The following is a 288,358-nucleotide window of genomic DNA, read 5'->3' as shown; positions in this document are numbered from 1 at the left end:
GTGGTCGGCGCCGCTGAGGGCATGTCTCCGAAGATACCATCATTTTTATTACAAAACCGACATTTGTGAATATTACAATTAAGGTCTTCGTGCAAACACCTGGTACGTAATATGCATGCATGCAAATGCCGCTGTATAAAACCCATAATGTGCAATAATCTACACTGCGCGTGATGCTGCGTTAGCTAAGCGTGCTAACGCTTCGCATTTTAAGCAATCCTAATTTGCAAACTTGTTTTATAAGCACGGTAAATGGCAAACAAATATAATAATATAAAATGTTACGCACACAAGCTTCCTATACCAGCAAAAACTACGTACAATTTCTTCGCGGCAAACATGAATCCCCGTCCACATGGCGCCCGTTACCACGTCACCCATGAGCGTGAGCGTGGAACATGGAGGCGGCGCGCAAATTGAATGCGCAGCCATTAATTACCTCCGCGTCCAATGAATGTGTTTGGTTGCTTTTACCATCAGTTCAGTCGGGCATTGCGCTGTCTGCCAGTTATGCTTCGACCATTCAGCAATGATCAAAGAGACGCCACGTTTTTTTTTTTTTTTTTTTTTTTAATTTTAAATAGAAAGGAAGAGGATTTGTGAAGTCTAGAGTTTTTACTCTATTATCCGCGGTTCACGTCGGCGCCCTGAGTATTTCGACAAGCACAACGGAATATTTTTCGGAGGTATCGTTGCGGAGGTTGCGTGTCCGGCAGGTTGCACATGCGCACACTGTAACCGCTTTCTGGCCGCAACAGTTCCGAGATCCGTGCGGTTCTTCCTATCTAATCTGCGACGCCAGTATTGAAATAGCGGATTTAACGCCAATATAACGTTGCTGCTGAGGAATTGTCCCGGAGTTCACAGAACCCATCTTCCGATTACCTGCAACAGGCCTTGGCCAAGGACGCCCTCCCGACATCGAACGCTAGGTACATGGTCCTTACTGCCATTTCTTATTGGAATACCCGCATGGAAGAAATCTGTGTATCCTACCACGCATCTACTATGCCTAAATGCAAGCCCCTGCAATTAACAGAACAGTGTCCGTTCGATAAGAAAAAAACAAAATAAAGTTCACTGAAACAGATATTTCCTCTGTGCAACAATAGCTTCATTGCTTTTCCGTATTGTTATGTATAGTTAGGGATCTGCACAGTCATAAACGAATCCATTACGACCACAGGTGTCGGCACGTCTCAAGAAAATTACACCTTAGGCCTTTGGACAATATGGAGTACGAGTCTAGGCCGCTAAAACTGCAACTCGCGGGTAGGGAAAGTGATGACGCGCACGACAGAAATAAAGAGATAAAAGAACACAGCGACGATGATATACTGTTTATACTATACACGCTATCACCTCGCAAAATTGCATGTTGTCGTGGCCGTCGTACAAGAGTGTGGCGAGCTGACGTGAACGCTTCGCGAAATTCGCAGAGGTACGAGGCCGGGCATGCATCAGCAAACACAGTCTATCTCGCGAGAGAGCGTGTGCAGCAGTTTTTCGATTCCAAGGCTACGTAATAGTTCTGAAACTGCGATGAATTTGTGTTTGTGGTTATTCAAGAGCGCTGGTCTTGATTATTCCCAGCCTTGACCAATACTTAGGTGCAATAGAGTCGTCAGTGGATATCGTTCAGCATCCAACGTTTTCCTGGCCATGCAACGACAGAAAAGCTGGCTCACAGATTTCAATGCACACTACAAATTTGCAATTGCTAAATGACCAGACCGCTGAAAGTGAGCACTACCAACACCGTTGCGCATTGCAGGTATTTGATGATTCAGGGGGTCAAGTATCAAAGCAGTTTTTCCGTGACGAGAGCCTTTGTCACTGCGATAGAATGATGACGGGATCGATGCGCAGACGAAAATATGGCGTGAAACATTCCACTATCTGCAAGTAGTTCTGACTGTCTTCTTCCAAAGCGTCAGCGCTAGGCAGTGCAAAAGATGTCGGGATAAACACAACACGGCAATACCCGAGAGCGAGCAAGCAAATCTTAGTATTGCACAGAAAAAGAACATCTTAGAGCAACGATCAGCAATTATATAGAGCGAAAAAATAAATAAATAAATAAGAATGCAATAGTCAATTGTAAATATCACAAGTTCAACAGATCCACAGACAGTAATGAAAAGTATTCTACACGTGGTAAGGCAGCGCATTAGAAGCTGGCCATGCTGCATGTATTGTAGATTTCAAGCACAAGTTTAGAAACAAGAGAGCGAGGCCTTCTCAATGGTACCCGTAGCTGCCCAAGCCGAAGCCAGCGATATCTCGCAGAGTATCTTCACATGATGCTGCACATCGACTGCGGGTTCATCTTCGTGCCCGGAGCGCAAGCAAACGCTCGCGCAAACTCCTCCAGGTTCTGCAGGTGGGCATTGCACTGCGCGCCATCTTCGTGTCCTCTGGCGCTCCCTGGACACAATGCATAGCAGGACGCCATGAAGAACAGCTGCGCGCCAGAGTACTCCTCCAGGTTCTGCACGGCGATGTCCCAGGAAGCCGACTCGGACTCGTAGGCCTGGAGGGCAACGCTGGCAGCGAGCGCGCGTGCCATTACCAGTTGGCTGTTGTCTCTGGCCACAGCGTTGGCAGACGCGTTCTTCAGGCAGCGTAGACTGGTCTCCAGGGACGCGTTTCCTCTTGTCGACGCACCGTACGCCGCCAAGAAGAGCTTGGCCAGCGCGAACGCCGCGATTCCGCCCGCACCAGCGTAGTTGAAACCTGCCGTGGAGCTTCTGTCAATAGTACGGGAACGCGAAGGCGTACGGCATCATGAGAAAGTCCTTGTCCTGAAACACCAGCAGCTGCGCAGCCGCGATGACCGAGTAGATGCTCGATCGCAAAGAAACTTTCGCCGGGGAGGGTACCGGTGTGTTCTGCCAGTTGTGAACCAGTGAGTCACGCATGTCAGGAACCAGGTCACTTACTTCCACCATGGAGCCCGCGTGGACGACGTGCACCGGCACCTCTGACGTGTCTCGCTCTAGCGTGTCACCGTGACGTCAGCGTCGTAGTGCTTCCACTGGTGCAGGCGGTGCAGGAATGCTCTGCGCAAAGCGCGGACCAGTTTGTGAGCCCTGAGCCGTGCCCTGCCGGCGAAAAAAAAGTTGTAGCCGGAGAAGACGTCGGTTCCGGCGATGAGGAAGGCCTTGGCTAGGCACGAGGCGTCTTGCTCGAAATGAGCCGCTTCTGTGCTCCCGTAAAAGTTGACTTCGAGCTGTTCGTTTGCGAAGAGAGCGGCTATCTGCACCTTGCACCAGGACACAAAGATGCGCATGTCCTCTCAGCCTTTGACAACCCAGAGCTCCCAGACCTTTCGGATAAAATTATCCGTGTGGGTCGCGAAGACGATGCATTCGGTCTCGTTTAAGGACACCAATGGGCTGAGCTCTTGGCGCCAATATTCCTGCGTCACGTTGTCGATGCCAGCGAAGACGTGTTTCTCGTCTAGGCTCACCGCGTAATGGGAGGCTTGGACGCTCTTCGGAAGCGTGGCGTAGGCGGCTTTGTCCAAGTCGTTCACCTCGTCCAAGTCCAGCAGGTTGCTGTCGTTCGTCCTGAAATTAGACCGGAGCGTTTCGAAATAAGCCTTTCTCTCTGGCGACCCGGGAGACGTTGCCACGAATTGGTCTCGGAGCAAGGTGAACATTTCAAATGCCTCCAGCTGGACCACCAGGTGGTTGCCCTCAGATCTCAGGGTGACGTCGAACGGGACACCCCATCGAAGTACGAGGGACGACCGAAGTGCCACGTGCAGGAAGTCAGGGTCCGGTGACCGGTGAGGCCAGACGATGCCTTCACTGCGCAGCGCCTCGCGTACGTTTTCCAGCTCGTCCCGGTCTCCGCGCCTCACGGAGTCGCAGCTGCGGTACAGGAGTGCCGCCTTCTGCTTCGCGCTCTGCTGTTCTTGATAGCCCGACACAGGCACGGTGAGCAGCGCAAGGCCGACGCTCTCGAGCACCTTCACGAACGCCTGCTCGTGAACCGTCAGTCGGTACCTGGTTCTCCAGCCGTCACAGGCGAAGCGAGCGAAGTTCTCGCACGGCTGCACGGAGGTGTTCATCCACTCGCGCAGACCCCTGGCGAACTCGATGCAACCGGGCGTCGTGCACGACTTGTACGCGTGACCCTTTCAGCCAGCGTAAAAGGCGAGCAGCAGGAGCAGCGCCCCGCCAACCCAGGCAAACGCAGCTACGGCGACGCAGGACTTTGTCAGCGTTGACCACCAAGTCACGGGTTTCTGCCGAATGAAACAAAGAACAATAAAAATAGAATTCATAAACGTTGCAATGAAATCATAGGACGAGGCTCCTCTCACGGGGAAGATTATCTGCTTAGGAAGTAAAGGTCAAAACCATTCTATTTCGAGGTGGGAACAAGATTTCTGCGAAATTACGTTCTCAAGGTGGCCTTCACTTCATATTGCAGGGTGCAGCTGCAAAGTTCAGCGTTTTAAATATGTTACAACGGGCAGTTTATGCAGTGCACATTTCTAGAGTTCCTTTTAGAACGGGCAGTTTATGCAATGCACATTTCTAGAGTTCATTTTAGAACGGGCAGTTTATGCAATGCACATTTCTAGAGTTCATTTTATTGCGACAGTAAATATACCAGGCCGACACCGTCGTCTGCTGCCGTGCTGACGGCGCATGCGCGGCGAGCGCTCATAGCGTTCAATGGTCTCCAGAAACGCGAAGTGCGTTTGACTACAACAAAAAATATTGAGGAACCATTCGACTCTGTGAAGGTGGATGACCAGCGAATGCACATGGAGGAAGGAAAGAAATATAGGAGGGAGCATTACGCCATGCCGCCAGCCTTGGCAAGCGAACGCTCCGCGCCACAGTGGCCACAGTGGGTGCCCAACACGTGACCTTTTGCGTCGAGATCACAGAGCAAGACTCGAAATTTGCTGAGACGTTTGGTTCCCAGTAGCTATGCCAGTAATTGTTTATTCGGCGCGCGCTTGTTCAGCTAGCCTGCCGGGGTTCTGCCTGCAGAGCGGGGAACACTAAAATCATCCCCACGCATTGACGTGCGATCACGTGTTGGGCCATCAGGTTTGGCTTCAATCGCATTACGGTATGCTCCCTCCTATCTTTTTCCTTCCTCCATGCTGTAGCACATCACGCAGGTTTAGAGAACAGCACATGTGTTTACTTTCGTAATTTGGCAATGGTACCTTGAGACTAGCTTTGTAACTATTGTGATATACACTGATTGGTTCCGTGACAACCTCAGATCGATTCTTGGCCACAGTTATATCTATAAACGGCCGATGTTTAGCACTTGGGCGACTTGGATTGGTGTGGCACACTTCAAACCAAACTCTTCTAGCTGCAGCGCACGCGGATACCGACGGCGAATGGCGAATTGGCTTGGCCGTGCTCGCATCGATGCTGGAGGAGTCCCAAACATGAACATTTTTTTCTTCTTATTTGTGTGAAATTGTTGCGAAGAGAAGGTAAAACGGTAACAACGGTAAGATTTCGGCTATAATGAGCGTGGGCGGTTCGTTCTGAGCCGCCGTCAGCAACAGATTCGAAGAACAGAAACTCAAGTTGGCCCACCCCCAAATTTCAAATTGACCTACCTCCTTAATTCAGTTGACCCACCCCTACCATGAGCTCTCTCGTGCAATGTATAAGGAGCCCTATGTATCTCTACGGGTATCCTGTTTTTATTTACTTAGCTTAAATTGTTCTTTGTCCCCTCTATAAAGCTGCCAATCATCTACATTTGCACTATTATAACGATTAAATGTTTTTACTTCGAAAATAACTTTGCAAATCTCTTCAGTTCCTCTATTTGCGCCTTGAATAAGCAGAAATTGCCCAAGTGATCGCTTATTTGAATTAGACGGCGTTTATCTTTTTCACTCGTGAATATATTTCGCTGGAACTCTGAACGGCCGTTGTCGGCTATCGTTTTCTGAACGTATCAAACAATTTACCGTGTGCAATACTCGCCCTTCACGAGCAATTTGCATGGAAGAACTCTTGCAGTGAGTCGATGCTTTTGGAACCATATGCAGGCACTGAAATACGCTTGCAGGTCGCTGGTCGTTGCCATGGTGGTTTCTGCACAGGACACTTCTAGAGGTTCTCTTCAGAAGAAAATGTTTCCTCGGTGATATCGTAGCCTCGTCACCGTTTTCAACATTCACACTGACAGAAATCGAAAAGCGACACACAAAACTCGCTAGGGTTACAGTTTAGTAAAAGATAAAAAAAAACTTGCTCCCTGCGGCCATGCGTTTGCATGGGATACTAAAAGTCATGGCGCTGAGGGCCGCTTTTCAGGAGTGCTCCGCGTAAAGCGCTAGTTTACCTTGGGGACCAGTGCTTCGCGGTGATGTTACGAATTTAATTATATATGTGTGTACTCATACGCTATACTTAATAAATGAAATTCTCCAACGGCAGCATTCAAACAGAGCACCCCTAGCACACCAGCCCAATATTCTAACGACTAGACCAGGGGCGCATGCGCATACAGGCGAAATTTAACACCGATAAGTATTTCCCGCGTGCAAGCAATACACGTGGCACGTTTTATTGCAATGTGAATTGTATGAACTCGCCATGCGATCTTTCGTCGTGGTGGGTAATTAAACATAAAAACACTGCTTTCATAAGCTTTATTGCGGTTCCTGAAGAACGTTACTCACATTAAATCTACAATTTCGATCTGCCCCAGGATTTGAACGCCAGGTGGCGAAATGTTTCAAGGCGCGTTCGTGTTCCAATCCTCATGCAGAAGGTGCACACAAGCAACTGAAATTCGCTCGCGTGACATGGGTATTAAGACGTCAGGTTACGTAGCTTTGCTTCCTGGAAGGAACTGTAACACAGCTATGCGGACCCTCCCTCAAGATTCTAGCATCGTTTTCCCACACAAAGCAGTGTGGCGTGGTAACCGCCGGTGCGGGTTTTTTCTTGCAGTAATGCACCGCGTCCTTCTCGCCGCGCAAGCATGCCCCCGTTTTCAGAGCGCCACGCCGAGAAGCCGCTGCTGTGAAGCTACAATCGCCCTGGAGCAAAAGGAATACGCGCCAAGACCACTCCGTGGTCCAGGCCGTGGTCCAGATGTAGGAACTGTGTATACTGCTGCGTGGGCTGTGCGCGGTCTGTAGCTCAACGACGGGACGGCAAGACGCGGCACTGCGGAAACTGGAGACCGAGACTAAGCGACAACGCCTTCAAAAAACACTGCACTCCAAAAGCGCGAAGCTGACGCACACACATCGTGGCAGCCATTAGCACGTCGCATTACAGGAACGCGACAACGCCGACGAGCACCCTGAATGCTCTATGCTGCTCGCGGTCACAGAGTTCTTTGTGTCCGTGTGTCTGCGCACGTCCCGCCACGCGTGTTTAAGTCTAGCCAGCTTGACGTTTGTCTTCCATCGAATTCAACTGGAGGTTGAATCGCCCTCCAAATTTTATTAATAAGTTTACCTCTTCTCTTGAGATTTCGAATCTCAAGAAATACGCGCAGAATTGCCGCACGACTGGCCGCTCGAGGCACTTTGCATGCAATCGCGGGCTTCTTCCACGCTCGGAAAAAAAAAAACACTGGTATGTAGCACGTATAGAGCAACAGAAAGCTGTATCGGGGGTTTTTCATGTCACTCCACCATTTTGTCATTGACACTTTTCATCTGATTATAACATTTGAGAAGTTGAATAAATATTCGAGGCTAATTATCTAATTAGGCGGTATGAACAAAGTAATTTGAGTATCGCCAAGCGACGGCAAACGATATTACCTTGGTTCTGTCCGGCTACGTGGTATTTGCATATTTTTAATGTTTGGGACAGGTTACGTGCGACAGACCGAATATTTCATTGCAACCCTACTCGATACACGAGTCACGGCCCCATCAACAACGGCGACATTGTGATAGCTGGTTCTCGCGCTTTGTTAACGTCATCATATTTACAGATTGCGTGTTCCATAAGGTATTCTTGGAGAAAACTGTGCGCGCGTAAACGTACATTTTCAAACCGTTGTTTTCTCATGCACTCGTGGACGCCAGTGTCGACACGCTTGGCAACTTCATGAGGCGGTTGTTTACGTTGCTTCACCGAAGGAAGTACGTATCATGCGTCACTTGTTGTAACCTTGACATAAGACGTAAAGAATGCGTCTCGGGAATTAGGAGACGTGCCAACATGACGATGCACACATGGCTGCCAATCTAAGCCGTCAAATTTCATTCATGGAGGCCTTGGAGAGCGCGATTGGCAGCCTTCCATGACGTACCGATCTACGGCCCCGCGCTGTGTTGCCTCTTCCAGCTTAGTGTGCGTGGATAGTACGAAGAGAACATTGTGAGATTTCAAATTGCTCAGGCGAGTACGACTGAACTATAAAAGCAGTTCCCTTCCTGCTAACTGCTTACTTTTTAGTCAAGGTCCACGAAGGTAGTGCTAATATACGCCTAATCTTCGCCGAAGAGATGAAAATTGACTTAAAGATCATGTGGGTAGCCTAAAAGAACCAAAGTTTGAGCATTTCAACTTCTAAAGCATGTTCCGGCTGATCTTGAGTGTAATTAATTACATATACATGTACAAGTGAAGAACCGCCTGAACGGTTAGCTCAGTGGCTAATCGGACGGCTACTGGCCGAATGACGATAGGCACACTTTTTTTTTTAGAGCGCAGCTCTTTGGGGGGGGGGGGGGGGAGGCGCCTGTTCCTTCGTTTCGCGTCGCTGTCGAGACTCGCCGCTGTCCCTCGCCGTAACCAGCTCCGTAGCCGGAGCCAGCACGCAGCTCTAGCTGCGCGCGCTCTTGGCGCCATCTCCCGCGCACGGCGCGAGCTTTGCTCTCTTCGCTCCTCCTCCATCGATACCCCTGTGTGGCGGCAATCAGAGTGTCGGATCGGTGGAGGCTGGTCTCGATGACGTGCTGCTGCCCGAGCCGAAAAAGCATAGCCGCCGCTGTTCGCCACTGCGTGTAACCCCCCCCCCCCCCCCCCCCCCACCTCCGGGGCGGTGACCGCGCAAGAGCGCGCTGTGTTCTGCGGTTGCCGAAGCGCCGGCTCGGTATCAGCGGATCACGGTGCGCGCTTCCCAAGCCGAAATGCAGAGCCACGTTCAGTCGACTCGCTAGCAGCGTCAGCGGCGTCAGTCAGTCGCTGCCATCTCGTCGCCCCGGAACATTCCTGTGGGCCTACGCACTGCCTCCCGCGACCTCCCGATAAGCGAGGCAGTTGCGCCAAGCTACGCTCCGTTTGCGGCAGCTGGTGCGAAATGTTCCGCATGAGACGCATTGTCCGAGGCTCAAAGACGGTTTTTATTATAATATAATCCGTCTGCCTATATAAATAGTTTATTCTCAACAAGTTCATTCTGAGCGATGAGCGAGGCAACCGGTGGACGTCCTTCGTCTGCCGGTGTTGCTAAACGAGCTGCCCGAGCTGAGGCCCAGCGCCGTCGCCGCCAGAATCCAGAGGTGCGCTACGACGAACCAGGCATTGGTGCAGCAGGTCGAGCATGTATCCATCTATTTCTCCGACCACAAAGCTTCCTTCACGACAATCAAGAACTGGGAGTGGAGTGTTTCTTGAAGAAGGAATATGTGTGAAAAACAAAACGTTGTCTGTTACTGCACATACATGTCTTGCTTGAAGTCTTTGCCTCAATTTGCCTCTTCAGCCGAAACAGCTGAGGAGATCCGCCTAAATTTGGCATCAGGAAGTAACGTAATCGTCACCACTTTCAGTTTTTTTTTTTTGGCCGGCCTTGTCGGCACAAAAGCCGGTCACACTGAGACAACTCGCAGAAGTAGGATGCATACTTGTCGGCCTAGTGTGCTAAAGCAAGTCTCTCAGAACCACGTCCGCTACTAGTCGGCCAATCGTTGGCATCGGCGTCTGGTCGGTATACCGCACATCAGCGTATAGCGGTGCCGTGCCTTAAACGACTATATGTATACGTGAAGTGGGACATGCGCTGCCACTGACAGGAAATGAAAGCTGACGCTCCAGTAAGACTGCCTCAGCAACATTATGTTCATTTTAGTCACGCCCCAAAAAACACAGGCGTTTTTCTATCCATTTGCCTTCCATCAACGAAAATTGGCCGCTATATGTACATAGGTGGTTAACGCCGTAGTCCGGAAGAAGCGCGCGCCGCTTCCCGTTTTAAACGTCTAGATGAGGCTGTATACACTGCGAACGTTGCTGGCATCGCACTGGCGTGGAGCTATGGAGTCAAGTTGCAAGCAGTATCCGACAAGATCGTTTGCAGCAGTACGCGCCAGTGCCACTAGGACAGAGCGCATGCGCCGTAGCGCCGTGAGTGCATTTCTGAAGTGCTGCCTGTCTCATAACATTTGTAGGTGTCACAGACGACGACGCCATTTTCGTGAACAGTCCGACATCATCACTCGGGCTTTGACTTCTCAATAACGGCTCGCAATAACGCTCACTAAAGGCCTGCCGGCATTCGGTTTTAAGCGTCGCTTACTATATCGTTGCAAATTCGCTTTGTAATCGTAATTCTTAACTGAGTGATCAATTAAGTTTATTGCTATTGCGTTCGTTAGTAACGATCATTGTCAATATCGCAGTGTGTGCCGCCAATAACGCCATGACGAATAATCATAATGTACAGGATGGAAACGAGGTAACGCTATAATGCCGGGTAGTTCATATATCGCCGTGGTGAGTGCAGCAACACATGCCTGCGTCCCCTGACTGCTTCGCAATTAAAGTTGCTAATCTTCAACGGTTACTGTCGGTGCAAACAGGTGGGAAACTGTCCAATATGCCTGCGCTACTGCTTGTCGCTCGTTACCAGACCACCGTGTGGGACGACTGAAGGCGAACCGTTGACGAGCTCCCGTTAGTGGTTTCAGCGTATCTCGACTTGCAAATTTTATTTCTGCTCTTGTAAGAGAAGGTTCACTGCTTGTCTTCTGCCAGTGGAGTCGCACACCATGTTCACTCACTTGTGGCTTGTTTGTGTTGATGTCAGTAAGGCATTTTCGGTCTCCTGTAAAATCATCATTATCATCAGTCTGGTTACGCCCACTCCAGGGCAAAGGCCTCTCCCATACCTCTCCAACTACCCCGGTCATGTACTAATTGTGGCCATGTTGTCCCTGCAAACTTCTTAATCTCATCCGCCCACCTAACTTTCTGCCGCCCCTTGCTACGCTTCCCTTCCCTTGGAATCCAGTCCGTAACCCTTATTGACCATCGGTTATCTTCCATCCTCATTACATGTACTGTACATGGCCATTTCTTTTCCTTGATTTAAACTAAGATATCAATAACTCGCGTTTGTTCCCTCACCCAATCAGCTCTTTTCTTATCCCTTAACGTTACACCCATCATTCTTCTTTCCCTAGCTCGTTGCGTCGTCCTCAATTTAAGTAGAACCCTTTTCGTAAGCCTCCAGGTTTCTGCTCCGTACGTGAGTACTGGTAAGACACAGCTGTTCTACACTTTTCTCTTGAGGGATAATGGCAACCTGCTGTTCATGATCTGATAATACCTGCCAAACGCACCCCAGCCCATTCTTATTCTTCTGATTATTTCAGTCTCATGATACAGATCCGCGGTCACTACCTGTCTTAAGTAGATGTATTCCCTTACCACTCTCAGTGCCTCGCTACCTATCGCAAACTGCTCTTCTCTTCCGAGACTGTTAAGCATTACTTTAGTGTTCTGCAGATCAATTTTTAGACCCACCCTTGTGCTTTGCCTCTCCAGGTCCCTGAGCATGCATTGCAATCGATCCCCTGAGTTACTAAGCAAGGCAATATCATCAGCGAATTGCAAGTGACTAAGGTATTCTCGATTAACTCTTATCCCCAATTCTTCCCAATCCAGGTCTCTGAATACCTCCTGTAAACACGCTGTGAATAGCATTGGAGATATGGTATCTCCCTGCCTGACGCCTTTCTTTATTGGGATTTTGTTGCTTTCTTTATGGAGGACTATGGTGGCTGTGGAGCCGCTATAGATATATTTTAGTATTTTTACATACGGCTCGTCTACACCCTGATTCCGTAATGCCACCATGACTGCTGAGGTTTCGACTGAATCAAACTCTTTCCCGTAATCAAAGAAAGCTATATATAACGGTTGGTTATATTCCGCAAATTTCTCTATCACCTGATTGATAGTGTGAATGTGGTCTATTGTTGAGTAGCCTTTACGGAATCCTGCCTGGTCCTTTGGTTGACAGAAGTCTCCTGGCAAATGTAACACACTAGCTACGCGGCAACCAAGGTACTGAGGCATGCCGCAAAGCCAGCAGGGCGAGTTGGGCGCGAACCAGGGTACGCTACAGGCAAAAACGGCCATATTGGATTTGGCTCCTTTTAATCAGTGTCCTTCAGGTCTGTTAAGAAGGATGACCAGCGACCTTAATGGCGAATTGCACGTCCACCGTAGTTCGGCCCGGTATTTCACTATATTCGGGATGGGCCCATGTATGGAGTTTTGTGTATACACACGGACACGATTATGGGGGGGGGGGGGGGCAATTAACCCTTAACAGCTTCGCTGTAAAATTGGTTACGTCTTTTTTTTTCTTAATTAATTAATCAATTATTGACGACCACGAACGCGGAAGCACTGGCACGAGTGCGTTCGCGCGAATTGGCGCCAACGAGCCAGCTGTGGAATAAGACGACGACGCTAGAGCCAATCCTGATGATGATAGTTTTGTGTTAACGCACGGTCACGATCCTAGGGAAACCCTCCCTTAAAGGACCCCTGACCACGCCTTATAGCAAATTTTAGTTATACTCTGGATAAAGCCCCTTAAAGTTCGTAAACCAGTGCCACGCTTTCAAGAATGCCGCCTCCTCCTCGCGCGCTCTGGCCGAGGCCGGCGCAGCGTCGCTATTGGCCTAATAACATCACGTGGGCCCTAGCGCCGGGCATCAGCGCCATTTTTGCTCGAGAAGCGTTTATGGAGTGGCGAGGAGCGCATGTTGGCGCCGTTGCTACGGTCGAGCAGTGTAGGCGGCGCCACAGTCGAGGAGGGTGCGTGAAAGAGAGGAGAAACGAGGAGGAGTGAAGGCGGAGGAGGAGAGTGTCGCTACTTTACGACGTTTAAGGGGTTTTAACGCTGGAAGTTGTTACGCGCCCTCTAGGGAGCGTTCTGCCGCAATTTTTTTTTCAGATCGGCTCATTAATAGCCGAGACAGAAATATTTTAGTGTCGCTAACCCGTGATTTCAGGAGGCGAGCTTCACGGCAAACATAGACGCTCTCTCCACTTGCCCCGTCTAGCCTCCAGAAGCGAAATTCCTTCCCTGCGTTCTCCCACACCGGACCTCGAGGATCGCGTGACGCATACGTCATGGACCCCACCTTCATTTTTTTTTCTCATCGCGCGGAGCATCTCCGTTGACGGCGTCGCGCGCGAGCTGTCCCGATTGTCTCGTTTCACGCAGCACACGATTTTGCGTGCTATCCACGAGGACTCCTGACGAGCGGTATATGTCTGTGCTACACGAATATTAAGGCAGACACAAGCGGATCACGGAGCATGATCCCGCGCTGGAACACGGTGTCTGCGCGCGCCACTGCACGACGTGGGAACAAGCAGACGAAACGGTAGTACATCTTGCTGCGGTGCGAAGTAAAACAAGAACATGCGGACATTCGGTTTGTGCTTTATTATTTCTCTAAGCTTTATTTCGTCCATTGTGGCAACATGTTACACAAATAACAGATGTTGGCTTGAATAATTCTCGAAGTCACGTTTCACGACGAGGGACGTCACAGCGCGAACACTTGTTCGCAGGCGAACTAGCACGTGTACGCCATCCTCCGGCTTGGAGTGCGGCGGCCGCGAAGAGAAGGGAAAACAGCGTTCGGCTTGAAATTTCATATCTTTCCGCGGCGCGTAGCGATGTAATACTTCGCAGACACGATCGTTACCGCGCATTCTATGCTCAGCGCTTGTCAGCTCATAATGACGAGACCTGGTGAGGCATCCCTTTAACAGCTTCGCTGTAAATAACATTTCCGCTTCCTGTTTGAGCAGTGCCATCAGTCGGGTCTCCAGGCAAGTTCCATGCACTTCCGCTGCTTATTATCGTACCACTGCATAAGGTACAGTTTCCCTTCTCTAAAGTTGGTTCTTTATTCTATGAAGGCAGGCCGAGGAACGCCGATGCTCAACGCAGGAACGGGCTGCGCTCTAAGACAGGCCATCCTCGCCAAGTTTAGTTTCGTAAAACGTAAGAACAGGGTGCTCCCTGTGGCCCCGCGTTCGTTCGGGAGACTAAACGTTGCAGCGACTCCTCGCTTGCGGCGCTGAGGGCAGTTTTTCGCGAGAGCCCCCTGAGCAGCGCTGGTTTCCCATGGCGGAGATACAACTCGTCAAAAAATACTCTGTTCTGCACAACGAGCGCCAGACAAAGCATTACTATTACGTTGATAACGACGAACTTACGCGAAAAATCAAACGGTTGCCAACTAAAGGCGTCTGGAAGCAACACTTAATATGTGAGGAGGGTAAACTCAAGCAAGAGCGTGTAAGATAGTGGATGCATGGCAGATCGCGCTATCCGTCAAATACCGCGCGTTCTCTTTTTCACGGTATTTAAAGAGATTGCAGCGGCTAAAGCGAAGCAAAGCGAGAGCAACGGGAAATTCGTTGCATTTCGGTGGCAAGAGATTCCGCGAAACTTATAGATGCCGTACATCTATGTTTTAACTCGCTGTAATATATACTCCACTCTGGATTAAACAGCCCGACACGTTAGTAAAGGTATGGCTCTTATACGCTTGGGGAATGTTGCTGCGGGTCAATTATTGTATCGCTCAGCTCACCACAACGTGTAGGGGCTGTTATCTTATCAGCATACCTGTAAAACGATTGATTTCCGCCTGTCCATCGCCGCACGCTCTGCGATGGCTTCGTTCACCTTCTGCAGCTGCAGTGACCATCGGTAAGCGCCGGGTATTGACATCCTCGACCTCTGCGCAGATGCGCTGGCGGTGCTGGCCTCCGTCGCACCGGAAAGCCTGCTCGCGGCCAGAAATGCTCCGGACTTTGAGGCTACTTCTGAGCCCAGAACCGACAACCCGACGGACTCCGGCGCAGAGGCGAGATCGCCTCCGATAACCAGAGGCAGCGGGGCTCTGCCCGCGCTGTCCAAAGCGGGGCCCACTTCCGCAGGCGAACCGACGTTGGTAGCCACGCTCTTGCAGAGCCTCACGTTGCCACTGACGGGAGGGGGCTGGCCTGTTCGTCCGTGAGGTGGCACCACCTGCGCAGTCCAGTGTTCCTCGGGGCCGATCGCGAGTGCCATGCCTCCTGACGGGGCCGAGCCTGCCAGATTCGTGGCAGCTGACTGGGATCGCAGGACTTCACCGGAACCAGCACGGCTGCCTCGCGTGTCGTGCTGGGCACCACCGACGCCATTCCGGTCGCTTTGTCGAGCGCGCGCCGAGTATTGGTCTTCGTCACCCGGGTGGACGCTTTCGTCGCGCCTTTGCGCTTCTTTCGAGAGGGCGGGCTGCTCCGTCGCGGAAATTTCGGTGGTTAATTGCGGCGCTCCGTCGATAGCTGATTTGCTTCTTGCGGAAGGAACACGTTCGGAGATCTTGTGCGTGGCCGACTTCTTTCTCTTCCGAGACTTTGTCCCGGTCCAGAGCTCTTCACCGTCGTGTCCTTTGCGAGGTTGTTTCGTCACCGACTTGGACCTCCTCCCGGAGTGCTTCGAGTGCTTGGACGAATCGAGGACCTTCTCCACCGATTCCATCGCTGAGAGGTTTGTCGGCGCAAACGATTGAGTAGCGACGTTCCTACGGGATGAGAAGCTTCCAACTGCGAGCTTCCTGCGAAGCTCCCGAACTCTGGTTCTGGTCAAGTAGCTGGCGGTTTCTTTTAATCTGTGTGTTTTACGTAATTGGTTTGAGCTTTTGTTTAATATCTGATAAGCTTCCAGAGTAATTTCCTATTTTTTGGCAATGTCACTCTCATCGCCAGGCCAGGAGGTTTCCTCCTGGTCGGCTTCTGTTCCTAACTCGGATTTGCCGGTGGAGCTTTTCTTACGCAGTGGGACGAGCAGCGTACCTGTGGCTTTGGTTCCGAGTGATGGCGGGGTGATTCGCATGAAGAATCCCAAAGCAATTCAAACCGAACTCTGGATGGCCTCGGCCAATTTTCAACAAATCACCGAGGTTCGACAGTTTGGCCGAGGGGGCATTCTTTGTTGCTCGTCAGACCAGGCTTGTGTTCAAGATTTGCTGAAGTGCGATGTTTTTGCGACACATCCGGTGAGCAGTTTCATTCCTCATCACCTTGCATGTACCAAAGGCCTAGTCCGCGGTGTCGACATAAGTCTATGTCCGGCAGAAATCTTGGAAATGTTTTCAGCGGCAGGCGTGATTTCTGTGTATCGTTGCAGCCGTGTCGTTGATAATAAGCGCATGCCCACTGAAACAGTCATAGATACTTTCGCTGGAATGAACCGCCCATCGGAAATCAAGGCATGGCCACTTAAATACCGAGTTGAGCCTCTATCACCTCGCGTCCTTCAGTGCCTAAAGTGCCGGCGGTTTGGGCACTCGATAAACGCCTGCAGGTCAAACGCACGATGCCGAATTTGTGGAGAAGGCCATCATTCAAATGACTGTTCTTCCCGAAATGAGTCCTGCTGCCTTTGCAGTGGTCCCCACCCTGCAAATGAACCTAATTGCCCTGCAAGGGCAAAAGAAATGCAAATCCTCGAAATAATTGACAGACGTCGATGCTCTCGTCGTGAGGCCATTGGAGAAATTCAGAGCAGATCTCAAGGGTATGCTGGTATAACGGCCCGACAAACATTGTCTATGGAGAACTCAATCTCTGAGGCTGTGGCAGCTTCCGTAGAAAAGGCATTGGAGAAAGCAATGGAGCGCATGATGGCAAATCTCACCGACTCCCTCGTTCAGGTGCTGTCCTCACAACTAACTCCGTGGCTTCAACTAACTAATAAACCCAATATTGTGGATCCGGTGTCGGGTCTACCGCGGAGTCCACCTATTGAAATATCGACCGCGCAGCCATTCACAAATAACGATTCACCAAAGCCATCAACTCCTGAGAAAGTCGACCAAATCTGTCTCTCCGACACAGATGGGGTGGAAAATCAAGATGTAGATATGGACCCCCGATCTCTTAAACGAACAAGGTCACCGACAGAGAAAAAATCTAGCTCTCCCATCAACTCCAAAGCAAAAAAGTACGTTAGAGAGACTCCGACTAAGAAGGACTTCTTAAAAGAGAACGTTTTAGACCAAGCAGTCTCTGCTGCTCGGATTTATTCACCATAGGAACTTTAACAGTAATTCAGTGGAACTGTCGTTCCATACTTTCGGCCGCAACAGATTTCTTATATCTTATTTCTACATACTCTCCAGATATTATTATTTTACAGGAAACTTGGCTTGCTGCTGGTCAATCTTTTCATCTAAAGAATTTCCGATGTTTTCGATTGGGTCGCCCATCCCGAGGCGGTGGTTTAGTGTTGTTTGTGTCATCGAAAATCTGCCATAGAGCTACTATAGCATACCAGATAATGTCCCCAGACTGTGAAATCCTAGCACTGGATATAATACTACCTGGTTGCACATCTTTTTCTATAATTAACACGTACTTCCCCATTGGAGTGCAAGATACCCGTTATCTAGATACCTCTATTGCTCGCAGTCAGAAGAACATCATACTAGTGGGAGATTTTAATTCTCATCATGTATCGTGGGGTTTCCGAACGGACACTTGTGGCAAACGCCTGTGGGATTGGGTCTTAATGAATCATTTCTCCTGCTTAAATTCGAGAGCACATACCTTCGTGCGTGGTCAGTCGCGATCTGCCCTAGATCTTACGTTTGCTACCCCGAGCATGACAGTCACCTCCTGGAAGACTCTAGATTCCGGAACTAACAGTGATCACCTTCCTATAATTTTTGAACTGCTTACTCCGTTAACTAGTTTAAATAATAATATGCGTACTTTTGTTAACTACGAAAAATTTAAAAATGCTTTAAAATCAGCTTTACAAGCCCAGGAGGGCATGGAGATGGATATAAAAGCAATGAGCCTATGTTCAATACTAAAACAGTCATAAAAAAAATCTAAATTTGCTGTGAAATCTTATAAGGGTGGATCATATTGTCCCTGGTGGAATTCTGAGTGCGAACGAGATTTTAGACGTAGAAAAGCTGCATGGAAAAAGCTTTTATACAACCAGTGTCCTGTTAATTGGGCTGATTATACATATATAGCTACCACATTTAAACGAACAGTCTCAAAAGCTAAGGAGGATTACGATTCCAGGCACTACACATACCTTTCGAAGTCTAGCAATAAAAAAGCCCTGTTTAAATTTCTTCGATCTCGCAAAGCTATACCGGCCCCCGTGAGCGTCGAATCTGTTATTCTATCAACAAAAGAATTATCAGAATCATTTGAGAAAATTGCTCAAGGACTTGCGCGACGTTTCACACATCAATTGCCGATAGGACTAAAGAAACCTCCCTTGGTAGACGACTTTATAGCAGTAACAGCGACAGAGCTTGAAGGCATTATTAATTCTTTGCCGGCGTCAGCCCCCGGTCCAGATGAAATTACAACAGGAATGCTAAAAGTTTTATTTGATTATGCGCCTCAGGACCTACTAAACATAATAAATTTCTCTCTCAAGAATTCATGGGTTCCAAGAGAGTGGAGAGTAGCTAAAATTATCCCACTATTGAAGAAAAAATCATCAGGGCTTGACTTAGAAAACATAGGACCGATTTCTCTTACCTCAAATGGGGTAAAATTAATAGAAAGGGTTCTTCACGGCCGTATAAAAAATTTTATGAAGGATGATAACCTTCTCAGTCCTTGTCAGATTGGATTTCGTCCGGGCCACTCCATATGGTGCGCTCATGTAGATTTAGAGAGCCGCAGTAAACTTGCTCACCGCAAACGAGAGTACGCAGCTTTGGTGACGCTAGATTTAGCAAAAGCATACGACTCTGTAGAACTTTGCATTCTATTCGATAAGCTTCACTCTACGAATTTCCCAAAATACATAACCGCTTGGATCTGCGAATTTATAAGGTATAGAGAATTTTATTGTTACCAACACGGTATTTCGACGTCTAAACATAAGTAGACAAAAGGTGTACCACAGGGTTCCGTTCTTTCCCCTGTATTATTTAATATATTGCTAAGCACCATTCCTTTGTCTCCGGAAGTACATGTTTATGTTTATGCGGACGATATCGCATTTTTTGCCTCCGCAAGCAATATACATTCCCTACAACAGTTGTTGCAAAATTACTTAGGAATGCTGGAGACATGGCTAGAGAGATTAAGTATGTCATTAAATATTAGCAAAAGTTCGCTCTTAGTCTTCCCATTAACTGCACAAGTGCATATATCTTTGCAATATCGACAGGAAATCATTCCTCAAGTTGACGAAGTCAACTACCTTGGTGTTATTTACGATGGCAGACTCACCTGGCGCAGTCACATTGAACATATTAAAACAAAGGCAGAACGAGCCGTAGCTATGCTTCGCCGGCTCAGCCACCGCCGCTCTGGACTACGCAGGGATACCTTACTGATTATTTATAAAATGTATGTTCGGCCCATATTAGAATTTGGCTGCGTAATATTTTCCGGTGGCCCCACCTACAAAATTAAACCTCTCATACTTTTAGAAAGAGAAGCTCTACGGTCATGCCTCGGGCTTCCTAGATTTGTTGCCAACGCTGTTTTATATCAGGAAGCCCATATACCCACCCTAGATTGCAGATTCCGCATGCTTACGGTTCAGACATATTTAAAAATTTATGAGTTTTCAAAAATGCGTACGCAATATGCTTTTGTCACTGAACCATCTGAGTTTTTTCAGGTTTCGTGGTCAAGATTCCACAGCCCTCAGATATTATTTGTGCAAGCACAGTTACAACAATTGGACGTGTCCATGCGCCAAGTTTGTCATTCAAATAATGACTTAACAGACCTCAAAATTGAGTTCGAGGACATATTTCCGAATCATGCTAAACTGTTACCAAGGCGAGATTTAATGAACATCTTACACGACCCCCTACACCAACTAACCACTGAAAATGTAATAGCCACTGACGCTTCTGTGTGCAATGAGAAGGCGGGAGTGGGGATCTTCTCTGAATCTCTACAATGGTCTTACTCGCTTCGCCTTCCCGATTTCACACCTATATTTCAAGCAGAATTATTAGCAATTATATTAGCGTTACGAAAACTTCCCCAAAACGACCCATTAGCTGTTATTGTGACCGACTCGCTATCTGTATGTGCAGCACTGACTGCATCTTTAGATACAAGAATTCAAAGAACCTTTCGTTCGATGGTACCTCCGTACTTACGGAAAGTATGTTTGCTTTGGGTACCGGGACATCATGGGTTACACTTGAATGAAATGGCCGATTCACTCGCACGAGCATCCCTCAACGGCCCTATCATATCTGTTTTGCCGACATCAGCTTATGTCACCGCGGCTAGGTATAGAAATTTCGCTATATCCCAAAACTCTACAACATCCATACTAACACCGTCTTCTGATTTCCACCATCTTGGCTTCCCATGGAATAATAATTGGTGTCCTTCAAGACAATTGGAAGTTTCTTTTACAAAATTGAGATGCCGTATACCTCCTCTAAATTTTTACTTACACAGGTCTGCTCTCGCTATGTCCCCTCTATGTTCTTTTTGCAGTGCACCTGAAACGATCGAACATTATTTTCTTTCCTGCCGCCGCTTTATAAGACAAAGAAAATTATTAGTACACTCATTCACCAAACTTGGGCTATCGCTAACCTCACCAATCATTCTTTCTTTTGGTGCGACCTCACTGGGATCAAGGCACAGGGATGCTTTTCTTGCAATTTACAATTTTATTAGAGATACAAAAAGAGTACCTTGCTGACTTTCTAAAATTATCAATATTTTCTATTATTTCATTTATTTACGTTAACTTATTTTATCAAAATTCACAATATTTTCATCATACGTCTAAATTACAGTTCTAGTCTCATGCTCCACAATTTAAATCTAGTTTGGCTTTACTACTAAGCATACGAAAAACCGCCTGCTTCTTGGCCAATCCCCCATAGTGGGTATGCGCCATTGTCTGGGACACAAGACAAGACAAGACAAGCTTCTTCTCTTCTTCTACCTTGATGGCTTGGACGTTCCTCACTTGTTTGTTTGGTTGGTTGGTTGCAGCCGAAAAGCGCGCAGCCCACTACAGAGGAAACGCCAAGAATCCCTTGAGACGCGGATTGGGTACACACTTCTGTACGCGACTTGTTCTTGTCTGTTCTGTTCACTCGTGGCAAGAAATTAAAAACGAGAAATACTATTTTGATAAATAAACGCTATGTCTACTGAACGTTCCTTCATTTTATTTCAGTGTGACGGGCATGCCTGCATTCGACAACTTTTCTCAAGGTGCTGTAGTATATAACTATAGGCTGGACGTTCCGCGTTGTCATCTGGAGCTCCGAGACGACAGTTTTCCCGTTCTCGTAACGCCTGTTTTTGAATCAATGTTTGTGCAGGTGCTTCGAGCGGGTGATTGGACAGTTTTTATAGAAAAATAAAACGTGTATGATTGCACAATGAGCCGCCATTGAATTATTTAGTAAATATCAACGCTCATTCTCCAAATGCCTAAATCATAATTCTCTATTTTTTGTCATGACCTGCAGCCCCTTAAAAGAAATGTATGTAATTTTGACACATTTCTGACCCATTTCCGGCACAATCAGAAACCTCGCAAGAACAGCAAATTGGCTCGCCATCCCAGCCCGGAACGCTGCTAGCGCGCGACGGCGTAAGAGTTATGGTGTATCGGCTCCGTCGATCTTCGCCTGGAGTCACGGCTCAATCCTCTGCACCCCAACAAGACCGACGTCAATCGACGCAGCAAACTGCCTGGACCACGTGGGTACTAATGTTCACCAAGTGGGACCACTTTTGAAGATTTTACGACCAAATTACACCAGCCTACGTGGGCGACGCCGTTAGGCCACACGGCGACGCCGACGCCCGGCGGCGTGGAACCGGCCTGCCGAGGTAAAATGGCAGCTCCCGCGTCATTCCTGAGGGGTTACGATCCCGACGCCATGGCCTGGACGACGGCTTCAACATCAGAAGATCAAAACTCCGCTCTTATTCCGAAATTTCGGCACCAATGTCTCAATGAAGCGGTCGCGCGTAGCTCGCTCGTTCAAGCCAAGACGGCGGCGTCCATCGCCGCCCCACCCTCCGGCACACCGGCCGTCAAGACGCAGCCTCCTGCCTCGCGCGCTGCGGGAAGCACAGGCAAGGCCCTTACCAACTGGAAGCCTCACCCATTTCCAAAACCGGGCCCTGACGACTTCGTGGTCGTGCTCAAGCCACGCGAACTTGTGTCGCTGCAGCAAGCCTTTTCGGAGAACCGCTATGGAGCCGCCATTACGGCCTACCTCGGGCCTGAGGTGGCAAGGTCTATTACGGTTCTGCCTTCCCGTGAACAAAACCTGATATTGACCAACACCCCGAACCCAGCGGCGGCAGATCGGCTCCTCAGGGACTTCTCGATCAACACCGAGCATGGGGCGATTCCACTCCACGGATACCTTAGACAAGACGGAGGCGATGTCTGCCACGGCATCATTGTCGTCAGCAACTCTGACACCACTGAATCGCTTCGGCAGCAGGTTCAATGGAGAGCAGGCGCCATCGTCGAGGTGAGGAAATTCGGCTCCTCTAACAAAGCTCGGGTAACCTTCGCCGGGAGGGAAAAACCGCGTTTTGTGCACCATGAGAACATGCGTATCCCAGTGCAAACCTACTACCGGAAAATGCCGGCCTGCGGCCTGTGTGGGGCTGTCGGACACCGAGCGGATGCTTGTCCCAACACGCAGCAGAACACGTGCGGCCCCTACGGGCAACAAGCCCCGCTTGTGGAGGGGGTGCGGGCCCCTCACGAGTGTGTTCCGTGGTGCTCTATTTGTGGCGGTGAACACGCCACAAACTCACGGGAGTGTGCGGCAAAATTCCGCACACACAAGATGGCCGCCCCGAAGGGCGGGACAAAGAGGAAAATGGCGGCCAAGAAGAAGAGACGCCATCTTGGCCTCCTCGGTGAGTCACCGAGCCGGGACGACAGCAACACCAGCAACACCGGGTCTTTAGCAACACCGAGAAGCCGGCGCCATCTACCGGAGGAGCCGGCCAGCGACCGCCGACGCAGCCGCCACCACACGGCGGCACTGGAAAGCTGTCAACGTCGCCACCACGCGGCGAGGCCAGGGCCTGGGCCAACGCCGTTAAACACGGAACGCAGGTGAGCGGTACGGGCAGGGCTGCCTCCTCCTCCCCTACTTGCTCCCACCCTGTGGCACGCAGTGCCGAGCAAGCCAAGATAGCAGCTCTCGAGGGCCAAATTGAGATGCTGTTCAAGAAAATTGTGCTCCTGGAATCGCAGTCAAAAAAGCCTACCACTCCCCCCTCTACCCCCGCAACCGAGGCTATGGAGAGTGAGCCCGCGGCACCGAAGGCAGCACTGAGCGTGGGAGCTGCCCTTGAGGCCCGTCTAGAGGCCCGCATGGACGCCCATTTCAATACCCTAGGAAGTCAAATTTTCGCGGCAATCACCTCCGCCATCGCCAAAATAACTGAAAACATACAGACAATCTTCGCACAGCACATCGCCCAATTCTCGCGTGGCGTCCGACGAACCGGCGGTCTTATCAAAGACGTGTCTAGCCCCGCTGTCCTAAAACGTCGCGCCACACCATTGAAACTCAAGTAGAAGAGAATGACAGCTGCTCGCTCTCCGTAATGGAGGATGCTCCCCTCCCCGCGAGTGCTGGCTCCGGAGCAGCGTCCCTGCAATCGGTCTTTCCCTTCAATGACCATGGTGGAGAGCCCTCCAATTAGGTGCTCTCCCCGTACCGATTCGGCCACCCCTATCAAAATTACCCTATGGAACTGCCGGGGATTCCGCTCCCGCGCCAAACGGGTGAACCTCCGACTTTTCCTGTCAACATTCGCTTCACTCCCCACGATGGTTGCCCTCCAAAAGCTGGGAGCGGCGCCACCCTTACAAATTATACCACGTTCCAGCAGGACCCCTCTTCCTGTATCTGCGTGCACAAAACTTATACAGCCAACCAGGTTGACTTGGAATTCAATACTGATTATTCCTATGTGATGGTCACCCTTCTTCCGCTTAACAAACAAAACGCACCATTACGTATACTGAACATCTATTGTTCTCCCAAGCTCAGAAATGTAACTTTGGCAGCCCTCTTCAGTCGCGCCCTGAAGGCTGCGGGCAGGGACCCCCTAGTGATCGTGGGCGATTTCAACGCTCACAGCACACTCTGGAGGCACGTGCGCGAAGAGAAGTGCGGGCGCAAGCTAGCGGAACTTGCGTCCACGCTGGGCCTGACTCTTTACACCGACCCTGCACATCCAACGCGGGTGGGTAACTCCGTGACTCGAGACACGTGCCCGGACCTTACCTTCACCAGAAACATTAGACACGCAGAATGAGCCAACACCCAGGAAACTCTCGGCAGTGACCACTGCATACTCAACACAATCGCCAGAAGCAAACCATTGCCAAGATCCCACGCCCAAGCCCGCCTACCTGACTGGACCACGTTCCGGCAAAACTACACTAATTCGGCCTCTATGCACCAACAAGGTTACCACGCGTGGTCAGAAGAATTTGTTACACACCTTCGTTCGACGGAAACTCAAGTTCAACTATCGGAGGCCACGCCGGAGGTGGACAACCACCTCCTGCACCTATGGGAGGCATGGCACAGCCTCGTCCGTAGGTGACGCCACCAAAAACACAATCGGAAGCTCAAAATTCGCATCGCCGAGCTCACCCAACGAGCGGCAGAATACGCGGCCCAGCTAGCCGACTCGAATTGGGTAGACCGCTGCAACACGGCCGCTAGACAAATGTCTAGCCTGAGCAACTGGTGTCTCTTTCGCGCCTTGATCGATCCGACTCAAACCAGAGCCGAGACACAAAAACATCTCTAACGGGCTATCCATATCTTCGACGGAGACATCTGAAAATTATCATGCAAACTACGCGATCAATACCTCTGTATACAACAGGACCACCGAAGGCGAGCGTACTCGTATGGCAGGTTCCGAGAACGCGGAGCTGGACCAACTGTTCCGGCTCCACGACCTGAAGGCGACCCTCACTAAAATGAAGCGAGAAACGGCGCCGGGAAGAGACAAATTAGCAGTGAAATTACTTGCCAACCTTCCCGACCCGACCTACCAGGCGCTCCTCGCATACATAAACTCAATCGGGCTCCGTGAGGCACCCCTCCCAATCGAATGGATGACCTCCCAGGTCACTTTTATTCCGAAAGCCGGCAAAGCCATAACCACGGACAACCTCCGCCCCATCTCCCTCACGTCTTGTGCGGGAAAGCTGATGGAGACTATGGTTTCTGGAAAACCAAAATGTTTTTGCAGACACCATGTTCGGGTTGCGCCCGCACCGGTCCACGCAAGATGTCATGCTTCAACTAGACCGCGAAATTCTAAATCCCGTCGAATACCCCCTAAATGACAAGGCAGTACTCGCCCTCGATTTGAAGGGGACTTTCGACAATGTCACACATGACATAATTCTGACGCACCTCTCCCAATCCAACTGTGGACAGAACACGTATCAATACATTAAGCAATTTCTCTCCGACCGGCAATCGTACATCCCTATACAAGATGAAGAACACGGCCCCTACCAATTAGGCACCAGAGGTACCCCGCAGGGCGCGGTCCTCTCACCCCTACTATTCAATTTGGCAATGCTGAAACTCCCGGCTCAGCTGGAGAATGTAGAAGGCATACAGCACGCGCTGTATGCCGACGACGTCACCATCTGGGCTAAACACGGATCGGTAGGAGACATTGAAGTCAACCTGCAGCAAACGGTGGAGATAGTGGATGCCTACGCCCACCGCTGCGGCCTTCAATGCTCTCCGGCCAAATCGCAATTTGTGCAGATTCGCCCCTCGTCGAAGTACACTACCACAATCGCACTGTCCCTACCAAATGGACCCATCACAGAACACGATGAGGCCAGCGTATTGGGGCTCTTTATTCATAAACACCGCCGCGTCGACACAACACTGGCCAAACTGCGCAATGGGGGGGGGGGGGGGGGGGGACCAGGTGGGCCGCATGGTTCACCGGGTTTCCAATAAAAGCGGGGGGTTACGGTGCAAAGACGCCTTGCGGCTGGCTCGCGCATTCGTAACCAGTCGAGTGTTGTACTCGACTCCTTACCTCCACCTTCGCAAGATTCACGAGAACGCCCTCCAGGTCATTCTCCGTGAAATTTACAAGCGTGCTCTCGACCTCCCGGTCAACACATCCAACCAGCGCCTCCTCGGCCTGGGAATGGTCAACACCTTCGCGGAACTCCGAGAAGCACACTTTACAAACCACTACACAACACTCTCAAAGACGCCGTCGGGTCGCCTCCTTCTTGCCCGACTACACATCCACCATCCAACACTGACGGAAGAGTGCGTGCGCATCCCGGAAATCTGGAGATACGCCCTGCACGTGCGTTCTCTTCCGGCCAACATAACACGAGACGACCATAGTGGCCGGCGCCTCGAGCGGGCGGAAGCATTGGCACGTCACTATGGGAACAAGCACGGAGTATTCTACGTGAACGCCTCCGGCCCACACCATGGGGGTTGCTATACGGCCGCAGTCGTCCACCAAAACACCGCGGTGAACGGCCTTACGTTCAAAGCACAAGACATAACACATGCGGAAGAGGTGGCCATCGCGCTCGCCGGCGTAGATCATCAGGACTCCTCGCGGGTCATTATTAGCCACTCGCGAGGGGCCTGCAGAAACAACGAAAGGGGCTTCATTCCCTATTTTGCGTACCGCTTACTTCAAAGCAGCAATTATCTCGGCGTCCCCGGGTCCCGCACGATAATATGGATTCCCGCGCACGAGGGCAACGAAGCGGCCGACGCCGCTGCCCGCGCGCTCACTCTCCGGCCATTGCCCTCGCCTCCCCTCGCTGCGGACTCCGACCCCAATCCGATTGGGTGATTTCCTTTAAGGAAAGCACCCAACATTACCAATACGCCCATACAAACTTTCCTAAGCCCTGTAAGGGCGTCACGTAGGCGGAGGAGCGTTTACTCCTTCGCCTCTATACTAAAGCACTGTTGTGCCCGGCAGTCATAAAACATTTCTACCCTGCGTGCATAGGGAAAAGTCAGCACTGTGAGGAAAAATCTTCGTACATTTTCTACATGGTGTGGCCATGCCAATCATCCCCGCACCTTCCCCCTATACCCAACCCTACACGGGTGGACTGGGAGGCGGCCCTGCTCGGCTGCTGCGACCTGGCGAGCCAGAAGGCCCTGGTCGGCCGTGCCCGAGCCGCGGCTACAGCCAATGAGCTCCTGTAATGAGGAGCCCACCTAGCCTTTTAAGGAACGGCCCCTTAAGGACTGCTCCACCCGCTCCCTGTAAATACTTCGAGCAATAAAGTTTTTCAGTCAGTCAGTCATCCCAGCCCTGCGAAAGTGGATGTCCAGCGATCCTGCTGAACCACCATTACACCGGCTGAGGGGGTATGCAATGTTTTATTGCTATAAATTAATGGTAGTAATTGCAATTTAGAGTAATTGAAGTAATGTTGATATTCGCAGCACGCCGCCGTCCATAGCGGTGATGCAACAACATTGAAATCAGTTGATAGGTTGTCTATGGATATAGGCTAGGGATGGGCCACTCCCCACGTCACAAGCTGCTGCCGCTGCGGCAGCAGTAATCTACCGGGAAACGTATGCAGAGACCTCTATGTCTTTCGCATTATAATCAGGAGCGCCTTATAATCAATTATGTGCTCCAAATTATTGTTTTGGACTTGATCTTTATTGAAACGTATAATGTTCAGTACGTTGTATGCTTTATTCCAAAAATTCAATGCACTGTTCGCTTCACTTTGCCGAGTGTAGCCTCTGCCTTATAGGGGTCTGAGCGATTGCATTCTTTGCATGCTTGTGGGGGTATAAGGCATTGCAGATGATGATAATTTGTGCTAAATGATGGACACGAAATATGCACGCACAACCCAGAACCTAACAGTTTCGCTGTAAAATAAATCTGTTTTCTAAGTGAAATTAATTGAACTTTTTTTACGTGCCAGAACCACGATTTCATTATGAGAAACGCGTTTCATTTTGACCACCAGGAGATCTTCAACATGCCCCCAATGCTTCATTATGTGCGAGGATGGTGTGTTGTCCGACAGGTTTGTTATTAGTGTGTTCCTTTTGTGGTCTTGTTTTCGGGAAGTTTCCCTTTGTTTTTGGTGTCTTTTAATTCATCTATTGTGTGTACTCCAGCACACTGTCTATTTTCTCGCAAAAGTGATAATAAACCTTGTTTCAATTAAGGATTTCCTGTACCCAGTTTCTTTGTCGGCACTTGTCTTGCTTCACAATGTTTCTGAAGTCAGTTTGAAAGCTCGTGGTGTACTTATATGGTCGGTCCTCAAATTAATGACACTGAGTATAGAAAAGACATTATTTTACAAAATATTCAAATACGCCTAGTATTCATCAAAATAAAAACCTTGGGCATCGACACACCGAGCACGAGTTTCTTAGTTCTGGCAGGCATCTTGCAAGTCTTTATTTATAAAACCTCGCTAAGCATCTTCGTACGGCCATTTAGGCGCATTCCATGATGTTGGCTTGGTGTCCTCTCAACAAGCGTTTTTTTTTCCCTCGGAAATAGTAAAAAGTCCCAGTCACAGTTTCATATTGCGTTTACTGAATCCCCTACGCTTCTGCAATAATGCGGACATTTAAACGTTGATGTGTTCACTAAAGGACTCACTAAAGCACTCACACAACCTACATGAGCATCCGTAACCCTGGTCGACGGGCACCCGAGCCGTTTCTCGTCGTGGACGTCTTCTCGGCTGTCTGTAAAAGCTTTGCGCCATCTGAGTACTCGCTGACCTCCAGCGGAGCTGTAATCCCCCCGTCGTCCTGGCCTCTTCCACGAAAAACACGGCCGGCTGACACACGGTACTTCCTTATATTCCGCTACCAACGTAGAATAGTACACATTTCTTTTCAATTCACCCTCGCCGCTAACACGCTTTCGTTCGTGTCCTCACCAAGCCGCCTTACCCCCTCTCCCCTTTAGAGGAACCCTACCTATATATGCTGTGTGGAGCAAAGCATATGTCACCTTAAAGAAAGACAAGTGCACCTGTCGAAACGCTGGCTCCCGCTTTTACCTTGTTCTCGTTTTGGTCATACGCATGTTAGTCACTCGGAGGGTAGATTTCCAACCGCATTAGTTAGCCCTAGTTACGAGCGTTTAAACGCCCACAGAGAGGTCCCCGACCCATGCCACGCGGAGGCTATTGTTATTATCGAAGCAGTCACCTGGCCCCGTATTTCCAATTGCTAGTAGGTACAGCGGGGCGTGGCACTTGCGCGGACGACGGACGTTTGCGCGCATGCGCAAGTAAGAGCGGGTCCGAGAGAGGAAATGTGGAGACTTTTGCTCCTTCAATATACGACTCTGCCTAGGCACTACGGAGGAGTTTCTTAGCGCGTGTTGTATGCGCTTGTCCCTAGGCGCGCCGGCAGAAGTCGCGGCGCGTGGTAGTGCTGAACTTCGCATCACAAGTTGGCGGCTCGACGCAATTATATTTATTCAATCGTGTTTGTTACTAATTAAAACAACGTGTCATTACGTTGCATTATCGGCGGTGCCTCCAGGACACCAAAGCGGCAACGGGGACATCAAATGTCGAACCCGGGCTGGTCCATGGGTTGGGGCTCGCAGAGGCCTGCACCCTGGCACGCTTCGGCCTCCGTGGCCCCAACCCAAGGGCCGCCCTGCTTCCAGCTTTGATCCCCCCGCTACCGCTTGGGTGTCCCTAAGATCCTGCGCCGCCTGCTTTAATATAACGTCAGGTGCACTCCTGAGGCCTCCGTTTGCCGGTTACATGTGCTCTCCTGAAGCAGTGCTTGCAAAAAATACAACCTTTCGTCGCGACTAGAAAGGCGACCTGCGGCTTAAACAACACGAGTCAGAACCTTGCCCCTTCAGACAGCGATCACCAAATGGGGCCTCTGTGCCCACTGCCTCACCGCGCGGGCAGCCAGCGGCGGAGCGTAAACAAACTGGACGGCACTCTGCAATGCCGGCATACCTAGGGGACAAACGCATATAACACGCGTTAAGAAACCTCTTTCGTTGTGCCAAGGCAGACTCACATATTCAAGGAGAAAAGGGCTCCAGATTTTCCCTGTCGAACGCGCTCTTACTCGCACCTGCGCAGAAACATCGAGCCCCGTGAAAAGCGCTACGGCCCGCTGTACCTACAAGCAATTGTAAAAACGCCTACCCTGTCAACCTACCCCAACGCATCTTTACTCACACCGATATTCAAGATACATGCAGCATGTTTCGCGACAACCAGCTATCTACGCATATACATTCTACTTCAATGTCCCTTGCATGCACACACTTCGCTCTGTGTTACTTTGCATTAGCGACTTGGGGCTGTTTTCTGAAACGATCCACTGCAGCACTCCACTCCACCACTCAATGCAACTAATATTCTCCTGCCGGTGCTTATCTAGCACGTTACAGATGTGTTCGGTGAGCACTGGTAGCCGACCGACCAGAAGTGAGCGCCGAACTTGGGCGTGAAATGTTTTTGTCTCCCTCTGGGAGTGAGCATGCCAATGGCGCACGCTGCAGTAGACGCCGCGGTTGTCTTTACCCTGTACGGCGTGGCGGGCGAGGAAGACATCGCGGCACCTTATACTCGCGGACAACTTTCTTTGGCTTTGAAGGGAAAGCTACGGAGGCAAAGCACGCACAAATGAGAGCGCTCCCGTAGCTTTCCCTTCATTGCCACAGAAAGTTGTCCGCGTCCCGTCGGGCTCCGCCACCGCATCGTTTCAGTCTATGCGTATGACACGTGCTGTGCTTGCTTTCCTATGCTACAAAAGTGCAGGTGCTGGGCTGTGGAGGTCGCGTCCGGGGCTGTTACAGTGTAAACGTTACAATTGCCCATAGCCTGAACACAGCGCTTGGAGCTGGCATCTCTGCCGATAGCCGTGGTGGTGAAGCACGCTGCCCTGCCGCGTCCGTGTGTCAAACGTCCGAACACTCATTTTCCAGCAGCCTAAGGCGCAACAGAAGTCCCCTTGCTGACTAGCCGTTGTGGAGGAAATGTTCTGTACACCTCTGCCACGATGCGATGTGCCCTGTGGGGCAACGATAATGCTGAACCCTATCAGAGATTGTGAACAATGACTCACTACAACGCCTAAAGCAAACACGTCTCCCTGTGAGTTCTGCGGACTACGCAGACAAGCAGCAGTGGTGCACGCAAGGTAACGTTCAGCATCAACTCACCTCACCATTCTCGTGTTGCACTAAACGCTGAAGGAATTACACATTCGTCGCCAACATCACCACTAATTGTCGCAAGTCAAAGCAAACAGCATACGTAGCTTCGCTTACATAGATTCCCACAGTGCGTTGAATCCGCAAATATTGACACGTATACTTATTTGTCTTAATCGGGTGACATATTTCACCACCTAACAAATGTTATCGTACAGCGCGGGACGCGCCTGCATGTATCCGAAGTTTCTGGAAAGTTATCGATGCTTCTATTTGCTGTCTGTTGTCGCCGAACCTTATGTTATCTGATTTCATCGCCTGACGCGAATGGTGTAGAACTTTGTTGAAGGCACTCGGGGCCCAACGATTAGTCTGGAACATTCGACGACTGCTGTGTAAAAGCCGACGCGCTTGACCCGCTGATCAGATTTTCGACGATCGCCGACCGTGTTCCCCGCTATCGTTGTGCTATAAGTGTAGCCTGTTTTGTGGGTACAGGTTCGCCCAATAAAAGTTAGTTTTGTCGTTCACAGTATTGCTACTGTGTTCTTCAACGTCACCACCACGTGACAATATTGTAACGCCCCGTGTCGCAGAAAATCCGGCGTCGGCGTCCTGCGAGCGAACATTGCGGCACATATTTTGCCACGCCTTGCTATATGACATGCTGTATATGCGGGTTATATTGCCACATCATCCTATCACTAAATTTACTCATGCTTAGTCTGACATTTTTGACAGTTATTCTTCGGGATTTTGAGAATGGCTGCCCACAAACAAGTGTCATGAAACAAGACGCTCACAGCTCATGTCTTTTATGTTAAATGTTGTCAGACTTAAATATTATAGAGCGATACAGTAATAGAGACCTGGAAATGCTGTAATTTTTTGACGCTACTGTGCCCTATCTCGGGCATCGGCCCACGCAAGAGGTTGCGTTTCTGCCAGAAAGCTCGCCTTCGTGCATAACATTCGCCGCAAGCGTTTTCCGGGACACATTACGGGTATACATAAGCTGCAGTTGCCGAGAAGCGTGAAGAGCAGTCGGGGATCTTTGAATGTTATTGCCTTGCGCACTTTAAGGCAAAGCTCAAGCGTCCTCCAAATTTTTTTACATGACATTTCACTGCATGCACTTTGCTTTGCGCACTATACTCATCACAGTTCTAAACCAATCATCGGACCAACTTAGGTCCCTAAGTATATGGCGATGTGTACATACGAGCCGCTCTTCAACCAACCCCTCTTACGCTATATGGGTCCCTATGATGCGGGACTGGGCAGGTAACGCTGTTCAGAAGAAACTCTTTCGCCCCGACTGGGAGTACTGCGTATGTGTCACTCGGCCTGCGCTGGTCTCCAATGAACCTCTTTGATGCCAACATGGGTCACTGGGTATTTGCCAGTAGGTGTGCGCCGCTACTAAATGAACGTCTTTGACGCCAGCCTGGGTAACTAGTTGCGCGCTAGTTGGAATATGCCGCTCTACAGTGAGTAAAAATATCCCAAAATTTCCTGCGAAGCTGAGCAGAACCAAGCCCACTTCACAAGGGCTCTTCAAGGGCAGCAACCCCACGCATTAGCAGGCGGCGACCCAAATGCACTGGATATGTACCGCTCTTCAATGAACCTGTCGCTGACTTGCGTCACTGAGAATGTGACACTTAAGGTGGGGCAAGCGAGAGAACAATTCTTGGCGTTCGCAAGCACCGGCGCGCCGCGCTTGTCGTCTCGGAGGCCACGCACGGACTTCTCGGCGATGCCATTACACGGCGCTGCGCGTACAGAAAGAAGCGAGGGAGAGAAGCCCGGCTGCGGCATGACCCGCTTCTCGGCCTTCGTACTCACCGGTGTGGCATGCATTTCGGAGGCGACGCGCAGGTTTCACGGCAGTGATAATAGATGGCGCCGAGTGTTCTTAGAGAAGCGCTAAAGAGCTGTGGTGCACGCCTCATGCGTTTCGACGGTGACAATACGTTGCGTTTGATTCAAGTCTAGGCATTACCGTCGGTGGACAACGTGAGATGGGTCCTGCTGCAACTTTTTTTATTCAACCAGTCAAGTCAATCGACGGACAAGTGCTAGTGACCAGCCTAATTTAGTTTCTTTTCACTGACGTTATGCTTTATCGCATACCTTTATGTGTATTGTTCAGAACTCCAAGATTCAAGTTAAAATGATTGCCATTATTCAAAGTGCAGTAGAGAGATAGTGTTTATCGATAGGAGAGACTCAGAGGTCGACCTCAGCTAGTGCAGTAATTCATATCTAATCATATACAGATAAGCACTTTCGATTGTTATAATGTCAAAATAATGTTATGGTAAACGGGCTTCCATATCTTTAACCCATGCGCTGTGAATACACCACCTTTCTGGCCGCCCTTTCCTTCCCCCTTCTGATGTGCGCAGTTACTCGGTGGCCTTCACTCCCGAGCGCACGTTGGGCATCCGCTACCCGAACGGCTCCTGGAATGGACTCATCGGCTCCCTGCAGAGAGACGTCGGTATCTGCACGTTAACCGCGTCTATTTCCATGATGCATGCACTGCGCACCCATCATTCCACGAGCACACAAAAAGGCGAAGCCGAAAGTGTATATTTGTTCTGGAAGACTGCTTCCTGAGCGCGTAAGAATAATTGGGGAGAGATTACTATCCATGATCTGGCGGTGGCGAAAACCTAATAAATAAAAGTACTTGTCCTTGGCAAATTAAGCGGTGCTAAGCTGCATTATGAGTGACCTGAGCCGCTCTGAATCAGACAGACACTGCATCGAAGGTCATCTGCGAGAAACTTGTGTCTGCGGCTCATGCATAGAACGAGTAAGGGTCCTGCAGCGTAACCCAGTTGCGTTAGGGCTGAATATTAATTTTTTGAAGTGCAAGGCGCACATTCAGCCGGAAACATATAGGACGGGGATTAGAATAGATTATGGGGTTTTACGTGCCAAAACCTTCCGATTATGAGGGACGCCGTAGTGGGGGACTCCGGAAATTTGGGCCGCCTGGGGTTCTTTAACGTGCTCCTAAATCTAAGTACACGGGTGTTTCCGCATTTCGCCCCCATCGAACTACGGCCGCCGTGGCCGGCATTCGATCCCCCGACCTCGTGCTTAGCAGCCCAACACCATTGCCACTAAGCAACCACGGCGGGTAATATAGGACGTGCAGCCACAAAACTGTTACACCATTTATTATCTAAAAGGTGCACGGAAGATTGGCGTACCTTAATACTCAATAAATATGTCGTGGCAGCTGCCTGGTTTACTGTCGCGGCAGTCGTTCTTCTGCGTCATTCAACCTATTATTCAAAGGGATACTTTGCATAGTCTTGTGTTTGTTTTTGGCTGTCTGATGAGTTATGCGTGAGATAGCTGGAATAAGAATTGCATATTACATGTGTGCTTTTGAATAAACGTTAGTTTGAAGTCATTGCATGTTAGGCGTAATTTAATTTGTCCTCGTCTTTTTTGGATGCTGTTTTATCATTGCCAAGCAACTTTACCAACCCGCCTAACTTCTCGCACTCAGTTATTTTCTTCGCTCCTGAACATTCTCAATGAAACATTTTAATTTCTTTTTATTCTTCGTTTCGCTTAGACATTTGACGCTTCCGCAACAATAAATGAAAACGAAAATAAGTAATGGGGGAAACCTACGGGCTTGCGCGCTTTCACAGGTATACTTTCGATCAGCGTTGCCATCTGGTGAAATTGGCCCCCAGATTTCGGAAATCTGGTGAAAATGTAGAGCTCCTGGTGGCCAGGCCAACAAACTACTACACCACACAAAATCTGGGGATATCTGGGGAAAACCACTCTACCGAAATTACCGTCTACCCGCGCTGCTCATCCAAACATTTAACACTAGGTAGCGTCTGCAGCCGCCACGATTCTAAGGCCTATATTTGTATTTGTTTATTCCTCATGAAATCCCTGTGTTGCTGTGCTACTGCTAGGGTACAGTGAACTATATAAAGCTTGCTGTAGCTAAGGTTTGTGCTAGCGTGTGATGGGGCTAGCGCTAGGTTTCAACGCACGTATAGTTATAAGTCGTTTCAATAGACGGCACCGGCTGTTCTAGTGGAGGAATGAATTTACCGTGGGAATCACGGGAAGAGCAACGCCGGGCCACCGGCAATGCGTCAAGTGGCCAGCCGACACACGTGCTGACGCTCCGCTCGTTTCGCTGTCACAAAAACCTGTTGCGCAGGCCGTCTTCGACGGGAAACTTCCTGAGGATTCTGCAACATTCTGGGCTAGAATTTTCAAGTTTAAAAATGCCATGGGGAAAAAACCCTACCAGGATTTTGCATTGTATGCACTGGCATGTCTTTCTTGCCCAGTGTCGAATGCAGTGGTGGAGCGAGTCTTCAGTCAGGTCACGTGTGTTAAGACGAAGTACAGGAACAAGATGTCGCTGAAAACTTTGGATTCCATTGCACGAATTCGCACAACGTTGGCCTCCAGAGAGGGGTGTTGCGTGAAGTTCACTATCACAGACAATATGCTACGCAGGTTTCGTTCAGGCGTCTACGATGCTCCAAGGGATAATTAAAGGCTTCTCATCGTGATTTTATATAAATAATAAGATGAGTGCTTGACGAATGTTAATTTTTGGTCATTTTTGTGCATTTAAAAGCAATTTTATTTTCTGGTAAAATCTGGGGAAATTTTAGCGAGTTTCTGGTGTCGTGCCGACTTTCCAATCTGGCAACGCTGCTTTCGATATTTATCGCAAATTTACCGCGGGCGTGCTAATGCACACACCATGAAATTAAAGCCAAACATGCGAAGAACGTAAAATGACAACGAAAGCAAACACATGACAGCAAGCGCAGAGAATGTAGTACGACTGGCTCATCCTCAAATACTCCGCGAGCACTAATTTTTCAGTATTACCAACCATGCGGCAATCCGCGATCAGGAGGGCGACTTCGCTCTGGGCCTGATGATCCCCACCAACGCCCGCAACAGCATCGCCAACCCGACGACCGAGGTGTACATCGACGAGATCTCCATCCTGGCTGGGAGAACCCGCACCGAGAGCACCAACGTCTTCTCCTACGTGCTCACTTTCGATTGGCAGGTCAGTTGCTGGGCGCGTTCTGTGCCTAATTCTTGGGTTCGCAGGTGACGCCCCGTTGTAAAAGTAGCAAAACTACGTCTTCATTGTCATGTCAGTTCAAAGTGCTGGTAAAACATTAGACACTCCCTTTCGGACCTCCCAGCCAAGGTTAGCCAAGCTTCTCAAAGAAAAAACAAGGTATTTAGAAAACACGGTGCAAGAAACGATTTTAAAGCTTCTGGCACTCGGTCGCCAGACTTTTGAAGACCAAACATCGTAGGTCTTCAAATATTATATCGCACCATCATCTTTAATCTTTATTTTTCCTCGGACAGCTTGCCTGGCGTTAGCTGGGAAACGCGGTATATTTAGAAACCTCCATTCTCTTACCTTCCTCAACAGCTCTTGTAGACCCAGAATCAGTGACAGTTTGTGAAATGTGAAACTTTGCATTTTTTGCTTGGTGTAACTCGCTTTGCTTTGGCATAACACATGTGTTTTCTCCTTCTTAGGAATACTGAATAGTAATTTATTTTTCAGAATATTTTCACATGTATACAGCAGGCATTTCGACTCCTGGTCGCTTCGATATCTGCTCACACACTCAGTTGCCCCCTTTCGGAGCGATTTTCTCTGTTTCCTGCAATATATCAACTCATTCTCGGCAATTGCACAGTCATATTTCCTTCCTACTATCCAAAGAATACGTCTCCGTGTCAAGCTCAAACCCTTTTAATTCTTTGAAAAGCCTAATTTTTTTTCTTCCCACTTAGTCTTCCGTAATTTCAGGGAACTCTGCCCACTTTCATTTCTACATCCTGCAAGCTTTAATATGTCATCTACTGACGCTGACGCTTCTAGCTCGGAAACAATCCACGGACTTCCATAAGGTTCGCAATAAATACGCGTTACTGATCAGCGGCTACTTTTAAAAGAGCGAAAAAAAGACCTGGTGAGCACCCTTGAACCACTATTATGCATTATGACGTAATGTCCACTTCAACACAGCACTAGGCAAGAAACTACAAAGAGAATCGAGTCTGAACAACTTGGCTTCGACTGTTTCCTGGGAAGCCAGAAGTTGGCAGTCTCAACATCCTAACATCCTGCGTGGAGCATCGCCCGGTTCACTTTAGACCGTGTCACACACACGTTTTACTCGTCCTTTTCTTTAGCATATAATTTTTTTCTAGCTGTATTGGCTGCTGCGGTTAGCGCTATTCTCAGGTTTGTTAGACAGATTTCTTGAATCGCTAAAGTTCAGGCGAGCTGACGGTAGTGTTTTACGCCGTACCTTAGCTCCAGGCACGGCACGAAATACTGGAAAGGAAGAAACAGTAAGCAGGGTCCCAGCGTAAGTTTAGTGTTTTCACAGAATAAAATAACGTCCTTCAGGGCTTGACTGAGCAATTCCTTAGCGTTTCAACAAGCTGCTGGAGAATGTAAACTTAGGAACACCTGTCTTGTGGAGCCCTTTATGCGCACAAACGCGAGCGTTGAAAGCGGGGGTGCATGTAAAAACCCGAGAACGCCTAAGGCGTCATCTTTAATTCTGTAGGTACGATCTGGTAATTCAGAGGTGTGATTCAGTGCATCCAGATATTCAGAAGGCAACTCTCGTGACACCATTTGTCCGTATTTGAGATCGGTGCTGCGTACTTACTGTCTGGCTCTCACACTTTCTTGTGTACGCAATATTATTACTGTTACTATTCTTTTCGGCACTGCGCAAGTAGCCTCCTATAACATTCCCCCACTTATATTTTTTATTTATTATTATTATTATTATTATTATTATTATTACTTTTTCTTTTTTGCGTGCAAGGCCCTATTCTACGTTTTTGCTTCACCTGTAAAGCGTGCTTCGTGCATAGCTCGCGAGCTATAGAAAAGGCCAACTAAAACGTTAACGCGGGTGCTAAACAAAGGGAGTTTGAGGTCTTTGCCCCAACTGGGAAAGAACGTACTGCAAATAACCCAGTGTAGCTTTAAGGGAACAATGGATCGCAATATGCCTGTGTGCGTAGGGAGATGTTGGGAGGCTTTACGTTTGTGCGCTCAGTCTTGGCGGCTTCTGCTTGAACGCAGCACAGGTTACAGGTTCTTCTAGTCCATGCTCACGCCGACCGTTGAAAGGACATCGAGCCTGCGCCGTTCACCGCTGTTATATACTTTCTCGAGACGGGGACCGTTACTGAAGCCGCAAGCAACAAACCGAATGGTCACTTGGCACGCTCCGGAAAGCCAACATAACACACTCGCTTCGTTATGACGAAGTTCCACGGACACAATCAGCCTTGCGATGTCCGGAACACTTGCCGTCACCACTAAAACAATATAGAAACACTCGAAAGTTTTGTACTCTACCATTTTTTGTCATTCGCGCTGCTTTCGCATTGTGCATTAAAGCAACGGCTTCATTTACGATGTGGAGAAGTATGTTTCCGTTCAGTTCCTCAAAATAAATATCGCGCCGTGACCTAGCAATACCCGGTGTTTTTTTTATATTACTATGCATGGCGGCAGCTCCAACGTAAATAAACCGAGTGCTCTAGTATACAAACACTACCTGAGGATGCCGCAACAAAACAGCAGAATGAGGTGCAACTGTGCAGAGGACGGCGCGAAAGATCGGAAATAAACGTCGCTCATCCCGTCCACTGCACTCTTGCTACAACAGAATGTTCACCAACCGACGACCAACTACGTTACGTAAAAACAGATGGAGGCGCGGTCAGGCACCTGACAAAGCAGTTCAGTTGTTCAACTCACGAACCAAGCATGAAGCGCGAAGGTGTGGTCGATGTCATTCCCGCCTTGATGTTTTATTCGAAAGCTCACTCCGACGTTTGGGCGCCGAGCCGAACAATCTCACCAACAGCAGCGTCACCATCGTACCCCCTCCCGTTTGCTACGCAGGTGTGGGTGTGCGTGCTGCTCACCATGATGACGCTGTCGCTGTTCTCCACGGGACTGGACCGCTTCTACGCGCAACAGCAACAGTGGGCTACAGGCAGCGGCACGCAAGGAAGAAAACGATTCCACTGCGGTTACTACGTCGAGCGCTTTCTCAACCACGCGTGGGAGTACTTCGAAAACCTTCTCGGAAAAGGCAAGTCATCTCGCCGTCACGCCGACAGCTTCATATGACAGCGCTGAATTTAAGCGGGTACAGCTGGGAAAGCTGCAACATTCAGGAGGGCGAACGTAACACATGATTCTACTACTTTGCTTTCTTTAGCGCTCGTCAGATTTGGTTGGCTGGATCTCCTCCGACTTTGTTACTCCTTTCAGAAAAAGTGAACCATCCCTCCCACCTCGCCCATCCCTACTCCGTAGTCGCAATAAAAGTACTCTTAATTTTACTTTATGAACACGCACTACTACGTTCAGACCCCTACCCGGCCGTAAAATGTGTTAGTGCGCTTCAATTGCTTGGCTGAATAGTTCTCGTACAGATATAGACGCATAGATATAGAAGTTCTGATGCCTGTCAGCTTTCGAGTACGAGAGGCTTTAAATATCTCGAAAGATCCGTCATGAACAACTTTGTTGACGGTAACTACCAATGATTTTCTAACCTACCAACAGTTGGCTGCTATACTAGCACCATAATTTGTTCAAGTACTTGCGTGTGCTTACATATCGCGCGCAGCAAGAATAAAACAGCTCAGAGGTAGAGATGCGTTGGCCATATGATATCTTTATTTCAAAGAATTTGCCACAAGGCATGCATAAAGAAGTAAGTTCTCCATCTCGCTTATACTTCAATAAAAGACTTTGTGCCACCCTCTGCAGTGGCTCCCGAGGCGAGCAGTCACAGCAGCAGGACCTTTATATCACGTCGTTGAAGCCTTGTAGTTTCATTCGTGGGACTCGAAGCCCAGCACCACGGCGGATGGTCATCTCGTGTTGTGATTGGTTGGAATATGTCGGTAATATAGATATAACAGTCAATGGCCACTACTGGAGCAAAGAAGTGCTATTTAGGCAGCATTACTTATTCTCGTAGAATTATTAGCTCTGAGCTATTGTTGAGCTAATGCTCCTACATAATTGTATTTGCTGCGAGAAGAGTCAGCGCCGTGGAATATCTGTTTACCACGCAATGCCTGATACATTCCTAGACAGCAAATCTTGGGATATCGGTGGAATTCCGCTTAATGACAACAGGCGGTTAGGGGGGGGGGGGGGGGGGCGACTACGTGCAGCAAACTGTGAGCCACTTTATTGGACATTTTGTTCCAGCTAGGCAACGCAATGAGTGCGAAGTTGTTGCCAAAGCTTTGCCGTTTTGGCAAAGTCACTAGGTGTCCGTGCAAAACCGGTGGATCAGAAGACTAAGCGCCGCTGATTCTTCAGTCTCCGTTGTAATCGTTGGATTAATCTTGAGTGGTGAACAAACTTGGAGCCTAGACTGCTCCCCGACTTTTTTTTTTCGTATACGCAGGAATTTTAGGTCGAGACTTCGATGCCGGCGGACTGCAATTACGCAATTACGACATCAAGGACTTTCCGTGGGCATCACAATAGCACATCCCGGACACTATGGTTTCGTCAATGTTCGCATTTATCAGCTGTAATCCGGTGTTTGGGGTGTCCGGAACTCTGAAAGTCACAGGCAATAAACAGATGTTACAAGCAAAAGTACAAGTCAGCGATGCAACTTATCTGCAATCTATGCACTCGACTGTCTACACTGTGGGCGCTCCCGCAGCTGCTATGTGAACCACAGAAACGAAAGCCGATGGAGGTTGAGGCCTCGAGGTGGCATCGATGTGACTCACCCGCTTCAGCGAGGATGGTGCGCTCGATGTTGCAGCTGGAAATTACCCACTTCCCAATGCTCCTAACCGCAACGCTTTTTTAATGCGACAGCATCAAATGGTCCATTGAGCGAAAAAGCCGGCGTCGTCTGTAGCAGCGATACTTCCCATTGGCTGCGACGCCACGTCCCGAGCGCACCTCGCGTGGTCGTCACGCTGGGTGGCGCTTGCTGGCTCGGGCCTCGACGGAGCTGTGCGTTGGGCATGCCTTAGGTGAACGCATTCACATTCAATTTTCTTAATAACACCGTGTAAATTGGGTACTTCGCCGCGTCTTCGGCCGCACCCCTAAAATCCATATTGAGAACGAAAGATGAATGATGTAGAATTTTGGTTGACGTACAGTGCAACGTACGGATAGGGAGCAATGGTCATGCACCCGACCGTAGCACAAAGCTACAAAGGAAACCCATAGGGGCTTCTCAAAAAGCAAGCTTCGCATATGAAGAAAAATTCATCCTGGTTCGGGACACGAAACCGAGGCGATCGCTCTACCATCTGAGCTCGACAACTCGAAGCATTGGGGCATTGAATATGGCCCATTACTTATGCGGAAGCCCGGAATGTGGAGGATAGTTCGTGCAAGAAAAAAATGGTCAAGCGCCTAACCGTAGCAGGAAGCTACAAACGAAACTCATGACTTATTTACAAAGTTACAAGAGAAATTGTGACGTGTTTTTCTTCCTGCACGATAGCTTACTCATTTTTTATTGTACATTTCTCGCGCAAACAAAAAAGGTAGGCACCCTCCAGCTTTTTCGCGTAGCATTTTAACCTCTATACTGCCAATACCTCAAATGTGCGCAATATTTAAACGGGCTCTCAGCTGTTTTACAGAAAGTGGACGGGTGGATGACACCCGAGTTACCTTGATTGGTACAAGCAACACACGCATAATTCGAAGCATGTGGATTCTACTCCTACTAGCGGCAAGTTACCTTTTTGTATATATTCATTTAGCTTTAGCTTATTACCTCCACATTTCAAGTAAACGTAAATGTTACTTTCGCTTTTGCTTTGCCTGGCCTTATTGTGTTTCTTCGTACCGCTGAAACCCAATGCGGTGCGATCACGCGGTGGCGATTTGGTCTGCAAAATATTACACCGTCACGGCGAAAACACTTAAGACTTCTTGGCGCAGCATGGCCTGAGTAGCCTTTGCGCCATTAAACCCCCAATAAACAGCCAACTAACCAACACCTAAGACTTCTAACGAACTAGCGCGCGCTCTCCTTCTCCGAGCAGCCAGTCTTTCTGCCAGCGAAGACCGCACCAGGTAACTCTACGAGACGTTCATTCGAGGGATCGCCAGCTGTTTGTGCGCAGGCGCGAGTTAAAGCGGGCGTGACAGAGAAACCCTGGGGGCTTTTGCTCCTTGAATATATGAATCTGTCTAGGCACTACGGAGCAGGTTTCTTAGCACGTATTGTATGCGTTTGTCCCGTAAACATGCCGCATTGCGGAGTGCGGTCGAGTATGTTTACGCTCCGCCGCTGGCTGCCCGCGCGGTGAGGCAGTGGGCACGGCCGCATTTGGTGATCCCTGTGTGTTAAGGGGCAAGGTTCTGACTGGTGCTGTATAAGTCGCGGGTCGCTTTTTTCGTCGCGACAACAGACTGTAACAGGAAGGCACATGTAAGCGGCAAACGGAGGCCTCAGGAGAGCACTTGAGGTTATAATAAAGCAGGCGGCGCAGGATCTCCAGGGCTCCCAAAGGGTAGCGGAGGGATCAAAGCTGGAAGCAGTGCGGCCCGTGGATGGTTGGGGCCGCGGAGGCCGAAGCGTGCCAAGGGGTGTTCGCATAAAAACTGGCTGTCCACGATAGCGGACAGCCGATCTTATACACCCCTGGCACGCGCAGGCCTCCGCGAGCCCCAACCCACGGATCAGTCCGGGTTCTAGCTTTGGTGTCTTGGAGGCGCCGCCAATAATGTGAAATAATGGCACGTTCTTACAATTAGTAAAAAAGACGATTGAATCAGTATAATTACGTCCAGCCACCAACTTGTGACACTAAGCTCAGCAGTCGCCAGCAATCGCCAGCCGTTTTCTGAGCGCTGAGTGCAAATAGGGAACATAACTGTAAATTCACTTGGGTTTCTGATGGGAAGATGCTCATGCGCAAAACAGGAAATTCGCGTGTACTGCATGTGGCATGCGCAGAGGGCCTTGCTCAGGTGCAGTAAGCGTGAAAAAAAGACAGACAAATGAGGACTTCAGTTGGTATTGAAGAAACATGCAAGGTCATGATTTCTTGGCGTTAGTCCACTGCAACATCCGTAGTATTACCAGAAATCTAGACTTATTTTAAACCTACATATCCCAACTCTCGTTTTTTTGCGAGATTATCGTGATAACAGAAATATGTCTCAGAAGGGATGAAAAAAAATAACAATACCGGGATACACGATGCTACCGCAATCTAGAGAAATTAGAACCATTGGTAGTGGTGTCACGCTTTTTATACGGCACAGGCTCGGGTTTCAATGCCTAGTTAAGAGTTCGTACAGCAACCAAAGTGCCGAAACCCTTTTTGTGAAACTTGAACGTGGCGTTGTTATAGGCGTAGTTTACGGTCCTCCTAGCTCATGTATTAATGATTTCATCTCTGTGATGGAAACTGTTATTGACCCTCTTATACCGGTCCGCAATCCAATTATCATTTGTGGTGACATGAACATGGACTTGCCTAGAGGTGACTGCTATGAGTATGCATTTTTCTACAATCCTTTCATCTTAAAAATGTCATTTCATCCCCTACCCGTGTTTGCAACATGTCTTCAACTCTCATCGATCATATTTTGTGCAATTTTGATATCGATGTACAGGCAGGTGCTTATGGCACCACAATTGCTGATCATTGTCCAACATTTTTTTTCTGCCTCGGAATTGTTTGCGTTCGTTTCGCCAAACGCACCACACATATTCGACAAGGCTTAACTATGCACGTGTACACGACAAATTTCGATAAGCTTTACAACGACAACGTTCACACGGTATGTCAAAACATTATTGACTGCATTACAATCGCCATAGAAGAATCGCGGTACTCTTCACAACACAGCTATGACTGCGCCATATGTCCGTCGATAAATGAGTCCATACTTGCCCTACTAAAAAGGAAAGACTGTTATTATAATAAATTGAGACATGACAAAACTAACAGCTACTACAAAAGCCAGTCTCATTTTTCGAAACAGATCAGTTACGCTAATTCACAAATTAAAGAAGGCTTATACGAACTTTATTAAACGACTAAATGGCAATGGAAGGCAAATATGGAAAATAGTCAGAGATGTAGTAGGATTACAGGATAAACAATATGTTACTCCGGAAAATTTGTCCCCTCAGACTGCTAATGACTTCAATGATCATTTCTCAAAATTGGTGACAATATCTATAAACAGTCCGTTCTTGCAATTCCCACAACCAGGATCTAGACGCCGTCAGTGATATTTTGTTTTGTGAAACAACTCTTGAGGAAATAAGATGTATCGTAGGCAAATTATCAGCTAATAAGGCATCCGGACTCGACAGTATTAAGATTAAGATATTGAAAAACAATATTTATGTCTTATGCGTGCCCCTTTGTCACGTGTTTAACCATGCGATAAGTAGTAATGTTTACCCAAATATGCTGAAAGTGGCAAAGGTTATCCCTGTGCACAAAACTGGTGATCCGAACCATCCGAGCAGTTATAGGCCACGTTCAATTATTAGTGTAGTCAACACACTATTTCAAAAGCTAATTGCACTACACTTAAATGCATTCCTTGTAAGCAATAGCGTTATCTGCCCGCAGCAGCATGGCTTTGTTGCAGGTAGATCAACATAAACCGCAGTTTTAACACTTTCGCAATCCCTTAACTCTGATCTTAACAAAAAGAACATTGCCGTGTAAATTTTTCTTGATATAAGAAAGGCGTTCGATACAATCTGTGTCTCAATACTGTTTGAAAAACTGAAATCTTATGGTATCGTTGGAAACGCGCTTCAATTCATCCACACCTACATTAAGGCACGAAGGCGACAAGTGGTAATTAACAAACATTCTGCTTTCCCCGATATCATATGCGGTGTACCACAAGGCTCGGTTTTAGGCCCTATTCTGTTTTCGTTATACATAAATGATTTACCGGACGCACTTAACCTGTCAAAAGTCTTGATGTATGCTGACGACACCGTCTTAGTTTACTCAGACGATTCGCTCTCGTCATTGGAAGACACTATATTTGGTGAACTGCTAAAAGTAGGTAAATGGTTTTCATAAAATATACTAGCCCTAAATACTGATAAAACTAAGTCGATCATATTTCACTCCAACAGGAAAATGCTAGTCTAGAGTGCGTTCACTTTGACCCGAGTGAACCGAACTCTGGATCGCGTTGATGCATCTGAATATTTAGAGGTTACTTTAGACAGACACTTGCACTGGAGAGAACAATTAGCGTTGTCTGTAGAAAACTCGCTTTCAGCTGTTACACACTGGCCCGTGCCCGGCAATATTTTCCCCGTGCTTTGCTTCGTTGCACATACTTTTCTTTGTTTCACACCCACATGGGCTATTGTTGTGAAATATGGGGCCTAACATATAAAATTTAACACCTATACTGCAGTTCCAAAACGCGCCCTAAGAATAATAACATTTTCCTCAGTTCCTCACCCTAGTAGTGTTCTGTTTGCTGACCTTCGTATTCTTTCTTTCACAGCTTTAAGGAATTACAAGATCATTTGTTTGGTTCACAAGATACTCAGCACCAACTTCCCCTTACCCAACACCATATTTAACTTCCTGCGTGCGAACACCAGGCAAGCAACTAACTTTAACTTAAACCTTCCTTATTGCAGCAATGTCTACGGTGAACGATTATTACAGTTCTTAGGCGCTTTGACTTGGAACACTGTGCCTCTGGAAATAAAAGTAACCAGAAAATTTGATCTTGTATGTAAACGCTTTTTCTTGTCTAGCCAGACTCTTCCTTAAAAGAAAGCACTTGTTCATGTAAATAATGTTCTTACTCATTGAGCAGGTATGTGCTTGGTTGACCTGCACATGTATTTTTGTGTATTGGACAACCTACTAGCCACATAGGCTATTGGTCCAGCTATTTTTGTACGCATTTGTTGAATTGTTTAAATAAAGCTCACTTTTTGATTGACTGACTGACTGACTGATTGATTGATTGATTGATTGATTGATTGATTGATTGATTGATTGATTGATTGATTGATTGATTGATTGATTGATTGATTGATTGATTGATTGATTGATTGATTGATTGATACCGCGCCCCGCGACTTCTGCAACACCAGTCGGAACTTTGCCGCTGAAGGTACGTCGGACAGACTTTCTCGCGCCTGCCGCGCTGGTGCTGAGTCAGTCATCGCCACCGGCGGCTTTTCAGCCATTTCCGTTCAACAGCGGTTGCTAAAGCGCTCTGCCTTCTAAATTTTCAATATATGCAGCCCGTGCTCCACTACGGTCGCTACTGCTCCGACAGAAACATCTGTGGTGTTATTTACAAGATATATCGCCGTATATATAAGGCGCCAGAAAGCTATGATCCCCCATGACTGACTTAGCACAAGCGCCGCAGGTGCGAGACAGTCTGTCCGACACAGCGGTCGCCAAACCGGGCGTCAGTGCCCGCTTCTTAACCTATTTTACCGCGCCGGCAGCCAGCGTTCAAGCGTAAACAAACTTGACCCCACTCCGCATTTATGCCGGCACGCCTAGGGACAAACGCCTACAACACGCGCTAAGAAACCTCCTCCGTAGTGCCTAGGCAGAGTCATTCAAGTATTCAAGTAGGCAGAGTATTCAAGGAGCAAAAGCCTCCCGGTTTTCTCTCTCGCACTGCTCTTACTCGCACTTGCGCACAAATGGCTAGCGATCCCTCAAATGAACGTCTCGTGTAACTCTCGCCTACCGTGCCGGGCACAAGAACAACGCCTCATAGATAGCACAAGGCTAGTGCACTTCGATCCATGACGTCATGCTATATATACCTTGTCCGACAGCCATGGAATCTAATGGGCGCGTTGCCGTGTGAACCGCGGTTAGTTTGACATTACTGCTTTAGTCCCGCCAGGCTTGGCAATGGAAATTTCGGCCCAAGTAGCGCGCAGGCCTGCTATCTAGGAGGCGTTGACACGACCCGCTTGCAATGCATATTATGTAGCAAGGATCCACGCGAACAACACGGGAATTCCCGAGAGTTGCAGAGCACTCGAAACCACCACAGAAAATACACCGCTCGACAAGAAGAGAACCAGCGAGAAAGTAAGGTAGGTTAAGAGATGTGGTATTCGATGTGGCTACTCGCTTGTGGTCACTGGGCGAGTCAATGGGAGTGAGTCTTCACAGCGGAGAGGGTAGCTCGCCTTCTCGCATATGGTTTGCTTCCATCGCCGCTAAATTACCAGACTTTTTTTGACATCCTCGCAATAGAAAGCTACACAGACTGCGGTTAAACGATTTCCAGTGTGCGGGGGGGAAAATCCCCAGGGTCTGTCTACAGTAGTGGTCTTCGGCGGGCGTTCACGCAGGCTCCTCTTCGCCCCCTAGCCGCCAAGCTTCGCGCGTGGTGACCGCCTTCTGGTGGTTGGCGGTCACCGTGCTGGTGTTCGCGTTCGCGGGCCAGATGCGCGCCTGCCTGATGGTCAAGTCCCAGGAGTCCGTGATCCGCAACATCCAGGACCTGGCGCGACGCTCTTCCGTGAGGCCCTACACGCTGGCCGGCAGCATCCTCACCGCCATGCTCAGGGTACGCTCGCTCTTCACAAGCACGCACTCTCCTCGAGCATGCAGTAAAGTAGGGGGCATTATACGAGTAGCTTACCAGAGGCTGCATTAGCAGATCTCATTAAATATTGTAGCGCAACTATCATCATCACCACCATGAGCACCAGCTACGTCCTCTTGCCCCTGTCTTGCGTCAGCTTACTTAATCTTACGCCTGCAAATTTACTAATTTCATCACACAACCTATTTCCCTGCCACCTTCGACTGCGCTTCCCTTCTTATCCTTCTCATTCCTTCCTTTTAATCTCCACCATTGAACATCGGATAATCCCGCTTGCTCTCGCAGCTGTGTTGCTGTTTCTTAAGGTTACGTTCAACACTTTTCGTTCCATCGTTCGTTGCGTAGGCCTTAACGTTTTCCCCAGCTTATTCGTTAACCTCCATATTAACTTCCGGTCACGCACAAGCCTTTTACATTATTATATCATTGAAGGGGCAGCTACGGAAGATGCGATGTCAGGCGAGGTTGTGCTAGCATATCTTGTAGTTTCCAGTGCTACTAGGGGCAAAGACGAATACAAAATGCAGACGAAGACAAGTAGTTTGCGTATTCTTATGCTCTTCGATAGTGTTGAAACAATCAACGTTGTACATATCCAGCTAGCCGAATCCTTCACATGTTCTACCACGTAACGCTTCTGGAACAGCACTTAGATCACAGAGAAAAAGTCGCGGTATGTGAAAAATAAAATAACCATGCGTCTGACCGGCTAGCGGCGAGGACGCCTCTTTCCTTAATGAGCTGCCTGCGACGTCATCAATATTGACGCGGCTGGTTCCTTTTCGTGCACAGGAGAAATGTTTGCCTGAGAAACACGCTACAGCAAATCGAAGGACTAATCCGCCGGAGGAACTTGGAATTCCTATTCATAGGGGATAAAGGATGCCATCGTTGCCGACGATTTCGTAGGCATTGCCTTTAAGGTCGATTTCATTCTTTATCAGCTCGTGTATTACGGCCCAGCAACCACTGGCATACGCGTGGTATGTTCGACTAATCGCTTCAGAGTGCTCTAGCTGTGTTACTATCAGGCCGTTCAGGGCTGTAGTAAAGCTGCACTGTTAAAATAATGTACAAAATGGCGTTAATTTGGCTTTGTTATCGCCAAATGAGCCAAGGTATACTCGCAGTAAAGCTTGGTTGCTGTCCACACTACCTATACTGGAATGCTCTGAAACGACCTATCGAATATAGGGTTCACACCGACGGGAAAAGCCCACAAGCATAGCACCGCAGGCACAATTTTCATCCTCTAGGCAGCATAGAGACTTCCCAACTCTCACCGTTCCTAGCGTTTCAGATGCAATGCAACGTAATGCGCGAACACTTATTCGTATCGTAGCACTGGTGTTGCCTCCTCACCCGCCACGGTTGATTAGTGGCTATGGTGTTGGGCTGCTGAGCACGAAGTCGCGGGATTGAATCCCGGCGACGGCGGCCGCATTTCGGTGGGGGCGAAATGCGAATACGTCCGTGTACTTCGATTGAGGTGCACGTTAAAGAAACCTAGGTTGTCCAAATTTCCGGAGTCCTCTACTACGGCGTGCCTCATAATGAGAAAGTGGTTTTGGCAAGTTAAATCCCATAATTTAGTTTTAATTTTTGCCGCATGTGTCGTTCCGAGGAACTATACGAACCACGCCATGGCCTCCAAGACTGCGTACGCTGGCAGGTTTTGCTCTGGCCGTCCCATTTGCACGAACAGAGCGTAAGTTCAGCAATGCGCGTAGCCGGCTCGCAACCGAAGACTTTTCAAGCGTCGGGGAGCGTTCCGGAACAGTCTCTGCTTCTTGGAGGGGGCGAGAAAGAAGTTGCTTTTTCGCTGCTGTGATCGCTTACTGGTTTGGTAATGACGGCTGGCGATCTGCGAGGGGTAAAGCGCATGCTGGCACCTGTTTGTTCTCAAAAGCGTTTACTTTTTTGTTCTGCACACACGTTCCTACTACATCCTCGTGTGTATGTATGCAGAAGTGTAATATGTGTTACAAACTTCGTCATGTGCCGGAAACGCATTGTACTTCAAGTTTCGAGTTTACATTTATGTTCATCATTTTGGGCGCTGGTTTCAAAGTTTTGTATGAGTCGCCTGCGGGTGTCGGCGCTTGCTTTCGTCTGTGCATTTCGCCGTCGTGATAAGGCGTGAATTAAGCAAGACGTAGCATGATGCGCCCACAGAAATTCGCCGCAGTTGCTAGTGCACTTAGATTAATGCGGCCGTTAGAGAACGTCAGGTGGTTAAAATTAACACGGAGTACACCCCTACGACGTACCTCGCAATCATATTGACATCGCGTTTCTGGCGTGCAATCACGACATGTAAAGCTTCGTCGTGCTAAATCGCAAAATTATTGCGGGTCACCTCGCATATTATTCTGAAATTTTGAACCCTGTTACTGACAGGAACCAGTGATAAAAATAATTAAGTTCTTGTGTTTTACGTGCCCAAACCACGACCTGATTATGAGATACGCCGCAGTGGGGGACTCCGGATTAACCTGGCGTTGCTTAACGTGTGCCCTACGTACATGGGCGTCTTTAAATTTCGCCCCCATCGAAATGCGGCCTCCGTGGTCGGAATTTGATCCCGCGACCTCATACTTAGCATAGCAACGCCAATCCACTAAGCAACCATGGTGGGTAGAAACCAGTGTGGCGCGTATTGACAAGCATTCGCTAACACGTGATAACACTCAAAATTATTTCACGATCGAGAGTACAGAAAGAAAAAAATTTGTGCTTGTATATGTATGTAGTGTTGGCTTTGTTAGCAAATGGACAAGCTTAACACGCAAGCAGTCCAAAGGCAAATAGTCAAGGTGAAGCGTCAATAAAATGTGAAAAGCACATAGAACGTTTCAGCTAAGGCGCAGCAAGCTTTAAAGGGTCCCGCACAAGGCCCCATAGCAAATTTTGGTTATACGCTAGAAGTTGTTACGTGTCCTGTAGGGAGGGTTCTGCTGAAAAAAATTTTCCAATCGGCTCAATAATAGCTGAGATAGAAATATTTCAGTGCCGCGAACCCATGATTTCAGGAGGCGAGTTCCACTGCTAAGCGAGGCACTCTCTCCACCCGCCCCGTCTAGCCTCCGCAAGCAAAATTCCTTCCCCGCATTCTCCCATACCGGACCTCGAGGATCACGCGACGCATACGTCACGGGCTTTCATTTTTTTTTTCTCGCTTTTTTGTCGCGTGGCGCACTCCCGCTGACGGCGTCGCGCGCGAGCTGTTGCGATTGTCTCGTTTCGCGCAGCGCACGATTTTGCGCGCTGTGCACGAGGACACCTGACTAGAGGTATAATTCAGTGTTACACGAATTCTGAGGCAGGCACAAGCGGATCACAGAGCATGATCCCGCGCTGGAACACGGTAGAAAATGACATAGTTTCGATGTCTGCGCGTGTGACTGCACGACGTGGGAGCACGACGTGGCAACAAACAGACGAAACGGAAATACATTTGCGGTGCGAAGTAAAACAAAGACCATTCAGACATTCAGTTTGTGTGTTTTATTATTTTTCTAAGCTCTATTTCGTCTATTCAAGTAACAGATGTTCGCTTGAATGATTATCGTGGTCACGTGTCACCACGAGCGACGTCACACTGCGGACACGACTACGTAGGCGCAGGGGCACGACTACGCCACCGTCCGGCTTAGAGCGCGGCAGCCGCGAGGCGAAGGAAAAACGGCGTTCGGTTTGAAATTTCAGTTATCAGTTACAAACTACCAGTTACAAGGACGCGTATATCCATTCCCTCACGCCAGGTTAGACAGGACACAAGCAGTACACTTCAGACAATTACAAACGAATTCTTACAGAAACCCCAGACTCATGCACGCCATGTATCCAGACATACACTACAAACAGATGCACATCATGTGGCGAGGTTCCCACACTTAATCACATGCTATGGGAGTGTCGGGACTTAACAAACAAGTCGGGCAGCGCCGACCCCTCCGTCTCTTCCCCCGCCAGCCTCCGCTCGCGCTGGAAGACCGCATTGCTCAGCTCGAACTTGACAGCACAACTCTGGGCCGTCCAGCGAGCCGAGGAAGCCGCTTCGAGACAAGGTCTCGAAACCGCGTCCGCGGCGGGTGCCCAGACCCACTAAAATGAAGCCGGACTCGAATCTTGTTGATTTGAAAATTAGTTTTTCTCTCTCTATCTCTTTCCGCGGCGCGTAGCGATATAATACTTTGCAGACACGATCGTTATCGCGGAACGTAGCCTCAGCGCTTGTCAGCTCAGAATGGTCAGACCTGGTGAGGGACCCTTTAAGAAAGGTTTCTTTCTGGAAGAAAGGTAATCCGTGTATTCTGCTGCGCGAGTTCGCACGTCATTGCGTGCTGCTTCAAGAACAGCGTTCATCGCAAACACCAATGAAGGCTTTGCTTAAACCAATTCCTACAGCGTGAGGGGATCCGCCCTGTTTTTATTCATCGTTTTGTTACTTTTTGGCAGTTCTTCTTAAGAGCAGGCCATATACTTTGCCAGGCATGGGCTTACTGTGTTCAAAATTTGAAAGTTGGCACATATGCGATTCATGGGCGTACAATGCAGGACTCCCGCAACCCGGCGTACCAGCGGGTGTTCGAGCGCATCATGCGCTACGGCGGCCAGACTGAGCTGCACCGCATCTACGGGCAGCCCATACTCGAGCAAGTGGTCCGCGGAAAGGCGGTCGTCATCGCCGACCGAGGATCCTTCACGTACAAGGTCTGTCTGTGTTCGCGCCCAAGCTTTCGTGCGCAAACTACACAACTGAACATTCTCTATCGCGCCCAGGGCGCATTCACAATATTCAAAATGTCAAGTGTCATCCATCGACTTTTTGCCAAACGCCATTCGCCATCTTCGTGAAGGCATGGCAAAGCGAAAAATGCTCGCTCCACAGCACAGCCACACGCACAGCTGCTGATTTAACCCTTGTTCCGTGGACCCATGGCAACGCTGGTCACGCTGTAGGGCTGATAATGCTATCAGCGTTCTTTAGGGGGCCCTTAACCACTGACCGAAGTCGAGAAATGCATTTGTAGTTAAAATAGGCTATTTCCGAAATACTATGCCGCAGAAATCGCTTCAATGCGTTCAGCAGGAGCGGAGTTATAATTAGCAATCAAAGGTGGCGTATGAGCCCCCTTCGCCGTGCTTCCGTTCATTCTTCAATGCCTTGTTGCACTGCGAAGGTTACGGCGGCACGGGGCGTGCCCACAACTTTCACGAGACGTTCATTTGAGGGATCGCCAGCCGTTTGTGCGCAGGCCCGAGTAAGAGCGGGCGCGAGAGAGAAAAGCTAGGGGCTTTTGCTCATTGAATATGTGCCTCTGCCTAGGCACTACGGAGGTTTCCTAGCGGGTGTTGTAGGCGTTTGTACCTAGGGGTGCCGGCATTGGGTAAGTGGGGTCGAGTTTGTTTACGCTCGGACGCTGGCTGCCGGCGCTGTAAAATAGGTGAAGCAGCAGGCACTGACACCCGATTTGGCGACAGCTGTGTTGAACAGACTGTCCCGCACCTGCGGTGCTCGTGCTAAGTCAGTTGTGGTGGATCATAGCTTTCTTGCGCCTTACGGCGATGTACCTTGCAGATAACATTCCAGATGTTTCTGGGGGAGCAGCACCGACCGCAGTAGAGCCCGGGCCACATATATTGAAGAAAGTCGCGGGGCGTGGTAGTGCAGAACTTAGCGTCACAAGTTGGCGGTTTGACGTAATTATATTTATTCAATTGTTTTTTACTAATTGTAACAACGTGTCATTATTTAGCACTATTGGCGGCGCCTCCAGGACACCAAAGCTGGAACCCGAACTGGTCCGTACGTGGGTTGGAGCTCGCCGAGGTCTGCGCGTGCCAGGGGTGCATAAATCGGCTGTCCGCTATCACACACAGCCAATATTTTTAGGCGAACACCCACTGGCACCCTTCGGCCTCCGCGGCCCCAACCCACGGGCCGCCCTCCTTCCAGCTTTGATCCCCTTGCTACCCCTTGGGTGTCCTGGAGATTCTGCGCCGCCTGCTTTATTATATAACCTCAGGTGTACTCCCGAGGCGTCCGTTTGCCGGTTACATGTGCTCTCCTGGAGCAGTGCTTGTAAAAAATGCAATCTATCGTCGCGACTAAATAAGCGACCCGCGACTTATACAACACCAGTCAGAACATTGCCCCTTCAGACACAGCGATCACCAAGGAGCATCCGCGCCCACTGCCTCAGTGCGCGTGCAGCCAGCGGCTGCGCGTAAACAAACTCGACCGCACTGCGCAATGCCGGCATGTCTGGGGACAAACGAATACAACGCTAGCTAAGAAACCTCCTCCGTAGTGCCTAGTCAGAGTCATATATTCAAGGAGCCTAAGCCCCCGGATTTTCTCTCTCGCGCCCGCTCTAACACGCGCCTGCGCACAAACAGCTGGCGATCTCTCAGATGAACATCTGTCACAACTTTTACTAGGAAGGTTCTCCGCCGTCAACTACCTCTCCTCTCCCTCCTTTACCTTTCTCTTTCTATTATATTATATTATACATACATATATATATATATATATATATATATATATATATATATATATATATATATATATATATATATATATATATATATATATATAGCTCATGCAGGACGATGACGATTCGGAAGCTCGAGGCTTGCGCTGTCCTCCGCCATTGTCAGTTCGCTTACTGCGACTTTGTTTTATATATAAACAGTGCTGATCCCAAACGCCTCATCATATTTGGTGGAGGTTGCTGGTTCCCTACAACCCTGGAACTCCGCAGCCATACGTAGCCTCCAGTTGCACTCATGGCCATGGACTAAGAGCAGCAGGTTGCTTCCCAGCCCCCGACTCTGGTCTGTTCCGGCACCGTTCGGCAACGCGACCTTGCTTTCTTCAGCAGAGACGACGAGCAGGACGTAGAGGACTGTCTTGAAACATACGACTGGGTGCGCAAGCACAACAAATGGGACGAGACGCATAAGCTCAACAAAGTCATAGTTTACTTGACTGACGTCGACAACCAGTGGTTCCATCCGCAACCACGAGACTGACTTTACCACCTGGTTGGCCTTCAGAATGAAACTCGTGGAGCTATTCGGTCGCCTCAACAACAAGTACAACAAGTTCGAGCTCAACAACGTGGCGAGACCTACACAAGCTACACTGAAGAGGTGGTCGGCCTGTGCAAGCGCGTCATTCCATCCATGACAGAGGCCGACAAGATAAAACACATCTTGAAAGGTGTCGTTAACGATGTATTTAAGATGCTTGTCGCCAAGAACCTGCAAACGGTGGCCGACGTCACTAAACTGCGTCAGAGCTGTGACCAAGGTATCTACCTAGTTGACATTTCCAAATTCCCTGAGTTTGCCATGTTTTCTCCGAGCGCTTTTGCAAGATTCCCTTATTGACCCAGAACTTTGTTTTATGTCAAGACGGGCTGACACCATGTCGCCCGATGATGTCGCTCTCTAGTAAGCATGTTAAAAAAACCTACTTAATCCAGTTTGGATAATAAGGAGTACTGTTTATTTTATTCAAAAAGAAAACAGAAGGGAGGGGTTATTAAAATGCGCAGCGAATAAAATATGTTCCAAGAAATGGTAAAGCTTACTTCAAATCGGGTCAAACATTTTCAGATATGGAAAGAGATGCACACAGAAGCAAATCTTTTGGAATATAAGCTACTCCTATCAACTGATAGCAAGCTCATTGGTATGACACCCGAACTTTGTCACAAGTGAGATTCTCTCTCAGCAGCTGGAAAGTCGACCTCAACTGTCCTGGCATACTCTCAGCCCGCACACAATGACTAAGTGTTGCGTTTCACTGCATAAAGATTTTATATTGGTTTGGATGAGGGACACCTGCATCTCGGCGCCAGCGAACGCTGTTTTTTGAGCTCAAGAGAGAGAGACAAAAGGGAAGGAAAGACAGGGAGGTTAGCCAGTGTAAGTACCGGCTGGCTACCGTGTGCTGGGGAAAGAGGTAAAGGGAATAAAAGAAGAGAGAAAAAAACGAGAAAAGTTCACACAGTAATGCGATGCTACGCGCTACAGCATTCAAACGCAGTCGCACAAGTCACAAGCCCTTAAAAACTTCAGCAAAGCCCTTAAGACCTTGAGTGTCAAAACCCGTCTGGATCAGTGTCCTAGAATTTTTTCTTCGGTGAAGGGGCGATTGTCCAGTTTTTCGAGTGCAGTCATGAGTACTTGTCTTGGCACATTGCAACGGGGACAGTCACACAGGAGGTGCTCGATCGTCTCCTCGCAGCCGCACTTGTCGCAATAGGGCTGTCGGCCATTGCAATGCGGAAGAAATAGAAGTTCGTGAATGCCACGCCGAGCCATAGGTGGTACAGAAGTGTTGCTTCCGCTCGTGGAAGACGGAATTGCAGACGTGGATCCAATCTGTGAAGATTTGCGTTCGTGAATTCACTGGTGTTTCACAGAGACTGCGTAAGCTCGCGTGTGAGGGAGCGAAGACTTGTGGTTGCATCTGTTCTTGACAGTGGTATTGGTACAATATGGGCACCATCGTGGGCCGATCGGGCAGCGTCATCCGCACTGTGATTTCCCGAAATTCCGCAGTGACCCGGTATCCACTGGTAGATGGTGTTGTGCCCCTTGTCGATTGCGTAATGGTGTAGTCGGATGTCTGCCACTAATTGCACATTAGGTCCGTGGTAAAAAGAGGACAGCAGACAATGGAGAGCTGCCTTCGAGTCACAAAAAATGGACCATAAGTGTGATGACTTATAACCAATAAACTCCAGAGCAGCACGGATAGCTGCAAGTTCTGCAGCCGTCGATTATGTAACGTGAGACGTCTGGAATTTGATGGTGACAGATTTTGCGAGAATTGCCACTGCTCCAGCTGAACTTTTGGAGGCGACAGAACTGTCCGTGTAAACGTAGGTGCATTCTTTGTGCTTATCATGTAGGAATGAAAGCACGGTTTGTTTGAGGGCGAAAGATTACATCTCCGTTTTCTTTTTGATGCTGAGAATGACAAAGGCATGGAGTGGATGCAAGCGCCACAGCGGTAGAGATGGTCGTACTGCAGCCGTGTAGTTTGACGGTAAAGTTTCATGGTTGACGGCAATAATTCTGCTAAACGCTGAACGAGGTCGAGCGGCAGGAAGGGAGGCGATATGATGCGATGGAAGTAGGGCGAAGTGCCTGATGTGCATCCTTAAAGAGTAGACATGAATATACGTATTGATGAGGTGGTCATGCGCGATGGCTATTGTTGCTCCCGTGGATGCACACCTGGGAAGACCAAGACAAATTCACAGAGCTTGAGCTTGCACAGACTGGAGGACACGTAGGTTGGTCTTACCGGTGCCACCCAGTACAGGTGAGCTATAGCGTAGGAGACCCAGGAACAGTGCGTTATAGAGTTGGAGCACACACTCACAGACGCACCCCATGACTTTCCTGCAAAAAATCTGAGCAGGTGGTGGCTTTGATAAATGCCATTTCGGACCTGCGGTCACAGCAAGAAGTCCAGAAAATCGGACGGCTAAGAGTCCTTGCGTTCGACTTTTCCGAAGTTCTTATACACTGACCCTATGGGGTACCTAATGGTGCCTTGCAGTCGTACGAATTATTGGGCATGTCCCAAAAATCGGGCATCCGTAAAATCGGTCGTTGACTGTACACCGGCAACTCCTCCAGCCGACGACACGGCGTCAAAGAACATTCGTTACGATTCCTCTCTATTACTCGAGTCAGTATTAGCACAACTTTCGTTCCCTTTCAATAAAAATTACAGCAAATTTTCCCTGATAGAAACACCAATTCCCCAAGTTTTCCCAGAGTGTTTCCAGACTATTCAATATCCCTGAGATTTCCTGTCTTCCCGGACGGTAGACACTCCGTATGACGAGCTGCGGAAGCAACGGGACTCCACTCGCAGCTCCTCCTTGCCTGGATAAATCATTTCGGCCTTAACTGTGGCCTTGCGCGGGAGACCACTCTGTGTTACTTAACGAAATTAAGCAGTTCGTACGGAAGGAGGTTGCGTGCCAGCTGTCCCGTGAACCTTAATTTGTACCCTTGGTGCTGCCCCATCTACGCTGCCGCCCTCGATACAGCGCGTGGTTCATGAGCAAGTTTCTGGGGTGCTGTCCGCAGCTCCTGCGATACCGGTGACTGCTCCGCTTACCTACACGGCATCCGTGGTCACGCCTTGGCCTCCATTCACCTAGGCCGAAGCTGTGGTCACACCTCAGTCACTACCCATGCATCGCCGCATCTCACGCCGACCCACAGTGCGCACATGCCGAAGCATAACCTAGGCTTATGACCGGAGTATTGAAAACTTACACCCGCCTTCGCCTCTGCTACTATTGGCGCGGAAAGTACCGCCTCGTCCGCCGCTACACCCCTTCTTGTCTCGCTTGCCAGCGCCGTGAGAAGCCTCGTGCCGTTCAACTGCTCCGCTACAGCCGTTGACTTGTCCTGCGTGTCCATTTGACCGTGTCGGCATCGACTTGTACGAACCTGTTCCCATCACTCCTGCTGGCAGCCGCTGGATAATCGTTGCCATCGATCATCTCACGCGATGCGCAGAGACTTCACCGTTGCCATCTGCACGGGCAAGTGACGTCGAGTCATTCATTTTAGAACACATCATTTTACTGCATGGTGCACCACGTGCACTGCTTAGCGACCGAGGATGTGTCTTTCTGTCGGACCTTGTCGAAGCGATTTTAAAGCAATGCCGCGTTGTTCGCCGATCCGCCACTGCCTACCATTCTCGAACGAGCGGTTTGACAGAAAAATTTAATCGAACGTTGGACGACATGCTGGCTATGTACGTCGCTTCCGACCACTCATACTGGGACCATGCCACGGAGAAATTCTTGCTCCGTGTACCGTGTACTTCCCTTTGTGACATACGCCCATAATATGGCTTTCAAGATACACCGGCCGGGCCGGGCGCGCGCGGCCGCCTGGAGTAGAACGCGTCCCCTTCCCTCCCCTCCCCACGAAGCCTTGCACGCGACGAAAGGCGGAGCGCTTCCTCCCCGCTTCCGTCCATTGCGCGCGCGAGATTTGAGCCGCGATCGCCGGCTCACTCTCGCAGACAGAGAATATATGCGCGCGGCGACGATTTTATCGCCCTTGGACTTTATACGGAATCTCACGGCGACGCCGACGGCAGAAAAGCGCCCGGAATGTTCATATAATTCCTAACGCAATAATACTAAAACAGGACGCGAAATAGTTGAAGCGCATTTTACAAGGAAGTCAAGTGATGAGTGTGTCAGCTGTCCATCTTTGACGTTGCATGAGCAAAAAGTGACTTTTCTTTCGAGGTATCTAGACACGTGAACGGTATTGATAATACAATATTTTGTGTGATGCGTGCATGATGTACCTGATGCGCATAGCATAAAATAGGCGATCGTTTGAAATAAACGATGGTTGGAAGTTCAGCGCCCGTCCTGGCGTATGTGTTCCTTTGTGTTCTTCATTGCGTTTTACGAACACTGTCAAGATGAATCAACTCGACCAAATAAGGGTATTGTTACTCTGTCCCAGTAGTTCCGTGCAGCAGTGTGGAAGCTGCAGGTGCCTCGAACGATGCGGAGGGCAAACGCATGTAAAAGTACCCGTCTGCGCTTTGTCGTCCGCGCAAGCGTCTTCGTTTGCAGGCCTCGCAGCCTTGGTCCTGTTGCAGGTAACTACAGAGACAAAGTGAGGAGTAGCGCCCTTTACACTTGGAACAGTGTATATGGTGGTCATACATCAAGCAGAGTGCCTTCAAACCGGGGCGGTGTGACGTCAACGATTGTCCGCAGGTCGCCAGCACGTGCCGCAACTACACGGACGGCGAGTTCTACATCGCCGAGGAGCCGCTGCTCAAGTTCCGCTTCGTCATGTATCTCAGCAAGAAGGTGGACGCGCGTCTGCAGAGGGGCATCAACCAGAGGTGACTGTGCATTCAATTACACAGAGGAGGTCACCCTATAACGGGCAACACTAAATAAGTTATGGAAGTGTATTTGTAAACTGTTTTCAGTCATCAGAAAGAATAATGTTTGCTACAGTGGACAAAATGAAAGCTGAACACATATTTCTTTTAAATATTGTGCCAAAGCCTCGGCACCCTTACGCTACCGTGATGTCACGGATTTTAAAGCATGTTCCCGTATTCGGGCCAGAATTTTTCAAATGCCGAGTTGGGTCATTGCTTCATTTACAATTCAATGCAGTCTATCGCGATAAATAAATAGGCCCAGGTAGACAATAGGGAGTGTTAGGTTTCGTGCGCCCAAATGGCCATGCGTACCCAAACAGACCTTTGCTCACCCAAAGAACCATGCCCCACTTGTGTTATTGCATGTGCATCAGTTTTTCTTTCTTTTGCACATATTTTTGCATCCTTTTGTGCACCCGGCATTTTGCGTCCCCAAACTTGGCGTGCGCGTAATTTAAAATTCCCTGCTGCCAGAATGTGCAAAGTCACGGCGACCAGGTGTGGGAAATTCAGGGTGGCATCGCCACCATGCAGTTTCCGTGAGATTACACAGTTGAATGCTTAACCAAGGTGTAAGCTTTTAGAATGCACTACGGCACAACCAACCAATGCACGGCTCCACCATGGCTCGTCTCTGGGAAAAGAGCGACTGGTTCGGTAGTGATAATGGAGACGGGCACTTAAGTCTCTGGAGAGAAAATATAGGCTGTAACTTAGTCTCAGATTGAGCAATGCGAAAAATGACCCGTGATACATTTATCTCAGAAATATTGTTAGACGAACGGTCCTATGAGATCGTTTCTTAACTCTATCGCTGGCCCTCTAGTCAGTGACGTCCGCAGCTAAACTTAAAAAGAAAAGTATGCTTGGACAAAATTCTGAGAGTCACAAGTGTCATCCGCACAACGAGGAGTTCGACTGCCCAAACGTCCACCAGAGATGACAACACTTACGCGCGCGAGTTCATTCTCTACTGTTTCCGAACAGACGACGTGCTATAAAGTTGGGCAAATATAATAGTGCGGATTGTTTTGCAAACCTCCCCATAGATCATTTGCACTAAGCAAGAGCATGAAGCATATTGTGAACGTCACAAGATGGCACAGATTTAAAACAGTGGGTGACTCGTGGTGCCACGCGCATTATAGAGACAGCTATAGCGCAGCAGGCAACAAAGTGCCTGGGAAGAGACAAACATTACGTAACGCCTGTAATTTCCTCTCGTTCCTGTCTTGTTCAGCAACATAGCCCTGCAACGTTCCTTGCATGACACCCGTGTGATATGCTTCATTCTTACTCAATATCCCTACAAAGCTTAAGCTAGGAGAGTGCAAAATGGTATAGGAACCCTGAAACAATTTTTGAACACGATAACATTGCCTATCTGTACAAAAGGCTCCCGCTAACATTTAGGACAAACATGATTGCATTGCATGCAGCAGGGAATTTACAATATTGAGCCAAAAACAGTGAAAAATCACTTGCTCTCGCCTGTGCAATGACGGCATGCAGCGTCATTGCAGCAGCGATGACCACCACCAGCTTTTGGCCGATTGTGTAATTGCGAGAACACTCTCAGTAATACTATAACTTCTAAGTTTGTTGTAAATAAATGAAAAATATATGTATGCCATCTCAAAGATAGAAAAATCGGTTCATCTCCGCACTGCCTATCAGAGAGTCTTCACAGGCATGCCTACGCCTGGTTTTAGGGTGATGACTGGTGGTGACCGTCATTACCACCGCCACTAGTGGCCGCCAGATATAGCAGGTAGCGTAGTTGCTATCTCCAGCTGCAAACAAATTTGCCAGGCTGCCATGCTGATGCTCATTTAAATGTAACATTGTTAACGCAATGTTGTAAACCATCTTCACCAAATTACTATGTGCACCTCAGCCGGCGACGTAATTTTACCACAACTATATGACCTTGATCACAGCGATAAGTTATTTGAAATTTAACATTTTTAGTGACTGACTGTATTCATCAGTTTAAAGCTACCGAAAGAAATCAATGCATGAACATATATGAGAACATTTAGTTTTTTTTTAGAACATATACCATATTTACCATCTCTTCATGTAGTGTGCTCCCAGAAACAAAGAAAGAGGAACAACGTTCTAGGCACATTTATTATTGTAATGATTTCACAGGCTGTAAATTTATCACACTTTCCAACTTAGTATTCTCTAACAGACGCAGTTTACAGAATTGCGATATATGTGATGGTGCAGAGTCAAAATATTTGTATACTTTGTGCTTCAATGTGCTTTTTTTTCCTTTTCTTATTTTTATGCGCAAGCGCACATGGCTCACCAGTGAAATCGGCGACGGGGTGTTTGAAGGCGCAAAGGAAGCAAGCGCCGGAGGAGGAAAGCGCCTGGAGGTGTAGAAGCGCGCGAGCGAAAAGTACGGATGGATGGATGTTATGAGTCACCCCTTTGGAACGGGGCGGTGGGTTGCGCCACCAAGCTCTTGCTATTGCAGTGCCTAATGTCCTCCCTAGGTTAAACAATAAAAAAAAAGCACTACGTCCTACCCGCCACCTAGAGGAAAGTCTAGGTGGCGTTCAGCGAAGCGGGCAAGGTAGGTGGAGGAGGCGGAGGGTTGGCGGATGCGCGCTAGGTTGTCCTTCTTTGTCAGTTGCTACAGGTTGCATGCGCGTTACGGAGGTACCGGGTTCGTCGTGGTGAGAACGCACTATGCAAAGGTACCTGTCGGTACGAGTCGTCGGCACACCTAGACTCTGCTGCGCAGCAGCAAGCGAAGTGACCTTCATGGTGTCTCTCGCTTTAACATAAATTGAGCGGAGAACGCAGCATGCACAAGGGTATGAGCCGTCGAAGCACCTACACTCTGCCCTCTACGCAGATCACTTTCAAGGTTGGGTGCGCACGGCGGCGGAATATGCAGTTGCTGCCGGAATTCAACGCAGCCGCACCCCCCTCCCCCCAGAGCCTAGCGCGTGACGGAAGACAGCACGCTTCCTTCCCGCTTTCCTCCCTTGCGCACGCGAGATTGAGCCGACAATTGCATGCTTTCACTCGTGCAAACAGCATGCGACGCGCGCGGACGATGTTATCGCCCTTGCCCTTGATATGGAACATCATAGCGGCGATGACGACGGCAAAAATTCGCCTGGATGGCACGCATACGCTTGTGCGTAACCCGCCTTCAGGAAGTGAAACATCACTAATTTTTTATGGCTTTGGCAATATTAATAAAGACCTCAAGCACCTAGAGTTGGTATAAATGAAATTTCTTAATTGCAACAAGAGAATTTCAACGCTTTACATGTGTTTGAATGGGGAAATTGCAGTTGGCCAGAAGTAAACAGTCACCTTGAAATTGAATAGGCTAAAGTCCCAATGAATGGTTCCTCTAAAGTACCTGCGTATTTTCAAAAGCAAAAAGAATATCTAGGGACAATAGGCTCTCCATGCCTGTGCCAGCCACATTTCTGCTTACACTGCAAAATCGTAACCTAATGTAATTGGTCTGTGGCAGCCTCCAGTTTTTCACATAGCATACACATTCAGTCACTACGTGTATATCACAGAAGCAGCTGTATACATAGCATAGCAAAACAGTACCATAGTCCTCATGCATACATATGACGGCATCACTTCCCATTAGTATCTCTTGATTTGGGCCAGCTAGCATTCCTTTCTAGTTGGTAACCTTATTTTGTACACAAAGCGTTGCTTCAGTGGTGCCACAAGGCCTTCTGAATAATAATCGAAAGGGTTTAATGTACTTCATCTGCACTGTAGTCTATGAGGGCACAGAAACAAGCGTTTCTGCATTAATTTTGAGCATTAGGCATTATTTTTGCATCCACTGAAATGTCAGCATACAGGGCCACGATTTTGAGGCAATACCTTTCCAGGTGCCAATTCTTTTCATGCTTTTTGCATCTCATCGATGGTCAGAGTAACACCCGACTTGCCTTATCAATGGGATCGATGGATGGTAAGAGTGGCATAGAGTCGACCTGAAGGCATTGTTAGGATACTGCAGCCCTGGTGTTTTTGTATTGTTCCATAGGAATTGCACCACCATGGCAAAGAACCGCAAATGCTGCACCCAAGAGGCACCAGTGCTACTGTGAAATGAAAAAGTGCACAGATTGTTTAAAAATAGACCACAGACACTTTAATTTATCCTTTCACACATGAATTCACAATAAACTGCATGGATACATGGCAAGAAAAGCTGTAGCATAGATAGAGTATGCAGCACATGACAAACTCCATATTCAAAATTGACTTGCTGAGGTTTTCAACCTCTTGCAAATATATATATATATATATATATATATATATATATATATATATATATATATATATATAAAAGGAACGAGAGACTAGGTTATTACAGACCAAAAATTACTTCAGGCAAGATATTAGTGGCAGATGACAAGTTGACAGTGAAGGAAGCCTAAAGGAAGTTGATGCCCAGTAGGACATTGCTCAGGACCACCATGCTAGCATATCGCAATACATTTTCACAAGCAAGATTCCACAGTTTAAGCCCATATGCAAGAACCCTGCCGGCGCTAGCGAGACAAACAACTGCTCCCTAATAACACAAACACTTGTTCGAAGATCCAGTTATAGTGAACTGAATGTTTTTTACCTCAATCCCGAATTGAAGCCAAGATTTTATAGACTACTGTAAATGTTGTGTTTACTTTTGTGCTACGTGTCAGCTATTTGCTGTTGCCAAAATTTTAATGGAACAGGAGCCTCTGTCAGGCCTCGATGCCTTTTGCTCGTCGCCATTTCTGTAAAGATGCAGAAGAAAATAAATCTTTCTTTCTTTCCCATGTATCAGAGGCTTGATGGCCCACGAAGGTGAACCAATTAGCAGCTCGACCAGGCAGTGCTAGGACGCATCAGAAGATCTTTTCTAGCACCAGAAACGGAAACCTTAATATCAGTTATAAAACGCATTGGTACTGCTTTCTAGGTACTTGTTAAATGTTGAGATAACAAAATTTTCAAATTTGGAAAGCACTACATATGTGCACATGCTTTCATTGAAGTGTAAGAACCAACACACTCATAGTTGAAACATGCAAAATTTCTTGTGCTGACACTACTGTCACCAATGCTTATTTAAATTGGGCTTTAGTTTGGCCAGTGATGCAGGCTGGCAACAATTACACCGACATGCAAGAGCTGGCCTGCTCCAGTGATGGCTGTGTTTGCTGCTGCCCTCTCTCACTGAGCTCTGCATCATTCTTTGTTCAGCATGCAAGCTGAAAGAAAGAGTTCATCATCTCCTGAAGCTTGATATGACAGTGCGACAACTTATACAAAAAAAAGAATGCAGGCTCCAGTTCTGCAACGAAATAATATACATGTTCACACATGATGCGCAAGTCCATCTGGCCACACAAGTTACCTAAACAGGTCACTAAAAAATAAAAATAAAAACGAAACTTTGCTGTCTGTGTTATTATGTAGAGAGGCTACCAGGATTATACAAAACAGTAACTGGTGGCACTTAGTATCCTGGTGCTTAGTCTAGGAGTAGACATGAAGTAGCCAGATTTTAATCGTTTAACCTTGTAGTAAGCATTTCTTGTTTACAATAGAAGACACAAAAGTTAAAGGGCAACTCCGGCGATTTTTCGAGGTCAAAGGATCTGAGTGCGTTAAATTGTTTTGCATGCTTCCATCATTTGTTGACAACAGGCTTGCGAGTAGCACAGATTTTTTACAAATGAATTCCGTTCATTCCGTCAAACACCTGCCTGGCCTGCTCATCAGGTATTGGCCACATTGCGTTACAAATAAAAGGAGGTATATGCAGAGCATGCTGGAAATTAATGGCAGACGAGAGGGTAGAGGAGTGACCTAGTGATTGTGAGCTAGTGTTTGACGTGAGAAGTTGCTGCCGCGAAAAGTTATGTTCTGTGTGGACGGACATGAGATGGGAGGCAAGTGGTGTTGCTTTGTTGGCTGCATGAACTTCAGCCCTCGTCATCCGCACACACAGTTTCAGCCACTGTCGATTGCATTCAGCCGAGTTTAAGCCGATCACAGTTGCCGCGAGCTTGTGCATCTACTGTTGTGAGACCTTAGCAACTGACCTGAAGCTAATTAGACCGTTAGGAAGAAGAAAACTACTTTTGTTGTTCAGTTTTGACCATACGGATTTGAAATAGACCATTCCTCATTTCATACGGTCCACGCACAAAAAGTGCTGAACATTGGTACACTGCGGTTTTCAAGTTGGACTCGCTGGCTCTTCTTTAAATTAAATGTGACCATGTACATGGGTGTATTTTTACATATTGTTATGCTGACTCAAGTTTTGCTATGCTCTGACAATAATTGATGTCACCGAGGAGCGGCTAGCATTACAGCTAAAGCGAACACCGAGCAGTCGCTGTACCTGCTGATGTAGAAAAATGCACCGGTTGGTGGTTTGGACTCTCAGCAGTGTTTCTGCAGGATACAATTGCAGAAAGTCGTGCCCTATATATTATGGCGAGTATGTGAAGTGCTTCCTCGAGAAGGGATAAATAGTAAAACAGCGAGCAGCATGTATAAAGTCAGTGGCTAGGGCTACCCTCGGTCTTCATGTTGCAGCGCAATGGTATGTTGAGCACGGGCACTGGCTCTCATGGTGGCAGGTCGAATGCAAATGGTGATCTGTGGCTAGTGAATTCATCGGAGCTGCAGCTGATACAGTTTCACCAGTTGGAAGAGTTGGTGCAGCTGACATTGTCACCCGAAGGTCTGGTGCACTCATGAATCAGCTGAGCGTCTGCTCTTCGCCAGTTTTATTCACTCCACCCACGAGACAGGCATGTCTTGTATGCCTTCCCCACTGTGTGCCTTGCGTGACCGCACACGATGAGGTTTGCTTGGCTGCTCGGTCAGGTTTCGGTGTCGTTCTTGCACTTTATTGCTTATTTAAAGTTACTTTCGAATTTGAGGAACGGTTCTACAATTAGAAAGGTGACAGGGAGGTCTCGGGAACCTAAATATTCGATTACCTTGACAAGGTCAAAAAAATAGCTGGAGTTGCCCTTTAACGATGCTGTGGCTGCTCATTGTTACATGAGAGTATTGTTAAAACCAGTAATGTTGTAAGTGGGTTCAACTGTACTTCTTTCTGCCTAATTAAAATAGCTTGATGTGTGTTCCCTCTGTTCTCTTCCATGCAGCCTGGTCATAACAATTATCGATTATAATAATAGAGTTTTCTTGGCACTTGAATATTGTTATATAAGTGGGTTCGACTGTACGTGGCAACACATAGCATACTGCTTGCACTGCACATAGTTCCCAGTTGTTTCTCACGAACAAAAGTGTGATTACACCAACAAACTGGAAAAACAAATGCAAACATATAGACACATTGCATTATTCACAAGTCCATGAACTTAAATCTAAACGCCAAAATTAAACAAAGTTCGTAAAATGAAACTGACATGTGCATAGAACAATAGAGCTGCATTAGCACGCACCACTGAAAAGTGCAAATACACAAATTTGACAGATATAGTACAAGCATGAGCACTGCTACTTGTCCAAGTTTAACTAAGCTATTCACTAGCCCTCACTGGCTGCTTAGGGCATGGGCTATAGGAAAGGTTAGAAATACATAAACATAACATTACTACGTCTTTTCACTCTCATAAAAAAAAAGAAAAAGAAAACTCGTTATGAATCTACAAGGAAAGTGAAGACCACAAATAATCCTTTTCACTGATGCAGTCTTGACACTAAATTTACAATACATTTAATGACAAAACATACAATACATATAATGACAAAACAGCGCCACAGGAAGATGGACTAGGACATCACTGTTACACTCTTAGTGAAGTGTACGCCTGCAGAGCTTATATGGTTCACGAGTGTTGCTAAACATGTACTATACATACAAAAGTACAAAAGCTGCCACGATGAGTGACGCAAATTCTGTTTAGACTGGAAACCTGCATAACTTGAGCCTGTGCAGCCAAGGACATTGTGACAAGTACATATATCGCGCAATGCTCAGGAAAAGATATGCAGCGCAACCGTCATCAGTCCATGTCTCTGCCTTCTCATGTACATCTGTGTTGCATTGCATCTTTCCCTACACTGCGTTTCATACACAGCAGGCAACACCACAGAAGGTACACCAACAATGCGATCATAGAAATATTACTACATGCAGTTGCGTATTGATTGATTTGTGACGCTTTCTACGAAATAGTGACTGCCTTATATATATTTCACCTACAACGTGTACCGATTAGCTCATGCGAAATCATGTGTTACTCGTGCACTTTTGCGCTTCCGCTATGCGACACATAACATGTTTTAGTCACGAGCACAGTTGGCCCGCTGTGGCTACCTTTTTGCACGAATGTGTCACTCTGCTCATTCGGTGGTAAATACGTTCAGACCTGCAATGCCCTCCGTGTAAACATAAGATCACATTTTGCAACACAAGAAGTATGACACTTTATGTTATATTTAAGTGACTGACTCATCACTGCATGTTTCTTTCTTATGTGGTGCATAATTCCTTGGCCACGGGTGGGAGCAAAGATAGAAGTCTCTTTCACTTTGCTAGCATCACCTGCTATGTGAGAAACTAAGTTACAAATGCTACAAGTCAGCTAGCCCAGCAGCAACATTTATTGAGCCACATCATATAATCAATTACGGCCGCACTGATGCGATGACTCTCTCACACACGCTACACCATTCACATTCCCACATCGCCACTCAGTGCCAAAAGGGGTCACACTATCACAGTTTAACTCGCAAGAACTCTTTCAAAAACAAGAACTTTCCTGCAATTACAGATGCACATTAAGTAATCACAAACAAAGGCGCTTTCCATTCTTATGACACCACAAGATGATGGGTTGCGCAGCAGACCCCTATGCTTAATTGTAACATTGAAGCACGATTTGGCATTTCATAAAATCTAGGCAATCAATAACATACCCTAGCAAAATTACCAACATAATTTTTAACTGCTATAATAGAGCAGTGCAGCGTGTCTGATAGGCAATTAATAAGCTTTATTTGGATTGTATTGGTACCAACAAAATCCAACAGGCAGCAGATGCTTCCCGTTTTTAAGACCAGACCTATGGGGGCTATTGGACCAATACACCTACGGGACCTTTATGAACAATACACTTATTGGCGCCAATAACACTCTCAAGACTTGTTCTATTGGAATGTTTTGCTAGGGTATATTCACTAAAACAAGATAAAATGCTATCTAAATAAATGTTCAACGCATTATGCTATTTGGACAAGTATAATTCATACATGCGACCATGAATCTAGTTAGGCCAGTTGTTCAAAGGAATTGCTCTCTTAAGCTGCCTGTCACAACCAGGAAGTTTCGTAGTGCTTATCTGCAACAGTTCTTTCCAACAAGGTGCACACTGACTCTTCCAAAAAATTTGTCCAGTAAAGTAAAAATGAGGGTCCATCAAGATGTTAGACACACACTCAAAACTGCAAAATACGTTCGTGTGGTGGCTTGCACTCAATAATGCACTGCTAAGAACCCTGCATTCTATGTAAGCCAGGTTACACAATGAAATTATATTTGCAGTGAAGCTGTTATTGCGACCAGAAGCACTGGAACATGTGAAGGCAAATGCAGACGTAGCAGCAAAAATGGGATGCTTAGACACAGATGCATAACTTCAAACAAGCACCATTCTGGAGAAACAGATGTCGGAGTTTGCTTAGAGCTTAGGGCAATGTGTGGAGTGACCAGGGCAAAGCACAGCAAAGTTACAAGCATGGGAATTAAACATCTGCAATGTGGGAAATTAAATAAGTTTTGGCAATTGCTTGCCTAGCCCTTTTCAAGGCAGTACGGAACCGCCATGGGAGAACTTTGGTGTGTCAGGTAGAAACTACGTACGGAAAATGTATGCACCTCTGAGGACATGCTGGTGAAATTTGGAAGTTATTACATGAACAAAAAGCCACAAAACGGAGTCAGTTGTACTAACTGCAATCTGCATTGAGCTTTGACGGGAGTCTGAATCAACTGCCGGAAAAACACAAAGCTAGTGAATGTACAGAGATAGTGTGTGTACTTGGATAAAGATGTTAAGATGTTAAAACTATGGATCTATTAAATGTAATAGCCATGGAGCTATGAGTCTCAATACATCAACAGTGGTGCTGGGAAAGTTGCGAATTTGAGTTGCAAAAGAATTCTGATTTTTTCAATCTATGGAAAATATAAACAGTGGGGGCCGAGAGCCAACAGCGATGTTTTCATGGATAGCTTAAATGGTGACAACTTACGAACTGATGGGCGGAGTGGTTAATTTTGGGGCTTTCACTATAACGACCTTTCAGAATACCTAGCTAATTTCAGCTGTCCCGCGTGATTTGTTATATCAAGGTTTCCCTGTAATTAAGCTATCGATTGAACAATTAAGCAGCGGCCATCCTTCCGTCTACTTTCTTGGGTATTTTTGTATGTACACAATACCAACCACGGCCCTGTTACACAGCGCTGCCCAGAGTGACATCCCGTCTGCTTTGTTTCATGTTGTCAGAACTGAATTCGAAAGTAGTTCACCTCTACTGCAACATCACAGAAATGAGCACACGTAATAGGCTGGTGCAGCTATACAAGTTCTCCGACTTGGCCACCGAGGTCTTGGTCCCCGTGTTCTTACATTGTCTACTACAAAAATTTTCAACAGGGTGCTGCCACACCTTTGGCACTGCCTAAGGTGTACCGAGTATGTACAGTATGCCGCACATGAGGATTGAAGATCACTGTCAAAGTCAGCAACAGCTTTCCGATTTCCCGGCTGGTTTCTCGTGTTTCTCCTCCTCTTTCCCACCTGTGCTTCCCTCTCCAGTCTTTATTGTCCTCCATACTCTCGTAACCCTCCACCATGTTAGATCGCCATCCACCAGCAATTAAAACCCAGGCAAGTAGCTAAAGAATGCTACCGCAATGAAAGCTGCTCAGTGCAATGTGTCAGCGCCGACTACACGTGGTAAAGAATTTTAGGTGCAGCCTTCGCGTCAAAACAGAGAAGTAATCAGACCCAAAACATCTGGTGCTTTTTTTTAACAGTGCACTGTGCTGCACACTTTGTGCAAACGGTATGCCAACAGGCAATGTTGTAACAGCAGTCGTGAACTGCGCTTTTTCTCAAAACAGGCTGGTGTGGCTTCGCGAGATGGGCATCATGGACCGCTGGATTGCACAGATGCTGGGCAACTGGGACCACTGCCGTCGTGATGGCAACCGCGTCACGCTGACCTTTGAAGACACCTACGCCATCTTTGTGATGTGGGCTCTGCTGGTGACTGCCTCCCTGGCAGCCTTTGGCTTCGAGAAGCTCCGATACGCCTACGGCGCCCGAAAAATCCACCTGCATTGACTGGTGGTCAGGCATATTCCGTTAAAGCAGAACAGTTCCTTAGTGAAATTATAAACGGGAGCTGCGGCACCGTGATTGTTCAGCTAGCTTCGGAGGGATGGGTGGATCACATGGATTTGTCTAATGTTCACACTCGTGGCTTCAAGAATTTTTCTGGCATTTACTTACTAGTACATCTTCTATTTCCAAGCAATTGCATTTTACAAATGCACAAAGGCAATAAGTTTATGTGTGCATGCATAATCACTAGGAGTGTGCGAACACTGAACAGTAGATTTCGAATCGAATCAAGAAAAAGAAAGCTGTGTGTTGAATACCAGAAAATTTTTCACAAAATTTTTTGCTATGATTTTGGGCAAGAAAATGCGGAACTGCACCTGCTTGGGAGTCATAATATAAAATAACATAACATAACTTTACTGATAACTTGCATAACAATAACTTTGCAAGCTATCAGTAATTTAGGTACATAAAAATCAAAATTTACAGTACAATAAGCTTTTATTAAAGGAAACACCAAATTAGTATGCCACCACTGATTACAGTTCAGTTCTAGTATATGAAGGTCTGCAAAATATTTTTTATCAATAGAATTTATTTTGAACAGAATAAAGTGCTTTGTTTCCTTTAAAACTAATGAATTAGTGACATTCTGTTGTACAGAATCCCAATGAGGTCCTCAGATTAATAGTGATTTATTGCATAGAGAGTACTGCTTTACAGCTTTTCTCCAAAATACAGAAAGGCTACCCCAGTTTTATGGCAGGTGGGTTATCGTAAGCCAATCTGCATGACAGATGAAAGGACTGTGCATCATGCGACTCGATCACCGCTCTACGTGTAGCCGGCGCCGATGGTAAAGAGAAGGCACCGTTTAATTGTCAAGTTCAGTGCGATTTCAAACCTGCCAAAGATTCTGAAATCTGGAGGGTCATGACGAGTTGACGAAAATTCACCGCTGGCCGATGTGGTAATGGGCCGCGAGCCATAGTGGACTGCTTGCCGCTAATATGTTCTACGGGTGGCTCATCAGTCATCGGTACCAATATCATGCATGCAGGTTAGATTGACGGCTGATGAAGTGGCATAAACTTCGTCGCCGTGTATCCAACACAATCTGCATGCGTATCCACGGCAAATCATACCCGATCTTCGCACGTGCTCTTGCACTTTATGAAATACACACTGCTTTTGTTGCTGTTACCCCTGTCAGCATCGCACAGACAGAGGTTATTTTAGGCCCAAATGCCGCAAATTGCGACATTTGGCCATCAAGCCGAAGTCAGAGAGCACTCGCAGTGGCAACATATACTACCGTGTCAGTCAGGACGGCCAAACTGAAGTGAATCGCTCACTTGGGCAGCATCGAGCATGAGGGGCTCTGCGGCGCACACGACAAGTGACACTGCACGGCATCTATACAGCGAATGTATCGAACATTTGAAAGATTGTATAGTAGATACTCGATTCGCAAATCGAATTGCTCGTGCATATGCTATACCACTCGATTCGGTGATATTCGAGTGTTCGCACAACCCTAATAGTCACTGCGTATTGTGGCATTTGTAACATTATATTTTGTTGAAAATCATCAAGCTGCAATATTCACAAAGCTGTTTAAATCGGGAACAGGAAGAACAAAGTTAGGCCAATCCACGCACACCCGTGAGCAAAAGCATGCAGGCCGCACGGTTCCGACAGAACTCAATTTCTATGTAATTAAAATGTGCGATCTGACATTGATGAATGTACTCGAAAGCTCGCAATGCCAAGTTTGAACTGCAATCCTCAATTTTAAACTGGCTTTCTCACGCCAACCCTTAATTTTGCTCACGGGTGCACCACCAGTCATTCCTGTGCTGGATGAACTGCCATAGTTGCAGTGCCTGTAGAAAACACTAGCGCGAATGTTTCTTCTAGCGATCTTTATAGGAAACTGTATGTTTTCTTGTGCAGATTGCAAGTGAATTTTCTTTCCAGCAGTGGCAGAAGGATATAAAATACAAGAGAATGTGGCTTATGAATGGTACACTCTGTGGATGAAAGGTTCTGGCAAGAACTTAGGGAGTGATCTTCACTGCTTTGGCAGAGATTACACATCACAAGCAATATCGCACTAGGTGCCAGTACCAATTTCATCAACACTAATAAAAACTGGACATCCTTATAGGGTGCACTCTTGACACACGAAAATCGTCAATCATTTGTACATTTCCTTGTTTTAAGACTTGAATCTCATCACTTTCGTCAGTGCATCCTAACAGTGTTCTTATCGGTTGTTGGTTCAAAGCTGCCTTAAAGGAACCCTTACCAGGCCACATAGGAAATTTTGGTTATAAGCTGAAAGTTGGTATGTTCCCTCTAAGGAGTGTTCTACCGCAATGACTTTCAAATTAGTTCATTAACAGCAGAGATAGTGATATTTTAAATGGCGCAAACCCATGATTTCAGGAGGTGAGCGTCACCGCAAACATAGACACTCTCTCCATTTGCCCTGTCTAGCCTCTGCAAGTGAAATTCTTTCCCTGAGTCCTCCCATACCGGAGCTGGAGGATCACTTGATAAATATGTCACAGGCCCCAGCTTCTTTTTTTTTTTTTTTCTAATACATTTTTGCTGAGTGCCACACTTCCGGTAAAGGTCTCGTGCGCGAGCTGTTGTGCTTGTCTCGTTTTGCATAGCAGACGATTTTTCACGCTCTGCACTAGAACACCTGATCAGTGCCACAATCATGAGCAATGAGGCAGGTGTTAGAGGTTGAAAAAGCATGATCGCAGCGCTGGAACACTGTAGAAAATGAGATAGTTCTGTTCTCTGCGTGCGCGACTGCCCAATGTGGGAACAAGCGGACAGAATGGAAGTAGATTGCTCTTGCTACAGTACAAAGTAGGACAAAAACATGCAGATATTTTGTTTGTATGTTTTATTGTTTCTCTCAACTTTAATTCGTCTATTGAAACAACACATTAAACAAACAACTGATGCCTTGACTAATTCTCCAAGTCACATGTTACTATGAGTGATGTCCGCACTGCCATGTACGCAGGCACACTTGTGCAATGTACGTCGACCCTCCGGGTGGGAGCGCAGTGCCAGTGAGGAGAAGGGCAAATGGTGTTTGTCTTGAAATTTAAGCTCTTTCCGCGGTGTGTAGGGATGTAATTCTTAGCAGACACGATCGTTAGTGCGAGTTGTATGCACTGTGCTTGTCAGCTCAAGATGGCCAGACCTGGTGAGGGGCCCTTAAGTACTGTCAGCACCGTCATGAGGTGCAATAAGTGGCTCAGCTGCACAGTAATTCTTTGCCTTGCACGAGGAAGTTGACACACCCTTAGTTAAAAAAGAAAGGCAAGCAGCCTTCAGTAGATTTGCAAAAACCTTGTACATGCAACAAATTAAGCCTCCAGCTCAAGCAGGTTGAGACCACTTATAATGTTAACGGTACCAGCAAGATAAACTTGCGTATAAACCTGCACTGGATCAGCCATTAAGAACTTCCACTGGTATCAAATTACCCAAAACTGTTCAGTAAAGAGTGCAATCTATTTGAACACAGTTCTGCTCTTTAGACTTATCAGGCAAGCCACACTCTTTTTCAATATCACTCTTAAATATTCCCAATAAAGTGTGAAGTTACTGGCTGCATGTATGGTACTACAGCTGAATTTACATACTATTCATTACACAGAGTAACATCCTTTGGAGGTAAATTTTAAGTATTTTGTTCTATAGAATGCGCAGTGAATGCATAGCTTCTTCCTTGCGTTAGTGCCAGAAAGATTCTTACCTTTTCTAAAGTGAAAATTCTAAAAGGATGACAAAGTAAGCATCTGTCTTTGTGTTCCTCGGACTTCATTTGCATGTCTATCAGATCCTTCACTGACCTTTTGAGTTATCCGGTATTCACCAATCATTAAAATTATGGGGTTTTACATGCCAAAACCACTTTCTGATTATGAGGCACGCTGCATTAGGGGATTGTAGAAATTTCAACCACCTGGGGTTCTTCAACGCGGATCTAAATCCAAGTACCACGGGTGTTTTTGCATTTCGCCCCCACTGAAATGCAGCCGCCGTGGCTGGGATTCGATCCCGCGACCTCGTGTGCTAATCATTCCAATTTACAACGCAATATGGATGTCAACACTGATGAGCTAAACAGAGCTAGTGAACACAAAGAAGCATGCTGCAATAAAAGGTCACAGAGCAAACAAACTACAGCGGTTAATCTTACCAGCAGACAGAAGTGTTGCTTCTTCAGATGATGCAAGTGTTATCAGAGCGGCAAGATTTACGGTTGCTTCGCTGTAAGCAAAATGAAGAGATGAGACACATTAGGAACAATTCTTTAGGACCAAGTATTACATTGAAAATGCATTAACCAATAAAGAAAAGCTCCCACAGTTAAGCAAATGATAACGGCAACACTTAAACCAATCCATCTACCACAGCATTCTCTGGCATTACTGTCACTGCTAGCTTCTTTTGACACATGGCCAAAAATAAGTCCTTTACTCGCACATGGCCTTTTTCTCGTAGTGCTTAAGATTTGCATCAGTTGATGACAAACTAACTTCCTTTCTTCATGTGACTGTAAAGACTGATCACAGGAGAGCGTGTCTTAACAAGAAACCAAAAAATTCACCGACAATTACGGTACCCCTTAATGCAAAATAGCTAGGTTCAAGCCACGTTGAACCCAAGCCAATTTTTTTGGCGTCACGGAGAATTGCGTGCTTTGCAGGATGAACTAGTGAAGTGGTTAGTCTAAGCGTGGAACACCACCTCATTTGTGGTTGTTGTAGAATCACGTTTGATGAATGCAGAATATCAAACTTGCAACAGACTGTACAGAGGACGACATGTTTGACATGAACGACACGGAGCCGAATTGACCGAAGCCTGCTGTATGTATGTGTTTGTAGCATCCTGGAGCAATGAAATGTGACGCTATCTTTAAGTTCACAAGAAATGGGTACCATTCCAAGGCTCATATGTAGGTAAAGCTTAAAGTATTAATTTATTTACAGGCACTAAAAATGAACAGTACAAATGGGCACAAGAAACAACTTCGCCGGAAATTTGTCTGTGATTTTGCAAGGTCGCACAAGTCTGTTGCATTTTTTATGGAGGGAATAACTTAACAGTTTAAAAAAAGACCATGAGCCTTTTCCACATCACGAGACTTATAAATTGTAGAGAAGCAGAAAAACAAGCCATGCTATGAAAACACAATGACAAAAGCTAACATTTTACGCAGAATGTGGAAACTGTGCCTGGACTCTACTTTTTTTAAACTTTTCATAGTACAGGCATCAGATCAGCGACTTTCATGAGCTTTCATGCCATAAGGGCCTAACTTGAGTCACAGCTATACACAGAAAACTAAACTTAAATTTTTATGTGTACATCTTTTCACCCATTATAATACTCCTTGCTATACTGTATTCACAAACGTTTCCTCATGTTTGTGCTTTCTTGTCAGTTTGTTCCGAACTCAACACTTTAATGTCAAGCACAGGTAAGCAAGTTCTGCCGTGTACCCACCAAGGCACTGCAGAATGTGACCGCCGTGAAAGCAACTAGGACGCCGAACGCAACGTAGGTGACAGCATACACCCAGTTGCGCTCGGCATGCCAGGCATGCAGCTCACGAACATAAAGGAACCGGTTCCGGTACTCTGCTGGCAGTTCAAACTGTGACGGTGCTGGAAACAGACTCTCGTAGAAGTCATGCACCACAAGCCGCACCTGCAGAAGTGGGGCAGCAGTTAGTGCAGTCAGGCACCCATCCCCTTATTCTCAAGCAGCACTTCCCTCATTCTGCAGTCATCAATGTTAATGCCTATGGTCAGTTCAGTCAGTAACAGTTTTAGATCACTTGTGCATAACGCAGAAATAACGCTTGCTAGCACAGATTCATGGCAAACTTCTTAACGTGACAACCTTCATCATCTTCCTGTTGTCATTGGCGATATGAAGCCACTGTCCGCCTGTAGTGCCATGCATCAAGCAGATGCTGGAGCTGAACAGTGGCAGATGATTTAATCTGGATGGCTTAGGTAACATAAATATACGTTTTTCAAGCAATGACACTCATTTCAGGGATGACATTGCTTTGTTTTGAACCTCTCCGAATATTGCAAACAGCATATGATGCAACATGATGCTTTACATAAAATTAGGGTTGTGCAAATAATAATATTTTAGACCTAATCAAATATGAATTTGATGTTGCGAAAAGTGAATTGAATACCGAAAACTTTCCCAACAGTTTCTGAATGATCAACAGCCTTTTTTTACTATTAATATAAAAAACAATGTTCACATCCTAATACAGTTAAACATGCCTGTAAAGAAGCTCTATATGACAAATCCCTTGACTTTCCCAAGTTTTTCTATTCCCTGCCATCACATGTATTTGTGACCTCTATGTAACAAAGTGGCGGCGGGAGACATCCTGAAAATAATGAATTCCTCCCACTGACTACCTAGTAATTTTACTTCAAATTTTGTTATTTTAGCGCGAGCAGCAGTCTCATGCATCTCCTGCGGTTGCCCCGCCGCCGCAGAGCGCGAAGCGGTGTCATCACACTTGGCACACACGTTTAGCCCCAGCAACTCCCGTGAGGCTTCCCCGCAGAGTGCTGCCAGCACATCGTGCACGTCTGCATGCACATTCAGGCACCCCCCTGTGTCCCTTGAGCCAGCCGGCAACGCGATTCTTGCAGCCGCGGCCGTGTCCTCTTTCGTCAAACATTGTGCCATTCGTTCTGCATAACATTGCTGCCGCTTACGGGTGGCCGGTGGTGCATCGGCAGCGCCACTCTTTGGTGGCTGCAGAAGTCTTTTCATTTCACTTCATTAACCTGACATCAAGTGACACTACTCAGAACAAAAGGACTGCAACTTTCTGTGTCTCGTCGACTCGTGGTCTCTCTTTGTCTCTTCCTTCATTTTTGACACATTGCGCATGTGCGAGTCAGCTTCAGTGTCCACGCATGCAGTCACTTTGGTGTATCATTCCAAGGATGAGTGCCTCGACAAAGAAACGTAATACATTGACTCTTGAACACAAAATGGCCATCTTCGACACTGTTTCTGGAGGCAAAAAAAGAAAAGAAGTAAGTAGCTGCCAAATTTGAAATCCCAGCTAGTTCAGGTTCGGAAACTGGTTCAGGCTATGGAAACTGACAGTGGAGAGCAAGTGCTTTCAGGCCCGCCCGATCTCGCTGAAGCTTGGGTCTCACTGCGCGCGAATGGAGCAGCCCCGGACAACATGCAGCTTTGCGATTTTTTGTATGTGGACGAATGCGCCGTCACTACTGAAGAGATCTCGAATGAGGAGCTGGTGGATAGTGTCCCATAATAGTGATGATGACAGATCTTCGGAGGTCGATTCATCACATGCTTTGCCTTCCATGAAGAAAGTGCTGGAGGCCATTGTTGTTTTGCGCCACGTCACGGACTCGTTAGACGATGAAGATACAATGTTGTGTTCCTTGATGTCTTACGAGCATTCAGTGTTGCCGTCCCTCTCGAACAAGCAACGGAGCAAAATAACACGGCTCTTTGTTGCTAAATAAATGCGTTTTGGGAGACCTCCAGTTTCCCCTTTGTTTAATTTGTGCATTTCTTTTTTGGATTTTCATGCTGAAACTGCATATAACGAAAACCTCTTTGTAACGAAAACTTTTCGGCATTTGTCAATTTCATATATCCAGGTTTAATTGTATACCGAACTTGAAGGAGATCACAAAATAGTTCAATATATTGATAATTCGATATGTAAAGTATGCCTATCTGAGGCTTATCTGCGATCTCCACAGGTCTCAGACAGTTACCAAACTCGTGAAAAGCGGGAACTTACCAATTTACTTCTCCAAGGCTGTGTCGAATGCAGAAAAACTGACTTATTTTTGTTCACGAACGTTGGAAGTTGCTCATGCTGTAGAATGGTCTTTGATATACAGTAGAACCTTGATGATACATTCTCGTTACGTACGTTTTCCTACCGCCAACTTTTGCAATCGAGAAGACAAAAATTAATTCAGTAGAGTTATGCTCATTTTTCCCCGCTCCATACGTTCCTGGAAAGCACGATTTTTTGGCACCAACGTTCAGTGTGTCGCCAAAATACGATCGTTTGATATGTTGCCTTGCCGCTAGATCCCATGTAAACAAGAAAATGCACAAGGTGCATGCCGTATATATATATCATAGGAAGCCAAGAAGCGAAGGTTGTGGGATCGTTCCCCACATGTGGAAGTTGTTTTTTCATCCACTTTCATTTCCATTAAGTTGTCGTTTCTTTATTTCATTTATTAAGCACAAGTCATTTGCCCTATGTTGTCCTTGGTGTCAGTGTTTGTTGGCTTCCTATGACATGATGTGATGTGTGGTGCGCGACATGGTGCGGTGATCGCGACGGTCAAGAGCAGACGACGCTGAGTGCACGCGCGCCGAGGTGGAAGAAGGAAAACAACGACGACGAAGAGCGTGCGGCACGAGAACGCGCGGCGCAGGAAAGACAACAGAAAGAAAAAAGCAACCAATTAGAAAAGACCACGGGGCGTCGGGCAGCCAATCCGAGAATGCGGAATCGGCCAGACCACAAGAAAAAGCGTGGTGCGCTGGCAGAACGGGGGTCGACACGCAAGAGGACACGCAGGGAGACGCCGGGGAGACGCCAGGAGAGTCCCAGGAAACGACGGCAGGAGGAGGTCAACCACCGGAGCGGGCGTTGAAGACGGGCCGTCGGGTTCCGGACCCGAGTCCACCAGGACTTCACCCGCCCGGGGCCTCCTGCCAACCTGTTCCTGTGCGTCGCCCGTCTACCTGAGCGTGCCGTCGGCTCCTCAAGGCCGGTGAGCTTTTGCGCCAGTTGGCAGGACGAGAACAGTCGGGCTTCGGGCCCGAGTTCTACACCAGCTGCCCGGCCAGAACGCCACCCCCGTCTGCCGTGCCGCCTGCTGCCCGAGGCCGGTGTTCGAGCTTCCGCGCCGTGGGCGAGAGGGGAGCAGTCGGGCTACGGGCCCGAGCTCTCTGCCCGGCCAGAACGCCGCCGCCGTCCACTCCTGCCACCGAACCGCCAGCGTTACCTCGCCTCGCCAGAGCTGGCGCGCTCCCGGCGCCCGGTCGGTCAGCTTACGCCGCGACCTTTGGTGAGACCGGCGCCACTCCTTCTGCCAGCTTCTCACCGCGTTGCCGCGTCGAGACTGCGACGCGTCCCCGCCCTCGTGGCAAGCCCGGACTCGCGCCCTCGTTAAAGCCCTAAGTGTGTTCCTTACCGCAATGTCTTCTTGAATGTTTATGTTATGCATGCTTTCTATTTCTTTCTATTTGCGTTATGCCTTTTTCTGTTTGATTAAAAGTCTGTGTGTGTGTGTTCAAACCAACGGCTTTGTCCTCAATTGGGTTCTCGGAGGCTCCGCCTAAGAGAACCGTTAAAACATTTAGTACACGAACCTTTGGCCCCATAAGTGGGTCATCACACATGACTAATAAAAATCTGGCTCCTTGGTTAAGCGCTTTCTTCATATATATATATACATATATATATATATATATATATATATATATATATATATATATATATTACAGTACACAGCTGCCTGTCACGGCAGCTTCACTACAATACTCGGCCGCCCATCTCACGTGAAAACGCCGGTGCGCACTCGGTTTCTCATTTCGGTACCAGCAAATCTCTGGGTTCGTTGCACGTGGCATACAGAGCTATCACTGCCAATCCTATTGTGATAAGCATCTTCACCTGTCTGTTAAACAGCGCGTGGTGCCGTCAGATGCATAGCATATGGTTTTAACAGGCGATAACCGAAATGCGCCGCCGATCCCTGCTGCAGGCTGCAATCGTATACGTTTTCTGGCCGCTAGACCCCATGTGAAAAAGGCACGAGACGTGCACGATCGATAACAATAGCCGCTCATATCACGTGAAAACGTAGACGCAGACAGTTTCTTATCCTGGTATCAGCAAATCTTCGCCCGGGTCGTCACACACCCCATTCACGGCTTGTTAGTCATGCTATCACAGCTATTGCCACCAAACCTATTGCAATAAGCATCTTCACCTATCTGTTTTACAGCGCCTCGTACATAGTGCCATTGGTAGCGTACCACATGCTTTTAGTAGGCAATAATCCAAACATGCCGCAGTTCCATGCTGCAGGCGGCACGATGTGGGCATCACGTTTTGCTTCAGCAGAATCTGGCATCGCCCACCAGCTCAATTTCTTTTCAGTTTCTAGTCGCCCTCTTAAGACAACACGTAATAGGAAAACAACAAAATGCATCTCGGGCTGCCACAGCACCACCTGCTCGATGCGCGTCGGCGTCTCGTGCCCCAACGATCCGAGTGACACTTCGCATTATGTAGATGTCAACAATAGTTGAGTCTGCAATTTTGTTTTAGTTATTTTGGATGGTACCATTTACTGGTTAGTACGCTTTTTTGTTGTCAAAACGTATAAACGAGGTTCTACTGTACTGACTGCTATGTTAACCCTAAAAGCCAATGTTGCCGGGCGGGACACAAGACCACAGTATAGTTCAAACGCTTCAAAGTTCTTGTCACACATTTTTGTTCAAGATAAGGTAGAAATGGACACATTGCGAAAACAAGCTAGCTTGTATGGTTACGCATCGTGCTGCCCTCAGTGCACTTGTACTACGAATCATGCATGAACACGTTCGGCCATGTATCTGTTACAATACCAACAATACATTGTTTAGACAGCTTCTTGTTGGAGCCAGTCCTCGTTTCTTGGCCACCTTAAAATTCCACACGCCTCATCTTGCATGCCCCTCAGCACTCCAACACCTCGCGGTTGGTGTGTCCCTCCATTCTCAGCCCTTATCCTCCAGATCCTGCATTGGTGAATGCCAACACTAAACCCAAACATCTAGTTTTGAAAGTGTTTTTCAGCTTGCAGAACATCTGAGTCCATTCCCACTCACGTGTAATCGTGCGGGCACAAACTAAATGCGTTCAGTGCGGACCCGTGAATCGCACAGCGATGAGTTCCGCAAAGCACGGATATGGCGTGTAGCAGTTTTTGAAATTCAAACAGTAATGTAAAGATCCCCGCAAGTGGACGTTGGGGTCAGATTTGTTTTGGCTACTCGCAGAATCCTAAAATGTTGTTTTCCGAAAGCCCCTGTCTACAAGACGACAAACTCGGCGATGCAGCACGTTCAGTTCGGCATCCCATGCAAGGTACCACTCGATGGAAAGATAGAGTGTCTTCTAACCTTTCTTGTGGAACTAGGGATGGTAGAAAAATGTTTTTATTCTATAAATGATTAATAATTCATTATTTTAGCCTCTAATCGATTAATAGTTTTCGATGCAGGGTTACTCATCAATTATTTGATTAATCAAAATCTTTGCCAGACCCTATGGCAAGGTTAGAGAGGTGGAACCAAGGTTGAAACACAAGTGTATAAGCGTTTGATAAAGGATAATCGTTAACTTGTTAAAGACTAAATATAGTTGGTACTATAGTGGCTTTTGAAAAGATAAACAATATATTTTATAAGATGACACTTAGTGCAGAATTAAATAAGATACAGTGCACTAGTGAATCCCTGTGCAGTATAGTTCAACAAAAGGAAAGAAATATGCCAAAAGTGAACTGTGAAGTCAAACTTAAATACGGCAGAAATCGCAATATGCACAGGGGAAAACAAAATTACGGGTTTAGGATTCTAAACCACATGCTCTTTTCTGTGTTGGGTGAAACTGACACCTCTGAATGGCCACACAACCAGCACGCGAGAATAAATGCTCGAACGCTATAGATTTGCTGGGATCGAAATGAACTCCATGCACTGTTATGTCAAATACATGCTGCAAACCGGCGTGCATGCTGTACCACGTCTTTAGTGGACTCGGAGTGGTACGACGACCAGCGACTGGGTTGTTATATTACGCCTTTTAATTGCGAGGGTATTTCAAGCCTCCGGCTTTGCGTAGCGTGGCGGTGTGTGGGAAAAGACAGGGGAAGCGCTCGGTTCGGCATCACTACGGGACTCGTCGACAGTTGCTCTGCCACAGTCGCACAATCACTGCTTGTGCACCACCATTCCAGTACGATTTCAAAATTTTCGCACCACTCCTGTCCAACTCTCGAAACTGATTAATAGAACAGGCCTAATTGATTAAGTTGATTAAATGAAACGTGGACACCGGTGAAGTTTAATTGTTTTGCAGCATATATTTAATCTATTAACCGATTAATAATTCATCGATATTACCAACCCTATGCGGAATGCGCATTGGACCAGGAGGCATTTCGTATTCTTGAAGCAAAGTGGCGATGTGCTCTTGCTGAGAGTGAATGGCAGCAGTTTGCACGAGCCATGCATGCGCATCGCGAGCAAAACTGGAAGCCCCCTGCTCATTTTTTTCCCCATTGCAAAAACTGCCTTTCAGATTCAATCTCTTCTTTGATAGCCTCTGCTAAAACAGAGCCGTTTCAAATTTCTCGCCATTAAATGTTTCCCACGACGCGAGAAATGACGTCGTCTCTGTTAGGAGAAGCACACTTACATGGGCATGGCGTGGTACAGTGTTTGACATATCGTATGTGGTAGTTTGATGTATGCAAAGTGAATTGCTATACTTTCGCATGGGATATTAAAGAGGATTTTACAACTTTTCAATGCAGACTATAAATTTATGTATCCGAGTCTCATATAGCCAGGATCAACTGAATTCACAACATTAGCAAGTTTCTGTCACTACACGATGGCAGGGACACATAACAGTCTCGACGCGGCGACAAGCTGACGAAAGGAGTTGCGCCGGTCTCACCAAAGGTCGTTGTGTAGTCAGGTGTCGCATGTGGTAAGATCCTTGCAGTTTTGACAAAGGGCACAGCTATAGCTTGAAAGTTAGGATAAGGCTAGCACAACAGTGACCACTCATGGCGTCAGTGCACTCACAAGGTTCAGGTCCTTGCTGGAGTAGTCCAGATTGTCATTCAGGCAGATGAACTTCCTGCAGCAAATGAGAGAAGCCTCTTGGCTGTCATTTGTATCTCTAAACGGTGGCCACACCCAAAACACATGGCAATACTACTGTTCCCATTCGCATGTGACACTGCAGGCTATGTCAGCACAGACACGGCAACATACGACTGCTAAAAGTGACAATAACGACAAGTAACAGCTGCTGACTTGCAACCTATATGAACAAACTTAAAGGGGCCATGACAACAAATGTTTTAGCTCGAATTATGCGCTGCACGCTAAACCACATGTGCCCCACAACAAATTGGCAAAATTTTAGTGCATCCAGTGTGGTAGAAAATTTGTATTTGCATTTTATTAATGCCGCAGTTGAACCGTAAAGCAATCTGGCAACACTGACGTCTGATGAAATTAAGTGCATTTTGCATGTTCAAATGGTTCACGGTATACAAGTGGTTTCATTTTCGCGTGTGTCGCAGGGTAGTTTCCGCAGGCGTTTTCTGCTAGTCCAGTTTTTGTCGCTGAAGTGAAACAACTGCAGGCCCAATGCAACGATGACACCCTTGCAGCGCTCATGGGTTCAGAGAAAGGAGAGTCTGGCATGGTGTACAGCACTTGGTTACAGAAGGTTTCAGAGCAGTCGACACAGCAGTAGCCCTGCATCTCACAGCATTGCAGAAGCCATACCAAAATGGCGGTTGTTTTCGGTATGAAGGGCTTAGAGGCAGTGATTTCAAACTGAAATATTGGGTTAAAATGTATGCTGAGAGCCCAGTTTTATTTTTTACTGTATTAGTCCCGCTCCTCACAGTTACAGTGATAAAATGAGAATAGTTTCGTTGAGCACATAACAGTCTCCTAAAGTGATGCTGAAACGCTGTATTAACAGGATAAAGAAATGTTCCTGACGTCTTTTGATACACCTTTTATTTTTAAAGTCAAGGCTCAAGTTATGTGGGACACCCTGTATATGCTCCCTCAGCAAACATGCAGCTTGTGACGTCACAGCTCAGGAGCATAACATTGAGTGTGGCTAGATTGTTATGCCGTTCGAGTGTAATATAAAAAATTCCATTACAAATTACATGCCGGTTCATATGCGCTAAAATTTTGCCGTGTTCTTGAATGCACAAGAGTTACCTCACACAGTACAGATTATGATCAAAAATTGGGTGTCATGCCCCCTTTAAGCTACACTAAAGGCGTTAGGTGTTGTGCACCCGATACAAGACAAAAGAGTGGCACATAACACGCACAGTGCCGCTATTCTGTCCTGTGTCGGGTGCACTACATCTAGGGTCTTTAGTATGACGTGCCAACAAGCCCAACATGCAGCCTTTGCCAACTTCATTTAATCAGCACATTGTCATGCTTAATTGAAATAAAATGTCGGATAGTCAGCCTAAAAGCCATACGTTATTCATAGCCCAGTCCTCTACAGCAAGCACAAAGAAAGTTCTATCTCGATATAATGAACTTCAGGGGACCGCGGTAAATTGTTTGTTATTCTGAATGATTGTTATAGTGAAAGCCCAATAATTAACCCTTCTGTCCATCAACCCATCAGTCCGTAAGTTGTCACCATATGAGCCATCCACTAAAACATCGCTGTTGGCTCTCGGCCTGCGCTGCCGCTATTTTCCATAGATTCCGCCGCCAGGCACCACCGAAGCACTATATAATTAGAGTGACATGCACAAAACAGACGCTGACACCGAGAAAACTACCGACACCCGCCGTGGTTGCTCAGTGGCTATGGTGTTGGGCTGCTGAGCACGAGGTCGCGGGATCGAATCCCGGCCACGGCGGCCGCATTTCGATGGGGGCGAAATGCGAAAACACCCGTGTACTTAGATTTAGGTGCACGTTAAAGATCCCCAGGTGGTCGAAATCTCCGGAGTCCTCCACTACGGCGGGCCTCATAATCAGAAAGTGGTTTTGGCACGTTAAATCCCATAATTTAATTTTTTTTTTTTTTTGAGAAAACTACCGACAGAAAAGCCCATGTCGCCTCCAAAGCGCAAAGTTTCTTGCTGTTCATTTTTTACATTCCTTGCCATGGACAGTGCAACTGTCTCGCTCGAGATGGCCAGCTGAACTATGCTAAAGTGCAAGCGCACGTAAATGATGCCATCCAGAAAGTGCAAAGTGCGACCATGTGGCACCCCAGTCAGTACGGAGGCTACATTTCTCGGCGCACATAGAAAGTATGGCTGCAGAAAGAAGGGTGCAAGAAGGAAGAGACGTGCCTTCCTGGCTAGGCGACACTTTTCTGGGTGGAGCATGTGCTCGCAAAACCTGATGCTTCGTTACCTCTGCAAAAGGTTGAAAAGAAAGTTCTCTTGCATATCCAGCAGGCCGAGGATGCCGCCAGAGCCCAAGGGTTTCTGACCGCCATCTAGGCGGGGTTGGCCCCCCTCCAATCTGCCAGCTACCAAATAAGTTATTTCTCTCTCTCTCTCGCTCCCATATTTTTGAATTAATTTTTTTCTAGGGTGGCGTCTCAGGTTTTCCGAGCCCATGCACCGCAATGTCTGCTTTCTGCGCTATGTCATTTGCTAGCCGTGAATTTGCAGCCGTTTCAGCAGCCGTGAAAGATACACAGCAAGAATCCCCATATTTTTGAACATTAGTTTGCAGTAGTGAGGCATTATCAACAAGGCAAGGAAACTGAATAATGACTGTTATTCTGAAAGGTTCGGTATTCTGAAGTTTGTATTACTGAAATATTTGAATATCGAAACCACAGGAAGTCCGCAGGAAATTTCGGATATGTTTGTTAATCTGAAAAGTTTGTTAATGTGGTGTTTGTAGTAATGAGGTTTCACTCTACCATGAAGATTTAATAACACTCACTTTGGTTCCCGTCGCAGTTCGTCAAGCTGTGCGAGGACACGCGAAGCATTGTTGTTCAGCATGCGGAAGACATAATCCTCTTCCTTCACTGTCTCAAAGTGGTTTGCAGGGCGAGTGCGCGACGCCTTGCGCAGCAAGAACAGCAGCGGCTCACACTTCATGACCACTTCTTTAGTAATCGTCGGCTGAAAAACAGGTATGCATAGGGGAATGCAAAACAGTGCGCAAACCAGGCGCTCAATCAAAACTACAAAAGTCATGACAGCTACGGTCAACTTCCATTGTGACTACCTGCCGGTTTGACGAGAATTACAGTCAAGGTGTCCAGCAAAGCCAACTAAAGAAAAGAGCAGAAAAGCTGTCTGAACTGCCCATCACTTTACTTGTTAAAGCCAATCGTGACTGTTGGATGCCATTTCAGGTTAGATAACATGCTGCAGAGCGCATCGATGTACAGTAGAACCTAGTTGATAACATCCTATTTTGTACAATTTCGCAGCACCACGATCACAATCGAATTCACAGAAAATGACCCAATACCATAGAGTTGCGCTTCTTTTTTAGTGGTTAATATGCTCTCAGAAAACACTATCTTTGGGCACCAAGATTCAGGACATAACCAAACTGCAATTGTATGGTACGTTTTTCGACCCCTAGATCCCATGTAAACAAGAAAAGGCGTAAGGCATGTGCGATCAAGAGCAGTAAGCACCTATCATGGCAGCTTAACCACAGTACTCCCCTGCCTGTGTCACGTGAAAATGCCAGCACACACCCAGTTTCCTCTTTTGGTACCAGAAAATTTCCTCGCAGGTTGTTGCACGCATGTCGCACATCGCATTCACAGTTACCACAACCAACCTTATTGCGATAAGCATCTTCGTCTATCTGTTACATGGATGTGTGCTACACGTAAAAACCCACGTATAATACGAACCTGCTTATAGTATGAAGTGAAATTTTTGGGACGCGAAATGGAAAAAAAAACGTTTTATCTGCACATAATACGAGTTAAGAAAACTCGAGGAAAAAATTTATTTAACGTGCACTCTGCACTTCAATCACTGTCTGTCTTCCACAGCTGTGCTCTCTTCGGATAATTCCTTGTCGGACATATCTTGCCAGAGGTACTCATCCTCTGTGCCATCGAGCGCGTTCGAGATGCCGCACTTCTTGAATGCACGACGCACAAGGTCCTCTGGTATGCTGGCCCATGCGTCCACAATTCACTTGCATAGCATGGCTGGTGAAGCCCGCTTCAGCCGCCCGGTCGGCGTCACTGCAGGCCCACCTGAGCTCATCCAATCTGCGTAACACCGCTTGACTGTGTTCTTGAACAGCTTGTTCACGCAAACATCTAAAGATTGCAGCTGAGACGTCATCCCACCCGAGATAATGACGAGTTCAGTGCCGGATTCGCGCGACAGCCTCTTCACTGAGTCGGCCAAATGGCAACAAAATGCGTCCAGCACGAGGATGGACGGGAACGACAACAGTGCGTCAGGCCGCCTGCACCAGACGGACTTTATCCTGTCGAGCACAAGATTCTCGTTCATCCAGCCTTTCTCATGGCATCTCACGACCACATTTTTTGGTAGCTCCTCACCTTTAGGCACTGTCTTGCGCTTGAAGACGACATAGGGCAGGAGCTTGCGTCTGTCTGCCGTGCATGACAACATGGTGGTAACTCGCGTTTTCTCGTTGCCAGTGACGGACCTAAACTTGTTTAGAGGCCTTTTTGTGCACGGTGAGGGGTGATGGCATGTCTAGATAAACGGGCGTTTGGTCAGCATTGCCAATTTACCCTAGCTGGAAGTTCTTGGACATGCGCAGCAAAATAATGTGGCGCTGGAAATCCACAAGCAGCTCTTTGAACGATTCTGGCAGCTTTTGTGAAATCGAAGTTCGGCGGTGTAAGGAAAATCCAGCACGTCCCATGTAGCGATAAATCAAGTGCTTGCTCGCTTTGAAGGCAGAACTTGGTAGCCTTTTTTCTCTTGCAAGCTCCTTAGCTTTTGCCTGCATAAGCTCCACGCACAGCTAGATGCGCGGCTCGCTGTTAGCGTACAAACTCCGTCAGGGCGAGTTCGATTTCCAGGAATGTCCCCCTTTTCAGGCTGCGAAAGCTTCTTTGCGTTCCGCTACAGGTGAAAAGGGCTTCCTTCTGTGGATGCCATCCGCAAATGCATCCCTTGTTGACACCAAACTGCCTCCCGGCCGCATTATCGCCGATGTCCTGTGCGGCTAAAATAACCTTTCTCTTGAAAGCAGCCAAGTACTGTTTTCGTGGTCCAGACATGTTGGTCCTTCAATGCAGAATAAAAAAGATGCACAAAAGAAGCATGGTTTGCACGTGCGCTGCCCAGGTGTGCACTCAACAATAAAGAAACAATGCTGTAGTCACTCAGCAATAACGAAACCAAAACTTCTAGCCCAAATTTCTGACTGAAGTTTTCATTCGGATCCGCATATAGTACGAGGTGCAAATTTGGGACGCTAATAATAGGAAAAGAACCTCGTATTATATGCGGGTTTTTACGGTAATCGAAGGCGTGGAATTTTACATTTCTGGTCGTGAAATGAGGTTAAAATAGAGTGCATTAGAAATGAGTAAATACCATAACTTTTTGAAAAGCCCAAACGGATGGCTTCAACACTCTTGACCAACCATTTCCAAAGCATGAAAGCGATATAATATGCCGAGAATAATTTGGCTGAACTTGACAAAGCAAAATAAGGAGATCTTAGCTGAGGATCTTCAGAGCTCCTTGCATGTTAAAGAGCTGTAGCCACTAATTCTGCTCACCAGCTTAGAGTCCAGGTACCGTTCGTAGGAAGGTGTTGAGGGCACATTTGCAGGGGTGAAGTTATGCGCACACTCTGTGAGGTGCTCTTCCACCTGACGCGAGTTGGCAGCTTCCATGGGCAGCTCAAAAAGACGTGTGACTAGGGTCCGGATCTCTCGGTCAGACCACGTCCTACAATCACAATGAATGGTACTATTAACAATATTTATTGCCTTTTCAGTAATCAGTCAATCAATCAAGAGAAGTTTATTTTTAATAACGTAAAAAAGAAAGTATACAAAGGTATCTGGACTGACAAGTCGAATGTGGCTTGTATGACATCTGCTGCACCAAAGCAAGGAATTGCTTATGGGTGGGAAGACAGAGAGGTTGCACGATACCATGAGATCCGTAAAAAAAAAATTTGAAAAATAATAAAAAACGTCTGCCTCCAATCCACCCTGTGAAAGTGGATGTACAGTGAAGCTGGTGCAACGTTAGACAAGAACCGACACCACAACTGACATTAAACAATGTTACACAAGCGCCACCACATCAAGCGATGCACTATGTCATGTGCACATGCACGTGTGCAGCGTATGTCCTTATTCTTCTAGGCCATCCGCCAAGCACAAGTGCCTTACTGAACTACCGTATTTACTCGCATAATGATCGCACTCGTGTAATTATCGTACCACTAAATTTTGTCATCAAAATTATATTTTTTTTTATTTCCCGTGTAATGATCGCACCCTGAACTTGCCACAGTGATATGTCGTGTACCAAGTCTGGCTAATAATGATCGTGCTTACCATCTGTCGAATGCTACGCGAACGACTGTTCAAGACAAACCAAGCGGTCTGCACGCACCAAATTTTAAGTAGATGCCCCATTTCATTACTTTCATCACTTTCCGCGCTTCCATGACAAAAAGAGGTACAACCAAACTTGCCTTTATTATGTGTAGGCTTTATAATGGTTGTGTTCAACAACAAAAAAGGCGCCTTTCGATTCTTCTTATCTGCACTTGTGGGCACACAACAAATCGCGAGCGGCAACGATAGTAGCCACGTTTACACTGCTACGTTAGAAGTGTACCCCATTCATACGCTGACGCTTGTAACACACCTAAGATATTCGCCCACCCTTAGCCGTATTAGGATAGTAGTGAAGACAGATGCCGCAATTTTCGCAGCATGCCGGCCATGTGTTTCTATGTCACTGGCAACTAAGTACGGCCATCTGTTTCCGTCCTCTCGAAGTGGACATGGCTACGTTATTGCCGCAAACTTGCCGATATTAACGATATTATTCATTACTGATACGGAAGAAACTGTTTCCATGCGCGTGATGTACTCAAGAGAAGAAAAAAAAAAAATAGCTTTCGGTGCGTTCGGTTTGCTCCACCGGCCGCCATTTTGTTTTGGTGTCCTGCACTACACAGAGCGGCAGCCACCAATTTGTTGACCTGTTGTCATCCCGCAGCAAATGCGGAACGAAAAAAAAATTTTTTTCTTCTCGTGGGACATTTAACCCACGTAATGATCACACCCCTGGATTTGCGTAAACTTTTTTGACAGAAAAGTGTGATCATTATGCAAGTAAATACAGTAATGCTTAAAAGTAAATTGCATCAGAAAATGCATAAAGTACAACTTTTACACAAGCTGCAGACATGACGGCTTCGAATTGTAATTCAAACATATGTGAAAACGTAATTCTGTTACCCGCAAACTCAAATACAAACCCGTTTTCCAGTCGCTGGATTTTGGGTGAGCATGCCACATAACATACCAACCAACTAGAAGCTAACAACTTTGCTGTAAAAGAAAGAAGCCTCCTAGCACTTGTCTGCTGGAAACATAACCATATGCTTGTGTCTGAAAAGTACACTGTGGTACACAGTTAAAGGGAACACCCAAATGTGTTGTTTCCCCATTCCTGGTACACTACATCTGCAAGTGCCAGCAGAGGCCGTGTCAGTGCACTGCATAGATTTGTGGAAAGGTGTCAGCACCACCAATCATGAGTCATCTGCTGCAAGCTGGGTGATTGTACACCTGGCAGAGGGGAAAATTTTCACAAGCTGTATGTTGTATCGAGCTTACGATTCACTCCTGCCTATCGCCATCAACATCACTGTTATATACCTCCTGCCTCTTGCCATCAACATGAACAATGCATGCTGATACGTAGGAGTGCTGTGAACAATATGCTCTTTCCTTGGTCAATGCCCGTCTGGATCACTTTGTCCACTGTGGTCCAGCTCGGTGGCCTAGATCACACCTGGTGACCGACACCAAACTGTACACTCATGCATTCCCTTTAAAATGGACTGTACAAAGTACATTTAGAAACATTTTTGGCTCCCTAAAGTGCAACAAGCAAATACAAGAAAGTCAGGGCGCCTTCCAATATTGCAGTGGGCTTTATAAGGCCTGTGCAAGTCACATGTTGCTGCAATTTCCTTATATTTCTTTTTTTTTGTTCTTTTCCTGCACCTTCCAAAAGATTTGACAGAAACCACTGTGGAATGGTTGTCTAGTTCAAATGACAGCTTCGTAGTATAAACCAGCTGAGATGTCCAATTGTGTGTAAAGCACTGTGTGATGACAAGATGACAGCTGCAAGAATGGCTGGATGAAGACTGCATAATGACAAAGACGTTACGATTCAATGGCAATGATTGAGCAATGACTATGGCATGACAACAATGGAATGACAATGACTGAATATACGATGGTGTGATGACAATGGTATGTGTTTCTTGGGTTCTCCCATATGTTCCTGTCTTCAATTCCATGCAGCCTAAGTTTAAACTGCACCCATACTGCCCCAAACTGCTGTCGCCACTAGCTTAAAATAATGTGTCTTTTGAATGAGCTTCTGAAACGAAAGCAGCACATCATTGACGCAAGCTATGCTAGCAGACTACTTACACTTGTTCCTAATTAAATAGAAATTCCTTCTGTCGCCATCTCGTGATGATGATGAGCGTGGCGGAGGCTCTGACAGTCAGCTGTTGGTCTGTTGCATGGTTCTTGCCGACACAATTTCTTGTGGAGTTAAAAGACTGCCCATTTGCATGTTTAAGGCAAAAGCCTTAGGTGTTTATGATGGCAGTACCCTTGGCGGCGATCTTGGCCAAACTGTGCCACGACGAAAAATGGCCGTCGCCGCAAAGAGCAATATTACGTCAACGAATCCTCGGATTGACGTCACATTTCTGTGGGACGTTCCTGTAAACAAAGTCAATTAGTGGCTTTGAAAAGAGAAATTTGCCACATTTTGGTCTGGGTGGGAATCAAGCACAGGCCTACAGGGTGCGAAATGAGCACACTTCCCTGAAGCCACGGCTGCTCCACTGTTCTGGCTTACTAAATGTGTGCCTTGCGCATGCCTGATTGCAGACCACGTGGTCAGAAAGACGCGCTCGTGCCACTGCTTGGGTGTTTGTTGTCGTCGTTTTTCACCGCTGGCTCCAATGCCGCTCGTCATGCCTGCATTCCCATACTGCCCCTCCTTCTGCGAAGGCGCTGCGAGAACTGGCCCACTACTAGAGGGTGCGGTGATTTCGGTGAGTTCTGTCATGTCCTCCGATGGACAGTTGCCACAATTCTTCATAATGCATCTTAATCGTGATAAAAAGTGTAGGAAGCGTGCAATCAGGCTTTTGCCTTAATGTTTTACAAATGTGTAATACTTGCTTAATTTTATTCTGTCGTCAGCCTTTTCTCGTGTGTCAAGACTCACAAGATTTTTTCACTCAGTCAGTCCATGTAAAGCAATTCACGATACTACCACCAAAATCCAAATGACTGCTGGGATCTACAGTGAGAAAAATCTAAATATTGACAGCAATATTCTTTAGTCTGGCAAAAGCCATCTTAAATCTCATTTAAGGGGGGACGCGGGTCTTGAAATCGCGAAAAATGGTCAAAAATGGGAATTTTTAAAAATTGCGTTTTTGAAGTCTTTAATGTCTCAACTATGCCTCTGCAAAATATTATGGCTCAATTCCTACTCGAAGTATGAAAAAAACGGCAATTTAGAAACGTCGGTGAGCCGAAATTGAACGCCAAGCGCGAAGGTTTGCCTCATTTTCAAGCTGCCGTAGCTCCGCGCGACGCGAACCGATCGGCGCCATCTTGGTCTCGTTTGAAAGCTGGTTTCCCGCTCTCCATTCTGGCGCCTCTCGGCACGCTGTAGACCCCCGTGCAGCGGAGAGATCGGCACCCGTTCTCAAGCGGGAAATCGTCGCGAGACAGCCGCTGATTGGGTGAAACGGGCGCCTCCTCGAGGCGCAGCCCTCTGATTGGCCGTGACGCGTGCTTCGCCTGCCGCGGCGCCGCGGCCGCGTTGTTCGACTCCTTCACGTCGTCTGCTTTCGCCTGCGCGCGCGTCATTTCTCGCGCTCCTCTTTGTTTCCGAGTATTTCTCGTTCTGCCTTTTTCTTTATCGTTCGTGTAGATATTTTGGCTATTGAGTCGCTTCTTTTAACCACGAATTTCTTGCTTTTGCGTGCCTGGTGTCTTTGTTCCGCGTGTCACGATGGCGCGAGACGCGCGCTTGAAAGCAAGCACGCGAAAAGCAGTCAGCAAAAAGAGGCGCGCATGGAACAAGAAGAGCGCTACATCGTCGAGAACTACAGCTTCGGTGATGCCGCAAGCTGCTGTGCCCTTGGTGGATGCGGCTGGACTGAGCTCGCCAACAACAACAACAACAGCCGGAGGACGCGGCTGAACAAACCCCGTCGACTCTAGCTTCGCCGGTGGACGCGGCTGGACAGTGCCGATCGGTGTCAACTTCGGTGTTACCGCAAGTCTCTGCAGTGCCGGTGGATGCGCCTGGACTAAGCCCGTCGAAAATGCCAACTTTTGAGACGCTGCAAGTCGCTTCGGTTTCCGCGTCGTCGGAAGCGGCAGAGCCGGCTGACCGAAGCCTAACGTCGACTTCGGCGTTTCCGCACGCCGCTTCGGTGCCGACGGACGCGGCTGAACCGAGCTCGCGTGCTCAACGCTTCGACACGGTGTTTTTCACGGAGGCGGAGTGCGCGGGGCGCGAAAAATACGCAGACAACATTAAAACTTCATTGGCGAAGAAGTCCGCGACTTCCCGCAAGTTCGAGCTAATGAACGTCGGCACAGGAAGTGAAGACGACGATCGCGGCACAGAGTACATCATCGTTGATCTCTCTGTGCTAAAGAAGCTGTTTGCGTCCTCAAGCTGCAGCGAGTGTGGGATGGCCACTCCAACTCGCAAAGTGCAGTGAGAGAGAGCAGTGCGAGAACCAGCAGAGCTATTGTAGCACAGCTTGGTTACAGTCCTGGGAGCTGCCTCATTCGTAGGAGCCTTGAAAAAGATAAACAGAGGCTGTGCAGGTCTGATAAAAGTCACACCAATGCTGAAAAGGGGAAGAAGAGGATGGCCAAGAAGCACAAGCCTGACAGAACCCAGGACTACTGCCCAGGACTTTTGTGAATGTACGTGGCAAGATTCACAGAAAATAACAAGTGACTTTCTGAGCTCTTTTTTTTTCTTTTTTGTCAAGTGCCAATGCAATGCAAAGGTTTTCACAATCTTTACATGAACAGATTTCTGTGAATTTGGTGTTATTGTGGTCAGTGATGACTGGGCTGCATGCTAAAGCATTAAATTTTTCCATGTGATAGGTAAACAAAAGTGGCAGAGTAAGCAAAACTTTGAATGCAATTTTCTCAGCTTTGCTTTTTCGATCAAATGCCTTTGCCTTACAGAACTTTTCATAATGTTTGCATCAACTGATTTTATTGAATTAGGTATCGTTTTTTTCAGTAAAACCTCAGCCACATCCTAAAGCTTTCCATTTTTCATTAAACCCAATAGACTAGCAATTAAGTAAGATGTAAGCTAATTACTCCCGCATTGTTTTTTTCTTCCTACTTTGTTATTCATTCATGACCTATATGATGACTTTTTGAAAATTTCTTTCGCTTTAGGATGTGCAGTGGGCCCTTGGAAATGACGGCTATTCTTTAAAACTAGTTTTTTTAATTAAGAAATTATCATAATGGCCCGTAAGAAAAGACCTATGTGGGATAAATTATTTTGCAATATCTTCATTTCTAGATGAGATATGTAAAATCTGAATATATATTTGGGATCAGCATTCAATGATATATCTGCATGCCAATTTTCAGAAAGATATGTTAAGAAATAAAAAAAAAGTTTTCAGGACCCTCATCCCCCCTTAAGTCACTCGAACTAAAATGTGCGTAACAAATTGGAGTGGCAACGCTGTTAGTTGGATGGCCATGAATGCAACGTTGCTCGTGATTTGAGGAGTGTAGGGTTAGTTTACATTTCTACTCTGTTGCATGAATGCTAGCTGTGAAGTTATCATGCACACGTCACATGTCATGTGACCGATATGTCCACAAACACATCTGTTGCTTAAATCCAGTTTACGCTATGACGTTATGCTCACCCCGACTTGTCGACATCAAACATATCGAAGTGCTCCTCCGGCTGAATTTCATGCTTCTCACTCATCAAAAAGTAGAAGTAGGAGAACGCAAACTGCATGTCATTGGGGCTGCGAATCCTGTGAGATGACGTCTGATCGAACTCTTCAGGAAACCTGCACAAAAACAAACAAACAAGAAGAGTAAATAAACAACAGAGGAATGTCCCACAAGGGCTTAGGCAATGTTAATTCACAAAGTTTCTGTGCTTGGCTGGATGTAAAGGTGGGTTAAAGAACTAGGAGTGTACTGCAACTGAAATAAATTTATTTTCTGTGCCAAATGTTGGATGCAATTTATTTCGTGGATTTAAATAGGAATGGACAGATATTCCAGTTTCTAATTTTAAACATTATTTAAATGACTAAGATGTTCATTCTGACTTTCAAGTTTGTAACCTTTGTCATAATCATTAGATAATTTTATGTGCTTTTGTAATATTTGCATTTACATATATAAATTATCTTTCTTAGATGTAGAATTAGTGGCACAGAATCCTCAGGGTTCCCAAATGTCCTAGAGTGCCGGAACTGCATGTAATGCAATGGGTGCTGTGGCCTGGTTTCAAGACCTGTTCATTGGACTCCGATGGGACTTCATTAAAACCTGCCTGAGTGAAAAACATTTGTACTTAACACACGACAGGACCCAAAAGCTGTGCAGTAGCACATACCAAGTGGGCAATATGCTTCAAAACATAACGATAGCTTCAAGAACAGCAACAGTATTTCAGACAAGATTCAATATACAGTAGACCTCCGTTAGTTCAATTCTTCAGTTATTTTGGTCCAGACCAATAGTACTTTGGTCTGGACCGAAATATGCACGTGCCTGCATGCACGTGCCTGCCTGACCCCTATGATGACCCCAACAGTGACCATTTTACTGGCAGCGTCTGTCTTGGTAGAGCTTAGAAGACAGTGAATGCTGCAAATGAAAGTGAATTTCCTGTAAGAACGCCTATTTCCAGGACACATTAAGATTTTCAGGCAATCACAATCACTCACAATGTCTAATTACAGTAGTTACCCAATTCTAACATGTGCTTTTTCCCCTTCGGAAAATTAATATAATAACCGCGTTCGCGGCGTTCGTATGCCTTACCGTATAACATGGCTGTATTGACGCAAAGCTGACTTTAGGAAAACGGCCGCCACTGTGCAACACTTATGAGACTCTTGACCATTTTTCTTGCTAAACACTGCATGCGTGTAAGATTTCGACATTGTTTAGGAGCTTTAATGCTATCTCTGCATTAGCTTTCTATTTTGAACAAAAAGAAAGCGGGCTCGCATTTCATTCGAGGGCGTGTTAGACGCAGGCGAATGTTGCCAAATAATTCAGCAGTGTGTTTTGACATTTTAATGCGACTAGCATTCTTTGTCTACTTCAGGCGTTTTGAGCTTATCTCACTATCTAGCCTCTTATCTATTTATCTAGCCGACCTAAAGGTCCAAGTTGTCTGCCAGCGTGGGCCTCTAAGTATGTGCTTATGCTCATGATGCCATTGTCATCATTCCATCGTTGTCATTTGAGCTTCGTCATCCAACTCCCATCAAGTCGTCACCGTCATGCCTGCTTTGCCGACATAGTGGCCAAAGTTGTCTAACAGCTTGGGTTACTAGGTGTATGCTCATGGTCAGAATGCCATTGTAGTCATTGCATCATCCTCAACCTAGCTTTGTTTATCATCCTACTCTCACCATGCCATCATCATGCCATTGTTACCATACAGTCATAAGGCATTTGTGACTGTACCATTGTCATGAAGCTGTCATAGTCAGTTCATCGCTGGAACTCCTGTTTTGTCATCCAACTCTTGTCATGCCATCGCCATCATGCCGTAGTTGTCATAGTCTTTGAGACACAGCAGTCGTCGTGCCGTCGATGTCATACACTTTTTGTCATCCCATTGTCCTCATACCGTCGTCACTGCTTCCTCGTCATCATCATGCATTCGTCGTCAAACTGCTTTCGTGATGCTGTCGTGGTTGTTCCATAGTCGTCACTCTACTACGTCATCCCACTCTTGTCAGCCATCGTCATCACGCCATTGTCAATGAATTGATCGTTAGTGTTGTATTTGTTAGTTTGCAGTAATTTGCATTTCTTATGTTTGTTTATATTCAGGGTGTGGTGTGAGTTTCCTCGTATTTTTTTATGCGTGATAAAATACTGTGTGCTGTGTGTCTCTCGATCCATCTTGTAAACATCAGCATTCCTGAGAACTGTGACGAGCAGGGAACAGCCTGTGACCCATTGCTGGCACACGTTATGGACCACCCCATGAATAGTTGGCCTCCAAAGAACCAACTTTCCAATGAACTGCATACATACTATAAGGTCAGAAATGAACTATCTGTGATGGATAGTATCCTATTAAGAGGGGACCAGGTTGTCCTACCCAGCCAACTATAGAATTACGTTCTTGCACTTGCGCATGCGGGGCACTCAGGTATCGTCAGAATGCAAGACGTCGTTAACAACCCCTACTGGTGGCCAGCCTTTCGCAAACATGTCGAGCGACATGAATACAACTGTCAAACTTCCAACACTGCTAAGGTATTGGCCAAGACCCAACAGGGCCCTATACAGCCCACTAAATGTCCTCCCTGGCCATGGGTGAAGGTGGCTGTAGACATCATGGATCCATTTCATTCAGTCCCTCAAGATTGCCAGTATGCCATAGTCGTGGTAGACAACTACTCTAGGTGGCCTGAGGTGATTTTTATGCCATGGGTAACTAGTCTATCAGTAATCGGTTTCAGTGTTTTTTAGGGAGATCCTGCCTGAGGAAATCATAACTGCATAAATGACAATGGCCCCCATTGTTGAACTTGAAACATACCTCACCACAGATCCGGTCGTCACTTTATTTCCCTCTGTCCAATGGACAGGTTGAGCAGTCTAACACTCATTCATGACACTCATTCATGACACTCATTCAGTGTGCCCTTCAGGAACGGAGACCTCTAACAAAGACAGTTCTTGCCTAAGTCGCGATATAACAAACTATTCTGCATACCGCAACTAAGTTGTCCCTGTTTTACTTGTTATGTGGTCATAAACCCTGAACTTGCTGGTACACAAGAACCAATTTCAAGAGTACCAGGAACTGCGACAACATGTTGAACACTATCAGTGCAAAGTGCAAGAGGACTACAATCAGAGACATCCTGCCTCCCACAGTTCCTTTCAACATGGTGACCAAGTCTGTGTGCATCATAAAGAACAAGAAAAAAATGGCCTCCCAGTATTCACACCCCTGGGTCACTTATTTCAAGGTAGCCCATAACACATATAGTCTGAACAGCAGCACTACCTGGCATGCATCCAGGCTGTCCAAGAGCACATAGAATGGACCTGCAAAATAGTCGCTACAATGGTACGATTATTCATACCCTGTCCCACTATCCAAAACACTGAACCAGCAACCCAGGGAGGTCACCCAAACACATACAGCCCCACCCAGAGCATCATATTCAAGTCTGCTGGACTCTCGATACACCCAGCGACACGTGGAGTCACTCCAACGGTCGTCATCGCTCAAGTCATAGCCTCAGCAACCACTGCAATCAGCATGTCCTTCAGGAGAATGCTGGCATCCACGATAACTGGACGACTATGTATAGCTTATTACTACCGTATTTATTTGAATCTAGGCCGATAGTTTTTCCAAATAATCATATGCCAAACTCTAGGGTCGGCTTAGATTTGAGGATGTTAAAAAACGCGCCAGTTTGTAATTGAAAATGATAAATGTGGTGCACAGCTAGCGCCATCTAGAAAAGTCAGTATCGCAGCTGCTATCAGCCACGCCAGTAGCCAACTTAAGTACACGAGTGACGTCACCATATTGAGTTGTGTCGTATCGGCATGTGGTGTGCTGTTATCGTAATGGCACCAAACAGGCAATGCCACTAAAGTGTTGCTCTTAAATGAAAAGTTGTGCTAGCCGAAGGCATCGTCAAACATTCAAGCCGGGCGGGATTTCGGCATCGATAAAAAACTTCCGTTGTTGAAGGGGGCAACGGGAGGCGCTTTTTGCATGTGTTGCAACGAGGAGATGACCGCGATAAGGAAGATAAGCACGTGATAACAAAGAGGAGCTGTTTGCCGAGATCGCACTGCGCTTCTATGCGTACAAGCCATGCCGCAGTGTCTGCGCATATGTGGGCGCGCGAATTCGAGCTCGTGTGCATCCGCAAGCACACGAGCATGCGTATGAGGCTAGCAGCGATGATGGCGTAGAATGAGCTCGGCACATTCATATTAAATAAATGCTGCTTTCATTTTGTAAACTACGTCTTCATTTTTTTTTTGTTTGGCTTACATTCGAGGTAAGTCATTTTTTTTTTATTCTTAGGGCTTCGGGCACTCGGGGGTTGGCTTAGAATAGTGGCCGGCCTAGATTTGAGTAAATACGGTATTTTCATTTTGTTATCATCATCATCAGCCTGGCTACGCCAACTGCAGGGCAAAGGCCTCTCCCACACTTCTCCAACAACCCCGGTCATGTACTAATTGTGGCCATGTCGTGCCTGCAAACTTCTTAATATCATCCGCCCACCTAACCTTCTGCCTCCCCCTGCTAGGCTTCCGGTCCCTTGGAATACAGTCCGTAACCCTTAATGACCATCGGTTATCTTCCCTCCTCATTACATGTCCTGCCCATGCCCATTTCTTTTTCTTGATTTCAACTAAGATGTGTTAGGATCGGCCTGCAGGGGTACTGCCCTCAAAGCTATTTCAGCCCGCTGCAGGTGCGTCGATCGAGCCGGGGTGGTGGCGCCCATCAAAGAACCAGCGTTAACCAACCATGAACTTACTTCAGAGAACTGCGGACAACCGGCAGCCACACGGCGGGGGTCAGCTCAGGGGAGTTCTCGAGGGGAGGTAATTGGCGGAACCCCTCCATGCGCTTTTCGAGACACCAGACAATGGACCGCGGCGGAGGCCACTGTACGAGGTCCGCTCTGGAATTTAGACGCGCCGGCTGGGGTCGGGCGTGACCATCTGGCTACGGGGACGCAGGACAATGGACACCACGACGACTGCGCTGCAAAGGTCGTCTGGCCGCGGAGGAGACACTGAAACCTGTGTGTGCGTGTGTGTGTTTGTAAAACGTCCCGCAGGGAGGCGGCTTGTTTACGATAACGTCGAACGTTTTGCCTCACCTAGGGATCTAGGGAACACGAAGTGGATATAACCAGCTGTTGTCGGCGGCTAGAGGGTGCTCGTCGTTGTGCTCTGTGCTTGTCAATGTACTCGTGAGCTGTGTGCTCGTTTGCTGTATGCTTCGTCTTGCGGGCTCTATTTGGGAGTCATGCTAGACTGTCGATGTATCTCTTGTCTAAAATGTAATTACTCCAAATAAATCCTGCTCACCTAGTCCTGTCGCCCCATGTTCCTCCGAGATCGTCCTACAAGCCCGACTCCAAATCTAATAGATGTCACTAAGTCGCGTTTGTTCCCTTACCCGACCTGCTCTTTTCTTATCCCTTAATGTTACACCCATCATTCTTCTTTCCATAGCTCGTTGCGTCGTCCTCAATTTAAGTAGAACCCTTTTCGTAAGACTCCAGGTTTCTGCCCCCTCTGTGAGTACTGGTAAGACACAGCTGTTATATAGTTTTCTTTTGATGGATAATGGCAACCTGCTGTTCATGATCTGAGAATGCCTGCCAAACGCACCCCAGCCCACTCTTATTCTTCTGATTATTTCAGTCTCATGATCAAGCACTAAAGACAAGGCTACTGCCACTATCCTTGTCCAAAGACAGATTTGAATTATTTGCCAAAGGCGATGGCGATGAGTCTACGGTTGGAGCCCAGTTACTCATTAATCAGAAATGAGGGGAGGGGGTTTGATTGATATCCAACATTTGGATGAATTTTTCTTAATAAGAACTGCCAGAGGTTTGTTATAGCAAAATTCCTTGACCTCGTGCATCTTTCTCTGAAGCAAGGGTTTAAGCATGCATAGCAAGTTGCTATGGTTATTTCAGTCTTGTTATACTGTCAAAGGCATTTAATGTGGCAGATTATCTAGATAACTTGTCCTGTGTATCATCGATGTTTAGTATTTCATTTAACACATTTCTGTTTTAAGTAACCACATCACTGCAAGCATGAGGACGGAACCGTCACTTACGTATTAACCAGGCACAAATGACTCAAGCCAGTCAGTGAGGACTGTTGCTTCCATATTACACAGGTGCACATGACTGAAGCCAGTGAGTGTGGTTTGTGCCCCGTCCGTACAATGTGCATGTTGCTTGTATGGCCCTGCTATGCACACAAACGCAGAGCTTGGGTGCACAGTCGACATCAAGTCGACATCTTGACACTACGTGCCTAAAGCTTGTCTAGCTAACAAGTGCTATGTGTTTTGGGAGACAGCTGTACTGCTTTTTCTATTGGCCTGCGCAATTGAGACATGACTGCATTTATGCTATCAAAACGGTCACACACACATTCATACTTTTGAACTGCTTGGAACAATGCACCACTACACTAGAACACAGTAGAACAAAAAAAGACGGCAAGCTTTTGTTCGAATGCTTGACGGAGAGTGCATAATGACAACAGGCACAGCTCCAGTTAACCGAGTGGTTGCTACCCTTTGGTAATTAGTGCCTAAAAAAAAATGAACAACAGAGCAATGGGTTCACAAACTACAGCACTGCGAACTCACTTCTCTTGGAGTCGTTTCATGACTTCGACGTCAATCATGTGCGCCATGTGCGAGGGCACCTTGCGCGTTTCGTAGCCAAATGCACTGTTGAACAACCGGTTCACGTGGCGCAGTGAATCCCCAAAGGTGTCCAGCAAGCGTCGCCCATGCCATTTAGTGGGCTCTGTTGTTACCTCTAGGTGCCTCTGTTGAGAAACGCACAACAAAAACATGCAAAAATGTCAATTTCTAGCCAAAAGACGCTCCCACAACCTTCTTCACAGTTACTGCTACAGCAAAATAGCTTGTTTTTTCATTACAAGACATTAGCAAACAAATCTATAAGCATAGCAATAACTGGCAGCATCAATTTTTTATAGCCTTTTCATAAACCTTTGTTTACCACAGCCAAACACAGTGAAATCTTTATATAACAAATCTCATGAGACCACAGAAAATCATTCATTATGTTAAAATGAATTGCATCCAAAACATGCAAATCGGCATTAAAGATTAAATTAAGCAAGAGCAATCGCAAACATTTGCAAGCAGTAGCTCTACAAAGGTGCTTACACCGGTGACAGACTCCACATGATAGGAGTGAATGTGCTTTCATGTGAAGGCATCATTTCCGCCTGGTGCGTGCCACCTCGCACAGACCTTGGTGTTAGCACAATGCGAGTGTGTGCCCAGCCGTACGTCCATACACCATACTGACAGCCACCAACAGTGAGATTATGTGGAGCACTTCCAAGCATGTTCCATCTGCCATAAGATGAAATCCAATGCTGTAGGGCGATAGCGATCATGGCGCGGTGATTCTTGAGCGTGCACCGGCCGTCACACGATTCATGAACCATGAGCAGCGTGTTCCTTCCGGGCTTCAGGGCTTAAGAAAACGCACCTAGAGCCATTGCGCCCACTACACATATAAGCTTGCCGATAACGCTCGTGGCTGTCAGTAAAATGTGCAGTGGTCACTTACATCATTTGCATATTTGAGAGATCTGTACATGCTGTACCACTGCACATTTTCGCCGAAGTCCCAAAGCATCCACGAATTTTATCACTTTCCTTGTGTTCTTTACTAACTTGCTGATTGATCTCGACTTAAAATGGCACTTTAGCCAAGCCCGCCTATCGCTGCCAATTTTTTTCACCAATACGTCAAGGCTGTTATGATTGTGAACAATGCAATGGGTGTGATCTCACAATCTTTGCTGTGTGGATGAAGCCGATTTGTGTAGTTTATATTTCTGTGAGCTGCCGTTACTACGAGTGATGGTGATAGGGCTGGTGCAGATATGTAATCACAGTCATCTACTGCTGTTGATGGTGGCATGCCTAATTTTTTACGATGACAATAGGTCACAAATGTGCACAATATTTCACAGAACCAAATTTTTTATTCTGAGGTGCTACTAGTAATAATGAAGCCTTAATTCTCGCTCACTATATTGAAATATATGGTGTTTGAAATTCGTAGTACTAAAACATTCTCACATGAAAATGACAGGCTTTAGGATGGGGATATATCAAAATTCCATAATTCTGAAAAAAAAAAAACGCTAATACGAAGTCTGCAGTAAAGCATTTCACTGTACAGTAAATGCGCAATTTTTCGAACTCCCTTGACGCAGCCAAAACGTCCGAGAAATTGAGCACTCCGAAAAGATAAATGCATGCTTTGACTGTACCCGATGGCTCAAATCACCACAGGCACTTTCGTAATAGGCATAAATATCTGCTGGTAAACTTATTAGGCATGTCTGTACATGTGAGAGGAGATGGAAGGTGCATGCGCGTATAATTAAGGAATACATATTGCATCCTGTGACAGTTGCCCCATTCTACTCTTAATATGTTTCACCACAGTACATCGCGTGCGCTTCACTGCGTAACACCGCTGTACTGCGGCGGAGCAGGCTTAAAATACCGGCATTATGCAATGCGCCGTTATGTTCATGCTTAGAAGCCATTGGCGAGGATTATAAAGGGGGAGTAGACGCCATTGGTGATAGTGGCACATTCTTTCAATGAAAAAAACACAGCACTGAACAGCAGGAAGCTTGGTAGCGAACGTCAAAGCAGCTAGGCCTAGTGTTGCCGCGGTGGTGGCTACAACTGGCAGCAGATCAGCGTGAGAGCGCTGGTTCGTGGCTGCAAGGTAATCAATATGGTGGCTTTGGTGGCTTCAGTTAATGCCGTTTTTAACCTGCGAACGCCACAATATGTCCAGAGAATCAGAAGGCAAAGGGTTTTTTCCGTCTGAAATTTCGGACTTTCTTATACATAGGCTCTATGATGTGTGTGGTGGTGCTGCGAAGGCGACCGAATTATCAGGCACGTCAGAAAAATCGGCTGTTGACTTTACACACAAAAGCCTCCTACTTAAATTCACTTTTACTTTAACCCTATTTGGGATATTACATATGCCATACTTCTCGCTATTTCTTTCTAAATTATGTTTTTAAAAGAAGTTGACTGGCACTGAGCACGTAAGTTTCTTCAACATAAAATGCCAAAATTTCTCATGCATGAAAGCGAGTAAAAAGTATCTGCGCTCCTGTTCACTAAACGTTCTGTTCACCACACTGTCTTATGAAAGCTTTCTGTACAGAGTTGTTACCTCACCAGTCACTGGTGTGCAAGTTTGCATGTGCAACAACAGTCAAGTTTTGAGTGCAGTACAATAAATGACAGGTGTCTCAATTGTTGCCTGTATGAAAAAACTCAATATGTAGCGATACATTCTCTGCAGCGTGAAAGCACGTCTGGTGCTGCCACTTGTCAGACTTCCCTGCATTTTATTAGAGAAAGTGCTCGGTCACAAAGGAGTGCGATTCGCATAGCAAAGTCCAAGGAAAGACAGACAGGCACCTGCCAAGAAGAAAAATCAAGGCACTCATTAACACTTGCCAACAACTTGCTGCAGGTGGGACTCAAACCTACATGTTCAATCCCACCTGTGCCAAGTTTCCTTTTTGTGCACATTCATTTACACTTTTATTTCCCTTTATCATTTCTACATTCCAATTAAAAAACAAGTAATTTACCCCACGCTTTCCCAGGTTTCATTGTCAGTTGGCTTCATATAGTTGTAATTAAGCAAAATCTGGCTACTCCTTGGTCAGGCAACGAATACAGCGATTACCTAATTTATAAATCCATAAGGGGGAGCATAGAAGAAGGTGATATTCCTGCACTTGAGAGTTAATGTTAGTGGATGACAGTCTCCTACTCTCCACTGAATGCCACCTGGTTAGCTTGGATGCCTTGGAAAAGCATTGGTCCCAGGTTCGATCACTGAACAAAGACAAGTTTTCCTTTACTGGAGAGCTTTCTTTCGGAGAAGCCCTTACGGGTTTCGTTTCTAGCTTACAACTAGTCTTACAGAGATGGAAGCGGCCAAGGGAGTTGTGGAGCAGCTCTGGGAGCAGCAAATTTGGCACATTGGAGAATGTTTGTAGCAGAAATTGCTCATTTTGGAGCAGAAGATAAGCATTTTGGAGCATGTTAGATAAGGCTCAACATGAATGAAATACAGACAAACCAAGAAAAGATGTTGTTTATTCGACTTTGCAGAACAGTACTATTAGCTTGAGGCGAACCAATTCTGCGGAAGCCCAAAAGGTGGAGGAAAGTTCACTAAAGGAAAAACAAAATGTCATACACCCACCAAAAGAAAACCATTTGCATCCCTTGGAAACCACTACAGTGCATGCTCGTTACAACAGACCTGCGGAGATAACGGACCATATTTCAACCTTAGTTTGTTTTGCCTATTTTAATAATGCAACGAAGTTCGTTTGTAACAGATCAATCTACAACGGCTACATCAGATGAAATTAGCGGCAATTTTTCTCATAATTGGGCATTCAAACAGACTTTTGCCGTGTCGACATTGCTCTGGCAGTTGACTTGTGAAATTCAGTCAACAATCGCAGCTCAACGTCTTGCGGGCAAGGGAGGCAGGAAAGTGGGGCAGAAGCGCACCGTTTTTTGCGTGTGAGGCATAGGGGCAGGCGTGGAAAAGTGGGGGAGGGTTCTACTGCAGTGGCTGCTGTTAATGGCGCAGCCGCGATATCTTGAAAGCGATCTGCAATGTGGACAATATGCGCCAAGTGCCGGTAGCTTCGTATGTACTCTGCTTTCAATGTTTAGTTTGCATTGAAGCGGGCGACAGCACACAGGTTAATTTGCTCGCTGCTGCTGCCGTGCTTATCTTGCTTAACCCTTTGACAGTCAATGATGTAAATATATGCCACCGCGAACAAGTCCAAAAATGGTCAATGCCGTATATTTACGGTGCCTTCCGTACGTTTAAAAAGCACCCCAATTTCCTAACTTTTTCTTTTCTGTCAGGTGCTGCCACTATGTATGGACACAGAACACTTTTTTCGCGCGCCTCCCTCTCTCGGTTTTCGTTGCATGGTTTGCTTTAGCGCTAGTTTGCTCACGCGTCTATATACTACCACTCGCGCATTGGCTTGCGTGCAGGCAGGCGGCCATCTGGATTTTGTTTCGTGGGCGGTTTGGGCTTTTTGCACTTGCGAAACTGATGGTTACCGTATTTACTCACATAATGATTGCACTTTTTTGTCAGAAAAATTGACGCAAATTCAGGGGTGCGATCATTACGCGGGTTAAATTTCCCACGAGAAAAAAATTTTTTTTTTTTTCGTCCCAAGTTTGCTGCGGGATGCGGGTGCGGGACACCAAAACAAAGATGGCGGCCGGCGGAGCAAGCCGAACACGCCGAACGCGATCTTTCTTTTTTCTTGTCGTGAGTACATTACGTGCATTGAAACAGTTTCTTCCGTATCAGTGATGAATAATATCGTTAATATCGGCAAGTTTGCGGCAATAACGTAGCCATGTCCACTTTGAGGGGACAGAAACAGAGATGGGCATGCTTAGCTGCCAGTGACATAGAAACACATGTCCGGCGTGCTGCGGAAACTGCGGCATCTGTCTTCATTACTATCCTAACACGGCACGTTTCCGCTAAGGGTAGGCGAATATCTTAGCTGTGTTAAAAGTGTCGGCGTATGAATAGGGTACACTTTTAACGTATCAGTGTAAACGTGGCTACTATGATTGCCGCGCGCGATTTGTTGCGTGCTCACGAGTGCAGATGAAAAGAATCGAAAGGCGCCTTTTTTGTTTTTGTTGACCACAACCATTATAAAGCCTACCCATAATAAAGGCAAGTTTGGTTGTACGTCTTTTTGCCATGGAAGTGCGGAAAGTGATGAAAGTAATGAAATGAGACATCTACTTAAGAATGTTTGGTGCGTGCAGACGAGTCGTTTGTGTAGCATTCGACAGATGGTAAGCGCGATCATTATTAGCTAGACTTGGCACACGACATATCGCTGCGGCAAGTTCAGGGTGCGATCATTACACGGGAAATAAAAAAAATCGAATTTTGAAGACAAAATTCAAGGGTGCGATCATTACGCGAGTGCGATCATTATGCGAGTAAATACGGTATCTCGTTCCTAATCGCTCAAAGGGTGACCGCTTGTTTCTCGCTCGTTTAGTGCTCAAAGGGGTGCACAAAGAAGGATGCCGCCGTGCATGCGTTTCCGTTTCTTTTCATTTTTTTTTAAGACTTGCAAAAACTAATTGCCCTAGCTGGTTGGCGATAAGATAAAGATTAGCGGAAGTTTGTCACACGTGTTGCTTTTTTTGATGGGCACACAATCAAACAGTTTTCTTGAGTGCGCGCACCCACGCAGTTCGATTACGCTATGGACGTATGTACTAGTGTAAGAGCAGGAACATTTGAGACTAGCAAAATATTCTCGTGTGCGGATTTTCAAAGCCTTGAACTATGTGCATAAAAATGCATAACATTTTTAATTCTGGTAAGTTTATTTCCTTTTTCATTGTTGTTATTCATGAATGAACAGTACATATATACCAATGCAAAATATATTTTCTCACTTTACGGTCACCCTAAAAAACTTACGGAAATTTTTTTTCGAAATAAATCCCTAAGAAGAATCGGAATCTGCAATAAAAAAATAGACCCTGGGCGGTCGCATATGTCGAAAAAAATGTCACCCCCAAAGGGTTAATTTGGTTTCGCAATTGATGCTTCCCCTTTTGGGTGAAACTGTGACATTTTTTGTTTGTTTTTTTACTTTGGAAGTTTATCACTTGCTCTTTTCAATAAAGTTGTTAGACCTCGCGACAAAAGTTTCAGAAGTGAGGTGTCTCAGATATTACAGACTGCGGATAAAATGCACATCTTTTGTCGGATTATCAAAGTCCATTGTAATGAGAGTCGACTGTATTGAGTTACCTACCAGACGTGCAAACTAAATGTGGCCAAGAAAAAGAATATAACCAAGGAATTTACGTGAACAGCACCCATTGTGCATTGACAGGCTTTTGTTACACATTATGGAGTTTTACATGCCAAAACCACTTTCTGATCATGAGACACACCGTAGTGGGGGACTCCGGAAATTCTCACCACCTGGGGTTCTATGACGTGCACCTAAATCTAAGTACACAGGTGTTTTCGCATTTCACCCCCATCGAAATGCGGCCACCATGGCCGGGATTCGATCCCGCGACCTCGTGCTTAGCAGCCCAACACCATAGCCATTAAGCAACCACGGCGGGTGATAGGCTTTTGTTAATGCAAGTCAAGAGCTTTCTTTTTGTTCTTGTTGTCGTGCACAAGCAACTAATATTTACATTTAATTAGCTCACAATAATTACCTCACTCGGATTACCTCACCCTATCGATAAGCATAGTGGATAATGCAAATCGTAGGTTGCTTTAAATCCTGTTATTGCTCATGTTTAAACATCTTCCACAAGCTATTCATTGACATCTCGTCGATTAGGCAAGTTTGTAAAGTTACATAATCAGACATATTCGTGCGAAATAAACAAGAAATACAGATTGTGACAACCATGAACAACACCCACTAATACATAGTGAATGCCATTTCGTGTAATGCCCACAGTTATATTTTTAAATTCTTAGTGGCATTGCAGAGTACCACAGAATAAATGTGGAGTTACTTTGTTGGCCGTTGCTTGTTTGCTAGTATTCCACACAACTTGGCGAGAAGAAAGAAAAAAAATACGGACATTCATGAAAAGAATAAAAGGAAAAAAGTGTTCAGTGCCGTTCCGATCAGCATCGCCGACCAATAGTTTGCACAGTCTCGATTATTAGGGCTGCCCCATAAAGTCAATGTAAAACAGCGACCGTTATTTGGAATGCCAAACAATGGTTTTTCAAAATTTTCGGACTCAACCTGCGCAAGTCAGCTTATCAACATCATTGCCACAAATGCAATTTCTGTTGTTTCCATATTCTCGAACTCTTTTCGACCATTATAATGGCTGCTACGGTAAACTAAAACAGAAATTTTACATCCTCAGTTCGTGTTTTGCGTGGTGTGGTTGTGCAGAATATAGAGTACCTGGAGTGCAAATTTGAGTGATGATTACGGTTGCCATTGGCTATTTCAAGTCAAGTGATTTCACGTGCACGTGTGAAATATAATTTAATGTTACATGCATGGTGCTTGCCCTTAGCCGACGCAAATTTACCAATAGGGCCTACAAGCGAGCCCTAAAATGTATAACGACAGGCCATACGACTTAATCATTCAGCTAAGAGGGCGGCTTTCTTTCTTGACTGCCCCATAAAAAGCGCACCAGTTCAAATCATCGTTACAGCTGGTCCGCATATTACGCAGATGCATAAGACTTATATAAAACCTTTGTAATGCATTACATAGCACAAAGGATTTTCGTTTTCCTGTGGCCAAGTAACAATGCGCCACCAGACAAACCCTCACTCCAAAGACTATGATGCTGAAATGGATTGCTTTAGCTTGGCTTCTAGGGATAAATGTTAGCCAGCACATGGCTGTGTGATTGCCACTGAACACGAACATCCCGCAAAATTTAGCCGACTTCATTCGAAGTTGGTGTTTTGGCACAAGTTGGCACAGCTCGGCGGTTTGGTGCAAGATGACGCAATTTGTGCAGTGCTTCCATCCCTGCTCATAGATGGATGACAATCACCCCCCCTCCTCCCCCTTTCATCAACAACCCATAAACTTCACATGTAAAAGTTAAACACGCACACACTGCTGAAGATCACCCTCACCTTCATCAAGGCACCAAACAGGTTCTGCTTTTCCCATGGCAGCCAGCCTTCTCGTAGACCAAGCAGTGCTCGCTGAGGTGGCCGCGACATGGTTTCGTTGACTACAGCAACACTCGAAGCCGCCTTTTGCCGGAAGACGAGGTCAGCCTCCTGATCTCCCACCAAGGTGGCATTTCTTGCATACTGCTCAATCAGCTGGGACTTGAGCTTACGGAAGCCTTTCAGGGTCAGCAGTCCTGTTCGACAAGATAGGTGCAGACATAAAGAATTATAGAAATTGAATGCGTGCTTCATGAATAATAGCGGTAACATAAATGGTGGAGCTGGTAGCACCACGTATGGACGCAGTGCAAACACAGCTGAAATTTCAACTAGAAGCTCGCGCACCCTTCCTCTTGGGGAAGCCCCACTTCCAGCGAGAATCGAGGTCAAGTGCACAAATGTCCCTCCGTAAAATGTACTGCCTGCAATGTCACTGATTATGGCACGTGATCTTGGTACACTGTCCTATGCAGAACACACAATACTGCCACTGGGAATGCATTGTGCAGCTAAGTGATGAAAAAAAAAGAAGACAGGTGGGGCTGCCGAAGTAAATGCCATGGTCCCTAAACTCCAGAATGGGAGAAGGCTGGAAAGAGAAGTTGCTTGCGGGCATTTGTCAAGGCAGAATGAGAGTGTCTACGCTGGCAGTGAAGCTCACCACTTGGCAACATAGCGATGCAACATTTCAATTTCTCCCCGTCTCTGCAAACAATCAACCAATTTGAAAAATTACTGTGGTAGGACACTCCCCAGATGGCGCCCTCAAGTCAACAACAGAACCAAGATATATCGAATCTTGCTCTATAGAAATATTGTCTATGTCAAACAGTTGTAACATCTCATGCAAAAGTATATAACTGTGCTATGCGTATATTGAACTTCTGTTCACTGCCACATTAAATACATAGGACGCTGTGCCGCACTGCGCCCCTGCAAGTGTGCCTCTCCTCTTAACGAGACTGCGATCCCTTCTCATGTCACTGGAACTGTACATGTTGAAGAAATGGCACTGTTTTGGTGGATCCTATCGAGGCATTGAATATAAGAGTCAGTACGTGCCATGGAGGAAAACTGAACAAGGTGGGTGCCTCAAAATACGGAGTGCTCATGTAGCAAGGGTCTTACTCGCACTCCATATTGCCGGGTTCTACTTTAGTAATCATCTCACAACAACCGTGTAATGCGGTAAAGCATACTTATTGCAAAACTAAGTGTCGTGCAGTGAAGTATACTACCTGAGGCCGTTCATTAACGAAGACGATTGCCACACTGCTTCAAGAATGGTTTAACAAATGCATGGCACCAAGTAGGTCTATCTTGTAGCTCTTTTTTGGCATCATATGCGATGAGCATGCATTGTAAAAGATTTGCAGTGTAGCTTCCGTGTGGTTTAAATAATGCCCTGATCCATCAGCTGCAATATCATGGTTGTGTGCGACGGCAGGAACACTGAAGCGATAGCTTTGAGATTGCCAATCTTCCCATTGCTGGGGCAGTTATCAACAACGAACAGAACACGGCAATGCTATGCCTCGAACTTTCGATCCAGGAGGCCCACATAACACTCAAAAACAGCTGCAGTCATCCAAGCACATTTATTGTTTTTACATATAGTCTTCAGGCATCGTTGTGCTTTGGAAGCCTCACTGCTTTACCACTTTGCCCAGTATTAACAAAGGAAGCTTGTCCTCACTGGTCGCATTTGCACCGAACAGCAGAGTAACATGCTCCTTGCTTTGTTTGCCGCTTGATGAGGATCTACCTGGTGTATTAAAAATATTTGATAGAAAAACTCGAGCCTATTCAGAATGAGGCTGCGCATTTCATTTCACATTGTTATGACTACAACAAATGCATAACACAAATTAAACTTGACCTCTCACTACAGTCCTTGCATGATGGTCGTGATATAGCCCTGCTATCATAATTTCATAAGTACGTCCGTAATAGAACGCGATCAGTTCTGCCCCTTGAAACTCATTACAGATCACAACGGTTGTACAGTTGGTTCAATTGCATACGCACCTACGGAAAGACCAATTCTTTTAACTGCTCCGCTCTTCCAAAAGCCATTTGCCTTTGGAACGACCTTCCTAACACCATAGCTTATGAGAGTGACCAAGGAAATTTCTGGCTTCTTCTAGCAATGCATTTTTCAAACTCTACATAACCTAACGTATTACTTTTTCTTGCCTTTCTTGTTATAGTAATGAGCAACTATCAATTAATTACTGTTTTGTTATAGCCTAATTATGTCCTGCTCACTCTGCGATTCTATTGATCATACTTTACTGTGTGAAATTTTATTGCTCAATAACCTGTCGCATTCAAGAGCATTCGGTTTGTCCATTGTACAATTGTAACACCACATTACTGTATATTAGCGGATTTCTTACCCTGTATTCTTTGTATATGTATTCACATATGTACTCTAATTATTGTATGTTATATTCTTTGAGTGCACTCTCCCCTCTTACAAAATGCCTCTAGGGGCCTGTAAGGTATCCTTAAATAAATAAATAAATAAATAAATAAATAGTGCACTTTTGCAAAAAATTGTAGGAGAATGCCGGCTTGCCTAGGTTGTAGTTGTGTTTCTCTCAATACTGCTGAAGTAGGGAGCTCAGCTGATGTTTGCTCCATCCCTCCACAATGTCACGGTCCGCAGGTGTACTTTAGCCATCATCGATTATGATGAAACACCGTGCCACTGCTTGAAGCGTTCAAGCGAGCCATTGCTGCATTTCAAATTTTGCTTGCCCATTTGCAGGGCTAGGGCTTCGGCTTTCGCGGTGAGTGCAGGTCCATGCACGGGGAGATTCGAACTTCTGGCATTTTTCAGCCACTGAAGGAGTGCACTTTCCACTTCAGGATACTTGAAATCATGGCTGCACTTTCGTGTGGATGAGAAGCTCTTCGCGAAGTCATTCAGTATGGCTTTATTGTTCTTCAGTACAGTCGACAACAATGAACGCAGTACGCCAAATTGCTTTGCAATTTCACATTTCTGCTGGTCACCCTTTTTCACCTCACGTATGAAAACGACCTTTCGTTCTAAGGTCAGACACTTTCGTGCCGTGACTGGCAGTGCCCCATCCAACCGAAGACCACAAAAGTAAACACAAGGCACACGTAATGAAGCAATCCACAAGCCACGCATTCCTAAAGCCCGCACAGGCCGATGCACGCAAGCATGCAAGAATAGAGGAAGTAGTGTGTCTTGGTTTGGGTGACTTTGGGCATGCTGCACCCATGAAAGGCTTAACATTTGTGCGTTTCATTGTCCATTACTTCAACAGCGTCGTGGTCGCGATGCCACTCGCCGTTGATAATATGGATTTGCAGCATGGTGGAAAAGGGTGCGCGATGGAGAGGCTAAGGGTCGCTTCTCGCTCGTGCAGTGTGAAAGTTGCCGAGCACCGCCGTGACGGTGCACGCCGCTTGTCACATGTAACAAGTGGGTGCAGCACAGAAGGGGTGCACAAACAGTTCGGTGGCGCAGGTGACGACGGAGAGGGTGACTCGGTGCAAGACACTGCTGAGCACTGCTGAGAGTAAACACACCCCGCTCGCTAGTTCACTCTAAGCCAAGCTGCTTATTGGTATGCTTCAAGTAATCTGGTTTAAAATGCATGCATTTAGGTCGGGACTGGGAAAAATTTCAAATAAAGCAATTGGAGCAAAGCGGCTCCCTTACAATGAGGGTTTCCTGTATTTTATATTTAAAACTATTTATACATCAAACTGTTGTTATACGTGGGTTAGACTTTAGCCAAAATTTACAATAGGGTCTGACAGAGAGTCACTAAACAAACACAAAAGAAGTTGTAGTTTTGCCCGAAAAGCAAACCTTCGATTGCGACAGCAAGTTAGTGGACAGCTAACTATACGAAGTAAGGATGTTAGTTTTATCGGCCATATAAACTTGTAAACATAGGCATACTAACTAAGTTAACAAGCATGGTGTCATGCGCACACATGCAAACGTGAACACATCTCACTCGATGACCATGGAAACTTGTCAAAACGCTGCAGTGAGGAAATGTGGCAGCAGCAGTGAGCGAATTGATCTTCATGCTACATCTCGCATCAACAGGAACTAAGCTGAGAAAACACAGTGTGTGGTGGACTCTGTCCCTATCACTGATGGCTTTTAAGTTAACAGCAGCCCGGGCAGGTGTGCACGGACGCCCGGGGTGCCTAGAGTAGCGCCCTCCGGAGCCTTGCGGGTAACGGAAGACGGCACGCTTACTTCCCGCTTTCCTCACTTGGGTGTGTGAGACAGAGCCGTGATCGCTGGCTCACCCTCGCATGCTTTCACTCGCACATACAGCATACGGCATGCGACCGCGATTTTGTTGCCCTTGGACATATGGAACCTCACGGTGACAGCAGAAATGGACCTGGAGTGTCCATATAATTGTCATCGCCATAAAATTATGCAAGGCTCTGCAGACACACTACAATACTGAAACAGCAAATATGCCACCTTTGGGGGAACACGACGGTCAAGGCATGAGCATGGTCGGCGTTTCTGAAGACAATTGGGCTAGTTGATGCACTGTCGATGGGGTTCGCTCGCATCATAGTAGGCAGGTTGTAATTTTTTTTTTCAATCACACTGCCATTTTACCAATTATGTGGGCGAGCCAAGAGGAAAGTGGGAGACAATAGCATTGGCACAAAAGAGTTATCGCGAAGGCTGTTGTGTTTAATATTTTATTTAATATTTCATCACACATGTGGCTGTGTAGAAGCTCTGCAGGCTGCAATGCATTCTGCTTTGTGGTGGAATTCAAGCACTTCATTGGGCACATATCGCAAGTAAAGGACCATAATGAATATAATGAAGTGATGAATATAACAAAGTAATTTCAGCTCCCCTTTAAGCTTTGTCATAACAAGGTTCGAGTGTAATTAAAGCTACAATTGAGCCTCACTATAATAAAACAGCACCCGACATGAAAATACCTTTATTATGAAGTGTAGAACAAAGAGTAATTACCTTCAAAATATGAAGCGCCAACAGTGACAACACACCAAGAAGGAACAAAGACAGGACAAGGTGCTACTTGCAACTGTTTATTGAGGTCGAAGGTGGCTGATTACCGTATTTACTCGCATAATGATCGCACTTGTTTGTCAAGAAATGTTTACGCAAATTCAGGGGTGCGATCATTACGCTGGTTAAATTTCCCGCTAAAAAAATTTGTTTTTTCATCGCGCATTTGCTGCGGGATGGCAACACGTCAACAAATAGGCGGCTGCCGTTTTATGTAGTGCAGGACACCAAAACAAAGATGGCGGCCGGCGGAGCAAGCCGGACGCGATGCCGAATGCACTGAACGCGATTTTTTTTCTTCTCGTGAGTACATTATGTGCATTGAAACAGTTTCTTCCGTATCAGTAATGAATAATATCGTTAATATCAGCAAGTTTGCCGCAATAACGTAGCCATGTCCACTTTGAGGGGACAGAAACAGATGGGCGCGCTAAGCTGCCAGTGACATAGAAACACATGACGGGCATGCTGCGGAAACTGCGGCATCTGTCTTCACTACTATCCTAATGCAGCACGTTTCCGCTAAGGGTGGGCGAATATCTTAGCTGTGTTACAAGCGTCGGCGTATGAATAGGGTACACTTTTAACGTATCAGTGCAAACGTGGCTACTATCGTTGCCGCTCATGATTTGCTGCGTGCCCATGAGTGCAGACGAGAAGAATCGAAAGGCGCCTTTTTTGTTGTTGACCACAACCATTCTAAAGCCTACACATAATAAAGGCAAGTTTGGTTGTTGCTTTTTTTTTTTTTGTTGGAAGTGCTGAAAGTGACGAAAGAATTGAAATGGGGCGTCTGCTTAAGAATGTTTGGTGCGTGCAGACTGCCTGGTTTGTCTTGAAGAGTCTTTCGGATGGCATTCAACAGATGGTAAGCGCGATCATTATTAGCTAGACTTGGCACATGACATATCGCTGCGACAAGTTCAGGGTGCGATCCTAACATGGGAAATTAAAAAAATCAAATTTTGACGACGAAATTCAGGGTGCGATCATTAAGCAAGTGCCATCATTATGCGAGTAAATACGCTATATAGCCACGGGGAGAGGGGGAACAAAAAAGGGAGAGCACTGATTATGTGAATGCGCACGCGCGAGAACACAGAAGCTGTATATGAAGGTAATCGCAAGATTAACCAAAATCTTAAACTTATTTAAAAACATGCTTTCATTTGTGTAAATATTCAGAGACGGGGTGCTGACACAGGCATCCCCTCTTTTCTTAATCTGGTTGGCCTCAAACAGTTTGCTGTTGGAGCTTCATCTTCTGAAAGCTATGAACCAACTAGCCCCACGTGTTCTACTGCAAGAGTGATTATAGTAAGAACTTGTTAATTCAAATTTCACAGAGACGCTCACTGAATTTGAATGAAACGAAATTTGGACTAATGAAAGTGATAAGCTGAAGGCTATATTTGACGATGAAAGGAATGGGAACACATCTGGAACCATCGCCTTTTATTTACAAAAGAAATCGGAGATCATTTTTTGCCTTTCTTCTCTGAAAGCAATCACTGTAAGCTTACCTCCAAGCGCTCAAATATGTCAGAAAGCATTTTCCTCACCTTCTTCAAAACTAAAGAACAGCTGCGCATAATTCAGTCCTTCCATCACCTACAATAACAAAGACCACACCGCTACTTCCTCTTTCTCATTTGCATCACCACCATCTTCCATACATGGTCATCGCTGATTACTTGGTGATGATGTCATCGTCTGTGACACCACCGCAGACCACGGTGCAGCTGTTCATGCTTAAGTAGTCTGCTAAGTCACAACACTTCATGTGTAGAGCTCAAACCTGTTAACAATGCGCAAGCACATAGCCACAGATCCCACCCATGCCTTGCACTGGCCCACTGGCATTATCAGCAAGATTATGTGCCATGTGTCCGGCTGCTCAGGGTGCATTTGATTAATGTCAGTGCGTAATATCGCTGATAATGCGAGTGCACCAGTACAGTGCAGTCCACTTATAACGATACCGAGAAAGACGAAAAATATGATCGTTATAACCGATGATTGCTATATCTGGACTGCAGCTATTAAAAAAAAAAAAGAAACGCGGAACATACCTTTGCAGCTTCGAATTCGCTACTTGCTTTAAAGAATAGATGATGTAGAAAGTAGGCCGTGAAAAACAAACTTTATTTCTAGCGCCAATGACCGTGTCAAGGGTTAGGCGCGCCGAAATAGTCCGAAATCGCACTTGCTGTTGCGGCAGTTTCAGCTTCACAACCGCGGTGTGCATGGATTCCAGCTGCTGTGCGAACACTGGCGGCAATCCTTTAGCATGCATAAAATCAATTAAGGAGTCGATCGACGACAGTGCACTTTGCGTGGACATCGAGGTCGGGTCAAGGAGCCGCTGTCAATCTCGTTGTCACTGTCGCTGCTGCCGTCGCCCCCGTCGCACAACTTTGCCGTCTGTCGAGACAGCACATCGGCGATCGCCTCGTCGGTGACCTCATCGCAGAACGAGGCAGCACTGTCTGCAGTCAAAAACTTCACCATCGACGCACCACCTGTGTCACCAGTAGGAACGAGCTCCCAGAGCTCGGTTATGTCAGCGGCTTCCACCGTGTTGGTCTCAGTGGGTTGGGGAAGTTCGTCCTTACGCACAAAGCCCGCATTTTTGAAGAAATTGGTGATGAACCACTGGTAAAGCGCCTCTTTAACATTGGCGTACAAAGGGTCTCTAACCCCTTTTCCGCTGATCGGCATCGCCGCTGATAGCTCCTGCCTTCACAATCGCGGTGCTCCCGGTTTTCAAGATGGTTGATATCGTTAACTGGGCGAGCTCATACTTCTTCACAAGGGCGCTCACCTGAAGCCGCATCGACAGTCCTGCAAAATATCCATCTTCGTGTCAAGCGACGCAGCTTTGGGCTTTGTCGGCGCCATCTTCGAACTGGGTTGAATGGTTGGCAGTGTTGCCAGGTCGGACAAGGCGGCGTAGCCCAAAGCGAGAGAAACTGTAGCCCAAATGTAGCCAAACACAAAAAAGAGCAAAACAAATTTGTAGCCAAATATAGCCATTATTATTTTCAGTTCTATCTCTATTTACATTTTCACAATCGACCACGGTAATCTTCTTGTACAACCCGTCATAAAAAAAAAATGTCCGTGATGCCGTGACGGTCGACCCTTGACATCTACAACAGCTACATGATGCTTGCACACACAACACTTTTTTGTTGGCCCTGGAAACTCAAGTTCCAGCGAATCGCTGCTGAGGGAGAACCTATCGAAATGAATCTAAAATGTTAGCTCGAACAAAAAACTTGGGAGGACGCTTGGAGGACAGCTGGCCAGAAAGTGTTTGTGAGACGTTGATGGAAATGAACTGATCATGATTTATGGTGATAGAAACAGGCACGTTGTTCGGGATTGAAGTAGGGATTATAATTTTAAATTTGCAAAGAAAATCTCAAAGGCCAGTAAGTGGGAAGGCCTGGCAATGCAATCTTGGTACTTCAGATGTAGTCTGAGATTACTCTAAGTAAGTCGTCTGTTATTAAGTACAACATAATTATTGTTTAAAATTGCAGTTGCTATAACATTAGACACTTTCGCTTTATTCTGTGCTTCAGAAATCAAAAGCACACGGCAACTACGGCAACACGGCAAGCTACGGCAACACGCTGAACTGCGTATCACGTGTAAAATAGTCATTTAGTTTTCATTCCTATTGGTTTCGCTTTGACTGTTTAAATAACAAAGCAGTTGGACAGGAAACAATGAAAACACGTAGCTATTAACGCAGAAGTGCTTAAAACTTCGGAAAACATCAATCGCAGGAACGTCGAATTGCTAGACAAAATACTTTGTCACAATTATGGCCGCAGTTGTTGTCTGCCTACCACTAATGCCAGCGTAGAATCACTTTCGCGCTCACCTATCACCACTTTCAGCAAGCTGACAGTGAGAAACTACATCCTCACTGCAGATTAAAAAATTATGATAAAAGTGTGTCACGGCGTTTTCCGCGTTACCACTTCTTGATTACACACTCTGACCGGTAAACTTTCCATTGCATTAAAAAATAGGTACCATGAAAATTGGTTCTCAGCTCTTTAATATTCACATTTAAGAGCGGAACGTGATAGCATTCAAAGATCCCTGACTGCTTCCCACGCATCCCGGCAACTGCAGCGTATGCAACCATAATGTTTACCTGCGAACGCTGGAAGTGAACAATATGCACGAAGGCGAGCTTTCTAGTTCTTTTTTTCATTCCACTCGCACGCCAGGCGCTGCCACAGAGGCGAGTGCCACCTGGATGGTGTTGAATGGAACCGAGCGGGGCGTGCCGCTCGTGCTTGGTAGTAACCGCTTGTCCTCGTTTTTTCCTGTGTCCTCTGTCCCGCTTCGCGCTGCACGACACATTCTCATGAAAAACCAACTAAACCAAATCATCGCCCTCCTACTAAGACGTCAAACGGCAGCTGAAAAGGGGTTTGTGTTCGATCTTCCGCGTAACAAACATATGTTTTCTCGCATATTCAAATTATAATTCGACGCTGCCATGTCTGTAGGTTGAGTGTAGGTCGTACTTTACGAATTTTCTGACGCGTTTTACATTGAGAAAATCAGTTATTTCAGTAATGCATACGCGCCAGCCGAAGGCCTACGTGGTTGGGGATCATTTTTCTCACACGGACAACGGCGCCAACGCCGAATTTTTTGCGACTTAGGGCCCTTAACGCTATCGCGTTAAAGTTCCTTTCAGACGCAAAGGAAAATGGCAGTAAAAAGCTTAACGCGAGAATCGCAGACTAGGTCGAAAGCTGTGCCCAGCGCGATACTATCCCTTCTAGCCACCATAGCGATACTTCAACGAGACGCCTTTCCATGGATACACTGGAGCATGTCATCTACCCGTGCTTCCCTTCCTTCATGCCGGCGCCACGATCGCCCAACCTTATTGCTCTCCGTTTCTGAGCATAACCATGTTAGTACAGTGTACTGTGAAGCACCCTCCACTCTCAGGCTCATCCCGATTCCCGGTGATTGGGTGTCAGGTAAGACGAAGATGAAACGAAATTGCTGGCGTAAATGTTAGTACGGTGAAGCGCGGTGTAAATTTAAGTGCGTCAAGGATAGAATCATCGGCTCAGAGAACGATGCATTGGGGGGGGGGGGGGGGGGGGGAATTTCGCGCACACATGCACAGACGCGCTGCCGGCTCAGCCAAATAAACATAGCCTTCGAGATTTGTTTCTACTGTATGAGAGTCACCGCTGGAGCGTGGATTACGGCGCCACTCATAGCCCAAAGAAAGCCAAGTCGCAGATTTTCAGTAGTCCAAATATAGCCACGTAGCCAACTCGCCCAAGTCGACGGCAAACATTTTTTTTTGTAGCCCAATTTGGCTATATATAGCCAAACCTGGCAACACTGACGGTTGGTTGCACGCTGCTTCGGTACGTCTGCTTCGGTGGCGTCAGCCTCCTATCGCGAGAGAGAGAGAGACGCGGGACGGGCGCCACCGCGGCGCTTTGCTTGTCGTTTCCTTTTTTTTCCTCTCTCTATCTTTCGGAGCGACTGTGGCCGATGCACATGAAGCAGCTAGCGCCATCCTGTGGCGCGCTGCGCCTACTCAGCTATTCTCCGGTGCGCCGGGGCGGGGCGGGACGCGCTACGTGGTAATGGCGGCAGATACGAACTTACGGAGGTAAACATCGCCTCGTCTCGACATCGTTCGTTTCAGGAAACTAAGCAACGCAAATGTTACGATTATTTGGCACGGAAAACGCTGTCCAGACGGCAAAATTTTGATCGTTGATTTTGATCGTTGTAAATAGTTTTTTTCCCCATAGACCTAATGCATAATATGACACTCTCATGTCGACCCGTCGTTATAACCGATATATCGTTATATGTGGTATCGTTATAAGTGGACTGCACTGTAGAAGGCATGGATGGTATCTCCGGTCACGCTTTCGCGTACCGTTGTTAGCAGATCTGATGTCTGTACCTGAACAGGAATGTGATCATTCTCCTCAGATACACTAGCCTCCAGTATATGCCCCTCGACGAGGACATGGCAGCATGTGCACAACATGAGCCTGGTCACCTCGACAGAAATGTCCCACAACACACACAATGGGGCACTGGCACACCAGTGATAATAAAGGCGTTGCCGCTTATCTTGCCTGCTCGACCTGTGTGACTAGCAAGTTGCCAGATGGGCCACATCGGCAGCTCGCATGCGCCACTATTGATGTCAACGCTAACCACTTGCAAAAATAAATGTAATGTGACGAAGAAGATCGGCAGGCTCAAAAGCCCCATTGCCCCATCACGTGGCTCGTACCCAGTTCGCTCTCTGGCTGTGCCCTACCTGCTGGTGCTGCGTTAGTCGCTGCTGCGCTACGACCCAAATAAACCCCCCTTTACAATTGGTGAAGCTGCTGGGTACAACAATAAATCTGGCACTTTGCAATTGGACACTGCAGCCCATCTTCATTATGCCGGAAGAAGGACCACCAAAACCACAACCTGCTGCATCGGTGACTACCGTGGTCTGCCCCGGCCCATTGCGTCAACGCAACCTGCCCATCTTCAGCAGTACCGAAGACCATGACGTAGAAGATTGGCTCGCTGACTACGACTGAGTGAGCATCCACAACCACTGAGACAACACCAAAAAACTGAAGCTGTACTCGATTTGCAAGTGAATTAACGAGCTTCTTAATATGCAGAGTTCTACTATGGAGCATGGCCGGACTGTGCCTGCTGGCATGAATTATCCAAAATTTAGAATTAATGAGGTGTGAATAAGCAAGCTTTTACTGTAAGTTCAAATTCAACAAATATAAACAAACTCATTTGCCAACAATACTGCTAAATAAAGCCAGCTTACTAATTATGGGAAACAGAACGAAGCTAGTGGGACTAAAGTTCTTGTTCCAATGCCTGAATGGTAACGTTAAGATTGATACATCCAAGTTAATTTCTTTAGCAAAGTCAAGACCAACATGGCATAAACACACCCGATACAAGTGGATCTCAGCCAACTCTAAGTGCTTTAAATGCAGTCGACTTCCATTAATCTGGCCCTGATGGGTCCGCTTAAATTCCCCGATCGAATTAAACAAGATGCAGAAAGAATGACAGAACACACTGCTGATTCATTTGGCAGTATTTGCCCAATTCTAACATGCCTCTGAATCAAACGTGCATCCACTTTTAATGTGTCCAAAGTAGTAAACTAACATATCAATGACATTAAATCTCTTAATCAAAGTAGAAATCTAGTGCACGCCCTATTTTTTAGCACGAAAAACTGCTGAGCAGAAGTGGTCAGTTTTGTAAAGTCAGCCTTGCTGCAATGCACCATGTCATGTGGCTAAGCATGCAAACATTGCGAAGCAAATTTTGGTTTCGTGTTCGACTGCACTGTGCAGGTAATTTTGGGACCAATTTTATTTAGAAAAGAAAAAGCACACATTATAATCCGGTAAATATCACAATCAAACATTGTGAGCTACGGTTACTGCTTGACAAACAACTAAAAAGGTTGTCATCAAGGTCAAGCGCATGTGTGCTGACTGGTCAGGTTCGAATTATCTGGCGAAGGCCAATATTATGATCGAAATAACAAAAGTTTGGGCCCATAGAAATGCCTAAACGCTGGCCGGGACCTCCGGTCGCGATCTTATTATGCGAAAAATCAAATTAAATGGAGTCGAATTAATGAAATTCTACTGTATTCATATTCATAGGCTGTTTATGTGCTAGTTCAGATTATACATTATTGTATTTCTTATACATTTGACTTTTAAATATGTAACTTTCCAAGTAGTTAGGATGACTAGTTTGTATTAAGGGGGGACGTGGGTCCTAAAAATGTTTTTTTTATTTTTGGGTGAATCTTTAATAAACTCCACTGCCTGGGGTAACTATCCATGCTGATTTCAGATCTGTAATTAGATTTTTGATAGCTATAGCTGTTCAAAAAATATTGAGGTCTGAAGTCAAATTAATTTCAAAATCGTTACAGGGATTTTTGATGATTCCGTCTTGCTAAACCAAAAACTAAATGCATGACACCATTGCTAAAGACCTACTGTAGGGGGTGATGCTATTTTTATTCATTTGGAAGCATTTTGCAGACAAGAAAATAATCTTGCATTTATTATGAACATTTTTTTTCTAATTAGCAGCGATTACTATACCTGAATGTAATTTTCATGACGGTGCAAGGGTAATTAAAATAGCATCACCCCCCCAGATCATTTCAACACGAATAAAATGATACCACCCTTGTCATTTTTGGCCAAAAACAACCCAGAAAAAACACCCGTAAGGCGGAGTACAGTGTGCAAAAACATAGAACTGAAATAAACGCATTTGAAGTTTCAAACAAATGTAGCTTTTGCTGAAGTGAATCTACAGCAATACAAATGGCACCATTTTGAAGCTCTATGTTTTGTAAGAATGGCCATACTAAATGTGTGACTGCACACTCTCAAAATAATAGCACACTGGCCACTGAACTAGCACAAGAAACTTTATTAGGCACCATGCTCTACAAAGAGCATGGTGCCTGGGTTTCAAACCAAGTGTAGAACTCTGTGTGGGCATGAATATAGTTCCAGTGTTGTACATGCAGGCTGCCTGATTGATAGCAGTCTCCATTACAATCAGTGAGGCATTTTTTCATTTGGTAGAATTGACCATGTTACTGAATGAAGGCTCTGAGTGTAAGTAGCCTTCCAAGTCATGTTCACCTGACAGCGGCTGTGGAACTTACGATCAGAGAGCCAGTGATAGATAGGCAGCTGCTAGATGCTTTCCAGAATTTTACTTTTGTATGATGCCTGGATCACTTCTGCAGCCAGGTGTGTGCCAGCCCAAGGGGCCTAATGAACAGAGCTCATGATGAGGTTCTCTTTATGAAGGGGTGGTATGATAGATATTGTTACGAGCTATCGGGACAATATGATAATAGAATGAATGCGCAATGTGCTTGGTTGCGAGTCCGAAGTGCCGATGTGCGAAATGCATAGCCGGAGATACAAGGAGCCGACGCGCGATGTGCTTAGTCGCGAATTTCAAGCTGCCGCCGCGCGAAATGCCTAGTCACGGGCTCGAGGAGTCGACCCTCGATGCGCTTATTCGCGCAGTCCGAGGTGCCGACGCGCGAAATGCCTAGTCGCGGGCTCGAGGAGTCGACCCTCGACGCGCTCATTCGCGCAGTCGGAGGCGCCGATGCACAAAATGATTAGGTGACGGTCTGAGACGTCCGCGCGCAATGTGCATGATCGCCGAGTCGGAGACTCCCTATGCGCGAAACGTTAAGTCGCGTTTTTGAGGATTGCATGCGCGATACAAATGTGTCACGAATTCGAAACACTGACTGCTGAAAGGCTTAGCCGCATGACCGAGGATTCCACGCGCGAATCTTGGTCGCGAAGTCCGCGTCGCCGATGCTCGGAATGCTTAGCCGAGAGTCTGAAACGTCCACAAGTGTAGGGATCGGCCACGCTACTGCGATGTCCGCGTAGCGCCCGTTTTGACACGTCGAGATTACGGCGAGTGGAGACGTCAAACTCGAGAGGTGCAAAGAGCCGAGCAGACGACGCCAGCGCCAGACCAATGGCGAACCGTGCTGGAGTCACGTGGCGGGCGCGGCCAATCGCAGACTCCGGCACGACCCTCAATCATTTGCTTTTGTGCGCTTGTTTCTGTATGGAGGAGATCGCTGAAGCGGCAGATTTGAAGACGGAGAAATGCGCTTTCCAACGAGACCAAGATGGCGCCGCTCGGTCGCACCATTCCGGAGATATTGTGGCGTGAAAAACGCTGTTCTTTCTTGATTTCCGCGAGATTTTTCGCCACCTTGGCTGATAAAACGAATTGTTTAGAGCACTTCTAAGTGGTTTACAGTGATGATATTTGGATATCAGATAGAAAAAGGGTTATAGAAACTGAAAATTTTATTTTCAAAAAATCGAATTTTTGGACATTTTTCGCCATGTAAAACCCGCGTCCCCCCTTAACTGATGTTACTGAACTGTTTAGGTTTCACAGTTGTCCTGTATTTCATTTTGTTAGGAATGAGGAAATATTCTATATTCGGTGATTGTTTTTCCCAAATATTGGTATTCAATCCGGAAATTTCATTTTCTCGAACAGCCCTAGCTACAGCTCATCAACTGCGTACTACAGTGAAATCCCGTTAGAGCGAACCTCACATTAACAATTTTTTCAAATTAACAAACATTTCGAAAATAACCCCACCAAGTGCCCACTGGTTGAATGTAAAAATTTTTCACTACAACAAATTTCAGAATACCAAAATTTTCACAATAACGCAGCGAATTTGATCGTCATTGTATCTTAATAACACTTCACAATAATGAATTTCGAACGTAACAATCTGCTCGCAACGGCACAAACTACGACAAATGCTCCGTATGTGCCACTACCATCATCATCAGTATGCCTGCCTATATTTCTCTATGCTCCTGCTCTTCTTTAAATGCGTGTTTGCCCTATCGGCATCGCCTGCACTTGCAATCGCACCTCGCCGGCCCTCGTCAGCTTTGTTCAGTCAACCGGGTAGGTTGGCACGTTAGTCAGAGGGCTGTTTTGCGCGCTTTAAACGTTAGACGTTCGTTCCTAAGTTCGCGATGAGCTCTGGAAGCAGCCCGAAAAAAAAGAAAAACGGAGGCAGTTCTCTTTGCTGGAAAAGGCGGATATTGTTTCTCAAGTGGACGCTGGAAAAAAGCAAATTGACATTGCAAAGGTGTGGGTGATTGAATCATTTTTCAAATAAACGTGCATTCATTCCCAAATACTCAGTGCTTTTTTCCGTGCTTTTACACATTACCGTGTTTGCAGATGTGTTCCCAGCAAAGGTAGGCGACTGCTTTTGTTGAATTTAAGATTTTCCACGAGATTAAGATTTTTTTTTTTTCAATATTAGGGTTTTTCAAAATAATGAACGATTTGTAGTGGTCCCTTGAGATTCGTTGTATAGAGATTTCATTGTATGAATATGTTTGTTTTTCTTTTTATGAATTTATTTGCCGTACCTAAGTGCACGTCATTCCTGCTACGATCACGTGCAAGATTGGCACTACTGCCGGATAAATAAAATAAATACCCAACCTTCGTAGTAAGCTTATGTTCATTAGTTGCCGATATCAGTGAGAAGCATTTTACATTTACTTCATTATATCTAATAATTTGTTATGTCCATGTTTGTTTATCAAGGTTTGACTGAATTCACATGAACCAGATCATACCAGATTGGATATGGCTGCATCCACACTCTTCACACATGAGCGATTGAACAGTGCAATGCCTAGTGTGTTAAACGATTCTTCAGGACCCTTGCAAGTACTAACCTGTTGAGTATAAGACCCTGGCTTCCACGATCTCTCGCACAAGTTCACCAGGCAGCATAGAACGCCTCACGTCAACGTCCGCATAGCGATACAGTTCCTCACCATCTGGAAGCAGCTCAGGAGATGGAGGATACCTGCATGGATAATGCACACATGAGGGCAGGGACAAGTCAATGTTTTCAGCTGAAAACGCTTTCAGGTGACATGCGCAACACTCTAGACATATTCAAGCAAACAATTAACATAAACCTTTTGGCTTCAAAAAGGAAAGGCTAGTCGGAATACATCTAATACTTCAAATTTAAGTACACTTTAAAAAAAAGAAAGAATTTACTCTTATAGCCATGGAGAGAAAGGGAAGAAATTGAAATATACATGCAAAAGATTGCAAAATAAATGTTGAAAAATGGAATGGAGCATGTCAATAATAATATTTTTGGAAATATTATGAAATAAAGTACTACCCCTTCCTCCTTAAAAAGAATTATGCAAATGTGGAGATGCCATTTGATATGCAACAAAACACTTATGCTAAACATCTCCGCATGCCATATCTAAAAAGTTCCATCAGCCCATTCGTAATGTTCAAACATGTGTAAAGTGACCGGTCTCCCTCAATTTATCATGTGCCACAAGGGGATGACATGCAAGCTATACTATGGGCTTCAAGCTCGAAGTTGTCGAATATGCTTAGGGGAATGGCAACCGTACATCAAGAAGGCACTTTGGCATCAATTGAGTACGCATCCACTAATGAAGGCAGCAACACGAAAAGCTCTGCGCTGAACACACGGTAGGCACTATGTAGCACCTGTTCCGATGTGCAGCACTTTATGCTCCGGCATTTACCCGCATACAATGATCCAGGATACACTGGACATGCACATGAACGAGCGAACAGCACATAATATCGGTGTCACATAGCTAATTTTGAGTTTGAGCTTGATCCGGATCAAAATTCTCAACAGTGATTGGCTCTCTCCCACAGCTTGCGTAAAGTCTCGATTGCGATAGAAAGTGCACCGTGTGACACCCGTAGAAGCGCTGCTCAAATACAACGTGCCAGCATCTACGCTCGGAAGGTTTCATATCCTTGTCAAGAAGTACAATACTAACAAATCTGCACAACGCTGCTTCAATTTGCATGAACATTGTCAATAAAATCATGCCTGCCAGAGCTGCTAACATTTCACGGCGGAGCACATCCACAGGCAGATCCACTGAAAGCCAGCAATATGGGCCGGTAGGCCTAGCTCTAGTAGACATTGCCTAAGTTCTTCAATGAGGACTTATTTTTGTCAACATGAGTAACAATTGTACACTTACGTCACGTGGAATGAAATTGGTTTACTTGATGCTGTCCGTCCTGTATGTCACAGCGTCGGTACCGCTTATTCAGTCACAGTTTTTTGCTTTGCAATTCCGAAACAAAATAAATTATGCATTTACATAGTACAAGTCAATAGACCTAATGTGAGAAACTTTAAACGATATCGAGGATTGTCTTTTGATTTTTAAATTATTGTTAAAGTACCGCTAATTAACAGTAGGCATAACTTGAGCTCTTCTTGTTAATTGTTAGTGCCGACAAAAAAATTAAATTAGATTATGGGGTTTTACGTGCCAGAACAACTTTCTGATTATGAGGCACGCCGTAGTGGGGGACTTCGGAAATTTCGGCCTCCTGGGGTTCTTTAATGTGCACCTAAATCTAAGTGTACGAGTGTTTTCGCATTTCATCCCCATCGAAATGCGGCCGGCATGCCGACAAGAGCAAAGATATTTGCTTCATATTTCAACGACTTTCGTGGCAACAGGCTGACAAAATTTAAAAACCGTGGTTTTCACAAATGGGGAGAAAAATGTGTGGACTTTGGCTAATATTGCGCAATGTTCTGTTTCGTGATTTTTTTTTTCTCTGCATCAGAATAATGATACTCCGTGGTAATTAGTTAGAATCAATACTATTTATCAATAGTATATTCACTGAATATTTTTGGAGCCATAGCCACTACACTCCTTATTTAGAGCAAGCAAAATGTGGATTTGGCAAAATCCACGAAAAGCACTTCCAACTTGCTTGGGGTTTCCATATTTTTTCGTGAGGACAGATCTTTCATTTTTTTTAATTCAAACCTAAGAATGATTTAGTTGTCCTTGGCACTTGGGCAACAAAATATAATATTTTCATTAAAATTAAAGTGGTCACTGGACATGCTCAACCAAACTAATCTGAACAACCTTCCCTGCCTTCAGGTGGCCACTCTTAATAAAGTCACTTTCACCATCTCATGTAGTATAGGGGTGTGAGAATAGCGACTTTTGAGACTGAATCGAATACGAACCAAACAGCGCCAGAAGTAATTGAATCGAATATCAAATGCTTTTCGAATAAATTTCTAATAATAAATAGATGCTATCACAATTAATATAAAACGATGCTCACATCCCAGTATTATTACAGTTAGCTAGTTTCTGCCATTACATAGTACACATTGCTTGTTCAAACCACAAATAGATAATTTGGTGCAAACAAGTATGCAGAAACTCCACTGGAGTTGTCTAAGTATGTGTTTCAGTTGGCCCACCCCCAAATTTGATGTAGGTCAGTCCACTCCCAAATTTCAGTTGGGCCACCTCTAAATTTAAAGTTGGCCAACCTCCAAATTTCAATTTTGCCCACCCCCAAATTACGAGGTCTGTTAGGAAAGTATCCTAACTTTGGCCAAAGAAAAAAAAACTGGCATAACTGGAGCATTAGAAACCTAATCACCCTCAAAGTAGTCTTCTTGGGACTCCACACACTTCTCCCAACGGTGCTACCATTGTTGGAAGCATTCCGAGAAGGCCTCTTTCAGAATGGAATTTAGCTCAGCTGTCGTTGCAGCCATAATGTCCTCGCTTGTCTGAAATCGCACTCCTTTCAATGGCCTCTTGATTTTAGGAAACAGCCAGAAGTCGCAGGGGGCCATATCAGGAGAGTAAGGAGCCTGTTGAACTTCACCAAAAAAGTCTGAATCAAGTGCGAGGAATATGCAGGAGCATTGTCGTGATGGATGCGCAAATTTCCTGTTGACCACGACTTCAGTCTCTTGCACCGAACAGCATCACATAGGCGACGGAGGACATCCCTGTAGTACTCTTTCGTGATTGCTTGACCCTGTGTTGCGTACTCGTGGTGTACCACACCGCGGGAGTCAAAGAAAGCAGTCAGCATCACTTTGACGTAGCTGCGCACTTGGCGGGCCATCTTTGGTCTTGGTGATGTGGAATGCTTCCACTGTGACGACTGGGATTTGGTTTCTGGGTCGTACCCGTACACCCAAGACTCGTCACCAGTGATTATGGTGTTCATGAAGTCGGGATCACTGTTTGTGGTATCCAGCACAACCTGTGAGACGAAGTTGCTTTTGGTCCGGTCACCGTGAGCAGCTTCGGCACGAATTTCGCCGCAAGTCTCTTCATAGCCAAATCGTCGGTCATAATGGAATGTGCAGAAAAAGTGCTGATGTCCACCTCTTCCGCAATTTCTTGGATAGTCACACGACGATCCTGCATCACCACAGCATTCACTTCGGCAATGACCTGGTCATTTCAGCATCTTGATGGCCGACCAGAGTGTGGGTCGCTCTCCACCGATGTGCGGCGCTCTTTAAACTGGTTGTACCAATCCACCTGTGTGCTCCTCATAGCATCATCACCGAAAGCCGTCTGAATCTTCTAAATGGTTTCCACTTGGCTGTCGACCAGTTTCTGGCAAAATTTGACACAGTAGCGCTGCTCGAGACCCTCCGCCATTTTCCTTGCAATAAAAACCGACGAGAGCACTGTGCACTACCTCAGTCAAACGCTGCGTCCCAGCGACTGACGCTGTCGACAGGTGGGAAAAAATTCGCGCATATGCACGAAGGTTCAAGGTCGACTGATGCAAGCGCGCTTGTTTCATATCCATCAGGTGTTTGAAAAAAAAAAAAAATAATAAGGTTGGATACTTTTCTAACAGACTTCGTAAGTTGGTCCAACCCCATTTCAAGTTAGCCCCCCCCCCCGCCTAAATTTAAGTTGGCCCATCTACAAATTAAGTTGGCCCACCCTCATATTTAAAGTTGACCCACCCCCAAATTCAAAGTTGGCCCACCACTAAATTTATGTTGGCCCACCCCCAAATTTCAAGTTGGCCCACCCTCATACTTCAGGTTGGCCCACCCCCAAAATTAAGCTGGTCCACCCCCCAACTTCAAGTTGGTCAACCCCCAAATTTCAAGTTAGCTCAGACACAAATTTATGCCGATCCGCCCTCATATTTGAAGTTGACCCAACCCCAAATTCCAAGTTGGCCCACCCCTACTAAATGGTTCCCCATGCATTTTCTATGATGCCCTATGTATCCCAATGAGTATGCAGACCTGATTATATGGGCATTCTCTTTCATCATTTTTTTTTCAATTGTTGCTTATCGCTCATAAAGCTATCAATCACCTATACATTTACACTATTATAATGATTAAATGCCTTGACTTCGCAAATTACGCATTTTAGTGCAGATACAAGGAATTACACTATTTAAATGAGATATATTTTGCTGGGCTATTCGCCAAAGAATGCTTACGCATTAACAAGTAGTTTCTTTATGAGCACACGGCTCTTGAGAGAGTGCTAACGATCGCTGTGTAGCCTGTAAAGTACAACTACCTAAGTGACTTAGCTTGCTCCACTACGCATGTTCTCATGTTTTATGTGTCTATAGTATACCTGCGGGGATGAAAATTTACCGTGTTTTGCTGCAATTTGATGTTTATTTGGGCACACATTTGAAAAGTATTCAAGAAATATTTGCACTTATGAATAGCATTATGAATGCACAGGAATTCGAATCGAATAGGACACTATTAAATTCATTACTCGAAAGTTTCAAATATTTGCACACCCCTAGGCGTAGCAGTTGCCACCTACGACACCAGCTCCCATCATCGCGCGTGTAATGCAAGGATGCTGAATGTCAATAAATGTTAGATCTACGTGTGGAAGACAAATGTCAGGGGATGCAATAGAGTCCAATGTCCCCACAGTACAGAAGTTTAGCTTTGCTAAAATTGGGTGACAGACGTAAAATTTTGAGGGGATTTTGAAGGAGAGTTTCGTTTTGTCTGTTGTGAGGTACTGGATGTAGTGACAAAAAATTTTGTGCAACTGAGCTCTCATTGCCATTCATTTCAGCGCCCTATATTCACCTCATTTCATCTGGGTATCCTGTGAAGTTGACGGTTTCCTCTGTCACTGCCAATGGTACCTGTGGTGGTGAGCTCACTTCTGTTGGTGACGGTACGGCCGTGGCTACCTCCTTTGTTGGTGCATCCACACCGGTCGTCAGTGTAAACTTGAACTGCAATAGAAAAGAATAAAGAAAGGCATACACAACTCGGCAACACTGAGTACCGACCATCTAAATGCTTAACCACTACCGAACTGCGACATTACATGTCTTACTGTGTCTTTTACATGCACAATGCTCAAAACATTCTAACATTGTCATGCGATCAAACATGCACAATTCGTAGCCATCATTGACAAGCAACTGTTTTGATAGGGAACTGAGTTTAGTACCGTTATGTTGAAACTCAGAATGCACAAGTACATCTGCTTCGGCAAAACTATGTTGCTTGGAAACTTTGCACTTCATAAGCTACTACTCTGCCGAGTACTATGAGCCAAGCAGAGGTGTTGCAATTCATGCTACCAGCATCTCAACTATTCATCAAGATGCATCATTACAGCAGAAGTTTTTTTTGTGATTTCATAACTATTTACGATCTGAAGCATTCACTAGTTACTGCAAATGGACGGCTAACCCAAACGCAGGAAATGGCAAGAAACTGTTCGACACGCATGGGCAACAAGCACAACTTACACCACAACAGCAATCAGCTTAGCAAGAGATGTGAGCAGGCCCAAAGGCAAACAGTAGGTTGCAGTAAAAGTCTGTCCCAGAAGCATGTCTTGCCAGTTCCTTTCAATGCTAGTTCACCGGCTTAAAATGATGTGATGCAGGTGGTTTGGCCAGCAGGTGAATAAGCGTGTGCTGCACTCTACAGACACATTAACCATGACAATGTGCTATGGTTTAAACAGATGGACGTTTGCATTTCACCGCCGTGGAAATGTGCCAAACACGGCTGGAAATCAAACATGTGACCTCGCTCACTGTAGCAGAACATCAACGACCAATGATCCACAACCAGGCAGGTAGACTCCAACATTTACCCTCCACTGTCATTGGCAATTCCTACCACATGCTTAGAGTGCCGTAGAATCTCATACTGAAATTAGAAAAAGAGGCTCTTGCCGCAACTGCTCAACCAGCACAGGGTGGTGGTGGTGGTGGCGGTGGTGATGTTGAAGCAGGCGGGGTTAGCCTGGCATACATAGCCGGCAATCGTTCCGCCTGATCCTCCTTCGAGTTATCCATGAGCAGTGTATGGATTTTTCATAATTTGGTGTAGCTTCAGTAAAAACAGCACAATGCGGCTTCTTTTACTACCTTCGGAGTTTCAACAAAGCTGCAACTTTGCTTAGATTTTTTTTCTGCGCACTTGGACATTTGCAATTACAGTAAAAAATCCATAATTCAACCCATTTCGGAAATCAGATACGTTGATTTGTCCTATGGTCCTAGCCGTATGCATTATTTAATGGCGTCAAACTCTCGTCAATTTGCATGTATTTGAGTGCGCATCGGTCAATTCGGAAGACCCTCAAAGTGTGCCTAGTGCCATATATGTGCAATACAAGAGAGCAAAAGTGGCACTAGCGAAACGAAGCAGGAGAATCACATTGCTATAGTCATCAGCGGAAACTGTACGGGTATGATATAAAGCCACTTCGCATAGCAGTAAGGAAAAATGACTGACGATTATGATACTCTCTAATGTGAAATTTGAGAGCAGCTGTATGTTTTTCATTTCGCGATATGTTGAGGCAAAGAATTTGTGACGGAAATTACTGCACCGACTGTCAGTGTGCCAGTGCCATCAGCGCCTTCGCAAAGGGAGGGGCAGTATGGGAATGCTGGCATGATGAGTGGCATTGGAGCCAGCTGCGGAAGAAGACGACGACGACGAATGCACAAGCAGTCACATGAGTGTGTTCACACAGTTACACCAAGGGAAGGCGATGCTCAACCCAGGAACACGCGGCGCTTATGAGCTCCACTCTAAAAGCTGCTGCTTTGCATGCTTCTGCCACATACGACACCACATTAGCTGCTTATCCTCAGAACAGCGCGGTCTCCACCAATGATCCCATTGGTAGCGACCACAGACTTATAGTGCCAAGAGTATATTCTAGGCACAAAAGATTGTTCTGCAGTGGTCGCAGCTAGCAGTAGTTTCCTAGTAATTCAGTATACTGCACGAACAATGTTACCAACATGGCAGAAGCTGTTGGTAAGAAGCAATTTACTGCAACCCGTGCACTCGTGTCGAACTCGCTGGCTATATTGCGACGGATGCTCAACTGCCGACTCGAAACAAAATAATCAGGATGTGCACGCGGTAGTGAAGAGCATGTCTACCAGGATGAACAGGCACGTCTCATGCCGCTCGTGCACTGGGAGTGGAGTCTGGAGGCACTCGCCACTGCAAGTGTTTATTGGTCACGGGATGACAAGGAATGCAGCTTGCACACTGATTTCATGCAATATATTAGTGAGGGTTGCGGATTTATTCAGTAAACAAAGGCGTGGTGATGCAGTATGCATTTGTTTACCGTTTTCTTGAGACGTTCAAGAGTTAAACTTTCGGTTAATTCAGACATGTTTTTCAATCCTGTTAATTAAGAACTAACAAGGATTTACTGTGCCACTAATTCATTCTGTCATATACTGCTGAACCTCACTATAATAAACACAGATATATATAGAATTATTCGATGCAATGAGGCAAGTAAGAAAGCTGGTTGGCCACGCTTTATTTCACTGGGCTAACCTAAGACCATAACAAAACAGAAACTACAAGATCCAACACAATATCGGTACAGGGGCACGAATATCTCCTCCTTCACATTGTAAAACATGTTTCTCGGGAAGTAGGCATTTTGGAGTGGTATCCTCGGTCAATATATTTTTTTGAGATACAATTGCTTTTGTGCTACTCGGCATCATACACGTCAACATCTACGAGCAACAGTATTCTTGGCACAGTGCCCTGATAGAGTGCTTGGCACAATGTGAGAAGTACCATCGCCCGTAGATGCTGATGCTTCCAGTGACAAGTCACACAATATTTATTTATTTATTTATTTATTTATTTATTTATTTATTATACCTACTTTCAATGCCCTAAGGCACTACAGAAAGGAGTGGTACATAACAAAGCAATGTAGTACGCAGACAATGTTATGCAGACAGCGTTAAGCGATAGCGTGGTAGACTGCTGTTTTGAATGAAGATATATCTGTGATCTGAATGATGGAAGCAGGAAGGTGGTTCCAGTCAACACTTGAGCGGGGTAAAAAAGAGTCATGATACTTGTTCGTTTGGGAGGATGGGACAGCAACTTTATATCTGTGGTCAGAACGGGATGAAGAGTAAAGTGAAGTGTAAAGTGAAGTGTAAATATCTCGTAACAGTGATCATATTACTACCAGAAATCGGCCGAGAATGCGGTCCTTGGGCACAGTGAACTAGAATGTATGGGCAGTGCACTGACTAACTATGCATCTTATCGCACATATGGCACAAAGTGGTGCTAGACAAATTCTGTGCCTGCCAAGCTGCCGAGACAACAATAGGGAGGTGCCGCCGATAAAGTTGCACACAGCTGCCGCTCATTTTGATGAGACCACCAAGACGTCAGAGTGCTGCCGCCAGTCATTTCCATGCAACGGCTGCGACAGCAGTTGTCTCAGCTGCTATGATGGTGGAACAACGATCAGCCATGTGATCAGGGCCTTGTTTTTATCACTATAGAGTGCTATAGTAATCTCTCAAATGCAGCCTGTAATGGTTTGAGTGCATTTGCAGCAACTGAAGTGTCAAAGTGAATGGTACTTTGTACAGATCAGTCAAGAAAATAATAATGCATGCAAAACTGTGCGAATTAGTTATTACTATCTTGGTGATTATGGTTAACACACCGCTGGTTACTCTAACGAGTTATGACGAATATGAAAGTCAGCAGGTGTTATCTTTTTTACAGATGTGAGCACTTTACTTGCCAAAAACTACTTACAAGGATATTTTATTTATATTTGGAATATTCTTAGGAAGCTGTCATTTATACCTCCATGCACACTAGAAGCGGACTACTTTTACAGCTTGGAGAGGAGTTTATTGAATTTTCTTTTTCATCACACAAGTGCTCTGGCCAACGTGAATATTCATAGTCAGAAACTTTTGCACCTTCGACTATGTTGGTGTGGTTTGGTGACCAGGCAAAATAGAAACGTACATTCGGCCCCCAAAATCTGTTGTTTCTACTAAACCACTTGCTGGAGAACGCACGTCTGAAGCATGGTAGAATCACGGTCAACACAAGTCGACGTTAAGCGGAGGTCGACAATCAACATCACCAAGGAGCGTTAACATGCTTGGACAGAATAGAATGCACAGACAGACACTAACAGTGACTTCGACAACTGCTGAGCTGACTGTCAAAACCGGTGGCTGCACTGCAGGAGCTTGTCTCCATCGCTGACACCCTGTCTCAGCGTAAACAATTATAGGCGAGGGGAAGTGACGGCTGCTTGAGCACCTCTTCACAGGCTCAAACTTTATCTAGAAGGCTGTAGTCTAGCAAGCCGTAGTGACTGGCTGTGCTACAACACAATTCACCGTGATGCACTTCAACAGTCAGAGACTGCAATTACGTTTTTTCTTTTTTTTTTCAAATTATTCTTTGGAGGGGAAGAAGCATTTACGTGTCATGCTGCTCTGTGTTCATATGCAACAGACTGGTCCGGCGGGCACGAGTTTTGCTGTGCTCGGACGTGACTGGCACGCGGCCACACAGCCGTTATCGCTGGGATCGGCCACTTGGTGCCATGTGGCTGATCTCAGCGATACTGACGCGGCAGCATGCCAGTCATGTCGGTACTGTGCTGGGAGAATACTGTCGCCGATGAGTCACTGTTGTTAGTCATGCAAAATGCTGCAAAAATGATTTTATATTCAAAAGTGGACGACCGACAATACCACGCTGGCTCGGTGGCTTGCAAAGCCAATGCCCGGCATCGTGCTAGAGGTTCTCTCGCCTAGATGCAATATCAGATTTTTTTTCATTAATATTAGCGTGTACTTTTATAAAGAATATAACGAAGTAATTTTAGTGGTAGCTGCGACTTCCTTACAACAAGGTTCAACTACCAACTAGCATGTATACTTCAGATTGCTGGTGCATGTTAGAAGATTGCTAATGGGACAGAAGAAAGAGGCAAATGTGTCCACCTCTCACTCTTTTTTCTCGTTTCCACGTGCTTAAAGGTGCCCTGAAACACTTCTTATACATAGTAAGAAAGCACTGCTGATCTGTACAAGAGGCTCCTGTGAACTTGCAAGCCAAATATTACTGCACTGCCTGCAGCAGGGCATTTACAACCTCGTGTCGAAAACAGCCAAGAATAGCTTGCTTTGGCTTCTGCAATGCCGTCATACAGCATCATCGTAAGAAGCTGGCCTCACCGACTGCTATTGGATGATTTTGTGATTGCCAAGAACATTCTCAGTGGTACACAATTGATAATTTCGAGTTAAATGAATGAAACATGCATACATATATATATATATATATATATATATATATACACATACATATGTGTGTGTGTGTGTCTGATTTCAAAAAAGACAAAAAAATAATTTCATCTTTGCACTGCTGGTGCGTCTGCTGGGATGGCCTCTGAGATAGCAGCAGCTTGCTACATGGCATAGCCTGCCGAGGCCGCGACGGGGTGCCACAATGAGCCTTTTTACTGCCGTGACAGTAAACATTTAGGTGGAGCTTTGGCCCCTTGACTTCTCCCCTGTGCAACTTCTAGTCGTGCTAGCAGAGACGAAAAGAAAGGGGAAGAGAAACTGGCGCGATAAGACCCCTTTTACTTGAAGGATTTGAAAAATGTTTGCAGCATGAGATTCGTGGGACAATGTCCTTTAATAGTTAGGTCATTCTATGATTAGCTAGAAAACTGTTTCAAGGCCCCTTTAATACTTTCCTGCGAAAACAATTCTATGATGCAACTTTCAGCAAACATATAAATCATAAAAGTTTAGTGTACTGCACTAAGTAACAATAAGCAAACTAAGAACGATAAGTAGCTATAATCTTATTTTTTCTTTACCAGCGCTGTCACTGAGTTAGAGCATAGTCTCACCTCAAAGGATAGGCCACCATGCAGGCCAGTGACAGTCATGTCTACCGTGGTGGCGCTGCTGTTTGGGAAGATCATGACAGTGATGACACTGCTTGGCACAGACACTGCCACCAGGCGCACAGCTGCGTTCTCCTCATAGCGCCCATCCGTCAGAGAGCCACCCTCTCCCAAAAAGGACGACAGGTTGAAGTAGGCGAGTGTGTGGCCTGCATTCATGAGAAACAAGCGGAGCACTGATTGCCTCGTGCAGACGTACTACACTTGTGTTGTTATCCAGGCAACACTATGTGTCTAAAGTGGGGCTGCATCCGAACCACCCAACGGACTACAATTGATGGATTTATGATCCACCCTATAGATCCTAGCTGGACTGCATTGAACAGTATAGTCTATATCTACACATATAAGAAGCAACATTCATTTTATGCTGCAGCACAAAAGCTCTTGAATTATGGGGGGGGGGGGGGGGAACAAGTAGCAGGGTTGCCAACAGTCCTTGCTAAAACATTCACCGAGTCTTACGGACATCCAAGGCACATGAAAGGTGTTATCAATGACTAAAGTAATGTTATGTTTGACAGCTTGAAAACAAAGCGCTTTCTCCAACACTTTGTTTGAATGAATGAAAAGTGCACAAACGAAAAAGGCACGGTAGAAAAGGCTTAGCAACTGAACAACAACCAACCACTACAAAGCTTCTAACAGGACTTGATTGGACAGTACCAACTTTGCGACCATATATACAAGGAAAATCTGCTGATCCTAGCAGAAACGGGGACCAATGGCAAGCCATCCACGCCCCATTGGCAAGGCGAAGAGTTACTAAACGAAAAAAAAAAAAAACACTATCTATAAACATTGGTGTGGTGCGATTGGCTGAGAATGCGTTTTGCACATTTCCTTTATACTCGACAAACAAATGCAAAAAGGCATTACATCAACACTTAACAGTATATTCATAGAGGAAAGCCAAAGAAAGAAAAAGGAACCTTATTGCCATGTTAATACTGTGACACTAGGAGAACTACTAGTGACCTCAGCTTGAGACAGATGTCTCTAGCTCTGACCCACAACCTCTCTTGATCTATTTTTCTACATATGCTGAGTGCCTTTATACAAATAACTTTGTGTCAATTTCTGCAAAGCGAAGAGAGAGAGAAAGAGAAAGCTTTATTCAACACGGCCACCTGTTCAAGGCTCGGTGCAAACTGAACATGACAACTGAGCTGTGTTTCCTGCCAGTTGCCCTCATCTCTCTTTTTCTTTTTTTTTATTGTTGCTGTCTGCCCTTTCGCTTACACCTCATCGAGCTGTACACACATGTATAGCTAAAATAGAAAACGCCGCCACCAAAACAGCATGACAGAAAGAATAATTATGTGCCAATAATCTCGTGGTTTTATGTCCCTGGAAGAATGCTATAATGACATAACCATATAATCAAAATTGATTTGGAACAAAATTTTATTCTTTATATCCACTATTTGTTACAAAAGAAGGACCGAAAATTGGCCCAAACAAATCCTCAATTTACAACGTGCAACAGAACTATGTAAGTAGGGCTGTGGGAATACAGTCGAACCTACTTATAACAATATTCAAGTGCCATGAAAATTCCATTATCATAACCGATAATTGTTATAACTGGGTTGCATGAAAAAAATCAAAATAGGGGGATGGCAGAGCTGTTGTGGGAAAACCATAATGGCGGAGAGGCAAGTGTCCTTCCCCACCACCTCCCTCCATCTGGCTGCTGATTGTGTTCCCTTATTTAACTGCTTCCTGGGCGCTCCGATCATGCGTAACAAGCCACGACTGTCACCGTTAAAGAATGGCACTGCTATAACAACTGCAAAGAGGGGTCACGGGTGGCACGCGATATGCGAGCATTGCTGAGGCATTGCTTTAGTGGCCCCACAAGGGGCCTTTTAAAAATTGCGAGAAGGCTACTGCGGCAGCCCGTCAGTTTGACAAATCCAGAAGAAACGCTGAGGCGAGATCGCCACAAGCATCTCACCACGTACTTCCCACTGGCTTGCACGAGAAAACAGTATGTCCGTTGGCCTTGCGTGCTTTACACGAAGCTTGCCAACATCCTTATCCAAAGCATCTAAGTGCTCCACGTAGTGCAGCGGAAAGTTCCTCGTGAGAACAAAGCCCCTGAGAGACTGAATCATCTGCTGGGCTTCCTGTGAGGACAACGTTGAGCCAGCCTGCCCTACCGCATCATCATTGTCGTCGCCGTTGCTATCTGATGAAATACCATTCGCGACGATCGCCTCATCAGTTAGACGCACTTAAGGCATCAGCCATCTTCTGTTTCGGCGGCGAGTCAAACCAACTGTTGGTCAAATGAGGCTGAGAAACCGTGTGGCCAGCAACAATTTCGACACAACCAACAAAGACGAACGTGAGTGATCAAGCTCTTCGCAGAAGTGCGCTGAATGAGGAGCCAGCAAGCAACATGCAAGCAATCTACGAGCAGCGCAGTTGGCGTGGTCCATCTGTGTTTTGGAGGGTGAGGCGGCATAGAGCTATGGGCGTAGCCCATTCGTGTTCGGAGGGGTGGAAGGGCGATAGGAGAGAGGCGAGCGGAGATGGCTGAAAATGAGTGCGCGGCGGCTGTTGAAGCAGCAGCCCATCGTGCAGCGGCTTGAATTTCTCATTTTGTTTTCAAACATTTTTCATCTCACTAACTTTTGGCTCGGACAGCCAGCAGCAAGACTTCATCATTATAACTGATAATGTGGCATCGGGGCATTGCAGTAAGCGGGTTATTTTACCATGAGAAACATATAAAAGTTGACGGTGCAGCAACTTCGCACTGTTATGACCGATACATTGTTAAAATTGGTCTCGTTATAAGTGGGTTCGACTAGTAAATATTTTAGAAGGAACTTAATACAAGTCGAATACTGCCAGAAGCAAATTGAATCGAATATCGAACACATTTCAAATAACAAACAGCCACTTTCATATTTGTTATAAAACAATTTTCACATTTTATTATTCATAAAATTAGCAAGATTCTGTGATTAAATTGCATGTTATGAAGGATCCTTTATTGAAGTTCACATGGAGCATTAGGAACAAATAAGCAGCTTGCTCACACATACAGGACACTTCAAAGGTGAATGATTGCTGTATAGCTGGTAGTGCAAGCACCGTAGAATCCCACTGATACGTTCCTCGATTCATGTTTTCTCGGGTATAAAAGCACCATCGCCTGGTCCCAGCAAAAGGCTCACTGACACCTTTGTATTAGAAACCTCTTCGTTATGCTGCTGTTCCCACAACGTTCTCGCATATGTTGAGACTTTGGCATATTAAAATATTAAGTGTATTGTCCATAGCGACCAAAATATAAAAGAAAAACGCCAACGTACTGAAACTACTCAAGTAAACCGCTCAAACTGCAAGACAAGTCAAGCCAAGCCGCTAAATGTTAAAAGGCTGCATCGGCTGCATTTGTTCTGCAGGTACCGTGCATGCAGCATTATTTATTTCACTCTTAAATAGCGACACGACACTGGGCAACTTCTTCAAGCAGCTTCAAGTGGTGCCAAGTGTACTCTTGATGACTGTACCAAGAGAGCAATGATTAGGCAAGGGAAGCACCAGACATTGACCGTTGCGAAGAAAGTGACAGTCATTTGGCTATTGCAGCTCGGTCGACTTCGGTTTTGTTGCCAATGGAGAAAGACTAGGTGTATGCATTACCTGTACTTTCACCTAAAATCTGTAATGACAGCATGACAATGGTTGAAATAAAGACTGACCACCTGCCGTAACATGCCGACAAACTTTGACGGTATTTTCAAATGATCACTTTCGAAGATGTTGCTACAGTGAAACGTCAATACTACAAACTTAACAAACTTTTAAGGTTAACGAACTTTTTTAGAAACCCCTGCTGACTGCTTATACTTTCAGTGTAAAAGTATTTCAGTACTACAAATTTCAGAACACCAAACTACTCTGAATAATCATCGTTATTCCATTTTCGTGCCATGTTAACAACACCTCAGTACTACGAATGAACATCCCAATATGTGGGAATTCTTGGATTTCCAACACGGCAGCCGGAACGGTAGGCTAGCAGACAAGGTGCCGAAAGCAGGTGCTACGGTGCATGGGTTCGTAAAACCAGATAAGCCACCGAAAAAGAAAAATGCAGCAGGGGACTTATTTCTTCTTTTCTTTGTTTTTTAGAGCGCAGCACTTAGGTGCCCATTCCTGCGGCAAGCTTCAGCGTTGTCCCTCATAACTGAGTGAACAAACACAGCGAAGGATGAAAGCAAACGAGAAGTGCAGCAGGGAATGAAAGATGGCGACAGCGAAGAGAGCATGAGAATCGCACCCGCATGTCACCCACGCTCTGCCTCTCGCAATCTACCAATTATTGAGGCAGTCACGTCACACATCGCTCCGTTTGCAATGTGCCGCACAAGACAGATCATCCGCACCAGCCAATATATAGCGAAATCAAAACATGTATCCAGCTGCGCTAAAATTTTGCATTATAGAGTATCATAATCGTCAGTGATTCTTTTTTTCCAATTGCAGAGGCAACGATGCATCAGGTTTTGCTAGTGCATGCTCCACCTAGACAAGTGTCGCCTAGCAACACAGGCGCATCTCTTTCGTCTTTCGCCCGTTTATCGGTGCATGCCCCTTTCTTTTGCGCTTATTTCTGTGGCCGCACAAGCTATGCGTGTAGAGAAATGCAACATTTGAGTTCGCAGGGATGCCACACAGTCGCACTTTCCAGACAGTGTCGTTTACACATGCTTGCGCTTTGAAAAGTTCAAGTGTGCACCTGAGCAAGATACTGCGGTGTCTAAAACAAGGAATGTGGGGGGAAAAAAAAGAAAGGAAAGACAGAAATGTTACGCTTTGGAAGCAACACGAAGCTTCCTCTTTCTTGGTGATTTTCTCGGCATCAGCATCTCTTTTGTGAGCGCCACTCTTATTATACGGAAATTCGGTGGTGGGTGGCAGTGGAATACATGAAAAATAGCAACAGTGCATGCCAAGAGCTAACAGCGACATTCTCTGGATAGCTCTTACTGTGATAACAGATGAAGTGATGGGTTGATGGGCGGAATGGTTAATTTTGGGGCTTTCACTATAACAACCTTTCAGAATAATAAGCGATTTGCCGTGGTCCCCTAAAGTTTATAATGTTGAGGTTTCACTGCATCAGTTTCGTAGCATTAAACGCATGGGCGATCCTGGCACTGTGATAAGACAATGTGCTTGGCACTATGCCAAGACAACGATGCATCAGGCACTAGTCATTCAAAATTTTGCTAAAGTGAAGGTAACCCCAAAAGTAATCATCCGAGAATACAACTCACCTTATCTGCCGAATCTGATACTTCGGACTCCCAATTATTCAGATTTTTAGGCAGTCCTCAACATGTCCAAATCAGCTGCCAGCGACTACAGGTCCCTCAGAAGCTAAGCCATGTATAGTTTCCTTGTTTTAATATTTGACAGTTAGTTATTGCAATTTTAACAGCCTGTTCAAATAATATGTTTCATGCGCATTACGTTTTTCTTGAGGCTCCGTGGAAAACCTGTCAGAGGGGTTCTACTGTAGTGAAACTTGGTAAGCACAACTACATGCTTATATATACTTTCGTCATGTCTAAACTGTCCCTCTAAAGTAAAACTTAAGGTCACAAAGGCTGATCTCCAGCTTTTCAGCAATCTGGTTAGGTGTAATAGAACTGCAACTGTACACAGAAGAGGCGTAGGTTGGAAGCAGTAGCAACTTCATTGAGTGCCAATTACCCACTTCTATTTAAAGCATCTGTCGCAGCCCATCGTCTTGTTTAGCAAGAATATCTGACATCTGCACCTGTGACTCAGCAAATCTATTTCCAGTGTCCTAGCATTCTCGTACTGCCTTTGCAATCTTTGAGGCACGCTGCAATGCACTGCAGAAGCCTGTCCCACATGGACCTACCACCAGATAGGCTGACAGATCTCAAGCTCACCTGACGGAAGACTGTAGTTCTGTTCGTCCCACAATAGGTCCAGGGAATACAGTTGGCCATAGTTCGCTGTTCCACAATCGCCAGCATCAAAAGCACATGGCAGTACATTGCACGCCTTTGTTGAAAGCAGCAATGCGACATGGTAGAAAAAAAAGGAAGCACAGGGTGAGCCTAATGGTGAGGAAGGAACAAACCAGCCACCTCGGAAACAATCTCAAGAAAAGTTGTTTAAACAAGAGAGAGGTTCACAGGAAGGCTTAAGGTGATCAACAGTAGCGAAGTAAAGGCTGTCATCCAAGCCAACGTTTCGACAAGGGGCTTGCACTGATCGACAATTAAAGGCGAATTGCTGCTAAATTTAGCTTTAGCTAAATTTGTTATAAATGAGGAGTACTGCCACTAAAGCAACGTGGCAAAGCTGCAGGGCTTGTTTTTGCATAGTTTTCGTTTCTGTTAGCAGCCTTCAAAGAGCCCCTAAGTAGATGATGCGCGCACCTGGCAGTTGTCACTATATCGCAAGTCCCAGGATGCCACCTTATTTCTGAGGTCGTGATAAGAAACTGCACTTTCTAGGCCATGCCCCACTGCCGGTGAGTAGTAATGGCGACATTTCTTTCTTTCTTTCTTTTTTTTTAGTTCCGGTGTAAAAAAAAAACACTATTTTTGTGAACATTTTGTGATGCTTTAGCTCAATAATTAACCGCCAAATTTTGCATGAAAGCTCTTCTATATCTGCACTATCTTGACTCTTTCCTTACCACACCCAGTGGGCATCGTTAACCCACTATCAATAGTTTGAAACGCAGCTTTCAAGACCACCCATGCCACTGCTGGACAGATTGCGCCATCGAACGTGAAGGAGAACTATATGTTTTCTAAGCAGCTCGCTTTTTTCCTGCGAGGCAGTAATTTTTTTAACGCACTCCGAAATCTCATGATCATCAAATTATAAAGCAAAAAATGGCCACCCCCAGGAGCGGCGCGCGCACTTTGAACGATCGCAGATCTCTTGATTCCGCTGCATCTGTGGCCGATTTTATCGATGGATCGAGTAGCAGCGAGTCTGAGGATGTTGCCTTTTCATTGAACTTTGACTCTGAGAGCGACGATGACGCAAACCAGCCCAGAACATCAGCGGCCGCAGCCCAGAACACCCAACTGTAGTGCTTGCAGTTAAATTTTTGTAATGGAGTACCTGTCCAACGAAAAATTTTGGTTTTTTTCAGAGATAGTGCCTATTAGACAGTAATACGTATTATATCTCATAATTCTTGTTACATATTTTTCTTAGCAGATACAAACGTGTCTTTACAAACTTTCTCTAATTTTATCCCACAATCTTGATTCTAGCAATTTATATCTATTTTATGACATAAATCTCGTTAATAAAACCTTTATTCAAGAAAAGTGCATTCATTTTGCCTTTTGTTTACGGGTTACATAAAATACAGAGTTCAGTAGTTCCTTCAGAAGAAAAAGAAATCTGGAGTAACCTACAAAAAACACCTATTTTCCCGATGGTAGGGAAAGAGTTAAACTAAGCTTTTTAAGTGGACACAAAATGTCATTGCAGTTGGCCTTTAAGCCTCCTTGTCAAAGCACACTGGCTCCGGCTTCAGACATCCCTTCTTTGACACCACTGTTTACTATGTCAGGAAAAGTGGAGTTACCAATTACCCAACACCACTGACCTCCCATCAACCGTCACCCAACAAGTCACAGAAATCATCAAGAAAGTTTTGGAAAGGATTTGCAGAGCTGGCCACCACCCCTGATGCCAGATTATTCCAGGCATAGACTGGCCAGCATCAGTTACTCAAGAATCAGGGTAGTGTCACTCAAGCCACAGAATGAGAGGAAGAATACAACCGACTTATGTTAATTCAACTCCACTTAGTATAATTTATTGGTTAATTCAATACCGACCAGAGGTCCCAGTAGGCACTCATGCATCTCGATGGGCCCCAAGTTTCACTATTTCGATCCTAAAATTTGCCTTTACTGAGTAATTCTAACAACCTGACCAATCAGCACACACACGTCTGACCCCTATGGTGACCCTAATAGTGGCCCCTTTAGTAGCAGCGTCTATCTTGGCGCAGCTTAGGGTACAGTGAATGCGTCAAACACAGGCTAATTCCTGTCAAAAGTGCCAATTTTTGGCCTGTCGTAAGACAACCTTTAAGTAATAACTAGCTCAGTATGCATGATTACAGTATTCACCCAATTCGAATGAGCACCTTTACTTATCATGAAAATTGGGCCGAACATTGCCTACGCGGTGCAACTGGATGCTAAACCAAAACTGCCTTTACAGCGTTCACATGCTTTACCGCATACCAGAACTGTATCGTGAGGATGACTTTAGGAACCCACCTGTCATTGTGCAACATATATTAGGCCCCTGGCCATTTTTCTAGCTACAAAATTGGGTGCACATTAAGATTTCTATTTTGTTTAGCTGCTTTATTGTCATTTCTACATTAGTTTTAGACTTTGAACACATAGAAATTAGGCACATGTTTGATTCGGTGGCGTGTTAGAACCAGCAAATACTGCCTAATAAATCTGCAGTGTGTTTTGGCATTTTTTTTCTTCCGAGTCTTCTTTAATTCCACCCACCGTATAATTGGATAAATTTTGTTGATACCGTCAGGATTGAATTAACGGAAGACGACTGTACTACTGTCCAAAGAGTGACAAGATTGCAGTTTCACTTATCAACAGTCAGCATCACCATGCTTGGTCACACATGAAACCACATGCAGACCACCCGTAGATGCCGATGCTATACCGCATGCAAACCGCATTCAATGGTGAACAACCTCCTAACGTGCTTATGTGCTTGAAAAGTATGCTCACTTCAGGTACCGCTCGCCAAACGTCAACTGAAAATGCAATAGTTTGACAGTAACGTAAAAGCCTGAGACAAGTTGGTTGCACTGATCCACGACTTTGATCTACACTACACAGAAGTTAACGTGGTAGCTGCAAAAAATGCACACAAACGTGGCTACTGGTATTAAGTAACAGTACTAGGGTAGCATCACTTTTAATGTTAATACCGGCACAGGTGTTTCTGGCATCCTGTCCATTGTTCTGTGGTACTAAACAGTACTACGCAGTGCATACTGGCTCCTCTCAACTAATAAGCAAGAACCACGTACCAGCAGGGTCGAAAGAAGAGCTGGGAAAGACGCTATTTATATGTGCAAGCCGGCACTGCATGAAAATCCTTCTAGTACATGCATGACTCCTTTGTGCTATCATTTGTTCAGTCTAGCATACATCCTGTTTCCTGAGCCGAGCACATTTAAAGGCCATAGCCACAAGCACTCCCACAGACTTGGCATCTTTGGTGTAAAACTAAAATTAAAAACCCATGCTCCAACTAGAATAGCCATTAGTTAACAACCACACCATTTCAGCCTACTTAACAGCATAAATAAGAGTATGAAAAAAGTCCTTTACTAAATACAAACACCTGATCAGCCATGAATGCCCTACACTGATGGTGGATCCAAAATTGACATGCAGGCTAATTTTCTGTGTCTCTATTTATTGTAGAAACAAGAAGCATCCGTTTCAGAAGTTCAAAATACCTATAGGCAACACTACACAGGCTACAAGTCTAATTTGCTGCTCTCCTAACTAAGCTTTAAAAAATAGAGCACCTTAATCATGCAGACACCATGACCAGGTCCTGATAATTGGATGTTTACTCAATTCTTGTGCCCAGATGACAATCAGAACCCACGGAAAAGAAGCCAAAAAAAAGAAGGGCAGGGGACACAAGAAAACAAATAAAAAAAGATAACTGTATCAATAACCTCATGCACGGAAACAAATGGATGAACATAGCTGGGGCCTCAAGTCACACACAGAAAGGAAACAGGCTTCTATTAAAAAACTGAAAAAAAAAGAAAAGAAAAAGCTGAAGGACTGTATAAAGTGACAAAGTAGGACAAAGGCAGCGAGCCACATACTAACACTCATTCCCATGCTTCACGTTGCAAGTCTTACTAATCATATTCAAAATACCTCCTAGCTTTTAATTTAAACAGAGTTAAAACAAAACATACATACTTGCATTGCTAATAAAAAAACAAAAATGTTCAATGTACGAGACACAATGCAAATGCTAGAAAGTACATTCTACAGAATGCACAACACCTAAATCCAAGTGGCACTGACCTGGTCACAGAACTTGTCGGCCAGCCAGCTGTTGGCGCAGCTTGTGCTGCAGTACACTGCATACAAAGAACGCAGGCACGGGGCCACTTAATGACCGTGCTCACCATCAGCCTACATCACCTTCACTATGTATAAACTTTGTCTTGCATCAGCCAACTCCATCCTACACCTGCAAATTTCTGTATCTCATTTCACTGCTGTTATTCTGTGCCATCCTAGACTGTATTTCTTTCCTTTACTTTAGCGCCCGTCCTGTTACTTTAATAAACTACCAGTTACCTTCTTGGTGCATCACATGCTGAATTGCACAACTCCATTTCTCCCTTCTCGACTTGAATATCAGCTGATTGCATCTGCTCCCTATTCAATACTGCCGTTTTATTTATTGCTATCTTGACATCACATTTATGTTTTCTTCTTCTTCTTGTACAGTGGTAGCAACTACACGGTCACTGAAAGTGCATTCATACCGTCGCTGCCGTCAAGTTGTGCCCAGTAACAATGGCATACGTGCAGCCCACACATGGAGGGTTACAAGGTCTCCAGAGACGTGAGTGGTGCGTAGTGTTTGGCTGTCGAAACGACCAAGCTGAATCATCTCGGCAGTGAAGCTAGGGCAGCCCTTTGTCCCATGCTGCTGGCACCAGTGTTACACATATGCACACTGGTGTTCCTGACAAGCAGCTGTGTGCATACACTAGTCTGCGCCGAACCAGCACGAAACATCAAGCCAAAACTATCAGATCTTTAAACTGGGTGCCGACTAACGACGACACTTTTTCGGCGGTCTCATCTCAGGAACCATCAAGGTGCGATGTCTGCAACACTGCTTGCAGTGCTCATCATGCTAGCATTGTGAGATGCCTGGTAGCTGGCAGGGTGCTGTTACCGCTGCGTGACAGCAACTGCCTTGCTTGCTGCGCTGTGCCAACATGTCATCACACGTATTGTTAGAACACTGTGCGGGGAGCTTGGGAGCAATGCAAAAACTTTCTACCACTGTTGATGCTTTACCCTTCAAGCCAGACTGCCAATCCTTCTCATCAGTCATTGCACAGTGGTTAGGCCAAGCCTTCAAATTGGTCAAACCAGTTTGCAAGAACTATCAACCAGAACATAGAATTCCTGTGGCAGCAGAAGCTTCCATTACTTCCACAGTGTGTTCCAAACGAAGTTGCCACTTCAGGAAACTGCATCCACACTCTGGGTGGAGTTTCGTTTCCTGAAGATGGGGGGCAAGTTACGAGTTGTGGTCAGTATGTGCGGCAACACCACTATGAAGCATACGTCACCAACTAACCTGCCAGCAAGCATCATGAACTTTTAGCTTCCTTTAAAGTTCTTTTTTTCTTATTATCCTCAAAGTTTCTGCCCTAGGGATTACAGTCACAGCAGAATGTACTGATTGCATACTTTTTCAAGGGTCTTCACAAGTTGCTGATCGTGATCTGGCAATGCCTATTGCACGTGCTCCAAACAATTTTCGCTAACCTGCAGATTTCTTTCATGATCTGTGCCGCCTCTGAATATGCAAGTTCTCGATAAATGTACCCTTTCACAGCTCCAAGGGCGCCACCTGTCAATCATGAACTCTTGTTCCTCATGCCAAATTTCTGAATATTACCTTAATCTTTTGCGTAGTAATCCGTAAACCTAACCTTAGACTTCATCGGTTTAGATCTTCAATCATTTGTTGTAAATCCTCGTCAGCATTTCTGAACATGTAGTTCACTCAGATATTTTCGATTAATTTTTAGGCCTAATGCTTCCTAATCTGCCCTCTTGAATAGTTCTTACAAATGTGCAGGAAATAAATAGAAGGGCGTCAGGCCAGAAGGCCTGACGCCCTTCTTACCTGGTGTATGTTCAATTTTTCCTGTGAAGAATGATGGCTGTGGAAGACCTGCAGATAGTCTCAAGGATGTTCAAGCATGCTTCCTACCCCTTGACTGCGCACTGTTTCAATGAATGCCCGTAATCTCAACCAATTCCACTGCCTTACAGTAATCACTAAGTAACTTAAGTAATTGAAGGCGTGTAAGGCGAGTTGATTATTCCTTGCACACTTCTCCACAATCTAGTCAATGCCATGAATGTGGTCAACTGTTGAACCCCTTTTTATTGCCAGCTTGTTTGCAGCTTGTTCTCTGGAATGACTGAAGCTGCAGCACTGCCACTAGTGGCTGCTTATGAAGTCCACTAAATGGGGACAACGACCTTCTGGGCGCAAGCTCGGACAATCCAGTTACTGGACAAGGACAACGGTTTGCTTCTCCAAGGGCCAACTGCTACTGGGCATCGCTGTTTGCAATAATGTTGTGCACTGCCTTGATCCCACTCAAAATTATTCCAACAGAATCATGAGGCTATTGCAAAGCACACCGCTTTGCAGGACGGGTGCAGGCGCACTCACGCTTGCTGAGGTCAGGCCTAGGGAAAGGCAACAGGTGGAAAGGGCGGGGCGTTACCGAGGCTGCCGCCCCCAGGCAGTCCCCGCCATCCCACTCGCACTTGGAATTGTTGCACGGCTTGTCACAGTAACCATCCTTCACCCACGATGTTGGACAGCCCAAGGCGCAGTCAGGTACAGGCCAGGCCAGACGCACCTGCGTGTAGCAATGGCACCGCATTTGCGGTATTGCAACGTTGCAGGCGCTTTCCCAACAACAATGTTCGAACCAAAGAGTCCGTGACGCAGGACAGCTGATAGCAATGATGACATATACATGTTTGAGATTTTGGATTAGGTACACTGTTAAAGGGCCCCTCACCAGGTTTGCTCATGGCAAACAAACAAGTGTGGTGTGTAGATGATGCGATGGCGATTGTGTCTGCAAAGTGTGCAATGGCTGCAAGGCACATAAAAGAAACAGCCGAAATTTCAAACAGAAGGCCACGTACCCCATACTCCAAGGGAGCCACACTTTGAGCAAGAGAATCAAGGTCACACACAAATGTCTCTAGGAAGACGTACTGCTCGCAACATCAGTAACCATGGCACATAACTTTGGTTAATTACACAACACAGAATGTGCAATCGTTACCGGACATGCCTAGTGCAGCAAAAAGGAAGAGAAAAGAAAAAGAAAACAGGGAGACGAATCTGGTCATGTGAACATAATGCAGTCCTTCGGCTCTGGTATGGGAGAAGGCAAGAAAGGAACGCCGCTTGCAGATGCTAGTGGAGGCAAAGGGGGAGAGTATCTGTTCACTGTGACGCTCGCATCCCGATGGTCATGGTAACAGGTTAGTTCAATATCGTCTATCTCCTTCAATAATGAACCAATTTCAAGAATTCTTTCAGTAGAATGCCACCTAGATGGCACCTTGCAACTTCCAGTGTAAAAAATAAGTTTGAAATGAGGCCTGGTGAGGGACCCTCTAAGAGGTAAAAGACAAAACAGCAAATCAGCAAAAAAAAAGGAAAAAAAGAAAAAAGGAGGACAATGAAGAAGTTAGGGACTAGCTTTGGTGCGAAGGTTCGGTGAAAAATATAGCGTTGTTATAGAGCAGAATCTCGGTAAACGGAAATCCCTTAAATGGGATTGCCCGTTAAATGAAACAACAGGCTCTCAATTGGTTGGTGTTGTATCTGAACAATGTAAGAAGAACTTTCATTAAATGAAACTAAAATGTTCACAGCTCCCTATAAACAAAACGGCAGAATCAAGCTCGAAGGTATTTTCTTGTTTTCAGAGAAAATCAAGCTTTGGTTCCATTTTGTTAAATAGCAACACTTCCAGCCTCTATGTTTACTCCAACGAAGGCGGCAATGAAGCGAGGAAAGAACTGCAAGATGGCTGTTGTGAAGAAACCCATTGTTATTCGGCTATTGGAGAATGGCCGACATCTGTTCAAGTTGACAGAGGATGCAGACTTGGTGCATGCACTAACCATAGTTGGGTCTATCTGTATCAATAGCACGACGTTGGTCGAAGTACAGACTGACTAGGTCGCATGCAAGCATACATGCATGCCACAATGGGTGTGGCAACCTTTCTTTCCTTTTTTTGTTCTTTTTTATTGCCACTTGAAGCATAATTCAGTCACTTAACTTCTGGTGAATCCACAATTTTGGACTTTCATTTACATCGCCGTATGGGTAGTTTCTGCTGAGAACAAGTTAGCGGTCGGTGACTACTGGTTCCAGAATGAGTGCTAAGCACCTTGTCACATTACGTTATTTATTTCTAACTAGCTGCTACATTCAATTCTTAATAGTCAATAGTTCTGACGACAGTGTTAAGAGGGTGTAAAACAGTGCTGCATCCCTGTGCATCGTTCTCGATAAACGGAACTCCTGTTTAACGGAACATATCTTTCCGTTCTCTTATGTCAGCTATCGTGGCAACACAAATAATTTCTACCGTCTAGAGTTCTTTAACGTGCACCTAATGCTAACTACACAAGCATTTTTGTACCCAGCTTCCATTCTACTTTCATCATTTTTGTATTCAAGTGCCATGGCCAGGAATCGAGCTCCAGAGCTCCTCGTGCTCAGCTGTACAATGTGCCATAGCCACTGTGGCAGGCAAAACTTTATCTTTAGTTTCTAGTTCTTAGCAGATAAAGTTGAGACAAAACATCGAGACACGCACAAGCAGTTATGCATGCCTCGACTTCTGTCCGTTTTGTCACAGATTACTGCGCTAAGAACATAAGTCATACCACCAAGGCCGGCACTCAACCCTTGCAAGGTTTAGCTTTTGTCTATGGATTCAGTTTTCGGGCCTACAGGCTTACACTGCACACAACTTGGAGCTGAGGGTGGCCACATCATGTCTACTAGAGCAAAGAAAATTCCAGTAATACTGGTGCAATATGCCAAAGCCTGAAGCCTACCTTGTATCCCGCAGCGTGTGTGTAGAAGTCCTCGGGCCACACTTCCTTGCCAAAGAAGACATCGTCGTTGAGGTATATGAAGCGCTGCGACAGGCCTCGAATGCGGTGCAGGTGCGTCTCAATGGCTGGCGAACTATATGTTGGCAGGTGACTCTTGTTGGGGAAGATCTCCTGCAGGTGTTATTTCAGTCCTTGGAAAATAGTGCTACTGTCATGTGGGAATTCCCGATGCCCTTTTCATGTCGCCCAACAAGACACTCATGAACAGAAGGTAAAGACTGGGCAAGAGCGAAGCAGTGTCCACTGAACTCTAACACTTAGTCTTTTGATTGCCACCAACTGCTGGCATTTAGAAAGTCAATGCCCATTAGCCAGTAAAACAGCATAAAGGTTTCTTAACGTCTATCGTAAAGCTCGAACAAATTGAGAATGCGAGAAAAGAAAGTTTATAACTGTCACACATCAGTTGTGGAGACCAGCACCAAAGAAGTATAGTGTCCTGACCGCATCACTGCTAGGCAGAACACAAGTGCTACATGTGAATTATGCACACAACCAGCTAGAAGGGACTGGGTCATGAACCCACCACAGTATACATGAGCCTCAAATGGTGGAGAAGGCAAGATGTGACTACTCAACAACCAAAGCAGATTGGGGCATATGGAAAAGCACACCCACTTACAAGCATGCAAAGATGCACTACCCAGCGCCCTTGGCGAGCTGATGGAGTTGTCGGATTTTGTCAACAGATTGGTTACAGAACTGCTGCAAAAATGATGTTTAACAAAATTATGTTTCAAGATCCATAAGGACGCATGTGTCATTAAGGACTTCATATAATTTTAATATTACTTTGCCAGTCAACTGTTCTTGTTTGTCAAATCTATTCTGTTTCTAGATAGAGTATTCTTAATACAAGCAATAAAAGTGATATTGAGTTTGTTCAGTATACAGATCGCATCTGTTTGATTTAATTCACTGCATATGCATAAAGTGACAATAACACATTTCTGTGCTTCTTCCATGCCCATTATGGATAGAAGTGTTGCGATTAATTTTCTCTTGCTGAATTTAAAGATTATAGTGGGCTTAGAAGACCAAGTGTTTTGTGAAACCTTCTCCGATAAGCAGGTGAATGAGAGGAAGCCTGTACAACAAGCACTCTGGCACATGGCTTTTTGCTTGAGCAAGCTCTTGTCCTAGTGGTCAAAGGAAGCTACCATCAGAGATGAAGCGTCATTTCTGCATGCAAAGATGAATGCCAGCTACAAGCTGTTCGGTTCTAGCATGTACAGTCACTGAACAATCATTAGATGTCTGCAGTGACCACCAAAAAGTCTGAATATTCGGGAGCCTGAAACACACAATTCTTCCCACTTCACGTTTGATAATGACTGAAGATGCGCGACATAAGCGTCTGAAGTGTCGAGATCAGTGCGTGGCTACTCATTCCCAATGCTCATACAGTGAACTCTAACTTGAGTGAACTTCAAGGGACCGAAGGAAATAGTTCACTTAACTGAAAGTTCACTAAACTGAATATGCACTAGACCAACATAAGACATGGCATACAGGGTCAAAAGTTTGAAGTGCAATTCATGGAGCAAAAGACATGGCATCCATAGTGTTGGAAATGTGTGAAATGGAATTTGTACATATTAATGAAAAACACACCACGTGGGTCATTTGTGTGCACACGCGGAACCGACGAGACGAAAGAGAGAGACGACGACCATGCGACGACTAGCCGGTCGGAAAAAAAAAACACACACCACGTGGTTTGTGGTGTGACAGATCGCTGCTTCGCTCTGGCGGCGTTCTAAGCGCCAGCGCTGTTACTTTGTTCATGGCCTCCGAAATTACATGCTCGTATTGTGCGGGCGATCTCGGAGGCCATGTCTCGTTGCCGTTCGTTTTCCGTGCCGCCGCTTTGCCCCAGGGGCGCTGTAGCGCAAGCGACGTTTCATTGCCACTGGAGCGATGGTTTGATGAGAGCGGGCATCGGTTGCGCCTGCAGTGCAGTGCAGTGGAAGCCTTGGTCATCTGAGCGAGTTAGTTAAACTGAAATATTGACTGCTCCGAAATTCGTTTAAGTGAAACATTTTTGCATAGAATCTATAAGAAAACTGCCGGGGATTTTTAAAAAGTTCGTTATTCTAAAATATTCGATAAACCGACGTTCTTACAACTGATAGTTTACTGTATATGACAACGTTTGCTTTGAGAATCCTGCGTTGCTTTAAATGCTGTTATCGCTTGTTTGTCAACGCCTTCCAGAACTTTTTCACTGACATACCATTGATTAGGGAAGTTATAAAGTTAGCTAACCAAACATGCTGGTACATAATGAACAATACTCACAGTGAACACCATGAACTACGCCCATCAATATACAGTGAATGCCGTTCACGTAATGCTCTCTGTTATTTTTCAAGTCTTGTCGACATTCAGATGGGCCTCTCAGTGCTCAAATGAATGGCGATAACACTAGGCCCACGGCATCCAGGACTAGGGACACTGCCCACTTCGGATGATTCCACTGTCAGCTCATTTTTTATTAATGAAGTTCATTCCTCGTCCTTGTCAACATTCAGTTGGGACATCAGAATACCACAGAATAAATGTGAAATTACTTCCTCGGTGATTGCTTATCTGCCAGTATTCCACATCTCTTGACGAGAAAAAAGAAACTGACATTTTTTTTTTCTTTAAAGAAAAAGAAAAAAATTGTTCACTGGCTTTCCGATCTATGCCATCAACCAATGATTTCTACAAGCTTGGTTATTTGGGCTTATTCGCAGCTCCGCCACAGGTACCATCAAGCCACTGTAAAACGGCAACCAATATATTGGATGCAGAGCGATGGTTTATTAAAATTTTTGGACTCGATCGCACAACTGGTGTCGTCAACATCGTTGCCTCGAACGCAATTTCTGTCGTTTGCATATTCTCCTACCTTTTATGACTTCCATTTGGCCGCTGAGGTTGACTAAAACTGAAACTTTACATCCTTGGCTTGCATTTTGCAGCGGCAAAAGTCTGATTTTGTGTGGTGTTGTCGTACACGAAACAGAGTACCCGGAGTTCAAATTTCAGTGATGATTAAGGTTGCCATTGGATATTTCTAGTCAAGAAGCTTAACAAGAGCAAGCAGGTTGTTTGTCGGTGTGCCGCGCTGTCATCCTGGTAACCGGACACGGTGCACGTGCGAATTTACAGGGTGTTTCAACGAACACTTTCAAAAAATGTTTAATGTTGCCTGCGGCAGATAGCACAATTCTAGTCCATGAGCTGGTCTACTTGAAGAGGCGGACATTACTTTAAAAAAAAATTGAAATACATAATCAACTAATTAAAAAAAATTACTAATGAAGGTTTTAACTAATTGCTTTATGGCACATATTGCAATTTACAAATTCTACCAGCAAGACTGCAAGGCATATGGCCTTGAAAACAACTGTGCTGATGACATCATTTACGAGATATGCACCAGCAAACTTGCGGTAAGAATGCACTGTCATTCCACTTACTTTGCTAACAAAACATCGTTTTATGCATTGAAGCATGAAAGTAACTGGAACACCAATGCATTTACAATGCATTTATCTGCAAAGTTCGGAAATTAATATCTCAGAACTGGTGTCATCCTGAGAAGTCGTTCCAAGTGTAACCGCCTTCAAACTGCCTGGCTAGAATTTGTAAATTGCAATATGTGCCATAAGATCATGCCATAAGTCAAAAACTTAATTAGTGAATTTTAGTTCATTAGTCGATTTTGCATTTCAATTTTTTTTGCAAGTAGTGTCCGTCTCTTCGAGCAGACTAGCTCATGGACTAGAATTGTGCTATCTGCCACAGGCAATTCTAAAAAAATTTTGAAAGTGTTCACTGAAACACCTGGTATTTGAATGTTTCACACACGGGTGTTTACCATTAATCAGGGCAAGTTTACTGATAGGGCGTACAAGCGAGCGCTAAAATGTATAACGAAATTGCTGAGCTACAGACTGAACAGACTGTACGATTTTTTTATGCAGCTGAGAGCATGCCTTTATTTCCTAACTGCCCCAGAAGTCGAGCACCAGTTCTAGTGATCTTTAGTTTTATTAAAGGGGCCCTGAACCACCTCTCAAGCTTGGTGAAAAAACATAGTCTGCGGGTAGCATACGCTGTTGTGAACATCTCAGCCAAGTTCTGCAGTGGTACGCGGCCCGTGGAGCTCGCAAGTGTAGCGCGAAGTCGCCTTTTTCTCAAACGCTCTCGTTTCAAAAACCCCATGCTCCTCACTCTTTTCTGTGTGCTTTATTTCGTCATAAATCACACTCCAATACGCGGCTGCTACTGGTCGCTGCGCTCGACTACACCGCGGCCGCCGCGAGGTACCGCCACGAGTCCAGTGGCTAAGCGCACTGCGGCTCTCTGAGGACAGCCACGGTTGGCTTACGTTTAGCGTGACATAGGCACCAAATTGAAAATTTGAACTGCGCGCCACGGTGACATCTCCGCCATAGCCTTCGCAGTGCAAGGCATTGGAGGAGGAAGGGGAGCACAGCTGAGGCCGTGTTTGATTGCCGATAACTCCACCTCTGTTGAAAGCATTGAAGTACTTCTTGCGGCAAAATGTCTTTCTCCGCTTCGATAAAAAGTGGTTCAGGGCCCCTTTAAAGTGGAAAGTTGGGCGAGTTGGTACACATTCATAATGGGAACAGCACAAACAAGATGACGACGGAGTGAAAGGACACAGGACGAGCGCTGACTCACAACTACGTTTACTGAAACACACATCAGGTATATAAGCAACACAAGCAATCACATGGTCAATCGAGGAACGCACAACCAGGCCACGTGTATACTGGGCATTTCCATACCGGGACATAATTCCATGGCAGGAAGCACAAACCGGAAACACCCTGCTGCCTCTCACATCACACTGCAGCGTCTCTCTCTGCCTACTCGGCAAATGCGTCGTAGCCTTCCCCCCCACCCCCCTATTTGCTTGAGCCCTGGTAGCATGTCATCAAATGCTGTGACAGCAGCACTTGATGCCATGTTTTCGTCACACTGGTATTGGCATTTGCATCAAATCTAAGTGAAGCAAATCCAAATACAGTTGGATTTCTTCTATCCATTTGCACTGAATTCAGCTTTAAAAAATTATGGGGCTTTACGTGCCAAAACCACTTTCTGATTATGAGGCACGCCATAGTGGAGGACTCCGGAAATTTAGACCGCCTGGGGTTCTTTAACGTGCACCTAAACCTAAGTACACAGGTGTTTTCGCATTTCGCCCCCATCAGAATTCAACTTTGAATGGCCTGCATGAAAGGTCTGCATGAAATGCTTCTTTGCATCTTCTTTCTGATGCAATAAACTTGGTCGACCTGAACAAGTCTACACAAACTGCCAAGCCTTAAAAGAAAACTGAGGTTATTCTGATGTAGCTGTTACGCAACATTTGTGGAGACAAAAGAAAAGAAAGGCTCTAAAAAGTTTGCATGCTATAAGGTGGATCCCGTCTTCAAATAACAATTGCCATCTGTCTTGCTTGTAACTCTGCGCTCACTACTTTCCTGTCAAGAATTCTATGTGATGCTGATAACGCACATGCCATTCGTGACCTGGAAGTACATAACAGGCGCACAGCATCAAAGAAAGGAAAGGCATGCAGTATAGTTAACGACAAGGCAAGCTTTAGAAAGTGCAAGCTTTTTCGAGTATGTGGCATGCGTACCTCGTGGGTGACTACAGCCACTCGAGGGCAGTCCAAATTGAGCCAAGAGGGGATCTGGCCATTGGTGACAATGTAGACCTTGCGCACCCAAGGGGCAAACCGCTCCAGGGACCGCAACGAGTACTTGAGTTCCTGAAGGGTGGAAAAAGTAACTCTTGACACGAGCAGTTTGCAGCACAGGAAGAAGTGAAGGCACAGCCGTCACCTTGCTCCTGAACAAATGTCAGACTATGCTAATTGGGGTATTTTCAGTTCAGGAGCTGCCATTTTTGCCCTGAACTAGGACACATGACCGGCACCAGGATGTAGTCATTGTTTGCTTTTTATTAAATAAGAACAGAAAAATAAAGTAAGGGAATTTCTGCTGACCACACTGTAACTAATTGTCTAGCATTGCAGGCGAACAGGAGAGAGAGAGAAAAACCTTAATGGCAGAAAAGTGGAGAGGTCGGCCTGAGTAAAGCATCTCTTTCATGCTACTCCATGCTGCGAAAGGGGTTTGGAGGAAAAACAGAGATAAGATGTGAAGAGGAAGGAGGGTGATATGATGAAGACCATGATGAGAGCTCCACAATACATTCCTTCTGTGCAAAGCATACGTACACGCCTCACAATGCACGTACCTCCGCAGGCAGAGATTGAGACTGCTGCAGCATAGACAGGAGACCATCTATAGTGCACATAATTTTTGCAGCCATTCGTGCCACTGGCGCATTGAAAGCCAGAGAGTAGCAGCTTCAGAGCATCGATTATTTGCCCACAGCATGGCCTTGACGACAGAGTCCGACGGGGATGCCTCAGCGCACTGCCGTTGTTCGTGCTGACATTCCAAAGTAAGTGTGACACTTAAATGGGGAGTATAGAATGAAAGAATAGGGAGCGAGGATAGCACAGAAGATAGAAAAGAAAGAGATATGCTAGTCAACACTTGTCAGCACTGCATTTTTATCGCTGAGCTGACAAATGTTAAGTGGAGCAGCCATGAATTTTGCCTCAGGTTTACAGGAATCATGATAAAATGCAAGAACATGCAGGACATACATGAAGAAAGAAAAATAAAAAAGCTCACAAATACCACCAATAACATTAAAAGTATGTACATGTAGGCCTAAAACTAAAGGGGTATAACAGGAAAAAGAAAAAGTTACAGTAAGCAAATTTTAATATGTGATGATGTTTTCCTTTCTCATGATTGCTGTTTGAGCATGAAAATAAATTGTTCAATAAGTCACATTCAGACATTGCAGTAAGGACTCGAAAACTTTACATCTTAAAAATGTATATGCAGAAAAACAGTGCTTTATTAAAACGTAGACTAAAAGCACATAGTGTAAACTAGGCAAGACCGCATGATGCTGGTATACTCACGGACAACTTTTCTTGGCTATGAAGCGAAGGCTATGGAAACTAAGCGCGCCTTTTTCACCGCTGCTGGAAATAGTCCTACAGTTTTGTTCATGTTTTCTTACATGGGAAATAGAAAACAATATTCTTTTTGTTTTTTACAGCATCTAATTTGAAACAATATGTAACATTCACCAGTGAACTATTGGTACTGTATTCTTAGTTTTCTCTTTCGAGTTTTCGCACACCTGAAACCAGCACACGTTTTGCACATTGATCAAACACAAAATGGCGCCCATGTCTTCTGGTGAATGTTTGTCGCTTGCTGTCCCACCAATCAATTCCCCTGAGAGGTTGTTGACCAACTTTAGCAACAAAAGACTGTTGAAGCAAAAAGAAAGTGTTTAGAGCGTCTGCATGGAAACCAAGCTAAGCCATCTGGAAATCACAACCATCGGCATGTACAAACGAGCGAGAGAGGTTACTGCTACACCGGCTTTACCGATGCCAGCGTCGGTTGCGCGTCCAAGTACTAACTGACGCCATTCAGCTGCTTCGGAGCTCCGACGCAGGCTGCGATGTTCGCTGTTCAGAACTTGGTACATATCGGATGTGAAGAAACATTGTTCATGGCGAGTTAATCGTATCTGCCTTTACTAAAGTAAAGAGGATGTGTGAGGTTCGCGAAGCCGAAACCGGCGTCTAGTGCACCCGGACTACATTGCGGACGAATACAGTCATGTGCAGAAGCTCCGCCCCTGTAGCTTTAGCTTCATAGCCAAGAAAAGTTGTCCGCAAGTATAGTACAGCTTGCTTTGCACACTACACAACGTCAGCTTATTAAGCATTATTTTATTTCAAAATGCATGTTGCACGACTACTGCTCAAAGTAGGTAGTGTCAGGGAACAAGCAGTTCTGGTTTTTAATAACTAAGAATGAGAAGAGAACTTTAATGGCAAAAAGGTGGACATCAATGGCAAACGATCCATTGTTCCTTCGTGTTAAATAGTGCCATGAAAGGGCTACGCATTGACACAGAAAGTAAAACAGTGCCATCCGCATGTAACTAAAATAAAAACTGATACTAACACAAATGCACACTTTACAACCACCTAATAACTCCAAGTGACCATATTTTGCTTTAAAAGAAGTGTGACAAAAAAAAACATAATAAAGCTGGAGACATTACCCACACAAGCAACCAAACATAAACACACAGTAGGAAACACAAGCACATTACAAATAAAATAAAATTGGGACAGCTTGCTGCTTCAACTGCAAAACAAAACTGCTTAAAGAACTTTCTCATGAAGATAATGTTTTTAACACTCACGTCATTATCAGCAAACCGGCTGGCCACAAGGTCTTCATTTTCCTGCACAAATGGAGTTAGGCTTAATCACTTAAGTGTGCTTCATCATTTCATGTATGTGCAAGATAACAAGATCAAAAGCACATGGACAAACATGGCGTCATGTCAATCTGACAGAGAAAATCACTACTCACTGATAAGGGATCAATGACTAGGGAGACCCGGCTGATTGTGACTAAGCGTGCCTTGAGCGACACATTCACTTTGGACAGGGTCTCAGTGGCTGACTTCCCTGAAGTTACCACCAGGGCCAGGCTTTCTTCTTCGTACATGTACACCTGTTCCAATGGAAAAGACCATTCAACGCTAAATAGTTTTCCACGAAAAGTATACACAATGAAGCCAGTAAAGTACTAAATGGTTGACAGTGACTAATCACTATGGCCATAAGATACCATGAGATAAATACCAGACCAACTGCATTTTCATTTGACTGCAAGCATCATTTTCTATGTGACTCTGACAACATATGATTTCAAGGAGGATGCCCAAGCATGAAGTACTGACCCTGAAGAATGCCAAAGTGTGCATTGATGTAATATAAACGGCATGTTATGAAACACCTTCTTGCATCTTCATGTCAGTGCATAAAGATGCGACCTTCATTTTTTTTCACAGATACAAGTGCATTTATGCATTTTTACACACTTTTCAAACCTTGTAACTCCTTCCGCATCATGAACGAGTCAAGTTTGTCCACGCATATTTGGCAAAATCGATGAATGACATGCTAAGCTTATCAACAATGCTATTCATTCTATTGCAGTTTTCATTTGCTCATTGGCAATGCGCTTCACTTTCTTGTATAGTGTATAGCATCTAACTTTTGAAATTAAAGGGTTCAAATTTTGTTATAATAAATGCTTAAAAATATTGTCTACACTCATTTTTGTAAAGTGTTGTGCAATAAAGAATGTGACAATTTTTGGTCAGATTTTAGGAAATTATCATAGCACAAAAAGGCTTAAAATGGAAACAAATGAAATTTGCACCAATCAGCACATTCAACTATTTCGAGCATTTACTTTTAACTGCTAACTGCCCAAAATTTTCTTGCATGAAAATAAAATAATATTAATATTTAAAGATCTTCGTGTGAGGAGGGAGGAAATGGTGTTTAAAATGAAAACACATTGAATCCCGCACAAGCTTTACCTCCACAGCCATAAAAGAAGAAATACGTATAAATTCCTCAACATTCACACGTAAAATCAGGTCATTGAGCCCGTTTACAGCATAGAAGAGCCAACAAAATCTCTAAAGCAAATTTACTCATGGGTGAACAACACTCCACAATTCGAGTACCTGGCCTCAACTTGGGTGACTTCTATATGAATTACCTTCACAACGCCGTCCTGCAACGCATAAGATAACTTCTCGGTCACATCGTGGGCGCTCACTCCAGACGAGATCCCCGACACCATGAGCATGTCGTCCAGAGGGATAGTGTTACTAGCTGCTGTGTCAGCTGTCACAAAGGTCACGCTGACTGAGGCATTCCTTTCAGACGCGAGGGTGTGACCAATTGAAGCAACCTGCTTGGCTGTAACAGAGTCGAAGGCACCTTAAGTCAGTGAGCTGCAATTTAACCCCACATATCTCAAATCTTGCTCATATTCATGATAATTTATTCAAAAGGGTTGCTTAAGGCAGGAACAAAGTTAAATTAAATTGACAGCTTTGTGATTTAGAACAACAAATGTGCCACTTATACCAAAAACAGAGCTTAAGTAAAAAAATTGGCCACCAAGACAGATCTTTGGTGCCACCACGTTAAAAGCATGCAACCAGCTCCCCTTAAAATAAATTGCTCAAGTCACAATTCTAATACAGTTGACTTCCACTAAAGATCAAGCTTGGCAAGACTGACGAAATTTATTGAATTGTTGGGCAGGACAAATTAAACAAGATGCAGAAAAATGCCAAAACACACAGCTAATTCATATGCCAGTATTTGCCCCATTCTAACACGCCCCAGAATCAAATGCACACCAGCTTTCTATGGGTCCAAAGCATAAATCTAATGTGCCCCCAATTTTTTAGCAGGACAAATTGGCAAGCGTCTAATAGATCGTTTCACAATGAAGGCTGATTTCTTAATGTCAGCTTTTCTGCAATACAACAGTGTTATATGGTAAAACATGCAAATGCCACAAACATGGTTTTGATTAGATTGCATCACACAGGCAATTTATGGCCACATTTTCGAAAAAAGGCATCATAGGAGTCAGGCACGTGCATGTTGACTTGTCAAGTTCGAATTATCGGGCGATCGCCAATCTTAGAATGGAAATAATTAAAGTTCGAGCCCATAGAAATGCATGGGCAGCTGCTGGGACCTTCGCTTGGTTTTAAATTACCTTTTTAATGACAGCACGTATAAAATACCCGAAATTCTTTTTGTCTATGTATTTGTGCAAAACGTGTGGAGAACAGGAATAATTAACGAAAAGAAAAAGTGTTTTGCAGAAGCTTTCTCAGCAATAGAGAGAAACATCAGAAAGAAAACTGGAAGTGGGGATCCACCCCAAGCCACATATGGCTTCTTTTGGAATTTGTACAGATAGCTCTCGTCATACGTATACCATACGTGTACATTACATTTGCTTTACATCACGTGTCTGACACTCCTGGAGCTGGATATCTTGAATCGGTCTGTCTTCTCTGAGCGTGTCTTCAAAACAATGCAAGTTGCTGCCAAACTTCTTCCTCCTCGTCCTGCGTTCATGCTCTGAACCAACAAACGGTGCTCGTAGCCTCTCACTCCAGTGTGGGCCAAAAATGGTTAGCCAGAAACTTTGTACTCAATACCGAAACTCAGCAAGAAAAAAAAATTTTTCTGGTACAGTCAAACCCGGCTATATCGAACTCGCAAAAAAACGCCTATCAGTTCGATATAGAGCATAATTCGATATAAGCCTGCTAAATAATTGGATGTCATAAAAGCACATACCATTTATAAAATCACTTTATTGACGAAACTACCTTAGTTTCGCATAAGTTAGTCCTGCATTTTCTTCTGCTTGGGCAATTTCGCTGCCTGCGACGCACGCACTTCCCCACGTTGTCTAAGGAGTCCGAGCAGCTGAGGCCGCAACCTTCCGCATTCGCGCAGAAGCACCGGACTAATGCGAGTGCACCAATCACTTCGGAGGATGTGGGCAAAGGACCGTAGTTGCTTTCCTCAACGTGCCTACTTTCATTTGTGCTCGGTACGATGTCGGCGATGTAGTCTTCGTTTCGGGATCTACCGTCGTCGCGACACCATCATCTGCACTCACAAACTCGTCCACCGTTGATTCGAATGTCCCGGAAATTTTGACAGCTCGCTCCAAACTTCGGCAACACCGGCAACGGCTTCGTCGCATTCATCAGAATTTACAGTCATCACCGAGCACGCGGAAACCGGCACGTATGACGAACGCCTCGTACACGGCCGTGCGTACGCGTCGGGCGCCATGGGCACCGGGTTGCGAGTCTGGCCACTTTAGCCCTAATCGTGCTGAGAGTGCTCCTCGGAATCTTGCACGCTACGGGGATATCGCGTTCGACGCGATTTATGATTTCGATCTTCACGACGAAAGGCGAATTCTGCCGCTTCATCACGGCAACACTGCGGGAGAAGGCCCACAAGGCGCAAACACGATAAACCCACGGAGGAAGGAAACTAAGGAGAGGCCCTACCCCCTCCGCGCGCTAGGAGAAAAGTGTGGCGGAAATGACGTAGTAGGGTCTCATTTTTTTGCTGCTTTTTTGGTTTTTTTTGTTGTATGGCCACGCCTTTTGGGCCACAATGGCGGCGTTGTTATGGTTTTGAGCGCTCACACGTGTTGCTCTGGTAGGTTTCGGGCCGTGGCAAAGGCGCTGAGTGGGCGGGTTTGCGTTAGTCACCGTGTCTTGTTGCGCTGTGTTACCTGCACCGTGCTCTGCCAGATGTTGCGCGAGCGCGCGCGACACCACGCGCAACGCGGCGTGGTTTCGCGAAAGATGTAAACAAGAGAGGAGGGTGGCCCAAAAGGCGGAGCATCGCCATGAGCAACGCCAAATTCCGGCTTCACTTTTGCTTCACAAAGAGTGACGTCAGGGCTTCTCCTTAGTTTCCTTCCTCCGTGCGATAAACCAGAGAAGCAGCCAGACAACTCGCACTTTCGCCATCTTGCACGTAGAGCGCACAAGAACCTCTGATTGGCTGTCTGAGCAAGCGCTGTAGGCGGGCCAGGATCATTTTTTGCTGGGGAGTGTCGATAGATAGTGATCTAAAGAAAGGAAGGACGCTTGATTCTGCAACCCGTGAGGGAGCACGGCGAAGCGTCGTCAGGGGAGAGGGAGTGGGAAGTGAAAGATGATAGAGAAAGAGGGAGGATAATAGACTTCACTATGCGCGACAGGGGGAGTGTCGACGGCTCGCCCGAACAGCCCGAGGCAGCGCGGTCACGGTAGGGAGAGCGGTTGGATGGAGCCGCGCCGCCGGGTTTCCCCGATCCCGCGAGGGAAAGCCAACTTCTGGGGGCACTTTTCCGCCGCTTGACGTTCGATATATCGGGAGTCACTGCAATATTTGTTCGATGTAAGCGTAATTTTTGCTATATATACTCATTGTAACTATACCGTGACCAGAAATTGTTCGATATATAGAATAATTCGATGTAAACGGGTTCGATATAGTCGGGTTCGACTGTATGTTGCCTGCAGAGCAGCACTCGTAAATGAAGGAAATAACCAAAAAATCTAATTAACCAGAGTCAAAATAATGGAATTAGATTGTAATAACAGAAAGCAAATGACACTGTATTTCGATATGAAAGAAAAGAAATGCAGATCCCATGCACTGGTAATCACTGTAAACTATGCTTTGGTGAGCCAGCAAGACGAAACACAGGATAATGATATGAAACTCAGGAGTGGTTTTTCATCGCACCTCGCCCAACAGGTTTTCATGACCAATGCACCTTGCAATTGCCCCTAACCACTATGGCAGGCCTTGTAGACACAAACATGACAAAGCACCATGACTAGCCAGACAGACCATCTAGACCTGCAGAGGCCACAAACAAAGCTTTACTAAGCACGGATTCCAATCTACAGCCACTTTTGTAGCACTAAAATTGTATAATTGGGGTTCAGCAGATGTGGTTGCGAACACAAGAGTTTCCAACAAAACTTACTAGGGGGAACTTTGACGCTCGTGTCTATGGGAGCTGCAAGCATGGCAGTTCTCCCGGCATGGAAATTATGGTTAGTACATGGAGTTCCCTAAACTTCATCCTTGTGCCTTCAAATGACCTCGCGACTTTGCAAGCTGTTCATTTTCAACAATATATTGCATTACAAATGCAACTATATTCAATAACTCTGCATGCACGCAGTCTTTTTTGCCTTCAGAATTCGGAAACAGGGCTATTTTTACCTACACATTGTGCAGTTTCATGTAGACGACTGCAGTGCGAGGCAGAGGCTATGACGTCTTGTGCTGCACTTGGCTGATTGGATTGTAGCCAATCAGAGCGGAATGCATGTAGTCTTCTCCATTAGCAGACAAAAAGTGCCCGACTTCGCATATCGCTTCACACCCACTGGCTGCGTATATGGCCTTGAATGAACACTAAAAGCCAGTCTAGAAGTTTCCTTTCAGCAACAAATTTAGACAAACTGGAGCTAAATACATTGCGAATGCGCAGAGCACGAAGACAACTTCGCGATGCTTATAACACAGCGTAGAATTTGAAACAGCTAATCTCTATAGGCACCCCCTCCCCCCATACGAAAGTAAGATACATAATTTTATCTGCTTGAAGGATAACGTCACCTTCCTATGTGACACATGGTCACATCAGGACCACAGCGAACCTTCACTGCTGTCGCCATGTGTTACAGTAGAACCTCATTCATGCACTCAGGAAAAAAAATGCATCAAGAAGCGTACCATATTTACTTGAATGTAACGTGACCATGATTTTAACGCAAGGTTCGACTTTCCAGTCAAGCGAAATAAAAAAAAACGCAAATGTAACACGAGATGAAAGGAAAAAGAAATGGCACCTTTGTTCAAGAAATCACAATTAACAAACAAGTTATCTTGGGCAATCGTTTTATGACATAGGATCACTTTCGAAAAATTTTGCGTGACTCTTCACCAAAAGCGTCTCTGAGAAGTGTTTTTGGCATTGTGCAAGCTTGCTATCAGTGCCAAGAGTGCTGTCAGCCGTATACTTTGAGGGGTACTGGGATGAGCCAAGCCTCACCAAAGCGAAACTATCTCGGAAAGTGATTGCCCAAGAATCACATCATCTCCGAGCTTGTTTGAGATTAAGTACTTCTTAAGAGGCCGCAAAACCATTTCATCCGAGGACACTACTAGACCACTATGAGGCCCACAGAGCCCTTCGGGCCAGCTTCAGATATAAGGAGGGCCTTTTGTTGGTCTTGCCATCTGTGAATCATTGAATCGTTCGCGTCGAGCCGCTAAGTCACGGTAGAGTTTCCCACCCTCTCGGTCGTCAAAATTGCTCACCTCTCGAAGCAGGCATCATACCGAATGCACTAGGTTGCCATAACATCACGAATAAACGTAGTTGAAGCGCGAAAGGCCACAGAGTGCTGCAGCACTGTAACAGTTACACCAGCCACAGGCACAACGAAAATAGTGTCGATTCCAAAAACAAATTTTCACTTCGATCGACTTCTTTACAGATTAGAATTGAACATACAGGTTGCTAACATAATGATAAAGACCCCAAGATTTAGGATATTTGCTTTAAAATGATCAGTTTTGTCGTTATTTGAATGTAACACGAGCGTCGAGCTCATGCAACGAAAATCATGAAAAAGACTCGTGTTACAATCGAGTAAATACGGTACCAACAGGGAAAAAGTATGATCCCAAGTCACTAAGAAAAATTGGCAGACACAGCTGTAGCTGATATCTATGTAATGCGAAGTATTGCGAGGACCACTGCAACACAAGACGCCAAAGCAGGCCAAGCTGGCAGGACCCGAGTGCGGCCCGAGACACAACTTGTAATTTCTGCGGCTTTGGCAAAATTACGTTCACGCTCCTCGAATTTGTAGTGGGTCATCAGCTTCCTAGAGTGGGATATTTTGGCAGGAAGTTTTAACATGCCTACTCGGCGAGAATCATTGCTGCATAAGACGCCGACTTGCGTCGAGCTGCCAAGCTGTCTGACCCGATATGCGCTTTGTTGGTTTCCTATGCGTGGTGTTTTAAGATGGCAACGGGAAACCAGAACAATATGGAGCTGGCAGGCAACACCGGAATATGATGCCACCGGAGAGACACGTGACACTCACTTCGTGCAGTCTGCCGCAGGAAACTGCAGCGTGTTTTGGGTTATCAGCTATTAAAAACGTGCAATAGGCTTCCAACGCCACATACTGCGAAACACACGTACGGTGAAGATGCTTATCACAATAGGGTTGGCAGCGATGGCTGCGGATGGCTGTGTTCTCGATCACATGTGCCTCGTACCATTTACCTATTGTTCAAATGGGATCTAGCAGCCAGAAAATGTATCATTTTGGAAAAGTCGCACACCATTAGTATTATACGATCGCAGTTTGGAGATGTAGTGAATGTTGGTGCCGAAAGATTGTTTTTTCTAGGAAGGTATAAACCAGTAAAAAAGAAGTTTTATCAGCTCATTTCTAGTGTTCTCAGCTACAAATGTTGGTGCCAGGAAATCATAACAAGCGGGATCATATCAACAAGGTTCTACTGTATACCCACAGCACCAACAGTAGCAGACAAACTGATGCCTCGCGTTTGCAAGAGCTGCCTGTTTGTCCATTATCTGCTACCTAGACTATCTACACTACCTATACTCATCGAAAATGTATGGCGAAAAGTGTAGTTTACATGCTACACTTCGGCAGTGAAAAAATGGCTTTGTGTAGGTGGGCACTGCTACACTTTCCCAGCACCAATTAAAAACTATGGTGATTTCCTGCACTCGTGCAGCCAGTGTAGGCAAAAAAAAAGAAAAAAATTTGCCCAAATAAGATAAAGTGCAGTAAATAAAGCCGCAAAATCATTTCAGGGCACAAGAACGATGATCAGAAAAATCCAAAGCGCATTGCAATGCTTGGCGCATTTTGATTTGTCTTCACTAAGGCACAGTTAGAGTGCAGGATAAAGCTGGCATGGACAAGGAACGCGCACATAACACAGGCTTTCGAGAGTGAGAGCATGGTTGATGTGGTGTCTTGGCGATGCCCTCCCCCCTGAAGCAACACAACACCTGGTGCACCAACGTAGAAGCAGGTGTGCCCTTTCATTCGCACTGATCCATCAAGGCCCACTCGCGAAGTGGTGTCGCAGCCAATGGCACTTTAGGTGCCGATTCCCTGCTACAGAGTACAGACGCCGGCTTTTTCACTCAATGAGCCATGTGACACTTTCGCATCAAAACTTCCTAAAGATATCTCTTCACGCACCTCCTCTAGCACTACAGGGGCTACTCGATAAGTAAAAAAAGATATGATATTCAAGGGTTTTAGGAGCCAGAACCACGATCTGATTATGAGGCATGCCACAGCGGGGAGGCATCGGAATTATTTTGACCACCTAGGATTCTTCAATGTGCACCCTGTGCATAGTATGTGGGCGTCCTTGCGTTCCACACCCAACGGAATGTGGCCGCTGTGGCCGGGATTGAACCCGCACTCTCGAGCCTCGCAGCGCAATGCCATAGCCAATGTGCTACTGTGGCGGGTTGCTCAATAGGTGAGAGGACACTAGTCTTCACTTTGCAGTACTATACAAATACAGTCGATCCAGGATATATCAACCTCGAACGGATTTGTGAAATGGTTTGATGTACAAATCAATAGTCTGAAATATTGAATACTATGTCTATCTGAAGCTTATCTCAAACCCCCGCACATCTCGCACAGTTTCCACAGACAACCAAAAGAGGGAATTTACTGGTTTCCTTCTCCATGGCTGTGTCGAAAGCCCAAAAGTAAAATTATTTGCTCTACACTAATGCTGGGAGTAGCTTGTGCCATGGAATGATCTTTGAAATACTGATCGCAACGCTAACCCTTAAATCCCACACTGAGACCACGGTGCGCTCCTTGCAAGTCGATATCTTGCACATTTTTATTCAGGATAACACAGAAATGTACACAGTACGGAAGTAAAACAGCACGTATAGATGTGTCACATGCCACTCTTGGGCTCTTGAACTGCGAAATGCACGTGCATGTGTCCAGTCGCGTGCCTGTTACAATATGCCACTTACGTGGCCGATCACCGCGCATCGGCAACAAGTTTGCCAGCCAGGCTGTTGTGTCAGTTTTCATTTTCAGAACTGACTGTGTGCTCTCCCTTCCTGTTAGAAGCAGTTGTCATGATGTCTCATGGCTATCATCTGCCCATCTCTTCCTGTGTGCCGCTCGGGGCTCCAGCGCCCCGCAGCCCATTCATTCTCTGCCCTTCCCCTGTGGCCACTGCATTGGTGACTGCCGACACTAGACAGATGCTGTTAGATTAGAAAGGGGCTCTCTCAGCTTGCAGAACACCCGCGTCCATTCCCACTCACATGTAGTACTGCAAGCATGAAAGCAGCGCGCTTAGTGTGGACTGTGGTCCCACGAATCGCACAGCATTGAGTCTTGCAAACAGCTGCTGCAATGGTCTTTCTGTGAAGTGCGGATGCGGTGCTTTTGTTAACTACAAACTGTAGTGTAAAAGCATGCCCAAGTCGGTGTTGCGGCCGGATTTGTTTTGGCCGCTTGCGGAACCACAAAGTACAATTCATGGGAAGCCGTAGTCTATAGGAACCTAAACCTGGTGGCACAGACACCTCCAGTTTGGTATCTCATGCCCAGAGCCACTCAGTGGAAAGATTGAGTCCCATCAACGTTTCTTGTAGGATGTGTATTGGACTGGAGAGCCTTTCATGTTCTTGAAGTACAGTGACTATCTGCCCTTGCCGACAACGAATGGGCACACATTGCACGAGCCATCCACATGCGCAGCGAGCAAAGCTGAGACATGGACCCTGCAGATTCAATGTCTTGTTTGATGGCGTCAGCCAAAACAGTATCCTTTCGAATTTGTAGGCAATAAATATTTCCAACGGCATGAAGAGTGATCGCGTACCTTTTAGGAGACGCACACTTGCAGCATTATGGCGCAGCGGAGTATTTGATACACAAAATGCGGCAGCGAATGAGAGTTCAATACATGCGCGGCACAGTGCTATATTTTCACATGCGATTTCTAAGGGAATCTAAGAACTGTTCAACACAGCCAATAATTCAATATATCTGAGTTTAGTATATCTGGGATCGAATGTACATAGCAGCACTTTTTGAAGTAATCCATACCATGTCCTTTTCCAAAGTGACACTGTTTTCTCACAGCACTTGCTTGAGGTGCGTGTGCTGTCAGTGGGACATCCATAAACTTCAATGGTAAAGAGCTGCCATCCCTGTGTGCTGTTTCGTGGTAGCTTAAGTAATTCAGTTTTTCTCCCGATTACGTCTTCTTCTTTTTTTTCGTATTCTAACTTTTATGTTTTTGCCCATTTTGAGGTGTACTTGTGTGTGTCTTTCACGTGTAAGCTGATTTAGTGAATGATCTTTTATTTCTTTTGGCATTCTTTCGTAGAAAAGCTTCGGGTGATAGCTCTAGCTCTTCTCTTTTTTTTTGATAGCACACCTTTCAATGAGGTCATTTCATTCAATCACATACCGATGAACCTAATTTTCAACCTTGTCGCTATGCGAGCAAGTCTAACAAAGTCGCGCCTACGTTAAATGTGCATAACTCACAAGCAATCCAAGCCGCAAGAATGGACAAACTATAAATCAAGACGTTACAGTAGAAACAAGGAAGGCGTGACAATTTTTGTGCCTGCATTAGATGTGGCAAATTCGTGAGTGAATTAATGAATTAAAGCTTCGAAGAGCAATCGAGTTCCAAATGTTTTACCTGCGTCCACAGAGGAGTAGAGAAGGGCGACAAGCGAATGTGGCTCCTTGAGGTGGTGCGACAGCCGAAAGACCCGCTCCACCTCGCCATCTTGCACAGTTGGCAGCGAAGAGGCATTTGAGTCAAGCTTCAGAATAAGGATTGGAGACATGACGCACATCTTGAACGGGCACACTGCTGGGCTGCGGAGTGAACAGCGCAGGTACCAATCATCAGAGCCAATTAAAGAAATCTAATTATGCAGTTTAACGTCGTGAAACCACACACAAACTATGAAAGATGCCAGAGTGGGGGCCTGCAGATTAAATTAAACCTCCCCGAGTTCTTTAACACGTACCTAAATCTAAGTAAACAAGCCTTTTTGTATTCTGGCGCCATCGGAATGTGTATGCGGTGGCCTGGAATCGAATTTAGGACCTCGTGTTCAGCAGCAGAATGGCACAGCCAATGAGTTAATGCAGCAGACGATGATGATAATTTGTGGATATTAGTGGCACAGATATGGCCAAAGAGTGCCAAGAAAAAAGGTAATGAATGGATTGTCAATAGTAGAATGTGGTAAAATTTTAAAGTTGTGAATGGCAGATGTTACTTGGCTGTAGAGAGGCCTAAAAATTTATTGCTGTGATGTGCCTAAAATGTATAGGTATTAAAATAATGTCAATGACTAGTGATGTATGCTATGATCATAAAGGTTCTATTATAAAGGAATGATGTAGGAAATGTGTGAGTAACAGCAGCACTTGTACCTCACCGGTGGGCTCTTGAATGCAAGGGCTGGGAGGCACATGCTTCAGAAAAATGCTATCGCAGCAGCTGGCTCTAGTGAGAGGATGTGCCATGAATCCCTTGGGCTGATAACATGTAGAAATGTATCAACATCTCTCAAAGACTTTAAACCTAACTTACTGTCAAAAAGTGGCTAACATTGCTAGGTGGAGGGAAATGCGTTGTCTGTAAGCTGGGGCAAAGTACTCTTTTCTTTGAGCTTCTACTTCCTGACACTATCGCACGACGTGAAGGACCGTTAGATTTGCGTCACATTTATCACAGACACAAGGTTCCCCACTGGTCAACAGGTAGGAATGAGTGGCGTACGTGTGCCTTATTGCAAGACGGAAGAAAATAACCTCAGTTTGTCGTATTTTCATTACCAGTGCCCAATTTCCTACATTCGGCTTAATAATCTTGAGTTTATTGAGCGTGTCAGTGTCCAACATACCTTGCCAATTGCACCTCAGTTTCCTGCATTGGAAGGTCTTTAAATCTATGGCAGGGACAGCCATGGAAGAATTACTTGGCTTTGTAGTTACTGATGTGGCTATATGGTCGGCAAGCATATTACCCTCAATGCCTCTGTGACCAGGTACCAAGTATATCATATGTTTATGAGATGTGTACAAAGGGCAGAGGATAGAATAAAGTTCAGTAAAGACAGGGATTTCTTATCTTTTGTACAGACATTCACGCTTTGACGACACTTAATGAATCGGTAAATGCTATTCCCTTTCATAGTTTTATTTCCTTGATCTGTCTTACAGCCAACAATAGTGCATAGGCCTCCGCTGTAAGGATTCTTGTTTCCAAGTGCAGACCGCCGGATTCCGGGAAGGATGGGCCGACTGCAGCATAAGAAATGTCAGCACGCGACTTTCAAGCATCAATGTACAATTCCGGGGACGAGTACTTTGAATGACGCTCTGGGAAGTGCCTTTTTATGTGTATTGCTGGAGCATTCTTGATAACTTCTACAAAAGATGTGTCGCAACCAATCAGCTGCCGCAGCCACAGTGGTAATGGCTTGGCCGGAGCCATTGGAGGGTTTTCAAGGAGTGGGACAGCCATTGCTTCGCTGAGGTTCCTCACACGCAGCGAGAAAGGTTCTCTCACCATTGGACGATTGTGGAAAAGTGTGGCACAAGTCGTACATTTACGGTTTAGTTAGAAGGATGTTCAGGGTTAGAGTGTGCTTTCAGGAAATGCATGAAACTGGAGAACTATCTTTGCAGATGGAGAGACCACTCATTGGATTCTACATAGACTTTGTACCGGGCTAGTTCTGAAAGCTCCTGTCGCCAGGCAGATGCCTGGATGAATAGCAGATGAACGGAATCAAGCATGTTTAGGGCACTTGGTGTAGCAGACCGATACTACATCCCAGACAAGTAGTCTAAACACAATGGTATGAAACTATTGCGAAGATTCATTAAGCATTTTCTGCCACTGCCCCAATTTGGGTGCAAGAGAATTCTCAGTATGTTCATTGTTTTCAGACACTTGGCCTTGAGGTATTTGATGTGGGGGATGAAACTTGGTTTCGAATCGAGTATGACACCTAGGAATTTATCAGACTATGCTAATTGGAGTATTTTCAGTTCAGGAGCTGTGGTTTCTGCCCTGAACTAGGACACATGACCAATAGTAGGAGTAGTGATTGTTTGCCTTTTATTAAGTAAGAACAGAAAAATAAAGGAAGGGAATTTGTGCTGACCCCACTAACTAACCGTCTAGCGTTGCAGGTGAGCAGGAACAGGAGAAGAGATAGAGAGAGGAACCTTAGCGCAGAAAGGTGGAGAGGTCGGCCTGAGTGAAGCGTCTCTTTCCCGCTACTCCACAGTGGGAAGGGGGTTTGGAAGAAAAACGGACATAAGATGTGAAGAGGAAGGAGGGTGACATGATGAAGATCACTATGAGAGCTCCACAATATACTCTTTGTGTGCAAAGCACACGCGTACGCCTCACAATGCATGTATATCCGCAGTCAGAGATCAAGGCTGCTGGAGCGTAGACAGGAGACCGTTTATAGTGTGCACAATTTTCGCACCTGTCCGTGCCACTGGTGCATTGAAAACCAAAGAGTAGCAGCTGTAGAGCATCGATTATTTGCCCGCAGCATGGCCTTGATGACAGGGTCCGACAGGGATGCCTCGGCACACTGCCATTCGAGCCAACATTCTAAGACAAGTGTGACACACGAATAGGGAGAATAGGATAAAAGAACAGGGAGTGAGGATAGCAGAGAAGATAGAAAAGAGAGCGATATACAGGTTAGTCAACCCTTGTCAGCGTCACATTTTTAATCGCTGAGCTGGCAAGTGTTAACTGGAGCAGCCGTGCATTTTGCCTCAGGTTTACAGGAAGCATGACAAAATGCAAGAACATGCAGGACATGCATGAAGAAAGAAAAATAAAAAAGCTTGCAAATACTACCAATAAAGTTACAAGTACATACACGTGTGGCCTAAAACTAAGGAAATATAAACAGGAAAAAGAAAAATGAAAAAGATACGGTAAGCAAGTTTTAATATGTGACAATGTTTTCTTCTCTCACGATTACTGTGCGAGCATGAAAATAAATTGTTCAAGAAAGTCACATTCATACATTGCAGTAAGGACTTGAAAATTTCTCGTTTTAGAAACGTATATGCAGAAAGATGGTGCACTATTAAAACAGAAACTAAAAACACATAGTGTCAACTAGTTAAGGCCACATGATGCTGGTAGTACAGCCTGTATTTGCACCTTATGTAGCGTTGACAGAGATGTAGAAAGCATTAAACAACATGTACCAAAACTAAAATGAAATTGGTGAGGTAAACAGCTGAGACAACTTTGAATGACACCTGCAGTGGAAGCACTTTGCAAACATGCCTCCATTAGTTGTTGGCATTACACATTGGCAACTTGCACTTGCAAAAAAATCCACAACAGATGAAGGAACACAAAGTACATCATATGCATACCTTACACTAACAATGCAAAAGATATGACTTGGCATTCACTATATTAAAAAAAAAAAGCTGTTTAGGAAAGGCAGTCTCATCCCGTAAAACCAGTTGCATTATAATTTTACTGCAAACAGCGGTTAGAACCTAGGAAGCAATTTTTGAATCACCAGCAAAAGTGACCATATTAAAGTGTGACCGAGTAAGACAGGTGTTATCAATTTTACATAGCAACGCCATGTGATTATCATTTTGTTGTAAGCAAAGTATTGGACAGTGCACATGTGTCGAGCAACGTACACAGATTTTGCTGACAGTGTTTGCAAAAGATATTGTATGCATTCCGTGTTCCTTACAGAAATAACGAGTCTGTCTTCACTATGAACAGTGAAACTCATCAACGTTCTAGCACCTCAGAGCTGTGTTTACTAATGCAGAAAAGTTTCAAATGAAACTTCAGAAAGAAATACCACACCAGATACAATATTAAACAAATAGGTATCACCGCATAACGGGTAAGCACACAACAGTAACAAATACAAAACTGCAGCTTTCGCTCAACAGAACAGGGGGCAACTATCGCAAAGTAGCCCGCCGTGGTAGCGTAGCAGCTATACGCAACTTTCACGGTCTATAGGGGGCGCCACCTTAAATCCAACATGGCTCTCCGAGAGATTAAGAACTAGAGCAGTCGGCGCAGTGCTGCGGTCGTCTTGCTCAGTAAGATGTTGTTTCGTGTCGTCATGTTGAAATGTCTCTTCAATTTACATGCCCGCTGTCGTTAGCCTGCATAATGGCTCACATTAGGCAAGCAGAATGCAGGGTTCGAAGCCTTCCAGAAGGCGAGGAAGTCCTAAGCGCTGGTCATCTTGTGTGCTGCAGCATAAAAGCGTGCACATCGACGTCCGTGACCGTTGAAGGCCTTTGCATACAAACTTCGCGGCTTCGAAGCAAACCACACGAGCCGTGGTTTCAGTTTTACCGTGACGGTGTTATTAAAAGTGACCGTGCTTTCTATTCGCTATTCTATTAATTTGACCTCTTTGAACGGGTGCCATGAGCTTTTATTGGCCTCGAGCTCCACCACTGGAAAAGCTGGCGCCACTGTCGGCGTGACGTGCTAGGAGGGATCACGTGGACATAGCGGCCGCGTCGGCTGCTTCGGGCGCGCCGAAGCGAGCTGAAAACGAGTTTAAATTCCCTCGTACGCTGCGGTCCTCATTCAGTGGCGAAATTTTCCCGCTTCGAGTGTCTCCTTTACAACGCTTGAAAGCACTACAATAGGTAGTGGCTGCCTTTGAAGGCGCGCAACATGGTAGGCTACTGCTCGGTGCCGCAGGGCCGGACGCACGTAACGGAGGCTGGTGTCAGCCTTATTCACACGTAGCCGCAGGACAAGAAGCTGCGTGAAGCTTGGCTGGCGAAACATAAAACCGGCAAACAGTCATCGGCTACAACTCGGGTATGCAGCAAGCACAGATGCGAGGAAGATTTCTGCTACGGCGCCCGGTCTGCGATGTTCTGAAAACGCGCACTGAGACGCTCGCCCGAGTCCGCTGCTCGACTAATGTCGTGACGGTTTGGTCTATGAACTTGTCGATGCTATAGATACTGGCAAGTTCAGTGGAGTGGAAAGGCAGCGGTAAGAAGCACATTTAAGGAAAGCATGGCATATGGTCATGTTTGTGTTATGAATTAATGCGCTAAATTACAAAAAAGGAGCAGCGGGAAATTGCACGCTGAGAACACCGATAAACATACAGTGCGACGCAACTCGAGAAATACTATTGAAAGGTCAAAGAATTTAGAAGAAAAAAAAGATTGAATCATCGCGACGGCACATCACAGTCCCCGTAGGCGTCGAAGTCTCTACAATGAAATTATTTTTGAACAGCTGTGATAGCGCCCACGCAACAATGGTTGCTTGTATACTGTCAAATGCTCATATTCTGCTGCCTAAATCTCATGGCACGGTGCGAAAACGCGCGCGCGGTGAAAACGAAACAGTGCGCGGACAAGCATGCAGACGCGCAGTCGGTCGCTGCGAATCTGCGCGATCGCTGCATTGAGGCTTCGTTCTATTACACTCCATTTAGTTATACAAACACTATAAGAACATATTTCACATAGTTTGCTCTCAGCGTTTACCTACCTTTCACGCAAGAAGCCGGTTCGGGAGACTCCATCGCGGCGACCGCGCGCAGTGGCGTTCACTGTACGTATTTGGTAAAGAAATAGCGTCTGTAAACGATTGTGTGCTTTCAGTTTGTCCAAGATTATTATTTAGACAGTAATAAACTTCTCTCGTTTCGAAAGTACTTACAGAAATGTCCGGAAGAGCTCGCGCATGGTGTTTTCAGTGAGCGCTGACAGCAAAACCTATGAGGAGCGCGCCACGTGATCCCTCATAATACGCCAGCGAGGCGCTTCCGATAGATGGCGACTCCGTAACTCCTCGCCGCCAATACGGTGTAGTGCTCTCGGCAAGTTGTTACTTAGACCGCTTGAATAAGCCGCCGTCTCGAGAATAAAAAACCTTCCTGGTGTTGCGCGACCGAAGTCTTTTATATCGACGGCGTGAAAAGCAGTCCTAAAGCAGCGTTTTGTGTGCGCAAATTTCATGTCTAATTATCCCTGCCTGTGTTCACAAAGCTGTGATGAATACGAGAAGTAAACAAAAAACCATATCTGACCGCTTTTGCGAGCTAATACGATAACCGTTCACCCTTGTAATTTAGTTATTGCGCTTTATGCGTGCTGTGCAAGCTACAGTATTGCGGTAGTTTTACAGCCTGAGTGAGTCCTACCGCGTCTTGCCTATAGACAGATCAAGCGATACATAGCCCATATTTACCGGTCCGTGGCAATGCTCGCTTCATTCTTCCAGTTATCTTTATAAAATAATATACACACAGATCAGCTGAGGGTTCGCTACGCCAACACTGCACAGTAGTTTAATGTTTGTTGGACTAGGATTTGTTACCTTATGAGTGCAGTCATGCGTGCCTGTGCACACGTTGCAGCCGCGCATCGAAGTGGCAGACGAGGTACGAATTCCAGGTCCCTCTATGCCTGCATCGCTTTGCTTCGATGTACAAATGTGAAACTCACCTCTCTGTTCGAAAATGGTGGAATGTCAAGCCGGCGTTGCAGAGCACGAATGCATGAACGAGAAAAAGAAATTTTGAAGCAGGTACAAGGCTTCGCGGAGAATGTTTGCGCTCCAACGTAGCCGCAAAGGCATGAGTGGCAAGAACGCAAGCATCAATCATCCTACAACACATTTGAGTTAAGATTGCGCATTATTTCTTTCCCAGCACGTAATACAGTGCTATGCCTGCGTCTTTATGGAGATGCGTCTATTTGCGATTTCAAGTGCTCGGAATCGTCACTCATCTGTCGTATTCCAAAAAAAGTCCTCTGGCATGAAGTGCGCACTGCAAACCTTCATCGCTTCTGTGAAAGCTTTGCCGATCCGCAGCTTAATAATCAATTTCTTCCTCATGGACGCAGCCGGTGGGAACGAGTCAAGGCTCACATCACCTACCGCATAACTACCGCTCAGCACCCATTGTGGCACGCAGCAAATACGGTTGCTTGTATGTTTGCTCATTCTGGGCATGTTAAGTGTCCTTCAGGATCCCACGGGAGCTTTGAATGCATTAGAACATCAACCAAAAGTGAAGGGAAAGCGTAGACAACAAACACCAATACGCTACGTGAACGGGTGGCAGCCAACTGCGAGTATAATCTTTCGTTTGTTTCTGGCCGCCGCCGCAAGACGGCGCCACCGTACGTGAAAGTTACGAATCGTGTTGAGTTGCTAAGCACGAGGTCGCGGGATCAAATCAATGCTGCGGCGGCCGCGTTTAGATGCGGGTGAAATGCAAGAACGCCTGTGCCCCGTGCAGTGGGGTACACGTTAAAGATCCCCTGGAGGTCAAAATTAATTCGGAGTCCCCCAGTACGGCGTGCCTCATAATCAAATCGTGGTTTGGCACGCAAAACCCCAAAATTCAACTATCGCGAAGTTAGGTAGCATGAACTCTTTCCGCTAATAATTCACTACACTTAAGTTTTAATGCACGTCCTTGAGTATTCCTGCGCATGCTTACCTCGACTTATTGGCCTCTAGCATGAGTTGTTTCCTGATGAGGGACAGATTCCTCACTAGCTCTGGGTCCGTGCCGTTCACCCAGGTGTAGACAGCGTCGATCGGCATGTCTTGACACAGCCTGCGATGTCGGACATTTGAAAAAAAAAATTACACAGCTACCCACTGCATGCCAATGGGCAAACAGAGGCTGCTGACCCGCTCGAACGTCAACACGTTCACAAAATGGAACAAAAATGACGCGACACTAACCTGTCTTGGTAGTTCTCGCCGGCGATGTTGTCTCTGAATCTGTCGAAGACGGCAGCATACTTGGTCTTACTCCAATCAAACGCAACCTGTGGCAGAGAAAAACGTTGCGAAAATTCGATCCCTACGAGGCAGTTCCCTGGCATCACACCCAATCCGTTCGTTTATGCGTGACATCCGTAAACCGATACGTGCTACGGAGTCTCAGTGAGAGACGGCGTGCCGAAAACACGCCGGTTCGCAGGGCCCACGATCGCATGATTAGGAGGAAATTGTTTGGTGACTTACCTCGCAAAAATGTAAGGCTGAAACAGCAAAAACGGCGAAGGCGAGAAGCGAAACCACACAAAGACGCTTCTCCGACAAGACGTTGTAGGTTTGCCGTTGCAGCAGCTTGCAAAACACGTTTCGACGCATGGTTCTCGCCCGAATATGATCCTTTCCGGCTCTGCTCTTGTGCCTCAACGGGGCTTATCATTTTCTCGTGATAGCCGCTGGTTATCGGGTCGGATAGCTCGGCGGCGGAACGGCGTGGCGAAGCACATGCGATCCGCGCCGATCCAAACAAACCACGCGACGAGCGACGAATGCCGTCACGTGGTTATACAAACTGTTGATGATGATAATGAAATGGCGCGGAATGCGAAATTGTTATTCTTGCGATTCGCTGTTATTGAGAAACTTAAACGGCACAAGGTGAACATTTAAACAATTCGACCATTCAGTATACCTTCCCAAAAATAAAACTTAATGCTACGCAGATGTTCTGTGATAGTACACCTGCACACTGTCGGTTTAATCCTACAAGAACACGCTGAATGTGCTGTTTTGAGGCGAGCATAATTTATTCGGCGACGTACGCTGACAGCCACAAGGTTGATTTTGGCGGAGCGCTTCTGCCCTTTTGGCTGGCTAAATGCACGGGCGTGCATCGAGGGTCCCTCGATGAATTTGTATGAGGCCTGATGTAACGCTGGAATATCTGTATCTGTGAGTAAGTTCCGGGAACGAAAGACACATGCAGCATAGCGCGGCGCGACTTCATGTTTCTGCATCTATGAATACAAAACACTTTGCAAACAAGGCCGTATGTCGCAAAGAAGTAACGCCGGGAAGTATTGCCTGGGTTGTAGACAGGCGCCGTGAAGCAGTAGGTCGTGTCCTGAGGTGTGACCATGTGGTGCGTGTATGTATTGAGAGGCTGATGCTTGTGTACCCAGTTAAACCTCACAAACTGCTTCTTGCGCGTGAATTAACCATGCCGACATCACCTTAAATTTGAGTGGATGTTCTGCATTCGATCAGCGCAAAAGCAAAGTTCTCAGAGGTTTTCTTTCCTCCCCCCCCCCCCCCCTTTCGTATATGGAAGGGCTGATCTCATTATTTCTGCGAATTTCACGGCAAAGATGTCCAGAAGAAGTGAAGTACTTAACTGACAAAAAAAGGCTTAAAATGATGAAAAAGTAAATGCAAATTTTCAGCAAAATTATCAGAAGCGATAGGCTTCATCGGATAACACTTCAGTTAATCATTGTGTGCGTGTCATTTACCAAATGGTATAGCAGCGAAAGTTGAAGTGTCACTGTGCAAATGAAGAAACGCAATGTGTTTGTCTGTTGCACAGAGCCGTGTGATTTCTGTGTGTCAATTTAGCGCTTTGCACGTGCCTCTTCTTTTTGCGATCCGCTTAATTGCCTGACGCGTTATGATAAAATCGCACACCGTAAATATGCACAGTCTGCACAGCAAATAAAGTTGTTCCCTCTCTTTCTATCTGTACAATGCTGTTTTTACCACGAGGGATATTTGGAACATCGGAGACTGCCTTAAAAATTCGAACGCAGTGCAATGTTTTTTTTTTCTTACATGATAGTGCGCTTGGTCAAATGAATTGAAAGCCAGCGTTTCCAAAATTTGTCAATCGTCACCTAAGTTTGCCAATTAATCGGAGCACTTGAATGTATCACTTAATGATCAGAAGGATCTACCATAACGATTGAGTATGTTTGTACAAAATTGTCCAAATAGTTTCATGGTCGCTTTAAATTCCGTAAAAATATCTGGTCGATCAGACTGTATCAAGAGTCCATATAAGAAATTAGCATACAAAATTCCGAATGCGTGCCAAATATTTATTGCTTCAATATATTTTTCATTACCTATGCTAGAGAAGGAGAGAAATAAACGTTTATTTCTGAACTAGCTATGGAGAGTGAGAAAAAGAGAGATCTTCTCTGTGTGCCCTTAGGTGGGTGGCTTCCTCATTCCAGGAATCCGTGGGTTCTCGCTGCCACCCTGGCCCGGTCGACCAACTTTCGCTGGTGTGGTTTGGTTTGGTGCCTACCAGTGGCGTAGCCAGAAATATCGTTCGGGGTGGGGGAGGTGCTCACGTTGGAACTTGGCCTCCTCACAGAATTTGTCGAGGGATCAAATACATGAATAATAACTGCATTGCCATTGCCAAAGATGCTGCGAACAAATTCTTGAACGCTACGCACTGTCAAGACAAGTAAAATATCTATTTTCTTTCATAAAAGCATATATTATTATGTCCTAAAAACTGTGCCAAAGATAACTTACATCAATGCTTCCATGTTGTTTGTAAATTTATTAAGAAAGAAAATATCGCACGCACTTTAGAACTATATCAGTGCGAAATCAGCAAAGCAGTGCATGTCGCTGATATGATAAATGTAAAGGCCGTGAAATGAACAAGTTGAGAACAAATATGTTAATAATACTTTGTCATTCGAAAGCCTTGTTTACATTTTTATACATATGTAACGGCGAGGGAAAAATCTCAGTTCGTTCCAATGTACTGCGCAGGAGCAGCTGTCACAGGTTGCGTATTGTAATTACCCCGAAATCGTAGTCGCAACAGAGATCACATATAAAAAGCAGCAGTTCGGCAAAATATACCTTAGAAATTCGAAGTACAGTGAAATACACAAATGCGAAGGTAAAAATTGATAAAAAGCAAAAAGAAGTGTCTCTGGAAACAAAGTTCACTGCATGTATCCACAAAACCTTGCAACAAGATATTTAAACATACGTATAAGTAACCAATAAATCTTCGTATCTAAGCAAAAGTCACTTTATACAGGGTGTTTCAGGTAATTTTATGCAGAGTTTAAAAATATGCCGAGGCACTCTAAGACGACGCGACCAAGTGCATGTTGCTCACTTTTGTACGTAGTGTGTCACGCAATATTTTGTATTTTGCTTAATTAGATTTTTAGTCAAGATGAATAAACTAACGTCTGAAGTAACAAAGTTAGGAAAAAATTCCATTTAGAAAATTGCAGAGCCGTTTGCAAAACGTCCGGGTAAACAGTTTCTGTCGTTATATATCTATATATATATATAAGGTATTAGAGTATTTCAGCTTACTGATGATGCCCGCGAACTACAAAAGTAGTGACATGCCCGCTTGCGCGTCGTGACTGCACAGCTCCCCAACGTTCCGTGCACAAACAGCCATAGGCGCGCTACCACTTAACAGGCGACAGGGCAACCACGTAGGCGTCGGCTGTGCAGTTTACGCCTGCGATGTGCTCCCCTCGCGAAAGTTCGTTTTAGCAATAAGCAGACGTATCGGTTATCGCTTGTGCTGCCGGAAGCAACAGGTCCGTCATTTCGCGATAGCTGTAAGCAAACTGAACATCCCTAAATAAAAAAAGAACTCAGTTTTCAGAAGGCTGATAATGCTGGAATAAGAGCATCATTAATCCCCAGACGGAGCCTTTAACTGAATTTACGTTTATTGTTCATGCGCTTTCACACCAAGCGCTCGAAGAGGTCACCTTCTGCAGCAATACAACCCTGGGACCTTCTGAGAACGCTTGCTGTCGCTGCCTTGAGCACCGTCGGTGAAATGCTGTGGCAGACTTCAATCATCTTCTCCTGTAAGGCTTCTGGAGTCGTCGTTTCCGTCGTGTATACGTGATCCTTAATATAGCCCCAGAATAAAAAGTCAAGAGGGTTGAGGTCGGGTGACATTGCCGGCCACAGCACAGGCCCGTTTCTGCCTATCCATTGCCCTGGGAAGGCAACATCAAGGCTTGCTCGTGCTTGACTGTAGCTGTATGCTGGGGCCCCGTCGTGCTGACAGCACATTGCGTCAAGCTGAGCTAGTGGCATGTTGCAGCAGAAGCCTTCAGCCTGTCCTTTGAGGAACTGACATATTTCTTGCCGGTCAGAGTATTGTTAAAAACACTGGGCCAATGACTGTACTGTCATATATTCCGCACTAAACGTTAAAAGACCACTGATATTGGTGGCGGGATCTTCTATATAGCTAGTGGGGATTTTGCTCACTTCTGTATTGGCGTTGTGGATATTTACTTGGTAATTTCAGGAAAAGTTCATCTTGTCAGTCCGGATACCTTGGTGAGAAAGTCAGAATCCTGCTCTTCCTGAATCAAAATCCAATTCGCAAGGTCGAGTCTCTTTTGAAGATCCCTTGACTCCAGGCATTGATGCAACTGCATGTGATAAGGGTGTAGTCCAGCTGTTTTCAAAATCACCCAGGCAGTTGAGTTGGACACACCGAGCTGTGCGCTCACGCTGCACGTGCTAGCGTGTGGATTAGCTGCCATGAAAGACAAAACGTTGGAGCGAACCTCATTATTTATGACTGAAGCTCTCTGCCTCTTTCTTGTGAAGCTGTCGGTTTGCTCCAGCGACTCGTAGGTTTTGAATATTGTCATCGGGCTGAGTCGCGTATCCGGGTGCCAGCTTCGAAATATTCTTGCAGCCTGCCGTGTCTGTCTGTCTGCAGCTACTAGGGCAAGGATCATGTTTCCTTTTCCTCGTTCGAAAAAGCCATCACGAAATTGCTCGCGCTTTAGCAACCGATGCACGAGTCTGCTTATCGCTGTCTGGAATTACCACCTACCACTACAACCACGTCCGTCAGTCGCTTTACACAGCGCAGGACACAACGGTTGCTAGCTTAAATAGAACAGCCAAAGCTTGCGTCACTGCTCTGCCCATTTTTAAGTGGCAGCTAGTCCACCTATGGCTGTTTGTGTGCGGAAAGCTTAGGAGCAGTGCAATCACGCAGTGAGCTGAAAAACACTAATACTTAATAGATGGAAAGACAGAAACTGTTTACTCGGACGTTTGGCAAACCGCTCTGAAACTTTCTAATTGGATTTTTTTCCTAGCTTCATTGCTTCAGAAGTCATTTATTTAATCTTGACTAATTATCTAAATAAACAAAATACAAAAATAGCTACACAATGCATACAAAAGTGAGCAACATGCATTTGGTCCCGTCGTCTTAGAGTGCATCGGCATATTTTTAAACTCTGGGTAAAGTTAGCTAAAACATCCTGTGTAATGCGTCAAACAAGGCAAATAAACATGTTGCGCAATCACAGATTCATAGACCACAGAATTCTAGGGCCCGCATCCCCCCTCCCTCCGCTCCCCCGATGCATCGCGCGCGACGGAAGGCGGCGCGCTTCCTTCCCGCTTTTCTCCGTTGCGCACACAAGACTGACCCACCATCGTCGGCTCCCCCTCACCCCGCTACGCTTTCACTCGCACATACAGCACGCGGCGCGCGCTGACTATGTTATCGCCCTTGGACTTCATACGGAACATAACGGCGACGACAGGAATGCGCCTTGAGTGTCCATCTAATTGCTATCGCAATAATATAGTGAGAGTATCCGGCAAGTGAAGAGTCCCATGGCCCATTACTTTTCGCAAAAGTAGTAACAAAATCGAACTTTCAGCATGCGACAATTCGCTGCGCCGTAACAATGTGTTTGTGTGTGTGTGCGTGTGCTTGCGTCTGCGTGTGTGTGTGTGTGTGTGTGTGTGTGTGTGTTTGTCTGTGTGTGGAGGGGGCGGGAGCACCGAAATGAAGAAACGCAAAGGAAAGCCTCTTGGCCTCACGACGAAGGCGTCTGGAAGATCTCCTCCTCTTTCGTTACAGGTTTCGGTAAGGATGCTCAGGGCTTTCTGCGACACTTTTTCTTTTCTGGTAATTGCGACACTCCGCTTGCGAGTCAATGATTACCCCGGCTGAGTCAGTGCACGTGGAAACGGCGATCGCGATCGCCATTTCTTCCGCGGTATCTGGGCACCTTGCAGTCACCGTGCACTGAGCGTCTACGGCACTCAGGGCGAAGGCTGAGTGTTTCGGCTATTTTGCCGCATCCGAATGACATCCACGCTAAATTGACTTCACACGCAGGGAAGAGGCTAATAATATTTACATTTGACGACCCACTTGGCTGCCTGAGGACAAATACATATTAAGCAACTGCTCTCGAGCGCCTGAGGCAAGTGACTGTCGCAGAAAAAATCCGGATATTACACAGCACATCACAATGGAATGCCACGATTCTACCTTCCAGAAGTGCTGATGTTTAAGGCTGACGGGGGCGTCACGTGATTAACGGTAGAGATAAGCACGGAGCGTTTAGAGTACTGCTTGAAATAAAGCATGAAAGAGAAAAGGCAGGGGTCATTACTGCCATAAATAATTTTACACGACACAGCAGGAAAAATTCACGCAGAAACCGCTCTGGGAGTTGTTTAAGTATGCGTGAGCATTGTGCCGCTTGCTCATCTCCGCGCAGTCCGATGTCATTATGAATGTTACGAAACCTGATCCGTCCGGTATAAACGACAGTGCTGCGGCGATACGAACTGCTGCGCACGGCGGCGCCAGACCAATTGATGACGCAAGCATAATACTGACGACGGCGGCACCAGGTGCGCTGATTACGTTCCGATCATTATAAGCCGTTATCGCTCTTTAGCACCTTATCCAGCCGCGTCGAACCATTATCAGCCATGATCAACCGTACTCCAACGGTGGCCGCATATGGCGCGGCCGCGCGGGCCCTATCTTGAAAGCGATATCTGTGACGGGGACCAGTGCACCGAGTGCTGATAGCTTTGCGTGCACTGTGTTCTCGCCGCTTAGTTCGTGTTGAAGTGAGAGGCACCACGAAGGTGAATTCGTGCAATTCTGTGGTTCCTATCTTGAAAGCGATCGTCTTATATTGGCAGATGGACGGGCGGATGGGGTTTTCTTGTTGGAAAGGCATAGACATGCTTACGCATTTAATAAACTGAATGCGAGACTGCATTGATTAGCAGTAAAATCTTATAAGCTCGCACAGACTGGGTGAAGTCGAAGAGTATGCCATTAAAGTTATCACTATAGTTAACATCATCATGATAACTCGGAGAACGCCTCCTGTATTTTTTGGATGCCAGCGCAATCGCTCGCTTCTCAATGGGAGCCGTTGGTGCGCCTTAGTTAAGTGAGTTGCCGCGATGCGACGCTACTCAGATAGTACGACTAATTTAGCTACGCCTGCTTGCGTAACGCGGGCGCCTGAGCACGCGCCGCTGCCGTTTCCGATGAGGTGGTCGACGCTCCGTGCCTGCATCTGTCAGGTGTCAGGTTCTTACGCGTCTGTCAGTTTTCCTACAACTTCCACTGTGAGCCGCCACCCAGATGGTACTCTCCCCCACGACCGTAAAGCAGGTGCGAACGCCAACGGGGGAGAGTAGGAAAGGAGGATAGGAGAGGGTAGTAACGGTTGGATCGGCCGCATCTGGCTGACACTAAAGAAACTGAGAAGGCGCTGACTCGGAACTGCACCGGACAACGTTCAACACGATAAAACTATCGTGTGAAGATAGACTAAATGAATTATCTGCCTACACCATCTTACTGCGAAATAACTTAGAAGCACGAAATTGAGCTTGCTTTGTCTTTCCATGCTTTCCTTTACTCCGTCGTCGTCATGCCACCGTCGTCGTTATCGAGCCATGTCATCATCCGCAGTTTTCTGTTCATTAGTATGTTCATTTTATGTTTATTATATGGCAAATAAAAATAGTACATTGTTCACGATCGCCAATGGATATGGTATTCATGCACCTGATACAGCACGCAGTTAGGTGGGGGCCACGCTAATCACTCAGATGTAGCGCAACCAGTTTTTATTTTTAGGTATCATTTATACAGCGAGGCCACAAATGGCAACCGCATTCTAACGGAAATTAAAATGAATGCACACTTTACTGATCATACCTAAATATCAGGCACGCGATACTCATAAATCTCGGAGGAGGAGGGAATAACATTCATTAGTCCCAAAGCAACTAAGACCCCAGCCCGGGACATCTTGGTAGGCTTAGACCTCCTGACCTACAGCACATTCTCGATGTATTATGAATGACGCGGCAACCACCTCATTTCGAACTCTCGCGAAAGCACCCCACACCTCCCAGCTGCCAGGACGCTTGCTCGTTGGTAGTTTAGAAATTGGTGCGTTTTCGAAAGTGGAGGTGGCGGGGGTCTACCACAAGGCGTGCTTATTCGAGGGGTGGGTTCCGCAATGTTCTCAAGCATCGCTTAGCATTCAGGCTTGAAATGTGTGCATGTTTATGTAGACTACGTAGACCCTAATTTCGGTGTCTGCGCCTGTGTTTCAGAGGGCCCTGTATGGAACAATCAAGCGACAGGTGACGGCGTTGTGCCTACTTTAAGGAAGAAATCTGATATGAGAAGATAAAGATCTCTGCTATGAGAGCGTGCTGCTGGCGCAGTAGACGAGTCGCATGCCAGGGGAATCCCTACAGGCTGCTTATTTTTTATTTTATTTTACTGGTAGCAGGCTTTCTCTGTATCCATCTTTTCTCCGTGTGATTTTTGTAATAAATGTGGGCTTCCCAAAGAGCTCTTTTAAGCATGTTATTGGTCTCCGTTGGTATGGAAGGCACTTCTTGCGGATCACCTTCAGCGAATTTGCAAGAAGGTAACCTCACTTTTCCCGCGATCTATTTCCCCAGAGTCGCAATAGTCCGTTCCAAGCTGATTTGAAAGTTGTCAATGTCACGCTGAATTTCCTGCTTGAGGCTGGCAGGCTAACGTGTTAAATTTACCTTAATCTTGTTTACGGGAGTTTATTCTTTCTCCATAACACCTGCGATAGGAATAATTAAATCGAATAGTTTTTCTTGTTTAGCGACCACAAGGTATCTATTTTTTCTCTTGCATTTCATATTTCGCCAGGTCTTCATTCTTTCTTCCAATAACGCTACTCCTGGCCTATCGCACATAATGAGCGCGAAAATTTTCGCATGGTAACATTAATTTATGTTTCTAGGCAATCAAATATTTATATTTAAATTATTACAATATCTTTTTTAAATTTGTTAACATTCCCTTGAACTGTTTTATTTATATTATGTACTATTAGAATTTCTAAGTTATTTTTATTTTTTCCAGTTTATGCAAGGATCAGTATTATACCACGCGCCATCTTATTTGATGTATCATCAATTTTCTGGATATTGTGAGTTACATATATTTCTTTATCATAATAGCACCACTCGGTCGTGGCCTATCCTGCTGCAGTGGGTTCCTGCTATGGTTAACGGTATCATCTTTATCATAACATCATCATCATCATCATTACAATCAGCGAACGAATTACTGGAACCTGCACGCGGTAGGAGACGAAGAAGAAGCAAGAGAAGCGGCCATGGTGATCTCTTCGAGAAAAGCAGCGATTTATTGGATCACCGCACACATGGTAAGCGCCGTTTACTTTTCCCACGTTGGGGTTCCGGAGCTATTGCTGGCTGCATGTTGCTGCTGCGGATACATTCACGAAGTACTCGGCAATAATCAGCCTACAACGATGCAGGTGCCCAACATCGTTGGCGTCATCCGCTTCACGTACGGCTTTCACCGAACGGGGTCAGGTAAGCGTCACACAATAACGCGTAGTACATAATTACTCATGGGCCAGCTCAACTCAAATACAAAAGCAGCCCAAGTTTGGGTGATCTTGAGTGAGTCCAAGGGTGAGCGATTGAGCTGACTGATTCCCAAGAAGTGCGAGTCTCAGTGTGAACGGGTAAGCCGAAGCTGGTGTGAATGAGTACCATGCCCTGCGTCACAGCTTGTAGGAGTCAGAGTGAATTGGACTAAGTGCCAGTCGTACGTGATTCAACCTGCCTTTACAGACGTGAGACAAAATGGGAAGCTGAGTCCGCAACATCTCGAGTGAATGTGACTCGGTGAATGCACGAGCGAGATCTGCTGGAACCTGTAGGCCCGAGTTTGAACATGCGCAACAAAAGATGTGTGTGCGAAACCTTGCGAACGTGATTATGCCAGCTTGGGCAGTAAAGATAGTAGCCACTTTCGTGCGTAAATGTCGCTCACGAGAGAATTTAGCAAATGTTATTAAAGAAATTGGAATTCTTACACTACATAGTGCGCCGCTCTCACTCCTCCTTCCTATACCTACACTCCTTCACATCTACGTACGTCCCACTGTACAAAGGGCCAACGCAATTCACCGAATGTGAATCTCATTTCGCATAGATTTGGTATTTGTGCGCCTGGAAGTCCGAGTGAATTTGTGCTTCTCAGATTGTTATTTCGTTCTAGTCCACGATTACTTAAGCACGTGATTCCGGGAAGGCTTCAGCGTCATCGACTGTTTAAGCCCACGGTTGTGCGACTCTAAGTGATTTTGGTAACCTGCGAATGTGAATGAGACCGAATGAGTGTGAGTCCGCAAGACCTCGAGGCTGAGTACTGCATGTGTCTGATCGCGGTGACCATGAGTGGAACTGAGTTCGATGGGTTCCAATTTTGTTGGAATGCATTGCTTACTGCTCAACAATGGAAGCCGACATGCGAAAATGCATTTCTTTGCGTAATAACCGGTGACATATGACATCAAAGCAGTGAGAACAAAAGTCAAAGGCTTGAATAGCCTGCATGAAAAATACAGTGCGTGTAAATGCCAACCGAATACACTTTACAAAAAAAAAATGCAGAATACGTTCATAAGACATGCGCGATCATGTCATCTATATGTCTGCTTGATGCGTCTGTGAGACCTACTGTGAATGTTCCTGCACGCAAATTTACAGATGATTAGCTGGAAAAGTTTTTGGATCAAACCAGCATGTCTAATGAATATCGGTGGTCGATCTAATTCCGAGTTAACCATACTGAGACGGCTGTTTGTTAGTCCGACTGCATCCAGTTGAGTCGGATTATTATCGGTTTGAGGCTTATTATACATAAAGAATACATTTGTGCGTCAGTATGAAATATTTGAGTTTATTTTTTTATAACCTGTAGATACGCACATAGCAGTAATCTCTTATGTGAAGAAACTATAATGCTCCTAATCCGCCGCCAGCTTAAAAATGTATTCGAAGCGCATCTGTCGCGTGAAACTACCGTGTCTGTTCTGATGTGGTCCGTCTACTTGCCAAGGCATGGCTTTATTGCATTCCATAGCTTTTACGCTTTATGTTGAAACAGCGCAGAACGCGCTTCTGCTACGGCTACGGCGTGGCTGCCTGAGCCGATGCAGCGCCAAAGGTACTCTCGAACACGAATTCTGATTTCGGAAGGCATAAACACGATGGTAGGATGTAACCATTGTCTTCCAACACAGCAGCCCGAATACTCTAACCCTTCCGCCACTGCCGCACGCAAAAGCCGACTAGCTCTTTCAGATGCTTGGCACGTGCGTCACGTCCCAGTTTCTCGAATTTTCCACTCAAAAACGAAATTTTGGGTTTTACGCGTCGAAACCAAGATATGAGACACGCCGTATATAGTGACGGACATTGAGTTAATTTTGACCACGTGGAGTTCTTTAAAGGGCACTCAATGCACGGTACAGGGGCGTTCTTGTATTTCGTCCCCATAGAAATGCGACCGCCGTGGCTGGGATTTGATAGCGCAACGCCGAAGCCACTATACTCGTGGACAACTTTCTGCGGCTGTGAACGGAAGGCTACGGAGGCAAAGCGCGCACAAGTGAGAGCGCTTCTGAAAAGAGCCCCGCGTTTTAATCCACGTTTTGTTAGGCTGGAAAAGAGAAAACGTAAACATCATATTAGCAACAATTAAATAAGACAGAACACATCACTTAGTGTAAAGGTGAACTTATTTTGCGGCTTTTCCCTTCAGCGTCTGGGCAAACGCGAAACCGTCGCACGTGGAAGCTGCGTCGATTCAGCGTCTGTTCCGAGCAGCCAAAATCACTGTCAAACGCTGGCGGACTACTTGGCGCCGTAACACATATGTAGCAGCCACGCACCCGTAGCCTTCCCTTCACAGCCACAGAATGTTCTCCGCGAGTATAGGCCATCACGGCGGGTTTCCCTCATAAGAGCTTCGGGGGTGGGGGGTGGGGGGTGGGGGGGAGATGTTTAACTTCAGCAGTGGCTGCGTATGGCGTGGCCACGAGGGCCCTATCTTGAAAGCGATATGGGATAGGAGCAGAGTTCGCCGAGGGCTGATGGGTTCGTGTGCGCTGTGTTCTCACCGCTAAGTTCGTGTTGAAGCAATAGACAGCACGAAGGTTGATTCGCTCGCTGCTGCTGCCGCGCTTGCTCCCGTCAGCGTTGAGACAGCGAGTGTCCGCGCTCATGGAGTGTGGTGTGTTCATGTAGGCTTGTGCGTACTGACACAATGCTTGTTAATTCAGTTAGTAAGCAAACGTTTCCAAGTTCATGCGGCCGATAAAACTGCTATCCTTACTTCGTATAGCTGTCTAGAATTTGCTATCACAATCGATAATTCACCTTTCGGGCGGAACTACGGCCTTTTTTGATGTATTTACCTTCAATGAGTGAAAGAGCATTCGTTCGAAATTATGTTGACTCCAGGACTGCTGTTACAACCTTCACGGCCGGGGAGGCAATTCAAACTGAACTGCGATTTCTTGATGAGAGGGGCGATTAGATTAACTACTCGAAGTTGTTCAGATGCCGTCAAATTTCAGTGTCAGTATGCGGTGTAACGTACAGAAAGAAACTTGAATTAGAGCTCATATTTTAAATAAATGTTAACCCTATTCATTCAGATTCATCCTTATAGACAGTATTGGTTGGGAACCAAAGTTTCTCTATCAACGAGGCACGACTGTATTATTCAGGGCTGATTGTTGGCCTTGTAGGTTTTGCATTCTACTGCATATTAATGCAAAGTGCAACGAAAAGGAGCACGAAACAGATAAGGATGACCGCTATACCATCAGCTGCTTAATGATTGGCGAACAGCCACAGGTGTGCGTTCCTCTCGGGGCTCAAGAAGCCCGTCTTGCGTCATCGCACAATATCGACTTAAAAATTGCGTGACCCGCAGAGCGGCATTCGCGAATTCATACTCGTAAGTGTGCGAGCTTGCGGACACCTCACCGATTACATAGAGGCATTCATTTTGATTTAAGACGCACTGCCAAACCAGTTGTATCGTTTTTCTTCTGCCTAAAATCTTTGCCTCCTGAAGGTGGGTGGTTTGTTGATTTTAAAGAGTTAAGATAGGCACATGTCCTCTGTTTTGAGCTTCGGCTTGTTCAGCTTATTGCGATTATGTACTCTTATATTCATCACATTCTGAAGCTAGCGTATTATGCGAGTCCGCTTGTTTTACACAAGAATGCGGCACTGGAAATATACTGCGTGGGATGGGCTGTTCTCACTGGGCACTACTGCGTTTCTTTTTTGCCTAAACGTTGTGTATACGTGCAATCTACTATGCGGAAAGAGGCTTTGTCATTTCATTTATGATGCAATGATTCTTGTCGCGCTGTGAAGTGTGCGTATAGAGCCTTTCCTAAAAGATGCGGTAATGCTGTTCATACCTATATTGTGCCAAGCACTGCAATGAGCATTTTGCATATACACCCATCAGGTAAGATAAATAAACTGAAATAAACTGAGGTCTTATAACATCCTTCCCCCTGGCAGAAAGAGAGAAGGGAGGAAGGAAGGACAGGGAGGCTAACCAGACTTTGTCCAGTTTGCTACCCTACACGTGGGGAGGGGGATGGCGGAGTGAAAGAAGGAGATAGAGGGCACGAGTCTTAATCGCACTGCCACACGCGCTTAGCCAGGCGCAGCGTATCTAAAGTCGGCCACTCAAGTCTGCCGCTTTCAGGTACTGCGGAAGAGCTCGAATGACTTACTGGGGCTGATGAGATAGTGAGGCCAGGCTACCAAAACCTTTGCTTCTGTGAATGGCCTATCGTCCAGTCTATTCAAGGCACACTGGCGAGTCTGGCGTTGTTTATCGAACCGAGAACAATGGCCCAGAAGATAACTGATGGTCTCTTTCACACTTGCACTTGGCGTACGTGGGTGAGTCCGCCATGCCAATAAGATAATTGTAGGAATTAGTGAAGGCTTCCCCTACCCAAAGCCGACACGGCAGTGTTGCGTCACGTCGCGAAAGGTGTGGTAGAAAAGTGCATTATGAGGATAGGACGACGAGGCGTTCAGGCCACATGAAGCGTGGAGTACTCAAGAGGCGGTGAAAAATAACGTCGGCGCTCTCGAACGCGTCACCAGTCTCGATTTGGCACGTTAAAGAAGCCACGTGAATCACCATCGTTCTCTTGCTCCACAGAGGACGGCATCATATTGGACATCTGGCTCGGTGCCGAGTGCATCGCCAACCTCTGCTGTGACTTCGCGGTCAACTTCCTTCTCTGGAAAGCGGTATGCATTTATTTCCATTCTGAGCCGCCGACACTGGCCATAGAAAAATGGGTGGGATGCGACCGTTTAATACTGAAATAAGACAATGAAATAGGGACACTCAAGAACGAACGCCTTAGAGATGTGAAATTATCACTGTCATTTCTCATTTACTTGAAGGTACCTTATAAAGTATTACATAGGCACGCGTGGGAGCACTGAGGGGCTAAAGAAATACATCAAAACATATTTGCATGAATATTTAACACAAATGAACATTGTATTGGCGCATCATGGTCTCTGATATGAACTGTCATTACTTGCTTCAACTTTAGGAGGTCCCAGTCATTGGCAATTAAATATCCTGGCTTGATAACTCTTTAAGTCGCTAATGATAAAAATGATCGGTTGAAGCTTTTTGTGGAACTGCACAGATATGGTGTACTAGGACAGCTGAAAGGTGGCCTGATGTGCCGGCGTAGGCGGATTGAGATGTCTCCCATTATACTTGTAGGTTAGGGTCTTCACGCGGAATGCGCACCTCGCGATCAACGGTGGCCAATACAAACACTGACAGCTGCCACTTCCAGGCGGCTGCCGAGTCGAGCCGTGATATGAGCTAGTTCCTTCAAATCAAGTTTGGGGTCGCTGGTGTCCCGCGGTGCGTGGGCGGCGTAATTACGCGGCCTAGATCGTATTTAATGCGCAATACAGAGGGATCATTTTTTAAGTTTTATGGATTTTTTTGAAACATCGCCTGTGGCAGATAGCATGATTCTTGTACTTGAGCTGGATTATTCAAAGAGGCGGACATTACTAGCGCGAGAAATCCAAACACGCATTCAACAAATTAACATGAATTTACTAATTAACTATATAATAAAGCATATTGGGACACATGCATATTGCAATTAACAAATTGTTGCCGGTGGATTTGCAAGACGCCCACATGAAAGGCATTTCCAAGATGACATCAGTTTCGAGATATTTCCCAAAATGTTGAACAAGATACATGGGCGTTCCAATTGTTTTTGTGCTGCAGTGCATAATAAAGCGTTTGGTTAACAAAGCAGGTTGAACAGTGCATTATTTGGGCAAGTCTGATGGCGCATATCTCCCGAAACTGGGGTCATTCTGGGAATTCAGTCCAAGTAGATACGCCTTTGCAAACTCACGGGCTACATACAATTCGTCAACTGCAGTGCGTGCCGTAAAGTAACTAATTCAAATATAATTGGTGGAGTTTTGTTAATTATTTGAATATGTATTTCGATTTCTCGTGCAAATATTGTCCACCTCTCTGAATAATCCAGCCCAAGGACTAGAATTACGTTATCTGGAAAAGGCTACTTCTAAAAATTTCATGAGACTTAAGAATGACCCCTCTGTATACGAGTAATGCTTTCGAGGAAAAACGATGCAATACATTGTGGGCTGCAAACGGCTGAATGGAAGTTTTTTAGGACTCAATAGCAGCTTTCCCATCGGAAGTCACGTGTCTAATTAAAAATGAAATATATTGAATTAATTCTCTAATTAGCCAGGTAATTAGAACAAAAAGTATTCTGGGGGAAAAGAACTGATGACCACATGCAATGGTTCCATAACCGCTTAACGTATCACGCTTCACAAACTTTGTTAACATTAGCTGGAACACCCTGTACTGAGACTCGATGCGCTTTAGCCGAGCGTCCTCTTCCGCTCACATTTCACGAACCCAGGTGCTGCAGAGAAATAAGTTGGTATTGCATTTTCGAAAGGCGCGTCTTCTATACAGAAGCGACCCATGGTCTACCGTGTGGACAGCCACAAATACGCCGAGTAGAGGCATTATTATGTTCCGCTCAGTCAGTTCGGAACAAATGCTACATTTTGTACCGTAAAATTCACGAGACCACGTCCTATAGTTTCATTTACTTAACAATGATAAGATGTGTTGCCGCACAGTCGGTGTGCTGTGCTCCACTGCATGGCAGTGGCTTCAGGAGTCCAGTTCACAAAGCCATTCGGCCGTATGAACTGTTTGCCATCCGGCGGTTACGGTCTCTGCTAAGATCTGCAAAGTTGGATTTACGCGTAACGCGCCGGCATGGCGCAGTGTCTATGTGAGCACGAAGTCGCGGGTTCGATCGCGGGCCCTGGTGGCAGCATTCTGATGGGGGCGCAATACGAAAACGCTCGCCTACGCTGCTTTAGGTGCATGTTAAATAACCCCAGGAATTAAAACATAATTCGGAACCCTCCACAATATGGCCTTCCTCGTAAACAACTGTGCCATTTCAGAACGCCGAGGCCTCCATAATTAATGGTTTATTGGCTGGTACTTTTGGTTACGAACAGTCCCAGCGAACTTCACCATCATCATCATCAGCCTGGTTACGCCCACTGCAGGGCAAAGGCCTCTCCCATGCAAAAGGATAGACAGTTGGGCGAGTTGGTACGGTAACATGGTCTTGGCTTGTAGCGCGAAGTGAACACGGACACAGAAAGGAGCAGACAGGACGAGCGCTAACGACAGGACGAGGCCTCTCCCACACTTCTCCAACAATCCCGGTCACGTACTAATTGTGGCCATGTCGTCCCTGCAAACTTCTTAATCTCATCCGCCCACTCAACTTTCTGCCGCTTCCTGCTGCGCTTCCCTTCCCTTGGTATCCTGTCCGTAACCCTTAATGACCATCGGTTATCTGCCCTCCTCTTTACATGTCCTGCCCATGCCCATTTCTTTTTCTTCATTTCAACTAAGATGTCATTAACTCGCGTTTGTTCCCTCACCCAATCTGCTATTTTCTTATCCCTTAACGTTACACTCATCATTCTTCTTTCCATAGCTCGTTGCATCGTCCTCAACTTAAGTAGAACCCTTTTCGTAAGCCTCCAGGTTTCTGCCCCGTAGGTGAATACTGGTAAGACACAGCTATTATACACTTTTCTCTTGAGGGATAAAGGCAACCTGCTGTTCATGATCTGAGAATGCTTGCGAAACGCACCCCAGCCCATTCTTATTCTTCTGATTATTTCCGTCTCATGATCCGGATCCGCCGTCACTACCTGCCCTAAGTAGATGTATTCCCTTAGCACTTCCAGTGCCTCGCTACCTATTGTAAATTGCTGTTCTCTTCCGAGACTGTTAAACATTACTTTAGTTTTCTGCAGATTACTTTTTAGACCCACTCTTCTGCTTTGCCTCTCCAGGTCAGTGAGCATGCATTGCAATTGGTCCTTTGAGTTGCTAAGCAAGACAATATCATCAGCGAATCGCACGTTACTAAGGTATTCTCCATTAACTTTTATCCCCAATTATTCCCAATCCAGGTCTCTGAATACCTCCTGTAAACACGCTGTGAATAGCATCGGAGAGATCGTATCTCCCTGCCTGACGCCTTTATTTAATGGGATTTTGTTGCTTTCTTTATGGAGGACTACGGTGGCTGTGGAGCCGCTATAGATATCTTTCAGTATCTTTACATACGGCTCGTCTACACCCTGATTCCGTAATGCATCCATGACTGCTGAGGTTTCGACAGAGTCAAACGCTTTCTCGTAATCAATGAAAGCTATATATAAGAGTTGGCTATATTCGGCACATTTCTCTTTCACCTGATTGATAGTATGAATGTGGTCCATTGTTGAGTAGCCTTTACGGAATCCTGCCTGGCCCTTTGGTTGACGGAAGTCTAATGTGTTCCTGAGTTTATTTGCAATTACCTTAGTAAATACTTTGTAGGCAACGGACTGTAAACTGATCGGTCTATAATTTTTCAAGTCTTTGGCGTCCCCTTTCTTATGGATTAGGATTGTGCTGGCGTTTTTCCAAGATTCGGGTACGCTCGAAGTCATGAGGCATTGCGTATACAGGGTGGCCAGTTTCTCTAGAACAATCTGCCCACCATCCTTGAACAAATCTGCTGTTACCTGATCCTCCCCAGCTGCCTTCCCCCTTTGCATAGCTCCCAAGGCTTTCTTTACTTCTTCCGGCGTTACCTGTGGGATTTCTAATTCCTCTAGACTATTCTCGCTTCCATTATCGTCGTGGGTGCCACTGGTACTGTATAAATCTCTATAGAACTCCTCAGCCACTTGAACTATCTCATCCATATTAGTAATATTGCCGGCTTTGTCTCTCAACGCATACATCTGATCCTTGCCAATTCCTAGTTTCTTCTTCACTGCTTTTAGGCTTCCTCCGTTCCTGAGAGCATGTTCAATTCTATCCATATTATACTTCCTTATGTCAGCTGTCTTACGCTTGTTGATTAACTTCGAAAGTTCTGCCAGTTCTATTCTAGCGGTAGGGTTAGAGGCTTTCATACATTGGCGTTTCTTGATCAGATCTTTCGTCTCCTGCGATAGCTTACTGGTATCCTGTCTAACGGAGTTACCACCGACTTCTATTTCACATTCCTTAATGATGCCCACAAGATTGTCGTTCATTGCTTCAACACTAAGGTCTTCTTACTGAGTTAAAGCCGAATACCTGTTCTGTAGCTTGATATGGAATTCCTCTAGTTTCCCTCTTACCGCTAACTCATTGATCGGCTCCTTATGTACCAGTTTCTTCCGTTCCCTCCTCAGGTCTAGGCTAATTCGAGTTGTTACCATCCTATGGTCACTGCAGCGCACCTTGCTGAGCACGTCCACATCCTGTATGATGCCAGGGTTAGCGCAGAGTATGAAGTCTATTTCATTTCTAGTCTCGCCGTTCGGGATCCTCCACGTCCACTTTCGGCTATACCGCCTTCGGAAGAAGGTATTCATTATCCGCATATTATTCTGTTCCGCAAACTCTACTAATAACTCTCCCCTGCTATTCCTAGTGCCTATGCCATATTCCCCCACTGCCTTGTCTCCAGCCTGCTTCTTGCCAACCATGGCATTGAAGTCGCCCATCAGTATAGTGTATTTTGTTTTCACTCTACCCATCGCCGATTCCACGTCTTCATAGAAGCTTTCGACTTCCTGGTCATCATGACTGGATGTAGGGGCGTAGACCTGTACAACCTTCATTTTGTACCTCTTATTAAGTTTCAATACAAGAACTGCCATCCTATCGTTAATGCTATAGAATTCCCAGCGAACTTGGTCTTGAGTAATACGGGTGGAGAATTTTTGGACAATGATGAACGATTGCGTGCACTCTACTGATAATCGCCAGTGCGTCAAGTCCCCAGTACCATGAAAAGATGCAAATATTGGAGTAACTTGCCGTGCTAAGGTTAGAATGACGCCCAAAGCACTCTCGAGAGACCCTAATTTTGCCGGTTTTCTACGAGAAGCACTCATCAAATGAAGTGGAATAGAAGTGTATTTTGATCCTCTTAAGATACAGCCTGAAGGAATGTGAAAAAGAAAAGGGTGATTTTTTGCACCAACTCGGCTGGTTCACAGTCGGCGTGACTGAAGAATATGAACTGGTAATAATGCACACAAATTGGCCGATAATGTTGGTTTCGCCACATTATTGGTAATTGCCGAGCGAAAATATAAATTGCTTGAAGGACAAAAGTGGAATCGTAACAAAGCATTGTAGGTTTACGGAAAGTGTTTTATCTGATGTCCAAGAGAAATTACAAATATGTATTTGAAGTACTTGTGACAGAAAGGAAGTTCTGCAAGCAATAATAATAAAGAAAAATACCGAACATCAAAACCCAAGTGAAATCTATTTCGATCTTCGGTATTACTATACCCCAGTACGGCGTCATACAAAACATGATACACACAAAAACTGCGGCAAAAAATTCTGAAATTTCAATGCATGAAAAATTCTCCACAGAGTAATAATTTGGTAAAAATTGGCTGCAGAAGTATCTTTAAGAAACGAGTGAAAAAAGCTGTTAATTATAGAGTGTATGTGCTTTGACCGATGGAGGTGATAGCTATTTCAGCTGTTGGTGTCTTAACAGACGAAGAATTTCTGATTTGTTGAGTTTTTTAATGACCTGTCCCTTATGTTAGTATATCTTCTTTATTTTACCTGCAATATTTATTAATTCGATTGAAAATTATATGTTGGAATGTTTGTATCTATATTTATGTTTATATTTTATAGGCTCATATTTTAATGACATGTGGAGGCGATTGTTGCATGTTAGCTATGCTTTATTTCGAATTCATTTAGACAGTGCATTCCTTTAGGATATCTGGTGGGTGTTGTAAATATTATATTGTATGACGTAAACCAGTGCTAAATTGTTTCGGAGACAAGGTTCCCTGTCAGACTGCGTACCCTTGTTCCCGGCCTGCTCTGAAGAGTATGAGGAATCAATCAATCAAATCAAAATAAATATCCGGGTTTTAAGTGAACTTTGCAGACATAAGCTTATCATGGTAAAAAATTGCCCACCGCGAAGCATAGCATTCATGTAAGAGAACTAGAAGTTCGACCGGAGTGGGAGCCTGGAAGCAATGTCTGAAATTGCCATCGTTTAGTGCAGTCGTAATGTATAATAAAATGAATTGAATATTTGTTTAGCTTCATATAATGGGGATGAATACCTGCAGTACCACGAAGCTTGATTAGCTCGCAACCTGCAAAAGCCCGGTAAAGCAGTGATTTTATTTAATTTTCTGGCCATGCCTTATGTAAGACGCTTTTTCTTGTGTTTCTCAGTTAGATGGCATGCGAAGTACCTTTGCTCATTTCTGTTACTTTTAATTCAGATCGTTTTCTTTATTAACCCAGGAAAGTACCCAGGGAGCCGCCGTCGACGCAGTAAGTTGTCCCGTTCTCCTCCTTATTTATTAGGCAAAAGCTTTAGGTACGCCCGTAATTTACTATTTTTTCTCGGCGCTTCATTCAACCTAATTGGTTGAATTAAGCGCAAAATGACAAAATACTAGACGAAGGAAAGCATATGCATAGGGTTGAGTGTGCGTCTTTTTCTTCGTCGTGTATGTAGTCTTTTCGCGCTCTTCTATCTCCAAATGTGTCGTATCAGCTTGCCCATGCTACCACTTCTCGTACAACTGTTATTCTTCGTTCTTCTGCGCTCAAGTGGGAAGGGTTAATTAAACATGCGTGAGCAGTGCGCACACAGGTCGTGCGAGTTCAATTTCGCTGCTTTGACTTGGTCTGAAAGAGAGAAAGAATATACTTAGCGGGCAATTTTGTTTCCGAGACTATAGCACTTCTGTTCGCAAACACTAGCCTGATGTGTGATCCCCTGTGAAATCCGTTGAGCACGCTGAAAAATGTTGCTCCATAGCCGGGTCGGGGTGGGGGGGGGGAGGGGGGGGGCAAGTGCAGCGGCAGAGATGCATAAGTGGCGCTGATACCTATAACTAATGACTTAAAGGGGCCCTACATTACCTTTTCTTCAAACCTGAGAACATGCTGGCGTTAGTGGGATGCCTTTCAATTATTATATTCCTAGGTAATTTTTAAAATGTTTAATAATTACTGCGCAATGAGGAGCACAATCTTTACTTTCTGCAATTCCCTATTAACTGAACGTTTCCACTCAACTTGAGGCGGCACCCGCAGAAGTGTCCCGCATATTGCTTCTTGCTTAATTCATCTACTTTCCACGGTACACTTCGAGGTTTGCGGCTGACAGATGTGCCTCATGGGCAATCACACGATCGGAGGAACGCGTTGAGAACCACCGCTTGCCCGTTTTGCAGAGAGAGAAAGAGAAAGAGAGGCATTCGTTCCAACAGAAGAAATGAGAGGCTGGCTCGAATTAAAAGTTCTGACCTGCTACTCAGCATTAGGTAAGGGGAATGACACTAAACAGGGAAAGAGAAGGAAGTGTTCATGGGGACGAAAATGTTGGTGAAGGAACATAAACAGTTGCTAGGACAGTTACTGGAAAATTAGACGGGTGTGCGCGCGCAGGTATGAGCAACTCCATGGTCTTAAACAATCGTCCAATCGCTAACGTCCGTGGGATGTCACGTGGGTCTATCACACCATAGACGGGGCCATAGGCGGAGAGTTTTCATGTTCCGGGGGGGGGGAGGGAAGGGGGAGGGAGTCTGGGGCTCGACCAGCTTTCCGAACCATGTATATCTATATATGTATTGTTTTTTCGACCATCTCCGATTCTCCTGCAAAAAATCATACTGTTTTACCTCAATGTGGGAAGTAATTATTCAAGGAATTTTTTTCTTAAAAAAAAATTTCTAATGCCGTGAGGACGCTTCGAAGGTTTCGCACTCACGTGAAACTATTCCAGGCAGAAAAATTTCTACAAAGTCATTGCTCTAACCTGTTACTGCGAATATTTTTTATATAGTTCCCAGACGGTGCTCTTTCATGACTATTGTCATTTATTACTTTCTGTTTTAATTTACATAATTTTAGCCTTAAGGAAAAGCCGACACTTGCCCCTTGTTTGATATTTTTTATTAAAGAAACTAACATTTCCATTGGGAATATATTCCCAATATGGGCTTGGTATCTGTGTATACAAGATGATAAAAATACTCTAACAAGAAATAAAACCTAAACTTTCGCATAATGGCATGGCAAATATGAAAAAAAATTACGTTCAGACTCAATCTGTGGCTTCATTTTCACAATGTAGCATTCCAAGTAAATATATGACTTAGTCAGCATTGCAAAGTATGCTTTGCTGCCTACCCACGCAGAAGGATTTTAAACGATTAAATTTTGTTTTAAGCGAGAAAACAATTTTGAACTCGACAATCACAAGGTTGCGAGGAGCATCTCTTTATTTCGCCTTCACTGCACAGCACGTCGGTCGGCGTTTCAGGCTGGCTCATTTTACGTGCTTCCTCTTTTTCTTTTGAAGAGAAGGTCTTCTTTGGTGACTTCAGGTTGATTTGGGGTTCGTGGGGACTGAGTTTCTGGCCATTGTCATCTTCTAAAAGTAGATGATTTCAGGCCTTTTAGTGCGCGTAGGACAAGAAAATAGGCGTCTTGAGTTAAGCTTGGAACGAGTTACTTGAGTTACTTGGAACGCTACATTGTGAAAATCAAGCCACAAATTGAGTCAGAACGTATCCTTTTTTTTCATTTTTCCCATGACATTAAGCGAAAGTTTGTTTTATTTCTTATCAGAGTATTTTTATCATCTAGTATGCACAGATACTAAGCACATATTGTGAATATATTCCTCATGGAAATGTTAGTTTTTTAATAAACAATATTAAACAAGGGGGAATTGTCGGCGTTTTCTTACGGCTAAAGATATGTAAATATAAAACAAAGTAATAAACGACAGTAGTCATGAAGGAGTACCGTGTGGCGACTATATAAAAAAAAATATTCGCAGTAACAGGTCAAAGCAATAACTTTGTAGAAATTTTTCTGCTTGGCATAATTTAATCATTTGCGCAATATTCGAAGCGTCCTCACAGCACCAGAAATTAAAAAAATGCTTGAATAATTACTTTCCACATTGAGGTAAAACAGTATGATTCATTTCAGAAGAATCGAAGATTGTTGAAAAAACACAGAGTACACTTGAGATAGAATGACCCATACACACACACACACGCACACACACACACACACACACACACACACACACACACACACACACACACACACACACACACACACACACACACACACACACACACACACACACACACACACACATATATATATATATGTATATATATATATATATATATATATATATATATATATATATATAGCACCTCCACCAGATATGATACGTAAGAAGACGCAGATTAAAAGCTATATACAAGTATATTTACAACCTAATATACTTGTATAGCCCGCGCTAGCCTCCAATCGTCGTCGTCGTCTTCTTACTGCTCGCCTTTTCGTCATCGGTAATACTATTTCGTAGCACTATATATATATATATATATATATATATATATATATATATATATATATATATGTTGTAATTAGGCAGACGCGCCCCTGCGTATGTGCCGTCTGAAGAGGAAGACGAAGGGCCGTGCCGTGATCGCGAGCGAGCCCCGTGCTACGGACAGCCCTTGCAGTGCTTTGATTTATCTAGCGTTCCACACCGTTGTGAACGACAATAAACCTCATCGCATTTGGTGGAAGTTGCTGAGATCCTTCGCCTCGTCCTGGAGCTCCGCACTCGAACCCTGCCAACAAGGTCGCCCAGCACAATGCCTGATCCCGCTACCTCGTTGCCTGCACCCCCGGCTGCCACTGTCATCTCCGCCGGCGTCCCTCGTCAACGCGACCCACCCATTTTCAGTGGGACCGCCGAACACGACGTGGAAGACTGGCTGTCATCGTACGAACGTGTAAGTGCCCATAACAAATGGGATGACCAGTCTAAGCTGACTCACGTGCCTTTCTACCTAGCCGACGTAGCCAAACTTTGATTTTTCAACCACGAATCAGACTTCACGAGCTGGTCCGCGTTTAAGACTCTGTTTGCTGAAGTCTTTGATCGCCCAGCTGTGCGTACGCTACGCGCTGAACAGCGTCTACGCCAGCGCGCACAGCAGCCTGGAGACACATTCCCCAGCTACATCGAGGATGTTCTCGATTTGTGCAAGCGGGTAAATCCCAGCATGTCGGAGGATGACAAGATTAAACACATCCTCAAGGGCATCGAGGACAGCGCATTCCAGATGTTGCTGGCCAAAAGCCCAACTAGCGTATCAGTCCTCATTAACCTCTGCCAGAGCTTTGACGAGCTGCGCCGCCAACGTTCCATCGCCCGCCAGAACATTCAGCACGCCGATTCCGTCTCGAGCATCGCGGTTTCTACCGAAATAACCAACTCGACCCTCTCGCAGCATATTAAAGATTTTATTCGTGAAGAGGTGGCCAGGCAGCTCTCGCTGCTCCCTCACAGCGACGCACCTACGGCAGCTTTGCCTCCAACGCTGCAGCAAGCTATCCGAACTCAGATATCTGAAGCGCTTCCTGCAGCTCTCCTACAACACCCCTACCCAATTCTGTGAGTGTGCCGCTGGCCCATACCACCTTTGCCACTCACCCTACGTCGCTGCCGCTCAGTTATGCAGCCGTGGTTGCGCGGCCACCTGCACAGACAGCTTCCTTTCCATTGCCCGTGCATCCGGCTTCATTTCCAGTTGCCCGACCATCACCACAGTTTTTGCGTCCCACCGAGACGTGGCGCACTCAAGACAACCGGCCTATCTGCTTCACCTGCGGCATTGCTGGTCATGTAGCGCGCTTCTGTCGCCGCCGCGCCCCAACTGAGCGCCCCATCCTTGGTTGGGATTTCCTGTCACGTCATCATGCTGTCATTGACTCTTCGCGTGCAGAAGTGTCGCTTTTACCACTATGTGAATCACTGCCGACCAGCTCTCCTCACTTTGCCGACAAACTCACTGTTGATGCCGACAAAACCATACCTCCTGAGTCGTCGATGGCTGTTGTCTTGTCTGATGCCACATCTGACGCCACTGTATACTGTTCACACCGTCCGATGTGTTTGCTCAACGCAAGGGCATTGTTCTTCCGTTTGCCGTGCTTACTGTAACATCTGGGTCAACTGTGATGCTGGTCACCAACTACTACCAGTACCCGATCAGCCTACTGCGTGGAGAGACCGTAGGATACTTCCAGGCGGTCGACTGCGTCGACGACCTCGATGTTCCTCCCGACTCCCTCCGTCATGTTGACGCCATCGCTTCGGTCTCCGGCTCATCACCTTCAGTGGTTTTTGACAACTCCATCGACCCTGCTCTTTCCCCACCTCATCGTCGCCAACTTCTCGCTCTCCTTCGCCAGTTTGTCAATTCCTTCGACTGTAATCAGACGTCACTGGGCCGTGCCACCGGTGTTTCTCACACCATCGAAACCGGTTCCCACTCCCCCTTGCGACAGCGCCCGTATCGTGTCTCCGCCGAAGAGCGCCGACTCATCACGGAGCAAGTGGACGACATGCTCAAACGTAGAGTCATACGTCCCTCTCAAAGTCCTTGGTCTTCACCTGTCGTATTGATGAGAAAAGAAGATGGCTCTATTCGCTTTTGTGTCGACTACAGACGCCTAAACAAGATAACGAGAAAAGACGTTTATCCACTGCCTCGAATCGATGGCGCTCTCGATTGTTTACAAGGCGCAGAATACTTCAGTTCCTTGGACCTGCGCTCCGAGTACTGGCAAGTTCCAATGTTCAGACTGGGATACATAGCGCAAAAATTGACACAGGGACAAGCAGAACACAGGACAAGTGCTAACTTTCAACAGCTCGATGTGATGTGTTTTTTAGTTCGATGTGACAAAGCTTTTGCTGTGCGGTTGGGTGATTTGGGCGTTGTGAAGGTATTTAGATATGTAGATGATTTTTTGGTATTTTTACATAGATCACTACTTGATCCGGCTGCCAGTTCTCCTGTAGATTGCCGTTTTGACTGTTCAAACCCTGCTGTTAGCTGTATTCTTGCCTCATTCAATGAGTATTATAGGCCACTTGCGTTCACTACTGAATTTCCAGCGCTGGGCAATATCAGGTTTTTAGACTTGCGTTTGCATTTCAAAGCTGAACACATGTGTTGGGTATATGAGCCCAGAGCTAATAAGCCGCCCTTGAGGTACAGTTCTGCACACTCTAAACTCATAAAAAGAAGTATCGTACGTTCTTTCCTGTCATGCGCTCTATCTAAGTCATGTGCTCACTTGCTAGACGAAGGCCTTAGTAAGCAGGTGGCTCGTCTGGAAGCAGCGAACTATCCGAGGCATATCATTATCTCGGATGCTGAAGGCCTGCATCGTCAAAGGGAACTAACGTCATGCATGGGCGATGAGCAGAGAGCGGATGACGAAAGAGAAAGGAAAGAAGAAAGGGACAAACGAAAAGTGGCGGTAATTCCCTACTTTCATAAGGTTTCCCACAACCTAAAAAAGGTTGGGCAACGTTCTGGTGTAAACGTTGTGTTTACAGCACCTAACAAACTCTTGAGGTTGAGTGTGATAAGCTGCCCTATGAAGAAACGAAAGCCTGGTTGCGCTACCGCGCACAAAGATCCTTTTGTTGCATGCACTCGCAATGTTGTGTATAAGATCCCACTCTCGTGTGGGAAGTACTACGTGGGCCAGACGGGCAGATGTTTAAACGTGCGTCTGGCGGAGCATAGTAACAAAGTGGAGAGCATCGCAATAGATGGGCATCTGGCTGCCCATTCAAGGAAATATGACGCGAAGGCACCATGCTTCCCGCTATTAAAACAAACTGTTGTTGTCTATCGCCACAGGAATAAGATTACGAGGGAAATTGTGGAAGCAGCTGAGATAGCCAGAGCAGGTGACGAGTGCGTTAGCACGCCGTCCATATTTTTATCAAGGAAAGAGCTTGAATTTTTGGGCGTAATAGTCACATGACTGTCTTTTCCTCCTTCCCTTCCGTGTGTTCTATTGCACAAGCGTCCCAGTGAGTATATATATACTCACCAGCTGCAATAAATCAATTGCTGAAAGTTAGCGCTCGTCCTGTGTTTTGCTTGTCCCTGTGTCAATTTTTGCGCTATGTATCCCAGTCTGAATGTATCCCACCAACACGCCCAAACTTCTTCCCTGCTAAAGTTCCAATGGCCGAGCCTGACCGTCCGAAAACCGCATTCGTTACACCCGATGGCTTCTACGAGTTTAACGTCATGCCCTTCGGGTTGTGCAACGCGCCTGCTACTTTTGAGCGTATGATCGACACCATCCTTCGCGGTCACAAATGGAAGACCTGTTTATGTTACCTAGACGACATCGTCGTTTTCTCAACCGATTTTCCGACACACTTCGCTCGCCTGCATGACATTCTGACCTGTCTCGCATCTGCCGGCCTACAGCTTAACCTCAAGAAGTGCCGTTTTGCTTCAAGAAAACTTACCATATTGGGTCACGTTATCTCAAAAGACGGCGTCCTGCCGGACCCAGACAAGCTCCGCGCCATTGCCGACTTTCCAACGCCCACGTCTATCAAAACCCTCAGAAGTGTTATTGGATTATGTTTTTATTTTCGTCGCTTCGTACGCAATTTCGCATCCATCATGGCACCTTTGACAAGTTTACTTCCCGCCAGTAACGGCATAGCAGCGTGGTCACCTGAATGTGATGCAGCGTTTCGGCAGTCACGCCACTTTTTGACCTCACCACCGATTCTTCGCCACTACGACCCTGATGCTCCCACGGAAGTCCATACTGACGCCAGCAGGGTTGGCCTTGGCGCGGTCTTAGCGCAACGGAAAGCTGGCTATGATGAATACGTCGTCGCTTATGCGAGCCGTACTCTAAAGAAAGCAGAATTAAATTACTCCGTCACAGAAAAGGAGTGCCTAGCAATCATCTGGGCACTAAGCAAGTTTCGCACATACCTTTACGGCCGTTCTTTCGCCGTCATTACTGACCACCATGCCCTTTGTTGGCTTTCTTCCTTGAAAGACCCGAATGGACGCTTGGGACGTTGGGCGCTTCGCTTGCGAGAGTACGACATCCGCGTCATGTACCGCTCCGGTCGCAAGCACTCCGACGCTGATGCGCTCTCTCGCTCTCCACTGACGCCTGATTTGGCGTCTTTGTCAGCTTCCTCGTCCAACCTGTCACCGTTCACCTTCACTGACATGCTCACAGAGCAGCTCAAGGACCCAACCCTTGCAAAGTTACTTGACTACCTTGCCGCTCCGTCTGACGTCCCTTCGACACGAGAACTCCGTCGCCAAGCAACCCACTTTTCCGTGCGGGACAACATTCTATATCGTCGCAACTACATGCCCGACGGACGCAAATGGCTCCTTGCTATACCTTGTCATATGCGCTCTGACGTCTGCACGTCTTTTCACTCTGATCCCCTAAGCGCCCATGCCGGCGTCCTCAAAACTTACACAAGGTTGCGTCAGCGTTATTATTGGAGAGGCATGTACAACTTTGTGCAAAAGTTCATTCAGTCTTGCACTACATGCCAACAAGGCAAGACACCTACCCAGCGTTTCACCGGACCATTGCAGCCGCTACAATGCCCATCCCGTCCGTTCGAACGCGTCGGCATCGACCTCTACGGCCCGTTTCCATGCAGCGGGCGTGGAAATCGGTGGATTATTGTCGGCGTAGATTATTGTCAGCTCTGCCAGCAGCGACCGCCCGTGACGTTGGTTTTTTCATTCTTCGCAGTTTTGTTCTTCGCCACGGTGCTCCCCGAGAATTATTGAGTGATAGGGGCCGTGTCTTCCTGTCGGAGGGTATCCAAGCACTTCTCGCTGAGTGCAGGATAATTCATCGCAAATTGACCGCGTACCATCCCCAGACCAACGGTCTGACCGAGCGCTTCAATCGCACACTTGGGGACATGTTGCGGATGTATATTTCATCCGACCACTCGAACTAGGACACCGTACTTCCGTTTGTTACGTTCGCGTACAACACCGCGACGCAAGCGACCACCGGCTTTTCCCCCTTTTTCCTTGTGTATGGCCGTGAGCCTTCATGCCCTTTGGACACCATACTGCCGTACCAACCTGACGCTACAGAGTATACTCCGCTTTCAGAAGTCGCCAAATATGCTGAAGAAGTTCGTGTAAAAAAATAAAAGCGAAATAAGGAGATCGGGAAGTGACCAACGTGTAGAGAAAAGGCCAAACCGATGCGTTCAAGAAAGTAAATATGCCACTTCTAAATGAGCTGAATTGACAATCAGGATGTCTGCACAAAAAAGAAAAACAACACAAAGAAACAAAAAAAAATCCATCAGAATTCAGTGTGCCCTTGTTATCTATGAATTCGTAAGCTCCGTTGGACACCAGCCTAGAGGATGTGTTCGAACAAGTCTCCTTTTGCCGCTATGCAGTACTGTGTCCGTTTTATCACATCTTCACTGGCTTTCTCGATGACCGACGCCGGAATTCTGCGGCATACATCCGTTATCCTTGCCTTGAACTAATCTGACATCCGTCTCTATCATGTAAGCACGATCTTTCACATAACCCCAAAGAAAGGAATCGAGTGGAGAGAAGTCAGGTGACCTAGCCGGCCAATTTACAGGCCCGTGACTTCCAATCCATTGTGCATGAAAAGTCGCATACAGCCAGCTTCACGCTCGGCTGCTGCTGTGTGCTGGCGCCCCATCTTGCTGATACCACAGAAGTTGAAGACATGACAGCGGGACTTCGCTGAGAAACTCATCCACCACTCCTTCAAGGATTTCGTTTGCGTAACGCTGTCCAGTTCAGTGTGAGATAGAAGAAGATGGGACCAATTATAGCACCGGCGTAAATTCCGAACCACGCATTGAGCAACCACTGGTACTGGTTCCGATTGAGCTTTGCCCAGTGTAGATTGGAGTCCCTCAAATGGTGTGCATTATGCAAATTTAACTAGGCGTTTCTGCGAAAATTGGCTTAATCTCAGCACATGATGTTGCTCAAAAAGTCCGGTGACTCATCGGCTTTTGTGAGGACCAAATTCGAGAAATCTAGACGATTCTACGGGTCCCTATCTTTCAAGAATTGGTGCTGGTTAAGGTAGTACGGGTGAAAGGCCGCCATATAGAATCCTCCAAACTGATTACTTGGAAAGTGGTACCTGGGTGGCCACGTCCCGCACGCTATCATGAGGGTTTGAGGCCATAAATGCGAGAACACCCGTGCGTAGGCTAGGACTCAAAGATGGGGTCCTCCGCCGCTGTTTCTTGAAGCTGCCGGTTTGGCTTAACTTTTCATGATTTCTGATGATAGTCGATGCGTTTGGTCTACCACCAAACTTCGGTGAGTCTTGTTGCCAATTGCAGATCCAAAGGCAAGGATCATGTTTTCTTTCTGCACATTAGAAGAACACATGGCGACTGGGACGAAACAAAAGGCACCTTTAAACCCTTGCACTGACGTCAATACGTTTTTGTGGTGATAGGTATTGTGGCAAAAAAAAACAACATACGTGCACTTTTTCTACACTAACACAACAGCTATCGCAACTTGTTTTCAACTGACACAAAACGCGACATGTTATTTCGGCCGGGGCGCGGCAGATAAGGCCCCAGCTCGATCACGATGTCTTCCTTTATTTCCTTTATTTCGTTCTGGATAACTCACAGGGAGCCTATTCGAGGGCACTGCTTTATGATCCGGGTGAGAGCGCAGTCACGGGGTATTCTCCATATTTGTCGGGGTTTATTTATCAGTCGGAAAAAATAATTAGTACGCACTTAGTACGTCGCTGAAAATACCGCAGTTAGATGTCCCTTGGCTGTGCGTTCAAATGCCTCTTTGGCACTTTGATAATTAGGATGTTACGTCTCGAGGTTGCTAATTAATTACAATTACCTAATTAAAACTCAGTAATGAGAACATTACTGGCAGCTACTCCATTGTATTGTAAACCATATGCACTAGGTTTTCTTCGAGAAACGCATTGCTCTTATCTTATATGTTGGTGCATGATAGTTAATTGAGACACCCTGTATATATTTATGACATTTGCATGCTACTGACATTGTTTACATCCCTAATAAATGTTGTAAATTATTAAAAATGATTTTTTTGCACGAGTCGTTAGCATAGCTTACTGGAAAGAGAAGCGATACTGAGACACACAACATTCGCGTGCATTTCAGACACCATTAATAAAAGACTGCTCAAGTGGTCACTGAAGTTTTGGGTTTTCTTGAGGTCAAAAAAGCATGCAAAGCAATTTGAAGTGTGGTGAACATACAGCAACATATTCATTCTCTAGGCATAGCCTATCAATACCTTTCGAAATAAGATTTAATTGGCCACCTCCATCTCTTTCAAAAATATAATAAATATTGTCCTTTGTGTTTATTTAGGTATATTGTGCGTGTACATGCTGTTTACTGTGGAAATTTAAAACGACGTTGAAGTAAGGAAATATGGATAAGGTAGCCGCCGCTAGTGCTTCTAATGAGCGTGTCCTCCTATTATCAGGATTTGCGGAAATAAAGCGAAACAATGAATTAAAAGCCGTGTACGTCCACGCCAACAATGATGCAGTAAGCTACTAGCCCCAGTAAAATCTCAAATGAAAAGGTTGAAAAAAATTAAAAGAAACCTCAAATGATGTGGGTGACAACGCTCTGGTAATGACACTTTAGGTGTGTGTGCGGGAGAGGGAAGGGGGCTTTGGCCTCGCGGGGAGGGGGGGGCTCAGCCCCCCCCCCCCGAAAAATTCTGGAGGGGGCTCGGGCCCCGGGGCGCCCCCGTAGTCGGCGCCTATGAACGGGGCTATATACATGGGAGCTCGAAAGCCGTATACGACAAAGCGAGCCATCGTTTAGATGACATTATGGGCTCTCTTGTGAAAGCAGCCGAGTAATATTTGGCTCCCACTATCATAACAGAATTGTTTGCAGATCGAAACCGCTTTCTTATTAGTGTTCAAAAAGTGTTGAAGGGCCTCTTTAATGCCATATTGAATATTTTCTATGCACAGTCTACAAGAGTTTCTCGGTGGCACGCTTCACTGCTAAAAAGAAGGTTCACTGTGCGGCATTAAGTCATGAAATGTAGGGTGCGTTTCCCTGCCCCTTTAGCGGGACTCCTGAGTTCAGAGGTGTATTAAAATCCACAGATTCTGTGAGCTTTTCAGAAATTGATGTTTACGTTACAGAGACGTTACAGAGACGAATGTTTACGTTACAGAGTCAGAGACGAATTACCGACTGTTTCAGCACAGCATGATGTCCAATATATTGGACACTGGAACTCTACCGAGTCATTTTTGGGGTAGTGGGTATGCAGTAGCAAAGGGCAAATTTAATATTAAAGATGGCTTCAAAAGTGCAAAATCTGTTTATTAATCAAAATTTCATCACAGAAAAAGAACGAGCGATAAAGTATGAGAAATAGAACTTACTTTTTCGGCGGTCGCCGTAGAAAGCCGTGCTGCTTAATGCCGCCATTGCAAACCCCCCTGGTGGCCAAACTACTAATGAATTTTCAACAAAACCTTATAGGTGGCGCTAGTAGGTGTCTAAAATATTGGACAATCAGGTTTTACGGGCTAAAACATGCTGCGGCCTGGGTAGTGGCAGAGTATTTGATGTCCAATATATTGGACAAATGCCTCATAGCCGGAACTCAGGAGGATAAAGCTACAATTCTTTCCGCGCTTCCGCTCCAAGTGGACCAGATATAAACGGTTCTAAAGCTATGAACGCAATGCGGTTGCAACAATGTCATGAGCTTCGAGAGAATCGAAGAGAAGAATAAGTGCCTAATTTTTCCAGATGTAGGAAGGCCCCAACGAGGCTATTTTGCTGTCGTGAACGCAGGCACATATGTCGCCTGTGCTGTTGGCGTTCGTGATGTGGAACGCCGCGGCGTTGCTGTTCTGCTTGGCCTGTAACCTGATCGGTCTTCGTTACCCGCCCAAGTGGGTAAGTGGGCGGTCCACCACAAGATCGAAATTCACAGGCATTCATGCTCCGTCGTTGGAAAAAGGCAGAAAATGAACGCTACTGACCTTTTCAGAAAGCTGACAATTGGGTTTTAGAAGTTGTTGAACAACAGTCGCAACAACAACAACAACAACAACAACAACAACAACAACAACGACGACGATAACTATATAGCCAGGAGGTTTCAGCAATTTCATTCATGAGATCAGAAATCACTGCTACAGCTGAAGGTTCACAGATGGAGCACCAGCCAACGTCTAAAAAACAACTACATTGCGACACACGCACACACGTGCACGAGCACACACACGCACGCACACACTCACATGCAAATTGGCAGCGGTGGTGGTTATGGTTGAGTTAATAAACGAGTTTAAGGTGACACCTTGACCTAAACAAGCAAAGGAGGGCGAGGAGGGCAGTGCAGTATGATGCATCAGGTCGGTCCCCGAGGCAAATAGCTACCGGCGACTGCCTTGAGGTGGGGCCAAGTCACCAGCTGGGCTGATCTAACCGTCGTGGCCTGTGACGTGTATAGAGGCCATTTTGAAACTGCATGCTACGCCTTGTCTGCTTGACGCTTGAGCAGGGCAGTGCCAGACGAAGTGGCGTTCTGATGGCTTTACGGGAGTCGGCTCAGCGAGAGGCTGGTGGCCGTCTCATGGTATATCTATGTCCTGGCTTCCACAATGTGGTATCATTAATATTACCACGTGCACGACAGTTGGCTATGTTGTGGTTTAGCCGCTTTTGCGGAAGCTGGGGACGATGAAGTGAAATGAGTGTAAACGATGACGAAGAGTCACTCTCAGTGAAGGTGTTGGACGGAAACTGTATACTTTCATTAGATTAAACTTAACAGCTCTTGCTATATATAGTAACGTGACTAGTGAAGGCGCTGGGTAAACTGTTCCATGCATTGTGACCAACAAGAAGCTCCCAACATCGAACGCGACACCTTCGACGCTGACCATCGGCACAGCCGGCGACAACCAGGACTTCCTTCTCACAGTAAAGGTTAGAAAGATGACAACCAATTCCACGGCTAGCCAGACTGGAGAGATCACTACTCCGCCTGCTCCGTGGATTTTCAACACGCTGTGAAGCACAAGGTTGTTTCACGGTGACACTTTCGAGGATCTTGAGGACTGCTGAGGATGTTGAGCCCCACCCCTACAATCACGTTGCCAGCGTCAACGAACGGGCCGATCATCGCAAGCTCCGATATGTACACTTTGCCCTGGAGGATTTGACACACATTTGGTTTGAAAACCATGAAGTTAGCTTGGCAACCTAGCAAGAATTTCGCAGCCAACTGCCATATACTTACGGCAGTTCAGATCGAAAAGAGCAAATAGAACGTGTCCTCAATTCCAGGAATCAGAGACCAAATGAGAATGTTGCCATGTTCGCTGAGGACAACATGTCGCGGCTGTTCCAGCGAGCTGATCCCGGAATGACAGAAAAAAGGAAGTATACGCTTGTTGATGCGGTGCGTGAAAGAGCAGTTGTTCGGAGGTATAGCACACAACCCGCCATGTACCGTAGCCGAGTTCCTCAATGAAGCGACAATGATGGAGCGTAAGCTACAGCAGCGGCTGTCGCACTATGAGCGCCCAAGCAACTTTACATCTATCTCGTCCCTCATAGCAACCCCTAATTTGACGACCCTCAGGGAACTCGTGCACAGCATTGTTAGTGAGGAGCTGCAAAAACTTCACGAAGTGTCTTCTGAACACCCCGTGCCTGCTCTAAGTAATGTGGTTCGAGAAGAGGTCAGGCAGCTGATACAACCGAGGGTCGCGGCGCCAGCCAAAGCCCCTCTCCTGTCGTACGCCGAAGCCTTAAGAGCTCCTATGCCGGTAGCCGGCTCTTCGTCCAGTCCATCCAGGCAAAAGACAACGCAGTACTTCTAGAGGAGCGAGCCCAAGTCTAAAAGCGGAAATCCAGTGTTTTGCGAGCTCCCGACAATCGGTCACTCTGCTATCATTGTGAGGAAGCAGGTCGCCTATACCGAGAGTGCACGTACTGGCAGGTAGGCCGTCCTGAGTTTCGCACAGGCGCACGCCGACCCGGGATGGTGAGCGTCTCCGAGCTATTTCTGAGTACTTGGCGAGCTACCAGTCCCCGACTCTTCCGTGCTCCAGTCGCGCTGTTCATCTCCTCGATGCTCTACGTCACCTAGCCAACACGCGGCCTTCGCTCGTGGCGTTGGGGGCAGATACACTAGGTACCGAGGCCCACGCTGGAGAAACTAGGAGCAGCCACCTCCGAGCGTGGGGCCGCTGTTAACCAAAATATAAAACACCATACTCCCCCGATACGTGAGCCAACCGCTAAAGTTTCCCTTTCACAGTCGCATGCCGTCGACTACAGAAGTGTTTCCGCTCACAGCCCCATTCAGGTCGACAAGCCGGTCACTGTCCTCGTAGACACAGGCACCGATTAGTCTTATGAGTGCCGAACTAGCTGCTGAACTGAGAAAAGTCGTGATGCCATGACATGGACCAAGTCTTTGGACAGCACGTTGTCATGTCTTTACGCCGATTGGGAGATGCAGCACCCGGCTCTAAATTCGTCAGTGAACGTACGTTGCCGCGTTCGTCCTGTTGCGCGAGTGCTTGCGGAAAGCGATCCCGGGGATTGATTTTTTTTTCGCGAGCACGCAGCTATTATCGATCTTCGGAAGCTGATTGTAACGTTTTCCGACAACTACGGCTCTATACTGCGAAATCGTAACACGTGCAAGACCACCCTGCGTGTTGTTGACATTGTGACACTCCCACCGTGAACAAGTATGTACAGAACTGTTGAAAGCGACTGCGACCATACAGTAGTGGCATCGTGGAAGGAAACCTGTCGGTACACTTGGATCGGCAAGTCTGCTTCGCCCGCGGCATTATTCAACTGAAACGCAGGATCCCTCAGCTTTAATTGACGAATTTCTGTGGCGAGTACCAACGCCTGCTAAAGTGAAAAGCCATTGCTCACTTTGAAGAGACTGGGGATGCAATAAGTTCAACGCTTGCTGCGCTTTCAACAGCCATTAAGTGTGACACTGAGCCTTTCAGTACAGTCAATGTGTATCCTGAGCTCTCAACCACGCAGAAAAAGCGTATACGAACTATTTTATGCATGTTCACTAGATGTTTTGTAACCACGTCAAAGGTAAAAGAGACCCCAATCGCGAAAGCATCCTATTATAACGGACACGACCGAATGTTCTGTGGGTCAGCACGAGTACCATGTGTCAGAAAAGGAGCAAGGGGCGATTCGCTATCAAGTGAAGGAAATGCTCGACGACGGCGTATTTAAAATTCAACCAGCCTGTGGTCGTCCCAATTGTACTGGCGAAAAAGAAGGACGGCACTCTTCGGTTTTGTGTGGATTACCACATACTGAACAAGGTGACGAAAAAAAGATGTTTACCCTCTTCCCCGCATAGATGAGTCTCTAACCGTCTTAGACATGCCCGATGCTTTTCTTCAATGGATTTGCGATATGGTACTGGCAGATAGAAGCTGATGAACCTGATCGCGAAAAGAGTGTGTTCGTAACCCCTGACGGCCTGTACGAATTTAAGGTGCTGCCCTTCTAATTATTCTCAGCTCCCGTGACCTTGCAAAGAATGATGGACACTGTGCTATTAGGCTTTAAGTGGCAATCATGTCTCATCTATTTAGACAATACCGCTTTTTTTTCTCGCGCACATCAACAACACTTGCAGCGACTTCAGTCTGTGTTCCCGGCCATTCGCTCTGCAGGCCTAACATTAAAACCACCAAAATTTTATTTTGGTTATCAGGAGCTGAAGTTTCTCGGTCACGTTGCTAGTAACGATAGTGTGAGGCCAGATACAGAAAGGAGTATGGCTGTCGTCACGTTTCCGCCACCAGTCAACAAACGGGACGTGCGCTGGTTTTTGGGGTCTCTGCTCTCATAGTACAGACGCTTTGTGGAGAACTTTTACAAGATCACAGAACTCTGAACTCGTTTAATAAAGGAGGATATCCCGATTTTTTCGGGTCCTGAGCAGAGAGACGTCTTCTCCGAGCTCCAGTGGCGCCTCCAGACACCGTCCTTACTTGGACACTTTGATGAAGATGCCGACAAAGAACAACAGACTGATCTAGCTACATCTAGCCTTGGTGCAGTCGTCGTGCAGTGGCAAGACGGCGTTGAATGTGCTATTGCTTACGCTAGCCGCACCTTATAACATCTGCAGAAACGAACTACTCTACCACTGAAAAGGAATGCTTAGCTGTCATCTGGGCGATCCTTAAGTTATGGCTATATTTATAAGGCCGCTACTGGGGTAAGTGACTACTGGGCTAAGCGCCCTCAGGAAGTCAAGAATTACGTGAAAACATGCCGCGACTTCCAGCACCGAAACGCTCGGCATCATCGCCCAGCCGGTTTTCTGAAGCCTGTAACACTGCTAACACAACCAGTTAAACAAATCGGCATGGACCTGCTCCGGTCCTTCCCCAAAATTTTTGCTGGCAATCGTTGATCGTGGTTGCGACTGATTATCTGATGCGATACTGCGAAACTAGAGCCTTTCAACGAGCCGCTGCCAGTGATGTCACGCACTTTTTGTTCACAAAATTGTATTGCGGCATGGTGCACCAGGAGTACTCATAACAGATCGTGGTGCAGCTTTTAAAGCACAGGTGATGTAAGACGTCATAAAGATTGCTGCAACAGCTCATCGCCGAGTCACTGCATGCCATCATAAGAGCACGGTCTTACGGAGAGGTTAAATAAGACAATCGCTGACGCGCTTTCTATGCACGCTCGCAGCAAGCACAAGAAATGGGACGATGTTTTGCCTTAGCACTCGCGTACAACACTGCTGTTCAAGACATTACTGTGTTTACTTCTTTCCGGTTGCTCCACGGCAGTGAGGCAACCACCATGCTGGACGCCATGCTCCTACCCGGCCAATTCGACAATACCATTGACGCTGATGAATTTATCCGGCTCTCACACGCACCTCAAAAGCTTGCACATGAACGAACCAAGAATGGGCAATGCGTAGACTCCCAGAGGTATATTCGCCATTACGAGGCTATCTACCAATCCGTTGATCAAGTCTGGGTAACGACCCTCATTAGCCAACGCGGCTGGTCGGAAAAGTTAGTGCGCAGCTACTTCGGCCCCTACAAAGTTCTGCGTTGGCTCAGCGAGTTGAACTACGAAGTTCTCTCTGAAGACACGACTCGGCGATCCCATCGTGTGCAGCAGACGGAAATTGTCCATGTTTCCAAGATGAAAGCGTACCCTTCACGTTGAGGAAGTTATTCTCATTTCCACTCGCCTTCATCTCTCTTGTGCGACACTTTCGTCTTCACAAACTTCATCCGTGTGTTAGTGTGTGTGCCGCGAATTTTTCCCTCTCTCTCGCATGTAAAGCATTGAGACGATGCTCTCTGGAAGGGGGGTAACGCCACGTACATAAAAGTTGGCTGTTTTCTGTTTTGTGGTTTTATCGCTTCTGCAGAACCTGAAGATGATGAAGTGAGCTGGCTGTTGACGACGACGAAGGACAAACTCTCAGTGAAGGTGTCAGACGGAAATTGCGTCCTTTCATCTGCTTAAACTTAAGAGTTCTTGTCATAACGTAACTATACATAAGAAAAGGTAATCGACTCAGCACTGATGCTTGAGGGACGCCACAAGTTACAGCAGAAGGAGAAGATGAATTATTAGTAACGGTAACATAAGGGGATCGGTTGAAAAGAAAGTGTTTTATGCAATTAAGTACCAGCGGATCAATGTTAAGCTTAATATGTTTCAAGATTAGTAAGTCGTGTAACACAGTGCCAAAGGCATTAGCGTAATCAAGAAAAATACAGTCAGTTTCAATTCCGAAGTCAGCATTAGAAGACAGGTCACTAGAAAATGATATGTGAGCTGCTTTTCACAAGAAAAGAATTTCCCAAGCCCTCCTGATAACTGCTGAAGAAACTGTTGGGTTCAAGAAATTCAATGAAATGCGAATATATTATGCTGAACATTTTACAGAAAATACAGGTCAACAAATAAAATAAATAAATAAATAAATAAATAAATAAATAAATAAATAAATAAGTAAATAGTTAATAATTCGTTCGTTCTTTAATTCATTCTTTGTTCGTTCATTAAACTTTATTTCGCAAAGAACGTCGGAGTCGATGTGGTCAGGGCCATCGGTACAGAGCTCCGCTGGTCTTTGGTGCCTGTGGACCAGTTTGATGAGGGCTAGTTGCTCGCCTGGATGCGAGCTGGCGACCAGCAACAGCCACTGCTCCTTAGTAAGGGTGTAGATGTGTAGGTGTTTGCCTACCTCGAAGGGTTTGTTACGACAATCCTGAGATATGAAATAGTGATGGCTTTTCACCACACCAAGGGCACTCGGCCTTGTATGTTTCGGTGAACGTTTCTTGAGCAAGTTAAGATTAGGGAATACGTTTGTTTGTATTTTACGGATGAAGTTGACTTTCATACTGTTGAGTGATTTCTGCGGTGGACCGAATGCCTGTCGGTCGAGTATCTAATATGTGAGGATTTCTCTGTTAGAAGTGAGGACATGTCTGTGTGTGAAAATGTGATTACGTGTCACGCTGGGTTGGAAAGTTCTCCAGCTAAAGCACTGGCTCTCTTGTTGCCCTGAAGACCAAACTGGCCGGGGCACCATACGCCTTAGTGGTGACGTTTGAGCTTAGTAGGGAGCTGGCACCTCATGCTTTTTTGGGAACCCGGCCATTCATGAGGAACTTACAGGCATCCTGCGAGTCTGGTAAGATTACGGACCCATTGTCAGCTTCTTCTTGCAATCGAAAGGCGTTGGCAATAGCTGCCGCTTTCACTTCTACTGTAGAAGCGGTGACGATTTGATTGCTGCGAATGAGGTCTAAGTTGTGATCGACCGCTGTGTAGGTGAATCCTCTCTTACTGGATAATTGTACTTCGTCTACGTATAAGACGTCGGGATTATCCTTGTGCATGTTGGTGAGCGCCTTGATTCTGGCCCCTCTTCTGCCCACGTGTCTGGTGTGATGGCGTGGAATGGGTGCGATAGAGCTGTTCTCCAATGATGTGAGGTAGCTTCTTTGCGTCCTTGCTTGCTTATGCTGGAAGTTGGCGGTAGCCCGCTTTCTTGAGGATTGTCCTTCCGTAGTGCGTCCTGCTGAGGCATCCGAGTTGAGAGTAGTCCTGCAGATTTTAGCTCCTCAGAGGTATTGCATACCCCTAGAGACGGGAGTTTTTTCCGTGGCCACATGTATGGGAAGATCAAGAGCAGCCTTGTAGGCATTCCTGAGAATGACTTCGGCTTTTTACTTTTCGGCCTTGCTTGTGTTGAAGTACTGAAGGCCTGTTGGAGGTGACTCTGCTAATACCAGTCTGTCAAAGCGACTAAGAGTGTCTTCTTTCACCATGCCTGTCCAATGGCTGGTTGTCCTTTCGACCATTCTGGCACTCTTCTTCGTGATTGTGTTTAGCGCGTGTGTGTCTAGATTATCCATTTCTCTGAATCCAGAAACCCTGGATGCGTATCAGTACTTCCTTGATTGTGCGTCCATTTACTGGGATATTGATGGACCACTGCTTTTGTATTGTTAGTTGTGGATGCCTATCACATCCGTCTTCTTTGGTGTGCATTGTAGCCCGCTTCTTTTGGTGAAGGCGGACACTGCATCTGCTGCTTGTTGGAGAGTGCCTTCCTTGTACCCGAGAGAGCCCTTGCTCACCCAGAGAGTTATATCGTCAGCGTAGAACGTGTAGCCTGGATCTTCTTTTAGTCCAGGGGTCTGCATAACCTCTTCATGGCTATGTTGAAAAGTAGTGGTGAGATAAGGGAGTATTGAGGTGCACGTCTGCTGGACATGTCTAACGGGTTCAATATGGTTTGATGCAGAGCTATAGTCACCGTTCTTTCATTCAAGAAGGATCTAACAGTTATAGATCCTCTCTTCGCAGTCTGTCGCGTTGAGCTCGTCGAGAACAGTCCCGTGTGACAGATTTTCGAAGGCTCCTTGAAGGTGTACGGCTAGTATGAGGTTTTCGCCTCTACAAATTTTGTTTAGCACTTTATCCTTGTTGAGCAGGAAAGCATCCGTGTGGAAAGGCCTGGCCTGAACTAGACCATGGTCACAGGGAAGTAGTGGTTGTGTTCTTGGTAACTTTATAGTGGGGCGGTTGTCGCCCTTTCAAAAATTTTTCCCACGCAGGACGTGAGGTTTAAGGGCTTCTAACATTGATGCTTGGCCCGGTTTAGAGATGGTGATTATAGTATCTTTTTTCTAGCTGTCTAGTAACTGACAAAGGCTTCAGCAGTTCTGATTGAAAAGATGGGTAACAGCCTCCAGAGCTTCATCGCTGCGGTTTAACATAATGGCATTTGTTATCTTACCTGAGCTCGGCGCTGTGTTTTTTCCGGCCGTTTGTGCTTCTTGGAAGACTTCGTGCACACTAATGAGTGCGTCTAGGTCGGTGTTTGGTTTGCCCATGTATGAGTTGGCGCTGGGAGGTATGTTGTTTGGTCCTATGCAGTTTTCCTTAAGTTTGTAAATGAGCTCTTCATGGGCATCTTGGAAGAGGTGTGCTATCTTGTGAGTGTTGTGCTAGTCTCTTTCTTGGTTTTTCCCGGCTCTAGCATGCATCTGAGGATGTTCCATGTTTTATTGTGGTGCTAAGAGTACCTTTGAGCGAGTTGCAGAATCGTAACCATTTATCTGTTACCATTTCGGACGCGTTCATGTTGGCTTTTTTCTTACAGCTAGGTAATTCGCTTGTATGGCTTCTTGTTTATTCTTGGTGATTTCCATCTTTTGAGCAATCTCCTGGCCTTCCACTAGTCTGGCAGGTGAATATCTACTACTGGTATTTTGGTAGTGCACTTGTCCTGTTTAGTGATTGCTGCGTGCTAGCTACGAGTGGCTTCAGTAAGATCCTGCCAGTCCTTTTGTTCTATCTGATTTCCTTATGGAATGCTGTCTAGTCGATGAGATTCGATTCTCCTGTTACTACTCTCCTTATATTGGGTGTTTTCAGTGAGAGACTCAGGATGAGAGGGTTGCTTCCGAGGATCTCGTCAAAAGCCTACCGGTTCCCATTATTCACGTTTAGGGTGAAAGTGAGGTCAGGGTTCGGGTCTTTGTTGATCCTGTTCCCCGTTCTTGTGGATTGCATGATGTCGTTTTGAAGGGTAAAGCCGAGCCTCGCCTTGTCGTGGCCGACGTGATTGCCCTTAGAGCTGTCATACGCGTAGCCCCAAGTTCCACAGGGGGTGTTGAAGTCCCCCAACACCACTACGCGGTATTTCGTCCCGGCTATGTCCTAGACGTGTCTTAGGAGTCCTCTGAAGGTCCTTTTTGTTCTTGGATGGGCTGCATATGTTGAAGATGGGCGTGTAGTGTTTCCTCCTCTTTCGAGGGAGAATTGTGATGACCTGATGATTTGTGTCAATGTGGGAAATCGTGGTTTCAGTCGCAGTTACTGATTTGGATAGTAACCTGACTACCTTGGGGTTGCTGTATTATATTAGGGTGTGGCATCCTCTGAGTGCAGCTGGCTAGATCCCTGCTTCCTGAAGGCAGATGATGTCGGGAGGTATGGGTGCAGTATTTACGTATTTTAATGCTGACGATTTCATGTGAAAGGCTCTACAGTTTCAATGCCATATATGTAGTGGATCTGTTGTGCCTCTATGGGTTTGAGCCATGTTGGCTATTAGTTAGGTCTACCCTGCTACTGCCAAATTTGGGGTTCTTGAGGAGTGATGTGCCTGGCTCTGCGCTGCATTTCTTGGCTTGTTTGAGGGAGTGTGTTTTTGAACCATGTCAACATGAACGTTGTGCGTCTTTAACATATCTTGTTTGTGTTGTTTGAACCTCAGTTACTTTGTTTGTCTTGTCATCTGTGTTTCTAGTGAAATGGTCCAATGTTTATATGAAAGCTCATTAATTGTTGACCTGCCACGTTCACGACCCTGGTCTCATGTTCGTGAGTTTGTTTTCGTCGTCAGTGGGTTCTTGTGAGTTGGTGGTGAGGGGTGTAGGTGGTGGTGTTGGTGTTGTTGGCGGCCTTGCTCCTCGATTTGTTTGTTATATTGTGTCAAATCTTGTCTGATAATTTTTAACGGTGCTGAAAGACTTGACCATTTCGGTCAGTTTCTTGTTCTCGTGAATTAGCTGCTTTTCTCTATCAAAGGTGATTTGTAGTGTTTTGCTAAAAGTGGTGGGAGGTGCAACACTCACGCAGCGCTCTTTGTTGGGTTCTTGATCTCTCGTATTGTCTACCCGGCTTCAGGATCTGCTCCTGGCTCGCCCGCTGGAGCCGCGCCTGGATCTCTGCCTGGTGCCTGTGCTCGAGGCCCTGGATCATTATCTCGGTGCTCTCACGGGTGTGCTTTGTGCGGATGCGCTTTCTGATCTGAATTTATCCCTAGGCAAGTTGTTGGTAATGTTGATTGAGGCCCCTTCCATGCCCAGTCATCTCTTTGGGTTGGTACTTTGTTCTTGTGCCCCTCGCTTTAGTTCTTTTGGAGCAGTCCCTGGATCCGGCTAGGTGCTCACCCTTGCAGTTGCTGCACACAGGTTTGCACTGATGATATGGTAGAAGTTCTTTTGCCCTAAACGTGTCACAGACTGGCCACTCTGATGTCACACACGCACGTGTCCAGGGGCGGGGGGCAAACGTCGGTAGGAAGTCGGGATTCCGCGCTCGTGTTGCCGAATTGTACCGTGCCTCTGAATGGGTGGCACATTCGCTCCCTTCCTCTGTGGCACACTCTGCTTGGTTTGTACGGGCCGTCGAAGAAGATGACTGCGGAGGAGCTATTGCCTAACATTCTGGCCCCAACAATTTCTACGTCGACGGACCGGATATAGGCATATAGTTCGTCTAGGATCACTTCCGGTTTGTTCTGGGGATCCACTCCGTGAAAGAGTCCTTTAAGGATGTCTTCTCCTGGGGGCAAATACGCATTCGCGCGTGCTGCTTGCCCTTGAATGTCAGGTCCTTGATCGATCCGATTGTTAGGGAATCGCTATCTTCGGCTGTACAAACAACGCAAACGATATAGCCTATCTTGGGTCGTACCAAAAAGTGCTAGAACCACACCTTGCTCGCCGCTGAAATGGCGTCGGCGAGGTGCAGTGGTGATAAGTCTTTGATCGATAGACCCGGCATATGTCTCAAAACAATCTTGAAGCGGCTTCTGGGTAGTGGAGGAGGTGGTTTTCGTCCGCTCTTGCCATTGGGTTTCTTGCTGGTCGTCGGAAGAGCTCTCTCGGACGAGAAGCTTTCACGATGTTTTAATCCCGCACTTTTCTGTCTCGCCGGCTATCGCTTCTTCTTTAGTGAAATGAGCGTTTTCCAGACCGCAACAGAACAGTGCTGAAATCGTCTGCGGACGTGGTACTGTTAGCATCTTAAAACTGGAAATCCATGCTTTCGGGTCAATTCACCTACAGCATGCTTCATATGGTGCATTCCGCCGCAACGTTCCCATGCGGCTCCAATGCTTCTCTCTGGTGTCTCCCGTCTTTGCACGCACTGGTGCCGGCGAGGTCCATTGCTACGGAACTTCCAAGACTAATAAAAAGCGAAAAATTTACTCACAGCTTAAAACTTGATATCCTGGTGAGGCCCATGAATAGTTATTTCCCTTCGCGGAATCAGAAATCCACGAGCTGAATAACCGCAGGTGATGAGCACTGTTTGCGCATCATGTGACACGCGTGTGTTCGCTCTGGCCGCCAGCAGCGTCTCTCGAGGAAATCGGTCGGTAGTTGATGAATTATGAAAAACTAAATTATGGGGTTTTACGTGCAGGAAACACTACCTGATTATGAGGGCCACTGCAGGGGTGTACTTGGGAAATTTCGACCATCTGGGGTTCTTTAAGGTGCACCTAAATATAAGTACACGGGTGTTTTCGCATTTCGCCTTCATCAAAATGCGGCTGCCGTGGCCGGGATTCGGTCCCGCGACGTCGTGCTTAGCAGCCCAACACCATAGCCACGCAGAAACGACGGTGGGTCACCTGATTTGTAGACGGGAACCACCTTCCGACCTTCCACTCATCTTGTAGCGCAGAAACCTATACTTTTGCAAGAACCTTTTAGAATTACTAAAATCGGGGCCAGCGCATAAAGTTGTTTTTGGACTGCTGATCATTTCAGAGATGCCGACGCTGTCAATAACAATACAGTACATAAATAGGAAGTTAAACTTTGGTATTGAATGCAGCGTGGCATGAACCATTTGCTGGAAAAACGACGCAAATGTATTAATTAAGCCAGTGCAGCACTGATTGAAAGGAACAAGGACATTGCAGAGGGTCAGTTGAATGTGCCTGCTTTTGGTACCGGTAATAACGTTCCAATACTTTCCTGAGTTGGAACACAGTAACGAAGGGAGTGCTCTATCGAAGAACATTTTCTTGCCCCTTGAAACAGCGCGGTCGTAGTCAACGTTAACTCGGCGATATCCAGACCAGCGCAGTGCATTGTTTGTGAACATCGCAAGCCGAAACAGCCGCTTCTTCTTGTTGCGGAGGTGCCGTAAGGAGTTATTGAATCAAGGGGACCGAGGGCCTGAAGGAATCCTTTCTTCAGGTACATAAAGATCGATTAAATATAATATCTTATGCTTGAAATATTCGAGTTATCATTAGCAGTTCGTTCGGAAAAGTTACCAAGGTATTCAGGTGAAACTGCACCTAGCTCATTTGCTATGGAAGCAAAGTCAGCTTTGGTGTAGTTTACAATAACTTTCTAACTTTTTGTAATTGAAACATGCGCTCGCAGAGTGAAACGAAGTATTGCGCGATCGCTTACACATGGCGAATATGCTAGTGGGAAGGTTCGGTTAGGTGCAGTCGTAAGAACGAGATCGAGGATGTTAGCATCTGTAGGGCTAAGACGTATAGGCATATGAACAAGTTCCGTGAAGTTAAAATCACGACAAAGATAAAAAAATTCAGTGCACTCTGTCAAGTTAATTGCGCTTAACAACTATCGAATCACTGGCCCACACGATGTTGGGAAAATTGACTTCACGAAAAACAAATAATGACCATGTTAGGGTACCTCATAACTTTTTGGCTAATTACATAACGAAGCACACCACAGAAAGAAGAAGCACTTGGAGGTCTATAACAAGCGCACAGCACAATTTCACGACTAGAAAAAATTACCCGGGCACAAACGATCTCCAAGAATGAATGAACTAGAATGGTAGGAGAAAGAAGTGGGAATTATTAATAGAAATCAAAACTGCGCCACCCAAACGATATCACGATTATATCTGTAAGTGTTGTAAGCGTTTTCGTAATCGAATATTTCCGCACGTATTACCGCTGCCGATAGCCAAGTTTCTGTAATGATAACAACGTCGGCTAAGCGAGAATCAATGATGGACCATAGCGCCAATCATTTTTTAACACACTACGGGTATTGGTAAAAAGGATAGAGGCGTTCCTTCCTTTCGGTCGAACCAGAGTTGGCCCACATAATTATCAGCGGTACCTGGCCGCTAACGTGGAATCGACAATCTTGCGAGCGGACTGAGGAGTTTGATAAGTTAATAACGTAGTCATTGTACAAACCCACATTCGCTCTTTACAACATTAGAGTAGGGGGAGGGAGACATGACTATGCTAAAACAAGGAAAATAATATTACGCACCAATATAATCGTGCAAGCAGCATAGTATGGCGTAGAGCTAAAACGACGAAATATGCACAACAAGAGAGACGAAAATCTATATAGCCCAAAACAAATCAAACTAAGATTTTTATGTTAAGTAAAGCCTGTTTCTCTCTTTCTCATAATTTTCTGTGATGAGCGAACAGTGCTCAGTTAACGCCACCGGGTGCGTGTTTCTAATAAGCGCGTGGTACGTTTTCTCATGGGCGCCTACACTTATCATCTTCGCTGCTTCGATGCCGCGCTAATATAACGAATAATATTTGACATGGCCAGAGACCAATTTCTGGCTACCTAGCTATATAGCCATCCCACCAAAGATGTGGGCCGGTCTCGAAGGTAGTGCAGCGTGAACATGTAGGCCGTTCGCGGTGGGTATGTGCCACTGGGTATGTGCGGCTGTTTTAGCGAACCTGTTTGACGCAGACTTGTGTCACGGTGCATGTGCCGCTAGGTAAGCGCGGAGTTCTCGGTGGCGTCGCCAGATGTCGCAGCGTGTCCAGAGGGAAGCGCCAGAGAGGAGCCCGGCAGGAGCACGCGCCTCAAGCACGACGCGTTTCGGCTGCTTGCCTATTTGGATAGCCACCGTGGATGGGTTCTTCCCGGAATTTCTTTTTCTGCCCGTTCACCTCCTTTTTTTTTCTTGGAGTGGCCAGATGCTAGCATAGTTCGTCCGCTCTTTCTTTCATCTCTTTGTCTCTGACGCGAACAATGTTTGCATGGAACCAGTGGCTACGTGTCACGTGCTGGCGAAGCAAGAGGAGACACGGATTGACCAAGTGTGTTTGCAAGCATTTCTTTGCCCCCACCCTCCCACCTGATTTCATATGTGTCCCCCTTGCCAGATGGTATTCCGTCGAACTCCATCGAACTAAATTGCGTTTGAGTGGGCTGTTTGTCATCGTCTCTGCATGTATCGCTTCAATTTGTACGCTCGTGGAAAAAAATATATAAATCTACCTGTTTCATTATCGCATGCTGTTATTATTGTGTAATTGTCGAAAGATAAAGCGAGCTGATGCCGAAGTAAAACGAACAGGGCTTGATAGTGCATGCACTTGCTTCTTATGTTTTGCCCAGTGGACTCAGGTAGACGCCGACGACGTCACCACAGAACAAAGGGTACGTGTACTTTGCCATGGACAGCTTCGTATAAAGGGATGCTAGAGGGAAAGAAATAATCCAGCAGTATCAATAAACAATACTGACATAATGCCATCAAGGCCAATCTTACCGCGAGAAGAGGCTTCGTAACCTAATGAAGGTGCAAAAACGTAACACGGAAGGCGACGCCGCTGTGACGTTCCCGCAACTAACAGCTGTGACGCCATGGCCTTTGGTGAGTTTTGTTCGAGCGTAGTTAAAATTTTGTCGGTAAAAGTTGACTGCATCGTAGAGTAAAGGAGCCAACTGCTGAATTTAACAAGACTGGAAAGTCTATAGCGCTCCACAACGGCTCAAATAAAATAAGATACTTCGAAGTCCGTGACGTCAAACTGACGTACCCACCCTGAGATTTGGGCACGAAATAATGAATAAGATAGAGCTTCGGTCTTCATTTCCTCCTCTTATGTGTAACCTGTTACTGCGAAATCAGGTAAAATAGTCTTTTGAAAGAACGTTTTATCCGCTTAAGTTGTTTGTTTCTTTTTCTTATGTATCCCTTGAATACAGCGCTAATTTTGTTATTTCTATGCAATGTGCATACGTTATCTGATGAACGTCATAGCGCAGGACGCGCCCGTTACCGTGCTGGTTTTTACCCGCAGGTGAAGCTTGTAGCCGTTTGGGTGCCGGTGATCATAATAGCGGCAATGTGCAAGGTGAGCCTGCCTAATATTATTGTGCGTCAATGAGAAGCGATAGGACTACATTTCTGGGTTGGTCGCAACGTCTCCATATCTTGGAAACCTCTGACCGTTGTACACTGTTGTGAAATGTGGACTACGAGTGATTTCAAAATGAAACGAGCGAAAGCCGGTTCTGTAATCATTTTAGACGTTTAGGCTTCTAAACTATTTAAACCATACCAAGCTCGGGAAGATTCTGAGCTGAAGATGCAGTAAAAGCTAGCTTGTGCCTTGTGAGGATGAGTTAAATAATAAATATTACCTTTATTTTCTAAAGGTTCTGAGAAAATTATTGATTGTCGAATTGTAGCTTTTGCTAAAAAAGAATAATTATTTCTGAGTGTCTGTATGCGTTTCGAAAACATGTATGCACGCAAGTCGCCCTTCTTTAACAAAAATTTATTGTGAGCAACCTGGAAGAGCTTCTTCTGAGAATGGGTGGTTTTGTGGTTTTATAGCTTGCAGCGAGAGTTTTGACAGTATACATCGTTTCCTATTGTTGCAAAAGCTAATTGGTTATGGTATACGAGGCACTGCTCTATACGTAATCCTATCTTACAAGAAGCACAGAAAGCCGCCAGTACACCTTGTTACTGTCTACGTGTCAGGTCTGTTAAGGTTCGCGTTCCGCAAGTGAACATCTTAGGTCCCCCTTTTTTTACTGTCTACGTAAACGACTTAGTTAATCGTAACACAAAACTAGAGAGGGGAGTGGTTTAACATGCGACACAGAATATATATATACATACATATATATATAAACGAGAAGAAAGGGGGTTAACCGCGGGGCCCGATTTTTATTAGTCATATCAACAAACACTGACACCATTGACAACATAGGGGAAATTACTTGTGCTTAATAAATGAAATAAAGAAACGATAAATTCATGGACATTAAAGTGGATGAAAAAACAACTTGCCGCAGGTGGGAACCGAACCCACAACCTCCGCATTTCACGTGCGATGCTCTACCAATTGAGCTACCGCGGCGCCGTACTCCCGTCCACTTTCTTGGGTGCTTATGTGTCCTAGTACAAACCTGGGAGTGTTAGCCAGCGCCTACACTCACAGACCTTGGCGGCGGACGTGGAACGTTCTTTCTGCCGCAGGCGTCACGAGAATGTGATCTTTTTGGGTGAAAGCAGCTGGTCAATAAACCCACGTATGCTACCTAAAGGCATCAATGTTGCCGGATTCGAGACCCTCGCTATGTAATAAGCGAGAAGAAAGGCGGTTAACCGAGGGGCCAGATTTTTATTAGTCAGATCAAAAAACGAAATTGTACACGAAATGTGGTCTTTCCAAGAGAGGCTTGATGTAATGTGAATACCAAGGTATTTATATGAGAACACAGTCTTCAAAGAAGTATTAGTGATGCGGTAAATGGACGAAACAGGTGATGTTCTAGATATGCGCATATGTTTTCATTTCCTTATGCTAAATCCTATCAACCATATGTTGCACTATTGGTTAATAGCATCGAAGTCAAATTGAACGGTTTTAGTATCATCAGCACTCGATAGGCAACACAATCATCGGCAAATGGGCTAATGTACGAGTAAATACGCGAAGGCAAGTCATTAATGTAAGTAAGAAAGAATAAAGAGCCCAGATCGAACAGCAGCGTGCTCTGAATTTACGTTATTCGCAGACAGAACGAGGGAACAGTTAGTAAGAAGGATTCCTAGCCAATAGACCATATTACAGTCTATGTCAAGCTGGCGTAGTTTGTAGAGAAGCAGTTTATGACATACCTTGTCAAGTGGTTTAGAAAAGTCTAGAAAAATGCATTCATTTAAATAAGAATGATCAAGGATTGCATGAAGTTTTGGAGTGAAACGTATTAGCTGGGTTTCAAAAGAATATGATTTGCGAAAACCATGTTGTGATGGCGAAAAGAAAAAAAAAGAATTTGCTTCAAGAAAGTTAGCAAGGTTCGAAAACAAAAATACAAACAACTATTTTGCAAGGAATTCTTGTGAGGGAAGTCGGCTGGTAATTTAATGGTGATTACTGGTTACCTGACCTGAAAAGTGCAATCACCTTCCCGATCTTCAATTCAGCCGAGAGAGATCCCGTGTCCAATGTATGTTGAAATGGCTTAAAAAAAGCAATTGACGAATACACAATTGTGGCTTTCAAAAACTATAAATTTCAGCGTAGTCGGGTGAAACGGAAAAAGTTAATTTCTTAATTACATTTTCAACACCACTAGAATGAATAATTATAGAAAACATAGTGGTGTATTCGCAGTATGACAATTCTGGCAGCGACGTTGACAAAGCAGCGTCAGCTATTCATATAGTTATTGATAAAAGTATATTGATCGTCAGAAAAGTTGCACGAGAAAGCGATGTTAATCACGGATGTGTATAGCTGTCGAAAGCTTTACTTTGTTATCATGGTTGGTATATACAGAGCGCCAGAACTTTCGCGGATTGGTTATCAGCATGCATGGTCAGGTATTTTGCCGACAGCTCTTTGAGATTGCATGACAGGCTGTGTATTCTTCAGAAGTGTGTTTATACAATTCCTAGCGCATCTCAACATGACGTAACCTGTCTAATCCCAAAAGTCGCCATTTTTATTACAGCGAAGCTGTATAAGCCTAGCTGATTCGTGCGTCCGTCTGTCCGTCCGTCTGTCCGTCCGTCCATCTGTCGGTCGCCTGTACGTTGAAATCTCTTCCGGCGCAACCCCATGCACATCCGCAAAAAAGAAAAAAAGAAAGGGAGGCGCACGATTAGCCAAGACCGCCTGACCGCCTGAATGCCTGACCTATGACGTCACGCTACCTGGCCCAATATTTCCATTGATAAGGCAGCCTTTATAAAAGAGGTGACCTTCAAAATCACTGTTGCTTACTCGGGAGCATCCCCATTAGATGCTATGGCAGCCGGCTAGGTAACGTGACGTCATGAATCGGAGTGAAAATGCCTTGTGCTATGCTGTTGGATTAGCGGCACTAGTAGTGACGTTGTTGCTCCCCGTTGCAGCCGATCGCGTGCGCAGCAGTTTCTCTACGACTCCGTAATTTGTAGGCCAAGCGTCATACGTACTCCTTACGAGCAGGCAGCTTTCGATCAGCAGCGCCACGAGCGGAACCAGGAACGCGCTCGTCTATGCCGTGCCGATGCTGCAGCCAAGGCACAATAACAGGCTCGTGCAGCCGAGCGCAAGCAGCAAATGCGTACCGAGAATCCGGCAGCCTACCAAGCCGTCGTTTAATGAACCATCGGGACTAACTCAGTGATAAACACCGGAGCCACCTGTTTCATCTTCGCTAGTTAACCGTCTTGGCGGACTGCTCGGGCGGTGATTTTGTTCCTAGACGCTAATATGAAGGTTATGTCATGGTGCGGTGCGGATTAAATTATTAGGTGAAGAGGGATCTATTTGTTGGCTATTTCACCAACTTTAGCTATATACATGCTCCAGTTAGAGTGAATGCTACGGTCGTCGAAGTGGTGAAAACGATATATCTATAAATGTGCAGAGCTCGCTGTTAATTGCCTCAGTTAGCGTTCTTGTAGTCTCTAATAAACTTACATTATTTAAAGTTTTAGGTGGCGAAGTGTTGATCTGAAAAGTAATCGGAATGATCTCTTAAGCCAGGTAAGCATGCAACGTTAGAAACAAAATCAGGTTCACATGTTAGTAGCAGATCAAGAATGTTCGACAAGGATGAAGATCTAGTCGGTTTCCGAACTAGCTGAGTGAGAGAAAATGTGGAACACAAATCTAAAAAATCTCGCGCTATAGTGTGTTCTAGGAGTAAACTAATGGTGGTTCAGAATACCATGCTATGTTAGGGGTATTAAAGTCTGCTGACAGAAACAGTGGCGAAGTGGGGTAACGTCATCGAACACTGTTAATGACATGGCGCAGTTCATTTACAAAAGTGCTAGTATATGAAGGGGGCAGTACCAAAGTCCCATAACAACTTTTTTATGATTAATATTTCAATTGAAGCCCAAAGCATTCCAAGGTTGATTCAATGAGCTGAGAAGGAAAACTTTTGGGGACCGCTAACAAAACACCACCTCCAGGCCTGTTGATGCGGCCGACTCTACAAATTGTAAAATGGTCAACGAATCGAAATATTTCAGTGTCACAAACGTTAGAATCTAACCAGGTTTCCGTTAGTGCCCCAATGTCAGCAGTACAAGTCTCAATGGCAGGAACGAGACAGTCGCGTTTATTTAGTAAGCTTCTTATGTTGCAGAAAACAGTTTAAGGTGATGAACGGAATTCACTACCTCTCCCGTGTTCCTACACAGCAGTGTGTGCTATACTGCGTGAAAAGTGCCTATCGCCTGTTCGATGAACACGCGCAACAATCGTGTCAGATGTTGTGCCAAACATGAATTTATTGGTATTTATGAATTTCTTGTATGTTAATTTAAAAGGTGTTTCCTCAAGCACGAAAAGCCTTTTCCGGGTATGGCGTGGGGCGGACAAAAAATGTTCGCTGGCGCGTACGTCTTGTTTTTTCTTTTACCTGCGCGCGCATTGAAAACACTCTCTTTTCATCTATAGTTCGAAAATTTGCCAATAATTGATCGACACTCATTTGATACATATGACCTCAGGCGATGAGCGCGCTCAGTTGCGTCAGGAGGTAAGCTATTAGCAACGCACGGTAGAATATCTTTGATGCGTGTTTCGGTTTGCACCCGATTCATTCGAATCCAGAAGGTACTGGAATAAAAGGTTGTTTCAGTTTCAACGGTCTTGCATTTCACTTCATCGTGATTGGGAAAGGTCATTCTGCATCACCGTTTTTAAAGTGAAGCTTTATACCTCCACCGTGTAAGGAAATTTTCGTGTCGTAAGCAAAAAACTCGCCATACGTGGGGGATCTGGAAGCTAGTGCAATGCCGGCCCGACCCACGGCGGAGGTGAAGCGGGCGTTAAGCACTCCCCATACGTGGGCCGATCCGGAAGCTACTGCAACACCGGCCCGACCCACGGCGGAGGTGAAGCGGACGTTAAGCACTCCCCATACGTCGGCCGATCCCGAGGATAGTACAATAGTGGCCCGACCCACGGCGGAGGTGAAGCGGGCGTTAAGCACTCCCCATACGTGGGGCGCTTCTGAAGACAGTGCAATGCCGGCCCGACCCGCGGCGGAGGTGTAGCAGGCGTTGAGCACTTCCCTACGGGGGTCGATCTCGAAGATAGTGCAATGCCGGGCCGACCAGCGGCGGAGGTGAAGCGGGCGTTAAGCACTCCCCTACATGGGCCGATCGCGAAGCTAGTGCAATGCCAGGCCCACCCACGGCGGTGGCGAAGCAGGGGTTAAGCACTCCCCATACGTGGGCCGATACCGAAGATAGTGTAATGCCAGGCCGACCCACGGCGGGGGTGAAGCAGGCGTTAAGCCCTCCCCTACGTGGGCCTATCTCGAAGATAGTGAAGTGGAGGTACAGTTCGCCATAAGGGGCCCACGTACACAGCTTCGTTGGTCATCCTTCTTCACAGAGCGAGAGAGCACTGAGATTTTTTTTACACCGGATCTTGCGAAACGAAAGTTTGGTTTTCAACATTTTCAAGTCTCGTCATTTTCAATTCGAGTGTGTCAAGCCTTTCCTAGATACTCTTAACTTTCGTGTCTATGTTTATCTGACTAGTTTTAATAGTCTTTACGTCGGCGGCAAGCTCTGCGTGACTCTTAGATGAGTGGATAGATCGCACCTGCAGATCCTTTAAAAGAGAGAAAATGATGCACATTTGTTTCGAATGGTCATCTGGCAACGATTCAACATCAAGTAAAGCTTGATTACCAGTGTTAGGGCCTGGGTTGGTTTCGATATCTCCAGTGCACAGGAGTAGAAAATGCATTGGAAAACGCTATCAAGCAATGGAATAGAGAACACGTGCCCACGGTAGCAAAGGAAGAGAACGATTCTCAGTTTTCCTAGTATGCAAGGATTGCCTGTTACACACCTTGAAAGCCCATAAGCGACGAACGTGAAGCATGTTGCCAAAGGTGGTCTCATGCCCACTAAGTTGGAAGCAGTTTTACTTACAAGGAATCGAAAAAAATAGATTTTACAAACAACAAAAATGCCAGGCGTCTACTTCAGTGAACATATTTCGTGGAACGCTCATTAGAACCTGTGGCTGGAAAATGTCCAAAGTCATGGGCAAGTGCACTGCCTTTATTAAATTGCATAAAATAGAAAATTACTAATTTTATAGTAATTTTTATTGCCCAATACGAATGGAATAGTGCCAGAAGCAAATGGAATCTAATATCGAATAGTTTTCGAGTAGTTTGGAGAAGCCTTCTCACTAATATTGTTGAACAATTTTACGTCCTGTTAATCGCAACATCAGAAAGATGATGTCATTACACTCTTAAACAAATTTACACCCATTGGGGTGTATATCTGCCACACAACAATAATTGTCATCTGTCTTGCTTGCGTTTCCTTTATTGAAAAGTTGGCGCTCGCTACTTTCCTGACGAGAATGCACTGTAATGCTGATAACACGCATGTCGTTCGTGACTTGGAAGTACCGGGCTGCAGCGCTAAAGAAAGGAAATGCGGACAGGAGAGATGATGAGTTTTGTTGTGGGGCAAGATACGACCCAAAGGGTGTAATATTGCTTAACAGTGTATACTGCACATAATAAACCATGACTAGGAACAATCAAATACGCAGTCAACTACAACTCCGTAAAGATAATAATTTACCACTCATTATTTGCATCACACATTACTTATACGCACCTTATGTGGGGCACAACTGTATCTAACCTAACGTAAATACACTTACTACAGAAAAAGATGATACGTATCATAGCAAACGTGCCATATCACAATCACATAGAGCACCTCTTTAAACACTACAACATACCCACTATCTACTCCCTATACAACCGCTCTCTCCTTCGTATATGGCACTCAAACTGAAACTCTGAAAACAGCGTATTTAATGAAATTGTTTGTCTGCAAAAAAATACAAGTATACCTATATTACCCGTCATGGAGAATATTGGTCTATACCACCTTCAAGAGCCAACTACGGGGTGCAAATGACGAAAAATAAATTACCCAGACAGCTTAATTCATTTCATGACGACGGCATTGACATTATTAACATAACACGGTCAACTGTTGTGACTTATCCGAACCTTCTCCTAATTAATGAATCAATTGTGTTTTCTTTTTCACCTGTATTCACATATGCGTGTTGGTAAATGTTTCTACTAACATAATTTTTTCTCATTCTATTCTTTTTCCTAATCATTCCAATATTAATCGAACACCATTTCTTTTCACCTTTAATTATGCATCGTCAAGTGTACGCAATTTTCACTTTTATTTACGCAACGTATTGCCAAGTGTATGTAATGTGATGGTCTGTACTATCTGCATAGCTTTTACTTGCCATTACCCCATTTTTTTATTCGCCTATTGAAAATTTTCTTCAATTGAATATTTATTGTACTTAACATTTATATGTAAAGCTTCTGCATACGGTTGATTGTGCGACTCACTGCCGCCATGTAACACGGGGGTTAAGGGCACCTCAAGCTGCCTCACTGCAGCTTTTATCTTAGCCCCTTCACTGTATTTTTAGCAACGGAAACAAACAAACCAATAAATAAATAAAGAAGAAGAAATAGCCTTGTTGTAGGCCTACGAGACGAGTTCGTGCAGGTGCGTGAAAGTTGTCTTGAGGGAGGGGTAATGTGTCGGTCCCAAGGGCCACCTCGGGATTCCCAGCAGCGAGTCGCAGGAGTGTCACATCCCACATCTCGCAAAAAAAATTGCACAAGAACAGCTGGTAAGAGCGGATGATGGCCTATCCTGCTGCTGGACACATTAGCAAAACTCAAGCAATGATTAAGCCGCATTGACTTATGAAAAGGTTTGTGAATACAACTTTATGGAATTTAGCTGCGCTTCTTCTCGTATCATCCTGGATTCATCTTTATGAGGAGAACGCTATATCAACGGACGCAACAAGGTCGGGAAGCACAAAACAAAGCGTTCTTGGCAATCATGCTTAGTCGACTTTCATCTCAGAAATGTTTCATAAAACGTGGTCGCAAAATCCCGTTTGCCAAAGACGATACCGAGCGTTTTTTTAAAGCACCACAAGATGTGTGGCAAATGTCACCTGTTCTGTCGAATAAGTTTCTTTACATGCGCGAGAAAAACGGCTCAGAGAGTGCCTCCAGGAAGTTTTTTTTTACGGCTGACCGCCGAGACTGATGCAATAACAAAACCGTGCTTACTGACACCGTAAACTTCTATTGACCCCATTAACTCTGCCAGCACCCATCAAGGGGTGCTGGCAAATACAAGTTTACCCCCCCGCCAAATGCGCTGAAATTATAAAAGCTTGCTGTGAGTTGCCAAATATTTAACATGCAACGGATAAATCAAGTTCAAAAGTTTGATGTCGTGGTCCTTTTGAGTTCAATATCAAACGCATTGTAATTTATACTTCAAAATAGCTTTCCTATATTGTTGTCTTAGGTCCCGTACCCCTTCCCACTTTTTTTTATGCTTCCGTCGAAAGCCGGCCACATTTCGATAGGGGCGAAATGCGAAAACACCCGTGTACTTTGATTCAGTTGCACGTAGATTTAGGTGCAAGTTAAAAAAAGAAACCCAAGTGGACCAAATTATTTCGGAGTCCCTCACTACGGCGTGTGACGTGAAATCCCCTAATTTGTTTTCTGTTGAAACCCTCTTAAGAACCCTCAACAAAACGACGGCGAACGTTGTTACTTCATCAGTTTCCGTTCCTAGCTTCGCTACGCACGTGAATGCACTTCGCTCTGTCTACACCGCGAGTTATCATCATACTCTGACTGATTGACAGTGTGCGGCTCAGTGCAAGCAACTGTCGGGTGCTGACAAAGTACAACAGCGTCACGCATTTTTCGCTTCCAGATCTACTACACTATCCTGCTTTACAAGTTCTATCGAACATACAAGGACACCAACGGCAGGGCGTTCGACGGGGCTCCCAAGGCGGCTGCAAAAAGTGTACAAGCGGAAGGCGACCGAACATTCATAGCTCGCACGCCAGATGACGTCACTGCACAAAATATCTCCAAGTCTATGGAAGGCACAATCCTCACTACGAAGTCTCAAACCGTCGGCGTCAAGTCCCGCCGACAGTCTGTGGGCGCTGAAGACCAGACCACCGCAATACAATCACGAGGGTCAAAGTCCAGAAAGTCCGGCGACCGCTCGCGGAGGCAGTCGGTGACCGCCGGAGACCGCACTACCACCGTGCTACCACCAAAGACAAAGTCTGGCAAGTTGGGCGACCGCTCGCGGAGGCAGTCGGTGACCGCCGGAGACCGCACTACCACCGTGCTACCACCGAAGACAAAGTCTGGCAAGTTGGGCGATCGCTCGCGGAGGCAGTCGGTTGATGAGGGCACCACCACCATACTACCGGCAGGAAAAAATTATGGCAAATTTGGCGGCCACTCGCGGAGACAGTCGGCTGCCAGCGAGACACGCAGAGATGTCGCGACACTTCTGGGAGACATGTCGAAAGGGCAGGCCGTCAGTGCCAATAGACGAGGCACCACCGGCGCAGCTACCACGACTCGCAAGCCGGCCATTCGAGAGTCGCGCCGACCTTCCGTCTTTGCCGCAGCTGGTGCACAGAAGGACGGCAAAAAGTCGCAGCGACTGTCTGGCACCGCCACTGCTGATGCGAGTGCCATGACGGAGACGACGCGGAAGAAAGCCCCCCGCTCGCGACGGCAATCCGTAGCTGCTGAAGGCGATGACACCCAGCGTCTGAGCACCGCCGGTTCCACGCCCCCGCTGCAGACGTCGCGGAGGCAATCTGTCGCTGCCATCGCCGCACTTGCAGCCGCGCAGCTGGCCGCTCAAGACAGGGCTCGCCGGAAGCGCCTAACCGGCGCAGACTCTACCGGCGTTGGCGCTACTTCCACGCCGAAGAAGTCCACGTGACGGTCCCGTCGGCAGTCCGTGGCCGCTGTGGGAGCCAAGGACCCGTCCCGACGGTCCAGCTCGCCTCCGCTGCCCACGGGTATTGTGGACAGTAGCGGCGTTTCCAGGAAGTCTAGCGGTCGGCAGGAGGCCTAACATTTGAGAGTGCGCATATGTTACAGAGTTGGAATAATCCATGCGGTACATTTGAAATGATGTTGAAAGTGGTGGCCGATGATAGAAGGCCGCAGGAGATATTGATGAAAATGTTTTAAAAACCATTAGACGTTAACGCGACTGTGAAATAAAATCAGCGTATAAGTCTGCGAACGCTGACTTTGTGTGTTAGAATGCGCTTTGTACACTGTTGCCGAAAGGATGAAGCCAGCACTACAGTACAGTCTTGTGGCTACTTGTTCCCATTACGTTCTCACCTGGAAGATTATAAATTCAATTCAATTTTCACTATTTTGCCTATAACACGATCAATTTTGCAATTTTCGCATTTCACAACGAAGCGTAGTTGTAAGGGTGACTGTGCTATTAGTGCTAAAGATTTCGAACGATTCCCATACAGCATTGAACCGTAGCGCAATCGATAGAGCACTGGTCGCAAGTTCTGAGTTTGTCCACCACCTACCGTACGTTGTACTTTCTTCTCTTTTAATTTGCTACTTGTTTTTGATAATTCTGGCATTTAAACAGAAGGAGATTATTTCATTTCTGAACAAAAGGAGGTTAACGATGAAGTTGCGCCTTCCGAGCGGCCATAAGAACAGCGAATGTTGTCATAAAAACGTATGTCAACATATGGCAATGAAAAGTTTATCACATGATCCCCGACCTGCATGGCTTAAATGATATCCTAGGTCATCTTGCGCGTTTCAGAAGTTTTAATGGATTGTTAGCATTGCGCTTCTCTGGAAAGACAACCTGTATCCAATGAAATTTTGCCTTCGATGCAGCCATCGTTCCTGACGAAAGGTAGGCAAGGTTGTCGCACACTTTCCTCAAGTAAAAAAAGATAGCCACGAGAAGCTCACGCATGTATGATGCTATAGGAATTCGGGAAATATTTACAGAACGACTTCACGTACCCGAGTTCTGATGCACAAGTGAAAAATTTTTGCAGCGCGAAGCATTGAAGTCGGGAAAGAAAGGCCAAAAAAGGACGAAAGAAGGAGGATTGTAAGAGACAAACAAGCCTTCTTCCTTCGTCCTTTTTTAACCTTTCTTTCCGTACTTTGGTGCTTCGCGCTGCAGAAATTTTACAATGTGGACTTGAACCAACTCGGCCACATTGCTATTCTTATGCACAAGTGAGAGGATCATATATGTTGGCGTGGGCTGCCTATGCAGGCGGGTCGTGTCTAACGTCTACCGAAGAGACGTGCAGAATGACTTGTTTCTATGATGGCTTCCGTCAAGGCACTGATAGGCTGGCAGCAGAGGGCAATAGCTAGTCACACCTAGTGACGGTGCATGAAAATAAGGCCATGAGAGGCGGAAAAACAGACTGGTTTCCTTTGGGTCCCCCCCCCCCCCCCTCCTCTCGTATGCCTGCAACTGTATTGCCCACGCACCTAACTTTGGTAGCGTTGTGCAGAGGAAAGAAGCCATTACTCGATCTTGCATGTGGCGTGGGCAGAGATGTCGCCGTTGTGGCGGCCACGCATGATGCAATTGGAGCTATATTTATATTTGTCGCTCGGTGCTTAAAGAGGCATACTTTGGCAGTCTATGTGATGATCCCAGCGGGCATGTTCTTGTTTGAGAGAGTTCGCTCTGCCACAAAAGTCAGTACAGATTTGTACAGAAAGTCAGTACAAAAGTCAGTACAGATTTGCGACATGAAAACTGGAGTCCATGGCGCTACAAATAGATTAAATGCCGCGCGAGAAAATTATGCAGCCGTCTAAGAGCCATTGGGTGTCTTTTATATTATTACTGAAGAAGAAGGATGGGAACTTGCGTTTTTGCGTCAATCATCACCACCTGAACAAGTCAAGAAGAGGGACGTATACACCCACCCGTGGACAGACGAAGAAGTGTACAGACTCTGCCATTAAAATAGACGAAAAGAATTGACTGGCCGCAGGTGGGGCCACCTGCCGCCAGTCATTTTTAGAGCGAAACCTTTACTACGCCAGCCAGCGAGCCATTTCGGCTCGCCGCGCCGTATGCCGTATGCAGGCAGCCATATGCCGTATGCCATATGTCATGCTCCGTGTCCGTGGCCGACGAACGACCTTGAGCCTCCGTTGCCTAGCAACGCCGCAGCCGCGCTCAAATAGATGGCGCCGCCGTCGCCGCTCGCTTCACCGGATGTGCTCCGCTGGGATCACGGAGGAAGGAAATTCAGGAGAGGCCCTGACGTCACTCTTTGTGAAGCGGAAGTGAAGCCGGAAGTTGGCGTTGCTCATGGCGTTGCTACGCCTACCGGGCCAGCTCTCCTCTCTCGTTTACATTTCTTGCGAAACCACGCCGCGCTGTGCGCAACCGTGCTGCTCGGACCCACGCGTTCCGCAGCAATACTAAACAATCGTTAGCACGTTAGCATGATTCCGCCAAAGAGGGCAACATTTCCCGCGGATATTCCTTCGTCCGTTGCCATTGCTGTGGCGCGGTACATTGCGTACAGCGTTGCATGCGCGTTCATTTCACGAACTTTGGTTGCTTTAGTTCCTCCTGTCCCACCTGGCCACAGCAACATCCGGTAGGGCACGGTCCAGATAACGCAGCGCAACAAAACACGGAGACCAACGCAAACCTGCCCGCACGGCGCCTTTGCCACGGTACGAAACCTACGGAGCAACACGTGTGAGCGCACAGAACAATGACAAAGCCGCCATTGTGGCCCGAAAGCGGGGCCACTACAGCAAAGAAATAAAAAAAACAGCAATACCAAGGAGAACCTACTACGTCATTTCCTCCACACTTTTCTCCTAGCGGGCGGAGAGGGTAGGGCCTCGCCTCAGTTTCCTTCCTCCATGGCTGGGATAGAGGGCGAGGGGGTGTTGCCTCCCGGTGGGTATATATATATATATATATATATATATATATATATGCGCTTCGCCTCAGTGTACTTAGTCGTTATGGAGAGCGCGAAAGAGGCGCAACAACGACAGAGCGAAGCGAGGAAGAGACAACGCGCTCAAGAGACGCCAGAAGAACGCGCCGCACGACACGAGAAGCGTCGTAACGAAGATGCGGCTAGAAGGAGTCGTGCCACGTCCCGGAGTGACTCTTCAACTGCGGAAGAGACCGCTTTTGCAGCTCTTGGTTTCGCAATTCAACTAGGGTTAAGCAGAGCTAAACCATAGGCAATTTTTTTCATATACTTTATTTTCTACTAATTTATCGTTTCTTTAATTCACTTGACAAGTGCATGTAGTTTCGCCTACGCTGTCCTTGGTGCCTTTGTTTGTTGGCTTCCTAGGATATGATTAATAGATATCGCGCCCTCGGTTTCCCTTGTTCTCGTTTTGCCATAGAAACTATTTTTCGTCGATGGATCTCGAAACTGACTCCTGCAAATTCAAAGCCGATAGGAGGGAGAGAGGTTCTCCGCAGTACGTGCCACATGGCTCTACACTGCGCATGCCCGGAAGTCGCCTAGCAACGGAGACGCGTGCTCCGCGATCGCGGCCGGAAGCAGCCGTAGAGACGTAAGCGGCTACACCTTCGTGTTTAATGCAGCGCGCGCTAGCATACACCTAGCGCAGACGACTCAGAGGACCCAATAAAATATGTCGCTTTACAGTAGTCGAAATCAAGCTTCGAAGAACTTGAAAGATACGAAAGCTCTCAGGTAGGCATATCTGAAAGAAATGTTGCACTTACAGCTGCTGCAACAGGCATTTATATGTGCTGCATCCAGGCAGCCGCCCGCGCCTGTGTCTTTGATGAAGATATGAAGATATTAAAGGTTAGCGCTAGTGTTGGTCTACTCTATCCGAACGTTTCTGCTGTACAGGTCATTCATTCGAGCGTTTTAGCACCGTCCTATGGTAAACGCGGCAAATGCTGCAATTGCTACCACACGCAAACTTGGCGTGGCAAACACTTCGCAACGGTAGCAACGGCTACGCGTTTCCTTATTTACCGTACGGCTGTTGCAGCTGCGCTAAAGCTCTCCATTAACTGGGTCTCAGGAGGGTGCTCTGCTGTGGCGGCTGTGGGTATCTCCAAATAATGCGCGTATTGCGCAGCATATGGGGCATATGGCTTTGGGGGCCAGTATACTGGCAACCAAAGCCATGCAAGCTAGACGTCCACGCATGTACAAGCAAAATATCTTGAACAACAAAGAAAAGCCAACACTGGCAGCCGCACTGACCACTTCATAAATGGCTGTTGCGTGCGCGTGCATTACGTTTATTGCACTGATGGGCATGCAAGAAGAGAAAATGAGGACTGCTGACCACGATGCATGAAGAATCAGAATATAGTTTATTTTTGCTAAAGCTTACTTACTATAAATACAAAGCACATAATTAAAGTCTCGTATTCGAGGACTTGCCGTGGCAAGTAAGACGAATGTTGCTACAAGAAAGCTACATCACAGGCATACATTTATTATACACTGTTACAAATGAGTGTAAGGGATTGGTAAATCAACATAAAACTTAGATTTGAAAGTAATGAGTAATATATATGAGGTAAGTACACATGGGCAGCAGAGAAATAAATATGCATAAAAAGTACTACAAAAACATTGCTGCAACCCACAAGGACACATAAAAGACTGGTATATCTGTAGCATTTCTTCATCTAGCACACAAGACACACCTGGGTGGGGTGAAAACACAGACACGTGCTAACTTCCAATAGATAGATTTTCAGAAGCGTCCCACACATATATATGGCAATGAACAAGAGCATGGGCATTTACAACTGCGTTTGTAACATTTGACGTGATACAGGAACAACGAATAGGCCAATACAACAATCAAGAAAAAATTGACTTTCCAAACACATGATGGATAGTTCAGTTGTAAATTACAATAAAGAAACTAAAATTTTTGTCGGGTGGTTTTTTGTTGTGCTTCCCGCCAAGTCTTTCACTCCTTATGGTTGAGATAATTTTTTGTATTAAATCAACCAATGGTGTGCACTCGCACACACGTCCCGAAAAAATTTTCGACCAAGATTCTCAAAAGCCATGGCAGGCTACGCAACCACTATTTCCAGCTAAGTATGAAATAAATGAAATATCAACATATTCCATATTTCGCAGATTCCAGTGAACCACAGTGCAGAAGAGCAAAATCACAGAACATCGTTAATGGAGAGTGAAGGAAAGAAGCAAATGAAGGTGTCACGCGAAATGTCTCTGTCATCATGCCAAGGATTATAGCCTACCTCTCACTAACTCTAGCAGTACAAACCAACAAAGAATATAACACAACATAATTGGAGCATCGAATACGAGACAGGCACAGCTAAAAAAAAAACATTGGCATAAAAGCTACGAAGGATGAAAATGAAGAAATGCTTTTACTTATTATAGTATTTTTACTTCCAAGCACTAAACATATATATAGGCTTACAATTATTACAATGGTGATTTGTAACATTCCCTCACAATTTCAGCCTTTCTGCCCACCCTTCCCCGTGAAACCCAGTGCTCCTTCTGGCGCAGATGGTCCTTGTGCAACTGCAATTTCTTCATTGCAACTCTAGTTGCCGGTGATGCCAGTGCTCTTTTTTTTTGCTTTCACACCTGAGCACCCTTTTGTCGGTGAACCTCTAACAGCAATTCCATTGCTTGTGGTCACGTTTTTTTCAGCGAGCATTCTTAGCTCATGTAACGAGCCAAACAACTGCTGCAACACTGTGTCATCATGAATGCAGTGCAGGGAAGACAGTATGCGCTCGGTTTCAGCCCATATCTTCGATTTGAAATGGTGCCTGCTCTGTTCGGATGTTTTCTGCAAATCACACTCAAGATGTTCAGTGTCTACATCACCTAGCTTTTCAGTGTGTCATGCATCAGATGTGCTGCCTGTAACAGCATGAGCAGTCATATTCGGCCCTTCCCTGTATTCTGCAGGCAGACGTGAAAAACCCCACCCATCAACAAGCAAGAAAACTGCAGCAAAGTGCTTGCATGGCAATTTTGACCTGTTAAAGTCGAAGCATGTGCAGCTTGGAGTGCTGAAGTTAACTTTATGAAAACCCTTCCCCTCATTGACAGAACGAATACGGAATGTTCCTTCCTCACTGCCAACTTCCACGTCCTCGGACCTGTAATCAGACGCTCGTGCAAGCCGCTCCATAATGTGTTTTGCTACAACAGGAGGCCTCCCATGGAGGAACTCGGGCACAGCATGGTGGTAAAGACGGTATGAAGGTGAAAAACACAGATTCGCCTGCAAGAATTGCACCTCTTTCTGCGGAAAAAAATTTTCAACCAAGACTTTTAAAAGCCCCTGCAGACTACGGCGACCGCTATTTCCAGCTAAGTATGTCTTGAGCTCCTTGTTTTTTGATTCAGTTCCATTGTTTGTGCCAAAAGGGAGGTCCAACCTATACATCTTTACTCACATTTCCTTTACTGAGAGCCATTTACTGCTTACATAGGCTTGCAACTTCTAATTTTTCTTCCATTGTGGTGACTGCTTCACAGCTTCAATAGCTTTTGTTAGATCATCCTCATTCGCACTGGATGCTACTTGCCTGAGCATTTTCTTCACAATGTCGACATCTTCTACTTCATTTTCTTTTTTTGAAATCCACCTGTGCCAAGCCTGTTCTCTGTGAAAATCACACAGGACTGGCCGACTGTTCGGGAAGGCAGCAGAAAGTGCGCTGATTTCCGCCTGGCTGTAGTCCACCATCCAAAATTTAGGACTCAGAGTTGGGTTCCAGGCCTTAAAGGTGTTTAGCGCCTCTTCGATGCACTCAGCTGTTTCAAATTGCACCATGAATGCACCAGCAATAGCATAGGAACTTGCAGTCTTCACTACAATAAGGAATAGTGGCAAGGCATAATCCGGTGTTTTATATGTGGCATCAAGACGTACCACATCATCACTATACTTGAGCATCAGTTCCCTCATGAACTCAGTCTGAATGCAAAGCAGCAGTGTCTGCTCGCATTCCTGTGCAACAGTTTCCAAAGCGTCACAGTAAGGTAACTCATCCAGCGGCTCCTCTTGCCCTTTTGAATGATGTTCCACTGACTTCACATGATAGGGTCGAAAAAGACATCTTGTTCCAGGTGCTTTCTCAATCATTTGTTCAACATACATTGCTACATTTTCTTGATCAATTGAACTAAATCTATCCTTACGGAGTGCCTTCTGGATATGATTTTTTATGTCTGTCTTTGTCGGGCAGAAATCTCTGCATGTGGTCGGGGGGCACTGCTTGTTTGAGAACAGTGCATCTCGGACAAAAAACCCCAGACAGCTCTCAACTGTTTTTACAGATGTCACACCTTGTAGTACAAGCTCACATATTTTTTTTGACACTTCTGAATTTATTGGCTGCGCATAGCCTGCACACCGGGCATCAATGTCATGGTTGCAGTGACTTTCCCTGTCGGACATGCAGACATAGAAGCGATGCTGGCGCAGAACAGGTTTTCCACTAGCTTCTTCTTGCAATGCCAACCTCAGCCGGGACATCACCTCCTTCGAAGCTGTCTCGTGCTGCTATTTGGTACATTGTTCTGATATGTTAAACTAAAGAGAAAAGAAAAGAGCAGATGGTAAACAGAGTAAACAAAATTAAGTGGTTCTGAATTTTGTCTGAAGGAAATAATAACCTCTTTCAGTGATAGAGAATAGAGATAAATTTGACATACGAAAGCAAAGGCATGACAGCTTAAATGCATAGGCATTAGAAGCTCATGTCATTATATTGGTGACATTACAGAACAACATCAATACAATAACACTACAATAATTTTAAATAATTTTTTACAGCTTTATCAGCATTTGCCAAGGGGTCTATACATGGCCAAGCATCCTTTATCCACAAATACTGCAATTCAGTGCTGTAAAGCGCACTTTTTTTAATGCTTCTCAACCGACAGTTTCACCTGTGGCATCAAATGCTAAGATTTTGCATCAAGAATTGCAGTATGAATAAGTGAAAAGATCCAAACAAAAGGCAAGAAATAATAATGACAACAAACAAGAAAAATCTTGTACATTTATGCAACAGTCAAATGTATTACAAAATGGCGACTGTCCATGTTTGTCAGGAAGCATTTCAAGATGTCTGTACAACACTCTTGGTTTCTTGGGCCTTGTAACATGCGCTAGCAATTGTACTGTGAAATCAAACTCATGCGCTGACCGAGCATTCCAAAAGAAGTGTAGAGAGGGATATATCTCATCTCAACAAGCATACTTGGATTATGAGGTTATTGCATGACATAGAAAGAAATTATTAAAACAAGTAGTTACGTTCACAAGCTGAATAACATTTCATTCAGTGACTGCGAAAACAGTCATAAATAAAGCTGTAAGACTTGTAGGTTGAATAATTGTCCATACCATCTCTAAAAAAATTGATTATTAAAACAAGGGCGGAGGCGGAGGCATGTACTTAAAATTTAAAATTGCTCATACTCATAGGCATTACCCCGTCAGTTCAGCCACTTTCAACCACACACATTTCTGCACTCGAAGAGGAGCAAAGAATGTCATTCAGTACTGATTGCACAATCCACAGCATTCACAAAAACATGTCTTTCATAGCGCATATGTCAAACCACAAGTTTCTTTCACAAAATTAGTGACAACTAGTTGTGCTTAGTGGATGCCCCCAATTTTAACACCCCAAATTGTCCTAAAATAATTAATTAAAGTCAATGTATGGAGAGAGTAAGAGTTTTTTTATTGGAAAAGAAAAATGAGAATTTAGGCCTCACTTGAAATTCGCTGCATGTCAGTTCATTACTTATTTGGCTGCAAAAATCAACATTTTATTCATGACCGCTAAGCTGATGAAGTGAATGTCTAAGCTGAAATGGTCTAATTTCAAGTCCCTTAATTTAAAAATAAACATGCAGCTAAAGAAGGCTGTTTACGTTATCATCAATGTTGATCTTCCTGGGCTTCCAGCGAGTAAATCAATCCGAAAGTCAAAAAGTTATATATAGGCTATGTGTTTTTGCTTACCCTGAATTCCGGAAACAACTCCACTTGTTTTACATGCATCATTGCAGTGCAGCCCTTCTTCTTCGTTCCTTGTAACTTCACCTTTTTTCGTTGGAAGGTAGTTGCTGACCATTCTGCGTCTTTCTCCTATTGAATGAAGGGACATATCGAACATCAGTACGCTATAAATAATGACAATTACATTTGGATGAGTATGCAGTTAGTGCATTCATTATGAGTTTAGTATTGGTGCCTTGCTCATGCTCGTCCTTTATGGAACAATAAGTTCCATGGTCGCTTTAGCTCCTGCCAGTTGTCAATATTATAATTTAGCTTCGGAGCACCACTTCGCATGTTCCCTTGGGCACAGGCACCAAAACATTTGGCTCACATTTACATTAGCATTAGCATTAACCCTCCCTCCCGAACTCCTCCCCTCTTCACCCCCCACTGAATTCCGTGGATTTTACAAATTTTTTAGTGTATAGTGATAGAAATGCTAATAGGGCTGGGTGCTTAAACACTTTAATCTGATTAATACCTAACATTTGAATAACTAACAATCTTTTAACTATCGCTTTACTGATTTACAAGCATATAGTACCTAAAATGGAAGAAAACTGCATTTGAACGAGACAGGTCATATTTAATGATGCCCACTTTCACATTATTTGATGCTCCCTGTGCTACTCATTTATGGATTTGCCTGACCTCTGCTGTGTTAATATTGCAGCATGACATTGGTAACAAATAAACCCTGCAACCAACAAGCTGGTTCCAATGTATCGTACAAAACACTGGGGAGTTCATGCTCACTCCTGCTTTTTAAGCACTTCATAAGGCACCAAAAGAATGACGTGTGGGATGTGTTTTGCAATATCTTCACCAATTTTCTTCAGGTTAATGTCAACTGTATGAACGTGCCACCCAGTTACCTTCATATTTCTCCGTGCTACTAATAGCAGGCTTACAAATTTCGCTTAATATATTTTTCCGTGAATTCTGCCATGACACACAGCACTGGAAGTCCTGCTACTAGAGTACGGTTAACTTCAGTCTAACCTCCCACAAGTGCGTGTCACATTTTTAGATGGTATTTTTGACTAATATCAAGGTTAAGACCTTCATCGTCATTACGGGCATAATAAATTGATCAACAGGGGAATGGGTAAATTTCCACACTTTAAATATTAACTAATTAAAGAAATATGAAAGAATCCTGAATAAATAGTAAACGTTAACGATGTTGACATGCATAGACTTGAATGGATGCACTGTCCGCTTCTGTTTCTTCAGAAGCATCGCCATTGCTCAGTTTTAACGGTATTTTATCATTACAGAAACTATATAAATACTCACTTGGAATACTTGTCTATAAATTTGTTAACGGTAAGCTCCTGTTCTCTATAATTAATTACTCACGACCAGTTTCCTCACTCCACATCCACCCGGTTCACTTCTACCAACAGCTATTCATTACCACAACCTAGAACTAATCATGGTAAGTTCACTACTAATTTTTTCCGCCACACAACTCAGGAACTCATTAACTTGTTGTATTAAGATACAATGCCATTTATACACATTTAAATCAACCATCCGTGAATTTTTTCACTTATTATGTTCATTTCATCATCACCATTTTAATATCAATTATTTTGTGTTATTAAAATACCTTACAGTGTTAGCTATAGTATCTCATTTTGAACAGTGCCTTATGTGGCATATAGGTGCCTTGGATTTACTTATTCTACTCATCTCTAGCGGAAGGTTCCTTGTGAAGTCTGTTGACTATGGAACCTCCCTCTGTATGCATGTATTATTTCCCATTTAAAACCTAAAGAAAATTATAACATTTCACTGCAGTGATGCGGACGGCATATATGCTATCGTGAACGCGCATAAGCAGAATTTCGTGCGACGTACCGATGCTTGCACGCTTCAGTGCGTAAGATATATGAGCGCGTTCTACCCATATCGGCTCTGCGTGGTATCCGTGCAATTGCCACATACCTGTCGAGGACTTCTTGAATCTTGCACCTTGTGAAGGTCTCGCCCAAAGAGGCAGCCCCTGTCCACGGCTTGGACAACCTTAAAAGGCATGTCTTCATTCACGACCACATGTCCGCGCTGAGTGCTGAACATCAGCCTGCCTGATATAAAATAAATATTTATATCATCGTACCGTCGATCCTGACGCGGTACGTACTATACGTACTACACGCTTGCGATGAACATACCTTTTGGCTTCACGGAGTGCTCAGTTTGGAAGTACACATTGACAGCGGCGAGGTCCCTCAGAAGCTCTTCGTATACTTCTTTGGAGTCTGCATAACCGGCCCAGGTGTTTCCACACTTTTTCAAGTCCCGCAGGTGCCTCTTTAAAGCTTCTTCTTCAGGTGCTATCGGCACGGCAGGCTCCATCGTGACCCCCGCCACAGAAAAAGTGGCGCGAAAATCTGCTCACGGCCACAGGCACACGGGCACGGCTGGTGGTGTAGTCGTATATTATAGTTTGTGATTCTCCAGTGCGCTCATTCGATTCTCGTCTGCTGCACGCGCCGGCGCAAGCGGTGGTACCATTGCTAGGCGACTGCCGGGCATGCGCAGTGTAGAGCCATGTGACACGTACTGCGGAGAACCTCTCCCTCGATAGGAGGAACCTAGAAAAGAGCGGCCCTATTACACCGGACAGCCTCTTCGAATTCAAGCTCGTGCCGTTCAGTTCTTGCTCCGCTCGCGCAACGCTCCAGTGCTAGCAGGTCTGAAATACCATAGCTGCCTCTTATGCTTGGATGACGTTGGCGTCGTCTTTTCCTCAAATTTTGAAGATGATATTACGCGCTCTGAAACAATATTGGTGGCGGCCAAGTAATTCGTACTCACTCTCAAACCGGAAAAGCGCCACTTTGCACTCGAAAACCTGGGCGACGTCATCAGCGAATCTTCGTCTTCCCCGACACACAGAAGACGGCTGTCACTGCAAAGTTCGAACAGCCCGTCGACAAGAAGGTAGTGCTCAGATTTTCCTCCCCGTGTGCCTCTTACAGATGCTTCGTCGAGAAGCTTTCACACATGGAGGAGCCATTGATGCAAATCACGAAATCCAATGTCGACTTGAAGTAAAAAATGCGGCAGGTCGAAGCATTGAAAGAACTAAAACGACTACAACAGTCGCTACTGGTACATGCGCCCATCGGCGAAGACGCCGATTCCGAAATACACACTGGCATAAGTAGCGTAGACCTCAATACCATGCTATTTCAATGGAAAGACCATCTTGAAAGGGTCATAGCTTATGCTAGCCAGTCCGCGAAACCGCAACACCATAAAATTCCGGCCTCGCCTTTATAATTAGCCCTTCAAAGTCACAAGCGACCGCCACGCCTTGTGCTGACTGCAAATTTAAATGATTTAAGGTCGCCTCGCACGGTGATTCCAGGAATTCGTGATCACCGTACTCTACAAGTCCGGGCGGAAGCATTGTGATTCCGACTGGCTGTCGCTCATGGCCATTGAGCCCCTGCCGAAAGACGACGAGGATGACGATGCGTTTCCAGGAACAATAAACGCAGATGACATTGGCGAACAGCAAGGAGTAGACACAGAACTAAGAATCCTTGCCAAGTGCTTGGAAGTCAAGACCAACCTGGTTGCTATGATATATAAACGTGGAGCGTGTTCGTTTTTGTTGAAAAGCGGTATATCTGTTAATAATCCTTTGTCAGTCCACGCAAACTATTTTCTCTTCATGCCCTCAGCACTGCGGCCAGAGTTCATGCACGCACTACGTGACTATCCGACCAGTGAGCATCTAGAATTCTCCCGTACACGCTACGAGGTAACAAGAGAGGCACTATTGGCCACGCTTGACCATCGACATCGCTCATTACGTCGACAAGCTGAGACTATCAGTGACACAACACCAAACCAACGAGGCCAGCGGAATTGCTACAACATGTTCAACCCCCTTGCTGGCCATTACAGTAGATCTGAATGAACACATTGGGGTCCCTTCTGACGTCAACCTCCAGGAATAATTGGATCTTCGTGGCTACCGACTGCCTTACCGCTACGCCGAAGCGAAAGCCCTGACCAAAGGCTGTGCGACCGAAGTTGCGAGATTCTCCGTTGAGAACACCCGGCCATGACATGATGCCCCCAAAATTCTCATCACCTACAGCAGAACGATTTCTACTGCGGAGCTTACCCAAACCATCCTACAATAGAGCCAGACAAGTCACCCCACGGCCACTTCCTCCCATTGGCAGACAAATCGCCTCGCGCGCCTGGGCAAAAACATATACTTGCCAAATACTTTGCACTGGCTTTACTCAACAAAGAAATATAAGAAAGCATAGATTTTCGCCACCTATGCGGGTAGCATCTTCATACTCACGAATATGCCGAAAGAGCGGATGCATCCTACGTATCTACAGATCATATTATCATTCTGCTTAGTGAATAACTAGGATGAGAACATCCTGCTAATCTACTTACCGATCCTATTATCTGTCTGCTTCGTAGATGGGGACACTCCAGGAGAATTTTCGCTGTCGCCGTGATGACCTGTAATAGTCCAAGCATAATATCAGCCCCCTGCGGCGCCGTATGCTGTAGGTGTGAGAGAAAGCGTGAAAGGTTAAAACCGAGAAAGATAGTGGCTCGATGAGCGCCATCTTGCCGATTGCCCATTGTTGTGCGCGAAAGAGGGAAGGGGACTAGCGAGCGTCTCCAATTGTAGCCCTTCCATGGCTGCACGTGGCACAGTTTTCTTGGAGGTTACCTGCGGTGGGTACAAAAGCTACGCGAGCCGAGATGGCTCGCGGCTTCGTGTGCGCTGTGTAACCGTGCGCCTAGTTATGAAGGTCGTGTAACCTCAACTACCTAAGATGCTTTGAAGCTAGAAGCAGGCCCAAGCGTTCGCTCGTTGCTGCCAACGTTCTTCACGCCAGCGTTCTGACAGTGAGGGTCTGCGATCATCGAGTAAGATCTCTTCATGTTTGGCTTTGCACGTGTAACACGATTGTTGTTAATTTAGTTAAGAAGTGAATGTCTATTGCAGTTTATACGTCCAAGAAAACTACTAAGCTTACTTCGTATAGCTATATCATATTTTGCTCCAGCAATCAATTCTTCGCCTTTTGGGTGAAGCTGCGACTTTTTACTCAGCCATCAATCTTCAGAAAGCTCATAACTACAGTATCTTAGATAGAAAGTGTTTTATGACTGGCTCCACCAAAAATCTGCGCTATGTGCGTAGGTCACGCAATCATCATGACGCAAATACACGAGATGGCGATACTTTGCCGAGTTGTGCCTGCTTAAAGGTTTCGAAAGTAGATGTAGAAAGGTTAGAAATGTTTGCATTATTTAGGAAATACTCTTAATGGCGTTCATTCGTTCCAATAAGGTTATTTAGACGTCATTTGTTTTATCGCTGATTAATTCCATATAAAATAGGGCCGTCACCATGGACACCTATGAGGGTAGTAAACGCTCTAGTGCTTGGCAGTGTCTTTCGGCTGCACTTAGTCGGCGCCTACGGGTGACAGCGTCCATGGCGTTCATGGCGCTTACCTGTAGAGTTTTATCTAACATTATGGGGAGAAATTGGTGCCACTTTTATGCCTGTTATCAGCCGCTGCTTTGAGAGCTTTGAATTCCCGTCTAGTTTCACGACGGTTGTGTTGTGCTGATACCTAAGCACGATGCATCATCAGTTCGTCCAGAACATTGGAGGCCAATCACGCTTCGCAACGTTGACTACAAAACCTTTACAGCTGTTCTCACCCGACGCTTGGGAAGCCTAATGCCTTCCTTAATAGGACACCATCAGGCATGCTGAGTCCCTGGCAGAGAGATACACAGTCTTTCGTTCGTTACGCGTGACATAATGACATACACACGGACCAGGTCAGCCCGTGGTCTCTTAGTTTACCAAGATTAAGAAAAGGCACACGAAGGCCTTGAACATAGCTACATATTTAATGTACTGACCTCGTTCGGCTTTTCATCAAATTTCCTTGAACCTATTAGAACTGCCTATTCAAATATCCGAAGTACATTGTTTCTTGATAGTGGTGAAAGTGCACCATTTCCCGTTACTCGCGGTGTTCGTCAAGGGTGCCCCTTATCCTCAGTGCTCGTTGTGCTCAGCGTTGAGCCATTTATGCACTCAGTACTGAGAGACCCTTACGTGTCTGGTCTAACACTGCCTGGTAGCGGTGTTGTCAAGGTGACAGCCTTCGTCGACAATATCACATTGTATCTCAGGAATGAAGATAGCTTATGCCGTTGCCTTCGAATTTTCCCTGAGTACGGAAATATTTCAGGTGCAGCGCTAAATTTTTCAAAATTTCGTTATTTGTTCATTGGTTCACTACAGACACGCGTAAGTTCTATTTTCCGTCTTCAAAAGAGCGACTCTATTCGTAATTCGTACCTGTGATGGCATATCAGACTCTGTGTGGCTCTCAATTCTTGAAGATGAAAGGCGAAATATTCAAGATGTTCAAGGGTATGATTTACCCCTATTAGAAGGAAGGTACTTAGCACAGTTTGTATTTTGCGGCCGAGTGCGGTACGTTTGTCACGTTGTACAGCCACCATTACGAGTTACTAGGTCTCTGCAGTCCATTCTCGGTTCCTTCTTCTGGTCGGGAAGTACAGAACTGGTCTGTCGCGCGGCGCTTGGGCAACCACGCACTCGCGGTGGGTTCGCGTTCCCATCCGTGTCTGTCCGCTGCCGGCTGTTTGCTCTTCGATTTCTGCTCCGTCTGTTGCAGCGTGATCCGTGTACTGCGCGTGAACTCGCCCGCTATTTCCTTGGCACAAAAATGCGTTACGTGTTACCGGGCGTGCACTTAAATCGCGGACCACAAGTGTTAAACGCACCTGTATTTTACTCTACGGCCGTGGCATTTTATCGCCACATACAACAGGTATGTCCTGATGTAGACGTTCTCGAAAACCGTGTTGTAGACACTGTGTCAGCCTTACGGCTTCCTCTAGTTCCCCCTGCGCGCGGCACACGTTCCAATAACGTGTCGTGGGATGCAATAACGGCGTCATTTCTGCCAGGCCACCTGCGCGACTTCATGTAGCGTCTAGGGTGGCAAGTGCTTCCAACTCGTGACAGGTTAGAGCAGTGGGGCTCAGTCGCATCTTCGTAGTGTCCAAATTGCTCCCTTCAGGAATCCAATAAACATGTGCTGCTGCAATGCGTCGCTTCCAGGGTATTTTGGAGGGCCGCGCATACTGGTTTTCGTGGCCTTGGAATTAACCGCTTTATCACATCTGGTCGCTGCTCACGTGGCCGCTTTGCGCGACATTTAATTTCGGCGGGGGCCTTTTGTCTATGGCGTAACCGGTGCGAAGCAGTTGCCGCGGGACATCGTCGCCGCGCTCCGTTTCCACTTCTGGCGAGGCTCCAGTTTGAGCTACTGTCGTTTCTGTCGGAAGAGTTGTTCTTCATTGGGGAAGAAGAGTTGCTTCGAGAGTGGTCGTGCAGTTTCCTGTCGGTGTCTGATAGAAGCTTATGGCTTAATTTTCAACCAGCCTGGTTCTTATAGGCAAGGCCATCAGAGGTTTTCACTGAATGTGCACAGAATGTAGGCGCCTGTGACTTCTGTGTGTGCGTGATCTCGTTTACCTGATCATTTTTGTATATACCCATCTCATAGCAACGCTTCAAAATTACGTAAAATGTCTCTGTCGAATCATCATTGTACATAACCATTTTGTACACTGTATATATCAACATCATTTTATATAATGTGGCAATTAGTTTCTGTGTAACTGTGTGTTACGTGGGTCTATGTGGTTATGTGTTGCTGATTGAGGACTCGGACATTTCTTTGAAAACGTGCCCTGTATACAGTGCTTCGTACTTTGTATATGTGATCGTCGTAGTCGAATCGTGCCGTGATTGTGACTCAGTGTTCATATCGTCTCTTGTTGAAGAAACTTTTTCTAAGCACCTGGCGCTTTTAAAGGTGGTCTCCGACAATGGTAACCGCTAGGTGGTGCCGCGGCGGTTATCGCTGTGCTCGCCCGTCAGCTCACTCTTGAACGTGCACATGGGCACGTTCAAGTTTCGACAGTTTCGACAAATGCGCACTCACTCATGCGTCGATGGCCTCCGGGGCCTTTATTCTGGACGTTCCGCCATTTTCTTCGAGGCCTTACCTCGGCACGACGCATACAAAATGGCGCTGATGGCCCCGATTTCGCTTGCGTAACGTGACACAAACTTGACGTTTCGCCTAGGAAACTGTAATGTAAGCAGCGAACCTAAATTTCTCGTCAAAGCAAATTAGTTTTCCTCCCCGAGTAAAAATAAAGCAACTAGAGCAAAGCGTACGAAGATTCCGTCGAAAATACTTCTTGCTTTCGTCGTCTGCTGCGTACAAGACGTTTGCTTCATCATTAGCCAGGATGCGCGTCCGCGAGAAGCGGATTCAGCCATGGTATATTGCGGCCGCGCGTTCGTTTTCTACCGCGAGACACAACGTGAGCAACCATGCGGTAATGAGTGCATGTTCTAGGCCGCCTTATCACTTTTTCGTGAAATGCAAGTGACAGCGCGACTCGGCTGGCTGAGAAGCGGCCGAATATCACCGATAGCGACGCGCGCTCCTCAGGTAGCCGCTTGCGCGACGCAAGCGCCGGCGCTGTCATCTATTGTTCAGTTCGCTGCTTATTCGCACCGCGTGAGAAACCTTCAAGGCACCACCTGACGCACACTTTATATAGATTAAATATCCGCTGTTGTTATAACTTCTGATAATGTGACAAGTAATTACTTTTGATTACAATACGAACGCAGCAGTGAAAAGTGCGTAAGGTCGGAGAAGGTTTGTAATGTTCAACCTATATTATTTCAAATAAATGCGTTTTTGGTAAAGCATCATGGCCCGAAACACAAATGCCAACACCACCCGAGAGCGATGCAAATACTATGCGCACGTGTTATGAACAAAATATCTTCATGGCCGCAGACGACGGAGAAAATGTGGCAATTCGCATACCTCTCTGCCGCCATTGCATAGGGCCACTCATTAGCATTATCCGCGTGGCTCGTCGCACCACAAATTACGGCAAAACTTTCTGCAATGGCGGCCCAGCTCAACGTTACCCAACGTCAAATTGGCGTTTACGAAACGCCCCACCGTACGACGATCCTCAGGGGATATTTCTTCAGCTAATCTTCAAGCTGACATGGCGGCTACCTTGGATCGCCACCACATATTCGCGAAACTGCAGATGCATTACACTGGCTTCAGCACGCTACCGCTTAATTTCTATTTGAAGCACTAACGTCTCAATATAGTTGACAAAGGCCAGAAAGAAGTATTAGTCAATAAAAGTACATGTCCACGTCACGTTTCATCTCGGCGAACACGGAATTAATTGAATTTGCAGAACTTCCGCTTCCTGGCACACATTTTAGAGCAGGTGACCTCTCGACAGCCAATCAGAGAGTCAACGTGGTGGATAATGATGGCTGTGCAGCCGCCATGCGTGTCGAGAATAGAGCCCCTGGTTACTGTTTAAGCTACGCAGCAGCACAGCCGTTACGCGCTTGCTATCGCTGTCATTGTCGATTATTACAATAAAGAACACATTAGTGGGCTTGTAATTGTGAAAGTCCTGCGAAGCTTCTCACCTGTTCCTAGAATGCACGTTTCGCTTTCGTGTTATCAGCAATTTCTCCTAAAAGAGGGATCACCCTTTTTTTTTTTTTTTTTTTTAGAGCGTAGCTCTTAGGCACTCGTCCCGGCATTGAGCGTCGGCGTGCCTCGGCGGTGTAACCGAGGAAACTAGTACAGCGACAGATGAAAGTGAGCACGCGGAGCACAGCGGGGGATGAAATACAGCGAGAGCGACAAGAGCGCAAGGAGGAAAGCGGAGAAGGAGAGTGCAGAGGAAGCATGAGGAGGAAAGCGGAGTAAGCAGCCTGGAAGCACCACCGGATGGCACTCACGTTCGCGCAGGGAAAGAATTGTGATGGCTGGATCTCTTAGTCATAACTAGAGGTACAATGTAGAGTTTGAAGGAAACAGAAAAATTAAGGACATGTATACAAAAATGCTAGATAAAAAACATGTATAGCGCACTTGAATAAATCAAGCAGGCTATGTGACTATTTGTCCCCGCCCCATTTCAAAGGGCTCGACGCTACATCATCATCATCATTATAATCATCATCATTATCATCACAGCGGCAGTGGCTGCACCGGCCGTGGTGGAAAAAAAGTACTAGAAAGCCCGCTTTCGGGCATAGCGTTCGCCACAAGCGTTTCCCGGTAAAGAATACGGTTGCATAAGCTGCACTTGCCCGGAAGCGGACATTATGTGGCCGGTCTATATATAGCGCCGCGCGTCATGGCTCTGCCAGTCGTTGCGATGATCGCTGCGATGCTTCAATATATTGCAAAACGAAAACACTTATACAGATGCGCTGAAATTTCTGATAAAGGAGTATTGCAATCGTCTGTGACTTTTTTTCACGCATTCTTTCCTGACTAAATAAATCAAACAAAGCAACCTTTTATGTTGCCCAACTGGGCAATAACAGGAAGTTACGAAACTTTCCCGTTGCTTCACTGAAGAGTCAATTTGCTCTGCCTGAGAATTGTGGAATTGAGATGTGAGTGTAGTTGCCTGTGCCGTAGAGCACTTGCTGCAAATTTTCGGTTATCCCTTACGCCACCGTGACAAGAGTTCGAAAATGACTAAACACGCTTCGTGTACAGTAGGTGATAGATGCTTCACACACCCCGACATTACGCTGTCAAAAAAAATTTGAGTCGGCCAAAATTGTTAACATTCATATCGCAAAAACTAGCGCCTTCCAGTACCGTGCAGTGTGAAACTAGCGGGATTTTACAGCGAATCTGTATATTACTCGGATCCCGGGATTTCTTTGTCACCATCGACAACAGTCCAGAGAAAACCATTCCACAAACTGAAGCGAAAAGTGCCTATCTCCATCGAAGTTACGCATGCAAGACACACCCCATTATTCGTTTCAATAAAGAAAAGCAAAAGTTAACAAATGTCAAAACCACATCTTAGATGATAAGGCGCGTTCGAACAATGCGAAGCACGTAGTGTTCGCCGCATTCGTTTCCCGGTAAAGATTATCGTTGCATAAACTGCAGCATACAAAGCAGAGAGTGACGTCAATAGAGCTTCATATGTAAAAGAAGAACCCACCTAGCAACTTTCATTTGTGTTGTAGCACTATGGGAAGGTCACGCATAGTTAGGGCTCCCGAGGAGCAGCGTGAACGCGACGGGAACAGCAAGGTCAGTATGCACAACGGCGTCGTGCTCAGGCTAGGCAGGACGCAGCAGTTCCTGCCCAACGCAAGCCGCGCGCAGTTCGTCGCATTGCTCAACCTTTCAAGGCTAAATCAAATTGCTCTATCGGATCAGGTGATATCACAGCTTCGCTGGCCAGCTCCCTTGACAGCGTGGATTGGAGCCCAAATTTTATTGCGAAGGCATTGTACGCTCCATTAAGCGAAAATCTGGCGCTCTTGTTGGCGCCGTGACCGAATGATAGTACAAAAATGGCCAACGCAAGGTGTAAAACCACATAAAAGATATTCCATTTGACGACAAATTTCTCAGCGAGGTTCCTGTAAACGAAGTCAATTAATGCTTTTGAAGAAAATATTAGGCAAATTTCGGTGGTGGGAGTCGAACCCGGGCCTGCGGTGTGCTGGCTGACGGTTCTGGCTGACTAAACGTGTGGGCTAGCGCGTGCGCCGTTGGGCACGTGACGGCGCAGCCAGTGGGTAGGAGGGGGTGACAAGTGATAAGTCTATGAAATGAATGCTTAAAATAAAAAAAAAACGTTAATGCCCAATTGAATGCCACTGAGCGGGTCCTTCAGGTTATGAACTCCTCACGGGCAAACCGAGGCGCAGTTGAAACGCAGGTTGGAGCTTGTGTGGTCAAAGAACGCGCAGAAGGAAAAAAAAAAGAATTTCGCCAAAGCGGCTATGATGCTCTTGCATTCCAACGTATAAGCAGTCTTCAGAGTTTATACCGTTTTTTTTTTTTTGACGCTGGATCACACGGTAGATATTGGCACTTGCTGCGAGTCACTAAGGCTGCGGTGATGTCGTCGAAAAAGAGCTGGGCCACACTGGAAGAAACGCTAGTTTCACTGCTATGGCGCTGGTGCATGGTGGTAAGCGCTGGAAATGAGCTGGTTGCGCTTGTGCCGCACTGGAGGAGCCGGTTCCGTTGAATATTGAGTGCATTGTTCATATTTATTAGGGTATACTTGTCTCCGAGCCTTAATAACGCTATATATTAAGGCCACAAATATCTGTTCCGCTTCGCAACTTGCAATAAAGGTGCATGCGCTGCTTCACTAAATTTATGTGTATGAAATGGTATGGTGACGACGGCGTGATGACGACGGCAAGACAGCTATCGGAAGACGACGACTGTACGCTGAATATGGCGTGGCAACGATGAAACGGCCGCGATGGTATCTCGCCGACGGTAAGACGACAAATATGCGACAAATGTACGACGACAATGCAATGATGACGACGGTATGACAACGGCGGCATGGTCACGACAGAATGAAGAGAGTATGGTTACCGTGACGTAATGATGATAGATTCATGACAATGGATTGAAGAAGAAGGAATGATGGCGCTGCGTTGGCGACGCGATGGCGATGAAGTGACAACGCAAAGACGACGACAAAATGTTGGTGAGGGAACGATATATATATATATATATATATATATATATATATATTCATGGCCTGGCACATACGCGCAGCGGCGACACCATAGGATGTAGCATTTGCCCTTCCTTTGCAAAAAACAAAGCATCTTCCCGATGCGCCAAGCTCCGAAGGCACTGCAGAGAGGGTGAAAAATTGACCTCACTAGGAAAAGTATGGCTTTATAAGAAGCACATGCACAAGCTCGGGCAGACTGCGCCGGCATTGGGAGCCGTAACGACTGTCTATAACAGTATCATAATTTATATCACTGATGCGGTGCAGAACTGTGTACTGTCCGGAGTATCTCCGCAGGAGGTTCTCCGATAGCCCCAGCCGACAAATAGGATTCCAAGCCCCCACCTGATCGCCGACGTTGTACGTGACGGGTCTGTGCCGAAAATGGTGGTGTCTGGCATCGTAGCCCTGATGTTCTCGGATTCACAAACACGCAAGTTGTCGGGCTTCCTCTGCTCGTTGTGTAAACGCATGTGCACCAGTCTCGTCATCACCGCACTCGTGGGGCAGCGTCGCGTCCAACAGTGTTGTCACTTCCTGACCGTAAACGAGGCTGAAAGGTGTCACGCGTGTTGTCTCTTGGCGAACCGTGTTGTACCCAAATGTAACGTAAGCTAAAATCTCGTCCCAGTTCTTGTGGTCTGTGTCCATGCACATACTCATCATGTCGGTCATCCGACATGTTCTGTCATCCCATTGATTTCGGGGTGATAGGTTGTTGTCCTTCGGCGACTCAGTCGCAAAACGGTATCCAGAAACACGGTTGTGACTACTGCGGCAGCGCCGTTATGACTACTGCGGGAGCGCCATGCATTAAGACGACGGCTTCGATGAAGCATCGCGCTGCTTCGGCTGCTGTTCCCCGTGAGAGAGCACTTGCATAGGCCTGTCGAGTGAGATAATCTGTGACGACGATTGTCTATTTGTTGCCGGCACTAGACACTGGAAATGGACCTAACAGGGTCATGCCAATTTGTGTGAACGGCGCTTCCGGTATCTGAACAGGATGCAGCAGTCCAGCTGGCTTGACGGGTGGAGCTTTGCGGAACTGGCAATTCCAGGCATGTAACAAGCATATACGTCATCGTCCCGAAGAGATGCGGGAATAATGAGTAGGTAGCTACAGCCGAGAGTGAAAAGTTCTTGATATATATATATATATATATATATATATATATATATATATATATATATATATATATATATATATATATATATATATATATTGTAAATATATTTTACTCCCGTAACATTTTTGGTGGAAGTGCGGGGTGAACCCTCGTAACAATATATCTATACGCCGAGATAATGGCAGACTCAGCAGCAAGCAGCAGCCACGCAAAGCACGGTACGGTGTAAAGAGAGAGAGAGAGAAAAAACATTTATTTGAACCATCGAGGTGGTTGCTATGAGGTCGAGTGGGTGGTGTCCTCATTCCAGGACTCCACTGGCCATGGCTGCTCGACGTGTAAAGAAAAGAAAGCCTCAGACTTTAAACAAAGTTAAATAATCTGCGTCTTAACCGCAATTGGGTATCGTTGAACTAATTCACGATGAACGGGCGTGCCTAGAAAGGAAGGAATTACGCCTCGTAATCGCGGTCGGTTTGTCATCTTCGACAGCGATTGGCATAAGAAAGCAGCAATCAAATAAGAACGCCAACCGGAAAATGAAGTTATTCCGAAATGAGCACGTTTACCTGCAGTGGCAAGAATGACAGAATGAATGTCCACATGCATTCACAAAAGTTAGAGAAGCAATGGCTACAACACATTTAATTGACAAGTAGAGTGAAATACATCACATACAAGCTAGGGCAATGTCAAAGCGTTATCTAAAGTCTTTACGGCGTCTTCTGTACTTGAATTGCCTTCAAAAGCGGCTATTGGCGGCTGCTGTCACCTTCGGGGGAATCTAGTTCACCAAAGTCATTCGATGGCTCAGGCGCTGTCAAGTCCTCTGTGCCTAAGGTTACCGTTATAGTGATCAGTGAATCGCTGCTGTTAGAGCCTGGACGGTTGCTTTGCGGTGGAGCGTAAGAGCTGAAACGACCCCATTCCTCAGTCCACATAAAGTAATAGCCGAAAAACAGCGCCGTGGAGAGGATGATGATGAATACGCACAGACCGGCGACCTTCTGCAGCGCTAGGATATCCTCCCTCTCGGAAAAGATGTGCGCTCCTTTGGGTGCGCTTTCAGTATAGGGACTCAGCCCCGGAATGGACGACAGGGACTTTTTCTTCTTCTTGTCGTACTTTCGCGACGGAATGCTGGGCGTCGCCGCATCGGGGCTAGACTCGGCGCGCCAATTCCCTAAATTGGATGGTGGCTTGAAAGGGTCGTATTTCAGCCCGACAGGTGGTCTCGGAGGCTCGACGAGGTCGGCGAGTACGTCGTCGGCGTCCGCTGCTCGTGGCTGCCGAAGATTTCCAAGTCCCACTACGGCCCGGTCGTCCCTAGTGCCGGGAGCATCAGCCGTGTGCTGTTTCCCCCTGACGATGTGGGCGGCTTTCGGCGGAACAAGGAGCGCCCTCGCATGAGCCTCTTTGGGGGTCTTCGGAGGAGACGGTGGAGGCGGAATTCGCCTAACGCTGGTGCCACTCGGTGGCTTGACATCGGTCTTCTTGGGCATGCCCGCACCTACATCTGCGCCATCCGCGGGAAGTGCGAGATCCGGCTTTCGCGATGTACACATTCCTATTTTGTTTGGATGGATGCTGGCCTCTTCCGCCTTGACCGCAACTTCCGGCGTTTCACAATGCGGGCCCAAAGGGCGGCTGCTGGGAACACACGAAGGGAAGCCGACGCGAACTGCTGGTCGCTCCGCAGCCTTCACGTCGCGCCAGGAACCGTCTGGTGGCTTCCCGCTTGAAGCGGCCTTGATGTCGGCAACAGGCCCTAACGCATCTGCTCTTTCTCGTGTGTACTTTGACGACTTCCGGTTGCCGGTGGCTAAGGGCTTCGGATGGTCCGCGCCGGAATCGTGTCCTGCCTGCGGAGGTGGCAGAGTTTTGCGTGCAGGTGAAACTGACCCCGCGTGCTTTGCCGAAGGGACGGCCACTTTCGTCTCCCTTGCATCTGGCGGTTGCAGCGGTCTTGCTGGAACACTGCCTTTACCCGAAGGCGCTGGAGGAGTGACATGCAGGGGGGAATTTCGCAAGGACCTGTCATGTTTAGGAACAGAAGGCTGATTTCTTTGAAATTGTGGAGCCTTCTTCGCGTTTGATACGGGACCCACTGAGGACCTCCTGCTTGCAGTGCCTGAAGTTTTGACGTGACGCCTCCGCGGATCGGGCTGGGCCTCTTCTTTTCTCGGCGTAGTTGGTTGTGGAGCGGCTGCTATGCGGTCGTCCCTTTCCTTTGGACGCTGCCGTGACCCTCGGCGTGTAGGTGACTGATTGCACGGCTTGGCAGGACCCATCGCGTTCGTCTTTCTGTCTTCTTCTTCTAACCGAATAGCAGAGAGCCACTGATTATAGCTTTGTAAAAACGTAGCTGCAGCGCTCACTGGGAGGGCATGAATTAAGGGCACGTATGGTTGCGCATAACTTAAAAAAACGATATCTCAGGTAAAACAATGCTTAAGTGGACCACTATTATTGTATTCTTAAAATATGTTAATTTCTTCACCAATATGACACAATGATGGTCATTCCGGGGGATATATTGCGCCATTACCTCCGATGTCGCTAGGAAGTCACTGAAACTACTGTCTGTGTAAAACCTCAGTGGACTTTTCGCTAACGCATAGAAAAGTCGTGATCAAATTCTCAGCTATATTTGGAGATATCCCATTTTAACACCGAGAACCACCCTTCTTAACTCTGTAAGAATGTCACCGGACAAAAGACTGCAATTTGATAGAATCGGCACAGAAGCGTGTAAGTGGAAAGTCTTACCACGACAATTAACAAGAACTAAGATAATCAGCGCAGAGCATGCATGTTTTCTGTAGAAGAGAATGGCCACCAGAAGGCAGCCATCAAATATTTAATTGCGAGTAGAGAGATAAGCGCAATGACATCAATTTTACAATCACATTGTCATGAACATGAGAACTTTGATATAAGTGAAAAGTTACAACACGCTGTCCTGCGTAGCCAATTTATTTAGTCAAGAAGAAGCATCACTTCTAATCACATAAGGACAAAATCTGCTAATCAACCAGCATGATTATTTATAACGGGGTATATCGATTCTACGAACTGAACTTAATGCGAAGAGAAAGAAGACAATGAACGATTTCCGTGGTTGGGCCCAAAATACCGACGCAAGAAGGACACTCTTCTCGGGAACCTGCAAAAGAAGCACCTTCCGGATACCTGCCTGCAACACCTCATGTTGCCAGAGTGGTCAGTTACAATTCTCAAAGAAGCTTCACGGGAGACCGGTTTGATGGCCACGTGGTCACGTACCGCAATAACATTCTAGAGGATGCTCGGGCTGAGCAACTGCCAGCCTTTATTACCAGGCTAAACCCGCACAATTCTACCAGTGCACCACCAGCTCCTCTACTTCAACACGTGCTTCCAGTGTTGCTGGTGTGATCCTGCGATAGTTATGTCTTAATCTTAATACGATCTGCCGAAGTGCCTTAGCGGCTACGGTGTTGCACTGCTAAGCACGAGGTCACTGGATCAAATCCCGGCCGCAGCGGCCGCATTTCCATGCGGGCGAAGTGCAAAAAAAAAAAAAAAAACCGTGTCCCGCGCATTGGGGGCACGGTAAAGGTCTCCTGGTTGTCAAAATGATTGCGCAGTGCCCCACTACGGTGTGTCTCGTAATCAAATTGTGGTTTTGGGCGCGTAGTGAGCGAGTGCGAACTTTATTTAGGTCCTGAGGAGAAATAATTAAATTTGGGCACGTAAAACACCAGAATTCAGTTCGATCATAATACGAACGTTTGAGGAATAGGAAAGATTCAACATGCCATTTTATGTGTATTACTATGTTTATATGAGTTTGTCTTTTTATTAGATAATTGTTTTGGATTTCTGAAAAAAATTTACTGGTGATTTAAAAAAATGCTTCATCCTTCACTCAAATACTCCGAGTAGCGTGTCAGTAATTTACATCCTCCGCTATGCGACTTCAATTTTTTGTCACGGTGCTTCACTGCCCCCACAGTCATCACTTCCTTCCTCTTTTCCCTTACCCCCAGTGTGGGGTAGCAAACCAGACGCTCGTCTGGTTGACCTGCGTGCCTTTTCTCTCTGTGCTATCTCTCACCACTGGCGCAGCCTGAAGTTTTATCGAGGGGAGCGGGAAGACTTGCTAAAATGCTAACACCTACATTTTGTAGGGGAGCGGGTCGTGCTGTTCCATGCTCTGGCTACGCCACTGGTACTTTTGCGAGGTGATTAAATACAGCTCTCATTAAAAATGCATTACTTTTTCGCACTCATTTAATTTCTTTTTATTCATGGGGCTTATTCTTTAACACATTGTTTTCACAACAGCCGCGTTACAAGAATGGGGCTGCGTCACTACACTTTTCCTAACGCATCATCTGAATACGATATGCTGGTGTTTGTCACTTACCAACCCACGTGACAGCACCCGAAGTATGCCTGAGAAAGTATTTATCAAGCTTTTGCTATCTGTGAGCGGAAGGCAAAATTCTAGGTGTCGGTCCTTTCGCTTCTTGCTGTTATTGTGACATGAAGTTGCCGAAGGTGATTTGTTGGAGCTTTAGTATTAGTAGTTAGTAGTATTAGTAGTAGTAGTAGTAGTAGTGTAGTAGTAGTAGTAGTAGTAGTAGTAGAAGTAGTAGTGGTTAGTAGTCCTAGTAGTAGTAAGTAGTCTTCGTAGTAGTATTAGCAGTAGTAGTAGTAAGTAGTAGTCATCATAGTAGTATTAGCAGTAGTAGTAGTAAGTAGTAGTTAGTATTAGAACTGGTAGTAGTAGTACGAGTAGTAGTACGAGTAGTAATAGTAGTAGTAGTTGTTTTGCGTAGCACGTTATCATCGCGGGAAACTGGGTTTGGTATGGGTGGGGAACGGAAACGGACAAACGACGAGGTGGATCTAAAAATTTGGAAGTAGTCAAGTACTATAAAAAAATTATGAGGAGCGGAAAAAACTAGAAATGATAAATATGACAGGTAACTGAGGTAAAGAAATTGAAAAACAAAACAGTTAATATAAAATACTAACCCATGACTTACAACGAGGTAAAGCTGGGCTGCGGAGAAAGCGTTTCCGGTGCTGGACCCAAGGATAGAGGCGACAAGAGAAATCACCGCAGGAACAGATAAACGCAGGCCACGACTGAGGATGGGAGTTTTCGCTCTTTGATTTACTACGCGTGATGCGTTAGATATAGATGCACCTTTTTAGCGCATTTTCTGAGCCTAGTGAATTCTGCACGCTACGAATAACGCGATGCGCGCTACTGTCAAATTCGCGTATATGTGCTCTACTATAGAACCTTGATCTCGACTTTTAAAGCGTATAGCTTTCTTTTCTTTTTTTTAATCCGTTTTTGTGGTTTCTCGGGGGTTGATAGTCGGTAATTGGACGGGGCAACGAAGATGTTCTTTCACTCTTTCGCTCGTTCTTTGGTTCGTTGTATTCTTTTACATTGCCAATAATCGTCGATCATTCCGGCATAATTTTTTCTCAGCTGTTGTACTCTGGAAGATCCTAAAAAGTCAATTTTTCTTCTCACTGTATTGTTCCTCAGTGTAGTGTTTGCTGTTAATGTTTTCCTTGTTGAAACAAATAAATCCAGCGGAATTTTCTCAATTGTACGCGCACATTTTGTAACTGGGTACTGCTTTAACAGGAGTAGAATTACTGAAATTTTTAACCATATAGGAACGGGCAAGCGTTCATATGCCGAATATTGCTGTTTTTTTGTACTGAGCTGCTATAATAGAAAACAATTGATTTAGCATGCATGCTTCTCCTTTCTCCGTTCACCGCCCTTTTCATTCTTCTCTCCTCATCCTCCTCATTTTCACCTCTCTCTTATCTCTTTTTCTCTTTTCGTAGTAATTATGATGTCGTCATTCAATCGTGATGATTATGCTGCCGTGGGTATGCCATCGTTGTCATCACGTCGTCCTTTGACAGCCTCTATTGTACATGCGTTGTCACACCATCACGTCATGCCGTCGTGGTCGTGGAATCGCCACTCGAGTTTCGTCATCCGACTCTCGTCACGCCTTCCTCGTCGCGCCAGCGTTGCCAGACAGTCTTCGCGGTGCCCTTGTAGCGCGCTACTACGTGCCGCAGTGATTCGACAGAAAAGACGACGACGGACACGCCCAGCACACTGACGATGCGCAAGCAGTGGAATCGGCAGTTGCCAGATCGAAGGTCAGCGGCGCTTGGTCCCGCTTCCGCCTGTATGAGCGGGCCCTGTTAAAATATAATTCGTGCACACCAGGCACCAACGTCTGTCTGGTTTTTCCTCGCCCACACACTCGTCCTCATCACACTGTACTCATACCATTGTCATGCCATCGTCTTCATTGCGCAGTCGTCATAGAGTCATCATACAGTCAAAGCCTCAGTCAAGCCCTCTGAGGCTTTGGTAGGCCTGCTATCTCTACTTTGTTTTCCTTTAAGCACAATAAAGAAATTGTATTGTATGCGTTCGTTATCATACCATCCTCGTGATGCCGCTACGATCATTCCATGGTCTCCATTCTAACTTTGACATTCGCATATCAGGCAGCCGTCGTCACGCTGTCGTCGCCATACAGTCGTCGTCACACAGTCGTCATCATACCATAGTTATGTCGCCATCGTCACTCTGTGACTTTACCATAGTCACTTCAGTAACATCACCCTATTGAACACCATATTAACATCATCCTGTCATTCAGACGTCGTCAAGCTGCCTTCGTCGATCCACCGACGTCATTTTTTTCTTTGTCATTCCAAAGTAATTATGTTTTCATCATTGAATCGTGATTGGGTCGTCATTGTTGTCATCATCACTATTTTGTCGTCGTCAGGCAGTCGCTTTCATGTATTAGTTGTCACTCTGTCGTCGTCATGCCGTCGTGCTCATGCCATCGTTGTCACTTTAGCTTTGTCATCCAGCTATCTTCGTACTATTGCCGTCGTACACTCGTCGTCGTCCAATTGTCATCCTGTGGTCATTTTAACGCTATCGTTATATCATCGTCATCACCCAAGAATCGTGACTTCATTGTCGTCACGCCACTGCTGGCACTGCCTTAGTCATTGCATCGACGTCATTTATTCTTCGTTATTCCATCGTCGTTATGCGGCCAGGTTCATGGGTGACTTTGGCAAGCGAGTACCATAGATAGCAACGTTAGAGGATACTTGATTATGTCACAAATAGCGGTAGCAACGGAACTTGGACTGGACTGGAAAACTTTATTCTGGTCCCGCAGGACGCGCTTAGCGCCTACCGGGCGTCTCCCACGTAGGGACCGACAGGGAGTATCTGGCGGCCGCTTCGCGGGCATGCTGGACTGCCCATTGCTGGCCAGCGAGTAGTGAACGTCTGATGGACTTCTCCTGCTTGCCCAAGGTAGAGTCGGGAACAGCGCTTCTACATTCCCAGAGCATGTGTGCGAGTGTCGCCGTGTCTCCGCATGAGGGGCAATTGTCGTTGGGGTACGCGTCGGGATATAAAACGCGTCATTTCTTGGGGTTTGGGTACATGTGCGTCTGTAGTAAGAGTAGTGTTAGCGCTCGCGGCCTGTTAACTTTGAGGTGTGGCGGCGGAAAGATGCGGCGCTCGAGGTAGAAGTGTTGTGTAATTTCGTTGTACGTAATGAGCGCGTCCCGATTGCCCTCTAGCTCGACGAGATGGATTTGCCCGGGGTCGGCGCGGTCGGTAAGCGCGCCCACTGCGTCGTGGGCAATCCCGTTGAGGTTGGCCGGGACAACCGGCACCCAACCGAGATAGGCGGGGAACCAGATGACAGTGTGGTGCTTGAGGGTGCTTGAGGGTGCTCAGATCCGTGCTACGGAGGATGCGTAACATCTCGTCGGAGACAACGCCATGTTCGAAGGCTTTGATGGCCGGTCTGGAGTCACTGTAGATCACTTCCCTTTGGCCGTCGAGCACCGCCAGGGCTATGGATACTTGCTCCGCCACCTCGGGGTCTCGGGTGAGGACCGTAGCGGAGTTTAGGGTCCACTGTGTGGAAGAGACCGTGACCACGGCGAAGGCTCGGTTTTTGCGGTAGGCGGAGGCGTCCACGAACGTGATGTTGTTCGCTTTCATGTCTATGCGCTGGAGAAGTGCGGTTGCCCAGGCAAGGCGCCTGCCTCTGTTGTGGTCAGGATGTACGTTTCATGAAATAGGAGCGATTGTGATGAAGTCTCGGATCTCGCGGAGAACCGGCGTCAACTTCGATGGATCCCTGGTAGTCAAGGAGAAGAAGCAGAGCTCGCGCAGAATGTGGCGGCCTGCCTTGGTGGTCGTGAGTCGCGTTACCTGCGTTTGCTTCTGAGCCTCGGCGATCTCCTCTAGCTTGTTGTGCACGCTGAGCTCGAGGAGTTCCTGTGTGGAAGTAGAGATCCGGAAGGAAGAGGGCCCGTTTCACTACCTTTCGAATGAGGGCGTTGAGTTTATTGCGCTCAGTGCGTAGCCAATTGTGCATGGCAGCGAAGAGCAGAGAACAAACACGTGTACGAAACGTAGCAGGTCATCTTCTTTGAGGCCGTGGTGATAGTTAGCCACTCTGTGTACGAGTCTTACGGCGTTCTCCGTTTTGGTCTTGAGCTTCTGCACCGTGTGGGTGTTGGTTCTGCGGGACTCGATGATGATGCCCAGGACCCTAATGGAGTTTACCTTGGGGACGGTATGGCCATCCCTGGTACGGAGGGTGATGTTCTGATATTGCGTTCGGCCGGGGGTTTCCACATTCTAGGCTTGGCGCCCCGGCGTTTTGGTGAGTACAGCAACAGTTCCGACTTGGTGGGGGTGCCCTTGAGATCAGTGTGTTCGAGGTGGACTCGGCGGTTTCGACGGCCTCCTGCAGAGCGGATTCGATGAAGCCATCCGACCTTACGGAGCCCCAGATGGTTATGTCGTCCGCGTAAATGGTGTGGTTTAGCCCGTGGAACTTCGAGAGTCGTTCGGAGAGCCCGATCATCACGAGATTGAAAAACATCGGCGAGAGGGCTGATCTATGGGGGGTGCCCCACTGTACGAGCTCGACTACTTCCGACACAAGGTCTCCTTGGTGTAGGATGGCCTTGCGCTGGGTAAGGAATGTCAACTACAGATGGTAAATAAACGCGACCAGGAATACAGTGCCTCTTGGACTTCATTAGATCCGCGAATCTTTTTTCATTCATTTAATCATCCTTATTCTCACGCATCCCATACCGCTGTATGTGCAGAGGCATTTATCCTCGCATTAAAAAAAAATACAGTGTGTCGGTGCTTTGCTCTAATGCCAATCGTATTGTCATCGACAGTGTGCGTGCGATGAGTTCTGATGTAAATATTTTCTAGATATGTAGTGCCGCTATTTATTTACTTTTCAGAATAATGCAAAACTCAAATTCCGGTCTCCCGTTCCGAAAGAAAATGGTAAGAGAGACTGAAATTTATAATATTTATAATGTATTAGAAATGAATAAAGAACAACAGAAGCACAACACTTTTCACCCGTCACGATCGTCATGATTTCACCCGCAAAATTAACCTGGAACAAGTGCATAATATTAAAAAGATTTTCTTTTGATCACTTCATGTATAATATACATTTATCTAAAATATATAATATTGTGTCTACATTCATCATATTGTTCTTTGAAGCCGTTGCCATTGTGGATGTCGCCGAAGAGGAAGACGAGAAGAGTGTTTGTTTGCAGTATTGCTAGAATTGAGGTTTAGAGGCAAATGGCATGGCTTCTGCCAAGCCACATCAGCCGGCTGCTAGCAATACTTCGCCGCTTCGGAAGAAAGCGGTCGGGCCCACGTCACCGCAGGGAAACGAAGAAGGACGACCAGAGACACTAGGACACAGCACGAAAGCTTCCGTCGCCAAAAGCAAGAAGCCATCACTCCGTCCTGCACCAAAGGTGACGACAGCTCCCGAAAGAATACGAAAGCACACTGCTTCAATCGAGTGCGGGGAGTGTTCGATTTTGTCGGCGTTGCCGGCGCAACCAGTTGGTCCTTGTTCTTCGGGAACAGCTAGACTGGTTCCTGCAAGGCCACAGCTAAAGGAAGCGAAAAAGGTGGATTCGCTGCACGTGCGCCAGACTGCAGATGAATCTGTCCGCAAGTCTTTGCCGCCACCTACCGCGCGAGGCAAGACATCCGCGCATCGCGCCGAAGATTCAGGGAACGTCAGTCGTAGATACGCAATGTATGCGCCAGAAAGAGAAGATGCTGCGGGATCTGTTGGTAATACGCAGTACTTTTCAAGCCGAAAGAAGCAAGAGTGTCCGATACGCCGGTCTCAGGCTGCGGAACAAGCTCTCCGTGCCGACTTCCCGTGCTCCACACCGCGCAAGCACAGCGTTGTTCCGCCACGAGCTTCTGCACATGTCTCCGATAAAAAGATCTACGGCAGCAAACAACGAGAGAAAGCAACGCTTCCGTCTCGAAGCTCCCCTTCTGCGGCGAAAAAGGCCGATTTGGTCGTTCTCGCGGAAAGTAAACGTGGTGACGGCCCGCCCAAAAAGTACACGACGTATCCCCCGAGGGTGTCAAGGGGCAACGGGCTCGAAGTAGCAATGTCAGCTCCAAAGTCTGCAAAGGACGCGCGACCCAGGGCAGTGTCCTTTCCCGCGATATCTTCCAGGCCTGTCGAGAAGAAGTCGCAGTCGGCCTACTTACAGCGCGACATTGAAGGAGCAGGTCTGAAACGCTATTCTGGATCCCAAGGTCAACAGCGAGCGTCAACAGCAGGCGCGCGGGACAAGCCGGCTGACATCCGTCGGCTCAAAAACGTCCACCAGGCCACAAAGTTCGAGCCGTTCGAGCCGCCTTCTAAGCTGGAGGATTTCGTCGGTACGACAGACACCAGCTACGCGACGCCCATCATTGCGTCCCTTCCTAGACATAAGTTTCCACCCAAGAAGCGTCTGTCGTCATTTCCCGGACTTGAAATTTCCGAGAAAGACGAGAACCCGAGAAAGCCAGCCGGACCGGCATTCTCAGAGCGGGATCAGATCGTGGCGATGCAAATGGTGGCTGGTGTTTGTGTTTTTGTCGTCATCATAGCCACGACGCTGTTTGTCGGGTACTACGTGTCGTGGAGCATCGACAGCAGCGAAGTGAGCACACGCAATTGGTCACTAGCCAGCGACTCCAATAGCGAAAAGAATCGTTCTTTGCCGGTCTTTCCGCTGATATTAGGAAGTGAAAACTGGATCGTGCCCGAAGTCTTGGAATGACGTTGGCACGCCAGATACCTGCGGTAGAAGTAGTTACCCCGTGGAAAGAGAGCCTGAAGACGACCCAGCCGGAAATGTTGTCATCCGTCGCAGGATATGTTCGACACATTGAAATTGAATCTGTCTTTCGTGTTAGATGTCTCAAGTGTTACTAATGTAACATCTTATGGTACGTTTCCTGTGTTTTATTTACGATGAACTTGTTATTGCCGCAAGATAGGGTAATAACTACCACTATGAAGGTCCGCCCGATGTTTCTACAAGAATTTGTGTGATTTGACAAAGTTGGACAATGAAATAAAGAAGTGCCATTGGACAGGTCATGTATGATGTGTGGGTAAGTTTACAACTATGTGAGCTAGTTTAATCTAACTAAAGAAAATAATTGGGCTAATTGGTACTGCTGCTTATGCCGAGACACACTTTCTAGCATGACAAGAACTTCAACGAAAAAGATAATTAGTGCTCTGCACCATCTCTTCTTTTTCTCCCTTAAGTTCTTTTTGTCCCAGAAAACGGGGCGCTTTTTTTAAGCTGCACTGGATTTTTAAAAATTGCCTGTGGCTGGTAGCACAATTTTAACCCTTGTTCTAAATTACTTGATGGGGCAGCCATGACTTCTACGAGAAATCAATGTTTAATTGGAAAGTAAAATGAACCAATTATCTTTTAAGGTATTACCTTACGTCACATATCTCAACGTACTAATTGTAGTTAGGAGCCTGCACCACACATCTAGTTGGAATTAATTGTGAGGATGCCATCGGTTACGAAATTTCAAACTACCGGTAAAAATGCACTGCAGTTCCACTTACTTCTTTTACGAAGACGGTGGCTTATGCATTGAAGCACAAAAGTAACTGGAACGTCAGCGGACTGTGTTGGACACGGTGAAAATATCTCGAAACTGGTGCAGCTCTGAGAATACGTTCCAAGTGGACATGCGTTTCGATTTCACCGGCCGCAACTCATAGATTGAAGCATGTGCCGTAAACTAATTCAGAAGTTATTTAGCGTATAATCTCAATGATTCAATTAAGCATTACGATTTCTAGAACTGTGCTATCTGCCTCAAGCAAATTTTAAAAATTTGGTGCAACTAAAAAAGGAAACACCCTGTATACCGCAACGCATAATCTGGTATGGAACAAAAATGTAGGCTCGTGTTAACACAAATATGTGGCCTCATGATATGAAGACACTTGTAAACTACCTTTCCGCATGTTTATGGCGCAAGAGGTGTAGGAAATTGCCTTTTCCGCCTCGCAAATAATTAGTTTGACTAATGTGGCGAATTGGGTGCGTTCGTACATGTTTGAAAAGGCAGCATGCCGTGCAAAAAAAAGACAGAAGGAGATGAGACGGCAAGGACAAGCGCTAAATTTCCAACAACATTATTGTCAATGTCAGCTTGGCGTCCATCACGCTTTCAGACAAAGAGCTGGCATACTTACGCATGCACAGATGATGACCCCCGGCTGGGACAGTACTTATTTATTCGTGAAACATACACAGTAATGTTGATGGAAGCTCAGTGCTCGTCCTTGTCGTCTCGTCTCCGTACTTGTATATTTTGCTTTGCCGCCTTTTCAAATACTTAGCCTTGCGATAACAATAGCCTATTGTTGTGTGGGTCACAGGGAAAGAGCTCTCACGCATCGTTCCTTCTACCAGCGCTTGAGCTTGTCGATGAAACTCTACACGCCTCCGATTTTGCTCAGCGCTCGCCGTAGGTGCGAGTAGGCACAAGTACCTTAATTTATTTAATTATTCAGATATTTTCCAGGTTCCCACCAAAATATTTATTGAGCAAGCATTTACCATATACCGATCTATCGTTGCCGCTACCGTGTCCGAAAGCTAGCAGCCGGTTTGTGCTCAATACATAAGCCGTTCCACGCGTGCAACGCGCTCAGCTTAGCGAGCATGCGCCAACCATGCTTGTGCCGGAGACCGCCGAGGAAGAGGTATATATATATATATATATATATATATATATATACCGATACCCAGTAATCATCATGATCAGCCTACTTTTATGTCCACTGCGAGACAAAGGACTCTCCCTGCGATCTCCAAGTACCTCTGTCTTGCGCAGGCTAATTCTAACTTTGCCTGCGAATTTCTCACTTTCATTGCAGCACGTAGTTTTCCACCGTCCTCGACGGTATTTGCCTTAAGAGGAAGCTTTAGCTCGGGTGCTCCTATCTAAATACATGCAAACGGAGAATTCGTTTTTCTCGGCAACCACAACACCAAATTTGACGGGGTTTGTTGCATTTAAAAGCAAAACTTAAAATCTAGGTACTGTTGGTTTGGAATTTTCGATTTAGGTCGTCAATTTTTTATTAAAAATTGGCAAAAATCGCAAATTTTCAGAAAACGAAACTATCAAGTTTACAACTCTGTAACTCAGCAAGAATAGGTGATATCGCAATTCTGTGAATTGTACCTAATAGCACATCTAAAGCGGACAAATTTGACATCTTATACATGAATCTCAAAAAATTTATTAATATGTAATTACAACTTTTGCAGAACCCTTGTAAACAACGTAACAAACTCACGTAAGATGTAAAATGACATATAAAATTTGTCCGCTTTGAATGATCTAATGGATGCCGTTTACAGAACCGCGATATCTGTTCTTGATGCAGAGCTATTAGTTTGTAAACTTCGTGCTTCTATTTTTTTCAAACTTCTGAAATTTTGTAAATCTCTTTAACAAAATTCAAGCCCTAAATCAAAATTCCGCTTCCAACAGTCACTAGAATTTATCTTTCTCTCTCAAATACAACAAATTTCATTAAGATCGGTCCAGGGGTTATCTCAGAAAAACGTTTTTGCGTTTTTACATGTATTTGAATAGGCCGCGTCGGAGTTGGGCCCGAGCTAAAGCTTCCTCTTAACTCGGCACTCATTCTGTCACTACTGGTCCGCCGATTGTCTGCCCTACGCATTTGATGGCCTGCCAAGCTCCATTTCGTTTTCTTCGGCTATCCCTGTTTGCTCTCTGATTCACACGTCGTTAATATCCACCCGGTTAATAAGTATTTCCGGTTTAAAAATAGTTGCGATGAATCTGTCGCCGCGTCACCATTGAGCCTAATGTATTGGCTGTCTGCTTAGCGAATGTCACACGGCTAGTGCGTAGTATTTACTTCATCTTGCGGCGCGTACGCGCATGGAATCGGCGAAATGTCGTGCCCGCAGACCACAGATGGTGAAATTGCGGCCCACGGACCTTTCCCAGACTGCAGTCGCCACCGATAGTGACGTCAAAGCATGGTAGCTATGACGTGTTTCCTGCTGCCATAGTTTCTAGCGCTTACAAGTCGTAGTCATGGACGACGACGTGGATGATGGTTCTTGCGTATCCGACGTGGCTAGTGCCTTGACTTTCATGAGTGCGATCGCAGAAAGGTGGGACCTGATGGAGAAACTGGCTCGCGGCCAGTTTGAGGATGACGTCGTCGCAGCAAGGCCGCCACGGCGGCAAGTGAAAAATCGCAGCTCGTTTGCTGCCTGCTCGCAAATAAAGCTTGTCTGTGTGTGAGTTTGAGTGGCGATTAAGACTTTTTTTGGACGCTAGGTCTGTAGCCGCTCATCTGTCATTGTAGGTTAATGGGTACATCGGTTAGTGCGTATCTGATCCACATTCCCCAACAACTACGTATTAAGGAGGTTTTACCCTATAGTGGTATGCTAAACGTTTGTAACAACCTTAAAATTGCAATTTCCTTACCGCTCCAGCGAAGAGCGTTGGAAGAAATCGGTATACTAGAGTAACGCTTCACCGGCTATCCCAGGGAGCGCTGATAAAATAAACGATCAGGGGGAAATGAAGCAGAACTAACAATAGCGTAGAAACGCATAGCTGGCCTGACGATATTTCTGTAACCAGCGAAACCAACACGGACACAAGGAAGGGCCGTTCAAAGAGGCGTACTGTACGTGCGTATGTGTGTGCACCTTGGCAAAGTTCACAGGTAAAAAGAATGTCGCTCCGCAAGATGACTGGCCAAGTGTCGCAGTCTATATCGGCGATGGTTAAACGGCGCAGCGTCTGTTGGTGTTTCATTATAGCTTCGTAGTACAAGTTCTTATCAATGTTATGAGATTCGACCAGAAGAAAATCCATTGATTAATCATTCTTTTAAAGCACAATGCAGTTACGAATCCCAAATTATGTGAATCAGTGACCTTGCTACTAATGGTCTACAAATCTGGTCTGTCTAACTGATAAATGAGCGAAGTTTCTGGTACCATTAATCAAAATCTAAAGGTTTAAATTTGGGAGGCGCATTCTCAAAACATGCGTCGAACATGCGTGTTCGGCACAGAGTACAGAGGCTTATTTGCCAGTCATTCACTTATGTGTACTAATTGAGCCTGTTGTAAAATACTTCCTTGACATATATTTTTGTCAGCAGAGGCTGAATGACCCCAAAAAATTTATTCAGAATCTCGCCTCCGCTCCCTTGCCCCTAAAAAAAGAAAAAATCCTCTCAGAAAGAAGCGATAATAACTGAAAAATTCAACAAACTGTTTGTTATCTCAGTGTAGCCACATGTTACGATGGGGCAAATTACGCGGTTTCGTTGGTACACAAACTCGTCTCAGGTAATCCTGTAATCACATAAGAAAAATTAACCGGGTGTTTTATGATAGCGTTAATAGTATATTTAAAAATTTGCCTATACGATGTAACACTAATCAACATTTTTTCTGGATTAACCGAAACGGAGGATGGTACTTACACTGAAATTTACGATCCATCATTGACTATTTAACAAAAGCTTTATAATCAACTTTCGAACGAATCACTTGAGCGCATGTTGCAATACAAGAGCAGAAGCGAGTGATTTCACAAGGCACATATACTTGAAGCGAATTTCGAAGCTAGAACCAGTTTTGATATACGTGCTGTCAAACTTACAGCAAAAGTGCACTGTTGTAGCGCTTTCTTTTTTTTTTTTGACGAAACGCATTCTTATACGTGGAAGTAAAAAAGAGAAGTCACCGTCCCTTCGAATCCGTGTAGGTGGTCGAACAGCACAGCTGTGTTAGTTACACCGAGTGTTACAGCATGCAAGTCACACTTCCCAAGCAGTCTATATTGTAAACTTTCGTTTCGCCATTCTTTCATCCTATTTTCGCTTTTGCGTGCTTCGCGTGGTGAGCATGCTGTCGGAGTGTTTTTTTTTGCTGTTCTCCCAGTATTTTTTTTCTTTTCCGCAAGAGGTTTCTGTCTGTGTTTGCGTGTCTTTGTCTGAGGAGCCCGGTCACGAGCCAACTCTAGTTGACGCTCGCGGTAGGCAGCTTTTTCCTCAGGAATACACACTACTCGTAGTCTTCCCATCGTTGTAGCTGGGATGGAATGTCCGGAACGACTAATCCAACGCTCCGAATATTTGGCGCCAGGCCCGCCACTGGAGATGCGGGCACTACAATCGTTTTGATGATTAGTTGGGTTGGTTTGACGATTGACGTCTTTGTGTTTCTTAATGAGGTTACACACACGTTCGGCTGCGGCGGAGAGAACGACGTCAGTGGCGGTATGCCCGCAGTCCGCCGTTGTCACTTGCGTTCGATGTCTCGAGTTTGCTCTGTGGCGTGGTTAGCAGCATGCTCCCGCCATCGCCGTGTGCGATTCTTCAAAATTAAATTGCTTCAAAATTAAATCTGCCAGTCACATAAGATAATGAATGGCTCATACCCCCGTCAACGCGGCCATCCCATTATGACGACAGAAGACAAATTCTACGCTGGAATGACAAGCGGCAACGGAGCCTCCTGTGGAAGAAGACGACGACGACGACGAGCACGTTCGCGCGGTAGCACCGAGGGGCACCAACGAGCCAGCTGTGGAAGAAGACGACGACGCTCGAGTTATTTCTGATGATGATAGTTTTAGAGAACGACAACGACGGCACAGGGTCCACGTAAACAGCTTCGCTCTAAAAAATATTGCCGGAACAGAAATGCAGCTCGTCACAAACATTGGGAACGTATATCTATAAATTGGTGTCATCCACAGAAATCGTTTAAAGGGCCCCTCACCAGGTCTAGCCATTTGAGATCACAAGCGCAGTGCCTACAACGCGCGCTAACGATCGTATCTGCTAAGTATGACATCCCTGCACGCCCTGGTAAAAACTTAAATTTCACACCACAAACCTTTCTCATTGGGAGATCCGCCCTTCCAGCTCGAGAGTCGACGTCAATGGCACAAGTGCGCCTGAACTACATTGTAGCGCTGTGATATCACTCACAGTGACACGTGGCTTCGATAATTATTCAAGGCAACAACATGCAGTTATTTTTTTTAATATTTTGTTTCAATAGAACATTTAATGTATAGAGAAATATTAAAACATAGAAACCGCATGTATGTGTGTCTTTTGTTTTATTTCGTATTTAACACAATTGTACGTTAAAATACAATGATCCACTACTCATATACAATGATAGTGGTTACACAGAAAATAGAAATATAATGAAGCAGTGAAAAAGATGCAAAGACAGGAATTAAGAGCTGCTGAAATAGCAGCTTGACGGCATTCATGACCCTGATATTTTAGAGTTCTTTGTCAGCAAGCCTTCTCCGACTCGTCCAATCCTTTGTCATATGCCACATTACCTACGTTGCTGCGTACCTCAACTGGTACCGGGCTGAGCAAAACAAGCTCAACACCCTCATACGAGGGGTCTACAAGCAAGCACTTGGTCTCCCACATTGCACCAGCACTGAACTCTTCAACCAACTGGGAGTTCACAACAACCTTTCCGAACTCATTGAAGCCCAACAACGCTCTCAGCTTGAACGGCTCACCCTTACTGAAACGGGGCGCTTTATTCTGTCCACGCTTGGCTTCACCTACCATCAGCAACAGGGCCCCAAACAACCGATCCCGAACGACATCCGTAGCTGGATCTACATAGACCCGATTCCTAGAAATATGCACCCTGAATATAACAGGGCCCGGCGCCAAGCTCGGGCCGGAGCTATCATAAAAGCCCTTGCCCACGTACCTGGCGTCACATTTGTTGATGCTGCCCAATACTCCCATGGCACACGATTTGTGGCCGTCGCCACACGCGATGGAGTCCTACACCACGCCTACAGCGTCACTACCCCCGCTGCGGAGACGGCTGAAGAAGTGGCCATCGCCCTGGCCACTTTAGATCCCACCTGTCACACCATAGTTTGTGACTCTCGTTCAGCCGTTACTAACTTCAGCAAAGGCCGTATTTCTCCCCAAGCTCTTCGCATCCTCTGCCAGGCACCACACTCTAAAGACAGCATAATCTCCCTAACATGGATCCCGGCCCATGCCGGCCCTGTCCACCCACACCTCCCCAATCTCAACGAGGTCACCCACTCCATTGCGCGAGGCCTAGTCAACCGCGCCGGAGTCACTGGAGATGAGTTGGGCACCAGGGACAGTCTGACAACTTATAACGATCTCGTTAAGGCATTTTACCTCAGTCGCCGAATCTTCCCGCCGCCTCACCCAAAGTTCAGCCGGGCGCAGGCTACCACCCTGCGTCTACTACAAACAAACACGTACCCTTTACCCGCCCGCCTCAACCTTATATTTCCGGACGTCTACACTACCCCCAACTGCCGGTGCTGTGGAATTCACCCGGCTACACTTCCGCATATGCTATGGGAGTGCCCAGCACAGTACACCCAGACTAACACCACGACTCTCTCGTCGAGGTTGCATGAGGCTCTGCGGAGCTCCGCCCTCGACGACCAAACCTGGGCGACCCAGCACGCCCGCGAGGCGGCGGCGAGGCAAGCCCTCGACGTCCCTTCGTGGGAGGCTTAGGCCCGGCCATCATAAAGTGCTGGTTCCACAATAAAAGGTTATTCCTCCTCCTCCTCCTTGTTTTGTCTGCTTGTTTCCACGTCGTGCAGCCGCACCCGCACCCGCAGACAACGAAACTATCTCATTTTCTACCGTGTTACAGCGCGCGATCATGCTCTGTGATCCGCTTGCGCCTTACTCACAGTTCGTGTAGCACTTACTTATACCGCTAGTCAGGTGTTCTCGTACACAGCGTGCAAAATCGTCGGTTGCGCGAAACCAAACAAACGCAGGAGCTCGCGTACGAGACCGTAACCAGAAGTGCGTCACTCGGCAAAAACACGCGCGCAAGAGAGAGGGGAGAGATAAAGAAGGAGGGGTTCATGACGTATTCGTCACGTGATCATCCATCTCCGGTATGGGAGAACGCAGGGAAAGAATTTCGCTTGCGGAGGCCAGACGAGGCAAATGGAGAGAGAGTCTACGTTGGCGGTGACCCTCGCCTCCTGAAATGGGTTCGCGGCCCTTCAAATAGTTTTATCTCTGCTATTATAATTAATGACCTAATCTGAAAAAAAAAGCATCTTGCTAAGAATACTCGTCAGAGGGCACTCTTGGATCTGGAGGACAATCCCACAGCTCTCCACCAGTTATTGGATCTTGCCGTTGAGTGCGGGAGTTGGCCGACGTTGAGGAGGATATTGAGATGAAAACTAGAGGTTTATTTACATTATTTACGGTGAGAATACAAAGAAATTAACAGTAATAAAGTCATTGATGGCCGGCAGCAAGTCGGACGCTGCGGCCCGTGGCAAGAAGCCCGAAAGAGATGAATGAATGCTTCTCTCTGCTCCCTGTCTCTGGATTTTAACCCCTTCGGGGTCTCGGGGTCACGTCATTTTCGGCCAATCGTCGAGCCCGCTGAGGTGCCATCATTTTCGGCCAATCGTCGAGCCCGCTGAGATGTCGTCATTTTCGGCCGATGGTAGTCGCCCGTGCAAGTGCAGTCACATTCGGCTCAGGGGGTCGCTCCAGGGGCTTCACTGTCCGAGGGATGACTTGCCACCGGTATTGCCTTCAGGTCTGCAACTGCCGTCACAATCGGCCGATGGTTTGGCTCCAAGGGCTTCACGGTGACTTGCAGCCGGCGTTCCCTTCGGGTTTGCAAGCGCTCAGCGTGGGTAGACGGGTTGTTTTCGAGCGACCTTTCAGAGCTGCAAAACAGCTTTGCTCGGGACCCAGGTTACCTGGAACCGTGCCAGGCTCCCGTTACACTTTCCGGGAGAGTCAAGCAGTGGGACAATAGCTCCACGTGTGGCGCACAAGGTGGGTGGGGGTCGCCAACTTGTCTGAACGTGCTGCACCTCGGGAACGTGGTAGATGCGCTTCTGCGCACCTTAATTAGATGCGACGGCGATTCGATGGGGTGTGGCAAACGCGAAGGATGCCAGGAAAAGGGCCTGTATCTAACAGCACGTAACAACTTCCAGGGTATAACCAAAAATTTGCTACTTGGCTTGGGAACGTGCCTATTAAAGTGGTTACGATATTGAAAGCCACCAGCTACAACTCATGAATTACAATATGTGCCATAAGGTAATTCTTTCGAAAGTTATTTAAAGATTGTTAATTATTGTAGTGTTTATTTTGATCTCTCGGACAAATAATCTCCGCCTCACAGTAATCGCGCTCAATGAGTAGAATTCTGCTAAGTGCCACAAAGGATTTTAAATTTATGGTAATGATAAAAAAAGACGCCCCATGTTAGATGTGAAGCTGCCATGTCGGCACGGCGTTATTAGCACGCATTTCTAACCGAGCGTGCATACTCCGCGTTAACAGAATTCAAGGCGCCGAAAGAAGCCGCTGTACAGAACAGCAGAATTGCAACCGACCGCATTACGAGGGTGCCTTCAGGGCGTGGAGCCCGAATTTAAATGGGGTCGAAATGCAAAAACGCCCGTGTGCTGCGTATAGGGTGCGCGTTAAAGAATCCCAGGTGGCCAAACTTAATCCGTAGTCCTCCATTGAGGCGTGCCTCATAATCATACCGTGACTCACGGACGTAAAATCCGAGATTTTGATAAGTTTATTTACAAGTTCTCCAGAAGTTCCGTTATTTCGAGACCGTGAGATGTAGCAGATTTAGATTCACGACTTGCAGTAGGAAAGGCGATGCGAAATAACGTAGGCCAACCACAATAAGTGGGTCAAACGGGTGGCGCCAACTAATATAATAGGCAAGACGGCGTGCTCCCGAAAAGAATGCAACGACGAGAAGTCATCCACGAATGTCGCAAAATTTCAGTACATCCGACCAGCAATTAGGGGCGAGTACTTACGGAGTCGCCATCTGTCGGAAGCGCCCCCCTTGCGTAGTATGAGGGATAACCCGGCGCCCGGCTATGTTTGGCTGCCGGCGCTCAATAAAGACGTCACCCGGGAGCCCTCCAGGACATTTCCGTGAGTACTCTCGAAACGACAGAAGTTTTTTACTGTCAAAATAATAATCTTAGGCAAAGAAAAAGCACATAATGGTTCACAGACGCTATCTCCTTACCGAATGCGTACAGTGAACGCCCACTAGCTACGTGCAGTCCCCGCGATGGAGTCCCCCGAACCGGCTTCTTGCCTGAAAGCTAGGCAGTCGCTGAGAGGAAACTACGTGAAATATGTTCTTATATTGCGTTGTCTGTATAATCGAATGGAGCATAACATAATCAAGCCTCAATGCAGCGATCGCAAGGGTTCGCGGCGATCGACGGCGCGTCTACGTGCATGTCCGCGAACAATGTTTCGCTTTGTGCCGTGAGCTTTCGGCCGCAGCATATGAGCTATGGACATTACACAAGCAACTATTGTTGCGTGAACTATCAGAGCTGTTCAAAAATAATTTCGTTGTAGCTAGGGACTTCGGCGCCTACGGCGACCTGTGATGTGCCGTCGCGACGATTCAAGTTTTTTTTCTTCTAAATTCTTGGACACTTCATTATCATCATTTCTGAACTTGCGTCGCATTGTAAATATGTTTATTGGTCTTCTGAGCGAGCAATTTCCTCCTGCTTCTTTTTCTTAATCCACTAAATCCATTGTTTGGTGTTAACACAAACACGATCATATGCCTTGCCTTTTTAAATGTGCTCCTCATCGTTCTCTTTCCATTTCAGTAAACTTGCCAGTGTCTAGCATCAAGAGGTTCATCGACCAATGCTTCATGAAATTAGCCGGGCAGCACGCACGGGCGAAAATCACAGTGCGCGCTTTCTGCTACTTAGTGGACATCGCAGCACCGACCCCGTATCAGAAATCTTCCTGGCGGAAGTGCTTGCTGCACACCCGAGTTCTGGCCGATGGCTGCTTGCCTATTCTAAGTTTTAGTGATTCAAGCTTCGCGCAGCTTCTTGTCCTTCTGGTTCGTGTGAAGGCTGACACCGGGCTCCGCTCCGTACGTCCGGCACTGAGGCACCCAGCAGTAGCCTGCCACGTTGGACGTCTTCAAAGGCATGCCACTACCTATTATAGGGCTTTCAAGTGTTGTTAAGCAGACACCCGAGGCGGGAAATCCTCCCACTTAATCAGAACCGCCGCGCAGGCGGGACTTTAAACTTTCGTTTTCAGCTTGCTTCAGCGTTTCCGAAGCGGCCGACGCGGCCGCTGCGTACACGTGATCTCTCATGCTACGTCACGCCGAAGGCGGCGCCAGCTTTTCCAGTGATGGATCACGCCCCCAATACCCTTACCTTGCCGCCGCAGCTGCGGCGAGAAGCATGACAGGAGGCGGAAGAGAGAGATAGAGATTCTTGGTTTGGGAAGGAAAAACATGGGGTAAAGTGCTGCGCAGTAACTGTCTCTCAGATGAGGACACCTCAACCGCGCTGCACAAGAGAGAGAGGGAATTGAAAGAGGGGTGAAAGAGACGCAGCGGCGGCGGCCAGAACGGCGTGCCCGGGCAAGTTGGTGACCTTCGCTTATGTGGCACGGTGATGTAGGCCTGCATCTCCCAATTGGTTGAGCGCCATCACGTGGTATTTTTCGCCCCTTTTCTGTATTTATTCTTCTCTTCTGCGCCTCTGCGCACTCGCCACCATGATAGTTCGCCGTCGAGTCGCCGCGGCGGGGCATTCGCAAGGAATTGGGCATGCTTGGAAAAGTTTCGTGGCTACCCTCGTCAATAAAGAACTCTGTTTTTATTTTGTTTTATGTTAGGGATAAACTTTAAGGGTGCTGAAGGTGCAAAAACGTACTAACGGAGCTTTTTTCTTTGCTGACGAGGTACGGAGCTCCGGGATGGGTAAGCTCATGCACTATTCTCGGTGCTTGTTCAGATTTTTTTTTCCTAATTGCGCTATCGTCAGCAAGTGTATTAAGCTATGGAGTGCGTAGGCTGCGGGCTGTCATATATCGTGCTAAAGTGCTAAAAACATAAGGCGTGTTAATGTTGTACTAGTACCCGCCGTGGTTGCTCAGTGGCTATGGTGTTAGGCTGCTGAGCATGAGGTCGCGGGATCGAATCCCGGCCACGGCGGCCGCATTTCGATGGGGGCGAAATGCGAAAACACCCGTGTACTTAGATTTAGGTGCACGTTAAAGAACCCCAGGTGGTCGAAATTTCCGGAGTCCCCCACTACGGCGTGCCTCATAATCAGAAAGTGGTTTTGGCACGTAAAACCCCATAATTAATTAATTAATGTTGTACTAGTGAAAGTGCGGAGCTTTGTCAGTCCATGCTTTAAGCACAAGCGGTTCATTACCAAGTGTAAATGATTTTGACTATCGTGAGTAGGCTTGTTCCCCTTCGCCGCCTTGGCGAAATTTGTTAGTTCATACTGACTTGGAAACTACGATAAGGGGGAAGGTGCTCATTGATGGAAACCATTTCTATGTGTAACTTTCGTCCTTGCATACACTTTGTTCACATATGAAGTACATGTTCCGCTGTGATATTGACACTTGACAGCCAGCGGCACCAGTATGTAATAAAGGCGTAGGTCGAGTTTCCCTGCATACATAGATTGTGTGCTTTATCGTCTAATTAATAACCAACAGGACGTTTCTATTTTGCAATCCGACATTGACGCTATTTCTACCTGGCACGACTAGTGGCTTATGAAGCTAAGTGCTTCGAAATGTCAGGTCAT

The 288,358-nt window shown here is 46.1% G+C and overlaps 2 protein-coding genes and 1 non-coding gene across 4 annotated transcripts; 1 reads left to right on the top strand and 2 right to left on the bottom strand.

The window, feature by feature from the left end:
* Nucleotides 1-71,453: 71,453 nt before the first annotated feature.
* Gnptab (N-acetylglucosamine-1-phosphate transferase subunits alpha and beta) lies at nucleotides 71,454-182,424 on the bottom strand. 2 transcript variants are annotated; one of them, XM_072287971.1, is made up of 24 exons: nucleotides 182,164-182,424; nucleotides 181,879-181,964; nucleotides 181,628-181,747; nucleotides 173,788-173,969; nucleotides 164,171-164,373; nucleotides 162,965-163,108; nucleotides 162,792-162,833; nucleotides 160,114-160,245; nucleotides 154,383-154,553; nucleotides 151,954-152,146; nucleotides 149,541-149,596; nucleotides 145,347-145,461; nucleotides 139,342-139,547; nucleotides 133,212-133,363; nucleotides 127,981-128,114; nucleotides 111,514-111,749; nucleotides 103,386-103,570; nucleotides 96,652-96,804; nucleotides 90,206-90,377; nucleotides 87,400-87,584; nucleotides 84,517-84,571; nucleotides 77,098-77,301; nucleotides 75,785-75,855; nucleotides 71,454-71,541 (listed from the first exon to the last, which is right to left on the bottom strand). In XM_072287971.1, exons 1-23 carry the CDS (start codon nucleotides 182,290-182,292, stop codon nucleotides 75,808-75,810), a joined length of 3,303 nt encoding a protein of 1,100 aa, XP_072144072.1. In that variant the 5' UTR covers nucleotides 182,293-182,424; the 3' UTR covers nucleotides 71,454-71,541; nucleotides 75,785-75,807. The 2 variants fall into 2 exon arrangements, with proteins under 2 accessions (XP_072144072.1, XP_050041140.2); XM_050185183.3 differs by having other exon boundaries at nucleotides 71,461-71,550.
* Nucleotides 182,425-222,934: 40,510 nt separating this feature from the next.
* LOC129386617 (uncharacterized) lies at nucleotides 222,935-241,476 on the top strand. The gene is made up of 6 exons (XM_072287666.1): nucleotides 222,935-223,031; nucleotides 224,208-224,266; nucleotides 225,966-226,115; nucleotides 230,450-230,491; nucleotides 231,139-231,192; nucleotides 240,138-241,476. The coding sequence occupies exons 1-6, from the start codon at nucleotides 222,935-222,937 to the stop codon at nucleotides 241,179-241,181; spliced, it is 1,446 nt and encodes a 481-aa protein (XP_072143767.1). The 3' UTR covers nucleotides 241,182-241,476.
* On the bottom strand, nucleotides 232,137-232,209 carry TRNAS-UGA (transfer RNA serine (anticodon UGA)). Its single transcript has one exon. It is a non-coding gene; the product is annotated as a tRNA-Ser (tRNA).
* Nucleotides 241,477-288,358: the final 46,882 nt, after the last annotated feature.

The sequence above is a fragment of the Dermacentor andersoni genome, chromosome 4 (assembly GCF_023375885.2).
Source record: "Dermacentor andersoni chromosome 4, qqDerAnde1_hic_scaffold, whole genome shotgun sequence".
NCBI classification, from domain to species: domain Eukaryota; kingdom Metazoa; phylum Arthropoda; class Arachnida; order Ixodida; family Ixodidae; genus Dermacentor; species Dermacentor andersoni.
This window is presented reverse-complemented; position numbering and strand designations above follow the sequence as displayed.

Excerpts from the sequence above, each read along its gene's own strand:
- LOC129386617 (XM_072287666.1), top strand. The coding sequence starts at position 222,935 with ATGTATGGGAAGATCAAGAGCAGCCTTGTAGGCATTCCTGAGAATGAC. Across the intron at positions 223,032-224,207 it reads TGTTGAAGTACTGAAGGCCT|TTTTCCTTAAGTTTGTAAAT; the intron begins GTTGGAGGTGAC and ends GGTCCTATGCAG. Across the intron at positions 230,492-231,138 it reads ACGTCACCACAGAACAAAGG|GTGAAGCTTGTAGCCGTTTG; the intron begins GTACGTGTACTT and ends TTTTACCCGCAG.
- Gnptab (XM_072287971.1), bottom strand. The coding sequence starts at position 182,292 with ATGCGTCGAAACGTGTTTTGCAAGCTGCTGCAACGGCAAACCTACAAC. Across the intron at positions 87,585-90,205 it reads GGTACCTGGACTCTAAGCTG|CCGACGATTACTAAAGAAGT; the intron begins GTGAGCAGAATT and ends CCTGTTTTTCAG. Across the intron at positions 75,856-77,097 it reads TCACATTCTGCAGTGCCTTG|CGAAGCAACCGTAAATCTTG; the intron begins GTGGGTACACGG and ends TTTTGCTTACAG.